The sequence below is a fragment of the Podarcis muralis genome, chromosome 1 (genome assembly GCF_964188315.1).
Source record: "Podarcis muralis chromosome 1, rPodMur119.hap1.1, whole genome shotgun sequence".
In the NCBI taxonomy this organism is placed as follows: Eukaryota; Metazoa; Chordata; class Lepidosauria; order Squamata; family Lacertidae; genus Podarcis; species Podarcis muralis.
The window spans coordinates 21,802,915-22,048,935 of NC_135655.1; the positions used below are offsets into that span (position 1 = coordinate 21,802,915).

At 44.4% G+C, this 246,021-nt stretch overlaps 2 protein-coding genes across 3 annotated transcripts; one reads left to right on the plus strand and one right to left on the minus strand.

The window, feature by feature from the left end:
- Positions 1-3,955: 3,955 nt before the first annotated feature.
- Positions 3,956-57,494, plus strand: PRIMA1 (proline rich membrane anchor 1). Of its 2 annotated transcripts, XM_028717066.2 has the most exons (6): positions 3,956-4,875; positions 5,733-5,876; positions 23,746-23,893; positions 41,751-41,880; positions 48,593-48,842; positions 52,138-57,494. In XM_028717066.2, the coding sequence occupies exons 2-5, from the start codon at positions 5,784-5,786 to the stop codon at positions 48,777-48,779; spliced, it is 558 nt and encodes a 185-aa protein (XP_028572899.2). In that variant the 5' UTR covers positions 3,956-4,875; positions 5,733-5,783; the 3' UTR covers positions 48,780-48,842; positions 52,138-57,494. The 2 variants fall into 2 exon arrangements, with proteins under 2 accessions (XP_028572899.2, XP_028572908.2); XM_028717075.2 differs by lacking the exon at positions 48,593-48,842 and having other exon boundaries at positions 3,963-4,875.
- Positions 57,495-85,525: 28,031 nt separating this feature from the next.
- Positions 85,526-215,505, minus strand: UNC79 (unc-79 subunit of NALCN channel complex). Its single transcript, XM_028717104.2, has 52 exons — positions 215,113-215,505; positions 205,888-206,008; positions 198,809-199,113; positions 194,513-194,683; positions 190,903-190,995; positions 188,061-188,116; positions 185,670-185,799; positions 183,915-183,979; positions 181,669-181,757; positions 179,403-179,443; positions 176,313-176,341; positions 173,688-173,917; positions 169,919-170,090; positions 169,028-169,258; positions 168,326-168,516; positions 166,536-166,659; positions 164,127-164,267; positions 162,735-162,971; positions 161,578-161,805; positions 160,439-160,580; positions 159,150-159,229; positions 158,434-158,582; positions 157,277-157,434; positions 155,846-156,027; positions 154,196-154,397; positions 152,759-152,938; positions 151,410-151,475; positions 149,761-150,047; positions 145,032-145,214; positions 143,524-143,686; positions 140,525-140,677; positions 137,179-138,408; positions 135,214-135,321; positions 130,368-130,484; positions 126,434-126,517; positions 124,500-124,602; positions 121,922-122,062; positions 119,428-119,466; positions 118,833-118,945; positions 118,645-118,730; positions 116,758-116,931; positions 116,026-116,094; positions 113,678-113,788; positions 111,440-111,544; positions 104,481-104,558; positions 102,354-102,443; positions 101,204-101,379; positions 100,085-100,271; positions 97,487-97,684; positions 94,824-94,901; positions 91,730-91,771; positions 85,526-87,830 (listed from the first exon to the last, which is right to left on the minus strand). Exons 1-52 carry the CDS (start codon positions 215,132-215,134, stop codon positions 87,630-87,632), a joined length of 8,151 nt encoding a protein of 2,716 aa, XP_028572937.2. The 5' UTR covers positions 215,135-215,505; the 3' UTR covers positions 85,526-87,629.
- Between the last annotated feature and the right edge of the window lie 30,516 nt (positions 215,506-246,021).

The following is a 246,021-nucleotide window of genomic DNA, read 5'->3' on the forward strand; positions in this document are numbered from 1 at the left end:
GGCTTACCGTACTCACTTACACTGGAGTAAGTACTATTAAATCCGAGGCTCTCAAGACATCTCCCAGTATTTAGCTTCAACTATGTAACAGTATCAGGGTGTCCTTGGACGATTCATTGGCTCAGATAGATAGGCAGATGTTAGCCAACTGAAAGGAATTATTCTTTACATCTTCTCTGTTTTGTGTCCGTGAAACCAGGATGAAATGGAAAGCCAAGTCCATTTTTCAAAGCCTTTACCTGTCATATTTCTCTGGCATTGGATTTATGAAGCAGTTGGTTCCCTAACTCAGCAGCGTCTGTGCCAGACAAATTAAATTTGATAATCCCAAATTCCACTTTTCAATATGGTGCATTAGGCCCCAAGTCTTTGATCTCATTCCTAAACACCTTAAGCTCCTGGGTGCGCAGCACCAAGGTATTTACACTTTCATAGCAACAGTAACCCCAACTATACATACATATATATATATATATATATATATATATATATATATATATATATATATATATATTTCTCCATCCTCAATCCAAAACTGGATCTGATTGAGACTATATGGCTGAAGTTTGAATCCTATGCCCATCAGGTGGAACAAGTCCCACTGAACTCATTTGGACTTATTTTCGAGGAGGCATAAACAGGATCTGCCAAAACATGACATGTTTAATGTGAGCAGAGAGAGTGACATGAAAACTGCAACTGCAAGCTGTTTGCTAGCAATCTGTAACGTGAGATAAATTTAACTTGCAGCCACAGCCTCCATTCACACAAGGAAGGCTTCCCTGCAATTTGCTCATTAACAGGCCAGCTAAAAACTCAGCTTGTTTTCCTTTTTCTACATTTGCTCGGCTTCTGTGTTCATAATGAGGCAAGGCTGTGGCAGCACTTTAGTAACAAAAGGCTGCGATTTGCTTCCCTGCAAAGATCAGTTAAATGCTCCTAGTGTTTTCATGATTAAACAAATGAATGTCACAAAGTGTCTTTTTCAGAACTCAGATAAAGGGGTATATTGGGAGGCAGGAAGGAGGGTGAGGAAAGGAGAAGGCTGCAGGAAGGGTGAACACCAATAAACGCCATCTTCTTTGGCAAGCATGTCCAAAGTATCAATCTAGCATCAATCTAGTGCTCATGCTGCACCAGTGTGGAGTAGTGGTTAGAGTGTCAGACTAGAACCTGGGAGACAAGGGTTCAAATCCCCACTGTCTCTCAGCCTAACCAACCACACAGGGTTGTTGTGGAGATTAAATGAGGACGGAGAAAACCATGTATGCCACATTGAGCTCCTTGGAAGAAAAAGATGGGCTATAAATGCAATGAATATATAAGCATAATGTAACGCATATGGGGCTCTTATTTTTATATTGGGTTTAATCCAAGCTAAGAACGTCAAACGTGGGTCCCATTGAAATCAATGGGGCATGTTGCTCATGTCTTGTTTTAGTTCCCAGTGGAATCAGTGGAATGTCAAGCTCCGCTAACATAGGCCCCATCTGCACTAAACATTTAAAGCAGTGTTATATCACTTTAAAGAGACATGGCCTCCCCCAATGAATCCTGGGAGCTGCGGTTTGTTAAGGAGGCTATAGTGACCCCATTCCCCTCACATAGCTACAATTCCCACAGATCCCTGGGGAGAGAGATTGACTGTTAAACCACTCAGAACTGTTGTCCTGTCCTACCAAAACCTGTCTCTGGCCCTGCACACACCTGGTTCTGAGGCTTGCTGAACCCTCCCAAAAATGTATTTTAACATGTGGATGAGGAGACATCAGGCTTGAGGGATCTACTTTTTTTTGTTTACTAGTACCCTGAGAACCACAAACGGGAACCTAGTGCCAAAGGCACGAGGAAGCAGTTTCATTAGCACAAAGACTTTTGGGTCACACAACAGAATTGCCCCTCCGTCTCCCCTCCCTGAGTGCTTCCCGCCATTTTTGTCCTGGGTTTACCCCCTCCCAACCCTCTGGAACAGATCTGGGGAGGGCACAGGGGTGCATGGAGAGGGAAGAGGCACAGATGGAGAACCTTGAGACAATGGAACTACTTTTTTGGATACCCCCTACAGACTAAGAATTAAAGATTTCTGAGATCAGGGAACACCAATATTTGGAACACCAACGCAGTTCACAGCCCTTCCACCCAAAAAGCTACTCCTAGTTACCGTAAGCTTTCTTCACTCCAGTAAAATAATTTAAGGTGCTGTTGGGGCATTTTGTTGTTGCTCGTGTTAAGTGAAGCGAGAAATCCTTGCCAGGAAGTCACTAAGAGACCTATCAGTAGATCCAGATCAACCCATCACTTTTTTTAAAAACACACACACACTCTTCTCAAAGTCATGCCAATCACAGCAGGTAGAGTGGAAATGGATTAGACAATTCCACGGAGGATAAATCTTACAACTATAATAGTTAAATGGAACTTCCATGGACAAGGACAGTGTACCTCTGCGTATTAGAAGCTCTTGAGTATCCAGAGGTTACTGGCTAGTCACTGTTGGAAACAGAATTCTGGATTAGATGGATTTTGGACTAGTGGCAGATAAAATGATGGATGGGAATAAGAGCTGGCTTATTCTTACTCCCCATCCATCATTTTAACCTGGGTAAGGGCTGTAGCAAAGTGGTAGAACACTTGTTTGGGGAACAGAACATCCCAGGTTTGATTCCCTGACATATATGTACAGTGGTACCTTGGGTTACAGGCGCTTCAGGTTACAGACTCCGCTAACCCAGAAACAGTACCTCAGGTTAAGAACTTTGCTTCAGGATAAGAACAGAAATTGTGCTCCGGTGGCGCGGCGGCAGCGGGAGGCCCCATTAGCTAAAGTGGTGCTTCAGGTTAAGAACAGCTTCAGGTTAAGAACGGACCTCCGGAACGAATTAAGTTCTTAACCTGAGGTACCACTGTATCTAAAAGCATCCTCTGAAGAGCTCTTCTGGATCCCCTCAGAGGTCTACCTATTGCTGCATCCTCCCCACAACGGCCAACCAGATTCCACAGTCAACTGAACAGCCAAAGTTGTGGTCTCGGGTGCAATCCTTGGCACCATCACCAGGTGGCGCTGAAAAAGACCTTTGTGTACAATCCTGGAGAAGAGCTACCAGGCATCCTCTACAACACGGAGCTATTTAGATCAATGGTCTGACTCCATATAAGGCAGCTTCCCCTGTTCCCATGCCCATGGGAAACCCCAAACAGGACAGGAGCACCACAGGAACCCACTCCCACATTCAGTCAGGCCATCAGTCCATCTAGCTCAATATTGCCTCCACTGACTGGCAGCACCTCTCCCAGATTTCAGACAGGGACCTCTTGCCAGACCTACCTGGAGATGCCAGGGGAATGAACTTGGGCCCCCTGGCACGCAAAGCAGATGAGCGAGCCACGGCCCTGGTCCCTCCAGCCCGGATTGATTGCTGCTGCCGGTCAGAACCGACAACACTAGGCTCGCCCAATCGATGGCGTGTCCGGCGTTGGTGGTACAAAGGCAGCTGTGCTGCTTGCGAAGCGCAGCTAGCTGGCCGCTTGCAGAGCGCGGTCCCGAGCAGCCCCTTAGGCCCCGCCACTCCAGCCAGCGCGAACTGGCAGCGTCGGACCGGGACTGGGAAGAGGCTTTCGCTTCCCATCCGAGCTGCTTCGCGGGGCAGGGGGAGGCGGAGAGAGAGGAGGAGGAGAAAAAGAAAAAGAACCGGGGGGAAACAACAACAACAACACAACCTGGAGGAAAGTGCCAAGAGCCCTCGCTAGGTGGGCATGAAAAATCACTGCAGAAGCGGCGGCACCAGGCAGGATTCAATTCGAAGGCGAGCCGGGGAGCCTCTAGCCGGCTTCGCTGCGCCCAGGCTCTTCCCACACTCCGGCGCCCCCTCCCTCCTTTCGCATGCCGCTGCTGCTGCTGCTGCTGCTATCCCGCCGTGCCCTCCCCTCCCCTCCCCTCCCCATCCCGGGAGTCCTTATCCCCCCCCCTCCCCGTTCATTCTCCTCCCCTCCTCCCTCCTCCCGCCGCCGCCGCCGCTTCCAGGCTCTGCAGGGTTGATGGACAGCTGAGGATCCGCTACTCCGGCGGCGCGCTGGGCAAAAAAAACAAACCAACCCCGAGAGACAGAGAGCCAAAGAATCTGGACTACTTGCAGCGGCAAAGGAGGGAAGCTTCGCGCGCCTCGGGAGCACTTCGACCCGCTTTTGGGGCGGCGCGGGGGAGAGATTCGCAGCTTCAAGCGGGAGGGGCGGGGGGAAGGGAGGAGTTGACTCCCCCGCCCTCAATTAGCAACCCTCCCTGGGACTTTTTTTTTTGGCGTGGTGGTCCTTCTGGTCCTCTTTGAGGAAAGAGGAGCCGGGACTTGGAAGGCAACGACCACCCCCCCACCCCCAATTTGGGAGCAAAGGGCCCGCTCTGCAGAAGGAAGCAGTCGATCCGTTTTGTGCTCCTTTACCACAACAAGCCTCGCTCCGCTTCTCTCCTCCTTGTGATCCTGCTTCAATCGTCCCCTCCTTCCCCGATCACCCCCTCTCCGCCCCGCCCCGCCCTCCGTGCCTCTGCGCCCCCCCCCCCCCGCCGCCGCTGCTCTTTCGATCCCGGGATACGTGGGAGGCTCCGCTTCGCGTTGCCACGCGTTGGGTCGCAGGGGATCCCTCATCCCTCCTCCGGAAAGGAGTTTCCCCGCACCGGTTCCTCCGGCGAGCGGGCTCCCTGGGCGCTAGGAGGGAACTTCAGGCGCCTCGGCCGCGTTGGAGCAAGCCGCTTTCCTCGCAAACTTTTTTTTCCTGGGCAAAAGCACCCCGAGCCCTGCCCGCGTCAGCGCAACTCCAGCATGTAAAAGGGAGCGCCAGCGACGGCCTCTTTCTCTGCAGACGTGGCCCCTTCCGTCCCCAAGGGTAAGAGAAAGGCGAGATCCTTGTTGTTTCTGGGTCTTTGGTGAAAGCGACCCAAATTGGAGCGGGCGCTGCTTGCTGCAGCGGCGGCAGTAAACTGGGTTCCGTCTGCTCCGAATAGCGCGCGGCCGCCGTCGCGCAGAGGCTGCAGCATCAGCTGCCTCGCACTACCCTGCTTTCAGGCAGAGGGAGGGGGCGTCCCTCGCCCCCTATACCGGATCCTATTAATGTTTGGTGGGTGTGCTTGAATCATGGCGGTGGGGGATTGCTAATAGGAAGTTTCGTTTTGCAGCAAGGCTGGTGGTGGTGTTAGACTTCCCCACAGAAATAAGAGCCCACTCCCAACTGTTTTAGGTTTAGCCCACATCCCAGCTCAGAAGCTGCGTGCAAAAGCTGCCCCCTCCCCGCTTTCTCATCACAACCACCCTGTGAAGTGGAATAAGGGGTGCTCTGATTGATTTCTGCTTGTGGGTGCTTTTCCTGTCCTCCTTTTTTATTTCTCTCCGGGGCTTTACTGGGGGGGGGGGGGGAGAGAGAGACATAGCTGTCAACCTTCCCCTTTTCTGCGGGAAATTCCCTTATTCCAGCGCCGCTTCCCGCTGCTTCCTGCCGCTATCCCGGATTGTTAGATATCCCGTAGTAGACTGTCCCTGGGACAGGTGAGGCTGCTGATCCCTTGTTTTCAAATCTGAAAGTTGACAGCTATGGAGAGAGAGGCTCTCCTAACCAAATCCAATCTGAGTTTTGCCATTGCTGGGGAGAGAACGGGAGTCAGCTGTTTGCACTGGGAATGGGATGTGATGAGGCACCACAGCTGCCCAAACTCTCTCTCTCTTCTTCTTCTTCTTCTTCTCTGCAAGGTAACACAGGTTGCTGCGAGGAGGAGACATCCCCGCTTCCCCGCAGGAGTGATGCTCATCAGAGAAGTTTTGCTGCTCCTTCAGTGCTGCTGGTCTTCCCTGCTGCTGCACTGGACCCTCCACCCCATCTGGGGCTTCATTCAGGTAATGTCAGGAACTCCCTCCTTTCTTGCCCAGGTAGCCCACACCTGTGCTCTTCAAAGAGCACAAACTTCTGCAGCAAAGTACTTCTGAACTGTCCTTATTGCACGACGTTTGTGGGCAGCGGAGGGGTGAAGTACAAAAAGGAAGTGCTTTATTGCTAGGGTTACTGCTGTAGCAAAGTACTGTGCTTCTCTTTGAGATGTGAATACCTGGCCCAGGTGTTCCAAAGTAAAGCTGGTATGATTGTAGTTTGATTTGAGCTTTTTGCCGTACACAGGACTAAGGCAGGGAGGCAGCAGCAGCAAAGAGCTGTCGTGTGTCAGAAGCAGCTACTACACGATTTTAGCAATAACAGAACGATTTGTGTTGTGAACACACCCTGAGCAATTCTTAAGCTTTGCAAAGAATTGATACAGGGTATGCTTTTTTTGCATTTCGTTGACCCTTGAACCTGCTGTTCACTCCTCTCTGTACCCACGTACAGGATACAAACATGCAGACATATGCACAGGATTCTGTACCTGATCAGGATAGCAAGTCATGCATTTGATGAAGTGGGCTACTTCCATGGAAGCTTATCCCATAATAAACCCATTAGATCTTTAAGGTGCCGTAAGCTCTGTTGCTGTTTTTTTCCCCCTGCTACAGGCTAATATAGCTACCTCTTTGGAAGTCCTATGTGTGACAGTGGTGAAAAAGAGAGGGAGAGCGCATTTCTGTGCATGATCAATGTTTCTGTTCAGGGTGTTTGGTGTTTCTCTGAGCACAGGAAATAAAGGACCCAAGGTGCTTGCTGATTGGTGGATGTGGTTTGAGGTTATGAATGACCACAATCTTTGGTTCCCGGTTTTCATGCATACTAGTTCTGATGTACGGGAAGTGAGCGCTGCTCCTCATGTAGCCAAATGGCACCACCCATGTGCCACCTGTTATCAGCTGGCTTGACAGAAGGTCAACATTTGCAGCAGTTTTAAAAAATAAAAACTTCAGGAAAAGAATTAAGAGCGGTATCCTGCCCCCCCCCCCCCAAAGCCCAGTGAAGACATGAAATCCCAACTGACTGTTGGGGAAAGGGGGAAGAAATAGAAAACTGAGGGGAAGCATGGCATGGATGGGAGGGGCTGGAATTTGGACTAGGGGAGGATTCCATACTGCAGCATTTTGTTGCTGGCTCCTCTTGTTCATTCCATTTATTTTCCAATGTGTCTTAAATCTATATGTGGAAGTATCTCTCTCTGGTTGCTGCGTACCTCATTTGTCCGGTAAAGTAGATGGTTGGGTCCCAATTTCTACGGCGTAAATAAGCAAGCCAGCCTCTGAGGCTCAAGCAGCAGACCTGTTCTTTCCTTGCAGGTCTGCTCCATTCACTTGCAAAATGGAATAGGGGGAGAGAGATTGATGGTCAGACTGAAAGGGCCAAAGGGATTATCTGGAGGGTAGGGTGCTGAATCTTCTCCTCCCCACCCCTAATTTTCCCCTGGCTTGGTCCCACAATCTTACTAAGATTATCAGGCTCTGATGTTGGAAGTGAAGCTGCCCAGAAGATGGGATTGGGGAATAGTCTGCTAGAGGAAACATAGGCTGGAGGACGGTTTTGGTCTCTTACCCCTTCCTCCTTTAAATTGCACCCCCACCTGCCACTTTACACTTGGGTGAAAAGACCTTAGTTTCAATATACCTGCCTGCTGTGGTCACAGACAATTTGGGCCTGAGATCCTATGTGTTTTCATGTTGCTTTTTCTACTGCAGTCCAGCATAGCAACTCTTCAGGCTCCTAAACTTAACAGCCCTGTGCACACCTGCCTGGCCCAGCTGAATTGAATGGGACTTCATTTGAAGTAAACATTCATAGGGTCACACAATACAAGGCTGTTGCTAGACTTCAGCTACTTGCAGAGCAGAGCAATGTTATGTTCAAACAAGGTAACACAAATCAGATCTTGGGTAGCTGTCCAGAAATGTTTCCTAATACTTGTGTTGTGAAGAAAGACTGCCAGGAAAGTGATGGAGTTGCAGTGGCAATGTTTTCTCGAGAGTGGTTTAATTCTGGAAAATCTTAAGTGTTACAAACTATCAGATTAGGTGATCCATGAACTGCTTTGTGCAGTTCAGACGGGTCTAAGAAGATTATTTTGATCAAACAGAGGGTGCAGTTTAGAGATTCAAACCACTGCATCAAAAGTCAGAATCTGACTCTGCACTCTCACTGCTCACTGTGCTTCACTGAAAATGAATTTGGTGTTTAACTTGGATAAAGGAGCTTGTGTGATTTAGGGGTGGGGTGTCAGCTGAAGGCTGTCTGCGCCTTGTAAAAGTTTTTGTCCTTCCAATACTTTGAATGTGGTGAAGGGAGAAGAGCCGTAGCTCAGACGTAGAGTTTTGCTTGCAGAATGTTCCAGGTTCCATCTCCAGATTGAATCTATTTCCCTGAGCTGCTGCTGGTCCGTGTAGACAATACTGAGCTAGATGGCCCAGTGGTCTGACCCAGTACAGTGGTACCTCGGGTTAAGAACTTAATTTGTTCTGGGGGTCCGTTCTTAACCTGAAACTGTTCTTAACCTGAAGCACCACTTTAGCTAATGGGGCCTCCCGCTGCTGCCCCGCCGCCGCTGCACAATTTCTGTTCTCATCCTGAAGCAAAGTTCTTAACCTGAGGTACTATTTCTGGGTTAGCGGAGTCTGAAACCTGAAGCACCTGTAACCTGAAGCGTATGTAACCCAAGGTACCACTGTATAAGGCAGCTTGTTATGATAGTCTCATATCTGCAACCAAAACAACAACAAATAGTTGAATTGCACACTTTTGGTGAATGCTGAAGATGCACGTCTCTATCATGGCCTGTACGCTTGAGATGTATATTTAAGGATCCTCCTTATCTCTGTAGTTTTAAGTTGTTTAAAACTGTTTTCAACATTGTGTTTCAACTGAGACCTTGAGGTGAAGGATGGGTAATTAATAGTAATAGTAATGGTGCTCTTCCCAAACATTGTATTTATTTTTTTACTCAAGTATACATCTGTTCCTAGCACAGTGCCAACATTTTAGGCCTCAGAGACATAAAAAAAGCAGGCCTGCCATGTTTGGGAGAAAGCATAATTAGACACATGAATTCCTACATCAACAGTGGTATAGGATGTGTACTTATGAGTGTTTCGTGTTTATGAGCATTTGGTGCCTGTATGTGTGTTTTTCATAATCCCTTCATGCACTTCACATTTCCACATAGAAAAGTATTTATTATTCACCTCCCCCACCCCACTCCCCCAAAATTTACAACCTTTGCCATTGTCTTCCATGTCGGGTCTCCTAAATAGAATTTGAGCCACAGCAACCATAGCTGCCCTACTGAGAACAGTCCATTTTTTGTTGGTGTGCTAAAGGGCTTCATCCTTCCCCAATGCTTTTAAGCGATCAACGCCATTGAATTTGGTGCCCGTAGAATCCAGCTTGCTAATTCAGAGCAGGATCTGAGTCTTCCTGAATATGCTGGAGGGTTTTCAAAGTCTAATGACTGTAGGTGGCAATGTGTGCAAAACTAGGCCTCTCCAAATAGCCTAATTTCATTAGCAGTTTGGCAAGGTGTCTGTGATGTGGCTGTGAACTCGGAATCCACCGAGTGCAGGCTGAATCAGCTTTCCTGGTCCTCTGGTCCTCTGGTTTGCCATCTAGGTTGACCTTTGTGGATATGTCTGGTGACCAGCAATCAAGATGCATAGACCCAGAGGACAGGGTTCAATTTATACAGATGAGTTATTTCAACCTTGCAGTGATATATGCAACTGTGATATATGCAACCTAAGTAAGCAGGATTGTGAACCTTGAAGCCAAGGGACATAGGAAGCTGTCTTATACTGAATTGGATGATTGGTGCACCTAGCTAGTATTGTCTACACTGAGTGGCAGAGGCTGCAGGGTTTCGGAAGGCTTTCCCAGCCCAGGAGATGTCAGGCATTGAATCTGAGACTTTCTACATGCACAGCAGATTCTCTAGCATCAAATTATGTGGTCCCCCCCCCCACTCCCTTTGACATGCTACCTTTTGTGAGTTAACTCCTTGCTTGTAACATAGATCTTGAGGGAGTAACTGATAACCTCAGTACTGTAAGTACAAAGAAAATGCTGTCCTTTCCCTCTGTTCTAAACTTGGCAGATTCCGCATTTTGCTGTGGATGTTGCTTGACTTAACTTTTTGCCCCTCGTCTTAAGATCTGTCAGCCGTCCAATTGCACAACAAGGATCTTGTGCTGCCGCCGCTGCCGCCTGCCACGCTCTGAAATCCGGGTGGCTAAACAAGCTTGTGTAATTGAAACTGTGCATGCTTTGAAGGCAAATGTAATTATATGAAAGGATCTGCTTTTTTTTTGAAACCGACACCCTCCAATCAATCAGTCAGTCGCCATGACTTACAAAAGCACCCCTTATGCAAGCTTCATAGGTGATGTATATACAAATCACTAATACATTAAATTAGGTTTGTAAGTATACAAGGGTCCTTATTATGCCTGGGCTTCCCTTTCTAGTTTTACCAGGGGGAAATGATTTTGCCTTATCCATAGATTATGCTAGCATTTTTATCAGCATGAATCTGTTTCATTCCACATTAGACACATACAGGGGGGGCGGGGGGGGGGAAACCAAACCAGAAGCAATTTGATTAAATGTAGCAACTTTCTTTAGAATTTCAGCAATAGTACCGTTTCCGTGGGGTGATAAGAACACGAGAAGAGCCTGCAGGATCAGGCCGGTACCTCATCTACTCCAGCATCCTGTTCTCTTAGTTTCCAATCAGATGCCTGTGGGAAACCAGCAAGCAGGATTCGAACGCAAGAGCCCTCTCCCCTCCTGCAGTTTCCAGCAATTGCTTTTCAGAAGCATTTATGCCTCCATCTGTGGAGACAGAGCAGAGCCATTACGGCTAGTGGCCTTAGCCCTCTCCTCCATGAATTTTATCTCAACTCTCTTGCAAGCCATCCAAATTGGTGACCCTCACTGCCTCTTGTGGGAGTGAGTTCCATAGTTTAACTCTGTGTTGCTTGAAGTAGTGCTTCCTTTTATCTGCCCTGACTCTTCCAACATTCCTGTGGCGAAAGACCCTTAGGTATAATCGGTGCCTCACGAAATTGCCAGGTTCAGCGTGGCACAGTAGAGGGGGTGTGGGGTCTTGTGCTTTTAACAGTTTCACAGAAGAAATAGTTTCAGCATGTTCTGCTTCTCCTCTTCCAGCTTTGTAGCAAAACAGAAAGATCAGCTCAAACCTCAAACCTTTCTAAGTAGCTATTGGAAACACAGGAACCTTCCTCCAGATCTAGAAACCTCAGACCTGTCTCCCATAGATACAGTCTCCCATGTCATCAGTGTCAACCAAAATAATCAGTTTTGGCAAACAGCAGAGAAAGCCTTAAATTACTATATTCTTCCACAGAAGTCACAAATCTTAGAGAGAAAGAGAAAGAGAAAGAGAAAGAGAGAGAGAGAGAGAGAGAGAGAGAGAGAAACCACCAGCATTCCCAGGGAGGCAGTAAGTGACTTTTCAAAATGACATCATGCTCGTACTGGGATGCACCAATGTCATGATGCATACTTTCTATGTAAAAATGCTCAGTAGGTAGTGAATGTGAAAAAAATCATAGAATCATAGAGTTGGAAGAGACCACAAGGGCCATCGAGTCCAACCCCCTGCCAAGCAGGAAACACCATCAGAGCACTCCTGACATATGGTTGTCAAGCCTCTGCTTAAAGACCTCCAAAGACGGAGACTCCACCACACTCCTTGGCAGCAAATTCCACTCTTGAACAGCTCTTACTGTCAGGAAGTTCTTCCTAATGTTTAGGTGGAATCTTCTTTCTTGTAGTTTGGATCCATTGCTCCGTGTCCGCTTCTCTGGAGCAGCAGAAAACAACCTTTCTCCCTCCTCTATGTGACATCCTTTTATATATTTGAACATGGCTATCATATCACCCCTTAACCTCCTCTTCTCCAGGCTAAACATGCCCAGCTCCCTTAGCCGTTCCTCATAAGGCATCGTTTCCAGGCCTTTGACCAAAAGATCTGTTTACTTGGTCTTTTTGGAACAGGAAGTAAAAAAGCTGAGCCTTGTGGGCTACTAAAATAAAGGTTGACTACCATGTTTAGGCAAAATGGGTGTCTTTTGCTCACTGCCAATCCTGGTGGCCATAGGGAATTTCTGCAAAAAAGGATGATGATTGGACACTTCATGATTAGACACATACAGAAACAAGAAAAAGTGAGTGGAGATTTGTTGGTATCATTTCTTCTTCTTTTATTTGCATTATCCCACTCACTGTCTAGAGACACAGGCATCAGAAAGCTGCAGGTAATTACAGGTGCAGGACCTTAAAGATGTAGCAGAGGCATTAACAAACACCACTCCTTTTTCAACTACTGCTTTGGCAATCTAAGACAAGGGTAGCCACTTGACAAACTTCGTGGAACAGTGGATGCAAGACAAGTTGACTAGGGCCATTAACTATATACAGAGGTACCTCAGGTTACAGACGCTTCAGGTTACAGACTCCGCTAACCCAGAAATAGTACCTCGGGTTAAGGACTTTGCTTCAGGACGAGAACAGAAATTGCGCAGCGGCAGCAGGAGGCCCCATTAGCTAAAGTGGTACCTCAGGTTAAGAACGGAACTCCGAAATGAATATATATATATATATATATATATATTTGCTTTCGTAGATTTTCACGGGTACAGGAATGCAGGTTTTGGTGTCCTCGGGTGTCTTCCCGTGTAAAAGTTGGGGTGTCTAGGCGACGTTTCGACGAGGTCTCACTCGTCATCTTCAGGCTGGTGCTTTCGGCTTCTTGTTACTGGAACAGAGCAGGATCTCAGTGTTTGAGTTCCTATAAATACTGTTGAGGAGGTGTGGTGTATAGCCTCCAATGTTCTGGGCAGAGAGGAAGTTCCCAGGCTAGTGTGCCTTTTCTTCTTTTGTTCCTTGATTGCTTGAGGGATATCTTGAGTGATTTCTTGAGTGATATCCTGAGTACCACTTAGGTGGGTCATTAGGTGTGGATTAGTTGCTAAAGCCTTTGTGTCTTGACCTCTTGAACTTTGTGAAGAGTTTTTCTGAGAAGATGGCTGTACTGCATTTAGTTGTGCTCTGGCTTGGCTTCGTGTATAGGGGCGAGCTGTGGTTTTGTGGCCTGTGCCAGCCAGATCTGTGTAGGGATTGCAGGGGGGTGCAGCATCCGGAGGTGCCACCATGGTTTGGCTACTGGATGGTGTCTGTAATTTATCTGTGGAGAGGGTCTGGGTTTGGGTCTGGTGTGGTTGATTGGTGATGGCGTTCTGTGTGCCTCTGGATCTGGTGTCAGTTTTTGTGGGGAGGGCTAATTTCCAGATGTCTGGCAAGCGGGATGTGTCGTCACGCTTGTTCATGTTGTGAGGGTGTTTCTCTATCTCGATGGCTTCCATGATTATTCTCTTGTGGTGATGTTCCATGTTAGAGAGCAATTTGGAATCTGCAAAATTAATTTCGTGTCCTGTTTCTTTCATGTGTTGGAAAAGAGAGGAAGTTTTTTCTTCTTTTTTGACGGCATTCTTGTGTTCTGCGATACGTGCATTTATTCGTCTGTTTGTTTGTCCAATGTACGTGGCTGGGCAGACTTTGCAGGGTATTTCATAGACCCCTTGGTTTTCCAACTGGATTTTATCCTTGGGGTTTCTGAGGATATTGGCTATTTTTTGGTTGGCGCAAAAGGCTGTTTTGATATTGTGTTTATGGAGGATTTTGCTAATTTTATCTGTAGTGCCCTTGATATAAGGAAGGAGGGCCATGCCATTGTTTTCTTCTGTGTCTTGGTTTTTGGGGGGTGTTTCTTTTTGGATTAGCTTCGTAACCCTTAAGGTACTTACCGTAATTGTGGTTGTACTGAAACAGGGTGTCATATTATGTTGCTTGGCAGAAAGATAGCAATTTTGGGGAGAAAGAGAAAAGCACAGGAACTTCTTTAAAAAACTGAGTTAAACGCAGTCCTACAGTGTTTGAGACTTCACAGTGCTTTTGACTGAGCTAATCTTAAACTCCAGAACCTCATCAATTTCAGCTGCCTGGACTGGCTTCACTTCTTAAAAAAATGAGCCCGAGTTCCATTACGATTATGGAACACTATTAAAACTGGAACACTATTAAAAATGGAATATTAAAGTTAGTCTATTGGCTCCAGAGGCTTAGCAACAGAGGTGCTGTTGGTGGGAAGGAGTTCAGAGAAGTGACAAAGGAATACAGAAAACTGCCTTCTAGTGAGCCAGCTTGTTTGTCTAGTCCTGCTGCAAATTTGGAGCTCTCAAGAGGAAACTATCCCTCCAGAAAGTAGCAAGACCTTGTATTCAGCACCAGATTGAAACAGTGATGAATTCAAATTCCACTGCAAATGAACTTTCAGGAGTGCTCTGCCCCCTCTAACTTCCTAACTCCTCTGTGACAACAGTTGATACAATTTTCTGGTTATTTTCATAGACATGCTTCAAGCTTCATTGTAAATAATAGGATGTTTTTGGAGAGTTTCTACCATCTCAGAAAGCATGTTAACAGAGAAGTTTAAATAGCAACAGAGTTGTATCCAAGTAAGCCATGTTCCGTGTAGTCCCATTGAACTCAGTCAACTTGAGTCCAATTATTTCAGTGCATCTATGAAAGTATGATTTGCTTAGATAAAACTCATAGACTGTCAAAATCCACACTGTTGACAGCTGGAGACATTAAAACGGATAGCTAATGTGGTGAGTCCTGAGTGCGCACTGGAAGGACAGATCGTGAAGCTGAGGCTCCAATACTTTGGCCACCTCATGAGAAGAGAAGACTCCCTGGAAAACATGATGTTGGGAAAGATGGAGGGCACAAGCAGAAGGGGACGTCAGAGGATGAGATGGTTGGATAGTGTATTCGAAGCTACCAGCATGAGTTTGACCAAACTGCGGGAGGCAGTGGAAGACAGAAGTTCCTGGCGTGCTCTGGTCCATGGGGTCACGAAGAGTCGGACATGACTAAATGACTAAACAACAACAAATGTGGTGATATCAAGATGTTGTGGACTGCAACTCCCATTGTCCGATGGGCAAGGACTGATGGGAGTTGTAGTTCACAACATCTTGATATCACCACATTGGGTACCCCTGCATCAAAACATTATGGAATGCAAAGTAGATTCAGGCCAAAGGGTTTCTGTCTCAGACAGACCAGTAAGGACAACAATTTAGCCATTTCTTCTGTCAGGAATGTCACTGAGACGCCTGACAGTAATATCTTAGCAGCAAAGTCCAGGCAAAACAGCTTATGAATGACTATGGAAAAGAAGTCTCTCTCTCTCACACACTCTCTTTTAGAAGTAAGCTTGAATGAAAGCCAGTCAGATATTGGTTTGGTTGATCATTAAAAGGCAACATGAAGTGTTAAAATTTGTGACAGGTCTATATTTATAGCAGAATCTTTCATTGCAGGGCATAGCTTCGCTGCCTTCTCATCTGCCAACCTAGAGGCAGCTTGTATAGGCATTAGGGAAAGAAAAGAGCAATTACACATCATATGAGTCATCACGCTTTGTGAGAGGAGCAGTCTTCCACACAATTTCTAGTAATATCATGTTCTGTTTTGTTTAAAAGGGGCCCACGTGGAGTCTTTTTCATGGCTGGAAAAAAATAAATTGACAGGAGGCTTCTTCACATTTTGAGGTGATATGTACAGAATTTTGAAGAACCTTGGAAATGATGAAGGTCCAATGTAGGCTTTCATTTGTTGTTGTTTAGTCATTTAGTCGTGTCCGACTCTCCGTGACCCCATGGACCAGAGCACGCCAGGCCCTCCTGTCTGCCTTCCACAGTTTGTTCAAACTCATGTTAGTAGCTTTGCGAACACTGTCCAACCATCTCATCCTCTGTCGTCCCCTTCTCCTTGTGCCCTCAATCTTTCCCAACATCAGGGTCTTTCCCAGAGAGTCTTGTCTTCTCATGAGGTGGCCAAAGTATCAGAGCCTCAGCTTCAGGATCTGTCCTTCCAGTGAGCACAGGCTTTCATTTAGTCTTTGTTAATGGCAGGTATAGCCAATATGATGCCACCCAGATGTTGTGGACTACAACTGTCATCAACCCCAGTCATCATGGCCAATGGTCAGGGGTGATAGGAACATCTGCAGGACACTGTGTTGACTGCCCCGAATGAGGATGTAAACAAGGGGTTTGGGAATCTGCCCTCAGTTCCAGCCTCTCCCTCAAGATTGGTTTGCTGCCATTTCCCCAAGTACTACACATTATCTCTCTTCTCATTCCTCCCATTTCTAAGAAGATTATGCTGTGAGAGAGACATTTTTGCACCTTCTTCTGCTACCATTTCTGCAGCAGCTGTTTACACAGAGGAAGGGAATACAGTGGTGCCTCTGGTTACGTACTTAATTCGTTCCGGAGTCTATTCTTAACCTGAAACTGTTCTTAACCTGAAGCACCACTTTAGCTAATGGGGCCTCCTGCTGCCGCCATGCAATTTCTGTTCTCATCCTGAAGCAAAGTTCTTAACCCGAGGTACTATTTCTGGGTTAGCGGAGTCTGTAACCTGAAGCGTATGTAACCTGAAGCGTATGTAACCCGAGGTACCACTGTATATCGGGCATGGAGAACCTGTGGCCCTTCAGTTGATTTTGGACTCCCATCAGCCCCAGACACAGTGTTAGAAACTGGGATAGAAAAGCTAGGAGCCAAATGGTTTCTGGGATCTGGGTTTTGGGGGGCAAAACAGAATGTCTAGTTATTAGACATGTCTTATTATTTTGATAAGCATGAACTCATACGCAATTCACATAAGTGACACATTGTTAATATAACATTTTTATCAGAAATTGTTAATACATGTTTAATTTGGTGTTTACAATAAAAATGTTGGTGCTATGTTTCAGTTTTCAAATCACTCTACTCTTTATTGTTAAACTCCTTAGTATATTGTCTATCCTTAACATATACTTTGAGGCTGCAGAGCACATACATTTCAGTAATCCGTGAGTGTCAGCCAGGCGCAAAAAAATGGCACCCAGACTTTTTGAGGTGCTCGCAAATGGAGAATCTATAGGCACAAAATGTGCCTGGTGCCCTGCTAATTTCAAACCCTGCCCAAAGAGCATGACCAATGGCCAGGGATGATGGGATTTGAAGTTCAGCATCATCTTGGAGGGCCACAGGTTCCCCATCCCTATTATAATGTATTATTTTATATACTACTTACTTGCAAAAATGCCTTCCAAGAGGTTTGCAGGTATAAAACAGAGCATAAAGAATATAGCCACATGTAATTAAAATGCAATAAAGCAATTTCATCAGGACTTTAAACAGCCACAATTAATATGTGCAATAAACAAGGCCATTACAACAACATAGCAATTCACACAGTTTAAACAGCAGTTATAGAAGAAGCTCAAGTCAGGGGGATCAGTAGCAGCGAACATTGTTTCCAGGCAGAAGGTCCAAGGTTAATTCCTGGTGACTTCCATCTAGAATGATCTGAAAGACACTTGTCTGCCTGAAAAATTGGGAGTGCCGCCACCAGTCAGAGTAGATACTACTTGGGTCAAATGACAACTGCTATAACTTATCAAGTCTCCAGTGCAAATCTTGCCTCTGCTATGACTGCATTAGATATTATGGCCTCAGTTGCCTTACACTTCTTTTATATGGGGGTATCTTACATGTAAGGGACATGGGTGGCACAGTGGGTTAAACCACAGAGCCTAGGACTTGCCGATCAGAAGGTCGGCGGTATAAATAGGTACCACTCTGGCGGGAAGGTAAACGGCGTTTCCATGTGCTGCTCTGGTTCGCCAGAAGCGGTTTAGTCAGGCTGGCCACATGACCCAGTAGCTGTATGCCAGCTCCCTCGGTCAATAAAGCGAGATGAGCGCTGCAACCCCAGAGTCGGCCACGACTGGACCTAATGGTCAGGGTCCCTTTACCTTTTTTATCTTACATGTATCTGAGGAATCTTACATGATTTTTGAAAGCAATAATCAATGTACTATAAAATAAATAAAACAGTATTGTAGATGATAAAAAAAAAAAATCTTACCTGCACTGATGATAGTCATTGTTTGGACAGGGTTTTTTTAATCCATTTCTGCAGTCTCACAGTCAGTCAATCAGTAGCTGAACTGGGTTCTACACAGTCACAAAAACAAATCACAGTAATCGAAAAGGCCTCAAAAACAAAAACGCAAAATAAATAGCAAAAACAAAAGCGCCAAACTTAATCAGTTCCAGAAGTCCATTTGACTTCCAAAATCTTTGAAAATGAAGGCACAGCTTCTGATTGGTGCAGGTGCCCGGAAGTAGTTATCCAAACTACAAGAAAGAAGATTCCACCTAAACATTAGGAAGAACTTCCTGACAGTAAGAGCTGTTCGACAGTGGAATTTGCTGCCAAGGAGTGTGGTGGAGTCTCCTTCTTTGGAGGTCTTTAAGCAGAGGCTTGACAACCATATGTCAGGAGTGCTCTGATGGTGTTTCCTGCTTGGCAGGGGGTTGGACTCGATGGCCCTTGTGGTCTCTTCCAACTCTATGATTCTATGATTCTAAGCAATAGCCGATAGTTGGATGTTCGGCTTCCAAAAAACGCTTGAAAACCGGAACACTTACTTCTGGGTTTTCAGAGTTTGAGAACCAAGGCATTTGAGAACCAAGGCATTTGAGAACCACTGTACCACTGTAGTCTAGTCTAGGGATAGACAGCCTTTGAGATCTTTATGTTCCTAATTACTGCTGAGGGGGAGTTTTTATTGGCTAAACATGGTAAAGGTAAAGGTACCCCTGACCATTAGGTCCAGTCGCAGACGACTCGGGTTGCGGTGCTCATCTCGCTCTATAGGCCGAGGGAGCTGGCATTTGTCTGCAGACAGCTTCCGGGTCATGTGTCCAGCATGACTAAGCTGCTTCTGGTGAACCAGAGCAGCGCACGGAAATGCTGTTTACCTTCCCACTGGAGCGATACCTATTTATCTACTTGCACTTTGACATGCTTTCAAACTGCTAGGTGGGCAGGAGCTGGGACCGAGCAACGGGAGCTCACCCCGTCCATCATTAATATAACAGTTTATAAGAGCGGGAGCCAGAATGCAACCTTGCTTCACCCTACACAAATCCAGATTCCCCAAGACAGTTGGATGGAACTTTGTATGCCTCCTTCCGGCAACTCCTGCAGCCAATCTGGTGCCAAAGTATTGTTCTGCTTTCATTTGGACCACATCAGTGAGGCCGAGAGGGGAGTCCTGTCATCTGGGCAGCCTAGGACCTCCATACTAGGCCCCGGGGAGGTCACTTGTTATGAGAGCATGAGATAGGTCTTGTGCAGATGTAAGTCTGCTAATCTCATGATGGTAAAGGGGTCAGAAACAGACTGACCACTCACAAGCTCCCTGCAGTGTGAATTTCCACTTCTTTGTCTTCTTCCCTTTAACAACGTCTCATCTGCACAGATGCTAAAGAGGGTTGATGCTAACCAGTCCTCCCAACTTAAGAAATATATGAAGCGGGGATTTGAAGGAGGTTTTCCAAACCCTCGTCAAAAGCGACTCAGGCCTACGCAACTTGTGATTTACCAACCACTAGTCATGCGTTCTTAGCCGCCATAGAAGGGGAAGGGCTATAGATCAGGAGGAGAGCATTTGCTTTAAATGCAGAAGGTGCTGGATTCAGTCTCTGACATCTTCAAGTAGGGTGGGGAATGTCTGCTCTCTGAAAGCTTGGAGAGCCACTGCCAGTCAATGTGAATGTTTATTATTACGGCTAAACAGCCAACATAACCGGCCAATGTAAATAATACCGAGCTAAATGGACCAGTGTTGTGACTCTGTATATGTTTGCGTCCTATACTCCATGTAGCCCTTATAAATCTCTTGTTTTTGTTGCCTTTCTGAGACTATACATCCCAAGGGGCTGTCAAATACCTGGCAGACCACAGTATGTGGTGAGTGGGTCACAAATTGTGCAGGCATGGTTTGGTGTTAACCATGGTTAGTGCCTGCAGTAGATGTAACCCTAAACTATGGTTAAAAACCAACAAAGAACAAAAGAACAGCTCCAGTTCTTTTAATTGTGGTTGAGCGATCAACAGTATTTACTATGTTGGCAGCAAAGAATCCTCAGAACTTTTTCCAGGCTTTTTAACACAATAGGGATTTGTTATTCTTTAACCATAAGAGGAATGTTGGCATACTCTCTGTGATTAAATTTGGTCTTTCCTATGTATGGTAATAGACTCTGACAAGCTATTTAAAGTACCGAAAGTTTGTTTACATGTGTTGTTTGGAAATTCTTTGCAGTTCAGCTAAGCATAGCATCTTTCTATATATGTGTGTGTATTTCTTACCCTCAGGACTTTGAGGTACAAAATGCTATCTCCAAGGCATCAGAGAAAGAAAGCTTTAAATTTCTGCATCTGGGCATGTGATGAACTACATTGTACTCATTCTTTCTTTCCTTCTGTCTTTTTTAAAAACTTTAACTAGAGGAGTGTACATTCTATGTATGTAATTTTGATGCTGTTAGCAAGGAGGTTGAAGAAATTTTGGTTCCTTTTTCAAAGGATTAACATTATATAATAACCACATGAATGTTCAACTAAAATGACTTGAGAGGTCACTCCTAATTCCATGCTTCACATATTCCTGCGATGGGTCTGAGTTGTGTGTGTTTTAAAATATAATTTCCTGTTGAGAACTGCACTTAACTTGCATTAAATAACATACTAAAGTGCTGCCTTGGAAAGGCATATACATAAATTATCTGAGTTCTTGGGTACAATCCCTAATGTGATAGGTATGCCCAAGGCCCATTGAATTCAAGGAGGCTTGAGCTGCAATCCTCAGAAGTGCATCCCATCAAATTCAATGGGGCTTACGCCCTAGTAAACAAATACAGGTTTGCAACCTGGAATCTTATCCACAATTACCTAAGAGAAAGTCTCACTGAGCACAATGGGATGTACTTCTGGGTATTTGAAGAATAGCATTGCACTGCAAAGCACTACTGCACACCATTAAGCCTGATGGATTTCAGTGGCATTTAGATACATCTACTGTAAGTTCCTTTGAATCAGGCCTGCTTTTTCAGGTAACACAGCAGAAAATGCAAACCTATTACTGATGCAACTGTGGTGTCCTTGCCCACCCCCCACCCCCCAGTCACAGAATATATCAATTCTAAAACCACCCATCAGTTCCATATACAGTGGTACCTTGGGTTACATACACTTCAGGTTACATACGCTTCAGGTTGCAGATTCCGCTAACCCAGAAATATTACCTCAGGTTAAGAACTTTGCTTCAGGATGAGAACAGAAATTGTGCTCCGGCGGCACAGCGGCAGTAGGAGGCCCCATTAGCTAAAGTGGTGCTTCAGGTTAAGAACAGTTTCAGGTTAAGAACGGACCTCCAGAACGAATTAAGTACTTAACCCGAGGTACCACTGTATTTGTATTGTGTAGAGTGCTTTTTTTCAAGAAAAATAGGTGCCAGAACTCGCCAGGCGACTTGAGGCAACCCTGAACAGATGCTGGCTTGACAATAGCCATGGTGGGAGGGATTTTTTTTCCAGCTGGAACTTGCCAGATCTGAGTTCTGGCACCTCTCAGGTGGGCACCATTGCCATGATAAGAGAACAGGGGGCATTCATGGTGAGGTCCAGCACCTTTTTCTAGAAAAATAGAAATGCGCGGAGGTGTGGCAAGCTGGTTTGGGGGTCGCCCCTGGTTCTGGTGCAGGTCAAACAAATGTGCCCTGGCCTCCTTCGTTCTCTTAGATTCAGGCAGATGGCTAGGACAGCTCAGAAGGGCCCTCATGCAAATGTGCATGCATATAACAGTAGAGGCTGAATGGGATATGGTTTGAAGAAAAAGGAAATACAAATTGGCCCCGCCCTATAGCTTAACCAATCGTGGCTAGGAATAGCTAGGAGCTAGGTGGAGTCATGGATTTAAAAAAAAGTGTTCCATTTAGACTTGAATTGTTTGTTTTCATCTTCTGAGAAGTACATAAAGACAAGAAGCAGGTGAGGGGCCCGCCGGCCCGCAATGGCACCCACCTGAGAGGTGTTGGCACACTCAGGCTGAAAAAAGCACTGATTGTATGTATTTTTGCAACTAGATGAATGTTGAATTGATCTGGTTTGGAAGAGGGGCATCACAGCAAATATCTCTAAAGACCTCTTCTAACAAGGCTGAAACAGATCTCTTGGGCAAAGGTTCATTTTTTAAAAAAATAATATTTTTATTATTTTTCAATTGCAATTCAATAATAGCCTCATTATAACAATACCAATTTATAATACAATTATTAATACCAATCTTTCAAATACCGAATTATATAATTTAGATAAAGTGCCCCCCCCGTGTGCTAGATTTAATGGATTAACTATTTGCTTTATTTCTGCATTCCAAAATCTTATTAATTTCCATTACATTCTTGTCATCATAATCATGCCTTATACAACAACTGCAATATTCATAACTTCTTTTCATGTTAACACATTAAATGATTTATAAAGCTACAGGTGAGGAACTCAAACTATATATTTGTTCTTCCTGTGTGTGGCAGTTATTCTGTCTGTGGTGTTTCTTCCTGTCCTTGTAAGATGTTACATCTTTATTTCCCCCGGTTGTTGCTGTTATCCGTCATGCCTTGGGCGGAGCTGATATCCCGTTGTTGTTCCAGAAATTTCTCCATCGCTCCATCCTGTGCTTCGTTGTTTTGCAGCTTTAACAACAGCTGCAAAAGTCACTCTGTCCCAATAAATAACCTGTTTTCACTATTTTTCCTCTCAGCCTGGGAAGAAGAGCGGTCTGTTCATTTATTAACCATAGGAAAATATCATGGGACAGTTTATGACTTTCATAGAATTGGAAGGGACTCATCTAGTCCAACCTGCAATTCAGGAACCCTGCCCACAGCAGTCTCTGAGTAGGCTCGAACCCCCAACCTTCTGTTTAACATAAGATTACCAGACATCCCCGTTTCCTGGGGACAGTCCCCAGATTTACAAATCAGTCCCCATACAAAATCCATTGAAGTTGAAAAGTGTCCCCGGATTCACTGGAAAAAATCTGGTAACGTTAGTTTAACATCTAGATGCACTGACCCATTGTGCCTTCTTTCAGGCTAGTGGATTCCCACCTCAAAGACCCCTGAGTGTTACAGCTTCACCACAGTTGTATTGAATGCAATTGCCACAAACAAATTGGGATTCAGCAGAGACAGTCACCATCAGCCAGTTCCATCAGGCTTCACCCTCCTTCATCTGTTGCCTGACAGCAGCTATTCCATCAAGCTGTGCTGCAACTTTTGGCTATTCCTTTCTTCGAAATCTTTCAGTTACACTTGGCTATGCTATTATGCTAACACCAAAAGTAAAAACCTGAATTTGCTCCCCACACATCCCTTTTGTGCCATGTGCCTGAGGGCAAGGAATTCTTATTCCTTATCTTTGCAAGTTGCTGTGGGGGGGCTTCTTCTTTTTGCTGGAGAGCGGAGTAAAAATTCTCCAACAAGCTACATGGTCGGTCTTTTAAAAGAGGCCGCGTGGAATATGTGTACTCTATATCCACGGGGTCTCTTTTAAAGGACTCACCCTGTAATAAATAACTAAGAGCTGCTCTGGAATGCTTTAAAGATAAGGACAAGGTGGTTGTACTGACCCCAGAAGGAGCAGGAAGCCAGGGGAGGAATTTGAAGAATCGTATCACATGCATTGCCCATGAACATCCTCTGCAAATATGAGGGATGAATTGCTAGCCTTGGATCCTTGCAGTATGAATGCTTTAACCCAGGAGACATGCAACCAGTCAGGATTTTTTTGCTATTTTCCCCCTTTTCAGATCACTCAGGGTGAACCCCAGAAATCATGCGCCAAGCCGGTAACAGAGAAAGTTACAGACAGTTGCCAACAGATCTGCCAATGTAGACCACCTCCGCTACCGCCACCGCCACCGCCTCCTCCGCCCCCCAGGTTGCTCGGGGTCCCATGTAAGTAGAATGTGGTTATTTCTATTTGTGTCAAAAAAAGGCACACCTGGGCAAAGTGCATGTGGGAAAGTGAGTGGGCCAGAGCTAATGTGGGGCTGCTTGCGCACTATATTTTTAAAGCGTTGTGGTACCACTTTCACAGTCATGCTTTCCCTCAAAGAGTCTTGGGACCTGTAGTTGGTTAAGACTGCCTGGAGTTGTTTGGAGACTCTGCTGCCTCATAGAGCTACGATTCCTCAAGTTCCCTCAGAAGAGGGAATTCTCTGAACTCTGGGGATTGTAGCTCTAGGAGGGAATAGAGGTCTCCAAACAGGCTCTCAGCAAACTACAGTTCCCAGGATTCTTGGGGGGGGGGCATTTAAAGTGGTCTGATACTGATTTAAATGCATTGGGTGGATATGGCCTCACTTTCATTTTTCCATTTAGAGAATTGGAACACGAAAAGAGGGAGATGTGTTTTGGCTCGTTGAACAGGAATTTCTTCAGCGGAGCCAGACAAATTCCCTCTGTTCCCAACCAGGTGGCTGTTTTCTCAAAGCAGCTCGTTAACGTTGGAGCCACTGAGTCGTTCATTTCCTATGTTGCCTTTTGATTCGCATTAGCATATACTAAATATTTTATGATCCCGCCTTTTGGTGGGTTTATATTTCCCCCCAGATGCATCCTAACAAGCTCACCTCCGCACGCAGCTTTGGAAGTGTAAATAGATGTGTGGGTGTGTGAGATTGCAAACTTTTGTTTGCTTATCTTTACAACCTGCCCTTCCCTGGATGGTCCCAGGGCAGGTTACAAAACAGTGCCACAGCCCTAACCAAGCAATCCACCCCACCCTTACACCTTTAGATTCCTGCATTGCAGGGGGTTGGACTAGTTGACCCTCAGGGTCCCTTCTACAGTTCTTTGATTCTGTGTTGTCTGTGTGTGTTGGATTTGGAAGAGGTGTCCTTCCACTCAGCTCTCCTGGTCACAAGGGTCACTCCACCAGTGCCACACTCCCCCTTCCACATGCAAATAGGCAACCAGGAGTGTCATTGGTGGGATATGCAGCCGGTTGAAAACCCCAAAGCAGGGGCTGAGGTAGCCCAAGATCCACCAAAACCTGAGCTAGTCTGATGGCTGTTGCACAGTGGAATTGGGCCAGATGCGGGCCATTTCTCCTGTCGCTTGCTTCCTCCATGACTTCAATGAAAACATCAATGTGTTTCAGAAGCCCAGTGGGCTTGAGCTAGGCGTTAATCATGTAGCATTGCTAGACCCCAGTTGTGGGATGTATCTCCTGCAGAAGTCCTGGGAAGCTCGTGTCAGGGTGGTTCCAAGGGTTTGAGTATACAGGCAACTCCCCATTTCCACAGGGGTTGCGTCAGGGCCAATGCATGTGTCAGCAGGCGCACACAAGCCCATTCACCGCCATTCCACTCCCCAAAACGGTGTGTGTGTGCATCCCCAATGCACACAAATGGAGAGTTTCTATAGGTGTTTTTGCCTTTACACAGAACTCCTTGGAACCGAACCGCGGCATAAGATGCAATCGTACTACATTACATGAACGACTTCAATTATTTCCGTTTTTCTCAGTAATCCCTCTGCCATTTGTTCCCATAAGCTTCTAATTATCTCTGTTCCACTAGGGCTTACCTTTCTCTCCCCCGTACGTTTTGTATATACTTAATATATACAAAATATAATTATACTTGGCGCTGTGGGTTAAACCACAGAGCCTAGGACTTGCTGATCAGAAGGTCAGCGGTTCGAATCCCTGCGATGGGGTGAGCTCCTGTTGCTTGGTCCCTGCTCCTGCCAACCTAGCAGTTCGAAAGCACATCAAAGTGCAAGTAGATAAATAGGTACCGCTCCGGCGGAAAGGTAAACTACGTTTCCGTGCGCTGCTCTGGTTCTCCAGAAGCGGCTTAGTCATGCTGGCCACATGACCCGGAAGCTGTACACTGGCTCCCTCAGCCAGTAAAGCGAGATGAGCGCCGCAACCCCAGTCTTCCATGACTGGGTCTAATGGTCAGGGGTCCCTTTAATCCTTGCTAAAATTAATGCCATGGGGCTGCAGTTTCCATCATTCCCAACTGACCATTGACCATACATCAACACCTGGAGGTTGGGGAAGAGGGCTGTGCACTGTGGCTCTGATGCTCACGTGGAGTTGCAGGGCAGCTGTGTGTGTGCATCCCCAGTGTGCAAATGGAGCTGTTGCTATTGTGAACGCAGAAGCACATGCTCTCTGTTGCTTGAAATTGTACTAATAATTATTGTTGTTGATAATAATAGTTGCGAGATTCTTTGCTCTCAGCTCATTGTGTCATCACACTCTGCACCGAGAGGGGCACCTACCAGGTTAGAAGTGGTGCCTAGTAAGTGAAGGCCTTCAGAGGAAAACCTCCTTTTTTTTTACAGAAAATTGCCCAGTTGTCTGCAATTTGGCAATTCATTCACTTGGAAAGAGAGCTTGTACCATTCATTCCTATCAACGCTCAAATAAATACCTCTTTATACATCATTATGGGAAAGCAATAGTTATGAAAGTCTCTCTCTCTCTCTCTCTCTCTCTCTCTCTCTCTGTGTGTGTGTGTGTGTGTGTGGATAGATAGCACCCATCTATGATTGTGCCATTTTTCAACTCCCCAAATGAAAACCCTGTCAATGTCCTCATTTGCAAAATTAAAAAAGTTAATACCAGTCCTTGCATTCTTTAGAGAAATATATTAGCAGGATTAGGGCTGGAGAGAATGAAAGAAGCAGATTTGTCTTTCTGCTTCTCTCTGTCTTTGTCTTGGAAATGTTTCTTTGCAAGGGGATATTTGTCTGTATCTGTGCCACACCGCAGGGTGTAAAGCAAGGAGCAAAATAACAGTATTTTGTACCATTTGGCAAAGATACTGTATATTGATAGCTTTAAAAATAAAAAGTCAGTAGATTGAGTTTCAGGAAGAAAAAAAGTGTCAGCGTTTAGGAGGACAGTGTACTGACTGAATCACTTTCTTCCATCCCCGCCCCCAAAATTGAGAATCAAAGGGTATCTGAGCAGCCAGATCTCTCTGGCTTTATTTTGGGACTCTGTCCAGCGACTACATTGGGCAGAGAGACCTGTACATGGAAGCAGAAGGTGCTTGGACCCACTTTGGGGAAATTCTCTGTAGCAGTTTATGATTTTAGGTGTTTGACCAAAAGCAGGTTGTTGTTTTTCAGCCTTCAGCTGAAAAACTTTTATTTCTTCGTTATACATATTTTCAGGTTGTTTCCCCTGTGCTTCCACTTAGGTTTTTTGTTTTGTCTTGTTGACAAGTTGTTGTTTGATTGCTTTTGGATTTTGGAGGAGACATGAAGTTGGTATTTATTGCATTTTGTGGATTAGCTTTTATTGTATGTATGCTTTATTGTTTTAGGCTGCTATACGCTTTAAAAACAAATAAGTACATTTGCCCCTGGAGCTTTCTCTGATATTAAAGTGACCAGGATAGCCCCTGCTCATGCAGAGTCTTTATGTGTACATTGTCACACAATTAAAGACACCTTGGTTGCCTGATTATACGGCTTCTGTTTTAGCCCATTAATTGATGCATTCATTAGGCCTTCAAACATTTGCATGAGCATAAAGCAATATTTCAAAAGCCTATTCTTTCCGTTCTTTGATGATGCTTGCACATGCTGCACCAGGCTCTTTCAGAATAACACAGGAAGCTGCATTACACCAGATCGAAGTTTTTGTTCATCTAGCCCTGTAATGTCTACTCTGACCAGCGAAACTGTGCTACCTGAGGCAGGTATTGTGAATGTTGCCCCCCCCCCTTCCTTCTCAGTGCTGCACTCTGGGGAATTGGGTCCTTCATCAAGCATTGTGGGCAAGGTCACTCCAGGCAGCATCTGTGCCACTAGTAATTTCAATAAAAATCACAGTCATAATATATTAATAGTAACAACTAATGTTATTTTTCTAGAAAAAGAGGTGCTGGAACTCAACATGAACACCATCAGTGTAGCCGGGGGGGGGGAGCAGGGGGCAGCTACCACCCTAAATCAATCAAAATAAATAGAAATCAGTACAAATCTGAGGTTTGCCCCCCAACAAAAGTCTGCCCTCCCCAACAAAAATCCTGGCTACACCCATGATGAACGCCCTCTTTCTCTTAGAATGGCAGTGGCACCCACCTGAGAAGTTCCGTAACCCCTGAGAGGTGCTGGAACTGAGTTCCTATGAGTTTCCCCTGAAAAAAGCAATTATTATTATTTGTTGTAGTAGTAGTACCCTGCCCATCTGGCTGGGTTGCTCCAGCCACTCTGGGCGGCTACCAATAAAAGCATAATAAAACATCAAACATTAACAACTTTCTTATACAGGGTTGCCTTCAGGTGTCTTCTAAAAGCTGTATAGTTATTTATCTCCTTGGCATCCGATGGGAGGGCGTTCCACAGGGCGGGCGCCACTACCGAGAAGGCCCTCTGCCTGGTTCCCTGTAACCTCACTGTAACCACCAGAAGGCCCTCGGAGGTGGACCTCAGTGTCCGGGCTGAACGATGGGGGTGGAGACGCTCCTTCAGGTACATAGGGCTGAGGCCATTTAGGGCTTTAACAGTGATGTATACACAGTAACAGTGGTGTATATTATAAACCTAGTTAAAGTTACTTTAACTAGCCATGAACTGCTGGCTGGCTTTTGAGCAGAAGGAGCTGGTTGGCTCTGCAGGCAACTGATGTGCTGGTGCATGATCACATTGCATGAGCCACATAGTTCAAGCTCTGCCTCTAGAAGTGACTCTCCAGGTTCTCATGTAGAGATGTGATCCTCTTTTTTCCTTTTGTTTTTTTAATAAAAAAACCCCACTAGAAATGCCAGAGATTGTACTTGGGACCTTCTGCATGGAAAACATGAGCTCTCATACTGAGCTAAGGTCTCCCTCAAATCTTTTTTATTATTATTATTATTATTATTATCTCTGGAACTCAAGGTCTTCAATCTCAGCCACGATAATGGCCCCAATTTGTTACTGATTTGTACTTGTACCCATGCCAACATAAAAGAGAAGGGGGAAAAAACCTTTCCGAGTAACTACTTGGCAAATATTCCAGCACAAAGTGTACAGTTCAGTTTTGTGGAACTTGGAATGTTTGTGCAGTTGTCATGAACGGAAACTTAATCGGCACGGTCATCTCAAAGCCTTTTGGGTTGAGGCCTAAAAGATCAGGGACTGGGTTGCTAGATAATAACCTTATCAACTTTGGGGCTACTTTTACATGTGAAGCTTTGGGCATTTTTACTTGACCTGTTGGTGACCTTTATGCTCATTTAAATTTTGTTGTCTGTTAATTCTTCATATAGCTGTTGATTATTATTATTTTAGGGCTGTGTTGTAGTGATACTAAACTTTTCATTATGCTTTTATATTTAGATGGGACAGTATCCAACTAACTTATTCCATCAGTGCAAGGATTTCTGCTTGTGCATTGGAATTTGACTCCTCCTCTCCCCATGCACCCCCTAAATCTCTGCTTACCCCCCCCCCCGCAAGCCTCTGTAGCAGAATTGGGGAAGACACATGGTGGGGAGTTCCATTGCACAAGTGGAAATCCTTGCGCTGACAGGATGAGTGAGTTGAATAATGCCTCTGTGTTTCATGTGAAGCACTTAGAGCACAGATGTATTTGTGGGAAATGTGGTATGCAAATAAATTGACTTACGGTGATGATATGTAGCAACAAGAGGGCTGTTGGGCTGCAGCTCTGAAAGATGAGTGTGTGTGTGTGTGTGTGTGTGTGTGTGTGTGTGTGTTGCTCTTTGTCTAATCCACAGTCCTCAGCTATGGGAGCAGTTGTGCTCTTTCTTGTTGTTGTCGTTTAGTCATGTCCGACTCTTCGTGACCCCATGGAACAGAGCACGCCAGGCACTTCTGTCTTCCACTGCCTCCCGCAGTTGGGTCAAACTCATGCTGGTAGCTTCGAGAACACTATCCAACCATCTTGTCCTCTGTCGTCCCCTTCTCCTTGTGCCCTCCATCTTTCCCAACATCAGGGTCTTTTCCAGGGAGTCTTCTCTTCTCATGAGGTAGCCAAAGTATTGGAGCCTCAGCTTCAGGATCTGTCCTTCCAGTGAGCACTCAGGGCTGATTTCCTTAAAAATGGATAGGTTTGATCTTCTTGCAGTCCATTGCTCTTTCTTACCAAAGGTAAATTCTTCAGGGGAAGAGATCTCAACTGCCCAGAAACAGCTCGTTGGATGGGGCAGAGCCACTATGCAAGTATCCCAATGGGTGGGTCTTTGTTGCTTACCATGAGTGACAGGGAGGATGCAAGTATTTCCACTGTGCTGAGCTCCCTCCCTCCTCTCCCTCCCATAAGCAGCAGTGACCCACCTGCTGGGAAACCAGCATAGCAACTCCACTCCACTTAGGACTCAGCTATACAGCTGCAAATATAACGTTTTAAGTGCATTTTAAATGCATTATAGAAATGTGACACTAGATGGTGCTGCTGAGCTAATGGCAAGTTCCAAATATATTTTGAAACGTTTTTAAAAAGCACTTTCATAGCATTTAAAAAAATATGTGTGTAGATTCAGCCCCAGTGAGCTGCTTCCACAGCTGCCACTGCAGCTGCCCCCAAATTCATTTTGAAGGTCACTTTGTCTTCCTCACCTTCTGCTTCCTTAGGGTTTCAAAGTGTGGACCTCCAGATGTATATGCAGAGAACTTGTGTTGGGTGCATGGGGGTCAGGGAAGGGACTAGAGAGTACAATGCCTCTCTGCATGTTCTGTATACATGGTCAGGGGAACAAGTGAATTGGATTTTTAATGTTTCTTCATTAGAATTTAGCATAAGAGCTCTTCAGGATGAGACCAAAGGTCTTTCTCGTTGAGCATCTTGGCTGATCAGATACCCATGGGAGACCTGGAAGCTGGATATTAGTGCAATAGCCTCTCTTGCTGTTCCCCAATGACTGGTATTCAGAGACAATCATTATTAGTAGCCATTGATAGTCGTATCCTTGGTGAATTTATCTAATCACATTTTTATTTACTCTCTCTCTCTGTGTCCATATCCTTCCATCTCCAATGAAATGAGCTCAAGGAAGCATCTATGGTCCTTCCTTCATTTGATCCTCACATGTGAGGTATGCTGGGCTCAGAGGGAGTGACTGGCCCATGGCTCAAGGTCAGCGAGTGACTGAGTGGGAGATTTGAACCCCTATCTCCTTGTTCCTAGTCCACAACTCTTATCAACACTACACCATGCTCCTATCATCCTTTAAGCCAGTGGCCATCTCCACATCTTGCAGTCCCAAATTCCATAGTTTTAACTATGGGCTGTGTATTCCTTTCTCATTTGATCTCTGTTTAAATAGCTAGTTGAAATCCCTCTGGTTTTGCTGTGAGTCACTCTCTCTTTTAGCAATATTGTTCCATTTGGGTAAAAACGTTTCAATAAAAAGAAAACCCCAAATGTTAGCCCATTTGTCCATGCCCTTTGCTCTACAGACTGAAGACTCAGATGCTTCAGAGAAAGTTATTGATGAGTCAGATGCTGCTGATTTTGATCCAAAGTAATCTCTAGGCTCCCCTGGCAGTGGCGGGAACAGAGCTGTGCTTCGTTCTGACAATTCAATAAATGTATCTTAATTGGCACAAGCCCCAACCTGTTAGAAACAAGATCCAAGCCATTGTCCTGATTGCCTGCACAAGCTCATTGCAGAGAGTCATTATGGTTTCAAGCTGCTGTTCCTTTTTTTAAGGATGTTGAAAGGCATTATATTGTCTTAAAATTCACCATGCAGAAAAGAGGTGGAATTAGAATACTTTAGATATCAGAAAGCAAGAGTCCCAATCCCCATACAGCCATGAAACTCACTGGGTAACTTTGGGCCAGTCACTGTGTCCATAGCTGTCAACGTTTCACTCCCCCCCCCCTTATTCCGAATAGGATTCCTCGCAAGAAAAGGGTTGTTGTGACAATTAAACAAGGAGTGGGAGAAGCATATACCTTACCTTGAACTCATTGGAGGAAAGACATGGTGTAAGTGTAGTAACAATGACAACAGAAACAAAAAAGATAAATCCACAGGCAAAACATCTGAGGAGTAAAATTTCTGCAAGACAGCAATTAAAAATGAATAATAATAATTCCAAAATGCAGCACCAGAAAAAGACGGTTACATCTTGTAATGACTAACAGAAGATAGTTTGCAAGTAAGCATTTACGTAGGTCCACTGGCAACTTTGAGATCTTCTGTATACGTTTTTGTAATATTACATTTTGTGCTTGATCTCTTTTTTTATAATCTGAGGAAAGACTTTGAGAAACATTGCTGCATGTATCCTGATTTGCATACAAGATAAAATTTTACCACAATATATACAAACCAAACGGTAGCTAATTTTAAGTTGGTAAGTCCAATTTTCTGCGCTGGCTATTGGTCATAACTCACTGGACTGAGAATTCAGTGCCAAAAGTTCTGCTGTTTTCCAGTGAGTTAACTTAAGCTGCACCTATCCTGCCTTTTCACTTTGTAAGGTCTGCTTACATTGCAAGTTTATAATAAAAGACACATAACTTAAGAACCAAGATTCTGAAAGCAGTCAGCCCTAAAATGCAAACTACAATAAAGAGAACTAGCTGCAGCATCAAAATAGAACCAGAGTTTCTATTAATGCTTGTTTGAAAGCATGAGAAAATAAAATCTCTCTTTTTTTTTATGTATTCAGAAGATGAGGGAGTAGACGGGCACCTGGTGAATGTTTCTGGGAAGGATATTATTCCATTCTTGCAAGGGAGTGAAGAAATACAGATGCTCCCACTGATTTAAACCATTGGCACATGTAGTCTGGTATGATCTAACTTTGGCAGTGCCTCTGCAAGGATTCAAGGCTAAATTACATTTGACATTAAAATGCATTTTTGCACTCAAGATTTACTTTATTAAAAAATGCAAAAAGCAACCCTCCAGGGTGCGGGTCGTTGCTGAAAATTATTGGGAACTCAGCAGGCTGGATGTGTTTGTGTTAACCCTTTCTTCCCCTGCTGCAGTCCCAATGAAAATTGTTGCTTTGAGAATTGCTTCTGTTTCTGTTGGGAGGAAATCCCTCACTGCTGACAACGGCTGTTTTAAGGAACACTCACATTTAATGCAAAGACACATTTAAATACCAGGTCTTCCTGGTTAGGCCCTTTCCCTGAGATCCTTTAGCTGGAGTTGCTGAGAATTGCATCTTGGACCTTATACACCGAGTCCATGCCTGGGCTGATCTTACTTTAAGGCTAGCACCCTTTAGGTTTGCTGCTGGATCCCTTTAATTCACTTGCCATCTGTAAATTTATGCATGCCACTATTTTCACACAGACTGTGCTTCGAGGTGCCATCCTCCAAATAAAGCTGACCTTGCAGAGTTCTCCCTGAACTTTCCAGTGTTCAGAGAACAGAACGGTCATGACTGTAAATAAAAGAGCTATTAGAACTTCTGGTTCAGGGCCTGACACAGCTGAGGAAAGAAATCATTTCTTGCATTCTTGTTTCTGTAGCCCCAGGGGCCTTGCTGTAGTACATTCCATTTTGACCTTGGATGAAACCACTTTTTAAGAAAGTGGAAAGCAAGAGTTTATTTGAGGGAAATTGGCACTGTGCCTGCTTCCCTATTAGTCTTTGGAAAATACGGAGCATTCTGCGTATTGCATATGGCACAGGACACTAAAAACATTTGGTAAGGCTATACATTCACACTATACATTTAAAGCAGCGCTGTACCGTGTTAAACAGTCACATTTTCTACCAGAGAATCCAGGAAAATGTAGCTAAGAGTGCTGAGAGTTGTTAGGAGGCTCCTTTCCCACAAACAGAGCTACAATTCTCAGGGTTGCCTGGGGAGAGGAATTGATGGCTAAACCACTCCCTGGGATTTGTAGCTTTGTAACTTAAGCCATCCTTCCCCAAGCTGGTACCCACCAGAAGTTGTGGCTGAGGAGTCATCAACAGATGCCTACAGAGGCCTTCCCTGAGTCCTCTCCCCTTGCCAAATTTTGCTTGAAAGAAGTACTGTGTTGTAACCGAGAGAACAGGTAGATCCCTGTCCACAACACATCCTCCTTTTCACAGATATGCCCATGGCCCCTCACTTAAATTGGCAATTCCTGCAGTCAGCCCAAGTGAGCATGGCGCCAGTTTGGGAAAGGCTGACGTAGGCATTTGCCATATTCTGGACCAGAGCAGATAACTGCTTCCCAAAGGCTGCAAATAAAAAGATGACAGCTTCTATCATCCAGCTTGTAAACTGGGCCAAATTAGCTTGCCTCAGCATGTTCAGTAATATGAAGCCTGTTCATTGTCTTCAGCTTGTCAACCTCAATATCGTTCTGCAAATTTCTAAATAATTAGTGTAGAGACAACCCCCGTTTAGAATGTGAGGAGAGTACTTTATAGTCGAACATGACTGAAAGTACTTTTGAAGAAAGCTGTTTCGTTTACTGTACTGTGGGATCGTTTTATTTTGTGGAATATTCAAATGGAATATTTGTTTTGTTCAAAATATTTGTACCCCACCTTTCACCTGCAGTTTTTGAGGTGGCTTTCAGTGCACAGCTTGTGATTGATTATGCAGGGTGGGGTTTACCTCCCCCACCCAGTGTTTCATTCAGGTTGGCACCATGAAGATACAAGGTACATTCAGGTGTGTGGGTTGTTATTCTAGTTTTCCTGGTTATAATGCTGGAACATTAGTCCAGGTTTTGAATGTTCCTTTTACACTGCGTTACCTGTTGCACTACGGAACTGTGGCTTTCTGATCCGTATACCGGTGGGCATGTTCTGCTAAATTTCATTCAGACCAGTGGGGTTCAACACAATAGCGGCATAGCTGTCAAAGTTTCCCTTTTTTAAAGGGAAATTCCCTTATTCCGAATAGGATTCCTTGCAAGAAAAGGGAAAAGTTGACAGCTATGAATAGCGGACATAATTGAACAACATGTTGCCACCCTTTATGTGAATGCGCATGTCTGATCCCTCGTGAAAATGGCGGGAAACGCTGCAATACCATCCCAAAGTTCGTCACATGGTGTGATCCATGAAAATGGCGGGAAAATAACAGTGCCTATCTCTCAAGATTTTCCGGGTCGACAGGATCGCAAACAGATTTTGTTGTTGTTGTTGAAGGGAAGCAATTAACAGGGAAATGAACTCTAAACTTCCAGTTGATGCCACTAGATTTCCAGAAGCCTCACATAAAAGATTGAATAAAACGCAAAAGTTAACAGGCAGCAAAACATTGTGAAAATGGAACAAAGCGCTGTCAGAATGCATCCACAGTGGTGGAGGGAAAATATGGCTTCTTTGCTCCAATCACCACCACATTATAGGCCAAATAATGAACTCATATATTTTTTAAAGGTAAAGGTACCCCTGCCCATACGGGCCAGTCTTGACAGACTCTGGGGTTGTGCGCCCATCTCACTCAAGAGGCCGGGGGCCAGCGCTGTCCAGAGACACTTCCGGGTCACGTGGCCAGCGTGACAAAGCTGCATCTGGCGAGCCAGCGCAGCACACGGAACGCCGTTTACCTTCCCGCTGGTAAGCGGTCCCTATTTATCTACTTGCACCCGGGAGTGCTTTCGAACTGCTAGGTTGGCAGGCGCTGGGACTGAACGACGGGAGTGCACCCCGCCACGGGGATTCGAACCGCCGACCTTTCGATCGGCAAGTCCTAGGCACTGAGGCTTTAACCCACAGCGCCACCCGCGTCCCTATTTTTTAGGGCGGATTAATTTTTAAAACTACCACCCCTTGAGATTTAATTGTCTCCTAGACTGCCTTATTCTTTAAAAAAACAAAAGCAGGTTGGGGCTCTGTGGAGTAGGAGAGGGTGCTTAGAGGCTATTGCATCCAGTACCTCAGTCGTGTCCTTATTTCAGAGAGAACAGAGTTTCTGATGAGAGTGGCAGCCATACCAGTTGGAAACATACTGAGGGCAACCCAAAATTTGTGCATACGCTTCTGAGGGGTGGAACGTCCTACTTGGTCAATTTCCTCCGAACTGAGCCTTTTCCTCTAGAAATTAGAATAATGAAGAACATTCTCTGGCACCACTGGAATTTAGAGAGGGTTCACAAGTGACTGGCACAAGGCCAGGACCAGCAGCCTAATTTTAATCTGCCGTAGAAGATGTGTGACTTGTGACTCACAAGTCACTTGTGATTGACTTATCCATAGTGGCTTTGATAACAGAGCTTCCTGCCCCCTGCTACCCAGGCAGTTTCTCTCCTGTGAATGGCATGGCTCTTTTTTTCCAAGGCAGTCAGTCTGGCACCTTTTGCAAGCAAAACATTTATCCTTTTAAAATGGTGAGCGCAACTCCCATGTATCATTCATTATATTTATTTTTAGATCCTGCCGTGGGGGCTTCTGCTGACAAAAACAAAACAGCAAAAAACAGAACCAAGGGAAATAAAAACCGCTACACTCTTGTTTTTTAAATGACTGCAGATTTGTAGCAGCCCTGTAGAACTGTATCTCTCTACACATCTGGGAGCCGAGGTGCCAGAATTAACAACATGGTTATGTGACAGAACGTACAGTGTAATGCCTTCCTGGTTTGTTCCTTTCGGTACAATAGAGTGAATGGTACCCATGGTTTCTATAGGATAATACTCTGTATTGATTCGTACTTAACATGATTTGTAGCTTTCCAGCTTTATGCTGGTGTAGCCTTCGGTTTTTTTCATCCATATATCTGTGCACAGTAATAATACTAATATGTGACTATCTACAGCACACACCTAGGCATATTTATTCAGAAGCAGAGATGGGCAAATATATCAGTTTTGGTTTCACATTTCTCCAGTCTTACAGTCTGTTCTCCACATTTTCACATCAGTTTGTGATCACTATTATTTGAAAAAAGGTTCTAGTGAAGAGCATTTTAGTGTGGATTTTCCCCACTGTCCACACCTTTAGCTGCATAGTTCAGTTGGTTAGAGTGTGGTTCTATTAATGCCAAGGTTGCAGGTTCAATCCCCATAAGGACTCCCCATGGATTTCCTCCCATAGGGCAGCTGCTGGCAGATGGCCTGGCGGGGCTGGGGGGCAACTAACTGAAGTGAAAACAGTGGCCTTCTTATCTTCCCTCCATCTCTCTTGCTGCTCAGTTATAATTGGGGTATTACCACTGAAAGTATGAACAACGTACTTCAGTGCCTTTGTTCAATAATGAGTATCTGAAAAGTTCTTAGATTAAGTTCAGTACAGTGGTACCTTGGGTTACAAACGCTTCAGGTTACAGACTCCGCTAACCCGGAAGTAATACCTTGGGTTAAGAACTTTGCTTCAGGATGAGAATAGAAATTGTGCGGTGGCAGCAGGAGGCCCCATTAGTTAAAGTGGTACCTCAGGTTAAGAACAGTTTCAGGTTAAGAACGGACCTCCAGAACAAATAAAGTTCTTAACTAGAGGTACCACTGTATTCCACCTCTCCTATATATTTGGCTTAAAAAGTGGCTTCTGCCTGCCTACCGCCACTCACCTGGGAATCACATAATTATAACAATAAAATTAAGGAACAGAATCTGACTTTTCCCAGAAGAGGGTTTCCAATGTTTTATCTACTCTGACTGAGCAATGGGTCCCTGGGGTTTTAGGGCAAAGGTTCTCCCCAGTCCTGCCTGGTGACACCACAGGAAGATCCCTGGACTTTTTGTGTGCATACTGTGTGCTTTTACTCCTATGTTAGTAGGGTGTGTCATTCTGGGGTGGGGGGACTTAATTTTTGCAAATTTCTTCAGTGAGGGGTTTGAAAAATATGTTTGTGTGTGAGGAATTCAAATCTGCCTTTATTTTTGTGATTGGAGAACATTTAGCTTGGTAAACCTATGTTTGAACTCCTAGGCTCTGTGATTTAACCCACAGCGTCACCCACGTCCCGTGTGTGTGTGTGTGTGTGTGTGTGTGTGTGTGTGTACACAGTATATGCTTTTGTAATAATAGAGTTCTTGTTCTGCACACTCCACTAGGAATTTCATGAAAATGAATGAGAAGGAATATCATTTACCACATTCATTCCTCTCCATTACAGCTTTCATACTTCATCTGGATTTTATTTAGGACTGAAAAAGCAGGTTTTAGATGTAGCGAGAAGTAAACTTAATTGAGGGAGTTTGAGCCTTGGGTGCTTCTGCACTGTTTCAGAAAGATTGGCATCATCCTGAAAGAGGCTTCTCTAACTAGAGAGCATAAAACAGTACTTATCAGTTACAAATACGGAAATTTCTTCTTGGCTCACTTTTTCTCTTTTAGGCAGTATACCAAACATACAACATTCGCTACACTGTCACTCCTACAAAACGAGTTGGCTGTTCCCCACCCTGGTTGCCTACCATTCAGCAGAGAATTGAACCATTCTGTCCAATTTCAGCTTTTGCAAGTCATATCTTTAGTCCAGTGGCCTGTGAAGGATTTCAGATTCTGACGCGTCTGTCTAATAACCACATGCTGTTATCAGAATCTCCTCTTGCTCCAAGATTTGATGCAATTTTCCATGTTGCTCGTGGTTGATCAAGCGTTGCCAGATGCATTTCTGGGGGTCAGGAACTGTGAAGCGAAGCTGATATGGTGACATTCTGGATATGCCAAAGAATCACTGAAGTGCATTCATGAATATTTATAAGACGTATAAATTTTGAAAGCCCAGATCTGAAATATATATATATATATATATTTTCTTCAAACACTGAGTGAGTGTTGGAGCACTTCAACTTTTTTCTTAGACTGTGAACATTTAGGTGGGGCCTTGTATTTTTAACTTACTTTGAAAACTGCTGATAAATAACATTGTAAACCACGTTCAGAAGCCTGCTTTGGAATTCAGCGCATATAAATAAAATCATAGTAGTATTGGAAGAAATAAAAATACTAATAAAATCTCGAAGAAAAGAATTCCTTTTCTGTCTCAAGTGGCCAAGTAACTTGGGTACAGTGGTACCTCGGGTTACAAACGCTTCAGGTTACAGACTCTGCTAACTCAGAAATAGTACCTCGGGTTAAGAACTTTACCTCAGGATGAGAACAGAAATCGTGCGGCGGGAGCGGGAGGCCCCATTAGCTAAAGTGGTGCTTCAGGTTAAGAACAGTTTCAGGTTAAGAATGGACCTCCAGAACGAATTAAGTTCTTAACCAGAGGTACCACTGTACTAATAGGTATGTTGGAGAATTTCAGGAGAAACTGGAGTGGAAATTTCCAGTGTTGTTCATTGTCCCAAATCCAGAGTAAAAAATCAATCCAGCAAATGCTATTGGTATTCACTGCTGTCAGTCCACAAATTATATGTAATTGATGACACGCACCCCCACCAATATGCATTTGATTTCCTTTGCCTTGAAGCAAATGGCATGAAATAATATAGTTTACTTAGAAATCCATAACAGCAGACAGCAAAACCTGTAGAATAGGGTTACATGCATTGCTGGTCCTTTACATCAGTGTTTCCCAACCTTGGGCCTCCAGCTGTTTTTGGACTACAACTCCCATCATCCCTAGCTAGCAAGACCAGTGGTCAGGAATGATGGGAATTGTAGTTCAAAAACAGCTGGAGGCCCAAGGTTGGGAAACACTGCTTTACATAATAGACCCATTGAAGGCAATGAGCATGTTTAGCTTAGGTTTGTTAATTTCAGTTCTGAGTAGGACTTAGTTGCGTACAACCCCACTCTTCCTCTTCTTCTAAATCCTCCAGGGCAAATTCAGGGCAGGCATTAGGGTGGGAATGGGGAGATGCCATTGCACAAACATAAATTCTTGTTCAATGGATACCAGCCATACATTTTGCCAGAAGGAGAAGGGAAACAGTACTGCATGTGACAATCACAGGTCAGAATTGGAAATGGATGTGTTCTTCCCACTATACACACCATGGGTTGTATTCAGCTAACTTTTACTCAGAGTCGAAACATTGAAATTCATGGACCTAAGTTAGCCATGCCCATTCATTTCAGTAGGTCTGATCAGATTAAAAGTTAGTTGAATGAAACCCTATGCACCTTGACTTGGGTAGGGAGTTTAATTACTGCTCTTCCTTAGCCAACAAAAAGTCTTGAGCCTCTAGTGTTTCCAACTAGCGCATGTGCGGATAAGTTATTTGAGAGCACAAAGCCATATGTCAGTTCCTTGGCATATTAGCACCCGAGGAAGGCATGGGGGTTAACCCACAAACATACAAGGAGCTCTGAAGCTTCTGGGCCTTTGGACTGATCCAGGAAGGGATCTTGTGTGTCCTGGTGTTCAGTGCTTCCAACATCCTCCCAAACAAATTTTAATTGGCCACCACCCTCTTTACACCATGGTCTTCTCTTGAGCCCAATATGCTCTAAGATCTACAATGACTATGGAGCCAAACGGGGGGGGGGGGGAGTTTGCTCTTTGTCCTTTGATGCTGATGCCATCATTATCAGCCACATTATGAACCTGCATTGTTCTCTGGAGCTGTTTTTTGTTCAGGGCTGTTTTTTACTGATATTTTGGCAGTTTAATTATTTCTGTAAACCGTGTTGAGGTTTTATTGCAAATTTTGTGAAATAAACAAATGATGTGGCTTTGTTGTGGGGTGCTTGCAGTTTTGCGCAAGGTCACAAATCTGCTAGGGTGGGTTGGTAGACAGAGCCCTGGATCACGGAAAATGGGGGATCAAATCTTGGTTTCCCTTTGAAGATCACTGGCTGACTTTGGACTAGCCAGACGTCTCACAGAGTTGTGAGAATGTTGTGAGGTTATTTGGGAAGTACATTGCCCTAAGTTCCTTGGAGAAGGGGTGGGATATAAATGCGGTGAATAATGCAAGCCTGAGATGCTCTGGTAAAACATGAAGTCTCCATTGCCTTAAGCTTTAAACCCACACTGAAAAGGAATTATATGAGTTTTCACCCAGAGTGGTACTACTATGAAACATTGGGGGCTGCTTTGATTCTTTCACAGTATGCAAATCTTTGGCAAGAGCTCAGTGAATAGCTTTTATTTTCTGAGAAATGAATAGCCATCTTTGTCTGGTCACAATTGTGGGAGGTTGAAAGGCCTTACGCTATTCCCAGCTGGGCTGCTGTGGTCAATGTTTTATGTCTTCTTGGAATATGGAGGAATCAAACTACTCCAGAATAGCCAGTGTGGTAAAGTATTACGACTGTACCATTTGTGCTTGATAAAACTTCCTTAATAGGGTTTATAATTGGATGTGTCATTATGGCAATCTCAGCCAACCTAATGCTGCATCTGATGGGCAGTCACCAAGAAATGATGGCGGCCAACCTTGTTGAACCATTTTCATTTCTGACCTCTGTCTCAGAGTCTAAGAGTTAGGGGTTGAGGTGTAACTCAGTGGTAGAGAATCAGTTTTGCATCTGAAAGGTCCCAGCATCTTTGGGTAGAGCTGGGAAAGATACTTTACATACAGAAGACTCGCTTCATTTATGGAAGGTCCAATCCTTAGCATCTCCAGATAGGGTAGAAGAAGACTTTTTGCAAGAGGAAGGCCTGGAGTTCAGTCCCTAGCATCTCCAAGTAGGACTGGCAAAGATTCACACCTAAATCCTTGGAGGTCAGCTGCCTATCCATGTAGACATCACTGAACTGCGCGGACCAACAGTTGTTACAAGGAAGCTTCAGTGAGCTAATGTAGCAGAAAGCTCTGTTGTCTGCTGCTGTATTGTGGTATTCAGAAGGAAACCACAACACACTCTAGGTAATAGAGTAGGGAAAATGTGCTTTAGGTTGTAAACTAAATTCCTTGGTCATGTCCCCAGGAGTAAACTCTGGGCCAGTGGAGCTTCCTAGAGTGTTAAGGTCTTTTTGATAGGACTCAACTGAATGTGTGTCTTTTCCACATTATCTTTTCCAGCTCCTACCGTTCCAAGTTGCCCTACTCGTGAGACGTGGTGGCCAGGCCCAGTTATAATTATTGCAGCATGCTGTACCACACTAGTGTTCCTCTTTCTAGTTTTCATCATTTGCTACAAAGCCATAAAAAGGTAAGACTGTAAGTGTGTTGCAAGCTCAGATGCTTTGTGGATGTGCTACCTTATAACTTACAAAAGAAGAGCAATGATAAGGAAACTCAAGGAGTTACTAGCCTGGGAATGTTCAGACGGCAAGTCAACAAGTACTGAACATGGGAGACTGAGCAGTTGCCTGTTCTGGGTGGAGTTGCACTCACTCTGAAATAAATGGTTGATAGTTTGGGGAAGCTTCTGAATCCATCGTCGTCATTGGAGGTCCAGGTAGCCTCAGTGGCGGGGTGTGTGTTTTACCAGCTATGGCTGGTACACCAATTACAGCTGTTTTTGGACAGTGGTAGTCTGGCCCTAATGATTCATGCTTTGGTAACCTTAAGATGATTGCTCTCTTTGAAGCTATCCCTGGACTTGGTCCAGAAGCCCCTGCTGTTGCAAAATCACTGCAGCTCTACTGTTGATGGGGACCGACTATTGTCAACAAGCAATTCCAGTGCTCAAAAGCTTGCACTGGCTTCCCATATGCTACCAGGTCATGTTCAAGGTTCTTACAAGGCCTGTAACAATCTGGGTCCATAATAGCTCAAGGACTGAGGACTTCAGGGGAGCCACAGTTAGCAGATCCTGCTGCTCAGATGCATGTCTTGTATCCACTAGGAGTTGTGAATTCTGTGCTGGGGGTCCAATCTTGTGGAACTCGCTTTAGGTTGGGATCAGACAGGCCCCTCTCCCTGTTGAACTCCTGGCTCCTATTAAAGACTTTATTCCAACAAGTGTTTTAATTGAATTCTGATCTTATAATTTTAATTGGTGTTTATTTTCATTGAATTGAGTTTCTCATTCATCATTAGAGATGACTGTAATTAAGCAGCATATGAATTGTTAAAATAAATGAATGAAGCAGGCAATCCCATACACATCTGACATATGTTTAAAGTTAAGAAATTCCAGGCAAATTTGTATGCAAAAATTGTGTATGATAGGACAAATTCACTCTGAAATGCTGATGAATTTTCATGTGGACTGTTTTGGGTTTTTTTTTTTAAAAAAAAAACAACAGCACAAACTCATGCAAATTTAAGATTGGAAAAATGAGAAACTGAGCGAGGTCGAAATTGACATAATCACCCATACTTTCACCCTCATTCATAAGAAATGTGAGACAGCCTTTAATAGAGGGGGTGAAAACCCTGTGAAAAGCTATTCCCATAAACAGTCCAATAATACGACATGTAACATAAGCATTTGCAACACATAAGGTGGAAATCCCCCCCTCTTAAATGAAATCACAAGGAAATGCCATTTTGAAATCTCATTTAGTTCTTTGAAAACTCGCCATATGTCACAAAATCCCGTCGTCTGCCTGCAGGACATTTGTAAATTATCCATCACTTGGATTGTCCTCGTTTTTTCATTCATGTAGTGCAATGGCATGTCTTATTGCCTAATAGCAACACTTAAAGTTATAGTGCCCCCTGCCTAATGCATGGTTAGCTGGTGGCATGAAAGGGGTATCTGAGCTGGGCTTCCTGTTCCTGCAAGGTGGCATAGCAGCTGAATATTGGTAAGTATGCCAGGAACATATCTTGCCGGGGCTATATATACAGATCCCTGAATTCACAGCTGCTGAATGTAGAGGATTTTGCACTCACACAGCATCATAAGTATGCAGGGGGCAGCAGAAGCCATAGGCAATTCTGGAACCCCATGGTGGTGGGTGCCATGTTGCAGTACAGTACCTTACAGAAGGCACAGAACCTGAAGTTTCTCCATCTCTCTCTCCCTTTGGTCCTTTCACCTGCTCCCTCCCTGCCCCCATATTTCATCATCTGATTTAGTGTTGCTTGGGTTAGCTGTAGTGAAATTGAGGCACAGGATCTCCTCTATCCAACAGCATGGCTGCAAAGAGAAGTTTGGATGTTTCTACTTGCATTTTAGATGAGCCACAGTTTAGTGTTACATCTTACCCCTAAACTCTGGCTGGCTTTGTAAATTATGGTCTGAAGTTGGCCTGTTTGCACTAATTACAATTGAGTCTACCATTTGTCTGGTTTCAGATGTTCCTACAAACTTGTCTGTAATAGAACCAAAAAAACTTCTGAACTCCTTCTTGTGGCCGTGCCAGAGGATGAGGCAGGCACATGCAAGCCCAGGACTTATTAAGACTAATTTTTACAACATGCATTCAACATAGATGGAATTTTCATGTGATTGAACTTATCCACACATTTTCCCCCCTAATCCCTCCTTCACTCCTTGACCTTCATGAGAAACAAACTATTTTTTTACTAGTTCTGCTAAAAATGTGAAAAGCCAAGTAAGGCATGGATCCACTGGATCTTAAGCCAGGCCATTTCCTAGAGAGGAACTTGATCAAGGACCCTCTTCTGTGCCAGCCTGGGGACAAAACAATGATATTCCTATCTTCTGCCTTGGGGTGCAGAACAGCAGATCATTCACTGCATCTGCAGTCTCCTTAGGATTCCTCTGTAAATTCATTGTATTCTAAAACAGCGCTATCTAAGCCATATCCCTTGCAAACATAAATCAGTGCTGGTTCAGGCAGTACAGTGAGACCAATTGGAACAGCAGGTGATCTCATTGTCTCCTAATCTGTTTTCTGAATCCTTTTTTTTTTTTTTTTTACAGTGTAAGGACTTAGATCAGAGCAAGATGAAAAGATTTAGGGGGCAAGCTGGCAGTCTGAAGAGGGCTAAGCACCATAGTTAAAATAACATATGGGATGAAAAGATGGGGGCAGGCATTATGTAATATTCTCTCTCTTAATTTTAGTGTCTCTGTGGAATTTTATTGTGATAAGATGCTTATATAAAAAGCAAAAAGAACACAAGCCTTTCTCTCGTTATGTAAAGGCATGAGACAGTAACTACCTCCAGAGACGTAACGGGAATTGCAAGAACTGTACTTCCCAGGCCCTTGTGCTATTAGCAAAATTTAAAGTCTTTATAGACTGCTTTTCACCAGAAAAGATTTCAGAGCGGGTTACAAAGAAGGAGCAAACAACAGCATGTAAAACAATAAAAATTAAATCCAGTATGGAAGACATAAAAAATAATTCAGTATACCCTGCCAGATGGGCAGGGTATAAATAATGAAAGTATTTAAGTTATTGTTAATAATGCAATATATCACACATCAGACTCCGGGATGTAGAATTCCATTCACTCAAAAAGCCTTATGCACACTCATTATGAACATCTGCTAACACATCTGTACCTCAGTGAATTTAACACCTGACCCATTCACCCACACTCACATATTCTCAACCATTACAGTTCCAGTAATACAAAGGTCACCTACAGCACCGAAAGCCTATCGCTGTTAGGCAAAAACAACATCTAATCTAGGACTATGCAACATTCATGCAGCAGTACAAATGAGACTGCATGTCCAGGATAGGTGTAAAAGAAGAAGATAGGAATGTGGAAGGGAAGCAGTTAAAATGCATATGATTAATACAGGTGAAAAGTTTAATCCTGCAAGGGAGCAACAGACTAGATGGGAGATGTCCCAAATGATCCCCCCCCCCCAAATTTAGTATGTGAAAGGGTCTATTAAGAAAAATCAGTGCCAGAACCAAACTTCCAAGGATAGCTTTTTTGGCAGCCTGAGCAAGTGACTTCTTCACCCTCCTGGATTTGTAGCACCATGAGTAACTCCTCTCTGACATCAGAGGAGTTGGGAGTTGCTAATAAATGATGCTGTTGCTGAGTCAGCAGAAGAAGTCAGACTCGTGGTCCCTCGTCACCTGCAAGATGCTCAGATGTGTGACTCTCAACCCAGAGGAGGAAAGTACTATCAGTTCCTTGGGGTGTCCACGCCCTTGAATGAATAGCAGGTTTTATCACTAGGTGCTAGCTTTAACGCAACATAATGCCCTTTAAGCAAGCCATAACATAGAGTTCATATTATAAAGTGGCTTACAAGTGGAGAGCAATGGTTCAAATAGTCAGACTAGCAGCCCAACTAGCCAGATAGGGACATGGGAAACCGCCTTCTGTGAGGTCACATTATTTGTCCTTCCAGCTCTGTATTGTCTACTGTTGATTGTCTCCAGGGTCCTAGCACCTGCTTTCTGATCCTTTTTTAAGAAGAAAAATCCAGGAAAGGTTGGGGATTGAATCTGGCACCTCCTTCTGTGTGCATAACGTGTGCTCTTACCACTAAGCTACCACCCCTTCTGGGTGGCAGGGTCAGCTGAGGCAGGTTTTGGATCCCATTAAAAGTCTTCATCTTCTTGGTTTTATATATGTTAGGGGTAACAGGGGTGGTTCATGTACATAAAACCCAGCCACTGTGCACATTCACCCTACCTCCTTGAGAATGTGTGCATAGTCCATCCATGAAGGGGGAAATGTGTGTATTTCCTGTTCAATATACATCATCTCCTATGAGCCTTGGGGAATGTGCATATGTCAACTGAATTTTGTACATTTTATATACATTGTATCCAACAGGTCAGATTGCACACATTTGAACTAGAGATGTAAAACAAGAGCACCGGAGAATGTGCATCAGTGAGTCTTCGGGGCCCACAGTAAACTACTCTGAAATCAGAGAAGATGCAGTGAAACTCTTTAAATTAATTTAAGTTACATCAGAACGGGTCTCTCTTCCTCCTTCAGAAGACTTGGGTTGCAAACTTGGGTACTTTATTCTCATCTTTGCAAGTCAGAAGAGGTTTTAAAGAGTTTTCAGATGGTTGTTTTTAAATGTGTATACCTGCCTCTTGGAAATCTCATCTGTCACTTAAACAGTGAAGGGTTTGCCTGAGGTCAGGGCACAGAAAGGCCGGCTGATAGGAAAGGCGCTTTTAAAGACTATTTGGAAGATCAGTGGAGAGACAAGATAGGAAATACAGGGGGGCCCATCAATCAAAGGCATAACTAATTCAGAGACAGGATTCTGAAAGGGCATAGGACTAGCATGGATAGACATGACAGATGATTCCACCTTGAGGGCTGGCAATCCCATTAGGCAGCCTGAGGCAGCCGCCTCAGGAGACAGATGCTGTGAGGCAGGCAGGGAGCAGCAGCAAGGTGGCGAAGGACAGAGTTATGTGTGTCACGCAGCCTGCCTGCCCCACAGCTCCTAAACCAGCCAGCTGCCCTAAGATGTGGTGAAGACAGTGTTGATGTAACTTTTGGCTTCCAGCCAGGTTGCATTACACGCCATCTTGTTCTTCAGTTCAGGCGGCAAAATATCTTTGGGTTGCCGTGCTCCCAGTCACCTCCCCACTTATTCTGCTTATGTTCCAAAGAATGAGGAACTTAGCTGTGTCCTTCCTACCATCCAAAACAGAGGCTCTTACATGTAAGAAAGAAAGAAAGAGATCATCTTCTTTTTCTGGGCAAGCAACAGGATAGTTTAGCAGTCCATAAAGCATGATTCAAAAGTACAGTGGTACCTCATTCTCGAACGGCTTAGTTGTTGAACAAATCAGCTCCCGAATGCCGCAAACCTGGAAGTAAGTGTTCTGGTTTGCAAACGTTTTTCGGAAGCTGAACATCTGACATGGCTTCTGCTTGAGCGCAGGAAGCCACGCCTTGGTCTAACGGACTCCCGGGACGGATTAAGTTTGAGAACCAAGGTAATAATAATAATAATAATAATAATAATAATAATAATAATTTATTATTTATACCCCACCCATCTGGCTGGGCTTCCCCAGCCACTCTGGGCGTCTTTCAACAAAATATTAAAATACAGTAATGCATCAAACATTAAAAGCTTCCCTAAACAGGGCTGCCTTCAGATGTCTTCTAAAAGTCTGGTAGTTGTTGTTCTCTTTGACATCTGGTGGGAGGGCGTTCCACAGGGCGGGTGCCACTACCGAGAATGCCCTCTGCCTGGTTCCCTGTAACTTGGCTTCTCACAGTGAGGGAACCGTCAGAAGGCCCTTGGCGCTGGACCTCAGTGTCCGGGTAGAACGATGGGGGTGGAGACGCTCCTTCAGATATACAGATACCACTGTACAGGAACAAGGCAAGAGATTCAGAATTGAACAGAAGCAGTGGAGATGTCCAAACAGTTGGCACGGCCTCTTGCCCAGCTTCTAAATATGTGGTATGGTGAGTTTACTCCTGAGAGTCCAGACAGGAAGTCCATGAGTGCAGGCATGCACTTTGTCTGGGTGGACGTGTCCGATCCCATCTGCAGAGGTGGCGCCTTGTTGTCAGCAACAAGACTGCTCCCCTGCCCCATAGCAACTTCTGTCTTCTGCTCAGCTGTCCCCACTGGCTGTTTGCAATCTTCCACCTCCCTCCACAATGAGGCTCTGCTCTCTGTGGGGAGAGTCAGCAGATCAGCTTCCCGGCCTGCAACAGCTGGAATCACAAGGCTACTGACAGAGTCGAGGGGCCCATGACACCCCAAGAGTGACTTTCAATGAGCGAAGAGTCACAGTCAATATGGAAAGTGAGCCTAGTTGCTTTATTGAATGGGACAGAACCAATTAAGGCACTTACTTTGTTCAATTTATCTTCAGTTTCAGTGTTATAGAAACCAGCACCAGATGAATAGGTGTCAAGGGAAATGGACACGATTCACTAAAAGTTGCTTTCACCGTAGCCGCAATGACCTTTTGATGATTGTGCTCCATATCTGTCTGTCTCCATAAATTATCTTTATGTTGGTAGCACTGGCTCTTAAATAAGAGCTGGGTATATTTAATTAAAATAACTTCTAAGTGATATTCTCTTGGTTTTAGGCATTATGAAAATGCGTACATGCAAGCCATGGAGAGGTTGGCAGATGCTGAAGCCCCGTTTTATAACTTTGCTGGGAACCATGCAGAACGGTTTTCATTTATCCAGAGCTGGAATGCTCTGTTCCTTTTAAACCAATTTTTTCAAAGAGGTCAATGTGTGATATGTAGCTCTGCTACATATATGTAGCCACCTTTTAAACAGGTGGATGAAATACCTTTTAAAGAGCTGCCTGTATTTTCTGGCCATAGAGTGAGTATTACAGATTTCAAAAGTACTTAACACTCAAGAGATACTAATTTGAATAACTGCTGCTTAAAAGATGTACTGGAGGAGGCAGAAAAGCCAAGTGGAACTGGAGTGGTTGAGAGAAGGATCTTGGTAGGCCAAAAGGACAAGACAGAGAATCAAAACAAAATGAAGTAAAAGATATAGAAAAAATATATTTGACTTTGTATGCATTCTGTAAAATCAGAAAAATGAAAACTTTCAAATGAAAAACTGCTTTCCTCAGCAGACAGATCACCTATAATTTTAGGCTATATTTTGCAATTCCATAAAGTACAATTTTTAAAAACGCAATCATTTTTTTAAAAATCATGCATATTCTGCAAATGTTCAGATTTTGAATATTTTAAAATATAGACAATGCAGAAGAATGAAGAAGGAAAACATTTGATCTGTACTCCTGAAAGTCTCACTAGTTAGAAATGAGACTTAAAAGCTATAAGATGACAGCAATTTTTTCCTGCGTGGAACAGTCTTCCACACAAAGAACAGGACTTTCTCTCGCTCTCCTCTGTGCAGCCCCTCATATGCCAACGAGATCGGAAGCAGATTTGGGGAGACCTGCATGGGAGGGTAGAGGCATAACCAAAAGCCCACTTGCGTAATAATGGATTCCACCCATAAGGCATCAGCATCAACACTTCTTATAAGCTGAGCATGTTTTGTCATTTGCCTCCTCCAGTACTATTCTGAAACCACCACTAACTTCTGTTAAACTTGAGTACTTATCTGCTTCCAAGTGAAAATGGCGACGAGCAAGGCTGCTTTGTCCTTGAGCTCTGCGATCTGTTTTAGTTTTAAACTGTTTTTATCTTGAAATGTAGCTGGTTGGCTTTCAGCAGTTAATGTTAATTGCTATAAAACAGGCAAGGAGCATATCTCTTTTATCTCTTTTACTTCTATGTGGACTTAAAAGCCGTATATTTTAATTGGACGACAGGAACTGGGAGAGCAGTTGTTTTGGTTCAGCATTTTAAACTGATAAGAAACACTTAGAAGACCATCTTGAGCAAAGGATACTCTGCAGATTTAACAGTTTTAATATGGCTATTACACAGACACAGACCCGTAGTGAGTGCTTCAGTTAAAACGTCCACAACTCCATTGCCAAATTTAGTCCAGAAATCTATGCTGGACTGTTGTGACTCAGCAAGTGAGGCAGAGGCAACCGCAAAGTGATTGCGGCAAAATGAAATTAATATATCTTGCAGGGACAGCCCTGGACCTTTACAAATGTGCAAGTAATGGGGTTGAAGAAGCCTTATCCCAAGTAGGAGGTTTTGCTACATATTCCTTTAGGGTCATTCCACATCAAATCAACGCAAAAAACAAGGGTTTCGCCACCCACCGTCTCGGATTTTGATGAAACTTGGTGTACACCCTTCCCTTATGGTTGAAGGAAACCCCCTTAATTTTTTCCCCTCTATCTCAAACGGTTTAAATTTTATAGCACTTCAAAGTTTCGTGAAATCCGTGTTTCTGTCCCTCTTGAGATCCTCAGTCTTGTGTGCATTTTTTTTTTCTCTCCATAACCAATGACCACATCTCTTTGAAATTTTACACAGAGATCAATAACATGATGAGGATTTCAGGAAAAAATACACCAGCACTTAAAAGATTTTATAAATGCCTAAAAATGTATAAATGTAGCTTTTTACATGGAAAAACTAGGTTTAGGAAACTTAAATTTTCAGCGTTATGGCACAATGCAATCAAAAGCTTTTGATGGTGAAAATTATTGCAAAGGCGTGCTCTTAGTGATGCAAGCAAATAGTTTCTAAGTCTTCAGCTTTACCTTCAGTTCATAAATGCAACAGCTCTCTGTCCTCTTCGCTTAAACTGTTAACATTCTCAATCTCTTTTCTGTGACTGAAAGTTAGCTGATGGCATTCACTAGAAGTTAACTCTCCCACACTACATATTGAATCTTCCATCTTATTCCAGTTGAAAAACACAGCAAGAACTAGCACCCAAAAAATCAAAGATTGGATAAATTATAAGAGCGCACCACACTGCTTTGCTCACAGATACCAGAAGTAGATTGACTGCCAGGTGGAAGAAGGCCTTGCATGATGGAGTCTCTCCCCTCACACTTTTTCCTCCAGGCACAGCTTCCTTATGAGGAAGCCCAGGGCTGGGGGGTGGGGCAAGGCAGGTGGAAGAAGGCCATGGCTCTCCCCTCACCTCATAATAGCATACACATCTAGCATATACGAAAGACTTCTCTGAACTGCAATCTGAGAAAACATTTTAAAATGTCTCATATTTTTAATATTTCTGAAATGAATATTTTTTTAATTAATTTAAGCCTAATTTTATGTACTCATAATTGAATATAATGCATGATTTTACATTCTTTTAATCCTTTTCTTGCTAGGTCTTATTTCCTTACATGTCAGCATTTAAAGTTTCTGACCGATTTTTTTCTTTTTTAGATTTATTAATACTATTGCCTATTGTAAGGGACGCGGGTGGCGCTGTGGGTAAAACCTCAGTGCCTAGGACTTGCTGATCGTATGGTCGGCGGTTCGAATCCCCCCGGCAGGGTGAGCTCCCGTCGTTCGGTCCCTGCTCCTGCTCACCTAGCAGTTCGAAAGCACTCTTAAGTGCAAGTAGACAAATAGGGACCGCTTTATAGCGGGAAGGTAAACGGCGTTTCCGTGTGCTGTGCTGGTGCTGGCTCGCCAGAGCAGCTTCGTCACGCTGGCCACATGACCCGGAAGTGTCTTCGGACGGTGCCGGCTCACGGCCTCTAGAGCAAGATGAGCACGCAACCCTAGAGTCAGACACGACTGGCCTGTACGGGCAGGGGTACCTTTACCTTTTACCTTTACCTTTTTATTGCCTATTGTAAGTTTGTCCTGATCTTTGGCCAGAACAATAAACTAATGAACTTGAGTACTTATCTGCCAGGAAATGCCAACCAGGTTTTGTGAAGATGGAAAATTCTTCTGAGTACATTGGTATATATAATCATGTTTTCATCCATCATTAACCTTCCTAAATCATCATATGCCTTTGGATTATTGACATTACTTATCCCCTGTGCAGGGGTACCTTTACCTTTACCTTTTATCCCCTGTGCAGACCAACATTCCCGAACCAGGGTTTGAAGGGGTGTTTGCAACACCATAAGCTATGGTTAGCACTGATTGCTAATTAATCTCTTTATCCTCTTTCTCTCCCTTCTCCCTCTCTCTCTCTCTCTCTCTCTCTCTATATATATATATCTCCTTACTCTTACTGGACCTCAACAAAGGAAACCGCTGAGGAAAGAAGAGAATGGAACAAGTCGAGCTGAATATGCAATGACCTCCTCCCAAAACAACAAGACAGTTGATGCTAACAATGCGGTGGTATAATTTTTGAGGCTCCTCTTGAGTAGTAAACATTCAAAAGCACATGCGGCGTCTGCAAGTTGGGTGGAACGAGAGCATCGAGAGAAGCCCTGTGGCCCAGGACTTCATTTCAGAAATTGTGCACGTATCAGTTATTCTGAGAAGAAAAGCAGACGAGACTCCTCTTTGTCTAGTTGATTGTCACAAAGGGAGGGATGAACTTGCCAGTCAGGGCTACTCTGAGAAAAGACCTCACAAAAAGGCACACACTCACTGCATGCCGCGTTAGAACAAAGCAACATCATTCCGCTCCTTTCCTTTCCTTCTTATTTTTGATTGACAGTTCGTTTTTTAAAAAAATGCTTCAGTAGGATCCTTTGATGGGAAAGGTGATCCATCTGTGGCAGCAGCCAATGGTAATTGGGTCTGAAATCTCAAGCTTTACTTGCATGGCTTTGCACTTTTCTTTATCTTTTACCAGCCACATCCATCCCCATTCTGAATTGTTATTGCATTATTAAGTGGCAGAGTTTCCATTGACCCCCAAGGCAGCCTCCCGACAAATTGCATGATGTCATGAAATACACAACCACATCTACAGCCTGGTGACTATGCAATTTCCACAGCTGGAGACTTTTCAGACCGAAAGTAGTCACAGTAGGATCCGTAGCACTTAGCGCTGCTGATAAAAGAGAAAATTATTATAGGTAATAACATTCAAAGGTGCTTTGAATACTGTTTAACCCACAATCAGTCTTATTTCCCCATTTTGTTACCATGTAGCATTTTCTCCCTGGGTTTTGAGAAGTTCCAAATTTTTGTGTTGCTCAGTTAACAGTTTTGCACAATTTTGCACATGTATTTACACCACACAGATCTGTAGGAAGGATCTCTCTAGAATGGCTTTAAAAGAATCAGGTTTATGCGTGGAGGGAGACTGGCTGCAGTGAAAATTGAAGTCCTCCTTGCAAGCTCAGATCTCTGGTTTCCTGGGGGACTTCTTCTGAATAAAGGACTCTCTGCTTTAGGGAGAAAGCTGTGAAAGCTCAGTCCTCTCTCTTGACAAGGGACTGCCAACTGTGCCAAAATTATATGTGATAGCTCGTGTGTTGTACCACTTTGTGATCAGGACTGCAAATGACTTAGAAGCTGAACCCTCCAAACCCATTTTTGCGCGATACCTTATTAGGCTCAGTCACTTTAATTTCTTTAAAGAAACAGTTGCTGTTCAGACACTGGTATGTGCCCACACCTGGATTAAGATGGTTAAAAAAAACAACCCACGAAAAGATTTTCTGTCTTTCCTCTTGTACGCCTTCATTTGCCTCTGTTCCGAGAGCCGCTTCAACGAAAACCAAAATGTGCTTCTTGTCTTGCTGTCAGGCTTCAGTGATATTCCGTCTTTGTGTCTTCAAGCAATCCAAACCAAGCCGTCATAGCCCTGTTTGTATAGAATCACTGCATTTCGTCAGTACAGCCTATTAGTGCTGAGAAGCTGGTGTTCTGGCCCATTTCATCCAAGGATGGGCCCAGTCTACGAAACCTCTAGTGAGACTCCAAAGAGCTGAACCTTCATCCAGAACCCTGTATCTGTACCAACAAAGGAGGTATGGGTAAATTCCTATTAGCAGATGGTGGGGTACAGGGGTGCCAACTTGAATAAAATATTGGGGGACCAGGTAGGCCCCACCTCACATAATCACAAGATGCAGCTCACACGCCATTTAAATGGCAGTGGCCATCACATTTGGGGGACTGTCCCCTCAAATATTTCAGTGGGGGGGGGCAAAAGGACCTCAGCGCCTAGGAGTTGGCTCCTTTGGTGCTCTCAATGATCACTACCACCATATTCATCTCTGGTCAGGTCACTGGCTCATGGTGTCAAAGTTAATTGTCAACTAGGTGATACTCACAGCCAACCAGAAATGGATCTGCTCTGAGTATGACTAACATGAAGCTCTGTGATATTTGGAGACGTGAGGGTTTGGTTAACCATTATTTTCTTTTCAGAGGAAAAACACGGTTTTAGTAACAGAAGAGATGGTGCTAGGTGTGTCCACACAGCATCTCTCTATGTAGACTGTCTCTCACGTAATGTTCTGCATCTCAACACCTTTCTTAAAAGATAAAAGGTGATGGCGAGAGAGAGGGGGGGGACACAGGGAAACTCAAGGTTAACCCCCATTGTTATTTCTTATTATCATTATTAATAATTAGATTTCTTACCTGACCTTCACCATAAGACGCTAGGGCAGATTATAGCCATTTCTTAAGATTAAATATTTAAAAATCAGTTTACAAGAAATTACAATAACAGGAAAAATGTGGGCCCTGGAAATATATCCCTCAGGTGTCAAGGAAAGGAAATGAGTCTTCAGCATTTGACAAAAACTGTGCAATGAAGGTGCACCTCTGTGGGGAAGAAATTCCACAACCTCAGTGGTGCCACAGAGAATGCCTCCTCCCCCCCCCCCCAAATTCTGAGAGTTGTAGAACTACCAAGAGCCCCCACCCCACTGATTTCAGCACCCAAGAGGTCGGTAAGGAAGGAGGCCGTCTTTCAGATGTTTGAGACCTAAGTCATTTTGGCCTAAACATTTGAATCTTTGAGCCCAGAATGGTACCACATGGAGTTCCTCTATACAAAAGTACCTTCTGACTGGGCCCTTAGACCTATCCTCCATGAAATATTTGAGATTTGGGTTTTTACGAAAGTGTTATGTGTAAATATATCTGGGAAAACAAAACAAAAAGCTGCTATTTACCCTTACGAAAGAATTCAGTGGAAATTCGTTCACTTCCCTGACTGACCTTTCTTCCCTGTCTGAGAATATAGCTAGAAAGGTGGTTGTGTGGTTTTTTTGGGTTTTGTTTTTTTTTACCCTTTATATCCTTTTAAATGTCAAGACTTGCTGAAGGTAGAATGAAAAAAGAAAGAGTCATTCATTCCATACTCCTTCCAGTTAGTTTGGTGCACAGCTTCTGTGTTCTTGGAGCATAGAGTTGCTCAAAAACAGTTGCCATTTTTTGACCTAGGGTTGTTTTGATTGACATATTTTCAATGGAATCCACTGTCACTTAATATTTATAATTGCACTTTCCCCCTTAATGCTGCAACAATTGTTATCTGGGTCGGTTTGCTTTTTCTACACTGCCAAGCTATTTTCAGTGTAGTTGACACCCTCCCCCCGATCCTTTCTATTTTATTGTGTCATAGGTATGACATAGTGCAGGAATAAAAGAGAGATAGATGATAGATAGATAGATTTTGAAATACGTTTATTTTAATTCAATGTGATATGCTTCATATCAGGCATCCCCAAACTCGGCCCTCCAGCTGTTTTGGGACTACAACTCCCACCATCCCTAGCTAACAGGACCAGTAGTCCGGGATGATGGGAGTTGTAGTCCCAAGTTTGGGGATGCCTGCTTTATATGTGCTGTACACACAACCAGTCATTTAGAAAAGATGTGCTGGGGCAAGAACATCTGCCTTGAGGTCCCAAGTTCAGTCCACAGCATCTCCCCCATCTGAAGGTCCAGTGTAAACCAGGGTTTCCCAAACTTGGGTCTCTAGCTTATCTTTGCACCCCGGCGCCACATATGCTTAAGATAACCCTGGGTCCAACCCCCTGCAATGCAGAAATCTTTTGCTCAACGTGGGGCACTTTAAGAGTCTGTCCTAATCTCCAACTGAGCTAAAAATCAGAACATAAAGATATGAATGAGGTAGAGCCCTAATACTGTACCACTGAAGAGGGCAGATGGAGAGACTTGTGTCTATATGACACACCCAAAAAACTTGTAACTGGGAGCAGGGAGGAGCTAGCGTGCCAGATAGCTTTTTGCGTCCCCTACATTTTGTATGTGGAGAAATTTTATTTTATTTTTTACAATGGGGATTAAAACTATGTACGTGCTTAGTGGATGGTACCATATGATTCTTTTGAGCATATGGCTCGGTCCTCAATCTTCAGAGCTGAAGGGCAAGTTAAGCAATGCTTTCAGGAGCTGACTCCTAGAGCTTTGAAATATAACCAGGGTTTTGTTCAAAACTCTACCAGTTGCTTGCAAAAAAACAAAAAAAACAAACCTTTCCATTAAATACCAGTGAAATGTACAAGTCTTGACAGATAAAAGCTTCTTTACAATGGGGACCCATTACACTGAAAAGATAGCAATTTACAGGGATTTAAAGTTTATTTTTTATTCTCTAAAATTAGATGCTGAAATGCTCTACATACCTAGGGGGCATGTAGTGAGCAAGCTTTTCAGCTGGGTGTATCCTAGCATTGCCCTGCCTAAGACTAGCAGATTGTGTGCCATAATTTGACCCAAAGAGCTAAGATATCCATATTTTGCAACTTTGTTCCATAATAAAAAAGATTTATGGCATAGATACTGTATACAGAGAGGGCATGATCCAGCATCATTCAAGCACTTCTGAATCCCATTTATTTCCGTGGGTGAGTAGAAGAAAGCACGTTTTCTTAATTTAAAAAAAATGAATAAAATAATCCCCTTGAAATGGAGCTTAAAAGTGCTTAAATGTGTCTGGATGCTAGCCATATATTATATAGCTATGAACCTGAATTTCCATTGTCTCGCACTTTGCAGTTTGGTTTATACCATGCAGGACTGAGTATATACCTGTCCCTGTACCCATTTTGTACTCGCTCTGCACAGGTATATAAAACAACTCATAGTCTAAGACAATGGAGAACCGTGACTGTTATAAATATATTTTTATATATTCTTCACAACCCCTCCCCTGCATCTCTACAAACAAATATATGATTTTTAAACTGCAAAGATAGTGTGTTAAAAACCAATGCATGAATGTAAATACTCTTAAGATCTGCCTTCTTGACTGTGTACCAGGTGTACAGATTAAAACAGCTACTACTGTTCATAGGAAATCTGTACCAGTGGTTAAATGACTACGGAGTATGGCCATGATTCAAAGAGTCCCTTCACAGGGAGGCCTCTTGGACGCACCAAGGTGGCTGCTTTAGGAAGGGGAGGCTCAGAAGCTTTGCATGGAGCTCCTTGGATCATGGCCAAAATCAATTTCAAAATTAATGTTGTCAAGTTTCTAAGACAAGCCATTAATGTATATTTAGCATTTAAGGATATTGCTCAATACATATGTTCTGTACCAAAAAAACAAAAAACAAAAAAAAACCAAACCTGTGTCGCATATACAGATTGTGCAGTACCCTATTTAAAAAGGCACCATAACTAATTTTTATTTTAAATAAAAATGTACTTATAAAAAGTTTCCCGTCTTGTTCTTTTTATGTGTATAGCTAAGAACACTTTGCTTACTGTGTGCTGCAAAGGTGACATGTCAAAATCCTTTTAATTGTTCCTAGCGCCAAGATCAACAGCCTGATCCGTTTTACTTGGAAGGAAATTAAAAGTCAGTTGAATGAGGCCATCTCCCATATAAGTATGCACAGCCTGAGTAACTTGTGCCTGGATCTGGGAATATATTGAGCTCCATTCAACAAGTTTCACCATTCATACCCTACTCTGCCGCCAAGACCTTATAACACCGGTCCTGAAAGACCTACTTTGGCTCCCAGTATGTTTCTGAGCACAATTCAAAGTTTTGGTGCTGACTTTTAAATCCCTAAACGGCCTCGGCCCAGTATACCTGAAGGAGTGTCTCCACCCCCATCGTTCAGCCCAGACACTGAGGTCCAGTTCCAAGGGCCGTCTGGCGGTTCCCTCACTGCAAGAAACCAAGTTAAAGGGAACCAGGCAGAGGGCCTTCTCGGTAGTGGCACCCACCCTGTGGAATGCCCTCCCACCTGATGTCAAGGAGATAAAGAATTACCCAACTTTTAGAAAGCATCTGAAGGCAGCCCTGTTTAGGGAAGTTTTTCATGTTTGATGTTTTATCTTGTTTTTAATATTCTGTTGGGAGCTGCCAGGGACACGGGTGGCGCTGTGGGTTAAACCACAGAGCCTAGGACTTGCCGATCAGAAGGTCGGCAGTTCAAATCCCCGCAACGGGGTGAGCTCCCATTGCTCAGTCCCTGCTCCTTCCAACCCAGCAGTTCAAAAGCACGTCAAAATGCAAGTAGATAAATAGGTACCGCTCCGGCGGGAAGGTAAACGGCGTTTCCGTGTGCTGCTCTGGTTCGCCAGAAGCTGCTTAGTCATACTGGCCACATGACACGGAAGCTGTACGCTGGCTCCCTCGGCCAGTAAAGCGAGATGAGCACCGCAACCCCAGAGTCGGCCATGACTGGACCTAATGGTCAGGGGTCCCTTTACCTTTACCTTAGGAGCTGCCAACCAGTTGCTTGGAATTGAGAGCTCTGGTCTCTCATGCTTGAGTCCTGCTTGTGGATTTCCTACAGGCATCTGAGTGGCCACTGTGAGAACAGAATGCTGGACTAGGTGGACCACTGGCCTGTGCTAGCAGGGCTCTTCTTATGGTAAAATATGAAATAGGCAATAATCATAATTGAAAACATGGTTCTTGTGAAACTTTGAAGGCATCCACCAGGGGTCAGCAAATTTGCCGCGCCTCGGGCTGGTGTCTCCAGCACCAATCGTGCAGTGGGCCGGAGGGCGGGGGAGCGCGTGCCCATATGCTATTTCCAGTGCTCCTCCGACATGGAAGTGGGCAGCCACGCAGCGCAGCACCAGTAAGAGCGGGCAGTGGCAGCGGGAGGCGGGGGTTGCCGCGAGGCTGAATAAACAAGTCCCTCAGGCCTTTTCTGGCCCGTGGGCCTTAGTTTGGGGACCCCTGGCATCCACAATCCAGCCTTTGGACTTGCTGAATCATATATTTCCCCTGTTATAGTCGCTTTGCTCTTCTCCCTTCCAGCATCTGAAGTGATGTTTCTGAACCATACTCAAGTCTATTTTGAATAGCCAAAATTAGACCGCATCCTATCGTCATTTAAGATCTCTTTTCACACAATCAAAGGAGAGCGAGGGGGAAAGGCAGCAACCCAGCAGACACATCCGAGTGAGTGAGCCTGTGAGTCGGAGACAGCCTTTCCCATTTTTGATTTGCAATTTGAAGGTAATTCAATTAGACATTTCAAGCAATTTAAACATTTGTGCATTGTCCAGTGCCAAAGCATTATCATTTCTGCAGCAAACAAGACTTGACAGCCTTAGCAAGCTGAGTAAAATCCCAATGCTTCAAACCTGGGGAATGGGGAGAGAGAGCGATTACTAACAGAACAATCCTACATGTCTACTCAAAAGAAAAGTCCAGTGCATTCAGTGGGGCTTTACCTCATGGAAGAGAGCATCAGATTGCAGCCTTAGGTCACATCCACATTATCCATTTAAAGCACATGGCTTCCCCTATAGAATCCTGGGAACTATAGTTCACCACTCAGAGCTACAATCCCTAGCACCCTAAACCAACAGCAGTTCCTAAGTTTCCTTGCAGAAGCCATGACTTTAAAAGTGTGTGGTGTGGTTGTGTTAGGCTGAGTATAGGATTACAAACTAACACAACTTCACCATACATTTAAAGCACTCTTATTCCACTTCAAACAGTCATGGGCTTCCCCCAAATATTTCTGGGAACTGTCATGACACTGAGAGTTCTTGGGGGACCCCTACTCCCATTGCAGAGTTACAATTTACCAAATTCTCTTTGAAGAAGAATTGATTGCTAATCTACTCTGTGCGTTGCGTGGAGCTCCCATAACAACTCTCAGCACACTCAACAAAGTACGGTTGCCATAATTCTTTCGTGAAAGCCATGACTGTTTAAAGTAGTATCATATTTTTTCAGTGTATGGTGTGAAGCGGCCCAAGAGTAAGTCCCACCAGATTTATAGGGGTTATTGCTGAATGGACATGGTTAGCAATGTGCTGTTGATGACTCCTTTCTGTTGATGAATAGGCCCAGGCTGGCTAACCTCCAACTATCCAGATATTGTTGGACTCTATCTCTCATCAGTCCCAGCCAGCACAGCCAACGGTCAGGAATGATGGGAGTTTTAGTCCAACAACATCTGGAGTACCACCAATTAGCCAACCCTCCAATAGACCACAGCTGTTCCTCTCTGACCTTTAATTCCAGATAGTCAATTCACATCACTTTTGAAGTCATTCATTTAACTCACAGGCTAGCAAGTCCAGTTTTAAAATCAGAATAATAGACTATAATAGGATAAAAAAAAAATCTCTCTTTTCACTTCACAAGGAGAACTCAACTTCTCTTTGAAGCCTATGGTTTAATTGGTCGGGTGGCGGGATTTAAACTGAATAAGCAAAAAACCAAGGTTTTGGCAAAAAAACCTGTCATTATCGGAAACAGAGGGGTTTCAGAGGGAGACAGAATTAAGTGTGGTTAAAAGAGTGAAATACCTAGGGGTTCACTTGTCTGCTAAAAATTTGAATTTATTTAAAGACAACTATGAAAAATGCTGGACGGAAATTAAAAAAGATTTAGAAATTTGGTCAAGATTGAAACTTTCCTTGTTGGGTAGAATTGCAGCTATAAAAATGAATGTATTGCCGAAAATGTTATTTTTGTTCCAAACCCTACAGATTGTGGACAGAGTGGAATGCTTTGGAAAGTGACAGAAGGATATTTCTAAGTTTGTCTGGCAGGGCAAAAAGCCCCGAATAAAGTTTAAAATACTAACTGACTCAAAAGAAAGAGGGGGGTTTGCCCTGCCAGATTTAAGGTTGTATTGTGAAGCTGCAGCTTTCTGCTGGATGAAAGATTGGTTACTTCTTGAGAACACTGATGTCCTAGATCTGGAAGGGTTTGATAACGCTTTTAGTTGGCATGCATATCTGTGGTACGACAAGGTAAAGGCTCATAAAATGTTTAAAAATCATATTGTTAGAAAAGCAATATTTATGGTCTGGACAAAATACAAGGACTTGCTAGAAGGTAAGACCCCGAGGTGGCTATCACCAGCAGAGGCCAAGGCCTGGAAAAAACCTAATATGGAGGTCGGTTGGCCGAAATATGGGGAAATTCTAGAAAAAGTTGGAGAAAATTGGAGGTTGCAGAGCTATGAAAAATTAAAAAATAAGGTGCAAAATTGGTTCCATTATGCCCAAATACAAGAGGTTTTTAAGTTGGATAAAAAAGTAGGCTTCCAGGTGGAAAAATCGAAATTAGAAACGGAATTGTTAGAACCAAAGACTAAAGTACTTTCGAGAATGTATAACTTGCTGCTTAAATGGAACACTCAGGACGAGACAGTCAAATCAGCAATGATAAAATGGGCTCAGGACATTGGGTACAACATTATGTTTGAAGACTGGGAAAGGTTATGGACCACTGGTATGAAATTCACGGCATGTAATGCCTTGAAGGAGAATATTATGAAAATGATATACAGGTGGTACATGACCCCAGTCAAACTTGCTAAGATATATCATCTGTCTGATAATAAATGTTGGAAATGTAAGGAGGCTGAAGTGACATTCTTTCACCTTTGGTGGACCTGCCCAAAAGTGAAGGTCTTCTGGGAAATGATTCATAATGAGCTAAAAAAGGTGTTTAAATACACCTTTCCTAAGAAACCAGAGGCCTTTCTTCTGGGCATTGACGGCCAGAAGGTGTTAAAGAACGACAGAACCTTTTATATGTATGCAACAACAGCAGCAAGAATACTAATTGCAAAATATTGGAAGACACAAGATTTGCCCACACTGGAAGAGTGGCAGACGCAATTGATGGACTACATGGAATTGGCCGAAATGACTGGCAGAATCCGAGACTTGGGAGAAGAAACAATTGAAGAGGATTGGAAAAAATTTAAAGACTATCTACAAAAATATTTTAAGTTATATGAATGTTAAGAGTTTGCATGACTCAGAAAATTTAGCTTCAGCAACAAGATTCCCGTGATATGGAAATTAAGTTTATAATTATGAAAGGACTAATGTTTAAAGTAACATCATTTTTATTTTAAGGTAATGTAATTAGATAATAAGTCTTAAACATAAAGTATACTTATTGGAAAGTACAAAGGAATGCATGAAACAAGGTAATAATTTGCTGATATCTTTATTGTAAAGAATGCAGGGTGAGGGAGATGTGGGGAAGTCCAGTTGGTTATGAAAAATATCTTGGAAAAATGGTTTCTTTTTTCTTCTGTTATTTTCTTTTTCCTTTTTTTTCTTCTCTTTATAACTTGTATCTGGAAAAACCAATAAAAATATTTATTTTTTTTAAAAAATGAAGCCTATGGTTTAATCAGCCTTTAGCCTTAATTCCTACCTGAAACAAAACATAAGTACCGTATTTTTCCATGTATAATACCCCCATATATAAGATGATCCCTATTTTGGGGATCCCTCAACAGTTGCTGAGCTTCTTTTGTAAGTTCACTGAGCTGTTGAGCAGCTTTTCGATGATCCCCCGCTCTAGTGCCGTAATACACCACATACTGGCACTCACCAAATACTCTTCCTAAACTGGGAAGAGCGGGTAAGCAGCCTCCCCTCCGACATTTCCCTGCTTCCGCCTCAGCACCAGCCCTTGCTTACTTAGCATATTAACCCGTGTATAAGACGACCCTCAAATTATCACAAAAAAACAGAAAAAAATGTCATCTTATACATGGGAAAATATGGTGTATATATAACTGTCTCTGCACATATTCATGCCTTGTCACTCTATCCTTCCTTTCCTTCTCTATCTTTCGTTGTTGCACTGTTAAAATGCAGATATTGTAATCTCCTGCTCTGGTGGCATGGCATAAATAAATACACAAGTTGAATCCAAAACTAAAATAAATGGACCCAGAACTGCTTGTTACAGTCTGCCCATGCAAACTGTCTGTGGGTGCTGAGTCAAACAGGGCTTTCAGCACAAGTGTGAGCACCTTGAATTGGACCCCGAAACAAACTGACAACCAAGGTAGCTGTTTTATAACAACACAGGAGCCTGCTGGATCAGACCAATGGCCCATCTTCTCCAGCATCCTGTTCTCACAGTGGCTTGCCAGTTTCTAAAGTAGCTTAGGATATGCCAGGCGGCAGAATGTTTGAAAATGCAACACTGCATATAAAAGGTAAAGGTACCCCTGACCGTTAGGCGCAGGCGACTCTGGGGGGTTGTGCTCTCATCTCGCTCTATAGGCCGAGGGAGCAGGAGTTTGTCCACAGACAGCTTCATGTGGCCAGGTCATGTGGCCAGCATGACTAAGCTGCTTCTGGCGAACCAGAGCAACGCATGGAAATACTGTTTAACTTCTTGCTATTTATCTACTTGCACTTGACGTGCTTTTGAACTGCTAGGTTGGCAGGAGCTGGGACCGAACAACGGGATCTCACCCCGTCATGGGGATTTGAACTGCTGACCTTCCAATCGGCAAGCCATAGGCTCTGTGGTTTAGACCACAGCGCCATCCGCGTCCCTAACACTGCATATAGAAAACCATAAATCTCATGTATAAAATAAATTATAACTACCAGATCAGAGGTAGGCTAGCCTGCAAACGTACATGCATGTGCTATTTGCTGAGTGCAAGGGTTTATTATATTATTTTATTTCATTGGAACAATTTAAGCATCCTACCAACCTATCAACCTTTGTACCTGCAGCTCAAAGCATTGCAGTGCTTTGCCCCTTGGTTCTGCTGAATATATCACAAGCCTGTTCAATAGCCTGAGTGCACTCTGAAGGCATTTGTCTCATATATGATAGAGTATATCATTTGTTCATGCTGTCTGGCTCCTTGCCATAGAGGAGAATAATCTTGGATGCCTAAAAAAGCCAACTCATCTGTTTTGATGGCTGCAGTCTAGCAGCATGTTCTGGAAACAAATGGCCTTTTATCTAATAAAGAAACCAAGCTGGGCCTTTTATCTAATAAAGAAATCAAGCTGGTGGAAACAACATGGGGTTCTGTGAAATTCCAAAAATTTGAAGGCATTTAGCAAGGGCATTTTCTCTGGAACAAATCACAATCTCTCCCTCCCTCTCCCCCTCTCTCTCTTAACCACTACAGCATCTTTCCAAAATATTACTCTGCACTTTCAGACCCTTCAAATGTCCCTATTTTCCAGGGACATCCCTGATTTAGAGAAGCTGTCTCAGTTTCTTATTTGATCCCGGAATGTCCCACTTTGGAGAAATGTTGGAGGGTATGGAGTTATACCACCCCCGAGCCGTCTGAAGGCAAACCTGTATAGAGAATTTTTTTAAATGTTTAATGTTTTATTATGTTATTTTATATGTTGGAAGCTACCCAGAGTGGCTGGGGCAACCCAGTAAGATGCAAAAAAAAATCATGTTGGAATGGGACTTCTCTATTTTCATCAGAGAAATGTTGGAGGGTATGCACTTTCCCCCAAAAAAGTTGCAGCGTGACATGATTTGCATCATTGCTTCAAGTCCAAAACTTTCTGACTCCCCAAACTATTCTCAAACACAAGGCACTGTTAGCAGATTTATTACGACCGCAGTCCTAAGCATTACTACATGGAAGTAAACCCTGTTGGTCTGGATGGAGGCAGAAGTGTCAGAGGTGGCTGCTTGTCACCTTCATTTTGGATGAACACAGCTTGATTTCCTGGAGAATGTTGACAGGCTGTTTGAGGTCAGGAAGGCCACTACATGAAGCTTAGATCACTGTCCTTCCTGGCTTGTTAAACCCAGACAGCTAGAGTGAAACCTTTGCTGGGGGGGCTCTGTGACTAAACAAAACTAAGTGATATTCACAGTACTGTATAACTTGTGGGATATTTACAATGCAGTTTGCTAGACAGGCACATGGTAGGAGCTGAAGCTCAGAGCTTTCCTGTAAGTTTGCTGGAGAGAATTCTCACCAACAGCAGCAGAGCAAGCCAATCAGGTGCCTGGGGCAGTGTGCGCACCCTGTGCCATGGGGTGGGGCCAACCGAGGCAGGATGCTCCGCGGGGCCTCCGAGGAGTCTGCCTGCCTCCTCCCACTCATCCGCCCTACAGCTGAGGGGCAGGCAGCAGGCAGACCGTTTGGGGCAGTGCAGAGCCTACAGGCACCCAAGCCACCGCGTCACTCCCAGGAGAGACACATGGCTCGGGTGTGCTGCAGGCCCCATGGTAAGTGCCGCCCAGTAGTGACACCTGGAGTGGCCCGCCCCCACCACACACCCCTTCCTCCACCCTTGGCTCCCACTGTGCCCTGACAGGGGAAAGGCATCTCCTCACCTGGCCAACCACATTCTCTTGGCTTGTTGACCTCATTCTGACCGCATCATCCTGGCCACTGTGAGACGAGGATGCTGAACTAGATGGCCTTATGGGACAGTTTAGGGGGGTGGGATTTCAGTAGGAAAATAATGCCTGCAGAAAGGTTTGGAGCTCTTCCCCCACAGTGGCAGAGGTTAGTACAATTTTTAAAAGAAACAGGCGATCCAATTACAAAGTCCCTGTAATCTCTTTTTCAATTTTTTATTATGATTATAAATTCATTAAGGTGCACGGAGGAACCCAAGGAGAAGGAAAAAGAAGAAAGGCCATCACCTCACATTGACAATACGTTTAAACATAAATGCACCCATTGTAGCTTATAGAAAGACAGCCGTTTATGTCACCCAAATGTCCAAACAAATTGGTGCTTGTAGAAAGGATGCTCAAATGTAGCAAGGTCTTCAGACCATTGCATAATAGATGGTGCTTATTTATCCTTCCATGCTCTATCAGTCTCTTAGTGACCATTAGGCACATAAGATCCAGTCTCATTGTCCCCATACAACAGAAATATAATTCAAAAGTATGCGAATTGCTCTGTAATCTCAGCTAGAGTGGCCCATAAGCATTTGCATGAAATCAATGGTGTTTGAAAGTCCTTAACTCAGGCTGAATCTTGCCTGGTTTTGCATGTTTCGCATTAGCCTCACAAGAAGATCAAACCTCTCCATTCTTAAGGAAATCAGCCGTGAGTGCTCACTGGAAGGACAGATCCTGAAGCTGAGGCTCCAATACTTTGGCTACCTCATGAGAAGAGAAGACTCGTTAGAAAATATCCTGATGTTGGGAAAGATTGAAGGCACAAGGAGAAGGAGACGACTGAGGACGAGATGGTTGGACAGTGTTCTCGAAGCTACCAGCATGAGTTTGACCAAATTGCAGGAGGCAGTGGAAGACAGGAGGGCCTGGCGTGCTCTGGTCCATGGGGTCACGAAGAGTCGGACATGACTAAATGTCTAGACAACAACAACAACATTGGGCCAAATGCATGAACTTCAGTTGTGCTAAATTGTTTATAAAAAATAATTATTTATAACGGAATTTCCAGACAGATTAACCCAAGTTCACTTCCAGCAGTGTTTCCCGTCTCACATGCATCTCATTCACTTGACTCTCTGCTAATTAAATGTGATTTTCTCAGTAGAAACCATTTTCCCCACTCAATTGGACATTTTGACTCGGCGGGCATGAAAAATGGGCCCTCCCATTCTCAATGCTAGCTTTCCATCTCTGTCCCACACACTAGCATGCGCCGTGTGTCATAATGAAAGGCAGAGCTTTATCAGTTCCCCAGAGGGAAGATACACCACATTGTTTTGAAGCTTATAGTCCACAGACTATCCACAGAGCTAGATTGATGGCCTTATGTATCCTACCCTGTGTATTCTTGATAACCAGGTTTAAGGAAATCAATCTCACAAATATGATACAAGTAATGGCCACCAGAGGCTGAAGGAAACACACAATTAAATTAGGCTCAAAAGGATGAATCTTGTGGTGGTTATGGGTTGCAGTAGCAGCTCTTACACAGTTTGTGTACCTACTGTGGGCCTGAAAGCAGTTCACACTGGTTCAACAGCAGTGTAGTGGTCTGGGGTCAGGGGGCGGGGGGCGGGAGTGTCAAGGATTCATTACTGTTTCTGCAACAGGGTCACCGTCTCCAGGCTCCCACAGCTGCCCAATCAGCTCTATAGCCGCTGCATGCTCCAAAGCTAAGCATTTAGGAACGATGAAAGCACAAGGTGCTTCAGTTTAAAGAGAATGGTGCATGAGCTCTCTTACATGCTATTGAACTTCAGGGAAAACACAAATTTCAGTCCAAAAGGTGGTATTGGCACACTCCGAATCCTTTTGTCTCTGCATGCGCACAGAAAATAGCAGATATAGTTAAAAGCAACACACGGAGATTGCAATGCCTTCCTAATTATTTTTGTTGTATAAGGCTATTGTATAATCTTAGAAGTAATGCAGTTTAGGAGGCATGGATGTGGCTCTCCTGAAGGGACTCTGCACTTCTGAATTTGCCATTGCACTACTGAGGTTCACACATCCATATTCCTCACTTGATCACTGCACCTGCCTGTGTGTCATAGAAGTTCGAAGAGCGATGTGAATACGGCAGGCAATGCAAGGAAACCCACCAGTGTAGAATGGAGCCCATTTCAACAACGTTTTGCTGAACGTCCCCTCAAGTATGAAGCTATCCCATCTCTTAATTTCACAACAGATTCGACACGAGCAAAATTACTTCTTCACACAGCACATAATTAAACTATGGAATTTGTTCTGATAGCAACCAGTGGTGGCCATCAACTTGGAAGACTTTAAAAAGGGATTCAACCAAGGCGTAGTGGACAAGGCTGTTAATGGCTATTAGATAGCTATTTTCTACTTCCGCTGTCAAGGCAATACTCCTCTGAAAATTGGTTTCTGGAGAACAAAAGTAGGAAGAGCATGCTAAAATTCTGCTTATGGGCTTCCCACAGCCATCTTTTTAGCAACTATGAGAACAGGATCATAGAGTCATAGAATTATAGAATTGTAGAGTTGGAAGGTATCTCAAGGGTCATTTAGTCCAACCCCCTGCAATGCAGGAATCTCAGCTACAGCATCCATGTCAGATAGGAACCCAACCTCTGCTTAAAAAACTCCAAGGAAGGAGAGTCCATCACCTCTTGTGGGAGTCTGTTCCACTGCCAAACAGCTCTTGCTGTCAGAAAGTTTTTTCCGAACGTTTAGTCGGATTCTCCTTTCTTGTAACTTGAAGCCACTGGTTCGAGTCCTACCCTCCAGAGTGGGAGAAAACAAGCTTGTTCCCTCTTCCATGTCACGGCCCTTGAGATATTTGAAGGTGGCTATTGTATCTTTGTCAGTATTTTCATCCCTCCCATTGCAAGGATCACCTGATCCTATTATTTACTTTCATATTGTGAGAAAGGAAGGGGAGGAAGCCACTCTTTGAGACTTCCGTCATTGGTACTGTTGTACTTTTTCTTTGATCTGTCTCGCAAAGAGACAGGATGTCTGTATGAGAGCTGCTCCTCTCGTACATGTTTGTTATGTTCTTTTATTTGACTAATTGGTAGAAATAAATTAGGTATGCTGCAAAACCTCCATAGCTTTGCTTCTGTTTACTCCGCTGAGTTTGGGTGCTCACATGAGCAGATGTGAGTCCACAGCACCAGGACCTGCTCCTCAGGAATGCTGCATTGGTGTTCCTATGTTCCTGTGACTGGAGGGTTGGTGAACGTGCTCCGGTTGCACAGCCCATGCAGGCGCTGAAGAGGCGGGCTAATGGGCGTACCAAAAATCTTGTCTCAGTTTTCTCTTTTCCAGGCTAAACATACCTAGTTCCTTCAGCCATTCCTTGTCAAGCTTGGTTTCCAGACCCCTGATCATCTTGGTTGCCTTCCTCTTAACACAAATATTTTTAGTCCTCAGTTCTCTTCATCCCTAGCCCATGAGATATTCAAAGATGGCTACCTCAGTCACTCAGGATACTGGAGAAGATGCCTGGACCAGATGACCCTCATGGTCCCTTCTAACTCTTCAATTGTATAAATATATGGCTAGATGGACCTTTGGCCTCATCCAGAAGCCCTCTCCTTATGTTCTCTGTTCTTAACAGAGCCAGTGTGGTGTAGTGGTTAAGAGCGGTAGTCTCGTAATCTGGGGAACCGGGTTCGCGTCTCCGCTCCTCCACATGCAGCTGCTGGGTGACCCTGGGCCAGTCACACTTCTTTGAAGTCTCTCAGCCCCACTCACCTCACAGAGTGTTTGTTGTGGGGGAGGAGGGGAAAGGAGATTGTTAGCCGCTTTGAGACTCCTTAAAGGGCGTGAAAGGCGGGATATCAAATCCAAACTCTTCTTCTTCTTCTCATCCAAACACACCACCTGATACCTTCCACCCTGGCTCACCACACTCTCTTATCAAGGCAATACCTCTGGCCCAGAAGAATCAAGAACTAAACATCTGGACTTTGATATGAAGAGCAGTAGACACACACACACACACACACACACACACACACACACACACCGACTCTCCCCAGAAATGAGAAAACAAGTATAAGGTTCTGAAACATTGAATGCAATTATATTATTTCCTCCACCACCACCTCATCTCTTTACAAGCTAATGCTGCCCCTACCTTGCGCCTCACAGCAGGTTTTTAAAATTAACACAGCAGGATGATTTCACGGGAGAGAGAGAAAGAAAGTGCATCACAAAACAAAACAGCGAATCCGAGCAAGATCACTCGAGGACAGTACGTCTAGTGCTGCCTGCCTCATGTAAATTCCATTATTTACAAGGCCCGGCGAGTGATTGATTCTAAGGGAAAGCAAGATCCCGTGGATAAAGCGTTGTTATTACATAAGTGCTGATAAACTGACGCCTTCAACCCGTCTGGGGAAGGGCGCTTCTGTTGTTTGTGTAATAAAAAGATTTGGAGGGCAAAGAGTCAGGGTAAGACTCTTAAGCCGAAGACAAAAAGGGCTGCCATTGAAGGACTGTAAGAATGTGGAAATCCCCAAACAGGCAGTAAAGAATCCTTTACTGAAAGGAAAATTCCCTGGGGAGATCCGAACCAGGCGCATTCTGCATGTGACGGCCATCACCCAGTCACTGACTCAGCAAAACACAGCTGCTTGCCTCCTTTGAGGGTGGCGGGGAGAGAGAGAGCAGAACACAAGTTATTCAGCTTATTCCCTGTCATCTTCACTGGCTTAAGCTAGGTCCACACAGCAAGCAAAGGAAGTGCTAGAATGCTGAAACGAACTTCTTCACCATTTCAGACGCTCTGTGTTTGGTGCAGTCCATCCTGCCACCTAGAATTCAACCTCGTCAGTGGTATTCCCTATGCACTCCCTGAAATGGTGCCATCCATTCTATCATTTCAGCATTTTCATTCTAGCAGAAACAAGTTTAAGGTAAAGGTAAAGGTACCCCTGCCCGTACGGGCCAGTCTTGCCAGACTCTAGGGTTGTGCGCCCATCTCACTCTATAGGCCGGGGGCCAGCGCTGTCTGCAGACACTGCGAGCCAGCGCAGCACACGGAAACGCCGTTTACCTTCCCGCCAGTAAGCGATCCCTATTTATCTACTTGCACCCGGGGGTGCTTTCGAACTGCTAGGTTGTCAGGCGCTGGGACCGAGCAACGGGAGCGCACCCCGCCGCGGGGATTCAAACCGCCGACCTTTCGATCGGCAAGTCCTAGGCGCTGAGGCTTTAACCCACAGCGCCACCCGCGTCCCAGGAAACAAGTTTAGGGGATCCAATAACGTGGTTCTGCTTTTAACGCTTACAATGTTCATCAGTGCCAAATCCTTGAAAATTATTTATTGACAGGTGCCACATAATGCCTGTTCCACATAAGGAAGTTTATAATGTTTGATGTTTCACTGTGGTTGATGTTTTAATTTGTTGGGAGCTGCCCAGAGTGGCTGGGGCAACTGAGATGATTAGGAATTTGAGGAGATTTTAATCTGTTTAATCTGTTTCAGTATTTTAACTGTTGTAGGCCTTAAAGCATGGTAGTGAATATTTCTTGATTTTGCTGTTCTATCTTTTGTGAACCTCTCTGAGGTTTGTTTGTTTTTATTACAATCCAGGGGTGTGTAAATTTTATGAAATAAATACATGTTTAGATTGCGATTATACCTCTCCTTGCCCAAGCCTAGGTGTTTGCTGGAGGCTTCCCATTCCAAATTGGTGGCTCTGACAATCTTCACCCAAGCAGTCTTTCCATCCTACTGCAGCCCACTTTTAGCAGACATATCATTGGGTTTGACCCCCCCCCCCCAAGAAGCAGCAAGGAGGAAGAGGAAGGAGAGGGAAGAAGCAGGGGTGACAGTATACTGAGGGAAGGGAAAAGGCACCATTGAGACAACCGATTTGTGAGAATGAGCCCTTGGCAGCTGTCCAACAATAGCCTGGCTACAGACATTCTTGCTTGCCTGGGCCACCCCATTTTTAGGTGTGAGGTGTGTGTGTGTGTGTGTGTGTGTGTGTGTACCATCCACATACCCACTGGAAATTTCTGTAAGTGTTACCAAACCCAAGGCTGGATCTAGAACATGGGTAGACAAACGAAGGCCCGGGGGCCAGATCCAGCCCAATCACCTTCTAAATCCGGCCCATGGATGGTCCGTGAATCATTGTGTTTTTACATGAGTAGAATGCGTCCTTTTATTTAAAAAGCATCTCTGGGTTATTTGAGGGGCATAGGAATTCGTTCTTTTTTCTTCTTCAAAATATAGTCGTCGTCCCCCAAGGTCTGAGGGAAAGTGGACCGGCCCCGTGCTGAAAAAGTTTGAGGACCCCTGATCTAGACACATTTATTAAAAGAAATCAGGAAAATGCATTGTACAGTGGTACCTTGGGTTACATACACTTCAGGTTACATACGCTTCAGGTTACAGACTCCACTAACCCAGAAATAGTACCTCGGGTTAAGATGCTTCAGGATGAGAACAGAATTTGCGCAGTGGTGGTGCAGCAGCAGCGGAGGGCCCCATTAGCTAAAGTGGTGCTTCAGGTTAAGAACAGTTTCAGGTTAAGAACGGACCTCCAGAACGAATTAAGTACATAACCAGAGGTACCACTATAAAGCTCATAATGCAAAATCGCATTGCCAAAAGATCAAACTCTACAGCGCCATCTGGTGTCACAGTGTTATAACACATTTATAACACTTCTTTGTTTTTTGTATTTTTACTAATGTAGCTGAGTCCCAAGTTTCTATCCTTTCATATCACTGAATGGTTAGTGACTGAAACGTCAGCTTATGTTCCGAAGCTTTTGCATGCTTTCCATTAAAACCTTCCTAAATTAATTAATGACTTCCTAAAATTATCCCTTATCCTCTTCAAGTACCTTACCAAGCCAGATAGCATCCTGCATTGTGTTTGCCTCTCGGATTTGGGCAACAAAGTTAAAGATGCTCCAGGGAACTAAAAAATACATATCCGTCCTGGGAGATTTAATTGCTCCATTGACAACCATATTTTAACCTTGAGGGGGGAGGAAGTACTTTCCATTTTACCCACTGCTGCTCCTTCCGATCAGAATCTCTTCCCTCAACATGAGGGCTTTTAACAAAGACCCATTCTTTTCTGCCACAGGACATTCTGCCGATGTCTCTCCCAATGAATCTAATCAACCTGCTGCAGGGAGCTAAATTGTTACAAATGTGAGGCTGATTGAAATTAGCGCATCTTAACTCTTGATCCCAGTGTGAGAAAATGTGGCTTTGCATACTTAAATACCAGGCAATCTCAATAAGTCAAAGGGAAGGGGGGGCGAATAGCCTGAAGATGAGAGAGGAGTTATGCTGATCGTGTTGGAGGGATTAATAAAATACTTAGTAAATCAAAGCAGTGGGGGAAACTTTGTGTGCGAGCAAGCGGGGAGCGATTCTATTTTTAGCAGCCGTGCTCCTTAGATATGAAATAGTTATAGAGATTGTGTTCATATCTCCTTGCAGAGGATGTTCAGAAGCGAGATTCAAAAGGAGATTTCAAACTGTTGAAGATGTTTGGGAGTCTATATGAACTTCGTAACCACACCTATTGGTATAGCAGAGCAATGATGCCATCTTCTAGAACTATATTGGCCATCATCATCATCATCATCATCATTATTATTATTATTAATTGAATTTATATACCATCCTATACCCGCAGCTCACAGAACAAAATAAAAATATAAAACCACAAAATACATAATCAGAATAAAAACAACAACCCGATAACCCCCCCCCCCCAAAAAAACCCACATTTTAAAAGGGCATAGACTGTCAATCAAATCAGCCAAAGGCCTGGTTAAAAAGGAATGTCTTTGCCTGGTGCCTAAAGGCGTATAATGAAGGCGCCAGGCAAACTTCCCCGGGGAGAGCATTCCACAGATGGGGAGCCACTGCAGAGAAGGCCCATTCTCATGTTGTTGTTGTTTATTAAATTTATTAACTGTTGCAGGTTTGGGGATGGGAGTTCTGAGGGCAAGTCTGATCTGGTTCCTCATCCTTTTTTTAAGTAGGCTAGACAGTAATTGGTCCAAGGTCAGCAGTGATGATATGGGGTGAAGGTGGATGGTAGGAGAGGGGGGAGCTGCCAAAAATTGGATGCGGATCTTCCAATAAGTTGACTTAAGGAAGTTCATGGTGATAGAGTTCTTCTTCCCTCCTTCACCTTTGTGCAGCCCATCCCACATTATTTAGGAAGACTCCCGTATCATCTACAGAGGCTTTTCAGGTTCCCCAGTACTACATACAAACACACACATTTCTCTCTTTTCTTAAATTGATGTCCCACAACTTCCTCCAGAGGAGCCCAGGGCAGATGTTGGATTGAAGTTAAGCGGTTTTTAGTAGTAATGTTATAAAGTAATATATAAAATGGTTTGTTAACAGGTGATAATATAAAGCTATAATATATTAAGATAAAAGATTAAGATAAAATCAAAGAGGGAAAGGATTTGCTGAACTAATTAATTGAACTGGAATACAAAAAAGGGAGGTGCGAGGAGGTCAGGGAAACAAGCAAATGAAAGATAAGATTTGGAAAAAATGATTTGTTTTTAACTGTTTTTACTTTGTATTTTCTTTTTTTGTTTTTCCCCCTTATTTTTGTAAAATGTTGAAACCTTAATAAATATCTTTTAAAAAAACAAAAAACAAAACAAAAACAGAGGAGCCCAGGGCAGAATACGCATCAACGGTAGAAAAACAAGATAATTAAAATGTCTAAAAACAACCTTCTGGAAACAGTTGAAAGCAACCTTCTAAAAACAGTTATAAACTCCTAAAAAAATATTTCTGAATACCATTTGCTGGAAACTGCAAGAGGGGAGAATGTTCTTGTGTTCTGCTTCTGGGTTTCCCCACAGACATTTGGTTGGCAACTGTGAGAACAGGATGCTGGGCAAAATTGGCCAATCAGTCGGATATTCTTATGTTCATATACAGGGTTCCTAGGGACAGAACTTTCAGCCAACAAATGGAAGGGATAGGACCAGAGAGGGAGGGATTTAGGCCAGATCCTAAGCTCAGTCATGTAACCAGGCAACCTGTCATGGAATTTTATTTTAAAGGCTTGTTTTCCCTCTGCCAGATTTAGGGAGAGCAGCAGCAGCAGCCCCACTGCTGAAAAGGGTTTGGATCTGCTGCAACTTTAAGCCAGCTCAATTTACACCCGCTAGCAAGCAAGCAAGCAAGCAAGCAAGCAAGCAAGCAATAGACTATACAAAAGCCTTGGAAAAGGGTCATCTTGCATTCTCAGAGGACGCATTTGCAGCAATACTTTAACCGTCAATGTGTGTCCCAAAATCCAGGGTCCTTCTTCCAAGCATGTTGGAATCAGAGCAGTAACACTTCTGACGTCCCAATAATAATCTAACTGACCTATAGCCAGAAAAGCTTTTAAAAAGAAAATAGTTGTAAGAAGGCTTGCAAGCCTTCTCTCAGGCTACTTCTATGTATGCTGGAAGGTTATTCCATTCCCAGCACAAAGTATATGAGCTTGATGTACTGTTCATATTTATATAAACTTGCAAATCAAGTTTAAATCATGAATCCTAATCGATGAAAGAGACAACAAGAAAACATTCTTGGGTTAGGGGAAAATACCTCCAGGAAGGTGAACAGAGTTTCCGTCAGTAATTTGCCAGGCAGTGGTCATGCTTCAAAAACTTAAGTCTTCCTAATTTCATTTAGAATGGGGAGACGAGAAAAACAATATAGGGTTTTGCTTCTGTTTTGACAGGCGCATCCATCTCAAACCTGCCGTTAAAGGCAGAAACTACTATACCCTCCTTCCAAAATATTTAATGGTGCAAAACAGAAAAGCATTGCAAAGAGGGAACTGACTCAGCAGTTCTGTCCTATATTTTGTCTTCCGAGAAGCAGATGACTTGAAGCTTCCCTGCTGCCTAACGAAGTGTTGATTGTATTAAAAACCTAATGTTGTGTGTGTTGTTGTTGGGGTTTTTTTGGTACTTCAGGCTTGATTACGCTCTGATTCTTACCTATAACAAGCAGTCCCGCAGTAGCCGAAATTGCCATTGTTCCTTAAAAAAGCCAAGGGAGTCCACTTCATGGTGGGCAGGAAAGGGGAGGCGGTAATGTTGCCTCTGTGCAATCAGAGCTGAAGTTATTTGCTGCTGCCTCTGAATGTCAGAGGAGGAAAGAGAAAAGACTAGAGAAAGAGAAGTACAAAGGGGGTTTGAAGCTCTACAGGTCGCTTAGAAGGGCAGGGACTCTGAGCAGCTACAACATAAGTACAGATAGCTTAATATATTTAGAGTTATTTATCTGCTACAGACGCGGGTGGCGCTGTGGGTTAAAGCACAGAGCCTATGACTTGCCGATCAGAAGGTCGGTGGTTCGAATCCCCGCGACGGGGTGAGCTCCCGTTGCTCAGTCCCAGCTGCTGCCAACCTAGCAGTTCGAAAGCACATCAAAGTGCAAGTAGATAAATAGGTACCGCTCTGGCGGGAAGGTAAACGGCGTTTCCGTGCGCTGTTCTGGTTCGCCAGAAGTGGCTTAGTCATACTGGCCACATGAGCCGGAAGCTGTACGCCGGCTCCCTCAGCCAATAAAGCGAGATGAGCGCCGCAACCCCAGAGTCGGCCATGACTGGACCTAATGGTCAGGGGTCCCTTTATCTTTACCTTAGGAGCTGTGTCTCCACTTGCCAACCACACGCACCACCCCACTCCTTATCAAATGCCATACCTAGACTTTGTGAAACCCCATAGACCGGGGTGGGGAAACTTTTTTGGCTCCAACCAAGCAGGCCAACTTTGACAGATGGGTGGGACAACGCACCTGTCAACCACAAGGTGACATTATGACAGTGCATGAACTACAAGTAGGTGGTCCTGGGAACCAAGCCTGATGAGGAATGGTTGGGGGAGCTGGGTATGTTTAGCCTGAGGAAGAGGAGACTGAGAGGAGATATGATAGCCATCTTCAAATATCTCAAGGGCTGTCACATGGAAGATGGAGCAAACTGGTTTTCTCCTGCTCTGGGAGAGTAGGACTTCAATCAATGGCTTCAAGTTACAAGAAAGGAGATTCCGGCTAAACATCAGGAAGAGCTTTCCCACAGTAAGAGCTGTTGGGCAGTGGAACAGACTTCATTGGGAGGTGGTGGAAGGATCCTTGGAGGTGTTTAAGCCGAGGTTGGATGCCCATCGGTCATGGATGCTTAAGTTGAGATTCCTGCATTGCAGGGGTTGGACCAGATGATGCTTAGGGTCCTGTCAAAATCATTTGTGGGGTTAACATGCAGGGTTCCTGTTTGCTTCCCACAGTAGTGGTGGCAATAGAGGCAGCCCCCTGCTTTCAACCTGCATGCAAGGGGCATGCAGGAAAGGACTTTGCAATACAGTGGTACCTCGGGTTACAGACGCTTCAGGTTACAGACGCTTCAGGATACAGACTCCGCTAACCCGGAAATAGTACCTTGGGTTAAGAACTTTGTTTCAGGATGAGAACAGAAATCGTGTGGCGGTGGCACGGCGGCAGCGGGAGGCCCCATTAGCTAAAGTGGTACCTCAAGTTAAGAACAGTTTCAGGTTAAGAACAGATCTCCAGAACGAATTAAATTCTTAACCCAAGGTACCACTGTACTCACAAGCACTACTTGTTTAAACTTTCAATGTTGAGATGAAAAGGAGAAGGAGGTACACTCACAATGGGCTCCTTGGCACCTCCAAGGTTGGAGAAGAAGAATGGGGAGGCTTTGAAAGCTTTTTGTGATTCCCTCCACAGCCTGACATCTGGGGTGCAAAGAAGAAAGGTGGAGGATGACAAAAGGCTTTCAAAGTCTCTCTGCACAGCTAAGTTCCCTCACGCATGTCAGAGGTGGAAAGGAGCTCTGCAGAATGGTTTCGAAAAGCAGTCAGGGAGGAAGAATTGGAAAGTGTTCATCCCTCTTCGAGGAAGGGGCACTCCTAAGACCTTCACTTTCCCACTGCAGCCAAATGGGGTGAAAAGTTAGCCCAACAGGAGGAGCACAGGATCGAGGGCAGAAAAAGATATTCTGCTGAAAATCATGGTCTTAATTAACCACAGTAGCAGAAGCAGCAGGATCCCAAGCTTGTCAGGGAGGACCAAAGTGGTAAGCAGCACTAAGTATTGGGGCTGTCAAGCCCAGGCCCTGGATACTTGGGATTGGGGCCCCAGGGCTGACAGATAGAGAAGCTAGTTCAGCTGCAGGGCTGCTGCATTCTGCTCTGGCTGTCCCTCTGTAGCTGGCCTGGGCTGCCTATTCACCACCTATTGTTGTGCTGCAGGTTGCAGCTCCACCTATCTGTGGACAAGCAAACTGCAGCGTAACGACACCCTTATATTTTTATTGTTGTTTAGTCGTTTAGTCGTGTCCGACTCTTCGTGACCCCATGGACCAGAGCACGCCAGGCACTCCTGTCTTCCACTGCCTCCCGCAGTTTGGTCAGGCTCATGTTTGTAGCTTCGAGAACACTATCCAACCATCTCATCCTCTGTCGTCCCCTTCTCCTAGTGCCCTCCATCTTTCCCAACATCAGGGTCTTTTCCAGGGAGTCTTCTCTTCTCATGAGGTGGCCAAAGTATTGGAGCCTCAGCTTCACGATCTGTCCTTCCAGTGAGCACTCAGGTCTGATTTCCTTAAGAATGGATGCGTTTGATCTTCTTGCAGTCCATGGGACTCTCAAGAGTCTCCTCCAGCACCATAATTCAAAAGCATCAATTCTTCGGCGATCAGCCTTCTTTATGGTCCAGCTCTCACTTCCATACATCATCTCACTTCCATACATCATATTTTTATTATATGCGCGATATATTTTGGGAAGTTAAGGACAAGAAGGGCCTGCTGGATTAGGTCAGTGACCCATCTATTTCAGCATCCTGTTCCCACAGTGGCCAACCAGATGCCTATGAGAAGAAAGACCTGAGTGCAAGAACTTCTCCTCACCTGCAGCTTCCAGCAACTGGAATTCAGAAGCATACTGTCTCCAACTGTTGCGTGAGAGTATAGCCATTGTGGCTAGTAGCCATTGATAGCCTTATCATTCATGAATTTGTCCAATTCTCTTTTAAAGCCACCCAATATGACATTTTCATTGATGCCCACCCCCTGTCTATGTTTGGAATGTTCTTTCCTAGGAAAATCCTTACCCACAGTTGTTGCCTTTTTGGCAACAGGTTCATACGCTTCTGCTCTCCTTGGTTTTTTTAAAGAGCTGTTTTGAAAGTCTCTGTAGTATGGCTAGTGGTTTTAATATATGCCTCTGACGGCTCACTTTCGTCACAGTTGTATTTTACCGTGCTGGTTTGGCATTTGGGATTTTTACAGCCGGCTGTCTCTCAAGTTTATTGTGCTTTTATTGTGGCATAGTTTTCTTGTTTAGGGGTTTGTTTTCTTTTTATTTGCACAACACCGAGATAATTTGTATTGTCAGGCGTCTCATAAATCTCATGAAATAACAAATAAATAATAAATAACTGGGACAGAGGGATCCTGGTTACAAGTCTGCTCTCCCACATGCCAGTATCTCTGCGCTTGATCAGATCCAAATAAAAGCCAACAGAATGAGCAGAGTCATTGCCAGTTGGGGCTATTTGGATGAGCTGGATGAAGAACAGGGAAATGCAACCTTAGCTAAGTATATCTCCGTTAATGCAATTAATTTGCAGATGGGTATTATTAGGCAAACCCAATTTTGTTTCAGTGAACAAGGTATTAAGATCCCACTCATAAAGCCAATAAGCATCATCCCCGAGAAGATTGGGAGAAAATGAATTAGCATATGTACGCTTCCAGGATACATAATGGTAACATCCTGATCCAGAAAATGCTTCATTTTATAAGTGAAAGTTGGAAAGGCTTGCACACCGTCCAGCAAATATACTGCTCGCTCTCTCCGTTTTAATCTCATTAAGCCGAACGAAGGGACATTATCTTAACGTCTCTGAGTGTCATTAGAAAATTCACTTGGCCCAGCAAGGAGATTGCCTCCTCTCTGGGGTTGGCAAGAAAGGCTTTAGAAAGGTATCTCAAGTGCTTGGATTAAGTGATTTGCAGCCCAAGGCCTGCTGTGCCAGCACAGCAGAGCTTAGAGCAGCCCACTCCAAAAACACAACAGCACAAATGGGGCCACCACTGTTTTGCTGGACAGAGCTCAGGTGGAGTTTTTCCTGTTGCTCCAGCTCCCCATTGGGGAAAGCTACACATCTTTGATTTCTGTCTCATGAAGCTGCTGAAGGCACAGTAACATAAATATATGCAGGGAAGTTGTGCTTATGCAAACATTTATATAAAGGTAAAGGTAAAGGACCCCTGACAGTTAAGTCCAGTCACAAAAGACTCTGGGGTTGCAGCACTCATCTCACTTTACTGGCCGAGGGAGCCAACGTTTGTCCGCAGACAGTTTTTCTGGGTAATGTAGCCAGCATGACTAAGCCACTTCTGGCGAAACCAAAGCAGTGCACGGAAATGGCGTTTACCTTCCCGCCGGAGCGGTACCTATTTATCTACTTGTACTTTGACGTACTTTCAAACTGCTAGTTGGCAGGAGCTGGGACAGAGCAAGGGGAGCTCACCCCGTCATGGGGATTCGAACCGCCAACCTTCTGATCAGCAAGTCCTAGGCACTGTGGTTTAACCCACAGCGCCACCCATGTCCGCATTAAAACATTTATATACCCTCCAACATTTCTCCGGTGAAAATAGGGATGTCCCATTCCATAACGATAATTCAACTATACCCTACACATCTTACTGTTGGGTGATAACACCAAGGCCAGTCCCTCCTCCCCAACGCAGCGTCGCCTGGGATTCATCGCTCCAGTCTCCCGTCACGCTGATGTGACCCATATCCAAGGACATGAGCACAAGACTTTGTTGTTGTTTAGTCGTTTAGTCGTGTCCGACTCTTTGTGACCCCATGGACCAGAGCACGCCAGGCACCTCTGTCCTCCACTACCTCCCGCAGTTTGGTCAAACTCATGCTGCTAACCTCGAAAACACTATCCAACCATCTCGTCCTCTGTCGCCCCCTTCTCCTTGTGCCCTCCATCTTTCCCAGCATCAGTGTCTTCTCCAGGGAGTCTTCTCTTCTCATGAGGTGGCCAAAGTATTGGAGCCTCAGCTTCACGATCTGTCCTTCCAGTGAGCACTCAGGGCTGATTTCCTTAAGAATGGATGCGTTTGATCTTCTTGCAGTCCATGGGACTCTCAAGAGTCTTCTCCACCACCATAATTCAAAAGCATCAATTCTTCGGCGATCAGCCTTCTTTATGGTCCAGCTCTCACTTCCATACATCACTACTGGGAAAACCATGGCAGAGTCCAAACAGAAGCCCAGCCTTGAGGAGTAACATCTAAGCCTAATTTATTGCAAATTAAATCAAACGTAACAGAACAAAGAAAACATGGTTTCTCCCTCTGTCTTTCTTCCTCAGAAAGAGAACTGCAAAAGCAATAGCTATACAGAGCGGAAACAGTGTATCTATCCACTCACAAGACTCCAATAATCATTGCTGGAATGTAAACAGACATGTGACATGTAACAATCCCACACATCTGCAGCACAGGAGGAATGGAATTCTCAACACTTACTGGGTTGCCCCAGCCACTCTGGGCAGCTTCCAAAATATGTAAACATACAATAAAATATTAAACATTTTTTTAAAAAAACCTTCCCTATGCAGGATTGCCTTCAGACGGCTCAGGGGTGGGATAACCCCATTTGTTGTTGTTTAGTCGTTTAGTCGTGTCTCACTCCTCGTGTCCCCACAGACCAGAGCAAGCCAGGCACTCCTGTCTTTCACTGCCTTCTGCAGTTTGGTCAAACTCATGTTGGTAGCTTTGAGAACACTGTCCAACCATCTCATCCTCTGTCGTCCCCTTCTCCTTGTGCCCTCCATCTTTCCCAACATCAGGGTCTTTTCCAGGGAGTCTTCTCTTCTCATGAGGTGGCCAGAGGATTGGAGCCTCAGCTTCACGATCTGTCCTTCCAGTGAGCACTCAGGGCTGATTTCCTTAAGAATGGATAGGTTTGATCTTTTTGCAGTCCATGGGACTCTCAAGAGTCTCCTCCAGCACCAGAATTCAAAAGGGATAACCCCATACCTGCCAACATTTCTCCAATGAAAATAGGGGCATCCTAAGGAAAAGTGGGACATTCCAAGATCAAATCAGAAACTGGTATGGCTTCTAATCAGGGACAAAATAGAGACACTTGGAGGGCCTGTATTTAGGGTGCAAATGTTTAGGGCATACTTCCCCAACCTAGTGCTTTTCATATGTTTTGAGCTACCACTCCTGCCCAGGACAGAGTTAGAGTTCTTTCTTTACATGGTGCAATATTTTGCAAGGCCTGGGGGGAATGCACAACTTTGGAATGATGTGATAGACAATGATAGCAAGTAGTCAAGCCTGTGAACCCTGATTGGCTGAGATTCCCAGTACTTGCTGAGCATTGAACCAGGGGGGAGAGAGAGAGAGAGAGAGAGAGAGAGAGAGAGAGAGAGAGAGAGAGAGAGAGAGAGCCTCTCAAGAAGCAGACGGTCTCTGTGTGTTGTTGTACAGCCACAAAGAGGTAGCATTAATAGGGCTTTCATACACCCCAGGAATCACTTCTCTCAAGTTCCAAAAATTAACCTGCAGAACATTCAGCTAAGCCACCCTTTGGCATCTGTTACTTGGAGAGAGAACATTTTATGTTCTCCTGGGCATTTTAAAGTTCTTGCTTAGATAGTTGTTTATATTTTTTATTGTTTTAGCTGCTGTGTGAGTTGTAAGTCACCTTGGGTTCCTTTCAGGTGGAAAGGCAATTCATTTTTATAAGAGAAAATGAACAAACAAATAAATAGGGACTCGAGCACCAAGATCCCTAGGCGTACCCTTACACCGGCAATGTTGGGAAACACAGCAGTCTGAAATTGTATTTAACCAGCTCCCCATCAAAGCTGGCAAACCAACCATGACCGCCAGTTTGATAGACGTAATGGAAGGCTAGGTCAACTCTTTCCATGTATAATGCAGTAGCTGGGCAAACAAAACGCTTATGGCTTTTTAATATTTTACTAACTTTCAAAGAGGTAAAACAGTGCTTCTTGATTTTAAAAAAAGATCATAGGTGATCTTGTGGTTTTGGCAGGTTTGTGCCAAAGAGATTCTGCATGTAGTATTGGCGGCTTTGATCTACGTCCAGCAAATCTCTTGCACATGTCATTAGACAGGATTAGCTGGCTGGCTGCATGTAGTGACTTTATGTTATTTCCCACAGTCAGATGACTCAAAGGGTTGCCTCCACTCTGATATCGCTAAGGTTTCCATCAGCAGAATGGGGAAGGAAATAATATTTGGCGATTCTTACTCTCCCCTGCAGTTCTCGCACCCCAAAGCTGCTCCTGGGGGTTAGTGGGGGGTAGAACAGATTTAGGGGGACATGGGAGGCTGCAGGAGGGAGGGGAATTTGCTGCAAACAGCTAGCCCCATTCTGCCTACTGTCAGTCGAGTGACAATTCACAGTCTACACAGATGAATATTAATCTCATTAAGACATATCAAATGAGAGCCCTTCTGTACGTTTGGATGAACAAAGTTTCTGCGACAGGGAAACTTTCCAAGGCAGATCACTTCCAATTTTTGCTAAATGGTTGGTTGGTTTTGGCTTCGACTTAAATGCTTTAGCTGAGATTCCTGCATTGCAGGGGGTTAGACTAGATGACCCTTGGGTCCCTTCCAACTCCAAGAGTCTATTATTTTTAATGAGGTTTCCCTAAGGCCAACTTTTATTGCCACAGGCACTACCTGAGCTAGAAAGGACTTCAGGACTTGCAGTCCAGAATTTCCTCCAATATCCCTGCAATCAACTCTTTTTTCAAAGACAAATGTTCCAGGTCTTTGTATGCAGCACATGCTCATAACCCTCCAGTCACTGTAAAGAAAGCCTTGATAGGTTTAGGATAAAGAAGGCACTCAGATCTGGCAACTGCTCTGGTTGCTGGTTGGTGGCTTCATGCTGATTTACAAAATACTGTACTTAGCAATGTAGGAACTTGACACATTGTGTATTGTTGGGTACCGATAAAGATGTCTCTAGTATTTAGCCAATTAAATAACACCCTTCAGATTATGTCCCCAACCAAGACATGCACACAACGATTTCTTATTCTTCTTTCATGATTTCATGCTGATCCAACAGTAATCACAGTAATACCCCTGTAAAAAGGTAAAGGTAAAGGTACCCCTGCCCGTACGGGCCAGTCTTGACAGACTCTAGGGTTGTGCGCCCATCTCACTTAAGAGGCCGGGGGCCAGCGCTGTCCGGAGACACTTCCGGGTCACATGGCCAGCGGGACAAAGCTGCATCTGGCGAGCCAGCGCAGCACACGGAAACACCGTTTACCTTCCCGCCAGTAAGCGGTCCCTATTTATCTACTTGCACCCGGGGGGTGCTTTCGAACTGCTAGGTTGGCAGGCGCTGGGACCGAGCAGCGGGAGCGCACCCCGCCGCGGGGATTCGAACCGCCGACCTTTCGATCGGCAAGCCCTAGGCGCTGAGGCTTTAACCCACAGCGCCACCCGCGTTCCCCTGCAATACCCCTGTAATACCCCAGTAATACCCCAACAGTAATACCCCTGTGGTAAGGGGCTTAAATGTATATCAAAAGGTTGAAAGTACACATTGAGCCCTGTTGAATTCCCTCCCGGGTGCCTTGTAGAAGAGCATTCTTGGATTAGGGCCAATGTGTATAAATTTGGAGAAGATGGAGGCATTTTAGTGGACAGTGTCTGAGGATGGCTCTTCCAAGTGTGAGTACAGCAAATAATTGTCATATAACTGGCAAATGGTCTCAAAACATGGAGAGCCCTCTGCTGCTCTTTGGGCACCCAAGCCATGTAATAGGAAATGTTAAGGAATGGGATATCTGGGTGTGAGCGCTGTACCCCTATCAGCACTTCCTCTCCAGATGATTGTCTGTCTGTCTGCCTGCCTGCCTGCCTGCCTGTCTGTCTGTCTGTCTGTCTGCCTGCCTGTCACATTATCTTGCCCTAGACAACCCAAAGTGGCTTACAACCAAACAACCAATTACTCAGGATCCTTCCCCCCATAATATTTTATTAAAGCTTTTTCATAATACAGTAAAAGAAACCAATCTGGATAGAAACAAAGAAAGAAAGGAGAAAATGCAGAGTTCTCTCTTGAAGGTAGATCTTCACCTTTGTCTCACACAGAAGTGGGCCGACTCTCCCGGCTCTCACCTGGGAGCTTCCCTTTCTTCTCCCAGCCTCCCACCCTGGGAGATCTTCCCTTCCCAGGGTCCACCAGCCAGGCATCGCCAGTGTGGTGTAGTGGTTAAGAGCGGTAGTCTTGTAATCTGGTGAACCGGGTTCGCATCCCCGCTCCTCCACATGCAGCTGCTGGGTGACCTTGGACTAGTCACTCTTCTCTGAGTCTCTCAGCCTCACTCACCTCACAGAGTGTTTATTGTGGGGAAGGAAGGGGAAGGAGATTGTGAGCTGCTTTGAGACTCCTTAGGGTAGTGTTAAAGAGGGATATCAAATCCAAAACTCCTCTTCATGTGCATAGAATGGCCCCCCCCCCCGGCATTGACCCAGAGTAGAGGACACAGAAAAATTACTTGAGATCCTGAGCTTGGGCAACTTATATAAGCCCGGAGAGGAAGGAATGCAAAGGCTTCTAATGCTCTGATGAGTTGCTTGTATCCCTGGGGTGGTATGATGGAAAGGTAGAAACAGGTCCTATGGGAACCACTCCCCCTGCAGGCTCTGGGTGCCCACGCTAGGAAAGAGCACCCACACACCTAATTACTCCACCCTGAAACCCTGGGAAACTCTTGCTAGTCAGTGCCAGCAACAGTGAGCTAGATGGACCGATGAACTGACTTAGTATAAGACAGAGTCCTATGCTTCAAATGTTTCTAAATGTGTAGTTTCATGTTTTTCTGGCTGAGCAACTGGCACATGCCCCAACTGCATTTAATCTGCTGTGTAATCTCCTGCAAGCGAGCAAGGGCACAAAACCCACACAACCTTCACAATGGAGAGTAGTTTCTGCCACTGCTGTGCAGCAGGTACGTACAGAGATAAATGACGACAAATCCAGTGTAACACGCTAGTGAGTTTATTTGAAGGAAAATAATAACAAATATTATTAAGAGTAGTATTAAAGAGTTGTTCACTTTATAGCATTTTAATATAAAGCTTAAAATTGTGTTCTTTTGTTCAGCAGATTACAGCAATAAATACAGTATATCTCGGCTATGTATACACAGAAAAGGTTAAATTTTAATTACAAGGTCTTCTTCTGTTGTTAGGCTCTGATTCAAAGCCCAGTGCAAAGCAACAATGGGCTTTTCTATACATCTCAGCAGATCAGTCTGTCTCAAGGCTATTAAAATTCGCTTTTTAAAAATATTTAACATCGCTTTCTATGCAGTGACTCTATAATTTCTATGTACTATATGCAAATCTACAATCCCAAACCTTTTTCCCAGGGGAAGCCAGGAAGTTTGCGTTCTCCCTAGTGACCGTGGGAATGGGACTAGTTTTAAATCTTACAGTATACAAGTATTTAAGAAGGAATAAGATACAGGATTACTATACAGGTAGTATACAGAGGGATGCTTAGTAGCTTGAGGACTGCAGGGAAGTACCAATGGTGAAACGATGTTAAAGCACTTAAATTTACTTAAAATGAAAAGGACAACTGTTTAGCCACCTAATTTCTAAGTGCACTTTTGTAAGAATGCTCTCTACAAGCAGGACTGGTTTCAGGTTTCTCCGATCCCCCAAAGCAAAATGCCAGAACTGACTCTAGAACCCTTAATGTTTTCAACTGCCTTCTCACCTACCCTCCCTTGGCAAGCAGTTTTCTCTCTCCTGGGATGCCAAAGGAGCAACCTGAAGCTTCTAGAGAAGGGTGGCTAAGGGGTCATTTGCAGCCTTCCCCACCCTCACCAGAGGAGAGGGAGGTCTGTGGCCACGGGAGGAAGTCTGCTTCCAGAGGCCTCCTCATTGCAAACATCCACCTCCATTGCTCCTTTGGTGCTGGAAAAGCCCAGGAAGGCTGTGTTGCAGGGGCAGGTTGGGGGAGGCCTTGGATCTGCATGGTTCCAAGTCCTCCCATTTCCCCAATGAAGGGGGAGACCTACATGGAGCCTAGAGCAGATGTCCCACAGAAGGAGGAGGAATAAAGCTCCTCCACCCATCCACCCCTTGCCTTGCTTGGTGCAATCCCGGCAACTCGATTTTCTCAACAACCCCTTCTCCACCTTCTCTGTATAGTGGCAGCTCTCGACACACTTACCTGGGACTAAGTCCCATGGAATTCAACAGGCCTAACGCCTGAGCAGACATGCATAGGGTTACTCTATAAGGGGCACTTCTGGACCTGCAGATCATGGGCCAAGGCCCTGCCTCTCTGGCAACCAGTCATGCTTTGAAGTGGCCGCTGCCATTTGGAAAAGAGAAAAGAAAGAACGCCTGCAAAAATCCTCATTATATAGGGTCACTGTCTTAAAGTGACAAGGTTTATTGCATTACTGAGTTTTGAGTTCCAAGACGACGACAGCAGCAAGAAAGCACTGAGGAGGTTTCTAAAAAAACCCTGCTTGTTTTAAAGTAGCAGCACAGAGCACTCCTTGGTATCGGTGAGCACAAACAACGGTGGGATTGAAAGATATTAAAAGTAACAAGCAGGGGGAAGAGTAATTTCTTAGGGTCGGGTGGAAGTAGGGAAGGAGGAAAGGTTTTGAAGCACACACAGTTTAACATCTTGCTACGCGCAGGCCTCAGAAGAACATAAGAAGAGCCTGTTGCATCAGGCTGATGGCTCATCTGTTCCAACATCCTGTTCTCACAGCAGCGAACCGGATGTTTATGGGATGTCAGGAAGCAGGACCCAAGTGCCACAGCACTCTCACCTGCTGTGGTTTCCTGTAACTGGCATTCAGAAGCACACTGCCTCCCTCATTTGGTGTACCCTCAATGTGAAGAGGACACAGGGCTGTTACCCACACGAGCAAATACATATTTGTGGTTAGGAGTGGATGCAGCCAGACCGCTAACTTCCGCTATTTGTATACACCTACCAGACGAAGGGGAAAAAAGTGTAGCTACAGTACTGTTTTTAAGGATGGCCTTTAGTCTTATAGCTTTTAGCCCTATTATTGCTAGTCTAAGCAGAAGGTTCTGGAAGGTTCTGCCCGGTTCATAACGGATAAAACTGAGAGGCTGCTTCAGACGACTGGATCTCCACTTGGGCCATCTTAAACTGGGTGCACTGCAGCCACTTGCGGAGGACGGTGAAGTTGGTGTTCATCTGGCCCGATCCCTGCAGCATCCTAAGGCTATGATGGTTCACGTTGCTCTGGATCGCTTGCAGGCGGAGCTGCAGCCCAGCAGATAAATGCTGTTAAAATATACAAAAGGTGGGGTTGTTTTTTTTTTAATTTGTTTGATTAAATGAACATATCAGAGAGCTCTGTAAATTAATAGTTAAAGTCTTTTATGTATCAACCTTTTATGCTCTTCCACACCCGCCCAATGCTCCTATCCCTTCTTTTAGCTTCTTTTAAATTCTTATAGACTTTCATATTCACCTTCTGTTTTAATACCTTTTAGCTTTCCAAAACGCTTTTCAGATTTTAAATGCCTATATCCCACCCTTTTATGCTGGTCTATGACCGTAATAAAGATTTGAATTGAATTGAATTGTTTGTTTTGATATATCATATATATTTGATATATCATATACCGTATTTTGCGCCCCATAGGACGCACTGCCCCATAAGACGCACCTAGTTTTTTTGGGGGGGGGAAATAAAGAAAAAAAATTATTCCCCCCCCCAGGCGTGGGGCTGGCGCGGGGGAAGCCTGAGCTTCCCCCGACCCAAGCCCCCAGAACAGGCTGCTGCCTGCAAGCCTTGCGAGCCCCGCGGGACCTCCCGCTGGGCGCGGGAGGCTTGCAGACACCTTCCCGAAGCACGGGGTGTCCTCCGGAGGGCGCCCCGTGCTTCGGGATGCAGGCTGCCGCCCCAAGCCTCGCGCGTCTAGCAGGACCTCCCGCCAGGCGCGGGAGGCTTGCAGACACCTTCCCGAAGCACGGGGTGTCCTCCGGAGGGCGCCCCGTGCTTCGGGATGCAGGCTGCCGCCCCAAGCCTCGCGCGCCTAGCAGGACCTCCCGCCAGGCGCAGGAGGCTTGCAGACACCTTCCCGAAGCACGGGGCGTCCTCCGGAGGGCGCCCAGTGCTTCGGGATGCAGGCTGCCGCACCAAGCCTCGCGCGCCTAGCGGGACCTCCCGCCAGGCGCGGGAGGCTTGCAGACACCTTCCCGAAGCACGGGGCATCCTCCGGAGGGCGCCCCGTGCTTCGGGATGCAGGCTGCCGCCCCAAGCCTCGCGCGCCTAGCGGGACCTCCCGCCAGGCGCAGGAGGCTTGCAGACACCTTCCCGAAGCACGGGGCGTCCTCTGGAGGGCGCCCCGTGCTCCGGGCTGCAGGCTGCTGCCCGCAAGCCTTGCGAGCCCGCGGGAACTCCCCCGGGCTCGCAACGCTTGCGGATAGCTTCCTAAAGCCTGGAGAGCAAGAGGGGTCGGTGCGCACCGATGCCCCTCGCTCTCCAGGCTTCAGCGAAAGCCTGCATTCGCCGCATAGGACGCACACACATTTCCCCTTCATTTTTGGAGGGGGAAAAGTGTGTCCTATAGGGCGAAAAATACGGTATATTTTGATATATCATATATATTGAATTGAATTGTTTGTTTTGATATATCAGTCATTTTCTTTATTTTAAAAGGATTCCAACCATGGGCTATAAAAATCAACTTTCAAACAATTGTTTAAGACAATGTCATTCTGAAATAAAACAATCAATATTCACACCCAGCATAAGACAGGGGGGGAAACCCCACATTTTCCTCTACTCTCCTTATTAACGTGAGCTGCTTTGAAACCTGCCAAACTGCAAAGAGGTGCAGGGGCCTTTGTGTTAAGCACTTTAGAAGTTTAATTTGGAGTGGGAAGAACTGAAACAAATTACCATCCAGGGTAAAATCATTCCCCTCTCCTTCCCTTCCTGGCATCTTCCTTAAACTTAGAGATGCAAGTTGCACCCTAGCAAAGCTACTCCACCCCCCCCCCAGCACTGGAATTGGACAGCACTGGCGAAATCGTTCCCTCTGGTTGCATGCTAGACCTGTCAGTCACAGTCTGCTCATGTTTTCCCTGTCTTCCCCATATCCCCATACCCTGGCATTGTTGGTAAATGCAGGAGACAGGACTTTCATGCAAACACTAATGTCTGTAGCATTTTTTGTGTCTGGATTGCAGAGGTGCCACAAAGTCCTTTCTTCGCCTCATGCCTCCTCATAGAGATCCCGCTTCACCTCTGATGAGCCCCGTATAATTCTGAAGCATCCTGCTACACCCCTACATTCCTCTGAATCCAATGCGCTCCATTTATTACAGGCCTGCAAAAATAACAACTTTTCTAGCTGCCACAACCCAAGACAACGAGGCTGTGATAAGTGTGGCTCTTCTAAAGGAGGGGGGTCCTCTCCATTTCAGATTATTCATCCAGGTCTACATGAGTTTTCAGTAGCCACATGTCAACAACAGAACCAGTGCTTTCACTTCTCTCTCCCCCAGAGCTTCCTGCTCTGCTGCGCAAACCGCATGGCTCCTCTAGGGGCTGCCTTTGTATTGCCTTGTGCACCTAATTGAGGCTTCACAGAGAATCGCCTGAGTCAGCTTGATTATCTGTGCTGCTCTCTAAAGTTCCCTTGCTTGGCCTTCTGGTTTCCTTCCCTTGCATGGCCCTGAGAGGCTGAGCCATGTGGAAGTTCAGTGATTCCTTCTCGGATTCCAAAGGAGCTGCTTCTGTTTTATCTCCTGGAAGTAGCATCCTGGAAAGGGTTTTGTTTGGGGGAGCTTCTGCAAGCTGTTTTAGCCCCAGACTCCCTTGTCCTGGGTTGCATGGGGCAAAGGTAAAAAGTAAAGGTAAGTCCAGCCAAAGGTGACTATGGGGTGTGGCGCTCATCTCACTTTCAGGCTGAGGGAGCCGGCGTTTGTCCACAGACAGCATTCCAGGTCATGTGGCCAGCATGACTAAACCGCTTCTGGTGCAATGGAACACAGTGATGGGAACCAGAGTGCATGGAAACACCATTTACTTTTCCACTGCAGTAGTACCTATTTATCTACTTGCACTGGCATGTTTTCGAACTGCTAGGTTGGCAGGAGCTGGGACTGAGCAACAGGAGCTCACCTCATCGCGTGGATTTGAACCGCCGACCTTCTGATCGTAAAGCCCAAGAGGCTCAGTGGTTTAGACCACAGCGCCACTCGTGTCCCTAATGGGCAAAGGTACAACGACGTGGCTGAGGACGAACTTATTAGAATCTCAGTTCATGTAGAAACATCTGAAACCCCAGAGGGAGGCATCTCTGCTTCTCCAGCACCTCCCACTAGGGCCAGGGCTGTGAGAGACACCAGCAGTCTTGTCCTGCATGGGACTCACATCTAGCTGCTTCAATAGTCAGCCCTAGGCTAGAAGATGAAGCTGTAGTGACTACTGCACCTTTGCCTAATTTATTGCCTAAGTAATTTTGTTGTCCCCGAGAGGGGGCAATGACAATAAAGATGTTGTTGTTGTTGTTGTTGTTGTTGTTGTTGTTGTATTTTAATGTATCGTAAACTACCTTGAGAACTTTGGTTAGTAGGTGAGGTGTAAATATTCCTGAATAAAGAAATAAAAACTAATAATTTAGGGACCACACCTCCCCTCATGGACCTACCCCCTTCTTTGTGCTCCCCCTCTGAGGGAGATGCTGAGGGTGGCATTATGACAGTGGGCCTTTTTAGTGGTGGCTCCCCAAATAGTGGAATGCTCTTCCTAGGGAGGAGTGCTTGACGTGATCATTGCCAGCTTTTAGCCAAGAGGCAAATACATTCATGCCCACATAGGTATTTGGCATTCAGTATGGGTCATAGAGTATGACGATACCCAAGCCTGTCTTGGTGTCCATCTTTTAATAGAGTGGGATAGGATTTGTCCTTTCAGTGTAATTGCACGACACTTTTAGTCTATGAATTACCCTTCTATCTTTTTGACGTATTTTGCATTTTGTATCATGTATGCATTTGTAATTGCAAGTTGCTTTGATATGTTTTTGTAGTAAGCAATGCATAACGGCAATAAACAAATAATCCAGAATTCTTATGATTAATTTGGGCACAAAATTCAATGTTTTCTTACATAAAAATACATGGGGAAAAGGTTGAAGTTGGGCAGCTGGAAGTGGGGAGCCTACCTTTAGATTGGACTGAATCATTGGCAGCCACATTGGGATCAGCTGATGGAAGACAGAAATTGCATTATTTTCCTCGGCGTAGTGAGAATTAATTCATTACAGTCACCATGTTGTTATAGTTACACACAGTCAGAAGAGGATGTGACTAATTTTCTTAGTCTGAAGAACGAACCATAAACCTTGCTGATAACATTCATTCACAGGTAGTACAACGAACATTTGCAGGGAACATTGGCTAAGCCGTGCTCTGTGTCATGTCTTTTATTTAAAAAAGTAAAATCTTTTAATAAACTGATGTTTAAATATTCCAGAAAAAACAAGAGCATTTTTCTTTTTTAAAAAAGAGATATTTATAAATGACTTTAAACTTTATTTAAAAACACATTTTTGCTGAGATTTTTGTAATCAATTTTCCCCTCATTTTTGCTTTGTAAAGATACTGCAGCTAGTTCCAGTGAAATTGCCATGGTGTGGAATCTGCTTCAGATTGCTCCCCATGGTGCCTGCGACTGCCTATGTACTGCAGGGTGCCATCGGGGTTATGCAATTGTCTTCAGAGCTCCAGAACTTGACAGGCAGGGGAGGGAATTGCAGAGGTGTTCAAAGAGCTACCCAGTCCATGTGGCGTGCCACTGGCTGTGCAACCAACTCCACTGAGCAGTGGCAGCTGTCACATGCTCAATTTAAATCGACCTGTACATGGTGGCTCTCCCCCCTTTTTTTAGGAAGGTGGAGAAGGGTTGCAGTAGCCCTGTGCCAGAACACTGTGCCAGAACATCTGCTCTACATGCAAAATGGTGGTGTAGAGGTTAGAATATTGGACCAGGACCTGGGAGACCAGGGGTAGGTAAAGCAGGAAAACCGATCATGAATATATCCATTTGAGGATGCTGGGTGCTAAACGTGAGGGGTTGCATGGAGAGAGGGTCCCTGGGGCTGGCTGGGAATGTGCTGGGGAGGGTGGCAGGTGGCCAGGGAACTGGAAAGCGGGGAGGGAGGAGGAGGGTGTGGGGTGAGAACGATGCACATGGAGTTGCCAGCAGCTGGGGGAAATGACTTCTGCTAAGGGATAGGAAGGCTTTGGTCTTCGGGAATGTGAGAGGACCGGGGAATCTGCAGCAGCCTCTCCAGGTGAGGAGGCTGAGAGGAGCGTCTGCACCTTTAGCAAGAGGTGTGTGCGTGGAAAGGGGAATTTCAGCAGGTGTGGTGGAAGTCGGCAAATTTTTCCTCTTTTTTGCTCTTCAAAATATGGCAACCCTAACCTAATACCGCTCTCAACTTTCATGCAGCCCTTGGTCCTATACACACACACACACACACACACACCTTCTGTGGTTGATCACTTCAGATCTCTGGCAAGAGTGATCTGTCCCTCCCCACCTGCCCACTGGGTGGGGAAGAAGAGGGAGAGAGCAAGAGTGTGAGGGGGGTGGAAAGGGGATAGTCACCTCTTTGGGCTTTGGGAACATTATTGGCTTCATTCCACCCACAGTCAGCATGTGTCCTGCAAAAGTTTGCCCTCAGTGGTCGTGCCCACCATTGGCCTACACACAGGAGGCGTCACCTGTAACCTGCAATACCTTGAGGATGGTGTTCAACCAAACCTCCACATTTTTCTCAGCACATAGACATGCCTGCATCACATCTGCTAACTGTGCCTGCTTCTGGCATTTGCTAAGCTCAGATTTCTGTGGAAGAAACGAAGAGGGCTGCAACGGTTGATTTGTTTGGGGTTGTTGTTTTTATTTTATTTTTAAGTGTGTGCCAGGTTCGCTTCAGGTCCGAAGGCCCTTTTGACATGTTATCCGCGCTCTCCCATATTATTTAAGGAGTTGGACATATTGTTCTAAAGCGCTCCTCCAAATGGCATCAAGATTTGCAATTTTCCAATTAAGCTCCCTAGAGCTCCGTGTACAACCTAATCAGTATTGACAGCATGAGATAAACCACCCTCCAGAGGATGCGCTTTCATTGACCAAACCAGATGGCGTAATACTTGGCTGTGTTCTGTTAGTGGGTCGTTGTCCCTAATTACCAACAGCATTGGTTAGGGAATCCCAGTGAAGAGCAGAACACAACTACATTACAGCGTGGAGGCGAGATCTTGAAATGTTAGGAAGATGGCTTTGCCCTTGCAGTGACTGTCAATTACACACAGAAGCAGAGATGGACAAGCCTGGATCCCTAACAAGCAGGCAGCAAGCCAAACAGCTAGGATGCTGTATGCCCCATGGGGCGAAAGAGGTGTGTTTAACCCTATAGAAAACTGGGGTGCAGAAGCTGTCTCCATTAGCCCCAGCTAGCAACTGGGGATGAAGGCAGTTGAAGGAGCAACCAATACAATCAAGATTCTGGAAATCAAGCCTTATGAGGAATGGTTGAAAGAGCTGAGTATGTTTCGCCTGAAAAAGAGGAGAGTGAGAGGAGATATGATAGCCATCTTCCAATATCTCAAGGGCTGTCACCTGGAAGATGGAACAAGCTTGTTTTCTCCTGCTCTGGAGGGTAGGATTCGAACCAATGGCTTCAAATTACAAGGAGATTCCAACTAAACATCAGGAAAAACTTTCTGATGGTAAAAGCTGTTAGGACAGTGGAATGGGGTCTCCCTCGGCAAAAGCATTTTATCTTAAATAAACAAAATAAAAAATAATTTTTCTGCATGTGTTCTGATGGCTCTTCCCACCTAATGCTCCAAGAGAAAGCCCACCAGTTGGCAACAGATGTTACCTTTTGAAGAACAAAGGCAGCTTTTTGGTAAAAAGGCTGGAAGAAAGCAGAGAAGAACGATCGCTTATATTTTCCCCTTGTCTCTTTGACCCAAGTTTCCTAAGAACCACATCGTTTTGGGGAAAGGATACAGTTGAGTTACATGAAAGCTGTACCGAAAGCTGTTTTACCAGCTGAACCCAGTCACCAGAGTTATTTCCTCTCTGTTATGAATGAAGGAATCTCTGTCCTGCATGCTACTTGGAGCACAGGAAAAATTCCAGTTCTCTTGACTGCAATTTCTCCTTTTGGATGCACAGGATTTTGGATTCTAACCATCTTAAAAAAAGAAGGAAAAAGTATTCTCAATGGAGAATTGACCTACCTTGACGAAAATAGTGGAATTGCATTCCTGCAAAGCCTCCATCAAGCTGATCACATGGAGACATACCATCTCTACCATCTGTGGAGGGGGGAAAGATGTTGAAATAAAGTAAATACTCAGTGCCGTATTGTCGTGAAAGCAAAACACACCAAAAAAACTGAGACTGATGGGATTAACCTAGATTCATTAGTATGGTACTTAAAAGAAAGCAATACAGAATCGTAGAATTGTAGAGCTGGAAAGGACCACAAAGGTCATTCAGTCCAGCCCCCTGCAATGGAGGGATACAGGTGAAACTCGGAAAATTAGAATATCGTGGAAAAGTTCATTTATTTCAGTAATTCAACTTAAAAGGTGAAACTAATATATGAGATAGACTCATGACATGCAAAGCGAGATATGTCAAGCCTTTATTTGTTATAATTGTGATGATCATGGCATACACCTGATGAAAACCCCAAATTAACAATCTCAGAAAATTAGAATATTAAATGAAATCAGCAAAACAAGGACTGCAAATAGAGCAATATTGGACCTCTGAGAAGCAGAGGCATGCATATGTACTCAGAACTTGGTTTGGGCCCCTTTTGCATCAATTACTGCCTCAATGTGGTGTGGCATGGATGCTATCAGCCTGTGGCACTGCTGAGGTGTTATGGAAGACCAGGAAGCTTCAATAGCAGCCTTCAGCTCTTCTGCATTGCTCGGTCTCATGTCTCTCATCTTTCTCTTGGCAATGCCCCAGAGATTCTCTATGGGGTTCAGGTCAGGCAAGTTTGCTGGCCAATCAAGCACAGTAATCCCATGGGCATTCAACCAGGTTTTTGTACTTTTGGCAGTGTGGGCAGGTGTCAAAGTCCTGCTGGAAAATGAAGTCAGCATCCCCATAAAGCTCGTCTGCGGAAGGAAGCATGAAGTGCTCCAAAATCTCCTGGTAGACGGCTGTGTTGACCCTGCACTTAATGAAGCACAGTGGACCAACAGCAGCTGATGACATGGCTCCCCAAATCTCTTTTCTGATGAGAGCAGCTTTTGCATCTCATTTGGAAACCCAGAGTCTGGAGGAAGAATGGGGAGGCACACAATGACAGGTGCTTGAAGTCCAGTGTGAAGTTTCCACAGTCTGTTGATTTGGAGAGCCATGTCATATATTAGTTTCACCTTTTAAGTTGAATTACTGAAATAAATGAACTTTTCCATGATAGTCTAATTTTCCAAGTTTCACCTGTATTTTGCCCAATGTGGGGCTCAAACTCACGACCGTGAGATCAAGAGTCTCATGCTCTACCTACTGAGCTATCACCTTGAACCATCAACACATCAGACTGAATATCCAGTAAAGTGGAAACCCAACATTACCTTTCACATAGCCATGACAATCTGTAAGAGATTTTTTTCAGTTTTAGCTTCCACCAGTACAACCCAATGATGCTCTGTATATTTCAATTAACCTTGAAAAAGCTTTTCAAGCATCCCATTCAGGACAACCGCCATGCATAGCAGAGCCAGATTTCTTTTAAAAGAACTGGATTCTCTCTGAAGTTAACTTGCTATCTAGGTCCTATTTATTCCCTGCCCATCCAAAGTGATTTATCATTCTGAATCAGCAGCGAGCTATGAATATGTAATCTTCAAAGCATAAAACATGGCACACAGGGCAGGGGGATGTCTCCCAGCCTTGGGTTGTAAATATCATTTTAACTTTTATGTGATGTAAATATAAAGGTAAACCAAGGCAAATGTAACTCGATAACGAAAAGGCCATGGAATTTTCAATATTGCTGATAAAGTTAAACCCTTTTGGTAGCCTCCTTCATCGTTATTTGGATATTTTCATTAAACTTCAGAACAACCCAATTAAATTCCATCTGGTCCAACCCCCTGCAATGCAAGAATCTCAACTAAAGTATCCATGACAGGTGGCCATCCAACCTCTGCTTAAAAACCTCCAAGAAAGGAGAGTCCACCACCTCCCGAGGGAGTCCATGTTGGGTGGGGTTGCCATATGTCCTCTTTTTCCAGGACATGTCCTCTTTTTCCATAGGTAGAGTCACTATAGCGATCCACAGTTAAAAGTAGAAGTCGGCAAATTTGTCTACTTTTTTGCTCTTCAAAATATGGCAACCCTAATAATGTTGGGCTCCTTTGGTATATATATTTAATAAATAAATGTATCCCAGCAGGGTAATAATAATAATAATAATAATAATAATAATAATAATAATCTTTCAGCAGGAATCTAAAGCAATATTTATGCATATATTTCATTTATTTATGTAATGTTGCGAGGGCGCCTGCCTAACAGGCAGGGAGTCTCAAAGCATGCGTGCTGCCACATTGCAAGATTCTCTCCTGGAAATGCAATTTATTCTACTACTGAGCTATATAGCCCTATAGTCTTCTGGCTGCCAGTTGTGTGCATGTGTGTGTGCCCTAGGATTTTCATTTTCAAATGGTCTATCTCAGGCATAGGCAAACTCCGGCTCTCCAGATGTTTGGGACTACAATTCCCATCATCCCTGACCGCAGGTCCTGTTAGCTAGGGATGATGGGAATTGTAGTCCCAAACATCTGGAGGGCTGGAGTTTGCCTATGCCTGGTCTATCTATTGCGTGGGGGCTTTGTGGGATCTCGCCTAGCTCTGCTCACTGCCTCTGACTCACCACCTTGTTATGTGCCATCAGCTGGAGGATGCTGGGGGTGACTCGGCTCCAGAACTCCAGGGCGGTCAGGATAGCGGTGAAGCTGAATTCGTTCTGGTTCTGCACAGTGGGCGCAACCGCCGCTTGTTCGCAATACACCGTCCACAGCTGAGCAAATATAAAGGCGTGGAAGAGGGAGCACATGTGCAGGACGGACGTCTGCAGAAAAGAGAAACGGGGGGTGGGGAGCGTTAGCTTTTTCCTTCCAGCAGTGCATTATGGGATGTGCACACCCTCCCCCGGAGTACCAGAGCATGACAATTCCCTCGTCCGATAATAACACGCCCGCCCGTCAAAGCAATCCTAATCAAATATGGCTCTGTCAAGAATTCCCTCAGATTTTCCTTCCCTGTCAGTGAGCGATATGACAACTCATTCATATTGAAATAGTGGGCTTATAATTCACAGGCTAGAGTTAGGCAAAAGGATAGACAAGCTGAAGGCCATTAAAAGTTTAAAAACACACACACAGAACCACAGAGCTGGTTAGAACAGGGAGAGAAAGGAAATGGAAGAATATTGGAGTGTTTAGAACAGCCTCTCCACCCTGGTGCCCTTCAGATTTAGTTGGATGACAATTCCCATCATTCCTGACCAATGGCTATGCTTGCTGAGGCTGATGGGAGCTGGGAACACAGACATGTCATCTGTCAGGCTCAGTCCTGTCCACACTAGCAAGAGCTCTGCAGGGTTTTAGAATACACTGGTACCTCTGGTTACGTACTTAATTCGTTCCGGAAGTCCGTTCTTAACCTGAAACTGTTCTTAACCTGAAGCACCACTTTAGCTAATGGGGCCTCCCGCTGCTGCTGCCATGCGATTTCTGTTCTTATCCTGAAGCAAAGTTCTTAACCCGAGGTACTATTTCTGGTTTAGCGGATTCTGTAACATGAAGTGTATGTAACCTGAAGCGTATGTAACCCGAGGTACCACTGTAGAAACATTCCCAGCTCTCGTTGGAGATGGCAGGGATTTCCCAACTCCCAATTTTTAAAATTGAGTTTCAAGGATTTTTAACAATTTAACTACAAATTTAAAAGAATGTTTACAAGTTGAGTTCCCACCCTTTCTCCCAGGTGTTTCCTGCTGTGTTATATAGGTAAAGGTAAAGGTACCCCTGCCCATACGGGCCAGTCTTGACAGACTCTAGGGTTGTGCGCCCATCTCACTCTATAGGCCGGGGGCCAGCGCTGTCCGCAGACACTTCCGGGTCACGTGGCCAGTGTGACAAGCTGCATCTGGCAAGCCAGCGCAGCACACGGAACGCCGTTTACCTTCCCGCTGGTAAGCGGTCCCTATTTATCTACTTGCACCCAGGGGTGCTTTTGAACTGCTAGGTTGGCAGGCGCTGGGACCGAACAACGGGAGCGCACCCCGCTGCGGGGATTCGAACCGCCAACCTTTCGATCGGCAAGTCCTAGGCGCTGAGGCTTTAACCCACAGCGCCACCCGCGTCCCGCTGTGTTATATAACATACTTTATCTACAGTGGTACCTCGGGTTACATACGCTTCAGGTTACATACGCTTCAGGTTACAGACTCCGCTAACCCAGAAATAGTGCTTCAGGTTAAGAATTTTGCTTCAGGATGAGAACAGAAATTTTGCTCCAGCGGCGCACCAGCAGCGGGAGGCCCCATTAACTAAAGTGGTGCTTCAGGTTAAGAACAGTTTCAGGTTAAGAACGGACCTCCGGAACGAATTAAGTACTTCACCTGAGGTACCACTGTATTACATTTCCCCTTCATTTACAGTAATTATTCATTTATTTCCCCCTTATTTCAATTCATTATCCATTTCTCATCCACTGCTGTTTCGGATCCTGATCCCGCTTCTGTTGACTTTAATGTTTTCCAGAGAAAAAGGCTCCAATCTTCCATAAAACGTTCAATATTTTAATCTCTTATACTGCCTCCTTTGTCATGTCCATGTGAGATGACCGGGAATGAACCTGGGAACTTCTGCATGCAGATGACATCTTGATTCAGTTCACGTTTAAAGATGAGCCTACCCAATTCACACTTTCTGAAACAGTATGCAAAGTGAAACACAGCCACCCTTTGAAATTCACGCTCCTTCGAATTTTGTAACGCAATTCTCCAGCCAAGCCATGTGCACACATATGCATATATTAGGACAAAGGTTGCAATGAAACACTAAAAATAATGTCCCAAAGTACATTCTGCTAAGGACCTCTGTTTTGCAAAAAATAAAATAAAAATTGTATATTAGGGCTAAATATACACAAACCTGCTGGGAGAAATTTTTACTAAGACGCTGATGAATTTTCACGAGGGCTAAAAGTGGAGAACTGAACTTAAGGCTGGAGGGAAACGGAAATTGACAGATTCAACCAACTTTATTGACCACCAGCCTCTGATCAAAAGACTGTGCGACAGCTGCAGAGTCTTCTTGGCATCCACTGCCAAGGGGCAGTAGCTCTGACAAGGATCTTAATTACCCAGGCAAGTTGGCAGCAGAGTAGGCAGCTATTCAGGTTAATTAGGCTGAAATCGATATAGTCAAATGTTGTTTAGGCACAACCAGCAGAATACTTGTACCTTGGACTGCTCTGGAAACCCAATCAGGATCACAATGAGGTGGTCAGCGACATGAGAGCCAGCATCCAGTGGAATGGGCATACATGTCGAAGGGGAATTTGGACAGATGACATTATGCGTCAGCGACCCCAGCAGGAGCCACGAGAGCAAACGAATATGAGATACGCATTCAATGAATTCTTTGGGCCTGTTGGAAAAGAAACTGCATTTCAGTGTCTTGTTATCCCAAAGGCTTTATTCCCCATGCCTTGAAATATTATGCTAACAAATGCATGAACATTACTGTATTATGGATGCAAAACACGGGCAAAGTACATATTAACATGCCTTTTCAGGTGATCCATTTGTTTCAAACAGTGAATTGGGTGGGGAACCTCAGGCTGAGGGCCAAACACGGCCCTCAGGCCTCTGTACCTGGCCCTTTGAACTGTGGTGCAGATTCAGATGTCTTTTCTCAATGTGTCATTTTTGTTGAAGGGAAATAACACAAACTGCAATGTTTTGTTTCTAGGAAAATTCAGTTTCTTTCCTGCTCCCCAGCTAGTGTGTACATAGTGATGATGTTGCTGACATCCATCTGTCTCAAGAGACAATGGAGTGCAGCTCTGGGGTGAACTGAAGTGACCTCTTTGGGGTGCAAGGCTAAGCAGTCCTGAATTGCCCAGATGACAAGCCTTGCTGATGTGGTCCAAAGGAAAGCAGAGCAATACGTCTTAGGGACGCCACTCTGGTTTTGTGCAGAGCCGTTTCTTCTCCCGAAAAGAACCCGCAATGCAGATGAGGTTTAGGATCAGCTTTTTCCTTCTCCCAGATGGCCTACCTTCCCAGGTTGAGAAGTCTCATCTGCCCCTCACTTCCCTCTACAGCATGTGCAGAAACCACCTTCTTGACAGTTGGACCCATTGCTGGGTCCAGGGAAGCCTGTCTTTGCATGCAGGGGAAGTCCCTAACTCATTGAGGGGTTGAGACCCATGGGCTACCCTCACCTCCTGGAGACCACATTTGCATTACAAGTGATGGACGCAACTCCCCACTTTCACCCCTCTTCATGGCACACCCATCTGGTGATGCGTTTTAAAGCTCTTAACATTACTCTGTTTGCAGCCGATACTTCCTTACCCCTGTTGCATTGCAGATGGAGGATGGTATAGCCAAGGGAGGTAACGAACTACAGCCTTGTTGTCCCTGTGATTGCCACGCGAGATCTCCATCGCAGCAATCTGGGCTAAACCGACCTTCAGATGCCCACCAAAAGTGTCCTCATGCAATGGCTGGGAACACGTCTTCATGTGACTCTGTGGTGGAAGGACATTCAGCATATTGAGGGTATTAAAAGTAAGACATGTAGGTGATTAAAGGCATTTTGAAGGCCAAGGAAGCTGTTCCATTTATATGAAAACACTGTGTTCACCAGAGCAGCTTTCACCAACTCCAGATGTTTTGAACTACAAATGATGGGAGTTAAAGGCTGCACTAAAGAGTGAATGTCCAGGTTATATAATACTTCTATCCGTTTATCAAATACCTTTATTATACCTGCAAAAGGTGAAGACTCATTTGTTTGCCCAAGTGTTTGGTTGAGCTGGTTGATTGAGAGTGAGCTTTGGTTATGATTGGAGTTTTTTAAAAACTGCTACTCTTATTGTTTATTGATAGTTATGAGTGTTTGGAGTTGAATTTATTCATTTACTTAAAGAGATCACTTTTCACCAAGGGCCCCAAAGCAACTTCCAAAAGTGCAACAAACACACACCAACACCCAATAAATTAAAACCAAATACAATTTGGAAATCAGATCATACAATTTACACAGGGCAGAACAGGGCAACCTGACAGCCCAGAACAGGCTAAACAACCCCTCCAAAAGTTTGCTCTGTCGGGACTAGATAATCCAAGTCCAACAATGAAGTTGCCATCCGTACCTCTAGGGGGAAAGAGTTTCAAAGGGTGCAGTCACCAACAAGGCCCTGCTTCCTGCCTCAGCACAGCAATTCTCCGCAATTCCACTGGCCTAGCACACGTTATTTGCATGAGTCCCGACACCCCTGTGGACCCTGGTCACTATTTTCTGCTTTTTGCTGCTCGTACAGTCACCCTTTCTATAATCGTTATTGTAGGAAGCTACTTTTCCAACTCTCCCATAAAGCATGGCAAGGGCTTTCAGAAAGGATCTAAAAGTTCTCCCGACTATATGGATGGCCAGAATGCAGAACTCCCCAAACAAGGCAATAACATCATTTGAACTGATGTGTCTGAATGCTATACTCACCTTTAATTTAGTTAACGTATGCATATCGGCAATAAAATCCAAAACTTCACCAATGTACTGTCTCATGCATTCCATGGCTGCTGTTCCACACTAAAACATGGAAGAACAATGGTCAACTATCAGGGCTCTTCAGAGCACAATAATGGAAGTCCATTTTCCTTCCCTCACCCAGCCCAAAACCAACTGAATCCTGAACCCTATATATGTCTACTCAGAAGTAAGTCCCACTGGGTTCAGTTGGACTCAGAAGTAAATCCCACCTGGTTCAGTTGGACCCAGTAAGTGTGTACAGCATTGCAGCCTTATAGTTGATTAATCTCAAGACAAATGTTGTTCCTAATGGAGCAGATGAGTTACACGAGTGTAGCCTCACTGACTGCAAAAGGACTAATAGTACTGTAACTGGTTGTGATTTTTTTAGGCTTACTATCCTAACACTGGCTGCTGCCAATCGTGGTAAGGTTGTAGTTGAATCTTTTTCTGGCCTGGAGTGGAGGGGCAGAGAATTCAGAATGAAACTGGTCAGTCCTGCAACAAAATATTCAACCTTAACTCCCTTTCCGACCCAAAGTAATCAGCTGATATGGATAACAGATTGCCCCTCTTTGATGAGTGATGATTTGGACCCACAAATTCAGAGAGTCTCAGTTGAGGTTCACTTGCTGGAATTCGGAGGGCGAGAGAAGAGACAATCTCCTCAAATTCTGCATTTTTGCAGCTGACCCAAGTGCTTCTCATTTCTCTATGCTAATATAAAATCTACGTAGGGCTGAACTACACCACCTTCTGTCTCCTCCACAGTTACGCCTGTCAGTAGGCTTGACAGGACAACAAACAGCAAAAATAAGGTCACAGAGAGCCCTGTCAAAGTCTCCTCCATCTTCCAGTGGGCTTGGAAGAAGGATTCCACATGTTGCTTCTTTCAAACTGAATGACAGAACGATAAAGGGTATTGTGCACCAGCCCCTAGAATACAAATGACTGAATCTGAAGGATTTTCTCTTTCTTTTTATTCAGTTTCTCCCCGTTGCACTAAATATGTTGAGTACAAACAGAATAATCTGCTCTTCCACGTTTCCACCCCTGCCCTCAAGCTACCAGAGTCTCCATTGTATCATCCTAACTCAAAAAACATTATAGTTCAACTGGGGGATGGTGTTGTGACTGTTAGTATCGTTTAAGCTTAGAAGGTTTGGAGCAGGGGTAGGCAATCTAAGGCCCGGGGGCTGGATGCAGCCCAACCGCCTTCTCAATCCGGCATGTGGACGGCCCGGGACTCAGTGTGTTTTTACATGAATAGAATGTGTCTTTTTATTTAAAATGCATCTCTGGGTTATTTGTGGGGCCTGCCTGGTGTTTTTACATGAGTAGAATGTGTGCTTTTATTTAAAATGCATCTCTGGGGTATTTGTGAGGCATAGGAATTTGTTCATTATTATTATTTTTCAAAATATAGTCCGGCCCACCACATGGTCTGAGGGACGGTGGACCGGCCCACAGATGAAAAAGGTTGCTGACCCGTGGTTTGGAGTTTCTTCTCTGGAAAGACAGAAAGCATGCACTATATTGAAACTAAGTCACTAAGTTTCAATGCGGATGGAATGCCATATGATTCTGCAGTGATTAGCACAATCCTTTGACTCCATTCTGTCCAGGGGTCATTTACCTATCTATTTACCTAATAAGAGTCCCATGATATAAATAGTAATAGCTTTATGGTAGTACAAGCTTCCTACTACATCAGATGAAGGCCAATGTTACATAAACAATGATGTTATTTTCTGCACAGTTTTTGCCTTTTTCCTTCCACTGAAATTAATTAATTAATTATGTTTGTTTCTGCCAAAGCAAAATGGATAATGTAGGTTTTAGTGGAAGCTGAACTGTGGCAGAAAAGAAACAGTGCTGATTGCCTTCAACATAGCACAGGGTGGAAATCGCTGCCTTTTTATATCTCAAGCCCCAGTTGGCATGCCCAGTAGTCAAGGATATGGAGATAAATATATATTCTCTTCTTCTGTCTTAAGTCCCTTCCAACTGGAAAATTTGGGCTACATACATACAAAGCTAAGGAATGGTAAAGAAATTTGGAGCTCATGAAGAGGCAACTTATGTTTTGTTACTTACTCCAGGGATGGAAGCGATCATTTGCTTGTGTAAGATCAATGATTCAGCTAGTTTTGTTCCAGCATCTGCACAAACAAACTAATAAGAAATAACATATTAACCAATTTTGTGGGCTGCTGGTGGTAAGGATGCAATAATCTCTAATTTATGAGTTTATTAAACAAAGTTTCTTCTTGCTGATATTTGTGGTAATTTTGCTGGTCATAAACGGGAGAGCTTATATTGGAAACAAGAACCGTTATCAAGAAGTCAATCCAATTCTTTTTCACTATATACATACATATATATATTTAAAGCACTGTATAAAAATTAAGACGTGTATTCTCATTTCTTCAGCAGCAAGTTTAAAGCGAAAGAGGATTTTCAATCAAAGCTCATTACACAGCCTGCAGTCCTGGTACCATTATGTCAATTATAGTTCCAATTGACTTAATGAAGGCTTTCATTCCAGAGCAAAACATTTCCCCTCCTTGTGAATTTTCTCTTCTTTTTCTTACTGAGTGTGAGCAACTATTCTATACATCAGATAGAATTTTTAGAAATAACATGTGATTAAAAAAAAAATACAGACCATGTATTAAAAACCGGGGTTGTCAACTTTTTGGGTCCCATGAGTACGTTTGCAAACTGGAGAAACTGTCAGCAACACCATTCATATACCATAACCAAGCACACGTTACAACCTATTATATTGCCTACAACAGAATATTCCTTCCAACCTGGGGAAGGCCTCTGTGGGTGAATGGGCACTCATGGGTGCCATGTCGGCAAACTTCTGCTCAACTAATGCGTTCCAGGACAGAAAGAGGTTCCAAGATGTGAATCTTTCTTACCCCGAACCTACAGAATGCAGTGGATGAGAGCACATTGCATTCAAGGTTCAACATGAGGTTACATGCATGAGCAGGCAAACTAAGGCCTGGGGGCTGGATCCGGCCCAATCGCCTTCTAAATCTGGCCCACGGGTGGTCCAGGAATCAGTGTGTTTTTACACGAGCAGAATGTGTCCTTTTATTTAAAATGCATCTCTGGGTTATTTGTGGGGCATAGGAATTTGTTCATTTCCCCCCCCCCCAAAAAAAAATATAATTCAGCCCCCTGCTGAAAAAGTTTGCTGACCCCTGGTTATGTGGCACAAGCAACCAGAACAGAAAATGGAAGAGACTTGGATGCATCGCTGCCACTGGAAAGTTTGATGCAGTAAATCATGGTATTTCAGAGTGATGTATGATCATTGTATTTCAGAGTGATGTATGATGCTGGGGAGTATCACTGTTTTGTGAGTCGGGAGGGAAATTAAAATATTGCAATCAAACAAATGGTCAGCACTTTGTTCCACCTGGTAGGAACCACGACGTATTACAGGGACATACTAGAACAGCGTTTCCCAACCTTGGGCCTCCAGCTGTTTTTGGCCTACAACTCCCATCATCCTTAGCTAGCAAGACCAGTGGTCAGGGATGATGGGATTTGTAGTCTGAAAACAGCTGGAAGCCCAAGGTTGGGAAACACTGGACTAGAACAGCCTTCCCCAACATGGCGCCTTTCCGATGTTTTGGACCACGACTCCCATCATGGCCATGATGGGTTAGGGTTGATGGGAGTTGTAGTCCAAACCATCTGGAGGACACCAAGCTGGGGGAGGACTGGAATAAAAACAAGGCAGTAAGTGGAGAAACTGGGGACAAAGAGTTACGGTCCTTAAGTATTTTCAGCATCTTTACTATACAGGGGTCCCTTCCAACTCTACAGTTCTATGATTCTGTGATTCCTTTTGTTGGCCCTTAATCTCCCAACGTTCGTAGCAAGTCTCATTTGGGTGGACAGATCTGCACAATTGCTCGTTCTCATGACGTGATAATTGGCTTAGTGTTATGTGCAAACCAGGCAAATGTGAGTCAGGGAGGAGTCTTTGGCTATACAAACTACAGTGGTACCTTGGGTTAAGTACTTAATTTGTTCTGGAGGTCCGTTCTTAACCTGAAACTGTTCTTAACCTGAAGCACCACTTTAGCTAATGGGGCCTCCCGCTGCTGCGCCGCCGGAACACAATTTCTGTTCTCATCTTGAAGCAAAGTTCTTAACCCGAGGTACTATTTCTGGGTTAGCGGAGTCTGTAACCTGAAGCGTATGTAACCTGAAGCGTATGTAAACCGAGGTACCACTGTAGCAGATGTGCACAAATGCTCCCTTTTTTTTGCAACCGGCTAATCTGGCACATGCAAATAATTAAGCTGAATGTGTTTTGAGATCATTTAAATGTGAATAGGTGGCTACAGCCATGCATCTGCAAAGAGCAATGGCCTCCTGTTCATCTTTACTGTTTCCGAGGCTCTCGTTTTGGACGTTATCTGCATCCCTCCAGGAAGTGGGGTGTGTTTCAACCTGACATCGCAAGCGGAAGACTGGGCAAACTAGACAAAGGCTCCACCACTTATTTCCAAAGCACCTCACTATCGCCCATATCAACTCCTTGCAAGATGCCAAGACGTCACCGGCAACAGATTTAATGCCAGTATTGTAAAAGAAAAGCCACAAAACAACAGAACAGAAACAGGATAAATGTCTGCTGTGCCTCTCCCTAGAAATCTGCTGTCTGTGATAAAGTGTCAGCAAAGGCTTCAGGGGTAGTTGGTTGGGCAGAGATCCAGGAAGACAAGTAGTCTAGGTTTAGGGATGGAGAGAATGACCTCAGCAACAGGCTGAGGCCTATGTAAGGGCCTAGATTTAGAAAGTGAGAAAGATGCCTTAAATTGAATCAGACCATTGGTCCATGTAGCTCAGCTTTGTCCACACTGATTAATCTTTAACATCAGCAGTCTTTAACATTAGCAGTAACATCTAGACCAAAGGAGCATTTCAGCCCTGTTCTTAAGTTTGTTTAAAATCTAAAACAGCTTATCTTGTATTCCTTTCTTTGAATTTGTGATATGTAGGGTTTTTTAACCTTTTTGTAAAGGCAATAATAGATTTTTCACAGCCGAGTCCTCAACTCCTTATTACTACTGCTTGGCTTTCTTTAAATAGGGCGATGTCTAAAACTTGAAAACTTAAGGCTTTCAAATCTTTTTGTAAACTCAGGGGAGCGTTTCAGCCCTGTTCTTGAGTTTGTTTAAAATCATTTAAGGTTTATGATTTCTCTATTTCCTTCTGAGGAAACTGAATAGTTCAGTGAAACGAGGTTTGTAGCTGGCATCCTATTAAGACTTCTCGTTTCAGGGATTTTCACGGTATTTTATTTGTTTTGTGTTTTGTTTTGTTTTGTCCACACTGATTGGCAGCTGCTCTCTGGGGTTTTAGGCAGGGTCCTCACCCAGCCCTACCTGGAGATGAGAGGGATTGAGCCTGGGCCCTTCTGCACGGCCCACCACTGAGCTATGGCCACATGACATTCTGCCCTATGCTTGCGCCTTGTTGCTGTCAGGAGAAATCAGCATGGAGACAATATTAAGGCCTTGGTGGAAAGAAAAACCCCGTAGCATTCAAGATGCATGAGATCTCTCCCTCCCACCCTGAAGGAATTACAAACTGATGTCCCTGACCAGAGTCAGGGCTGGTGATGGGGGCATGATTCAGTGGCAGTTTGCATGCAGAATGTGCCTGGTTCAGTCCCTGTCATCTCCAAGTAAAAGGATCTCAGGTAGCCGAAACCTTGGACCAGCCTTCCACACCCCCAATGGGCTCCAGATGTTCTGGACAATGAGTCCCATTATCCTTGACCATTGGTCATGCTGGCTGGAGCTGATGAGAGCTCTGGTCTGGAGGGCAGCAGTTTGGGGACAGATGTGTTGTGCCTAGCTATGGGCAAAGAGAAGAGCCCTGTTCCATCTGCTGTGGTCACTGTTAGTATTTGCACTGTATTTGTTAGAAAATGCATTTTACAAAGAATAAATTTTACTGCGGAAAAGAAAACACATGTAATGTAACAGCTGCAAAGCAGGTGGTTCCCATTAAGGTGACAGAAACGCTGAACTATGGTGTTGTTAACTTAACTTCCTTTAAAAGTGAGTGTGTTTGTGCCTTCGACAGTGGGAGTTAAGGTTCAGCTGGCTGTACCATCGTTTTTTCGCTGACTGAGTTTTGCTGACTGAGAATATGGGAGTGTGAAGACTTCAAGCAGATGCTGTCCAGAGGGGTTTGTGAGGACAGACAAGCTATGGACCAATGGCTTATGCACTGCTACAAAGGAGTTTTGAAAGCAAAAGGACTAAACCCTCTCTTGGGCTCAAGGGAGAGAAAGGTATTGCATTGGACTTAATACATATGAATAATACAAATTGCTCTCTTGCTGCCATCCTGACAAGTCAAGATTCATCTTCAGTTCTTGTGTGTAGAGTCCACTCCATCACTGAGGTCTGAAGGTGAAACCACAGCATTGCTCTGAATAACTAAAAAAAAATAGCTAACAGTTGTTACCCCCACAATCCCACACAGCTGCTGATTCCAGGTACAGTTCTGCTCCAGGGAATCCCCCAATACCCATGTTAAGAGCATGAGGACAGGTTTCAAACCCCAGCACCCTATGGGCTTTACTCCTAGACACACCCTAAGCCTTTGGCAGCTTCACTCTCGCTTCCAAGGGAGGCCAGCTAGTGGGACCACACCTTTCCTGCCCCACAACTGCTCTTCTCGCAGGGAAGCTCATATGAACACCTCATGCAGATTATACCACCTACCCAAACTTTTCCATCCTCCAGCGTAAAGAAAGCTTTCCTCTTGTTTTGTGTCACTACCAATTCTGACAGCGATGAGTAACGTGGAAATAATTGGGGTATCAAATGTAAATGTCAGGAATATATCTTTTGTTATTCAGCCCACCTTGCTTCTTATTTAACGTTCTTAGCCCCCGTACTGCTATCTTTGTCAAATCAAGAAGCAGCTTGAGTCCCTACATGTCTCACGCAGCTATACACAGGAGTATTAAGTGATTGCTCAAGTGGTATTTCAGTGTCCCACCTTGTTCTACCACCTTCCCATTGTGGTAGGTCACTTCCTGTTCTTTATATAGCAGGGGTGTGGAACTGGATCCATCTGGCAACCCAGTAGGGTCCGAGGATGGAGGCAGACCCACAAACTCATGAGCAGAAGATGGAGGCTTCATTGTCTCCCAGGGACCCTCCTTTTAGGGACATCTTTAGCAGGGTGGTTGAGGAAGCCTTCCTCAGATCTCCTCTTCTTAGGGGGCGTGGAAGACCCATGATTACATAAGTAAGCCTTCCACAATCTTGCACTCTCCAGACTGTTTGGACCGCAACTCCCGCCAACCCCTGTGAAGTTGACCAATGGCCAGGGAGGATGGTATTTGTAGGTCAACACATCTGGAGGGCACCAGGTTGGGAGAGGTTGGGCCAAAAATGCACACCCAAGTTCCATAGACCCATTCAGCTCCCACCAAAGTGGGCATGGGGTTCAGAGGTTTTTGCAGGGATGGTGCTGAATTCTAGCATTTTTTGTGTATGTGTGGGATGCGAGGGGCAGGAGAGACTTACCCTTGACACAAGGCAGCCGAGGGAAAACGAAAACCCTCCTTTCCTGCCTCACAGAAAAAGCTTCAAGAATGTAAGGAGAGGTCTGCTAGATCAGGCCAATGGCCGCTCTAGTCCAGCATCCTGTCCTCACAAGAGCCAACCATATGGCCGTGGGAAACCCACAAGCAGAACCTGAGCACAACAGCACTCTCCCCTCCTGTGGTTGCCAGCAGCTGGTATTCAAGAAGCATGATGGCCTCAGACTGTTTCCCAACGCTTCAAACAACGACGGAGCTGCCATGAGTAACTCATCCCAACCTTCAGTCCTAAAAAATGCCCCGCTGGCGATCACAGTATGCCATGACAAACAGAGTGCAATTCCCAGACCCTTTGTGCATATGTGTGTATGTGTTTCTTGTAGGGTGGGGAGATTTGTCTGTGGGGGGGCAAGTACTCTGTCATTCTGTGTAACGTTGCCTGTTTCTCACAGAGTCCAAGAAGCAGAAAGGACTGCCCTCTCCTCTTTTTAAATACATAAATAAAGGTACTTGCAAACATCAACTTTTTCCTCCCTGAACCCATTACCTGGTGTGTCACCCCCCCACAACAACCAACCGCGCGCACACACACACACACACACACACACACACACACACAGAGCTTCTCCTCTTAACACTGATATTATAATAGTTGTTTTTAGGGAAATTCTAAGCCCTCTGTAATTTAGAACGTCAATGTTACTTTCCAACTCTCCTGGCAACTGCTAATTTTCTCTGACTAATGTGCCCGTTGCTTACGAGAAGCTGCGGCTCGTAGAAACATATGCCCGAGCGCAGCGCCAGGCACTTCAGAGGGGGGAAAGAAAAGAGGCTGTCAATCATGTGGAACTGTGCGTGACCTGGGGAGCAAGTCTGCAGAGCTGTGCATTGCGCCGTGGGCCACCCAGGTCACTTCCATTTCAGCTCCTTGTCATTTCAATGCGATTAAGTGCCAGCAACTGCCAGCCCAGTCATTCTGCAGTGGAGGATGGCTACTGTCAGGCTGCTGTAGTTTAAAAAACAAGTTGTATGTCTCTCTAGTGAGCAACATCTGCTGTGTGCTTTCCTTCCAATCTGGTAGCGCAGGAGTCCTTCAGGCCCAATACAGAGGAAGGGTGTTTTAATTGGGAGGGAGCTCTCTCAGTGGCCTAGCTCACACTTAACACTAAACCATGGTTTGGTTAACAGGAGTTAACCATGTGTTGCCCCATGGCAATGATCAAGGAAACCATAGCTTGTTTTTGTAAAGTTTTGGTTTTCCCCCAGCTGCTCTTGCTTCATGACTTTGAGTTCTGTATTCTTTTCAATGTCTGCTTAAAACATTTTTGTTTAGGCAAACATTTCCAGATATGCAGACATTCAACCCTTTTTAGCTACTGGCTGTCCAGTGCTTGGAAACCCCACGCAATACATTCACTGTAAAACCATTTTTTAAAAAGTGTTTGTTCCGTACCTGGACCAAAAGCAGAAGGTTTGTATCTGGCAAGGGAGATTTTAACTTCAGAGCTTGCAGCAACTCTAAGATGACACTGCGGGATAAGTAGAACTTATCCCTTTCCTAAAAGAAAAGTGAACAAATCGGGGTTAAATTAATGCTTCCAACATTCTTCAACACCAAATCCTTGACTGCTATTTGTTTAGATGATTTATATGCCTCCCTTTGCGCAAGTACAGAGCGGTTTAGAAGAAAGCCAAATACATTAAAAGAATAACATAAAATCCATAAAATAACACCATCCTCAAAATCGCACAGCAACCTATAACTAACCACTAAATCACTTTTATATACAAATCACATACAGAGGCTTAGATCCTGAACTGCCCTTCCATGAAGGAAGATTCTGTTCCAGGAGAGGCTCATGCTCACAGAATCAAAGAATTGGAGAGTTGGAAGGGAACCCGAGAGTCATCTAGTCCATCCCTCTGCAATACAGGAATCTCAATTAAAGCATTCATGACAGCTTAGGCCATCCAACCTCTGCTTGAACCTCTGGATCTCTTCAGAAGTGTACATGTCCTTTACATATAATGCTACTCCTCTCTTCCTGTTTGGTCTATGCCCTTTGAAAAGGTTACACCCTTCAATTTCTACGTTCCAGACATAAATCTCATCCCACCAGGTTTCAGTAAAGCCTGTTGGGTCGTATCTGGCATTCTGTATCAACAGCTCAAACTCATCTTTCTTGTTTCTCATTCTCTGTGCATTAGTATAGACACAACTGAAACCACGTGCCATTTCCTCCAGCTACTTCCTTCTTGTAGTTTTCTGCCCTGTGCATCCATGAAGCTATTATCCCCAGTAGCAGGTGTTCTCCTGCCATCTGTAAAATTGCTTCCAGAAAGGAAATCCCTCCCTCTTGTCCGTACTCTGCAGTCCCCACTGAAACAGATTTTCAGAAGGAACAGAGGAATGTAGGGGCAACTTCTAAAACTCCCCTAGCACCACCCCTTTCAGTCAGCAGCCTCATCCTGCAAAGGGAGTTCCAGGTTGCATCCACACCATATATTTAAAGATCATGACATTCCTCATAGAATCCCAGGAACTGCAGCTTACCCTCACAGAGCTACAGTTCTCAGCACTGTTAACAAACTACAGCTCCCATGATTCTTTGGGGGAAGTAATGTGCTTTAGATGTAGTATGCATACACAAGCCCTTTCGTGGGAATTTAGGGTCCAGTCCATAGAATTTGAGCAAGAAAACAGAGTTGAAAGAAGAAGAAAACCAGTGAGGTGTGTGCTTGCTCATAGAGCACACACATCGACGTTCCCACAGGGGCTCAGTGCCCTACAATGGCCTGCGTGTGTTTATGCATCTGTCTAAGCTCCACAGCTCCTCTCCCCTGTGATGCAAAGGATTTCTCTTCCAGGAGGGAAGGGCATGTTGCATCTGAGAGGATTATGTCAATGACATCTGCTGTTCCATTGAGCATTTTGTCCTGGCGCATAGAAAAATGGAAAGATGGGGGGAGAGCAACTTTCTAACCCCCATTCCCAAGCTAATTTGCTCCCCTGTGAGATAAACTCCAGATGTCCCTACAGTTTATTCATCTGGATTTTTGTCAGATGGGGAGGAAACCTCTCTTATTTTTGAGAGACAGGATGGCCTAATGCATGTTCAGTAGAATTACTGATAATGCAAACACCACAGCAGCGAGGTAGAAAGTAGTGGACATAATGAAAAATATACCTCTCAAACTATGGCAGACATGGAAGATGCAAACATCTCCCCCCGCTCACACACACATTCATGTGGATGGAGGACAGATAGGGATGTGTAAGCTTGTGTAGAAAGAAGACTGCATCAATTGCTCTGCCTACTTTTGGCTCTAACATGTGACTTCTGAAGGGCTGCCCAGAAGAGAATGAGGGCCTTGGGCTGAAAAAGTTTCCCACACCGATGTATTAGTGTGAAAGTACCCCTAGTAGAGTCCAGAATTTCTATTAATGAGCTATCCCCAGATCCATTAAGGAAAAGGTAAAGTATAATATTTGCACAACCTCTCAAGCAGGTTTTGGCCAGAGTTTCAGCTCCTTTCTGTAACGTTCAACTTTACCTCTAATTTTAAATAGCAGACGGAACAGAGGTTGCTTCAATGTCAATTTCGCTTGAGAACAAAAATAAGGGGTAGGTGGGTTCTCCGTTTGCCCCTGTCTCTGGTGCAATTAAAAGGAAACAAGCCAGTTAATTACCTTTGTGAAAGCTCTGTGACACAAACCGCACAGCTCTACCAAATACGCTAGGGTGAAGACGGCGTTCTGAATGACGAAACTCAGCAATTTGGAAAATGGCTCTAGCAGGCTCTGCAATGAAAGGAAGATGGAGGGCATGTCAGGAAATATATGCTTCTTTCAGCAAAATGAAGGGTGTGTGGGTTGTGAAATCATTCATTATAACAAAGCCTACCCCCCCTTTTTTTAACTTGAAGGATATGAAGTTGCAGCTGCCCAAACTGATTCGTTCCAATGACTGTAGTCACACTTTGGGATTCCCAGCCAGCACCTTGAGAGAACTCCTGGAAAGAGTTCTGCTTGCAAGATTCGCACTGGCTGCCAATCTGCAACCGGGCCAAGTTCAAAGTGTTGGCGTTAACATACAAGTCCCTACGCTGCTCAAGACCAGGTTGCTTGAGAGACCCTTATACACCCAGCAGATTGCAGGAGAGTTTCTGGGGGAGAGTTTCTCCTGCAACTCCAAACATCTCAGAAGCCCACTCCACAATAATACTGAGTAGGGCTTTCTGTGGAATAGCTTTCCTGTCAAGATATGAATTTCTATGGAGCAGCTATCCTGCCAACATATGACAGGCACTATATGTACTTTCCAGAAACAACTGAAGACATTTTTGTTCATACAGACTTTCCCTGCTGAATAAATGGCCTTTTGAAGGGACACGGGTGGCACTGTGGTCTAAACCACTGAGCCTCTTGCGTTTGCCGATCAGAAGGTCAGTGGTTCGAATCTGCACGATGGGGTGAGCTCCTGTTGCTCTGTCCCAGCTCCTGCCAACCTAGCAGTTTGAAAGCACGGCAGTGCAAGCAGACAAATAGGTACCGTTGCGGCGGGAAGGTAAACGGCATTTCCATGCGCTCTGGTTTCTGTCATGGTGTTCCGCTGCACCAGAAGCGGTTTAGTCATGCTGACCACATGACCCGGAAAGCTGTCTGTGGACAAATACCAGCTCCCTCGGCCTGAAAGCGAGATGAGAGCCACAACCCCATAGTCACCTTTGACTGGACTTAACTGCCCAGGGGTCCTTTACCTTTACCTTAAACAGCCCTTTACTATGAGTGCCCATTTGCCAGGGTTTTTTGCCTTGTTTTACATCATAGAACTGGGAGGATCACGAGAGTCATCTAGTCCAAACCCCTGCAATGAAGGAATATTTTGCCCAACATGGGGCTTGAACCCACAACCCTATATTACTAGTTATTTTTGCCCTTTTAACTGCTTTTAATTACATTATGTGTAAATCCCATTGAGACAGTGGTTTACTAGGCAATTAATAAATCAACAACAACAACAACAACATGTTCCAGGAAAGATCAGAATCCTCTTTCCCTGGGGTATTCTCCAGTTGAGCAAGGAAACTGTTTAGCTCCCATAGGCTCCCTGTGAACCATATTCTGTTAACCACGCTGAGATCTTATGATGAAGGGCGGGATATATATCTAATAAATAAAATAAATAAATAACCATGTGGGTGAGCACAAATGCACATGGATAAAAGCATCTCACTCTCTTTGAGATCAAAGCTATTGAAACAGTCATAGGAATCAGGCTATTTGTTTATCTAACCAAGTATTTTCTACTCTGGCAGGCAGTGGCTTCCCAGGGTCTCCTGCAGAGAGTTTTTCTTATTACCTGCTACCTGGCTCTTTAAACTGGAAAATCCCAGGGAATGGCTGTGAGGCCTTCTGCATGCTCTGCTCTGCTTAGAGTTGCCTGGTTGACCTCACTTCTGGAAAACCAGTCCACACAAACATGATGATCTTTTGCTGTCCAACACACCGGGCAACAGCTTTCAGGTGCAGCTAAAAGTCACAAGCCGAACGCTGCAGACAAAAAGTTGGCCATCGCATTGCCTCAAACGCAACATTTTTCAATGACGTTGGCTCACACCGTCAGCCATGTGCCATTAAGTCATGCGCTTGCCTCCCTTAATTAAACCAGACATGAAAGTCCCAAGAAATGCAGCCTCTGCTATTCAATATTTTTCATTAACCAAATCCTGTACTTGCTCTCATCTCTGTTCGGTTTGTCCCAAACTGCAAAGCTCTAGGTAAATCCACTGGTGCCGCTTTAAAAAAGAAGAGAAAGAAATCCAACTCCTTAAGAAGACATAAACTCCCACCCACATAGTGAATGTAATCCCTCCCACACATTAATGCAACCTAGATTCGGAGAACTCCTATCCTGCTTGACACGGCACAATTGCACTTGGCTATAATACTCTTCCCGCAAAGAGATAAGGAAGAAACCTGAAATGATGAGGAAGACGGGAGGTTTTATATAAATATATAAAACCTTGAGCACTTACTCTGGCAGCACTGCTGGTGGGTATCTTCAGCAAGCAGATCATTATTCTTAGACTAGAATCTAAAGAACACTGGGGAGAAAACGGGAGAGGACACAGAAGAAAGAGTTAGTGCCTTTCCTTGGAATGTAATTTAGCCCTGCCAGGTATAAAGGATGCTAAAGAAAATACAGCCGTACAGAAGTGCAGAAGCACACAATGTGAGTATGTCTGAGAGGCAGTTAAGAGTGGGCTTTTGGGCTGGAGGTACCACTTTGTAGCACTTCCACTCCTGCATAGATAGCCAGCTCTAGCAGGTGGTGCATGGCAGTGCCTGCTACTTACTAGATCAGGGTTTCCCAAACTTGGGTTTCCAGTTGTTTTGGGACTCCAGTTCCCATCATCCCTCACCACTGTTCCTGCTAGCTAGGGATGATGGGAGTGGTGGTCAAAAAACAGCTGGAAACCCAAGTTTGGGAAACACTGTACTAGATGATGGGTAAGTTGAGCAGAACGTCTGGCTAACACAGATTTGCCAGCGTGCAAGTCCTCCTTGACCAAACCCTGTGTGAATTGAGAGAGAGAGAGAAATCTCCACTCAGATTGGATAGGCGCTTGCCAAGTCAGACCACTGGCCCATCTAGCTTCACATTATCTACAATGACTGGCAACAGCAGTCTGAGGTTTTAGGTGGGCGGTTTTCTCAGCAGCACCTGGGGATGCCAAGGACTGAATCTGGGATTGCAAGCACTGTACCTTAAGTGGCAAAACGCAGGGCAGTTTCGTAAAGAACGTCTGGAACTGGTTGCTGATCGTGGTCCAGAGGTTGCTGGGGGAATCCATCGGCAAAGCTTCCATGAACGTAGCAATGTTCTCCAAGCAGCGTAGCATCCCGCCCCCTGCTGGTAAATTCTTCTTGGTGTTTAGGCCCTAAGAAAATAAGTACATGGACAATTCAAACCCTGCTCGCAAAAAAAACTAAGACGGTGTGGAGCATTTTTGAAAAGTGCAGACAATAGGGACTGATTTCCTATTCCCTCCAACAAATAAATTACAAACTACCTTGTATCTCAACCTTTCCTAACCTCCAGCACTTCAACTTGCATCCATTCCAACCAGTACACCTGTGCCAGCTATAGCTGGTGAGAGTTGGCATTCAAAACATCTGGAGGGCATCGGGTTGAGAAAGGCTGGTGTATGTTCTACATCACAGGAATGGGGAGAAGCAAATATGTAGGTGGTGCCTAACCTACCTCACAGGGTTGTTGTAAAGGTGAAAGAGTGAACTACATACACCACCTTGAGCTCCTTGGAGGGAGAGGTGGAGTATAAATGTAATGATAAGAAATGAAACTGATCTGGAGATACGTGTGTGTGTGTGTGTGTGTGTGTGTGTGTGTGTGTAGTAAGCATGAGTTAGAAGAACAGCTATAATGAAAGGTCTTTCTAATCCAGCATCCCAGTTTCAACAGCAACCAGCAAGATCCCTCTGGAAATGTCACAACCAGGGAATAAAGACATCCCTCCCCTGATTTTTGACCCCCAGCAACAGGTATTCAGTGCCACGTTGCATTTGGACACAGATATTATTTTTTACCTACAGTAGCAATGGGACAACACGTAATCATGTCTGCCTGTTTGATCAAGGGAAATCCATTTGTGCAAGGAGACTTTGGGTTTCTCTCCTCCCATTTCCAGCCTCTGTGTACCCCCGTCCCACAAATCTGCTGCTGAGGGTCCCCAACCAAAGTGTTGGGCATGCAGTAGAGAGGAAAGGAAGCTGTTGGGCAGAGGAACAGTGTCCCTTGGGAGGTTGTGGACTCTCCTTCTGTGGAGGTTTTTAAGCAGAGGTTGGATGGCCATCTGTCATGGATGCTTTAGCTGAGATTCCTGCATTGCAGGAGACTGGACTAGATGACTCTTGCATAGCTGTCAACTTTTCCCTTTTCTTGAGAGGAATCCTATTCGGAATAAGGGGGTTTCCCTTTAAAAAAGGGAAACATTGACAGCTATGGACTGTTGAGGTCCCTTCCTACAATTCTCTGATTCTATGAAAAGCTCCGTTGTGTAAATAAATTGTTTTACTTATTACCTGTTCTTCACCCTAAGGCCCCAAGGTGGGTTGCAACAACTTAAAACACAACTTTAAAACAGTTTAAAACAAATTACAATCACAAGAACAGGGTGAGAACAATAAAAATACACCTCAGGTGTCTAAGGCCAGCTGGTAGCCAAAAGCTACTAGTCTTGATGGCTATGTTCTGCTTGAACTGTCAGAAGAATCATATCTCTGAACACTAGTTACAGGTGGGCAGAGAGCTGTTGCGCTCATGTCTAGCCTCCTGGCTTCCCACAGGTATCTGATCAGCCACTGGGAGAATAGGATGCTGGACTAGATGGGCCATTGGCCTGATCCAGCAGGACTCTTCTTTAGTTCTCAGTGCTGTGAGAGAAGACACACATTGAAAAATAAATGTGGTGTTTGCCCTGCACAAAATGGAAGTCTCTGAGCAGTTTCAACTCTGCCCCAGTAAAAGCAAAACTCGAGAGTAGAAAAGTTTAGGGTGTGAGATGAGAAGATGTAAAATACATCCAGTGGAAAGAAAACAGTGATTGTGAAAGATACACAGATAGTAGACTAACCTCCAGGAGCTGGCTCAAAGCAGCTATGGAACTCAGTTCACTGAAATCCATGAGAGATGTAGCCAAGGTCCGTAGAAAACTTCCATCTGCAAATGACAACATTTGGGGTTGTTGTTGTTTTCCAAAGAAGTTTCAGCATGGAGGTTGTGGAGAGGAAGGGAAACAAATCTCAGACATTTGCACATTACCTTTGATGTTGCTCTGGAACAGCTGGGGAAGTATGCCATTGGGAGCCAGTTGATGGAAAATACAGCGGAGAAATTGCTTGGCCACGCCTGCAGCATTCCCTGGGATCATCATGCTGAGGAACAAAATGAAGGAATAAAGAGGGAGGGAGATGCCATGATTCTTCAAGCATATCTCACCATGGAAAAACCAAACATCATCCACTTTGATATGTTCAGTAGGAATTTCATTTCAAATACATTGTGGCGAGAAAAGAGTAAGAGTTAACTGGGGGGGGCTGAATGAACACTCATTCGCTGCATGTGATTCGAATGTCTTCGCTCAAATTAGTGCTTTTCCCCCAGCTTGCATATCTTCCTGTTACATAAAAATGTAAGGCTGTCATCACACAGCAGTTCAAGCTGCTGCCAACGGATGGTGCTGCAAACTACAGCATGACGACAAGCAAGGGAGAGGAAACCAAATATGTTTGCTGTGGGTTTTTTGTTCTGTTTTTTTCCTTCCTTAATTCAAAATTACCTCCACCAAACAGGGGATATTTATACACTTGTTTGTGGTCTGTATAGAGGGGAAAAACTTGTTTTGATTGTACTGTACCTTTCTGCTTGATTAGAAAAATTGGTGCTTGAAGCCAACCTGGTGGAGAAGGAGGCAAACAAAAACAATTTATTTTTATTAAAGTAAAATAGTCGAAATGACTGGTGCAATCAAATCAAATCCCAGATAAAATGACTTCACAATCATGAAGACTATCTTTGGTCAATATCTGGCTGGCAAAATATGACATACTTTTGCTAAAGCATTATCATAGAATCGTAGAGTTGGGAGGGACCACAAGGATCATCTAGTCCAACCCCCTGCAATGCAGGAATCTTCCACTCTATGTGGGGCTCAAACCCATGACCCTGAGATTAAGAGTCTCATGCTCTCCCAACTGAGCTATGCAGAACAGCTTGGCCACTGTTGCAAAACTGTCGGAACTTCTATTCACTTTCCCTTCTCATGACAAAGAGGAAGTGATGAAAGCATGTCCACTTAGCATACAAATGGGCCCAGGTCTAATCCCTTCCAACTTCACAGGCAAGTGAAAGTATAAATTATGGAGAAAGCGAAAGGTGAGGATATGACATGGGGGCAGGACATTTTCAGCTGGGAGCCCACTGTCCTCTGCAAGAAGCAGTTCTCTCACTGTGAGGCTGAGCATCAAATGTTTACAGCAGTTCCTGGGCTCAATCCCTCAGCAGCAATCTCTAACCAATTTTCAGGTTCCTCCATGCCACTTATCATGAAGGTCAGAAGTGTGGCCCCCCAGGGACAGGGAACTATTGGCCATGCTGCTTGGGGATTTTGGAGTCCAACATCTAGAGGACATGAACCTCTCCATCCTGGATATTAGCAACAATCTTTAACTACCTTTCAAATTCCTCCATGCCACTTCTTATCACACACGGTGTCCAGATGTTGTTGGACTCCATCTCCCACCAGCCCCAGTCGGTGTGGATGACAGTCAGGGGTTATGGGAGTTGTTGTCCAACAACACTTGAGTTCCCCATCCCTAATATAAGCGTTCCCATACATTCAGGATTACCAAGTGACGGCGACGATAGTCAGCTCCCTCATGGTTGCAAACCATTTCTGCACAGAAGGGAGGGAAGCAAGAGGCATAGCTCAGTGACAGAGCATCTGCTTTGCATGCAGAAGTTCCCAGATTCAATCTCTGACATTTCTAGATAGGGCTGGGGGAGAGTCCTGCCTGAAACCCTGGAGAGCTTCTATTTAAAAAGCTAATGCTATTCTAGGCTGCATCAACAGATGTATAGCGTCTAGATCAAGGGAAGTAAAATAGTAAAATAGAGCAGTAAAATAGCACTGCTCTATTCTGCCTTGGTCAGACCAGAATGCTGTGTCTAATTCTGGGCACCACAGTTTAAGAAGGATGTTGACAAGCTAGAAAGTGTGCAGAGGAGGGTGACCAAGATGATCAAGGATCTAGAAACCAAGCCTTATGAGGAATGGTTGAAGGAGCTGGGTATGTTTAGCCGGGAGAAGAGGAAATGGAGAGGAGAGATTATTGTTGTTGTTTAGTCATTTAGTCGTGTCCAACTCTTCATGACCCCATGGACCAGAGCACGCCAGGCACTCCTGTCTTCCACTGCCTCCCGCAGTTTGGTCAAACTCATGCTGGTAGCTTCGAGAACACTGTCCAACCATCTCGTCCTCTGTCGTCCCCTTCTTCTTGTGTCCTCCATCTTTCCCAACATCAGGCAGTTTTCCAGGGAGTCTTCTCTTCTCATGAGGTGGCCAAAGTATTGGAGCCTCAGCTTCAGGATATGTCCTTCCAGTGAGCACTCAGGGCTGATTTCCTTAAGAATGGAGAGGTTTATCTTCTTGCAGTCCATGGAACTCTCAAGAGTCTCCTCCAGCACCATAATTCAAAAGCATCAATTCTTCGATGATCAGCCTTCTTTATGGTCCAGCTCTCACTTCCATACATCACTACTGGGAAAACCATAGCTTTAACTATATGGACCTTTGTCAGCAAGGTGATGTCTCTGCTTTTTAAGATGCTGTCTAGGTTTGTCATTGCTTTTCTCCCAAGAAGCAGGCATCTTTTAATTTCGTGGCTGCTGTCACCATCTGCAGTGATCACGGAGCCCAAGAAAGTAGCCACCTTTAAACATTTCGAGGGCTGTCACATGGAAGATGGAGCAAGCTTGTTTTCTCCTGCTCTGGAGCATAGGACTCCAAACCAATGGCTTCAAGTTACAAGAAAGAAGATTCTGACTAAACATTAGGAAGAACTTTCTAAGAGCTGCTCGACAGTGGAATGGTCTCCCTCGGGAGGTTGTGGACTCTGCTTCCTTGGAGGTTCTTAAGCAGAGGCTGGATGGCCATCTGTCATGGATTCCTTTAGCTGAGATTCCTACATTGCAGGGGATTGGACTAGATGACCCTTGGGATCCCTTCCATCTCTACCTTTCTATGATTCTATGTCAATGAAGGTGATACTAAGCAAGGTGGACCATTAGTCTGAGTCAGTATAAAGCAGCAGGGCAAGGCAAGGCAAGGCAAGGCAAGGCAAGTCTCTTACCTTCCTACAGACTGCATGATATCCAGCAACAAAGGAGCAGCCAGATCTGGGCTGAGGTGAATAAACGTGGAGAGAACCACAATGGCCAGACCTAATGTTTCTTCATCATACTCTTCCAAGATGGCTCCACAATCATGACACCTATAAGAAAATTATGAAGAGGAAGTCTGGGGATTAAAAGAGGACATTACATCCCTACAGTGATTAAAGCCATGACTGATGGATCTGTGGGTTGGCTTGCAGGAAAGGAAGGAAGACATTTATTCAGCATTAGCTGCTGTGGGCACTGACTGGCAGGCTGCTCCTGCAATGCCAAGAGACATCTTTGAAAACTTTGCCAAGGCTGTGTGTGTGTGTGTGTGTGTGTGTGTGTAATGTGTGATCTTAAGGGACATGTCAGATGCAGGAGAGATGAGGCAGAATATCGCAGGGCACAGAAAGAGACAAACAACATTGGGAAACCAGTACATCTCGGCCCAATGGGCATGCTTGGGTAATTTGATCAACCACTCACTAATGTCTCCAACAGATTGTGATATTTGAACTTAATGGGATTGTACAGGCAATTTTCCTCTTCCCTCTCAGCGGCAGCATGAGAAAATGCCAGCAAGGTCATGAAAGTCAATCTCATTTAGCCCAGTTTACTACCTGCTGCCAAAGCTTTCTGGAAGCAGGCAGACTGACCGGCTGATACAAAATTAACCTCGCGAGAGATTTGGTCATTTGCAAAAATAAAATGAAAATCTTAATTCTACTTCCTTTTATTCCGTTTGTAATGCTACAGTCAGGGTTTTTCCAGCCACTGGTACCTGATTAATGCATTCAGAGGAGTAATGAAGAATGGTCAGAGCACAAGGTGAGATACCATTCCCAACACATTTTTGTCTGAGTACTTTGCCTCTGGGCACCTCCAGGGGTGGCCACATGTCCTGTTTTACACAAGACAGTCTTCTATTTGAAGGCGTACTTTGTTTCGAGGGTTCTTCAATCCCAGCCCAGTTTAAAGATAAAGAAGGAGGAAGAACAGCTGTATTGAAGATGCCCATCAAGGTTCAGCGCTGGGATAGCACACTGAACAGGTCCGTCTTTTTCACTATTGCGAGATGTACTACAGTTCTATTTACACTACAGTAATTATGTCTAAATGTGCATGCATTTAAGCATTGTGAATTTTATGCCAACCTGTTCCCCAGTCCTCTCTTTTGGCTGTGTGCAATTCATCATCCTAGCATCTGCCCAGTTGCCACTGCTTCCATGACAGGGCCTTTTCAGTGGCAGCTCCCCATTGTGGAATGCGCATCTGTCCCCCTCATTATTGACTTATTATTATTAATAAATTAATAAATTTGTATGCCGCTGTTCATCCGTAGATCTCAGGGGGGTTCACAACATAAAAAATACAGCATAAAAAACAAACAGAAAAGCATACTTACAGTATGAATTTCAAAACATTCCTGTTTACCCAGGCATTTTATATTGTCAACTACCCTGTGATCCTCAGATGAAGGGTGGAATAATAATAATAATAATAATAATAATAATAATAATAATAATAAGACTGAATGGCACTGTTCCTGGCAATTCTGAGATCTCTGGCTGAAACAATGATTTTCATGGTTTTAAGAATATTTTTAACTTAATTTAATTGTGATTTTGATTGATGTGTTTGGCACCCAGGGCTCCTTTTTGGGCGAGGGGGGGGAGGAAAGATACACATTGAATAAATATTCAAATAACTCAATAAATAAACCTGTTATTTCCCCATAATGTCCCTTTAAAAATAGGACTCCTGTCAAAAATTGCATTGCAGTCTTTTCTTGTTATTTCCCCCTCCCTTTGCCCCATCCCACCCAAATCATCAAAATGAGAAACATCATACTCCTATCGGGGAAAAGGAAGGTTTTTCTTGCCTTGAGGGAGCTTTTTTTCAAAATAATAATAATCCCCAGTTCTCATCTAGTCTAAATCTTGTTACAAGTGCCTTCTATTTTGGCCTTCCAACTTTCTTTACTTGAAAAGTTTAAGAAAGTCTTCTAAAGATACTTCCAGTTTTGTTTGGGTTACAAAGTTTGCTGCTGCTGCTGCTGCTGCTGCTGCTGTTTATAAATCAACTCTATGTCTATGGTTGGTCTTAAATGACAAACCACTAAATATGTAAGTGGCTACCTGTTAACCTCTGGGCTAAGTTCTAAGCTGGTTTCAGTGTATAAAGCCCGATACGGGGTGGGACTGGGATACCTGAAAAATCATCTCTCCCCTTATATAGCCAGTCAGACCACTGCACTCTGCAGCTGAAGGTCTTCTGTAGATATCAGGAGGTCTGTTTCACCCAATGTAGGAATCAGGCACAAAACTACTCTTAGGAATTTCCTCCCCTTGAGTATTAGATGGGCGTCATCTCTGTTGCCTCTTCAGCACTTACTGAAGACTTTCTTCTTTTAACAAGCTTTTTTAATAGAGACCTTTCCCAGTCTGAACCTGCACTGGAATAGCTTTGTAGATGTTTTGACTGTTTCATCATTTGTGTGTTTGCCATCATTTGTGTGTGTAATTAGAATGAAGAAATGAAGATGCTTACTTGTCAGTCATCATGGTCGGTTGGTCATCAATAAAGTCTTCGGGTGCTGGTACAAACATACTGACTATACTGGGTGCTGACAGCAAGCTAGATTTTGTGGCACCTAGAGAGAGAAGGGGGAGAGAAAGAAAGAGAAAGAGAAAGAGAAAGAGAAAGAGAAAGAGAAAGAGAAAGAGGAAGAGGAAGGAAGGAAGGAAGGAAGGAAGGAAGGAAGGAAGGAAGGATCCTTGAATATTAATGGAATTAAAAAACAAAAGTAACTGTTTTGTACGTGAAAGTAGATTTCTCTTTTGACCAATGGATTCTATTGACAATACCTTCTGCTGATGTAAATTTTATCAAAAGTGATGAGATGTTTCTAAAGTAATCAAAGATCTGCTAGAGAATACTTCTCCAGAGAAATCTGAAGGATCGTCCCCAATAAAGAGCCGCGCTAGAAGCACAAATAGCAGTGAGTTTGGAGAACCCCTTCGATCATACTTGGTTTCTTGTTCTTCTATGATATTCTCTATCAAAGTCAAAGACACCAAAAGAAGAAACCAAGAGGATGTCCCAGTTTTGCATTCACAATCCTGTTCCGGTCCCTTCTTTAGAGGAAAGAGGCGCACTGCAGAACAGAGTTGGCCAGCCAGCGATTCTTTCAATCAATGGGTTGGTTCTTTATGTGATGTTAGATGAAATACTTCTCACCTTTAAGAAAGGTTAGGGACTGAAAATGTCCGTTCATCAAGACCTGGCAAACAGTTTCACTTAGACAGAGGAGGCGAAATGAAATCTTAGCTTTGGATGGCTAGCATCTGTCAGAGGCAAAACAGGCCGATATGAGAGTAAACTCATCATCTATATATGCTGGGTGATTAGGGGCTTAGAAAGAGTACAATTGAAAGAGGGTCACTACAGCACCTTTTTCAAATAGAAACATGGGGAAGCCATGTAAACCTGGAGGGGGGGGAGTCAGAGGTTAAGGAGAGTGGGTCACAGAGCTAAGACTATCTAGAAAACACAGACAGGTAGCGAACTACTGGGCAATTAATAATGGTGTTTTTTTTGGGGGGGGGGTTAACATGTCCAAAGAAGCCTGGCAATCCATGGTAGTTATACAGATGTGATTTCTGCAGCTGCCATTACATAAACTCTTTCCTATGGTAAATAAGTTACTGCAACATCATTTGGAATCAGAGTTAGATCCTGCCGTGCTAAAATGGACTAGGAAGCCAACCACAAACTTCCTCCATCAAGTCCAAGAATGGATATCTTCAATGGTCCTTTGGAGCTTAACTTGATGGACTCTTAGTCTTCAGAACTCTTCAACAATGATAACACAGAATGAAAGCTGTACTGATTACATGTGCCTGCCCTAACTCTTTCTTTGTGACTTAAGCGATTGAATGGCTTCCCTAGCACAAAATTCTGAGGCAGCTGGAGGCTGGTGTGTGCAGTTAGAAGCCAGCAGATAATATGAAGCTGCAGGTCTGCATATCAGCAGGGGGCGAGGGGAGGTCACCTACTTTAACCAGAACATCGTAATAAGAATGCACAATTTCCCTATCCCCTATCGTACTGTGCTGTAACATGAAATAAGGATAGCTCAGAATTCATTACAGGGGCTAGATTAGCGAGACGCCTGAGAGACAAAGCAATTTCAGAGTCAGCTTGCTGCTCTTTTGCAAAGAAACAGTTGCCAAACTTTGCTAGAGATCATAAACAAGAAAAAACCGATTGCGCTGAAAGAAGAACATTGTGAGAGCTCCAAGTTGCCCACTTCAAACCTGGGCTGGGGAGATATCTAGTCTTGTAATCCAAGGCTCTGTGCAAAATGGTCGATGAGGTCAGCTCAGAGACTGCCAGAACCACCATCATATTCAGCTCTAACTAAGCACCTTGGTTGTGAAGCTGCGGAGGTGAAACCAAGGCTGAATGGACACTGAACTAACCTCTTATTCTTAGTGGTGGTCCCTCCAGGTCAGGGTTTAGGCAAACTGAGACATTGCACGGCCTCTTCCCATGCTGTATCTGTTCTGTGGATAAACAGAGAACTTCAGTCCCCTCTAGTCTCCGTTGAGAGTCTGCCACCAGCACCACAAAGACACCACGCACGAGCACAACAGCTAGCGACAAACAGCTAATGCAAGGCAACTAGAAAAAAAAGACAACTCCTATTGGAAAGAGAAGAAGGCAGACCAGGTCAGACCATTTGTCCATTTAGCTCAGTGTTGTGAACTGGCAGTCTTCCCCGGCCCTGCCTTGAGATTGAACCTGAGATTGCATTCGCTGTATCTCAGACAGAAGTCTTTCATATATTTGAAGTGGTGGTACCAGGAATTGAGCCTGGTACCTTCTGCATGTGAAGTATGTCTCACCCACTGAGCGATATCCCCTCCCTAGATGCTGAGCCCACTTCCTAACTTAAATATATATTTTAAAGAAGGCAGAGAATGTGCTGAAATAGCAACAGCTGGGGTCAAGCACAAAGACCTACTGGTTTTTTTGAGGGGCGGTCTAATGTTCCTCAGATCTTTAGATTTGGGCACCACATCATTCCTACCAAACTCTAGAAGAGCTGAAGTGGTTAGAGGATTTAGAATATATATTAAATTGGGAACTATATACAGAAAGAAATGGAATGTGTTAAGAGCTGTAGTAGAAGGCAATGTCAAGCACACAGCAAAACAAGATCAAAGATGCTCACCACAATGGCACAGGATGCTTTAGGTTTACATGGCGAATTTGCATTGCAGAAAAAGAATCCAAGGATGAAATGAAGTGTGAGAAAGGCGAACTCAAAAGTCACCTCCACAAAATGGAAGCTTTCCCCCCTAATTAAAGACATTTGCGGGGCGGAAAGAAAATGGAAAAGAATGGCAAACTGTGGCAAACTGCACCAATTCTGAAACAAGTTTAGAAATTATCTATGTTAAAATCAGAGGTTAAGCAGAGCAGAAGACATGTGGTAGCCAAGAAGTAAAGAAAACTAGCGTTCTTCTTTTCTAGGTGGAATGAGCATGGGGGAGGGGATTTCCCACGTTTTCCAGAAGGTCCATCTGGGTTTGGAAAACTGCAATCTCACCACTGCCAATCTTGTAAGGCTGTGTTAGGGCTCCTGAAGCCTGTAAGGCACAGCTTGGCCCATGCTGCTGTCCCCATTCACTCCTCAAGTACAGCTCCCATATTGCCAGAACTGCTAACTCTTCAGGGAGGGCAGGAAGAATGGGGGAAAGATGGGCAGTGCAGTTAAGGTTAGTGACATCATTGGCACACTACGGGGCCTAACAGCAGAAATGGGACTGTATAATATAGCAAACAAGACAGCAGAAAAATTAATCTGGTAAATCTGGGACTGTTCATGAACAGGAATCTTTAGTCCAATCCCAGGGTGAGTTATCCGAAACAATGCTGATCTCAGTACCACAGGCGTCCAAGAAGGAACAGAACACTAAACTGATTCTGAATTAAACGGCCGTTTCTGATCCATGTGCATCAACTAATCTGGTGACAGAGACATTTCCCTTGCTTTCCATCTTGGGAATTCTCCTGGCATTTCCCGCTTCATTGCAGAAGTTCCCCAAATGCATAATTTTGGAAGATAACTGCAGTGAAGCATCTGGTCCCTGTAATTTGCCAGGATCTATCATTCTGTAAAATCATCAGCCGAGTGGGACATCCTGGAGGATTCTACAGAATTATAGAGGGGTGGGAAAGAGAGCCAAAGGCTTAATAAATGTTTAGTGTGGTTAGCAAAGATATGTTAATAGACACACACACACTGAAAACCAAATGTCTTCATTTTGTTTTTAAACAACGATAAGAGAAGTAGGAGGACAGAAGTCTTGATTATAAAAACGGCCACAATTTGTATGAACTAGCGGTCCAGCCTGACCCGATCCGGGGTGAGGAACTTGCTGCTCTTCAGATGCTGTTGGACTCCAACTCCCATCAGCCCCAGCTAGCATGGTCAGTGACTGAGGATGATGGGTGTTGTAGTCCAGCAAATGGCTGGAGGGCCACAGGTTCCACCATCCCTCCTGCAGGGTATCATGTTCTACTTTGAGCACCCGCTGGTTGTAAGTGGCATAGCTGCCTCCTGTGTGGGAATAAATTGAGCTACTATGAAACCAATGATGAAGCTCAACCAGAGGGAGAAGAGGCGAGTCTTTCTTTCCCCAAGGAAATAACGTTTGCTAGTGCACACAAGTAAAATCCTTGAGGAATACTTCTCTGAGTCCTTGCCTTTCCGTTTCCAAGGACCAAACTAGACATGGGGGGGGAGAGCTGCATGAAAACGATCCCACACACTTCTAAAGGCAAGCTACCAACCCAGCAAAATGGGAAAGGGACAAAGTGGTATTGTTTTCCTGGTCAAGGAAATAGTAGCTTTGGGGGATGATTTTCCCCGGAAAGTTATGCAGCAGGGAAAGGGTTAACTCGCCTCCCCCAGCATTGTGGGCTGATCCAAATCTCTGTGTCTTTCACATCCACACAGAAGACGCACCCACACTATATACTTAGCACACACTTATCCTGCTTTAGCAGTCACAGAGACTCCGGAGAACTGCAGCTTGTTAAGGATTTTAGGTCTTTAACATCAGCATTCTTAACAAACAACGGTTCCCAGGATTCTCTGCGAGTGTTCAAGTGGTATAAGAGTGACCACACACACACACACACACACACACAGTCCTATTTGTTCTAATTAGAAGGATCTCATACACCATGCCTAGTTGCACCAGTGGTCATCAAGAGAGAGGTCTGAAATCAGGACTGGCCCAAGGAATTTGGCTGTTGGAAGTAGGTAAGGTAAAGGACCCCTGGATGGTTTAAGTCCAGTCAAAGGTGACTATGGGGTGTGGTGCTCATCTTGCTTCAGGCTGAGGGAGCCGGTGTTTGTCCACAGACAGCTTTCCAGGTCATGACTAAACCAGTTCTGGCACAACAGAACACCATGACAGAAACCAGAGTGCACGGAAATGCCGCTTACCTTCCCGCCGCAGAGGTATCTATTTATCTACTTGCACTGGTGTGTTTTTGAACTGCTAGGTTGGCAGGAGCTGGGACAGAGCAATCATTGTGCACATCGTCTTACGGATTCAAACTGCCGACCTATGGCAAGCCCAAGAGGCTCAGTGGCTTAAAGAATAGGATCACATCTCCTCCCCACTCCACGTATAGAAACTGACTGAACTGTCAGATTAATCTTAATTCAACACTGGTGTCAAGATAGCATTCTTGACCACACCTGCGGTAGCAGGCCAGGTTAGGGGGCCAATGACAGGCCATTTGAAAACAGAGAGGAATAGCTAGGAAGTTGAGGTGGAAGACTTGCAGGCTACTGTGCCCCAGCATCTGTGGTTGCCTCATTCTGCCTAATGGTAGGGCTGCCCCTGCCTAATATAGAAGCAGAGATATATGAAAGCAAAAGCAGGCTCTTCAGTATCCATTGATCCAGCCATGCACATCCTCAGTTTAGATCAAACTGGTGTTCAATCTATGATGTTTGAAGATTTCACAGAAGAAAAACAGTGGCTTCCCTATCAACAAGATCGTAGTCTTTCCGTTGACTTGGTTTTAAGCCAGGCTTCTTTCCAAAGAATCATAGAATTGTAGAGTTGCAAGAGGATCACCTAGTCCAATGCCCTGCAATGCAGGAATATTCAGCTGTCCCATACGGGGATCGAACCTGCAGCCTTGGAGTTATCAGCACCGTGCTCTAGCCAACTGAGCTATGCAGTGGAAGATTCTACAACACCAGCAATTCAGCACAGCAAGCAGACACAGCCATTGATTAGCCTATGGGACCAGAACGATGGAAGAGAAAGGAAAGGGAAAAGAGAGGCACAGAGGGACACAGGGATGGAGAGTGGAAATACTTACCAGTGTCCCATGTGCTGATATTATGAGGGGCACTAGACTGGTGTTCCAGCTGCCTCTTCATTAGCTGGTTCATAGTGAGAGCTCCCAGAGAACCCCTCTTCATTTGTCGGAACTGGGCTGCAAGTCAGAAATGGAAGAGCTTCAGGATGGAGATTTTCACTGGGCACATATTATAAAGTGAACTGATCTAACCCACACCTCCCCTACTAACACATAGTTCAGAATGTAATCATCCTTCTACTTTTTGCACACCTCTGTTTTCTGCAATACAGTCCTTGGCTAAAAAATAACATAAAAGAATACCTATTTTAGGATAAAATGCATTCCGAAATGAGTTCACTGAGATGAAATACATGTTTCAATATGATTTTGGAACTGGTTATGCAGTAAGATTGAGATGCAGAATAAGGAACCACGGAGAAGAAGGGAGGGAAGTCAAAGAAAATGTTGATGTTTGTTTAGATTTAATTTTTGTTGTAGAAACATTGTAAAATGAAAAATTGGATTTTATTTTATTTTTAAAGAAAACAAGTCTACTCCATCTTTTGCAAGATAGTCCTTCGGGAATATTTGAAGAAACTGATCGCCGGATCCAGTGAGATTTGTGTGTGTGTGTGTGTGTGTGTGTGTTCTCACCATTCAGTGTTCCATGTGGAAAGGTAGGAGTATGGCTTATAGACAAATTCAGCAAAAAGAAGGCTATAAGTGACCATCAATGGCTACCAGCCATGATGCCTATGTTTTCCCTCCAATACTGGAATCAGTACGTCTCTGAATAACAGTTTCTGAGGATCTTGGGTAGAAGAGTGCTACCGCACTCATGCTCTCCTTCTGAGCTCCCCATAGGAATCAGGTTGGCTGCTGTGGTGTGAAAACAGGAAGCTAGATAGGTTTTTGGTCTGATCCAGTAGAACATAAAACATTTTTTTAAAAAAACCAGAAGAACGTAAGAAACTGTGAACATGTTCGGAAATCTGGCCCATGGCTGCCTCAACTCACTCTGGGGACTCAGCTACATTAGTGAAAATAAAACGTTATAAATGCGTTATAACGCTGTGACACCATATGGCGCTGTAGAGCTGAAATAGGAACTCTATGAAATTTCCCATTGTGAGCTTTAAAATGTGTTTTTTTCCCCAGAGCATTTTTTATAGTTGTGTAGCTTCAGCCTTGATGTATCCCAGGTCAAACCAAATCAGCCTGATTGGGTTTGGAATTAGGATTTACCAGGAGCCGATGCAAAGTCCTAATGAAAATAAAATTTGAAGAGATTGTATGGTTTTGTTTGGAAGGATTTGGTTTTTGGATCCAAAGCAAGCATTAGTACCAGTCCATGTCATCTGCTGGTGAATGTCAGACTGAACCCATTTCAAAAGTATTTCAGTGCAGAGTGTTGCCCTCGGACGTCCTTGTGTACATTTTGCTTCTTTCAATACCCCAGACAACATCCTGTCTGACCTGCTGGAATTGATGCAAATTCTGGTTCCATTTGATTTAATAGGATTTGATATAATAGGATTCTGTGCTTTTAAAAGGGAAGTGTGCTGCAGAAAGAAGTCTTTCACATCCAGTTGGGAACAACATAACTTCCATCATCTCCAGTGCAATGGTTTAAAATGAAAGCCTTATCAGTTTATCAAACACTGAATTTCCCAATGAAAGAACAGCAATTAAAATTTCAGAGCAGACATTATTGCTTGGGGCACAGATGAGAGTTGAAAACATAGGAAATTGGCTGTTTTGAAATGGATCCTTTGCTTTTATAATGGAAATTAAAGCTTCTCTCAGGCATATTATTCATTATCAGAACACTGATTTCGGTTTCTGGAAGTTACTTATCTGATGTCTCAAGGACAGCTTTGACTATTAATACTGGAGTGTTGTTTTTATAATGGGGGTTGGGAATGAAAGGATTCTCTAATATTTGAGGTGCAGGTGGGCCAATACAGCACAATATCCATGTTTCTGACTATATGAGTTTTCGCACATAATACTTTATGCATGCCCATGCTATCAATGGCTTTATAAAATTAATCTGGCATTCTCTGGTGGAACCATTTTAAAGTGGCCATACATGGCCCAGAAAACTTGGAACAGTTATTTATTTATTTCATAGAATTTATTCACTGCTTAGCTGTAAAGAAGCTCAAAGCGGTTTACAAAAGATAAAGCAGTAAAATCAAGAAAAATTTACAAGCCTACTGTCAGGGAACTGACATCAGAGACACGGGAGAAGGAGAGGGTCTCAGATTCTGCAGGTGAAGGTCCTAGCACAAGGGGGAGACTCAGCTTGGTGGAAGGGGAAGGAAATACGTGTGACACCAAGAGTTCAGGAGAGCAATGGGAAGAGGAGGTGGAAGGGCTCCGGGATTCTTCCCTGGAAGTCAGTGAAGAGAGCCCAGGCACTCCGCTACCCACGCCCACCCTGCGCAGGAGACTCCCGCGCAATGAGAGGCGGAGACGATTAGGTGTCAAACAGCTTTTATGCTGGCAGAGGTTTAAGAAACGCCCACAGACAGATTCTGCCAGTGACTGAGGCAGTCAAGTGGAGATGGGCTGTGCAGTCCAAAGGGTTTAACCAGGCAACCAAGCACCCAAACGGGGTCGGCTTACGCACGAGTAACTCCAAACCACTACACCTACTTTAAAACATAAAAAAGTAAACCAATAAACCAGATCAAAATTGCCTCAGTTATGACAAGAGAGGGAAACTGGATCCCACCAGATCCTTATCTCTCCCACCCCACCCCTGAGGGCTGCGTTTGACAGGTGTGCCAAGCTGTCAATCACCTGATGTCACAATGATGTTAGGTGACCAATCTTCCCCTGCACAGCTAAACGTCAGCGCTTGCGAAGAAACATGCATGGGGCATTTGCAATGCCCGACAATAAGCTGAGTATTCGGATCATTCCATATCAAGTGATCCAACTTTTTTACTTTTTGTCATCCAATTTTCTTAATATTTTGTACACTTGTTGAATGATCAAAACTAAGTTTAAATCTAAAATTTTAATTTTTTTATCCCATCCTGTTTGTGAGTTATGAGGGTTTGAAATTTTTTAAAATGAAAATTTTGGCCTTGCTGGACTACACTAAAACCTTAAAAGCTCAGCCCATAATTGAGATGCGTCAAAACTAAAAACACCAATCTCTTCAGAACTTCATGGGCTTTAATATGATATGTCAGATGATGGACTTACTTTAAATGCCTTATTGGCTTCTATTTAGGATAAATGGGTCTTCTTGGAGTAAAATATAACAGAATAAACAAGACTTCAAACTGTAATATCAGCTACTTCAAGCATGTCTTTAGAAAGTTGTATCTGAAAAGCTAGTCAGGCTCTTCTTTTAAAAAGGTGTTTGAAGTGATAGCTTGCTATTGCATGATAGAATAAATATTTTGAAAGAATTCTTGTTAGTACTTCATTTCATGAACATTACAACAAAATGAATAACAAACAAAATCATGGAGAAAAAACCTTGCACATGAAATCGGTCTGAAAACATTTATTTTTCCATTATTTATACTTTACACCAAACACTGAGCTTTTAATGTTTTTGTGTAAGGCCAAAATTGTCATTTTTTTTGAAATTTCAAACCCCCATAACTCACAAACGGGATGAGATAAAAAGTTAAAATTTTAGAATTAAACTTAATTTTGGTCATTCAACAAGTGTACAAAATATTAAGAAAATTGGATGACAAAAAAGTAAAAAAAGTTGGATCACTTGATATGGAATGACCCATCCATGCTTGCCAGATAGCTTGTATAGGAGTTTGGCAATCCCTGATGATCTGCTGATTGCCACACACCATGCCATAAACAGCATACACAATCTATTAGGTGGAATTGCTTGCAAAAAAAATAATAATATGTGTATGTTGATGAATTTTCATGAGGACTTCATAAAAGAAAAAAGCTAACCAATGTGGAAATATGGGAAACTTTGAAGGTACATTCTATCATCTTTGGTGGACCTGTCCAAAGATTAAGGCCTACTGGGAAATGATCTATAATGAAATTAAGAAAGTCCTTAAATGGACATTTGCTAAGAAACCGGAGGCTTTTCTCTTGGGCATGGTCGGCCAATTGGTACCAAAGAAGGATAAGAATTTTTTTATGTATGCAACCACAGCAGCAAGAATCTTACTGGCAAAGTATTGGAAGATGCAAGAACTACCCTCTCTGGAAGAATGGCAGACGAAGGTGACGGAATACATGGGACTGGCAGAGATGACCGGCAGAATCCGTGACCAGAGGAAAGAGACAGTGGAGGAGGACTGGAGAAAATTTAAAATATATCTTAAGAACTATTGTAAAATTGAGGACTGTTAAGATGTTAGGGGTAAGAAATCGAGAATTACAGCTGTAAATGGTAAACCTTATGTAAATCTAAAAGAGATTTGAGCTAAAATCGACTGAAGGGTTGCTGAAAAAATGTTAAAACAAGGATGTGGTGAAAGGAAGGTATGGGGAAGTCAATTTTTTGTTGTATGTTTTTGATGTATGTGTTTTGTTTTGTATTGTTTTTATATGTGTAAAAAACCAATAAAAAATATTTATAAAAAAAAAAAAAGAAATATGGGAAACTTATGACTGGAAAAACAGGAAGCTGAAAGAAACTGATTTATCCATTCCCTCCTAGTATGCCTTGCTCTTACAGACTGCCAACGCCACTCCCATTCTCACGGAGTCAATTAATCGGCCTGCGCACAAGGCACATAAAGGACCAGTCAAATGTAAATTAGTGGAGGAAGGTGATGCGCCAGATGGCAAAACCATCCTAAGAAGCCCTCAAGTGCCGTAACAGAGTTCCTCTCCTCAAAGCCAGGGGAAAACTTACTTGACATGGAAGAATGGCTACTCATCTCTGGTACACCTGCTTCAAGTGTCGGCGCAGATGATGATTCCCTTGGCATTTCGAGGGTTGAAAGGACTTTAGCTGAAGCATCTGCAAAGAGAAACAGCGCTTGAAGCTCAGATTCTCTTTTTGGCCTTCAAAAAAACCCAAAAAACCCAGGGAACGCTTGTTCATCAACCACCCTTTCTCAGTCTAATTCCCACCCCCCACTTCACCCCAATACACCACTTGGCTCTACAAGCGATGGTTTGGAATAAATGAGACACTTTGACAGAAGAAAGGCTCCCGCTTATTACAAATGACTTCGAAATGAGATTTGTGCATAAGGAAAACATCCTGAAGTGTTCGGCTTTTACTTTATGCGAGCACTTGGCATTCACTTCTAGGAGGACGATAAATGCACCTGACTCATGGAAGCTTCTGCACAAGGACCTACCTCCCACCCCTTCATTGGCAGAGATCCTAAAAGGGGCGTAATAGAAAGGTGCAAATTGCGCCTCTTTGGGGAACTCAGAAATATACAAAACCCTGTTTCAAGATGCCTCTCCCAATATTACAGTATGCCCATGAGCTGAAATACGGTGGGGAGGCCATTGCAGTTGTAGCACCTTTAACAGAGATCCAATTGGTCAGAAACCAGAACAGGGTCTTCTCTAAAGTGGCACCCCAGCTCCAGAATTCTCACTCTCATTTCTGCTCGCCAGACAGAACTATCGCCTCTCCTTGCACATGCCGTCCTGGAAATTCTCCCAACTCCACAGAGTTGTTTTGGAGTGCATGAAGGGACATGAGGGGGGGGGCAAGAAAGGGGAAAGCCCATTATGGGTGAGCAGAGGTTCCCAAACTTATTTGGCCTACCGCCTGGTGGTAAGTGTCATTGCACAACAGATGGAACATGTACAAATATTTTTTCTTCATTTTTTCCTTCTCTTCTCTCATTCCTTTATGCTTCCACCACCCCCTTATTTTTATTCAACGCCGCCACCCCAATTGCACCCAAGGCTACTACCACCCCCCACCATGGATTGTCCCAGCATCCCCCGGGGGCGGTATCGCCCACCTTGGGGAATGCTGTGCTACGTTAGTTTCTGTTTGTGCCACTGTGCTGCTGCTTAGAGTCACAAGACTCTGTTTACATTCCAGAGACAGTCCAGGCTGTTGGAAGTCTCACGGGAGACGGATGTGACGTTACTGGTTTCCTGTTCCTTTGTTTGTTTCAGTTGCTCTCTGCCTTTCACAGAGAGAGGATGTATTTTCTGTCTGTGTAGCTTAGCGATAAAACTCTTTGCAATGTAGCCATAAATCTCATCACTTCTGCATGCTGCTTTGATTCTCTGCTGGGTGGGAATGTGCCTGGGGCCTCATCAAAGGCTCAGGTCGGTAATCACTTTGGAGGCAATTCCAAAGGACTCGGCCGGAGGAAGATGAGCCTTATCATCTCAGTCAAACGCAGATTCCAACATGCTAGAGGGACCCTCCTGCTAGTGTAACTGAGGGTGTGACTCTGCAGAGGAACAGGCAATGCTACTCAGAGTGGTGCTGGCTTGATTCTCAATGGTGACAGAACCTAGGGAAACTAGGACAGGGTCTGAAAAATTTATTTCTGTGTGTGCATGTGCACATGTGCGTGTGTGTCATGTGCCTCCACCTTCCCTGCCAGTTTTCACCTTTTCCTTCTCAAATTAAGGGGGAATCCTTAGGAAAGAGGTGAGAGAAATGGACAAAGCCCATTGTGAGCTATACTCAGATTTGAGGGGGTCTGAGCCTGGCTCAAATTGAGATGAGGCCTTTCATAGTAGGGGAGCTCTTACTTCAAATTCCCCCAATTGCGAATTCACCCCATTACTGCTGGGAAGAGCAGTGTAAGAAATTCTCTCTTTCCTCTAGCACAGTAGCAGGAAGAGAACATTTATTTTTCAGGTGGGTTGACCCACAGCTTCTGCTTACCTGACTCTTTCTGCTCCCCCAGCTTGTCTAAGATGTTGAAGGAAATGTCAAGGTACTCTCTCTGAATGGCGCTCACTGCAATCTTCCTCTGCTTCCTCTGCCTTGGAACAATCTGGATCTTAAATTCCGACTCTTCGGCTTCCTCCTCCTGCTTCTGTTCTGTGCTTTGCTCCGTATCAGATTCTGCACCGGCGTCCGGCTTATCGCTTTCCGTTTGGACCTCAGAGTCCTCAGGAGCCTTGATGAAGACGCTTTTCCCACTTGAACTGGGAAAGGGCCCGATCGGCTTAATCTCCTCTATGCATAAATCAAAGTTATCATCGATGGACATCTCTGGAAGAGCAAAGGACTTCTGCAGCATATCTCGTTTCTGCTTCAGCGTGAGGGGGCTGCCGGGGGGTGCCTCGTGGACTTCTTCTGGCTTAGGCAGCTGATCAACATCTTTCTGACCTTCCAGAGGAATGGAGGTGGCTTCCTCTTCTGCGAATGAAACGATATGGCTTGATGCAGAAGGGAGCACATCTTTGGAGCAATCTTCAATGCTGAACTGCACAAGAGGGGTCGTGCTGAGGCTGAGCACAGAGAGGCTGGTGGGACTTGATGGAGATGAGGGAGCCATCTTGCCGGAGATGCTGTCATTCCGCTGGCTTGGGAGGTCAGCATCTTCCTCATCACTTTCCACTATCCTGAGAGGAGGGAGCGGTTCAAAGACCAATGAGTCGCTGTCTGAATTGGAGACCACCGACTGCTTTTCAGGTCCTGAGGTTGAATCAGAGGAGAGGTCTATAAGGTCCAAGTCCTCCTTTGGAGGAGAACATTTGGCTGGGGAATCCACTTTCACTTCATATGGCTCCATGCAGTTTAACCTGACTTCTGGTATGATAGGCCTCCGCCTTGCTAGGGTTCTTTCTGGGATGGCAGGCGGGTTCTCCTTCTCCCCTCCGTCTCCATCTTCCGTCTTGGTAGAGGAATTTTGCCGCGGCTGCCCGTACTCGTTCTGCCTTAGTGCTGTGGAAGTGGCGGGAGGCTTCTCTAAGTCGCAGTGGTCTATGCACGACTTCCGGCGGTGTTCATCCAATGTAAACAAGAGGGAGTCGGCATTTCCTATGTCAAGCGATTTTTGTTTTAGTGAGCGCAGTTTCTTCTTCTGAATGCTTTCTTCTCTCACACAGCGCAGAATGTTGTCTTGCAATACTCCTGTTTCTCTATATTCAGCAAGTTCTATTTCACCTGGTTGAAACAGGGGGAAAGAGCTAGTACCATGCAAGTGACTGGCATTTCCACCATTCCCCCCTTGCATTCCATCATTAGGCACTATCGCATTTTAGATGCAAATCCTAGCGTTGATTTCAAAATTAATTTAGAGGCATGCAGAATTAGTTCCACACAAGACACAACAAAAACTTTCTGGCAGTAAGAGCTGTTTGACAGTGGAACAGTCTCCCTTGGGAGGTTTTGGACTCTCCTTCCTTGGAGGTTTTTAAGCAGAGCTTGGATGGTCATCTCTCATGGATGCTGTAGCTGAGATTCCTGCATTGCAAGGGGTTGGACTAGATGACCCATGGGGTCCCTCCCAACTCTACAATTCTATGACTCTGTGATAACACAGTGCTGGCTCAAGACTGGCCCAACATGAGGTTTTCTATAATCTAAAACATGGGAAGATATTTTTAAAATCAGTTAACAGTACATTGAGAAAAACTCGGTACTGAAAGAAAGAAAATCAATAGTGAGCTTTTGACTGAATCTGGCTCCAGTCCAGCTGTTAGAACAAGAGGGAACTTCTAAGGTGCAATATATTTATGATTGATTCAGCCAACAGGTTTCAATTACAGTCTTCACCAGAAGCACTGTAAAACCACATGTTCTGTTGCAAAATGACCAGGCAGGCTAAGTAGCTTCTCGAGCGCTTTGTTTGATGAAGCACTGAAACTGAAATGCATAGGGCTGAATAAATTAGAATTGCCCTTCAGATGTTGTTGGATTCCAACTCTCATCAGCCCCAGCCAGCATGGCCAATGATCAGGGATGATGGGAGATGTGGTCCACCTACATCTGGAGAGTCAGTGGTGCCTTGCCTTCCTTTCTCCTCAATCCAGTAGTTGCACACCCCTAACAGCTAATGCTGTCAGGTGTAAATGCAAGGTCAATAGCACCCCAATGAGCATTGTATGGAGCATCCAGACGGGGAAAAACTGACGAGGACAAGACAGGACAGGACAGCACTCTCAAACACTACACTGCAACTACAGCATCTGTAACAGATGAACACCCAGCTCCGAGGGCCTTCTGGCAGTTCCCTCACTGTGAGAAGTGAGGTTACAGGGAACCAGGAAGAGGGCCTTCTCGGTAGTGGCATCCACCTGTGGAACACCCTCCCACCAGATGTCAAGTAGATAAGTAATTATGCAACCTTTAGAAGACATCTGAAGGCAGCCCTATATAGGGACGTTCTTAATGTTTAATGTTTTTGTATATGCTAGAAGCCACCCAGAGTGGCTGGGCAACCCAGTCCGATGAGCAAGGTACAATTATAAGCCACAGCAGCAGCTTAAATACCACCAGCAAAGGACAGCCCAACACCTTGTTAGGCAATGTGTTCCACTAGCCATGATGGCTATGTTCTACCTCCACTGTTGCAGGCAGTATGTCTCTGAATTGCTGGAAGCACAAGGGGAGAGAATGCTGATGCACTGAGGTCCTGCTTTCAAGCTCCCCATAAGCACTGGTTTCACTGGTTGGCCACTGTGAAAACGGGGTGCTGGACTAGATGGGACTTTGACCTGCTCCAGCAGCCAGGTTCTTCTAATGCTCCCTTCTCCTAGTTTAAAAAAATACCCACCACTTCCAGCCATCCCTCAACTGTGTTTCCAGAGCCAATACTATCCTGGTTTCTCACCTCTAGCCAAAGACTGGATCTTTGTTGCCCAGAAGGGCTGGACAAGATCTAATGAGTTGCAAAGGTTTAACAGTGGAGGTGCAGTTTAACAATAGAGCCAATTCCCTAGACTAGCTCATCATAATTGGCGATCTTCAAGCAGAGATTAGAGAGCTACCTGTTGGGGATCTCCTATCTCAATCTCTGGCTTTCCTGCATCAAACTACAAAACTACTCTATGATTCGATGGCACACATTTCCCCATGCTTCCTTGGAGTCCTCGTGATCTATTTTCAGAGCTCCACAATCCTTCTTTGTGCTCATCATGTTGCATACGATGTGGTGTCTAGTACACATGTCTGTTTGGTTAACACCATTTTTATAAGGTATAAAAAAGAAAAATGTACAGCATAAAAGATGTTCGGTTACATTTAAAATTAGTGGCTCTCTTTTTTTTTTATGACATACTTCTCTGAGCATTCATCTCGACTGGCTGGTATTTCACCATTTTGCTGCCCCCAATTCTTTTCAGCCTCGCAAAGAAAGTTTGAGACTCTTTATTGCCGTTTCCAGTGGGTGTATCATGAATGTCAGACTCATCAAAGACGCTGTCTTCCTCCGCTGGAGAGAGAAATGCAAGCATTGATTCTGCGGCAAAAGGCAACATATCGCACGTGAAACAGTTTGGCAATCAAAACTTCATGCACTGATCTTCTATTTCAGTTTAATTGTTTTAAAAATAAAGGTCAAATAATGGCAGACAGCGTAAGTTCTATCACAACAGTATTTCACTGAGCACACAGCAAGTATGCCAACACTACGGTGAGTTGAGAATATGTGATGGGAGGGCCATCTGCTTCCTAGAGCAGTTTGGGAAGGAGAGATCCCTAGTGGTCATTAAGAAAGCTGTTGGAGTTAACATGTTCAGAAGTGCCGACTCTCTGTTGTATAACATCCTGAAACTACAAGTTTTGGTTTTCTTTATAGGAACTGGCCTATCCTTTGGTGGAAGTTTGAGAAAAACTCTGAAATTCCATTTCAAGGTCATAGTCCTGGAACTAAGAGGACTACCACTTCCCTTTGATATAAAGGCCTTCTTGGATACCAATACCTGAAACTAACAAATATTTCAGTTTTTGTACCACTGTCCAAGCAAGCTGGGTATCCACTTGCATTCTGGACAGTGTCACAGTTTCTAGCCATGGTACAGTGCAGAATGACCCAAGCAGCTGCCAGGCAAAGTAGACAGCACTGGACTAAATGGCTGGATGTTCTAATACAGTAAAAAGGAGCTTCATCTAACCCTTGTTCCAGCAAACTCAGGAGGTGGGAAAGATGCAACCAAGCCCTCTGAAGCTAGAACAGAAGAACTGGTGTGTGTTTCACTCAGTTAAGATGCCACTATCTGTTGCAGCCAGCTCCCCCCCCCCCAAACTACTAAAGGTCTACAGCAGAAAAGAATAACTTATGGCCCTCCAGATGTTGGTGATCTTACTCCCATCTTCCCTGACCATTGTCCATGCTGACTGGGGATGATGAGAACTAACAACATCTGGAAAGCAACAATGCCTCACTCCAAAATCATGTCGTTGTTGTTGTTTTAAAAAAAACTTGTTGACCAAGATTCTATTAAATTCAGATAGCATAACACCTGGCCTAGAAAGGGTCTGTGGCGTGTCCTGAATGTGTGAATTCAGTTGGTGACAGATGTTCTTTTATTTTTCCTTCCTTAAAGGCAAGAATTGTGAGGCAAGCATGCAGACCATGTAAGAAAAGGTACTGCTGCAGGCCAGCATCTATTTTTACTCTTTTTCCACTTTGTCCTCCTAGGAGAGCCTCTGAGGCAAGTCTCCTGTAGATTTTATTAAAAGTGACACCAGATCTGCTTGCAGTATCAAGCTTAATTCCGGTTCTTTTCCCCCCTTTTTTTAAAAAAAAAGAAGTTTAGACTTTCCAAATCTCTTCAGGAAATAATGCAAATTAATTGCTGCATTAAATGTCACATTCCAGCTTGTAAAATAAAGAGTGGCATTTGGCCAAGTTTTACTCGGAGTAAATCCACTAAAATTAATGAACATGCCTAAAGGCTGCAGTCACATGGCAGTTTATTCCATTTTCACGATATATCCCAAACTGTTAATTTCCACATTATATTTGAACTTTCACACAATGTAAAAGCCACTTCAAGAACTATAGCAGAATATGGTAGAGCTATAGTGGAATGCAGCACAAGTTAGCACTCAGTTCCATATTGCTTGCAAACAGATTTTTTTTTTTTCTGGAAGCAAACAACACAGAAATGAGCACTCAGTTTGCACTGTGTTTCACTATAGTTCCAGAAGTGCCTTTTACATTGTGTGAAAGCTCAGTGTGGAACTTAACAGTTAGAGAAAAGTAATCAAAATAGAATAAATTGCCTCAGGAATGCAGCCTAAGTTAGGTTTCTTGATTTCAATGGGTCTACTCATAGGAAAACTTAGTTGGAACCCACCTAAGTCGTAAACCGTAGCTTAATTCAGTTTCATACTTTGAAATGTTACATATGTCGTTTATCTTGCTTGAAATTCTAATCCTTCTTAAGCACTCCTCCTGTAAATTAGATTGGAAACCCCACAAATATTCTTTATATATGCAGGAGTTCCTTATGGACTTTATAACGAACATTTCATTTCCCTTTATGCATATCCATAAGCGCTTCTGAAAGAGGGTAAAGAATCATAGAAATATCATTGTTCTCTATCTCATGTTGTTCAGAAATGTTATGCATTAGGGCTTTCTCTTTAAATGCTGTTTTTATACTTTTGGTTAAAAGTTGCTAGCAAGAAAGAGAAATGGAGCTTAGGCAACCCGTGTCTTTTATTATTTTTTTTAAAAATGATCTAATTCCTTTCCTATGTGGACTTGAAAGCCTTGTGTACAAGAAATTAGAAAAACATAGTTACAGAAGGCTCTCTTCCCATGATTGTGAGCCCTTTACTTTAAGAGTAAGATTTTCACACAAGGGAGCTCTCCATAGACATTATAATGGACACAGGTAGTCACTCCTCTACCCTGTTCAGCTGAATGTGAGAAAGCTTTCTTTTGCTTTTATTGTGTGACACCTGAAGGACAGCAGGGAATTTGTATTAAATAAGAGCAGTGCTATTTTTCTAGGGAAAGGTGCCGGAACGCACCAGGAACACCTCTCTTGTTCTCTTACAAATGGCAATGGTGCCTACCTGAGAGGTACTGGAACTGAGTTCCAGCTGGAAAAAAGTGTGTTTCCTTACAATTGAAACCATGAGCCACATGGTTAAAATTTGGTAGGGCATTTGAGGGCCAGGAAATCCACCTTCAGCTGACCCAACTCAGTCCATGGACAGCTGGCCTCTCAATCTAGGCTAAGCATGCCAGAAAACAGTCTTCCTTAATCCATGCCACCCACAGCTTCCTCAGCGTCACATTCACATTTTAATATTATATAATACCTTTTTCCTTCTCACTGTAGCGGCTTATGTTGCTGTTGTCGCTGTACATAGGGCCTGCTGAGGCGTGAGGTTTGCAGCTGTGGTACTGTGCATTTAGAGTGTTGACGGTTATATGAATGAGATGCAACATGATTTTGCTGATGTCACAATCTCTGTAAGGATACTGTCCAACAACAAGAAAAATGGAAAAGGTTGTTTTTTTTGTATTGAAAACACCACTGACCTAAACAATACATTATGCAAGTGCAAAGGAGAAGGTTTTGAAACAGAAGAAAACCAGGGACGAAAATGATAGATAAAGTCAACGGGAACCTATAAACATTAAAGGAGGTGTGTGATATAGTTAACAGAAGGGCCAGCGCAATATATTACACAAAATCATGTGTGGAATACTCTCATATTGTAGCCAAAAACCAGCCACTGAACAGACTAGAAATACAAATTTCCCTGTGAAGCTGAATGTAAGAATGCATTTCATGTTGAGATCTGGAGAAAATATCTCACTTCATAGCTTTATCAAAACCAACTTAGAGAGGGGAAATCTTTCATGGCTAGCAGCTGAAAATGATCCTCTTCCCAAAACATGAGTTATTTTGTAAAAATATATAAATACAAGCAATTAAATTAGCTTTATTTGGCAATATAAAATTGCCCTTATTAAATGATGTGACTCACCCAAAGTCTAGTTCGCTTTAGTTATTTTATCAAGTATACGGCTCACCTCCAGTCTGGTTTACAGGTCCCCTTGACTGCCAGTGGTTTTTGTAACACCACCAAGCTAGTCATGTATTGCTATTATTTTGTGCACCATTTTCATCCACAGGCTTCTACACTCTCACTCCACAGCCTGCAGAGCAGCAATATTTCCATGAGTAAAGCCTTATGGTTCTTGTGACGTTTAATTGATAAGATCCAACATAGCAGAAGCAAGTGTCCATTCATGCAATGGGGCTTTTCCTTCCTCTCCTCCCCCTGCAGCTTCCAAGGGGTGTTGGCAATTTGGGGGGCATGTGGGGGGCTGGAGAGCAGGGGGAAAGAAACACTGTTGCACAAGCAGATTTCAGTTGTACAAGTGGATGGAAATCAGTGAATGTTGCTCAATTTTCATCAATGCAGTTGAATATTAAGGGAATATAGTATTAGACACTGGTGAACTACAGGGATAGGAAACAAATAAGAATGCTATAAATGTAGTGGGGGGGGGTTTTCTATGCATATAACCCTGTCTGTCATCTCACAAAAGCACCTGCAATGATGTTTCTTTACTTCTTATTTTAAATATTTCTACATTGCCTCAAAACATTTAGGAGGCTGTTCGCTAGTGATGCTTCTTTCGTCATTTGAGAGCCCCACGGAAAACAGTTCCGAGTTAAATAAACCACACAGGACAGGGCTGGAGGTATCAGCCATGCTCTCGATTGCACCTTTGTCTTTTACCACTATACTTACCCAGGATCCATGCCGGTTGCTGTAGGAAAGACTCAGGCAAGCAACACAGAAGCATTTACCTTATACAGGATGACAAGCAGCGCCTTCAGCCACATCTGCCGAATGTGGGGCTTCAGGGACCAGAGGGAGCAGCGGGGCGGCTGCTGGAAGTAATGCCTGAGCTGAGGGCATGAGCAGTACTTCAGCACCTGAGCCACTAAAGGGAGGAGGTGTTTCCCCAGGTTAATATTATAGTCCATCACCTAGAAATGAACACACAATTTAGAATTTAGAGCATTTACTAAAATTACATTTTTTAGAAAATAATAGCAACAAAGGCATCAGGAAGAAGAAGAAAAACACTGGCAATGATTCAAGAAAATGACTGCAAGCTTTAAATTGGTAGATCAGCAGGCCTCAGAACCAGGGTCCAAAGGCAACCCTATCCAGGCCTCTCTTCCTCACTCTTTGGCCTCTTCCACGCCAGTGGCAGAGCGTGTATTTATGGTGCCCGGGGCACACATGCTAGCAGAGAGTGGGGCACGGAAGGCGAATGAAGCCCACCATGTGCCAGCACAGCCTGCACAGCCAACGCAACACCAGCTCCAAGCTGCTTTGAGAGGCTGGAACAAGCCCAGCCTCGCAAAATTGGCATAGGGCACTGGCTGATCAGATACCAGCCTTGCGAAGTGGCTTGGGGAGGGTGGCGTGAGAAGGATGCCTTGCACCCTTTGATCTCAGCCCCTCGAGAACAAACCTGGGATCCAAGGCGCCATTCTCACACCACCCTCCCCAAGCTGCTTTGCGAGGCTGGGAACTGATCAGATCCCAGCTTTACAAAGTGCTGCAGGACTGGCACCTAGGACAATCGCCCCGGCAACCCCCTAACCCATGCTATGCCCCTGCCCCAGGCCACACCCCTCACCAGCCTTGCTTCACACCCTCCTTGAGTGTTTTTACTTAGCTAGAATGGGTCCTTGAGCTCTGCTCATGACTCTTGCTTGTGAGTGTGTGTAGAAAGCAGCCTCCTGCATAAAGGAAGATTTGCAGTCACCACTCTGCCCACTTTTGCCTCTGGCTCCATCTGCCACAGGCTGAAAAAAGGTTCCCTGCCCACCCCATAGTAGAGCAGCCAACAAAAGCTTTAGGCTAGGTATGGGAATCCTGTGGCCCACCAGATGCCGTTAGACTCCAGCTCCCATGAGCTCCAGGTAACATAGTCAATGGCAATGGATGATGGGAATTATAGTCCAACAATATTTGATTCACCCCATTCTTGCCCAGCTTTCGGCAACCCTGTGCACACTAACCAGAAAGACAGGCCCATGGAAAGCAATTCTGATTAGGAATGGATGTTAGAATTCCTGCTCCATGACTGCAGTCATAGGATTGTTGCCTATCACATGATGGTATATGTTTTGACTCCACAGAGTGGGAAGTGACGGAAACAGGATGTTTGTGTTACTGTGTTCCGTGAAGTGGTACTATTGTTCTTTGTTCTTTTTCTCTTTGCTGTCTGATGCTAGAGAGAGAGCCATGTTGCAGTGCTCCGTGTATGTTTATATGCAAATAAAGTAGATTAGCCAAAATGCTGAGTTGCTGGGTCTGTCATGCGAACTGTGCAAACTCTGTGGATCCCTAAGTGTGCCAGTGTCGGTTGGCATCGGTTGCTGTGATGTTTGGGCTGAAGAAAGCTTTTGAAGCTCCCGAACGATCGACCAGGAGGGAGGGAACATACCAGTCAGGCATGTGTCTCTGCCAGGGTCCTACTCGAGTGTAGGCTGAGCTCCTGACAATGGGTTGTGTGTTTATTGATCAGGAAGAGCCAGTTTTAATTGGCGGGGCTGAGTGTTAATGGAAATTCAAAGCTGCGTTCTCATGATCACCTGGAAAATGTCCAGAGAGACAAGCTGCCGTTTTCCTTAGCCTCTTGCATGGTGTCAGAATGGGGAGTCATCTTCCGTGACACTGTCACTTTGATACTTGTCACTTCATAGTTTGCTGCAGGCAATTTCCCCCCTCAAAGCTCGTTGCTTAGCTCGCCCGGACAAAATATGAATCAGCGCTCGCTATGATTGGCAAGTGTCCTTTCATGGACTGAATCTATGTGCCTGCAAATGTGTAGTGATGGGTCCCCAAACGCACACATGGTGCATGTGCCTGGCAGGAGAGCTATTCCAAGTGCAGCCGTTAACCGTAAAAGACCATCAATACACACGTGGCACATTTGCAGAATTAAAGTACAGGGAAAGTTCCTGCTCCATATACACTCTGGAGCCACATGGGAGAGAAAAGAAGCAAGTGGAAGGAAGAATGAAACAAGAGCTCTAAGGAGGAACATGGTGAAAGGGGAACACACACAAAAAAAATATTTTCTCCTTTCTCTCACAACACCAGAACTCATGCACATGCAATGAAGCCGAATGCTGGAAGAATCAGGACAGATAAAAGAAATGATTTCTTCATGCAATGCATTGTTAAACTATGGAACTCGCTCCCACAGGAGGCAGTGATGGCCACCAGCTTGGATGGCTTTAAAAGAGGTTTAGGCAAGTTTGTGGAGAAGAGGGCCATCAATGACTGTTGAGAATTTCATTCCACCTTAACAAACAGGCATGAGATTGTTGCATGTCATATGTCTGTTTACATTCCAGCACAGCTTGCTGGGAACTTCCGTTTGTGTATAGCTTTTGCTTTTGCTGTTCTCTCCGAGACGACACGAGAGAGAGACGACATGTTCCTTTGTTCTGATTTATGTTTAATAAATCTGTAGCTGTAGCATGACTTACGCCTCACGCCTACTTCTGTGTGTGCAGTACACTCTGCTAATTGCGTGCCCTGGCTTTTGAAGTTTGGGTCGCTGATTTACGTCAAAGCACAGGCCGATGGAAGGAGACGTCCGAGCTGGGCTTGCCAGCTGGCCTCCCGGCCCCTCTGCATGTCAACAATGACTACCAGCCAAGCTAGCTATGTTCTCCCTCTGCTTCCAGAGGTGCTACCCCTTTGAATATCAGTTTCTGGGTATCACAGGTAAGCAGAGTGTTGTTGCATCCATGCTTGAGGATTTCCCACAGGCACCAGGGTGCCCATGGTGAGAACAGGATGCTGAACTAGGTGGTGGTCTATTGGCCTGGTCCAGCAGGCTCTTCTTATGATGGCTTTCGGCTACCTCTGGGATTAGCAGCAGCTTGCCTCTGAATACTCGGTTTTGGGGGACAGCAGTGGAAGAGGGATGTTGCCTTCACGTGCTGCTTGTGGGTTTACCATAGGCACCTGACTGGCCACTATGTGGGACATGGGGTGCTGACATCAGGACTCTTCTTAGGCCCTCTTACTAACAGCAATCACCATCTCAACCACAAGGCATTTATAGAAAACCAACGCAGGGAGCAGCATGGGTGTGTTATCTATATTGGGACACTTTTGCCCATATTATGCTCTAGCCCAGAGGTCGGCAACCTTATCGAAGGATGGGCCAGAGTGTGTGCGCACACACACTCTTCCGGGTCAGAGGAGTGCCCATGTGCGTGTGCACACGCTATTACCAGTGCTCTTCTGATCCAGAAGTGCACTGGAAATAGCATATGCACATGCGCATGGGTGCTTCTCCATCCTGCACGCATGCGCACACACTATTTCCGGCGCACATCGGGGTCGGAGGAGCACCCGTGTGCAAAGGTGCCATCAACCTGGAAGTCGGTCCCCACGCCACACCGGTTAGAGCGGGGGCGGCAGCAGGGGTTGCCATGGGCCAGTTAGACAAGTCTCGTGGGCTGCTACTGGCCCATGGGCCTTAGGTCACCAACCCCTGCTCTAGCCTACTTGCTTGGTGATGTTCCTTTGCTTAATAGTTAACATTCCATCCCTGCTAGGACTTAATACTGTCCAGCCTTAACAAGAGATATCCAGGCAGGTCACAGCTACAGTCTCTTTCACAAAAACCTGTCCAACACCACCCTCTGGTGGACCAGCATCTAAATGATATTCAGGTTTATAAGGCATCTCCACCCCCTTTGAAAGCAGCAGCAATATCCAAATGAATGAAAAGAACATCTTTCAGAAACCGGTTTTCTCTGAAGAAGGAATTGAAAAGTTGAACTGACTATTCAAAAGGCTGATAAAAGGCCAGATTCATTCTGGTAGTGGAAACCAGTGCAAGAACACTCACAAGTGCAATGGGGCTTTCCCCCCCCCCATCTCCCTGCTCCCCCAGATCTGCTCCAGAACTATATGCAAGAGGAGAAGGGAGCTTGTTCCATCTGGCAGGCAGAAACTCCTGCGCTGATGGAACCATCTCCTGAGCACTACATTGAACTCCACCCTGTCTCCAACCACATTCTTGTCTCTCTTGCAAATTCTGCTTTGTGAAATGAACACCGTCATCCTTTATAAGACCTACGGTGCTTCCAGACAGGGGGTTTGCTTGCAAACTGGTTGTTGCGTTATCGCAAATAGGTTACTGGCAACAGGGCATAGGAAAATCAGTGCCAAAATTTCCATGGTTTTCTGTGGAACAGTCTTCCAGGCTTAACATATTTTCCAGGCAAGGTTCAGAGCATTGCCTTGGTAGCTTGGGAGCTGAGATATGAAGTAGGGTTCATGTGGTTATAACATCCCTCCAAAACACCAGTACCATCTTTTTTCAACAGCCTTTATTACTTGCCTGATCAGAGGAGGAAGGGGCTGACTGATTCTGCGTTGCCCAGGGGCCACAGAAACCTGGAGCTGGCCTTGAAGTCATGAACAGGTAATCCAGTGGCTTGCACCAAAATAATAATAAAAAATGCAGGGAATTGGACACTGACTTACTTGAGCGATCCCCGCAATAAAAGCATTGAAGCATGTTGAAATGCGCATTTTTTGAGGAGCGATCATGAAGCATCCTTCCTGCTGATCATAGCCCATTAAGACATACAGGTGGCGCTTGACCGTGTTGAAGGCTTTAGCGCTGCTGATGTCCGACTCTGCACTGCTCTCGTCTTTGGCCATGAACTTCATCAACACTGTGATGAGCTGGTGGACAGTCTGATGGTCAATGCCAGCGTCCTCTGGGAGGAGGTCCTTTATGGTGTTGTCATTCTCTGGAGAAGGCTGCCCTAATAGCACAGAAAAAGAACACATTGCAGTGCATAGATGGCTGGTGGGACAAGGGAGATGTAAACTAAACGCCCCCCCCCCTGAAGGAGTCTTGGCATGTTCCTGAGATGTTTATAGGCATGGAGGCTTGGGAGTAAAGCAGTGGTGCTTGAAATAAGTTACCATAACCAATGGGGAGTGATAGACAGACAGACAGACAGACAGACAGAAATAAATAAATGAATGAATGAATGAATGAATGAATGAATGAATGAATGAATGATTTATACCCCCCTCATCTGGCTGGGTTTCCCCAGCCACTGTGGGCGGATTACACCACATAAAAATTGTAAAACATTCGACATTAAAAATTTCCAAATACAGGGTTGCCTTCATATGTTCTCTAAAAGTCAGATATAGTCACACCTTGGTTCTCGAACGGAATGTTGGACTTCCAGAACTGTTTGAAAACCAAGATGTGGCTTCTGATTGGCTGCAGGAGCAGCCAACTGGAAGCCACAGAAACCACGCCGGATGTTCGGCTTCTCAAAAACGTTTGAAAACCAGAACACTCACTTCCAGTTTTCGACTGTTCGAGAGCCAAAACGTACAAGTTCTGGGGCATTCGAGAACCAAGGTAATGTAGTTATTTACTTCCTTGACATCTGATGGGGAGGCGTCCCACAGGGCGGGTGCCACTACCGAGAAGGCCTTCTGCCTGGTTCCCTGTAACCTCACTTCTTACAGTGAGGGAACCACCAGAAGGACCTCGGAGCTGGACATCAGTGTGCGGGCTGAACAATGGGGGTCAAGACGCTTCTTCAGGTATACTGGGCAAACTGAGGCTCATGCTTCCTTCCTGCTTTTTCTCCAAGTTTGTTAGTCCACTTATGAGCTAGCGTGTGCTCGTGCCTCCATACTGCAAAGCCTATACTCAGAATGGCTTTGTCTGCCAGGAGTAACAAACCTTAAGTCTCTTTCTTCTTCCAACCACCTGCCTTACTGTACTATTTAATTACTGCACTCCTCTGCACTATATTTACCCAACTGCAACAAGGAGAACAAAGTAGGCACTGGGGTGGGTGGAATTTGATTTCTTATTTCTAACCCCACATTTTTTTAAAGGACACAATCCTTTCCATATATTTACCAGTGAACAATACTTGCAGAGGGTTGGACTAGAAGATCCATGGGGTCCTTTCCAACTCTACAATCCTATTGGTCTATTCTTCTAAATCACTGTCTAGATGCTAAACATGATCATTGTGAGGACTGGACTGAACCACACCTCCTTCTCACCCTCAAAATGTCTGAATATTTGCATAAATGTTCCTCTCCTGTCTTGGAACCAATCATGTACTGTACACAAACACAGCATGTACCTTGAGTTTGTTCTGGTGTCCCACCAAGTGCTGGAGCAGATTGCTCATGCCTCATCAGCCTATTAGCTAAATAAAAATAAAAATATAGGCCTGTTAATATTAGACGAAAGACAGTCTCTCGGCAGCCACACCCCTAACTCAGTGACAGGGCACATGTTGTAACTATTACTGAAAAAACCTAAAGAGTTCCAGCTCAGTCAGTAGAGCATGAGACTCTCGTGGGTTCGAATCCCATGTTGGGCAAAAGATTCCTGCATTGCAGAGAGCTGGACTAGATTGCCTCGTGGTCCCTTCCAACTCTTCAGTTCTGTGATTATATGATGTATGTGCTTAATAAAGGTAAAGGGTAAAGGGACCCCTGACCATTAGGTCCAGTTGTGACCGACTCTGGGGTTGCGGCGCTCATCTCGCTTTATTGGCCAAGGGAGCCAGCGTTTGTCCGCAGACAGCTTCCGGGTCATGTGGCCAGCATGACTAAGCTGCTTCTGGCGAACCAGAGCAGCACACGGAAATGCCATTTACCCTCCCACCAGAGCGGTACCTATTTATCTACTTGCACTTTGATGTGCTTTCGAACTGCTAGGTTGGCAGGAGCAGGGACCTAGCAATGGGAACTAACCCCTTAGTGGGGATTCGAACCGCCGACCTTCTGATCAGCAAGTCCTAGGCTCTGTGGTTTAACCCACAGCGCCACCCGTGTCAGAAACATCTAGGACATCATGAGTTGCCAAAATGTGGTCCAAGCTTCCTTCTGGTGGTCCACAAAGTGTCTGTGGATTTGTGGTTGAAGACAAGAGATGACGCATCCATCATATTAAATATTCATATTGATCTTTAACTGTTTTTTTACTACTTCTTTAATTTTTACATTGCATTACAATTTGATATTTATCAAGTTCAAACTGCAATACAGTAAAACATACTATATAAGAAATGAAACGGAACAAGAAAAACACAAGAAAAAAATCATAGCACCTTACAATAGATACAAATAGGCAGGAACATCAGTAAGTGGTCTGCTAAATACGTCAGCAACTTGCAAGTGGTCTGTGTGGGAAGGGGAGTTTGGGAACCTATGTAGCAGATTATAATTCATATGATGTCCCATATATTATTAACAGTACTTTGAGGAACATGCTGTGGAGTGTTCTAATAACAAGAGTTGAAAGAATTAATTAGTCAGTATTCCTTTTTGTCAAAATTTCTGTCTTATACCTACTGGAGTAATGTTCACATCCATCTGAAAGAGAAACCTATTCAGACATGCATGAAAACCAGTCTCCACCTAGAAGCAATGTGGTAACAGATTTGAATTAAGAAAGGAGACTGAAGGAGAGACAATACTCAACGGATTTTGCTTGTAAGGGTTTCTGGGAGAGAAAGTGCCCTCTTGGATTCCACTGGGCCCTTCACGCTATCTCTCAAAGAGCGCACGCTCTTCTGTCGATTCCGGGCAAACCGAGCTCTCTTGATTTTCCACATTGCTGTATCGCTTAAGTTGGCAACATTCGTCCGGACAGCCGTAATCGCTTTTTGAATAGAATGAAACAAGTCAAGTTTAATTTCTTGGCACATTCCAGACCAAATTGTTCCAAGGGAACCCCACACCTTCAAAGCACCATGTGCATCTAGTTGAAAAAGAAGGATTTCGGATTGTCAGCCCCACTCCTTTGGCAGATGAGCACAGACGGATAGTAAATGTGGAGTTCAGATGTGCCTCACCCAACATCTACACAAACAACTTTATCTGATACAGGAAACCAGTTCAGATATTATTATCCCATCCCACAAAAAATCAGTCATTTTCAGCAAAGCTATCATGGTTTCTAACCAGAATTTTCTATTACTACTACTACTACTACTACTACTACTAATATTTTGTACCCCATCCATCTGACTGGGTTGCCCCAGCCACCACTCGAGTGGCTTCCAACAAAATATACAAAAACACAACAGAACATCACACATTAAAACATCATACCAGAGGCAGTCTGCAGAAAATCTAAACAATTATGTTTCCAGTTGTGATGTAAATGTAATAGTCAAGTGACCATTTCAGGTATCTCATAGAAGACCCTTTGATGCCCACAGGCCAATGCAGCTTTTCAATTTTTTTATTAACCAGCCATTTTGACGATTCTCTCTATTTTTTAAAGTGGAGTTTTATGTTTCAATGTTGTACTCCACCTCAATCTTTTATGATAGGCCGTATAAAAATACTTTTATAACTAACTTTATAAATATATAAAAGGGTTATATGCGCAAGATCCTGGTTTCATACATTAATTTAGAGGGAGTTCTTAAACCAGAGTTTGCTAGTCCTGATTTCATGACAGATAAACCATGGTTTATGAACCAGGCCACTCCCTCTGTTTGTCTGGTTTTTAAGAACTTTTGGGGCAGGGAATTTCACTCCCATAAGGTAGTTCCCATAAAGGCAGAGCTGTACTTCTGGAATTATCAACAAATTTAACAGGTGTTCTTGGGAGCGGTTCCCTCAGCAATGAAGCAGAACATATAGCAGCCTTTCTTGTTACAAACATGGGGCCTTCTACCCCCATTTTGACGATTCTCTCTATTTTTTAAAGTGGAGTTTTATGTTTCAATGTTGTACTCCACCTCAATCTTTTATGATACGGCCGTATCTTTTATGATACGGCCTTCTACCCCCATGTTTGTAACAAGAAGGCCTTATAAAGGGGAGGAACATTTAACTGTAACAATATTATCCCCTCCACATAAACACCCGCCCACACCAAAAAGTCACGTCGGGAAGTGACACTTACTCGTTGGGAATGGGAATTCCTTGTTGCAATCCAGGTGGAGCTGTGCCTCGAGAGAGAGGGTTTCAAACCTATTCACAAAGAATTCCCAGCTCAACGCCGGAATGTCTTGCTTGAGGAAATGAAGCAGCAAAAGCTTGCTGAGGATGGTGGGCCTGTCCTTGACGACAGTATCAAACTGGAAATCAAGGCAAAGGCAAAGGCCCTAGAGAGGAGAAATGAAAAAGCAAAGGTAAAACACACAAACATTAATTGTGGTGTCACTAGGGCTCACACACACCTTCCACAGCCACTACAATTAGGTTTCAAAAAAGCCTTAGATCATAGGACTGTAGAGTTGGAAGGGACCATGAGGATCATCTAATCCAGCCTTTCTCGACCTGTGGGTCCCCAGATGTTGTTGAACTACAACTCCCATCACCCCTAGCTAGCAAGGCCAGAGCTCAGGGATGATGGGAGTTGTAGTCCAACAACGTCTGGAGACCCACAGGTTGAGAACCGCCAACATGGGGTTCAAACCCACAACCCTGAGATTAAGAGTCTCCTGCTCTACCAACTGAGCTATCCCAGCTCCTTCTAAATTGAAGGTTACTTTTGAACCTAATTTCAAGGGGAGAGGGAGGCAGAGGCACACAACCTTGTGAGCCTCTGCAGGTGCAGGTGCAGGCATTGTGTGGGCAACCCATGGCCTAGATCTACTCCTGGTCTCTGCCGTGGGACCTAACAGCCCCAACACATCATAGGAAATCAGCTGGGGCAGCTTCTCCCCCACCACTTCCTACAAACCATTTATCCAACCTTACAATCTTTCTGCATCATTCCTAGCCGCCCCTTTTACTCCCATACAATTGTCCTCTCACTGGCCCTTCCTCCCCTTCCTGCCTCCCTTTCCTCAACTTTCTCTGCTGCTTATAATGCTTCCACACACCCTTTTAGTATATGGGGGCTTAATTCCAGGCAGGTGGCATGGGCAGGGAGCCAAGCTGCTTTGACACAGCTCATCGCAGGTGACAAAAATGTTATTCCTCCCCATAGGACGGAATAATATATCGCAATTTCATCAAGAACGTTGAGAGATTGCGCAAAACGGGTTGAACCGCATCTTTTACATGTTTGCCCCTAGCAAGAAAGCAAACTCAGAAAATCGAAGGAGGAGGAGGAGGAGGAGGAGGAGGAGGAGGAGGAGGAGGAGGAGGAGGATTATTTATTTATACCCCGCCCATCTGGCTGGGCTTCCCCAGCCACTCTGGGCGGCTTCCAACAAAATATTAAAATACAGTAATGCATCAAACATTAAAAGCTTCCCCAAACAGGGCTGCCTTCAGATGTCTTCTAAAAGTCTGGTAGTTGTTGTTCTCTTTGACATCAGGTGGGAGGGTGTTCCACAGGGCGGGTGCCACTACCGAGAAGGCCCTCTGCCTGGTTCCCTGTAACTTGGCTTCTCGCAGTGAGGGAACCACCAGAAGGCCCTTGGCGCTGGACTTCGGTGTCTAGGTAGAACGATGGGGGTGGAGATGCTCCTTCAGATATACTGGACCGAGGCCGTTTAGGGCTTTAAAGGTCAGCACCAACAATTGTGCTCGGAAAACGTGGACTCTTCCGTTTGGTATATTGCTGGGTTTGACCATGTTTCCTTTGCCACTGTTAACCTACCTGCAGAGCTGGCCTCTTGATGGTATCTAGCAACAGGCCTGCTCTGGTAGCCACAGCTGGGTTGACATCCTCAACAGCAGTCAGGAAGCAGCAAAAGGCATGTGCTAAGGAATACTTCAGCAAGTGGTTTTTGGTCACGGAGTGAATATCCAGGAACCGACACAACACAGCTACTTTCTCCACTGCAGCAGACAGCAAAGTCCCAAGATAAAGAAAAGAACACATTAATCAGACATTAAGAACATAAATATCTTGTTGGCTCAGGTCAGCGGCCCATCTAGTCCACTATCCTGTTCTCACAGTGGCCAATCAGATGCCCGTGGGAAGTTTTGTGAGAGAACACCCATGAAAGAAGACCCACATTTTCCGTTCACTTCCAGGTCCCTTTTCAGCTTTGGGTAGAAAGGTTCGACAGAAACATTTTGGATGTTGTAACTAACATAATAGTCATTGTGCCAGTCAGTTCCGGGTCAAAGTGGGTCTTTGGCTAGCTAAATGTTCCATTGTTTCATCGTAGCAGAAAGTGCGAGAGGTTCAGCAAGCAATAGGGCACTGGAAAGGTGTAATCCTGGGTTTCTGGCACCAATTTACAACCAGAAAAATAGGTGGCTTTAGAGTAAGGAGACGCGGGTGGCGCTGTGGGTAAAACCTCAGCGCCTAGGACTTGCCGACCGCATGGTCGGCGGTTCGAATCCCCGCGGCGGGGTGAGCTCCCATCATTCGGTCCCAGCTCCTGCCCACCTAGCAGTTCAAAAGCACCCTTAAGTGCAAGTAGATAAATAGGTACCGCTTTATAGCGGGAAGGTAAACGGCGTTTCCGTGTGCTGTTCTGGTGCCAGTTCGCTAGAGCAGCTTCGTCACACTGGCCACGTGACCTGGAAGTGTCTGCGGACAGCGCTGGCTCCCGGCCTCTAGAGTGAGATGAGCGCACAACCCTAGAGTCTGTCAAGACTGGCCCGTACGGGCAGGGGTACCTTTACCTTTTTAGAGTAAGGAGAGACACCATAGCCAGCTGCTTTTTGCATTTTCTAATGCAATAAATATCTGGAAATATGTAGGTTTGTTTCATTTCCTTTGCTTAAAGCTCACATTTCCCCCCATTCAGTTCATGACAAAAGACTTGGCAATAAATGGCTGGCATTTGTTATTCACATGGGGAGGGGGTTAACCAATTTTGGCCCAGGTGCCACATTGACCACTGCACAACTCAATTATTTTTAGTTGTATTGCTTTCTTGCTCTGTTGTTTGCTGGCCAGGGCTCCTATGCAAGGAAGCGCAAAAACAGAAATGGTATAAACAGAAACAACAACAGCTCCCATCATCCCTGGCTGTTGGCCATGCTAACCGGGGCTTATGGGAGTTGTAGTCCAAAGGTTCTGGAGAGCCACAGATTCCACACTTACATCTTTTTTTTAATGTTAAAAGCTTACCTGCTTCAAACCTTATCTTCCAGTCTTTGCTGTTGAAGTTGCTATTGATGATGGTCCAGAAAATATCAGCTCCATGTGGGAGAGACAGAGCATGAAGAAGGAGGGGCACCGCCAGCGAAGAAAGCTGAGAGAATTCCGATTTGACAACTCTCCATAAGCTGGGGAAGAGATTGCAATCTGTTTATCTTCCCAACTTCACAAAATGGTTGCATTACTTTGCTGAGAGCACAATGGAAACAGCTGCTCCAGGAACTTCTTACTCCTCCCTGGAGAGCCAGAGAACCCAGTTCCAGCACTGTTTTCCCTCAAGGAGATGCAGGGAGAAATTATCTTCCCACCACACCCAGATGTACCACTATCTTGCCACTCAAATGGCAGGTTTAAAATAGGAGTGATAAGCAAATGATGTGTGCTGACACTGTCTCCTATATACAGGGTAGCTCAGTCAGACCTCCTATGGTCTTCAACAACTCAACTGGTATTCAGAATTATACGGCCAGGACTATCTACAAGGCCACAATTTCTACCTTTGATCACCTGCATGTGAATTTAATGAACTCAGTGGTTTCCCTCCACAAACTACTAGTTTGAATCTAACAATGGACTTGAAACAGGGATGGGGTGAAGGCCTTCCTGATGTTCTAGGATTACAACTCCTACCACCCCTGAGCATTAGCCATGCTGGCAGGGGATGATGGGAGTTGGAGTCCACCAACAGTGGAACCTCAGGAGGTTGTGGACTCTCCTTCCTTGGAGGTTTTTAAGCAGAGGTTGGATGGTCATCTGTCATTGATGCTTTAGCTTAGATTCCTGCATTGCAGTGGGTTGGACTAGATGACTCTTGGGTCCCTTCCAACCCTACGATTCTATGATCCTGTGAACATCAAGAGGTCTACAGGTTCCCCAATGCAGATTTAAAAGAAACACTTAGTAGTTTGTTACCTGTCACCCATAACTGATTGGCTTTAGCCCAGTCTTCCCTGACATTGGTCCTCCATATGTTTTGAACTACAGTACCCATCATGCCTGACCACTGGCCATGTTGGCGGGGGCTGATGGGAGTTGCAGTCCAAAACACCTGGTTGCTGCTTTAGCCTACAAGCTTGCACTAGCTTCATGTAAAGTATCAACACTTCTCTTGGGCGAAAATAGTATACCTGGCAATCAGCATATGATCCTGAATGTAGGCTAGGAACTGTGGGTAGTCCTTCCTTGCAATATATAAACACTCTCCGTGAAGGCAGAGAATCTTCAAGCAGTTGAGCATGTTAAATAGAATATCTGGCTCTTCAAACCGTGCCATTTCCTTTGCCAAATTTAGAAACAAGCAGACAAAATACCATGCAATTAATCAGAAACACCAAGCAGAAGTAATAAGACCAGAGCACTTGGTACTATAATTCTGAGCTAAAGCAGAACTGCATCAATTGAACCATGAACTAATATTAACATAAATAGCAATAGAGACTCAGGGCAATTTAAGCTGCATGTATGTTAATACTTTCTGGGAGATTGTCTGTGCTTGTGACTACTGAAAACCAGTAAACATTATTAAAAGAAAAGCACACACACTTTCAGGGAGAAATACAATATCAGCATACAAGTGGAACAAACTTCTACTTACATAATGTGGTTTCATTTTTGTCATTCCCGCCCCTCCTTCTGCACCCGAAATCTTCTCCAGTGGGTTGGGGGACCTCTTTATCTTACTTCCCCCCTCCACTTAAAGAGTTTATCAAAATGATCAAACAAATTGTGCCCCACAGTTTACCAGTCGCAAAATCATTATTCAATGGGAGTGTCCTATCAAGAGACCACTTTGTGACATAATCAAATCCACAAATACTTTTTTTTTTTTTAAGTTAAACTTTACCTGCAATATTGTATAGATAAGTTTCAGTGTCACTGGAAGCTGCTGGTAACAGAATTTCCTCTCAGTGTCATTTTTGATGGCTGCTATAAAAAAGGCATATGCAAAGGTTCACAGACAATTTTGTAGAAAGAAAGAAACCCACAGTTCCCATATATCAGCAGCAGTTATGATCTCTTGTAAAATAAACCGGCAAAAATTAAAAGCAAGGTGGAACATCCAAATTTCTAAGGCCTGTTTAGAAAACAGTCAGTGAGGGAGACGGGCATAGTTCCAGCAGGAAAGCATTTTGTAAGGCTAGAACCAGCACAAAATAGGCCCTGTCACTCATGTTCATCAACCTGACAGATCATATCCATCCATCAAGACTTTTGTGCCTGATCTTAGGGTCTACAATAAACACACAAGATGTAACCGGCTGTGTTCTTAGATAAATAAGGTATACTATTCAATGTGCTTTAACTACTGATGAAGCCCAGGACGGCAAAACAAGGCCAATAGCCTTGTCTAGACTCTGTGAAAGGATTTTGTGGAACTGTAACAACCTTTCATGTGGCTTGTTTGGACTTTATGAACAGACAGGTGGAATAGACACCATAACACGGATGGACCTCATGCATGAACTGACTAGAGAATATTCTGATCCACTGGGTCTTCTGCTTTGTTCGTTTGTTGAACTTTATGAGTTACTTCTGTTGAAATTTGATACAATGAATAGTATACCTTATTTATCTAAGAACACAGTCTCGTGTGTTTATTGAGGATGCTTTACGTGACCATAGGTTGGCTCGTTGTTGTTGTGATCTTAGGGTCTAGGCAGGTTCGTACAGGGGGTCTTTCAAATAACCTGGTGCAAAGCCATTTAGGGCTCTAAATGTAATCACCGGCACATTAAACTGAACCCAGAAACACACTGGCAACCAGTGTAGCAGATATAAAAGTGGTGTTATATGTTCAGATTGCCTAGGCCCCACAAGCAACTGTGCTGTTTGTATTTGTGGAGGCCAAATGTTTTTTCTTTGACACAGGAGTGAGGGGCAACTTGTGATGCAGGCCCCTCAAACAGTTATGATACCCAGCACCCGTGATCAAACAAAATTCCCAGGATTCTTGTGCGGGTGGTGGGGGAGCCGTGCCTGTTGAAGTGTGGTATAAGAGTGCTTTAAATGTATGGCATGGGTGTATTGAAAGAGTTTGAATTCATGCCATCAAACAAGTGCTAGATTTGGTGGCCATCGTAAAATCCAGGTGGTTGTAAAGTTTTGAAACACGGTTGCTCATCTCCAGCTTACCTGTGTTTTCCGTTGTCTCTGTGTGATTTCCTGGGTTTTCTCCATGCTTCGATGCTGATTTGTTCTCTCCCTCCCCTTCAATTCCTATAATGAACTCAGGTCTAGAATCTAGAAGACTGTCCTCCAGATTATCTGTAGGTTCCTTCAAAAGCCAAATATGGAATGACGTTGATTTTCAGATGCCTACATTCACATGTTTTTAGATCAAGCATTCCTTAGAAGGTCATCTTAAGACATCTTAAGATGGATCAACAGACAGCAGATTTAACTTTACTTTTGTGTTGTATTTACTAAATACAGTCGTACCTTGGTTCTCGAACAGAATGCGTTCTGGGAGTCCGTTTGACTCCCGGAACTGTTCGAAAACCAAGACACAGCTTCCGATTGGCTGCAGGAGTGTCCTTCAGCCAATCATAAGTTGTGGAAGCCATGTCGGACGTTCAGCTTCCGAAAATCATTTGAAAACCGGAACACTCACTTTCCTTTTTTGAGCGTTCAGGAGCTGAAACGTACAAGTTCCAAAGTGTTCTGCAACCAAGGTACAAGTGTACTAAACCAGGCAAGCAAGCCAGGATTCAGTATCAGGGCTAAGGTCTATCCATGTGTGCTGCCCTATCAAAAAGTCAGCAATCGTTGCAGGGAGGAGCAGGAAGTGGGAGGAACTGAACTGATTCCCTGCCACGCTCTCCTTTCCCAGAGTCTGATTGGTGCAACAGCTAATTTCTAATGGCGCTATGAATAGTCAGTCCTGGTGTCTGCATCAGGGGAAGAACCCCACACTCATAATTGTGCGCATGGCTCCTTAGCCAGCCAGAGCAGGGTGGTTATGCGGGGAACCTTTCATAGCCCAAGGGCCACATTCGCTGGTTGGCAACCTTCCAGGAGCCACGTTCCAGGGGTGGACAGGGCAGAGGCAAAAGCAAGGAGAGCATTGGCTGCAACTCTTAACTTCGTACAATAGGCTCCGTTCTAGCCAGGCAAAAGTAAGCGGTTTCTACACACTTAAACACATGCATCTTTCCATCCAGGCAATATGCAAAGCACCCCTGAGTCTACAACAGGTACAAGCAAGAGGTGTTGCTTGAACACTACATCAAGGACAGTGTGCGCTGAGTGTTGCACATTTGTTTATCGCTTACCACTAGCCGGATTTCTTCTTTGGGGGCTAGTCTCTCCAGCAACTCACAAGCCAGCTGATAGCACAAGATACTGGACTGACACAGGTTGCATTCAATGGCCTTCTCGTCTTTTTGACAGGTATGAGAGCCACCCCAGGGGGCTTGGAACACATTGTTGATTATAGAAATTATGTCTTTGGATATGCTGTTCTCTAAACCCAGGGTAATGCCGTCATCTTGCAATTCCATCTGAAAAGCAAGTTTTAAGGAGCATAATTAACAAAGCAACTGAAATACACGCTATTGACATAAAACAAAATCTATAAGTAAGCACCTCCTAGGCTACTTATTTTCTTAAAAAAAAGAAAGACAGATGTTGAATCCGTTCAAAACAGCTGCGTAAGAAGCAGACGTCAACAGGTGAAAATCACCACTCCTCCATGCCAGGAAAAACTGCAACTGTTGAAATTCTTCTTGCCAAGCTGCTGTTGAAAGTAAACAATCTCTATCAGGGGAATAAAGCAGAGGTGGCTTGATCTGGGGCCTCCAGATGTTGCCCCCAACATCCCTAACTGTTGGCCATACTGGCAGGGGCTAAGGGGAGTTTGAGTTCAGAGGTGGCTGGTGTCCCACAGGTTCTCTAACCAGTCTACAAAATGTGAGGCTGGAGGAGATCGCCCGAATAATGGCAAATAATATGAGTAGAGAAAAGGAAGCTTAGGTCCTGGGGTTGGTAGCATGTGATGTGATTTGCTTTGTCCCAAAGCCGCACCAACTTCAAGTGGGAAGAAATGCATCCACAACCTTGTGAAGTCCAATTTTACCAGGTTCTCACTTTCTTTGGGCTACATTGTTTGCTACTAACATAAACATGGATTAGGTAACAAGGAATGATGCAACTTCCTGGGCCACCCATTACACTAATAGGTGTTCCTCTCTTTGCAAACCGGATCTCGGAAAACAAGCTGAGACTATTCTATGCATCCAAAATCTCAATGTGCAAATGCAGAACCAAGCATCACAAGTGACTCGCACTCTTGGATATTGCATGGTTCCCATGTACAACATTTATAAACAACAACAGCGTTATTAGATAACCCTCCAGAAACTCATGCATCACTCTGGAGCTTTATTTCCGTCCTCGTTTAAAATGCCAGAATTCTCTTTTGCATTGTCACCTGCTTTAAGATGAGATCGAACATCAGGATGAAACAATTCAGATTCATTTCTTCATCGTCGCAGTCGAAGTCAATAGCCCTCCCTCCTCCTCCTCCTCCTCCTGGGTGCCCAAAGTTCTTGAAAGGACTACGGAAGGGGCTTCGCATGGGGCTGCGAAAAGGACTCTGAAATGGGCTTGGGAACGGGCTCAGTGTATTATGCTGAACTCTGTGCCCCGGATCAGAGGCAATGCTCACCTAGAGAAGTATGAAGAACCCAACATGCACAAAATCAATGCTAAGCTCTTGTGGACTGACTAGCATGAAGCAAACACATCAACATTTTGCAACAGAAACAAGGAGACAGTTCCTTTAAAGTAGGGTCGTCAAATGATTTGGGAGAAATGCCCTGCCTTGCTTCTGTGCATTTAACAGCAGGCTTCTATGGAGCAAAACCTTTTTAAAAACAAAAAGCAGCATGGAGATCATCATTATTACCTGCTATTGATCAAACTGCACATTAGTTAAACATCACTTTAAAATAAAGAAAGAAAAAGGTGACAACAATATCTCAAAGGTATCTTCCCAGAAATCACACCTAAGCACATCTACAAAGTGGTTTAAAAATGTCTTACTGGGATTGATGAAGTATTTCTTAAAACGAAACTGTTCACAGGCATAATACAGAGAAATATAGGTTGTCTGACTTAAATCATATTAGAATGATGTGACCTAGGATCAAGTAAGATGTGGGACACCATTCACACAATTAGAAAGTACATGAATGTTTTTAAGCAAACAGCAAGCTCAAAGAACCTGATCTCAATGGGGAACCTGGTAGAGGGAAAATTTAACCTTTTACTACCCTAGGGATTGGGCCCTAGGCACATGCTTTTTGTATTGGGAAGGAAGCTCCCATTCACACAAACAAATTTCCTTCCCTATGCAAATAGCAGGGATTGGGGAATAGGGCACTCCAGAATGGAACCCCAGCAAGTGGCAAAAGGTTGAAACCACTCAATGCACCTACCATTTACATTTATTTATTTTTAATTAAAAATAAAACCAATCGCACAAAAGTCTTTAAAAGCTTATTACATTTATATACTGCCTTTTGTCTGAAGATCACAAGGTGGTTTACAACATAAAACTGCAAAGGATGAAATCACATCCAACTTTGGCTCTGATCATAAACACATCTGTACATGCAATTAAGCCTCACCAGGTTCACCATGGTTTACTTCTCAGTAAGTGTGTTCAGTTTCAAACGCTACATACTCTTGTGTCACTGAATTCAGTGGAGTTTAGAAAACAACACGCTACGTTTTCACTGGATTTCACCAGCTACCTTTGCCAAAAGAGGTGAGACATGCTTTTCCCTCTTATCATAAAGGTAAACTGATAATGAATTACCCTTCGAGCTGCAAGGTTCCCAGTTAGTTCCGTTACTCTTGATTTCCTCTGATTTGCCAGCTCTTTTACAGAATTAACCCCATCAGAAAACATACTGATCAGTAACTGAAGAGGGACCACAATGTCTAATTCAGACAACACCTAAAAGAGATAGAGAGAGAGTTCTCAGACCAAAAATGCAGTGAATGCTAATATTAGCACTAGGCCAAAATGAACAGTGAACTTAAGCAGGCATTTAATGTAGGGGAGTGCCATTTTCCCAAAAAAGAGGTGCCAGAACTCACCATGAACCCCTCCCTTGTTCTCTTATAATGGCATTGGTGCCCTCCTGAGAGATGCCAGAACTGAGTTACAATGAGTTCTGGCTGAAAAAATCCCTGGTTAGGAACCTCTGTAAGTTTTGACCCACCATCAGAAGCTGTTGGGAGTTAAAAATGGAGCATTTGGGTTCATCTGAACCTGCCTAGTGTGATAATATCATGCATACATGGCTTTCAACACCAGGGGCTGGAGTGCACTGGGTCCAGACGAAGCTGTATTGTGCACACAGCCTAAGGCTGCTGCCTCAGGTGCCTGAAGCTGTATTATCCCCATATTGTGGAAGAGGAGGTAACAAGACTGAAGGGTAGTGACTTAGAATCATAGAGTTGGAAGGGACCCTGAGAGTCATCTAGTCCATCTCCCTGCAATGCAAGAATCTCAACATGCTTGTCAGGTTTCAGTGAATTCCGATCCTCCCCTCCTCCCCTCATGGCAGACAGCCAAGGAAGTCGACAAGGAAGCTCTTACCGAGTCTTTATTTAATATTCACAGTGAGAGGCCTCTGTACGCTGCCTCTTGGGTTAATGGCATTGCTCCAACTGAGTTCCTCCCCCACTTCCCCTTAAGATGGCCACCAGGGGCTAATTGTCTCTGAGTCCTTTGCTCTTCCACTTTCAATGCATGCCATGTTCTGGGAGAAGGGGTCAGAAATGCTCTCCAGTGATAACGTGTCAGCTGGCAGCTCTATCTCCTTCTCTTCTCCCAACACCTCCCAACTCTTCTGTTCACCTGTCTATGAGATGTGACCTTCCTCACACCACTGCTGTAATTTGATACTGCTTTCCTCTTCTTTGGAAGCTTCAGGAGGAGGGGGGACGGTCTCCACCATTCCTCCTCAGTCTCGCCCCCCCCCCCAGACCAGTCCCTGACAATGCTGCTTATAGCTCTTGAGATATGAAATGGAATTTTCTTGCTGGCTCGCAGGCACATGCTTCGCTTACAGCAAAATCTTACCACCCAGAGGCGGCATGTCCTGTTTGTCAGGAGCTCAGCCTACACTCGAGTAGGACCCTGGCAGAGACACATGCCCAACTGGCATGTTCTCTCCCTCCTGGTCGATTGTTCGGGAGCTTCAAAAGCTTTCTTCCACCTGAACATCACAGCGACCGATGCCAACCGACACCGGCACACTTAGGGATCCGCAGAGTTTGCGCATCAAGCGTAACAGACCTCAGCAACGCAGCATTTTGGCTAATCTACTTTATTTACATATAAACATACATGAAGCACTGCAACATGGCTTCCTCTCTCTCTAGCATCAGACAGCAAAGAGAAAAAGAACAAAGGACAACAGTCCCACTTCACGGAACACAGTAACACAAACATCCTGTCTCCATCACTTCCCACTCTGTGGAGTAGAGTCAAAACATATACCGTCATGTGAAAGACAACAATCCCATGACTGCAATCATGGAGCAGGAATTCTAACACTGTTTCAATGACAGGGGAGAAGCGGGATGTGCCGCCCCACTGGCTCACCCCGTCGAAGCCTCACTTACCCAGGTCACATGGTGGCACCTGCAAGATATAACCAGAAGCCGCTGCCACTTCTCTGCTAGCAGCAAGGCAGGGCACCTGCGGGGGGGGGGGACTGTCTCTGGGGGTTCTTCCACCCAAGGAAGCTGCCTCAGCATGCCTCGTGAGCAGGCAGGCCCTGCTACCCCCCCAAAACAGCAATGGGTTTACAAAGCAGACCAAATCTCTGCTTGGGAAGGCAGGCCGAAAATCCAATAAATACTGATACGTAAAAGTCATGCTGCTGCTAACAGAGTGTTAATAAAATAATAATGATAATTATTTTATTATTTATACCCCACCCATCTGGCTGGGTTTCCCCAGCCGCTCTGGACGGCTTCCAGCAAAACAATAAAAACATAATAAAACGTCAAACTTTTAAAACCTCCCAATACCTTCAGATGCCTTCTACAGCTCTTTATCTCCTTGAGATTTAATGGTAGGGCGTTCCACAAGGAGGGCACCACTAACTATGGTAACTATGTTTAACTATGAGGGTTGGTGAATTATTATAATCCTGTTGGTACAGAGACAACGTTGACCTGATCATAGGAATGAAGGGGGAGCACTTACATGAAGCCAGAGTAAAGCCTGCTCTTGTACAGAAGAAGGATATCCCGTAAACCGACAGCTTATGAAGCCAAACATCTCCTCCATGGAAAAAGGGAGCGGGCACAGCTCAATATCAAACATTTTGCTACAAAGCACAAAAGACAAAAAGGGCTTATCAGTAAGTTCTTCTCGCAAGCTCTTTTCACAAAAGACCAAAAGTTGTACATAACATGAGAAGAACGAAACCTCTGTATTTGTTTAAACAAAATAAAAAAATTCCTTCCAGTAGCACGTCAGAGACCAACTACGTTTTTAATTGGTATGAGCTTTCGTGTGCATGCACACTTCTTCAGATATGTATTTGTTTGTTTGTCAAACCTATAAATGGCCGTCAGGCAAAGGTGCCTCTCAATATAGTTTACTGCTATATGAAATAAAATACCTGCAGGTTCCGCTTTACAAACACAATGCGTTCTCTGGAATTCGTTCCTTAGGTAAGTGTTCGCATAACGAGTCAACAATTTCCACTGGTTCCTATGGGGAAATTTCTAATACATTCGCAACCACAGAATTTTGACACACACACACCCTGCCAAAGCAGGGGGAACCCAGACAAAAATGATCTCTGATTTGTCCAGTCTCTCCCCCCTCCCTCAGCCTACCAGCAAGAGGCAATCAAGAAGGGAAAGCATGCTTTCTGTCCAGGTATCTGAATCTGTAGTGAAGTTTGGGTACTAATACCTTATGTTCAGATAAGTGAATTTTCGCAGAGTGAATTTTCATAAAGCAGGACCTGTGTGTCTAATGTTCCCTTCAACCAATAGTAAAAACCAGCATTAAATATTATTTTATAATATTTCTTGCCTGTGCTCCACAGTAAAATCCAGGGCAGATTGCAAAAACAGCATGATGCAAATTGAAAACCAAATAGAACTACTCATCCATATACAACAATCCTTAGATTAATCAGGTTAATCTGAAGCATGAACCACCAACCCTGTCTCCATTCAATTTTAAAACCATGGACCATCTGTAGACATTTATGACTACAGAAAAACCATCAAAAGTGGTGAACAGGGCAAAGGACCCTCTGATCCCCTATAATTTGAGCACTGGCCCCAAATCAATTCTCCTGCTTATTGAAAAGAAACCACCTGTGCTTCACTCAATGGTTGAGAAGTAATGAGCACCCCAAATTTCACAACTGATGGATTTGAAGCTTAAAGCATTCCCTCTTCCACATTACAAGCCACTTCAGGGTGCCTCCAGATATGTGAAGCAATATATATAAATACAATGGACTAAAGGGTAACTATGGGACACAGGTGGCGCTGTGGGTTAAACCACAGAGCCTAGGGCTGGCTGATCAGAAGGTCGGTGGTTCGAATCCCTGCAACAGGGTGAGCTCCCATTGCTTGGTCCCTGCTCCTGCCCACCTAGCAGTTCAAAAGCACATCAAGTGCAAGTAGATAAATAGGTACTGCTCCGGTGGGAAGGCAAACGGCGTTTCCGTGTGCTGCTCTGGTTCGCCAGAAGAGACTTAGTCATGCTGGCCACATGACCCGGAAGCTGTCTGTGGACAAATGCTGGCTCCCTCAGCCTACAGAGCCAGATGAGCACCGCAACCCCAGAGTCATCCGCGACTGGACCTAACGGTCAAGGGTACCTTTACCTTTACCTTTAAAGAGTAACTAACTTTGGCGCTCTATTTTTGAAAGCCCAGATGCCATTTTTCCCCCTCTGCAATTTGATTGACACATGCACAGAAGCCTCCACCAAAAGTTGGAAAGCTTCCACATCCTCCTACTTACCTTAATACTTCCCTGAATTCCTTCAGCTGATTGTCTGGCACCTCAGTCCTGATGGCTTCCAGCCATTCTGGCATAATGCAATCCCACACAGGTTGGTTGATTACATTGTACGGAATTAAGCACAGGATCCGGTTCAGACCTTCCTTCAACTGCGTCACCGTGCTGCAGGACTTGTCCCAGTATCCACCCACCTAAGGGAATTTATAGGGGGGAAAGACTTCATTAAGGACTCTTTCCCCCCCTTCAAAACAGCCCAACACATACATGGCACCATGCAGTCATGAAACACTACTGAATAATCAACAACAGTACATTTTCTTCTCTCCTATAGGAAGAACAATGAAAGTGAAGCTAAACTCTGCAATTTGAGGTGGCCCAAAGAGCTTGTGATGGCTTGTGCCCACTGGGACTTGGAGGACGGAAGGTAGAGAGGCCATGAGTAAGTGGAGCTCGTTCTTGATTTGCCCCCTCCCCCTCCCCCTCCCTGTTGAGTTCCAGAAAGGCAACACCGAGATTAAGGAGGTGCTGAATAACAGCTCATAGTGCCACCCTCCAGAAAAAAAGGAGGTAGGGCAGGGGATTGGCTGGAAGCAGAGCGAGGTTGACAGGGCAACGCTCCATTCTCCCCAGTGGGTCAACCTCCACTCAGAATACAGTTCATAACAAGCTACTGACAGAAGAAAACATGGACAGACTCCTCACCCGTGCAAATTCCATCGGTTTAGGAAGGAGGCACATCACCATGACATCAAACCGGACATCGCACACTGTCTTCAGCCATTTGGTGACAAACTGGGGCTTGAGTTTCTCCACCAGGCTGCCAACTTCGTCATCCATCATGTAGGCCGTGGAATGGAACCACTGGAAGACCATGCTCACAAGCCGAGCCAAGCTCTCTGTGGGGGTGTTCTCGCTCGGGGTGCAAAGGCTTACCTGGAAAACATGTTTTGTTTAGAAGTCAGAGTAAGTTCCAGCTTTCTCTTGCAATCACTCTCATTGCAGTGGGAGGAAAGAGATGCGTTAGGATGTGTGCAACTGGAAAGTCTTTGAAAAAGACCACGAGGAGGGACAAGGCTGATATCAAGCTTTTGCAACACTACTTGGAAAAGCAGTATGTGAATGTTAAACAAAGAAGCAAGACCCACTTAAACCCTCCTGGCCCTGCTAAGGTCTCAGATCAAGTAAGTTCTGCAGGTTTTGTAGCCTTCTCGGTAGTGGCACCCACACTATGGAATGCCCTCCCACCAGATGTCAAAGAGAAAAACAACTACCAGACTTTTAGAAGACATCTGAAGGCAGTCCTGTTTAGGGAAGCTTATAATGTTTGACGGTCTATTGTATTTTAATCTTTTGTTAGAAGGAAACCCAGCCAGATGGGTGGGGTATAAATAATAATAGTTACTACTACTATTATTATTACTATTTCCATAACCTACAAAACCTGTTTGAGAAGTGACTCTGGAAAATTACACAAACTCTGTTTCATATCTGCTTTTCTAGACTATGTAGCTCTGCAATAAATTGTTATATTATAGTAATCTCTTTAGAATCCAAAGAAGAAAAAGAAGAATGGGAAAAGCAAAAGAAACTCACCAAAAACCAAATTCCAAACTGGCTCAGAAGGCGCTGGTCGTTCTTGTCATCATCTTTGTTATCAAAGTCTGTATTGTCCAAAGAATGATGTGAAGAGGATAAGCCCAGCTGTCTCCTGCGATTCAGCTCATACTCCCGTTGCTCTGCGTGGAGTTCAGCCTCCTTCAGCAAGCTAAACAACAACATCAGGTGTCTCTAAACAGATGCCAAAAATACAGCTGTGCACAAGGCCCCACATTTATTATTTTATTTTTTTCCCTGTTGCCTTTGATTTTATGGCAAACCCCTCCTCACAAGGCACCTTCTATAAAAAAATAAAATTCCAGTGTATACAGTATCATGTTTCAAGAAAAGCAGCAATTTAAAGGAGCAGTGTCTAAGATAATTCATGGGCCACCAGCACACCCTTACTGAAAAATTTACTAAAAACAAATTAAGACACTTACGAATTATCGCCAATATAAATCTTCAAAGACAGGGATGGGGAGCCAGTGGCCATCCAGATGTTGTTGGACTACAACTTCCATCAGCCCCAACCAGCACAGCCAATGGTCAGGGGTGATGGGAGTTGTAGTCCAACACCATCTGGAAGGCCACAAGTCTCCCACCCCTGCTGCAAGAGAAAGTGCAGCTTGAAAAGTGGGTTTATTCTGAGTCTGCTTAAAAACATGCACTGATGGGGTCATATGCATAACATCTGGGAGGAAATTATATAACCATGGGGCTTTGTCTCTGATTACCTTATAGGCAGGTTGACAAGCAGGGCCTCTGAAGCTGATCTCAGGATCCGGGCAACCTCATTATTAGTAAAAGCAGTCCATTAAGTAACCTGTTCTCATGCTATATTACAAACTGTAAGAGCTCATCTGGTGTATTATTGTCCATGAATTGTTTTATGGAGACATCTACTTTACAAAGTGGGAAGCGGGTGGCGCTGTGGGTTAAACCACAGAGCCTAGGGCTTGCTGATCAGAAGGTTGGCACTTCGAATCCCCATGACAGAGTGAGCTCCCGTTGCTCAGTCCCTGCTCCTGCCAACCTAGCAGTTCGAAAGCGTGTCAAAGTGCAAGTAGATAAATAGGTACCACTCCGGCGGGAAGGTAAATGGCGTTTCCGTGCGCTGCTCTGGTTCGCCAGAAGCGGCTTAGTCATGCTGGCCACATGACCCGGAAGCTGTACCCCGGCTCCCTTGGCCAATAAAGCGAGATGAGCGCCGCAACCCCAGAGTTGGCCATGACTGGACCTAATGGTCAGAGGTCCCTTTACCTTTACTTTACAAAGTCCCAGAGGCAGAAGGTTAAGCAGTGAACAAGTAGCTCCAGACCCTTGGTGCTGCTAATATAGATTATGCTCATCTCTATGTGTTCATTATTCTCCACATAGCATAATTATTTGGACAGCCACTTTTAGGTCCTGAGTGGCCCGACTTCAGATTACTGCTCAGCTGTGAAGCTCATGGTGTGATCGAAAGCCAACCCCTCTGGGTTGCATCCAACTAAGTCAGAACTCAGAGCAGGCCCATTGGAATCAACAAGCGTTTGTTGGCAGGACCAGCTTAGGCCTATTGCTTCTACTAAGTCAGAGAACTCTCTGTCTGATCTGAACCTACCTCAAAGGGTTGTTGTGAGGCAAAAATAGGTTGCCCTGAGCTCGCTAAAGGAAAGGATTGAATTATTAAGTTAAACTAAATTATTCAATGTGTAATAAACTGAGAAACTCCTCTTATACGTTACTTTAAATAAAATTTAAAAATAGCAATGCAACAAATGGAAACACATCAAATGAAAGAAAACCAGTTTGTTAGACAGGAAGCTCCTAGTGCTGGTCAGTAATTGATCTGCTGTAAACTACAAGTTGAATCGCACTTGATGTCTCGCATTTCAGGGGGGCAATTTTCCTGGTCTGCACATCTTCTCTCGCTATGTTTCATCCCTGCAGAGGGAGCGACATAATCACGTGGGCAGGGCTGTTCTCCCCTTTCTCCTCCCCCTCATGTTCACTTTCATTCCAAAAGCCACCGCTCTAATTTTATTGCTTCCTGCAAGTTGTTTCTTCAAAGGGGTGAGGGAGAGCAGCAGTTGAAACTGACAAACTGCAACAGTCAAAGGCTTTATTAATTCCTTCTCCTCACCTCCCCTTCTCCAGGCATCTGAAACAGCTGCTTAAATCCATTGTTTCCTGAAGCAGTTACCTCCTATCTACTTTCGGTACCATACTTCCTCCCCCCTCCCCTTTTTACACTTTTTAATTAGCGAGAATGCACCTAGATTTCCTTCTCTTTTCTTAAGTGTTATTTTGCACCCGCTGAAGTGAAAAAGCAGGAATTAAAAATAAAATGAAACAAATTAGCGCCTGCAGCCCAAGGGAAGAAGTTTGTGGGCTTCATCCAGTCTCCTCCCTCCTGCTGAGCTTTGAAAGGATAATTGGGTTAAGCAGAGAATAGCATTGCACAATCAAAATATGGATACTGGGGATAAATTATATAGTGGCGTTTAGGCTGCTGAAAAGCTTTGCTGTATCAGGAGATGCTGCCCATTTGTTCTGAAGGCATAGCAGCCAACATGACGCTCTCAGGATGTTGTCAGACTACAACTCCCATCTCCCCTGCTCATTAGCCATGCTGCTTTGGGCTGATGGGAGCTGAAGTCCAGCAACATTTTGGGACAGCTTAAGGTAAAGGACCCCTGGGTGGTTAAGTCCAGCCAAAGGCAACTATGGGGTGCAGCGCTCATCTCGCTTCAGGCTGAAGGAGCCAGCGTTTCTCCACAGACAGCTTTCCGGGTCATGTGGCCAGCATGACTAAACCACTTCTGGCACATCGGAACACCCTGATGGAAACCAGAGCACACAGAAATGCTGTTTGCCCTCCTGTCTAATAATAATAATAATAATAATAATAATAATAATAATAATAATAATAATAATAATTTATTATTTATACCCCACCCATCTGGCTGAGTTTCCCCAGCCACTCTGGGCGGCTTCCAATCAAGTGTTAAAAACAATACAGCATTAAATATTAAAAACTTCCCTAAACAGGGCGCCACTACCGAGAAGGCCCTCTGCCTGGTTCCCTGTAGCCTCACTTCTCGCAATGAGGGAACCGCCAGAAGGCCCTCGGCGCTGGATCTCAGTGTCCGGGCTGAACGATAGGGGTGGAGACGCTCCTTCAGGTATACAGGACTGAGGCCCATTAGGGCTTTAAAGGTCAGCACCAACACTTTGAATTGTGCTCGGAAATGTACTGGGAGCCAATGCAGATCTCTCAGAACCGGTGTTATGTGGTCCTGGCGGCCACTCCCAGTCACCAGTCTAGCTGCCACATTCTGGATTAATTGCAGTTTCCGGGTCACCTTCAAAGGTAGCCCCACGTAGAGCGCATTGCAGTAGTCCAAGCGGGAGATAACTAGAGCATGCACCACTCTGGCAAGACAGTCCGCAGGCAGGTAGGGTCTCAAGCCTGTGTACCAGGTGGAGCTGGTAGACAGCTGCTCTGGACACAGAATTAACCACTGGTGTGCTTTTGAACTGCTAGGTTGACAGAAGCTGGGACAGAGAAATGGGAGTTAACCCCGTTGCAGGGATTTGAACCGCCGACCTTCTGTTCAGCAAGCCCAAGAGACTCAGTGGTTTGGACCATAGTGCCACCCACTACCATGTTGAGCTCTAAGAGTTTAGAATGATTTCCATGCATGGATGGAAGAGGGAATGGGACAGACAAGAGCAGGATTTGGGTTCCGCGTGTGTTCATCTGCCTGCTGTGGGTTACCTGATAACAGCTTCCACAGTACAAACAAGCTCCTCAGCCCCACACTCCCGAGTGTTGATAGGAGGCGGCGATGTCTGGTAGAGATGCGTCTCAGCTGTTGCCCCAACTTCACTGCTGTGGTGGTTGGAGTGGCATCGTTTGCAGTAGCGCACCGGCCTGTTCCCATGGCGACCGCAGCAGCCGGCAGAGAAACACGTGACAACAGCCCTCCTAACATGCGAGCTACAGTTCTGGAAAGAAGCAATGTAAGTGCCATTAAGCCCATCACGGTGACTGAGAGGAAGAATCAAAGAGCTAACTATTCAAAGAACTAACAGCTTATCCAGCAGGAGGGAGAGAAACGCATAGGTGTGTAGATTGAATTTTAGGTAAAGGTAAAGGACCCCTGGCCGTTAAGTCCAGTCGCAGACGACTCTGGGGTTGCATGCTCATCTCGCTCTATAGGCCAAGGGAGCCGGCGTTTGTCCACAGACAGCGTCTGGGTCATGTGGCCAGCATGACTAAGGCGCTTCTGGCGAACCAGAGCAACACACGGAAACACAGTTTAACTTCCTGGCGGAGTGGTACCTATTTATCTACTTGCACTTTGACGTGCTTTCGAACTGTTAAGTTGGCAGGGGAATTTTACTTGGATGTGATTTGGTGAAATTGGCTGGCTTGACTTCTGTGAAATGGGCATTCTGCAGGAGCAGAACATGGGTTTCAAATGATTGGCTTTTTCGTTTGGGGGAGGGGGATGTATTCCCCAGATCTGCCCTTCACTAAAGCTCTAGGGCAGTGTTTCTCAACCTGTGGATCCCCAGATGTTGTTGGACTACAACTCCCATCATTCCGAGCCAGCATAACCAGTGGTCAGGGATGATGGGAGTTGTAGTCCAACAACATCTGGGGACCCACAGGTTGAGAACAGCTGCTCTAGGGCATGATATTTGTATTTTAGCCTTACCTATTTGCCTTTGGTGAAATGGATGTCCTGTTGCAGGAGGGAATGCTGTGATTGCTCTCACAAACCCTGCAGCAGCCATTTTGTGACTGGCTATGCCCTCTCATGTGGCACCCGTTTTGTGGCAACACACAGCACTTTTGCAAAATTCCAAGTGTGCCCTCCGAAATACTAAATCATACCCCTAGTCAATGTGTGAATTTTAAAAGATGGTCGGTGAATACTTACTGTAAATAAGGTCACTTAAATTCATCTTATCAAAATCAGCAGGGCTTATTTCAGAGAAAATAAGCTTAGGATGGCGCATGGTATTAATGCAAGTGAATTCCAATTTTTTAGGAGGGTATATATATATCAGTTTTAACGTCATGGAATCTTACACTGCTTCAATTGTCAAATGCCCATGTTTTATGAAATTATTACATTGGCATTTTCTCCTTTTTATAGCACATGGTTAAATGAGGACCCTTCAGCATTCTGCTCCCAGGCCTCTCAGTCAAACATTTAAAACATATTCAACACACATTTAAGGCATCTGAGTTCCCCCAAATAATTCTGGGAGCTGCAAGTTGTTAAAGGCACTGGAAATGGTAGCTTTGTGAGGGGGAAAACTACAATTCCTAGGATTATCTGAGCAAAGTAATGTGCTTTATGTGTGTGCTGAATGTGCTTTAAATGTATAGTGTGGAACTACTGTGATGACTTAAAAAAGCCCAGAGTGCAGGAGGTAACTGGCTCTACTCCCTGGGCCACCATTTTGCAACTGGCTGCTCCCACAATTTCATACATGGCTCAGCTTGGTTGGTGTTGAGGTACTATTTTTTTAAAAAAATATAAAGCAGACCCCACAAGTCTGCCATACACAATGAAACAAGGAACTTTGAACAAGGTATCTCATTTCCTCTTGCCTTCTTCAATCTCCTGCTCTAGGGTGGATTCTAGACACATATAAAAAAACACACTGTGAAAATGCTTTTTAAAAACCGTTTTGAAAAATATATTGAATTTGCCATAAGCTCACCATCGCCATCTACTGCCAATTTTGTATAATGCCCTTAAAACACACTTAAAATGTTGTATTTGCAGCTGTATAGCTGTGTCCTAGGTCTAATTGTGCCACAATTCCTTTATGTCATGGCGTGAGGTAGGGAAAGCTAAGCAGTGCCTTGATCTTGTGTTGTTTTTTTAAAATAAGAAGGCCATATTTTGATAGAATAGTAGTGACAACTCCAAGGTGCAAAGCCTGGCTGAAGCAATTCCAGTCTGAGCAAACGAGAACAAATTGTTCATTTGAGACACTAAAAGGAATCACTAGATGAAAGTAAATTTGTAAGCATGCTTCATTTTGTTCTGCTGAAGCCTTTAAATTATCCTTGTAATCTCCATTCATTCCTACGGGCCTGGTGCCACAGCAATTATTTGTGGATTGCACTCACACCGAACTGCGCAAGGTGAAATGAATGGCAACAAGGCAGCGCTTGAAAATAGCCACTGAATATCAACGCCCAGTAATCAGAAGCACAATGCCAACACGTTCCAGCAACATTCCACAGACTCCATCTCTTAACCAAAAACGACGACAATGGGAGAATATTTGCACTGCGTGTGACGACGAGATGAAATCACAGACAAAAATAAAAAGCTGAGAGTGATGCCCCATCACATAGATGGAAGAGTCTTACCTTCTTTTGACATATAGCAGAAATTTCGGCTGTAATGGGAAGGTAAACGGAATATCAAAACAGTTATGATCACTCCTTTAACAGGCTGATCTGGGGCCTTACAAGATATTCTAGAGAAAATGGAATTATGAGGTGGTGATAGTGTGACCATCAAAAATCTTGTTTGCCTGTTCAGCACATTTATGTCTCCTAATAGCAGTTTCTGGGGATCGTGAACAGGAGAGTTGTGTTGCACTAATGCCTCCATTTACATAGATGTCTCCATTCTGAGAACAGAATGCTGGACTAGATGGGCCCCTGGTTTGATCCAGCAAAGCTTCTCTTATTATATGTGTGCTGGAAACAGACCGCTAGCCATACAGAACGCTTCTAGAATGAGGCACCTCTTGTAGTTCTGTTTGCAAAGCGAAGCAGGTTTAGGCTTTGCAAGTATCTAGAATCTAGTTCCGATGAGTTCTGGCTGAAAAAAGAGAGGTGTGGCTTGGGCGCGCTGCAGGCCAGGCCCCATGGTCACCCCCCTCAGGGATGACACCCAGGGCGGCCTGCACCCACCGCTCCCCCCTTTTCTACACCACTGCTCCAGCCTGTATTTGTTGCAATCAGAGCTGCTTCCTTTCTGCTGCTGTTCAGCTTCCCGCACAGAATACACGACTCATCTCACTGTGCACTATTTAATGTAAGTTATGTAACTTACACCACATTCATTTCAATGGAAAGCAAATGTTTAAACAATGCCACTACCGATCTTCAGGAGGGGGGGTTGCGGGCTCACGACCCCGCCCACACTCCCGCGGGGCTGGCGCCAGCCTCGCGGGAACCAGGGATTCCCTTAATTTGCATCCCCCGCAGCGCCAGCCAATCGGCTGGCGGCGGGGGCGGGCCAACTAGAGGCCACTTAAGGTCGGGGCAGCCCTGGGCTCGCCCCTTTTCTCCTTCTCAGCCGACGCGGTTTCCCACCCACCCGCCCTTTAGGTTTGCCCTTGTTTTTGCTATGGGTTTCGGCTGGTCGCCGCAAGGGGCCTGGTAGGAGTTTTTCCATTTGGCTAATTGGCTGGTTTTTGGAGCCACTTGGTTTTTTCGCCTACCTCGTAGCAAAACGTCACAACTCCCTTGGTTTTGGCGGTAGGCATTGGCCGGGGTATTGTCATGCAAATGAGATCTGGGGGGAGGAACGCCATCACCTCCCCCAATGCTTGAAGGGTAGTTCGTTAAAGGACTCCGGGGGGCGTCGCCTCGTCCGAAACCTACCGAGGCTAGGGCCTAAAGCGCGCCCCCGAGCGGTAACCCCTCGGGGAGCGCCTAGGGATATGCATCTCGGGTGGCTCCCCCTGTTGGTGCTTAACCCTCTCCGGTTAGACCGGATAGTCTGTTAGGGCCAATGCCTAAAGCCAATACCTCTCTTACCTGTAATCAATAAAGTTGTGGCCATTTTCGCCCATTAACCTAAATTCTTGTGTCCAGTGTCTTTATTTATTCCACCTGTGGAGGGGGAGGGAATAGCCACGCAATGTCAAAAACGTAACTAATTATGTGCCTAACATCAATCTACAAATGGCTAACACTGAATCTGCTCCCCTGAGGAATAGCCCCACTGATCCTCTGCGACCAGTTCCAGTCAGGCTGGCAGACACCAGTCCTGAACACCCTGCAGAAACTGGGTTTTGCCCCTCAAGCCCTTCTAAGCCTGGGGTTGGGCCAGGCAAAAGCTACGGTCAGGCAAAGAATCATAGACACCGATAGACAATGGGACTGCTCAAGGTGCCCTGACTATAAAATTGGAGAAATCAAGAGAGATATAGCCGTACCGGCAGCATATCTCTTCTTTCTCATATCTAAAAATGCAAGAAGGGCCTTTACACTCGCCAGAAGCTCGGCCCTACCCTCACCGGTCCTGGAAGGAACCTTTAAAAAAGTCCCATACGCTCAGAGACTTTGCGCCGGTCCATTGGGGGAGGTAGGAAGCCCAGAGCACTTGTTCTTTAGATGTCCCTTTTATGAAGAGGCACATAGTAAATCCATTGATCCCCTACTGGGTGAGGCTCTCTGACCTCCCGGAAAAGCAAAACTTCGACCTTTTTCTGTTAGGCAAAGATCAGAAGACGGCTCGGATGGTCGCCAGATTCTGTGTACAGACCTGTAGGCACAGACCACCTCCCAACTCAAACTAGTTCGTTAAGAAAATCCCCAAACTCGGTTCTATGGGTGACTCTGGATCGACTCCCTGCGGTAGTTTATTGTTGTACTTTAAAAAAAATATATATTGCTGTACATTGTTTTAATTGTTTGTTTTCCTTCTGTGACTGTACCCCCAAGTGTGTTTTATAAGCTGGTCTCCAACCATAATAAATTATCTATCTATCTATCTAATTATGTATAGATGGTGGACTTAAAAGCAACAATGTGAATGAGTCATATTTGTTTGACTGATTTCCATTTTGGAAACTGAACTGCTGTTATTTCCGCTTCCTTTCCCACTTTTTTCTGTGTTATGTACTGAAGTTCTCACCCTGGGCCAGCAGGGGGATACTGTAGATAGTTATGCAAATAAGGTATCGAAAGTGACGTTCACTGATTGGATAGTTTTAGAAAGTTGTTACAATTATGTGTACTGGAGCTCTATATAAGCAGGCTGACTGAACCCTTCAGTCCTGTTCTGTTCTGGCCTGTGAATAAACAAGAGCTGTTTGAAGAATCGCTGTGTCGTCTGATATGTTCGCCCACAACTTAACAGTCTGGATTCTCTCGCATCTTTAATTTCAACTCTGATCATTCCTGAACTTATGTCAGCTCAAACCATTTGCCCATCTAGTCCAGTATCGCCTGTTCTGACTGGCAGCAGCTCTCCGGGGTCTCAAACAGAGGGTCTTCCCCATCACCTGCTGCCTGGTTTTTTAAACTGGAGGTGCCAGGGATTTGAACTCAGGGCCTCCTGCATGCATGCCACGTTCTCTACCCCCAAGCTATGATACAGGGGCTTGGTTTGAATGACCTTTGAGCACCCTTAGAATCCCACAATTCTATGATTCTATAAAAACACCCATATCACGGTATTGCCATTAGTACTTGCTATCCAACTTTAAATGGTCTTACCTTGTGGTAAAAGAACATCAATCAACCATTCACTGTGATCCCTTAAAAGGAAAGGAAAGAATCAGAGTAGTTTATGATGTGTTTTCCCTACCACCACCACCAAAATAAAATAAAATAAAACATGAAAAAGCCATTTTTAAACTGCGCAGGCTGGGCTCCTCCTGATTATGGATCTCTGTAATTTTTACTTCTGAACTGGACTGCTTTGTCACATTGCATTTATCGCACATTACCGCTGTACTGATGTCAGGTCTGCTATGTTCTACCCATTTTTTGCAGCTTATATTGAAAATTCCCAATTAGATGAAGAAATACAGAGCACCTTTGACTATCCTCAGATGGCTACGGGTATGATCCCAACATAAAAAGAGAACAAACAGCTGCACCATCTAATTCGCTTGTTCCTGCTTAAAAGCCAGACCTCCTAGCAAATTTAATTATTTTCACTTCAGGTTTAAATCAAAGATGACTTCAACACCAAGGTGACTTCTATAAAATTAAATTACCTCCCCCCCCCCCTTCTGCAAATGGCCTCGCTGTGATGCCAAGGCTGCTATAAAGCAGCAGGCAAAAATAAGAAGTGCACCTTCTGGTCTAATTTTTAGTAAATGTGCATTTCTTTGCCCTAAATTTTTATTATTATTGGACTCTGAAACTAAGGGAAAACGCTATCAAAGCGGTGAAGCCATGGTGTATTTTAAAATGTGCTTCTCTAAACCGCAACCCGCCAAACTGAACGGCAACCACTGTTACGATTTTATTACACTATAAATATGCTCCCTTCTAAATGTCTCGCGGAAGGCAATAACAACGCCTTGTTGAGATGGAAAGTCGTGTTATCCCTTCCCTGTAATAACTGGTGCATGGAGAAGAAATACATGATTTTGTGCCAAAGTTTATAACCTAATCCTGTACAGCCAAGGTTGGGTGGTAGATAGATTACTGCAATACGCTCTTTGTGGGGCTGCCCTTGAGGTTGGTCCAGAAGGTGCAGTTAGTGTGAAATGCAGTACTTTGAATGCTCACTGGGGCCAGCATGTTACGCCGCTGCTCACAGAATTGCACTGGCTGCCAGCTGGCTACCAGGTTTTAAGGTGCTAGTTCTGGTGTGTAATGTCTTATACAGCTAGGATACCTGAAATATTTTCTCACCCCTTATCTCACTGCACTCTAAAGATAAGGGCCTCCCACAGGTACAGAGGAATCTCAGTTTTTGAGCGTCTCGGAAGCCCAACATTTCAGAACCCGAACGCCGAAAACCCAGAAGTGATTGCTTCCGTTTTTGAACGCGCCTCAGAAGTCGAACGGCTTCCGAGGCATGTTTCTCAATTTTCACCATTGAAATTGCTGACAGCCCTCTGCACCTCGGTTGTCGAATGTTTCAGAAGCTGAACGGTCTTCCGGAATGGATTATGTTCGACAACCGAGGTTCCACTGTACCATCTTATCAGGAGGTCTCCACTGTACAATATCGGAATTGGGCACCTACACTTTGGAATTTTGCCACACACAGACCCCGTTATATATTTAATAAATAAATGAAATGCCAGGTTTAGAGGTGAGGAAGCCATACCAGACCCCTTCAGAGCCAAACTAGATGTGTTGCCCTACACACAACTTTTTAGGGCTTGATTTAGATTGGGACTATGGTATGCAGGTAAGTTTAAAAAAAAAACTCTGTCCCTGCTGCAATCCCATTTTCAGACCTCACGCCTCTGGGGATGTGTTTCAAAAGGCAGAGGGAATATTGTCCCCCACCAAGCTACAAAATCAGAAGTGACCTGAGCAATTTCTTGTGGATATAGGTTTCCATCAGAACAATTTGCTTTTCCCAGTTTGCCGTTGCTCATCCTGAACCAAAAATCCTTCCTTGCAACATCCGGCGAATCCCTTTTCTCCCTCTCCAAAGTAAACCGGGCTGTTTTGCAATCAGGAGACAGCAACTTCTGGCAGCAAGAGTGGAACTGCCTCCAAACAAATCATTTCCTCTGATGCCACGTGGACTTGGGTGTCTAAGAAATCAGACCGGATTGGTTTACCATGCTCAATCATCAAATAGCATTTGCACTTACTTGCAAACGTGCCTTGGTTTATTCTGATTTCTAGAAGTTTCAGTACTTAACCATTCAGCTTAAGAGAAAGCTGTGTGGCTTTTGCTTTTGACTTAATTCAGGTTCCAAAGTTTTTGCATAGCTTTTTAGGATAGAGGTTTCTCAAGTTCACCATGATTCTTTTGGTTTGGTCAGCCTCTCTTAAGTCTACCCACCCTGCAATCCTCTGGCTGCATTCTTCACAAAGGTAGAGAGGGGGTGGTTTATCACCCAAAGCCACAGACAAGGAAGGATCTATGCACATCTGAAACACACAGGAAGGACAGGATCAGTTTCTCTCCAGAAATGTGCTCTAGTCAGTGAACACAAATCCCCTGCATGTGACCAAAAAAAACACCACCTCATTGCTTCCACTGACAAAAGGGAATCTGTGTTCCTGAGCCTCAAGCCTATCTCAGGCATTCTTACCAGCTTTCTTTGTGCTTAGGTATGGGAAAGGCTCATCAATTAAGATGGCACAGGTGAGCTGAATGTTTTGTTTGGGATATTGGCATTGCAGAGAAAGAAGACAGAATACTGTCATTGCTAATGGGCTAGCTTTGGTTCAGAATAACGCATTCATGTTTGCAGAGCTCTCTGTGGAGAAAAACCAGTTGCAAACTAAGCAGAGCTTCTGCACAAACAAGATTTGGGGTGGACAAGAATAGAAAAGGCTGTTAAACTACAATATTAAGAGAGAACTGGTACCGCTTGTTTCTGAACTGAAATGTGGATGCAACTTACTGGATGAAAGGGATGCGAGTAGGCTCTTTTAGAGCACGAGAGTCATTCAGGGTCATTGTTAACCCCTGATATGTAACTGCTCAGGAATCACAGGATATGCCGTGATATCAGCATAGAAAATGGGTGGTACTACTCATGGGTGGGGGAGCTCAACACAGGGACGTCAGTTTGGGTGGTATCCCCAAGTCTTCTGTAAGGTTCAGTATGTTCTGCTCTAATTACCATGAGATCATACATTCAGCTCTGCTCAAATGCTATCATATCCACTCAGAGCTATTAAAGGTAAAGGTAAAGGTCCAGCCGTGGACAACTCTGGGGTTGCACGCTCATCTCGCTTTACAGGCTGAGGGAGCCGACGTTTGTCCGCAGACAGCTTCCGGGTCATGTGGCCAGCCTGACTAAGCCGCTTCTGGCGAACCAGAGCAGCGCACAGAAATGCCGTTTACCTTCCCGCCAGAGCGGTACCTATTTATCTACTTGCATTTTGACGTGCTTTCGAACTGCCAGGTGGGCAGGAGCTGGGACCGAACAACGGGAGCTCACCCCGTCGCAGGGATTCAAACCGCTGACCTTCTGATCAGCAAGCCCTAGGCTCTGTGGTTTAGACCACAGTGCCACCCGTGCCCCCATATCTGACAATTAGGACCAAACAAATTTATACTCCTAACGTGCAGTGAGTGACCATGTACTAGGCACAGGGGGGAATGTTTATTGGAACCACAGCACATGGACAGAGGAGGGTTAACTCTTTCCTTTCCAGATGTGATGATCCTGACAAAAATCCCCCTCCCAGTGCAGCAAATAACATGGTCGGGGGTGGAAACCCCCCTGCAGCATGGAGGGCACTTTTTGTTGGCATCACAAATGCCAAAGGGAGGATTAAACTTCTCCTCCCCATGCACTGCGGTTCTGATGAAAATCCCCCCCCCCATGATGGTTTGTATTAATTTTCTTATTTAAAAATTCCATTACATGCACACTGACAATGTCCTCAGCATAATATGTAGTTTAACCCTTCATCCTGAGCTATTTGAGGAATGAAGATGCTACCCAGGAACACCAAACCCAAACTGGGGAGAATAGTGGTTTTTACCAGTATTCTGCTGTCAAAAGTACAGTACAGAACGCAATGTACTGTTTAGGTTTACAGTTGCCCAGCACTCCAGTCCTGTAGCTGAAGGATGGTAACAGTGGCTCAAAGACAGATAGCATCTGCTCCAACAGGTAGGACTATCCTATATAGGAGGAGGGGCCAATTTAGGGCCACCTTTTCTTGGTCACACTTTGCTCCTGGCATGGTAAGGCCTCTGGTCCTCTATAAAGTGTATACATTCCAAGTAGTCCAATGTACAAGGAGCATGGGAAGCAATGTGTCTCTTCAAGGAGAGGCAAACTTATCTCTGGGTGCAGAATTATAGCAGGATTAAGAAGAAATCCCCGTTCCAGGGGCAAACTAGAGAAAAGTTTCTAACCAATTCAAAGGTAGGGATACAGGGGTTGCTGTAATGTTTGGCTATGCCTGGCAATGCCATGGTTTGAATAGAAGGTATTTTGGAGATGTGGCCGTCCCTTCATTTGTTCACTCTTAATGACAGATAACCCCACTATTCCAGCAACTGCTGGGACATCATTAGCCCCTCAGTGGGCACAGTCTAAGGGGTGCATAAGTGTCCATTACCTTCACTGCTGGCTTGTTAATGGCATTATGGCATTCAATGTGCTGACAGTGTATGGGATTCCATGCTGAAAAACAAAACCATCACTGATGAACACACATAAGTTTATTGATGAGCTAAATATGGGTCAGATACAATGCTGAGAGACCATTTCTACCAGCTGTACTCATTTCAGGTGATGAGATTTTGTTTCAGGTTCAGGTTGAGATACTGAACACCAGTTTAGAATTATTTTTACTCTCCAGTTCTGATGTCAGCTCTGGCAACTACCGAGTTGAGGGGCACTGAGAGTGCATGCCTGCATTCTGGATCCAGGTTCAGTGATCAGCACGTCCATTTAAATGCTAACAGGCTGCCTGCAGAGAAGAATTCTGCCTGGGAACCTAGAGAGGCATTAAATACACTGAACTCCATGAGAATCTCCCTCTATTCTAATGCTGGGAAGTCTTGTTTATTATTCTGCATATACAGTAAAACATATTTCTCCAGCTAGTTTGCACAGTCATATTCATCACTTGTGTGCTTGCTTGCTTGCTTGCTTGCTTGCTTGCTTGCTTGCTTGCATGGAGGGAGGAATGGGCCATTGCAGAGTTAAGACAGAACTGGCTGTGTTCACACGTCACAATAATGAGCACTAACAAATTTCAATGAACTTTGTGCTCACCTGCTTCTTCCTCCTCTCTCTTCCTCTTGCATAGCCACTAGAAGGACCCTGGAAGCTTTTGCTTCCACTTCTGCTTAACCATGGTTTGTTGCATTCCTGGAGCAACAAACTGGTTTATAGTTAGTTTAAAGCAAGTTAGCTCCAAGCCATGGTTTCTGAGGCTGGCTTGTTTAAACTATCCATAGTTCCAGCTCAGGAGCATTGTGGCTGAACAAAAGCAGAAGAAGCTTCTGAACGGCTCCTCCCATCAAAATGTGATGGGGAGGATCACACAAGCCAGAAGCTCACCTGCAGCTCATTCTAGATCGTACGTGACTTGTGAACGGGCCATAGTATCAAAATGAGAATCCACAATAAGTCTGTCTGCTATAGCACAAGCCTTTCCAGCTTCATAATTTGAGTGGCTGGCATGTATACTAGCACACTGAAAGCTGGTTCAGTTATCAGACTTTCCCCTCCCAATCTCCATGCTTCAGGTGAGCTGTTCCCCCTTTTAAAGAAATGTTTAAAAGAATAGCACACGTGAACTGCCCCTACATGAGAACAAAGAGAGAATGCAGAAGCGGAGCAGAAAAGCCAAGAAAGACATTTCCCTTACCCTCCTGGAATCCAAACAAGTTACAGAAAAGATATCAAGAGGGGAATTCACAAGCGGCAGATTGACAGGTGTCATGCCTGACCAACTGCGCAACTCAGCAATTTCATTATAGAATCATAGAATTCAAAGGTGCCCAATGGATCACCTCATCCAGCCCTCTGCCCTGAAAGAGAACCTCCTAAGTCTAAAGCATATCTGAGAGCTATCTGAAAATTCACGGAGGGAGTACCTTGGGAGCGCATTCCAACACTGAACTTTTTTTCTAGTCAGGAAACTGTCGCCTACTTTACTTTTTAAATTACCAGGAACACGTTAACCCAGAAACACCTTGCTGCATGTAAGCATTTACTACACAGTTCTGCGAACACACTGTTCGTTAGAAGTGAATGTGTCGATTTGGGGATGGGAACCATCCATCTCTTTAGCATCCATGACAATATTGAGTTAGGCTTCAGCATCCAGCTCTAAGATACAGGTGCGCTGCGCATCACTTACCTGTATACTGCAGTCCTCGGTATTCGCTTATTGCCCCGGGTGGTTTTAAGTTGGGCCAGTAGTGGAAAAGCATTTGTACGGCCGGTGGTTTTACTTGAGAAGGACCATACGCTATTACGTAGAGCAAGTCCTAAAAGAGAAACAGGGCTGTAGATTGAATTTCAGAAGGCGTCACAGGGGCAGAATGCAGAAAACCGTGTGCATTTTGTTGCACCTTGGCTGCAATCCTATACCCACTCACTTGAACTCAGTGGCTCTTACTACTGAGTAGACCATGCCTAGGATTGTGAGGTTTGGCAGCAGTCTTGGGCACTACACGCTTACCAGGGAGCAAGCCCAATTGAACTCAACTGGGGCTCACTTCCAAGTAGATGCAACCAGGATTGCAATGACTGCCTCAAAACACCTGCCCCTGTTCTGTTTAGTATTGTATTGTATTTTATTAGCTGCCCTGTGTTCTCCTTGGGATATTTATATGGAGTGAATGCTCAGCGGTGATGCCAAAACTTAAGAATCCCCCTCCTGTTGACATCCACAGAATTTCCTACTCTACTTGCTCTGAGGCAGGTTCAAAAGATTCATTTTGACCATCTTTAAACGCGTAATTATATGCTGCACAGTTCTAACTGCAGCAGCTATTAGCTATTTTATCCTTTTTAGTTTATTTTTGTAGTTTGTCTTGGTGGTGGCTGCACTGTGAACAAGAATAGGCAAAGCTTTCAGTTTCTCATTTTTCTAATCTTAAATTAAGTTCACATTGGTTTGTGAGCTCTCTTTTTTTAGCCATCGTGAAAATTCATGCACATTTTTGTGTTCGCTTTCCCTACTATATGCATTTTTGCAAGCCATTTCCAGATATGTAATGGATTTTTGCACATTTATGTGCACCCTTTTTGCTGATATATGTATTTTGCACACATTTGGGGTGGAGGACTGCATCGCAAAATTCAGAGAAGTCAAAACTTTCAAAAGGATAGTTACAATTTGGTCTGCTTTTTATTTCCCCCTGTGTTAATTAGGTAGGTCCACATTAAAACGAGAGCTGAACAAATGTCTTGCCCATCACTAATTGCAAACCACTTATTAACCACAAGGCTGCTGAAGATTGAACAAACTAGAAAAAAGACAATCAGGTGCAGTAGAGCAATCCAAGTTAAAGGAAACATCCAGGCAGGGTGGTTCAAGGCATTTTGCTACCTGAGGCAGAAGAGCACATACTCCCCTCTGCACAGACAATAGAGGTGCATCCTATATTGTATTTATTCCATTTAATTATTACTCAATTTTCAGAGCCAAGCCCCCAAGAAGCAATTCAGGCTTCATATGCACCATACACTTAAAGCACATTACTCCCCATACCAATTAATCCTGGGAACTGTAGTTTACTCCCTCACAAGGCTACAATTTCCAGCACCCTTAAAAACTACAGTTCCCATGATTCTTTGGTCACGTGCTTTAAATGTATGCAGCTAGAAAGAGAAATAAAACAATAGAACTTCAGAAAGCGTATGAACAGACACAGACGCATAAGGTAATGGTCACCAGAATCATTCTCTTTAAGGAAAGGCAAGTTATCCATGACTGGCTAAGTTATTTAGGCACTGCAAACAGAAAATTCTGCAAGTTCCTCTCCCCTTCTCTGGCAGTAGAAATGCAAAATTAAATAGCAATCAATTTACTGCCCCTCTCATGAGACCAAAAATCATCTTCCTGTGTAAGCTTCCTCACTCTGCCTAATGCTAGGGCCAGTCCTGAATCCAGGCCTCCAGTAGCCACAAAAATTGGGCCCAGCAATGACCAACTATGTTGCTGCAAAGGCCAGAAAGCCAAGCTTCCTACCCCATACTCTGGGTTCTAGAGCAGGGTTTCCCAAACTTGGATCTTCAGCTGGTTGGGGACTACAGTTCCCATCATCCCTGACCACTGGTCCTGCTAGCTAGGGATGGTGGGAGTTGTAGTCCAAAAGCAGCTGGAGAACCAAGTTCCTGGAGAACCAAGGAAACCTTGTTCTAGACAATGTTGCTGGCTCCTAAATTTTGCAAACCACAATACAAAGCAACATTCTAGCCCTTTATGAATTTGTGTTGTTTTGAACTGATTTGGTTTAAAGAAACAAAAAGACTGCATCGATGCTATTTCCACACACCCCTCCCCCGTGCTATTTCCCCTGGTGGCCTAAGTCACTTCTAAAAACATACCATGAAGAAGGATTCCACCTAGGATGCAGGGGGAAAGGCCTGCACAAATTCCTATTGCAATACGGTCCTTCAGGAAATGGGTCAGACATGTACATTTTCCCAACTGATTTGGTCATTTACTAGGATTTCAATGTTAAAATAGGGCATTGTTCATTCTATTCTTTTTGTGAAGCATATTTGGTCCGGCACTTACTTTCCAAACTTCTTGTTTGTACTTCATAAGGCATTCCAGTAACTGACAATGATACACTGGAAGAGAAAAGGCAAACTCCTTGAAATACGAAATGAAGGAACAAAATTGCTTTGTAGCGTGCTGATTGGCTTAATTCATAGCTGCCAGTTCAAAGCCTGCATAGCAAATGGGTAGCAATAGCAGTTTCTAAGACTGGTTAGGGTGATCATGGAATTGTCCAATTCCCTGCAGTGCAGGAATCACAGCTGAAGAATCCTTGACAAACGGCCATCCAACGTCTGTTTAAAAACCTCCATTGAAAGAGAGCCCCCACCACATTCCAATGAGTATCCCTTACATGGATTCAGGAAGTCAATTCAAATGTTCATCAAGCTCACATGATACAGTCCTCATGAGCCTGTATCAGAACCCACATGGGAGAACGCATGTGTGAATGTGCTCCCCGTGTCTCAGCATGCCTGTATGCAGAAAACTTACTAGGTTAGATCCAGACTTGGTCATGCTTAGCGCTGACCCAATGAAATAGGCTTTAGCTATTTCCTTGACTGCTTTGTGTGTACCCTGCTTTGAAAACAACTGAGGAAATGTGATTTTAAAGAAAGTTTGCAGTACAGATATTCTATAACTCGTAAGCTTCGTAAAAGATGTATATGAGACCTTACATTCTTTATTATAATTCTTTCCATTTTTTATACATCACAATCATATAAGATATATTGTTTGTCTGTTTATTTTGATGCCACTATTGACCTCCCAGAAGGAGCCTGGGGTGGCAAACTCTGAAGTGGTAAAACAATGAAACAATGAAAATAAAGCAAAAAAGTATTTTAAAATATCTAAAAGCATCTATGCTGTGTACAGAATGCCAAATTTAAAGTTGATACACATAACATAGCCAAAATTATAACAAATAGGTAACAAAAAGCAGTATGTTCACCTACGTTCACAGAAACACAATATGGGTAACCTTCAAGAGATTTGTTGAAACAACTGGGTTTTCAGATGGTGCAGCCAGCCTAACCACAATGGTCAAAGAAAAGTCCCATAATCTCAAGAGCGCCACACTGAATGCTCCATTCCTGATTGATGAAGACACGATGTAACCACAAACCCATCACTCGTGCCTCAGTTGCAGATTATAAAAATCAGATGGAGGTACAAAAGATGAGGCAGTCCTTTAAATGCACTGGTCCCAAGTGGTTTCGGGCTTTAAACACTGGTAATAACATTTTGAACTTGGCTCGGTAACAAATTGGCAGCCACAGCTTGGACACCCACACCTGACTCAGACATTGTGGAGAATCAGAGCAGGGTGTCATCAGCATACTGATGGCACTCCCCCCCCAAAAAAAAACCACCTCTAATATCTGCTCCCAATTCCTTCATATAGATGTTAAATAAATTAGGGTTGCCATAAATCCGGGATGACGTACGTAGTGTCCAGGGGAAATTTGGAAAATTGGCCAAATGTCTGGAATTTTGAAGTTTTCTCAACAACTTTGTGTGTCCGGATTTTGGGGGCAAAGAGAATTCTGGCGGTGTTCCTCTTTGGATGCAAACATGTAGGTAGGACTGGAACCATTGTAAAACAGTGCCCTAAATTCAGCTAAGTCTGAATCCAACCCATCTTAAAAGGAAAATAATAACCTTAAAAACAGAGTATTAGGAAGCTTGGCCAACTCATTTCCTAAATATTTTGAAACTGCTTTTGAAGGATCTGGTGCCAGTCATCTTTTTAACAACAGCAGTGCCATAATAGGTGTGCCACAAGGAAAAAGTCAACAGGTAAAGCCCATGCATGAGTGCACAGTGTATCTATGCCACAAGAGAGATAGGTTCACCTGCTGTGCTGTTGTTGTTTTTTAAAGGTGGCAGATATATCTCACACAGAATAACTGAATATGTTTATCAGATCCAGCATGACTGCTCCTATCCTTCTAATTGCAATCAACTTATGAGACTGTAGGAGGCATAATTTGCCCTTCTATAAGGAGGCTTCATTAGGAAACTTACCAAAGTGCAGGATATGAAGCAATCAACACATTCGCCTCTAAATTTAATGTGAAACTTCAGTGTTCCTTAATTATCACTAAGGCAGTTGTGGGGTTTTGTTTAGTTAAAAAAAAATCTGATGCTGTTTAATTTTCTGGTGTTAAAATAGAACTTATAGAACTGGTTCAAAGTCTCCAACACTGGGATCCAAATGTACTTTTGAAACACTGTGAAATTAATTATCACCAAAATAGCTGCTTCCGGCACTAGACTCAGACATTCTCATGGGGCTGTTTTCAGTTCTTTTGCAAAATAAGAACACAGCAAGAGGGATTAAGAACTGGTTGAGAAGCAATTCATGTAGTGTTTGCTTTCCAATAGTAAAGGGGACCCCTGACCATTAGGTCCAGTCGTGACTGACTCTGGGGTTGCGGCGCTCATCTCGCTTTATTGGCCAAGGGAGCTGGCGTACAGCTTCCGGGTCATGTGGCCAGCATGACTAAGCCTCTTCTGGCGAACCAGAGCAGCGCACGGAAACGCCGTTTACCTTCCCGCTGGAGTGGTACCTATTTATCTACTTGCACTTTGACGTGCTTTCGAACTGCTAGGTTGGCAGGAGCAGGGACCGAGCAACGGGAGCTCACCCCATTGCAGGGATTCAAACCGCCAACCTTCTGACTGGCAAGTCCTAGGCTCTGTTGTTTAACCCACAGTGCCACCTGCGTCCCAGTAGCTTTCCAGTAGCTCTGCTCAAAAAACGTTTTTCACCGTTTCCATGTTTTAAACGTTATGTGATTTATGTCCAGGAAGAATGATAGGTAAACAAACGGTCAGAAAAACCAGTACATACCAGGGTTGGATGTATACTGCATTGCGATCATTAGCATTGAAGATGCAGAAAGATTAACATGAGCAGGTACTCCTTCTCTTCTTGAGGAGCCCACTTCAAAGAAAACAAACAAGGTATTAGTAGCGAGCAATCCAAATTTGCCTATTATTCTAAGCAATTCATCCAAATATCAAATTTCTAACTATTCAGTTAAACTGACACTACAAGCATGATATCTTCTGGAAGGTTATCCCAATACATCTTACTGCAGTATTCTAGAGCTCTTGTTTTCTGCATACAGTGGTACCTCGGGTTACAGATGCTTCAGGTTACAGGTGCTTCAGGTTACAGACTCCGCTAACCCAGAAATAGTACCTCAGGTTAAGAACTTTGCTTCAGGATGAGAAGAGAAATTGTGCGGCGGCAGCGGGAGGCCCCATTAGCTAAAGTGGTGCTTCAGGTTAAGAACAGTTTCGGGTTAAGAACAGACCTCCAGAACTAATTAAGTTCTTAACCTGAGGTACCACTGTAGTTTGTATAGCCAAATACTCCTCCCTGACTCACATTTGCCTGGTTTGCACATAACACTAAGCCAATTATCACGTCATGAGAACGAGCAATCGTGCAGATCCGTCCACCTAAATGAGACTTGCTATGAACGTTGGGAGATTCAGGGCCAACAAAAGGAATCACAGAATCATAGAATTGTAGAGTTGGAAGGGACCCCAAGGGTCATATCATCCAATTCCCTGCAATGCAAGAATCTCAGCTAAAGCATCCATGACAGATGGCCATCCAACCTCTGCTTAAAAACCTCCAAGGACGGAGTGTCCACAAGCTCCTGAGGGAGACCATTTCACTGTAGAACAGCTGTTACTGTCAGAAAGTTCTTCTGTATCTTTAGTCGGAATCTCCTTCCTTGTAACTTGAAGCCATTGGTTCAGGTCCTACCCTCCAGAGCAGGAGAAAACAAGCTTGCTTCACCTTCCATATGACAGCCCTTGAGATATTTGAAGATGACTATCATATAGGATTGTAGCTGTCATGATCTATATCACTTCCTGCATCATCACTACAGTTGCTGAACACTTGGCAACAACGTTCATTGAAATTCATTTGGAATTACAAAAAAAGCAAGATTAATTAAAAGCAAAAAAGAAAAGAAAAAAGGACGATGAGAAGGAAAGAGGCTTCAGGTTCCAAACTTAACTTTGTTGTATATTACAAATTGTATTAACTGGTTAGCAGATCAGACAATAGAATAATGTTCAGATATTTCAAAACTGGAGCAAAATATTATGGACATCCCACTATATAATATACTTTGGAGTAATAGAAAGCTTTGCTAAAGATCTGGGATCGATATAAAAGATTGCTACATCTAAGCCCATTCCTACCTGAATCATTAACAGACAGGATAAAAGGAAGCAAGAGGATGGATTTTCAAATGTGGAATAACAATAACTTATTTAGGTTTAAAGATATTGTGACTCAGGAATCAATGATTTCAGAAAGCAGCTGCAGTGCAGAAATTTCCAGCTGGTTTGAATATTTTCAGATAAGATCTTCAGTGCAGGGATGTCTTCTTGGAGAGCAAGCGCAGTCAAAAGAGCTTCTGGAATGTGAAACACTAATTGTAAAAAACCAATAGCGTTTGGATATTAATTGAGCATCCACCAGTCTTTCGCTTCTGGGGATCATCTCCAAAAAATGCAAACTAAACTGGAACTTGCCTTTTCCAAGTGCTGTGAGCTGGAGAGGCTTTGGCGATATGGCCATAGAAAGCAGTTCTGCATATCAAAGGAGGCGGGGACTCAGCAAATGAGCTAATCTAATCATGAGCAGCTCATGATTTTATATACGCTAAAACGGCATTGTATCTCAGATAGCATTCTTCTCCTGAAGAAATCAGACTCCACACATACTCTAAAACTGACCCAGGAAATGGTTGTGATGTATTCTGCTTGCAAAAATTAAGACTGTGACTCTGTACGTTGCTTTCCTGGAAGTTCTGATTGTTTGTTTTTGCTTCTGAGTAGACCTGAATATGATCGCACTGTGAAATTCTGAAATAGGCATGCTCCAATGGTATATTATTGAAAATACAAAACACATAAAGGCATCAAAAGCAGAACTAAGAGGAAAGAAATAAAACAGATATTGTATTCAAAGATAAATATCAGTCAAGATGCATTATTATTATTATTATTATTATTATTATTATTATTATTAAAATTACAGTCCTGGAAATAGGGTGGGTCCTGAAAACACAAGTCCCAGATTCAAAAGCCAGAGTAAATAGGTATGTTTTAACCCACCAAGCATAATACAAAGGTAGATGCATAGTGGGCAGAGAAGAAAAATGAAATACCTCTTCCCATCATCTTACATGCATGAGTTAATGTTGACTATTGTTTTTTTGAGAACTATTCCATAAGCAAGAGGAAAATATAGACATGGAGCCAAGAGAGGGCAGAAAATGTAGTATTCCACTATTCTTAGCGTACTGATTCAGTGACAGATTAAAAAGCATTTATAAACTACTTAATATTCTATTCTCAAGTATACAATATTTTAAAAGTTATTGAAACAAAAATACATCCAAAAACCTCAGAATACTGATGACGTAAACAGAAAGTAAATTCTGATGCCTTTCCAGAGTTACATTTTCTACACATTAACAGCAAATCAGCACTGCTCTGCGTCTTAAAAATACCGGGTTGTATGTGAAATTTCAATGGGTTTACACTGAGTATGACTAACTTCAGACACAAACCATTGTATTTTATGAACTGCCATGTATCCTGGGTATGACAACCAGGGGTAGGGCCTTCTCTGTGGTAGCCCCCTCAGAACTCTGACAAGTTCCAAGATGATATTTTGGCACTTGTTATGAAAAACATACCTGTGCCCTACACCCTTTCTGGATCAATTAATGGTGCCCTTGGGGTTACCATTCATATTTTATTTATATTACTCTGATTTTACTCTGTCTGCTTTTATCGTTTTAACTTGCACATTGTCATCTAATAGCTAGTGTACAGATACTTTTACAGATAAATAAATAAAGGAGACCTTGGCATGAGAGGTGTTTTGCGCCGATGAAGCTCCTGAATCAGTGGCATATCTATAGGAAGGCCCAGAACATTCAAGTCAGTAAGGAGCTCTTGACAGGCTTTGGTACAATAGTATTTTCAATTTCCCAGAGCCATCCTTCCACAAGGTTTTGGCGCAGAATGCCGCTTTACTTGCAAAATTGCAAATTCCACCACTCACCTAACAAAGCCTGTCAGTGAAAGCCCTGCATAAGGGCTTCTGTTCCCTCAAACACACCATAAACCATCTGAAATTGGCTCAGGGGGAATCAGGAGAACCCCCAGAAGAGGATGCAAGAGGAAGGGAAGGGGGATTGTTCCATCTGCCAGGCTGATACAAAACATTTGTAATAGCACAACACTGAATTTCACTGGGAGCATCGTAACTATAAAATCTATACTCAATATTTTTATGTAGGACAAGGAGATGCCTTGGGGTTGTTTCTACAGGCCGGTTAATCCTATACAGCACACTCACGTTGCTATGGGAAACACCAGTGTTTTTCCACCACCCTTTTCTTTCGGAATTTACTTACATATAGCCATGGGCAAGAACGAGGTGCTGAGATACTCGACGATGTCTTTGTGCAGAAAGGGCGGGAACGTGGCTAATGTGGAGATCATGGTATACGGTAAAGTGCTCAAGATGTCGTCGTTGAGAAACGGGAGCAAGCACGTGGTTGTGTAAAAAATGGACTGTCCGAGATCTGCCAAGAGGAAGAGAAAAGAGACAACAGTGAATGCACAGCTACCATCAAAGCGGGAGAAGGCACCCTACGTATTATATCTACCTTCCCACACCACCTGGTCCCCCTCCAAAAGATCTGCAGGTGGGGTATCAGGTGGGGGTAAGCTGCTTTATAACTTTCTGTGATAGATCCAATCAAGGTCACTGATGACCAAAGGAGTCCTTCTGGGGCACAGGGAGGCAAGAGAGGGAGGGAGGCTTACAACAGAAATTGGAGGAAACTGTCCTTTCAAAATAATGCTTGACCCAAAGACTGCTCTGCCCGGGGCTGAGCCACCCTGAGTGCCCATAAGCCCATTTTAGGTAGTGCCATTTGTCCAGGCATTGGGTAGTCCCTAGCAGCTGCTGATGCGATCTGGTAAAGTGAGGAGGGGCTATAAGGAGCAGGAGGTGGATGGAGGTCTGCCTCTGCTGCTAGACCATCATCTTGAGGCCACCAGAAGCCAAACTGCACTGAAAATGCAGTATGGATGAGGGAGAAAGGAGAACAAAGGAAGGATGGAAGTGAGTGAGAGGAGGAAGGCATGGCCTGGTCCAACACATTTAGAAAAAGCAAAGAACCAGCTTCCTAGCCTCTTCAGCAACAAGCCAAGTACGAAGCCCAGTTCATTAGGCACCAGTGGTGACTGTTTGTCTGGATTTTAGGAAAACAGGAAGCTCCCTGTGAGTCAGGCCATTGGTTTGTCTAGTTCAATAGTGTTGACCCTAACTGGTAGTAACTGTGGGGTTTCAGATAGGGGTCTGCCCAGCCTTACCTGGAGGTGCCTGGGATTGAACTTGGGGTCTTTTGCATGCAAGGCAGATGATCTGCCACTGAGCTATAGCACTCCAGGGTGCGTAAAATTTCCAAAGTTAAAAGCACTTCCAAGTTACATTGATTTAAATGGGACACTTAGTGCAATTGAAACCAAACTAGGACTTGAAATGATCTCCTGCTGGCTGGATCGCTCCCAAACTTTAAGGCAAAATCAAATTACTGCTCCTTCTGCCAGAATTTCTGAATGAGAGGATTCCAAAGGGACTGTGAATGCAATTGAACATAACAGTTTTGCTGATTTACTCCAATTATTTTGGTATTATCAGTGTCCTAAATAGAGAAGCACAGACCTGCAACCTCAGTATACATAATCAAGGAATACAAAATCTACAGCAGAAACACTTTTGACCAATGCTATCCATCACAGAGTGATTTGTCCCAAAGCAAAAGGCTATTAAAAGATACGTCACTATATTTAACACACTGTATGTATTACTATAATTACAACATTCTCTTGGCTACAATACCATTCCCCACCCCACATGGTTGCTTGTCAAAGGTAGTATCTCTAAACATGGTGGTTCAATTCCTTTCCAGACTTCATGCAATAACAGTCAAAAGTGGAGTCCCCCAGGGTCCATTGTTGTTCAACCTCAATGTAAACATCTTGGGATGCTTATCAAATTTGCAGATTACACCAACATGGGAGGAATAGCAAAGGTGGCTGAGGACAGAATCTGGATTCAAGATTACCTTAGAAGATTGGAGAACTGGGCCGAAACCAACAAAATGAATTTCAGTAGGGACAAATGTAAGGTTCTCCGCTTAGGCAGGAAGAACCAGATGCACAAATATAGGATGGGGAAACTCTGGCTTAACAGTAGTACATGTGAAAACGATATAGGGCTCTTAGTAGACCACAAGCTTAATATGAGTCAACAGTGTGATGCAGCAGCAAAAAGACATCAATAGAAATTTAGTGTCCAGATCAAGAAAAGTAATAGTACTGCTCTATTATGCCTTGGTCAGACCACACCTGGAATACAGTGTCCAATTCTGGGCACCACAATTAAAAAAGGATATTGACAAGCTGGAATGTGTGCAGAGGAGAGTGGCCAAAATGATCAAGGGTCTGGAAACCAAGCCTTATGAGGCATGGTTGAGGGAACTGGGTATGTTTAGCCTGATAAAGAAGAGACTGAGAGGAGACAGCCATCTTCCAATATCTAAAGAGCTGTCACATGGGAAATGAAACCCAAACCAATGGCTTCAAGTTATGAGAAATGAGCTTCTGACTAAACTTTTCTGACAGATACCTATTTCCTCAAGTAAATGCCTTTCTTAAGTCTCCCATCTCTACAGCAGATGGCTTCTCCCAAGGACAGTGCTGAAACTAGTCAAGCAAAAGGGAACACGTACGCACCATTAAAGCACTTTTACATCCCCTTAAACAGCCATGGCTTCTCCCAAAGAATCCTGGGTAAATTTTGCCAAGGCTGCTGAGAGCTACTTTCCCCTCACAGAGCTACAATTCCCTGAAAATAGAGCTTGATTGTTAAACCACTGTGAGGACTGTAGCTCCGTGAAGAGAACAGGAGCCTCCTGGCCACTCAGCACCCTTAAGAAACTACAGTTCCCAGGATTCTTTGGGGAAAGCTACAACTGGTTAAAGTGGTATAACGGTGCTTTAAAAGTATGCTGTGGGTGCAGCCTGTCTCTGAACACATGGAGCTGCGCCAAACTGAGCCATGGGTTCACATAAGCCAGTACTGTCCACCCTGCCAGGTGGTTTTTCTCCAGTGCCTCAGGCACTGAACAGCAGCTGCTCCCTGGAGATCCTGAGGGTTCAACCTGGGACCTTGAGCTTGCAAAGCATGTTCTCTGCCACTAAGGGTGAGGGAGTGCAGCTAAGGCATTTTAGGGGGAGCTGAGTGCTTACGCTCAGAACACAAGTTTCCAGTACCCAGACTGGTCCCTCCAAACTTTGGGCCTTCTCCTGTCCCACACCTATCCTAGATCAGAAGACGTTAAAGCTGTGGGAGGCTTGATACAGTGGATATATACAGGAAATAAGGGCCAACTGCACCTTCTGGTTGAAAGTGAAGCAGGGCAGAATTTGCAATGAAAGAGGGGCAAGAACGTCTATTAAAAAGGGGCTGCTTTGCGTGTTGATTCCCTGATAGCTGCAACATCAAGCAATGGCTTAGATGGCTGAGGAAGCCTTTGTAAATCCAACACCACAAGGAAAACACTTGTTCCAGTGCAGACACAATGCTGCACAGCTGGGCCAATTTGTTCGTTCACAGCAGTGAGCCATCAAACAGAGAGAAGCCACTGGGGCGTTGTGTATATTTGTGTGAGAGAGAACGAACGAAATCAGCTAGCCTAAAATGGCTGGCAGAATGGCAGAATGGATGAGGAAAGCTTGGGGAAGGGCCATAGCTCATTGGAAAAAACATCTGCTTTGTATGCAGAAAGTCCCAGGTTTGGTCTCTGGTGCCTCTGGTTAGGACTCCTGTCTGAAATCCAGTGAAAGCAATACTGAGCTAGATGGATCAATGATTTGAACTCGGGATAAGGCAGTGTCCTAGGTGAGATTTTGGGTGAGTGGGAGTAGGTTAAGGCAAGACTGACCCCCATAACACGTCTGGATCCCACAACACTTGTGGACTGCCCTGAGATCTTGAAGGGTGGTATAGTCGTACCTCAGAAGTCGAATGGAATCCTTTCCAGAAGTCTGTTCAACTTCCAAAACATTCAGAAACCAAGGCACAGCTTCCAATTGGCTGCAGAAAGCTCCTGCAGCCAATCGGAAGCCGCAGAAGCCATGTCGGACGTTCGGGTTCCAAAGAACATTCGCAAACCAGAACACTCACTTCCGGGTTTGTGGCATTCGGGAGCCAAAACGTTCGAATCGCAAGGCATTCGTCAACCAAGGTACGACTGTATATGAATTTAATAAATAATATTAATAAATAAACATAGCAAGACTCCATTCCTAAAGCACTTGCAGAGAAGAGTAGAGTGCCTCTAGAATCTAAGACAACATTTTCAGATACATATCTCTACGCCAATACATTATAACTGTCCTTGGATCCATCAAATTTGCAAAATAAAAAACATCTAGATATCTGCCGATTTAAGGTTTTCTTATTGACATAAGCCCGGTGTAGATAATGGTGTATCTACAGTACAGAAACAAGATACAAAATTTGGATCCATGCCAATTCAAGCCTATTTTTGAAAGCTGTTTTTTCTCATTCATACAAGCCTAGTGTTGATGCCATGCCCCCAAGCTGTCTGTAAGGATTCAAAAGTTCCACTTACCATGCTGGCCATGTTGTAGCAAAGGAACTAGATCCAGCAGAGTCACCAATGTCACGTATAGTCCTTGATAGTCCAATGAAGGGTAGTCTGATAACTGAGCATCACGACTTTGCTGGCCGCGTTCAGTGGGAGCATCTCGCAGGACGCTGTAAAGGAGGGAGCGAGTAACAGTAGGGTTGATGGAACTGACCTGTGGTCTTAGAGATGGGGTGAGTGGGAATGGCACAGGAAAAAGACACATGGTCATGGGCACTGTCAAATTGGAGGCATCTTGGTTCTCCTTCTTCCCTGTGCGGGACAAAATGCTGTTGGGGGGACAAAGAAAAAAAAGAGACAACAAAGACACAAAGAACAGCACATTACATTGAAATGACACTATAAAACAAATAATAAAACTCCAGATACATCCCACATGAGATGCAATCTCTACCAATAACTAGTGCATCTTGCAAAATCTAGCAACAGTTCACTTCCATGCTTGGGGAAAAAATACAATTCAGAAATTGCTACTTGTGGGGAAATTTTCCATTGCATCTCATGTGTTATCTGGTTCATAAGGAGCAAAAATATAAAAATGCATGTTTCAGTGGCACACCCATGTTTCACAGTTCTGCAAAATTAGATGCAATTTGCTATGGAAAGAGAAAAACAGTGCAACGGCAGCAGCATCAGATTGTCTGAAATATATGTGTGTATTATTATTATTATTATTATTATTATTATTATTATTTTATATAAGAAAAGGATAATATTGGGAAAACATTTTGAACATCTTTATTGGAAACCAAGGAGGAAATACTTGCAAAAAATAGGTGTGGCACTTCTAGAAACATGTTTTAGCAAAGAATAAACATGTGTGTTTGTTAAGAGAGCCTTAAAAATCACATGTTTATTGCATCAAAATAATGTCTGTATGTATTACATGATACTGTTTCATGACATTCCGTCAGTATCATCTGAGATAATGAGATTTCAACAGGCACATGGATTTAGAAATAATATAATATTTCTAAAATGTTAGCTAAACTACGTTTGGAAAAGCTTTAAAATAATATATTGTCGATGGGCTGCAGCATGTTTGTGAGCTTATGAGAATGGTAGTTTGTGTGTGCTTTTAATTTAGGGGAAGGAAACATCTTATTTTCTGAATACAAACACTCTCTTGTTAACATGGTTACTTTTGAAATCTAAGGGCTAAGCAAGCATCACCCGTTGTATAGCTGCATATCAGACAGGGTCTTATCATACATTGCTAAGGCTACTTACGTTATTTATTGAACAAACTCACTACAGACTAAAGGAGAAATAATTTAGAATAATTAAAAGTCTTAGTGGGAATCAAAACGAAGGCTAAAAATGAGATTGCTACGCCTTCTCAATATCATTGCAATCATATTATTTCACTTTTCTGAAATGGCTATTTAAAAAAGGCTGCTATTGCAACAAGATTAAAGGGCACTAATCCAGGCAAAGTTAAGCACCTTTACAACTCACTGAAATCAACAGAAGAGGCACAACACAACCCTTTGCAAATTTACTCAGAAGCAAGTGTAGTCAATGGGGCTTACTCCCAGGTAAGTGGCACATAGGACTGCAGCCTTAAAAATGTGCCTGGCTCTCTCCCGGTGAAATCAGAGGAGCTTAAAGGTGCTTAATTTTGTCTCGTGCATGCTCTTCACTTCTTTTTACTAATTTATCACACCACGACTATATATTAGCTAACTTACAAAAAATATATTTTGTTTACAATGCATCAGACCAGATACCCATTTCCCCCCTGTGTGTTTGGCATGGAAGAGGCACTGTTTGAAATGCCTACTCAGAGGCTGGCAACTTGTGGCCCTCAGATATTGCTGGACGCCCAGCTCCCATCATCCCGGACCACTAGCCATGCTAGCTGGGGCTGATGTGAGTTGCTGTCCAACAACATCTAGAGAGTCACCCTGGTATAGCCTTGACATTACTCTTCCTACAGATTTCTACGGTTGATCATCTACAAAAGACAGAAGTTAGCATCCCATTGACTGTTCATCATTTATAGGATGGATGTTGAGCCAGACTTAAGATATTTCTGAAATCACCGGCCTCATTATATACTGCTGACCTCATGAATTGTCTTGCACATGAATAAGCAAATGCGCAACTAGCAGGAAGGTGCCCCGAAGTAATCCAGTGAGAGTACAGGCACTGGGGAAGTGATTTAAACATGTGCAGGACAAGAGCTTATTGTGGTGACACAGGAACTGTCAACCTGTTTGGAGATTGTACAAGCGTTCTGGGTTGGTCAAGTATGCCAGCTGCCATCTTCCAACAAGTAATCTGTACCATCTGCTCAACTCTACAAGTCTCAGTGATACAAACAGAGGCCACACAGCAGCAGGTTGTAACCATTATATTCAGCTTTTAAAAATGGCTTGTTTATTGTGCCTTATATACTTTCCTCATTCCTTTTGGTATCCCAACGTCCAGTTACCGTGAGGGTATTAACGCAAACCAATAAAATCGCCTAAAGACCACTATCATAACCATGTCCACACTAATAAATAGAAGCAAAGGAAGCTGGCTTATATCATTGGGCCATTGTCATTACTGTCTACACTGACTGATGGTGGTTTTTTTAGGCGGGGTTAATTTATTCTCCTATGCTGTGCTGTTCCATTGCCTTAGCTACTCAATTTCATTCTGTTCCAGTGCAGTCCAATTGTTCATTTTTCTTTATTTGGCTGCAAAGCATAAATCTCGATCAGCTCTGGCTCTCTGAAGGTATAAGGCATTCAAGGTTGTCCTCCTTCAAAATGGAGCTGAAGCATCAAGAGACTACACATCCCAGCATGCAATTCTCCATTGCTATCGAATGTGCTTTCTGGCCAGAGCAAGGGAACTTTTAAATGTTTAAAGACCAAGGATTTACATGGCAATGTGCTTTCTTAGCAGGTCAAATTATTATGTATCTTTTTGGTGTGCATGCAGAGGATTGAGGCAAATTGTAGAGTCTGCAGGGCAGGGGAAGGTATCTAATAGCCACTTGTGGCTGGTGTGGTGGGGCAGAGCTGTCCTGCTAAGACCAGCAACACTACAGCTTACCTGGACAGTGTTGGGGTGGCAGCAAGGTCAAGGTTGTGTGGACACAGTTGGATGTACCAGCAGAAGCACTGAATTGGTTCTTCAGGTGCATCTGTGCAGGGTCTTTAATAGCTGCATAGCAGGCGGAAATCCCTAGTTCCTAGCATAGCATCCCCATGTTAGGAATTGTTGCCTTCTACTCACCATGGAGCTGTCCAAACCAATGGGCAGCCCATAAACCATGGCGCACCTTGGGGACTTTTCCTAACCCCAATAGCGTGACATTGCATGCTGGGACTTGTAGTGTGTTAGGTGACACACCTCCATACAAACTAGTTATGCTACAGGGGTGCCATCTATAGTTGTGGGTGCTGAGCACCCATGCCACAGGGCCCCTGATGCCTCGCAAAGCACCGGAAGTCACGTCCGAGTGCTCGGAGATGCTTTCTGAGGTCTTTCTGAGGTCTCGGAACCTGACTTCCGGTGCCACCGGAAGTCAGGTTCCAAGGACGGGGAGTGAGCATGATGTCATGTCACAGCGTGATGTCATAACATCACGCGCACTGGGTACCCATAACCTGGGGCCCAAGTTGGCTCCCCTGTTATGCAAGTACACTGTCAATGATGATCTAACTCCCATAAAGAGGAACTTAAAAGCGAGTACAGCCTCGAGGGAAGACAGTGTAGAGTCCAGCTTTCAATCTGTACCCACCACCATCTCCCAGAGGTGATTTGCCTTGAAATGGCTCAAGAGCGCTTGCAACCTTCACTAAAACTGCCAAATATAAAAGAGGACAGGGCTTCTTTTACAGTTGTGCAAAACCTCAGATATTCAGTAGGAATGCTCACTCACTCTTGTCTACATGACAATTTGCACTTGCCTTTCTATCCCAGGGATGGGGAAACTGTGGTGTTGTTGGACCCCAATTGCCACCAGCCCCAGCCTGCATGGTCAGGGATGATGGAAGCTGTTCAACAACATCAGGAGGGGCAAGGACTCCCCAGCCCTGCTTCATCCTATCCTGCCCCAGCTTTGTACCCAGTCACCCTAAAGATCACTCAACATGAGGACCTCTGCATCAGCACCTTACACCCTGTTTTTTTAATCACATCCCCAGAGCCCCTACAAGTCTATTTCTGAAGTTGAAGTAATCTTCAGCAATAGCCTCTGACGCAGGACATGGGAATGCATTTTTAAAAAAATCTGGAACAGCTTTTGCACCTGCAGAAACTCTGAGAAGGGATCCTGTCCTGTATCTTGAGCAGCTGCTATTTTATAGATAAAGAAACACGGTTCTCTCTTGATAAGAAAATAATAATTATCTTTTCCTTCTGGGGCATTTGTTATATTTGCAGTCAAGTTAGGGGGGAAACAAGCTGGAAATGAGCAATGCATGAAAATTAAATTCATGCTTAATGCAGAGAAATGCTTTGGCCTGAAGGTCAACTTAAGGAGGAGCTCAATGAATCAATGTGTTATGCGCTGTGCATGGTGATTTATTTTTAATGTGATGTTTTATTTGTAAAAAAAAAATGCATTTTCTTTACATTTTCCCACCCACCCATCTAAAACCAGCACTGCCCAATTTCCCTCCCCAAATTTGGTGCACCCTAAAGATGTCTGCAAGTCCAAGGGTCATGTTCATCCCCCATGTGACTAAAAGAAAGCCAACTAAATCCAAATGCAAAGGAAGTCAACCTCATCATGAAACCAATGTCTGTTGTTCCCCCAAAGATGTTAGCATGTTGCAAATTTCCGTTAAATCCATCTTTGTGACCTAGCTGGGAAGACTCCTTCTGAACAGCCTCATCCTTCAATGTGCCAGTTTATATATGTAATAATTGTTATTAGCTAGAAAGAGAACCTAGGTTTTTCTTTTTTCTTTCTTTTAGTAATCGAAATAACTCTTACTTGGAAATAAGTTACATGGTACTTGGTGGGACTCACTTCTGAGTAAAGAACAGAAGTGTTCTGCACACTTCCAATGATTCCATGCTAGAGATGTGCAGGAACTAGCAGCTGAATCAGGTGAGAATATGACTATCAAGAATAAGACCAGAAAACCATTCAGGAATATCTATCGACAAGCCATGTTCCTCCAGTTGCTTCTAGATTATGCAGTTTCCAGCTCACAAAGAGCATTTAGTTTTCTGGACTGAGAGCTCTCTTAGTGTGGCCTGCCCTGTGATGGTGTCAGGGTGGGTCTAGGTCACAGATGGGAAAGAGGTGGCTCTTCCAGATATCGCTGAGGTCCAATTCCCATCATCCCTGACTCCTGGCCATACTGGCTGGCACTGGTGGGCGCTGGAGTCCAAAGCATCTGGACGGCCACAAGTTCCCCATCCCTGGACTAAGGCAAGCCTGCAATCCTAAACACGCTTACCCAGGAGTCAGCCCCATTGCATTCAGTAGGACTTACTTCTGAGCAGGCATGCTTACAATTGCACCCTAAGAGTTCAAATTGTCAAGAATTCAAAAAAGGGGGAAAGTTCATTATATATATATATCCAGGTTTTAGGTGCAAATGCAACCCATGGGGCATTTCTCCCATGCAAGACTTATTGCTATTGAATCTGATAGGTAACTCCATTTAAATGAATGTCCATCTTAAGGATTCTGGCACAATATTCATTCATAATCAATAATCAATGCATTGGTGTAGAACCTATGACAACCCAGAAGTTGTTGGACGACAACGCCCATCACCCTTGGCCATCTGGCTGGGAACAGGATGGCGGACTAGATGGGCCACTGGCCTGATCCAATAGGATCTTCTTGCTTTCTTCTTGGTTGTGCTGGCTGGGGCTGATGGAAGTTGCAATGCAACAATGTCTAGAGAGTCACAGTTTCCTTGCCCCCGACTTAACAGGTTGCTTTCACATTCTAGGCCTGGAGAATTGCCTTTTCACTTCTAATGTCTCCTAGCTTCTGGAAGGTTCAGAACTAGGATTTGGGTTGCTGATTTGTTTTGGACAAAGTAGGACACATTTCCACCCAAAACTGAGTGCAGGTTTCAAGTCACCAGCTCAACCTCTAAATGTTTTAAGCCCGTTTCTAGCTCATGGGGGAGGTAGTGGGACTTGAAGGCAATAGATCAAAGTGCACTCCAACAAATACCCTCTGGGGCATTAAGCTATTGGCCTGGGAGCCATTACAGCCCTGCTCCTTCCCACATGGCCAGAAGCATCCTTTGAGAAAGGGGTTGCTTTTGTGTATTGATCAGCATTTGTTCTTTAGCAAAACTGTTAAGGGAAACTAATTAGCCAAACGATCTAAGGAGGCCAGGAAAAGACATGCAATGGGTTTTAATTATAGGTTCCAACTGCACATTAGGGGAAATTGCAAGCATTTTATATTATCACCATTGGAAATTTTACGAAAATTTGGCAGACGAATCAGAGGTAACTACTTTGGGGTTAGGATATCCTGCCTTAGGGTGATGAGTTAGGAGATATTACTGACCAAGTCGCCTTCCACTCCTGTTATGCTGTGGTATGGAACAGGTTATATAGCCACTGGTTGTTAAGCAGTTTGGTTGGGCAAACTGAGGACTGGTTTTCATAAATGCAGCAGAATGGGTGGAGAAAGTTAAGGCAGGTAGAATGGACTGGATCACTGCTGACTGATTGCAGGCAATCACAGTTCTGAATGCTCTGGTATATTATTAGCAACCTCCTGCAAATAGAAAATCAGCATAACAGATAAAGGGGGGTTGATCACCTTTCCCCCTGATTTGCTAGTGTTCCAATTGCAGGGAATCTTCTTGGTGGGGAAACAGATGAAATATGTAGCCAATAGTGGTACAGTCCATCACCTCATTCTCCCCATGTTCTGCTGCACATATACATAGCTTCCTCCTAGACAACCACTGTTGAAGTTACTTATTGCTTCCAGATTTTATACTTCATTGAGCTCTGACACATCTAGCAGAACACCCTTCTATTTTTCATAAAGCTATTCATACACTTCATTTAACCAGTATATATTTTCTATGAAAGCATAATTTAAAGCTTACCTTAGCAATGTCTGAGAAAAGTATTTCAGAGTGTTTGCAATGTCAGTTCCAGAGGGGACGGGGTAAATGTTGTGAAGAACACGGTTATGGTATTCTTGCAAGTACCGGATCTTGGAAGCAACTGGTTTTTGTTGTGTTTGAAGAAAATGGAAAGGGGAAGAAAAAGAACATGTATCTTAGTTCTGTTCTTGTGGATAGAAAAATCATATAGTTTTTCTGCATTCAGGCCACAATCCAGCACAGTTACAGCTAAGCTAACTAACTGTGATCTATGATCATGGATCTCCCAGTTTTTAAAAAAGTTAACAGCAGTTGTTGGGAGGGAAGGAGCATTCAATCGGATTGGGGCCATAGTGCTGGTGGAAGGAAGACTACTAACTGTACCCTCAGATACTCCGAAACCCATTTAATTTAACGGACTTCCGCATGACTAACTCTGTGTTGAACTGTGGTCATCATCTAATATATTAAGGCTGAAGGCAGTTGCCAGTTCGATTTTATTCCAAATGTCCACCAAACTTAAACAATTTCATTGGTGTCTGTTCCACCCCCCATATAATATTTGTACAAAGTCAAGCAAAATGACAGGAAATCAATGCAATGATTATGTCTTCATAAAATTAATCATACAACACCTTTCAACCCTCAAAAGTGTCTCCAATATGGGCTTACACCCCAAAAATATGCTTAGAAGTACATGGCCAACAGTGGAAAATTGGTTTGGCTTGCCATATTTTGCCCAAACGTGCACCCCTTCTCTCCTCAGCATGCCATGATTACATCAGGAAGTCTACAGCTAACCATAGTTTCCCATTCTGCCCCAAAATGGGGAAACTGTGGTTCCCAGGCTTGGAGAAAGCCAAGATCTTACACCATCTTCAGAGTTTCCTCTCTCTCGAAGGCTTGCCCAAATCACTGGAAGTACAGGAGACAGAACTAAGGAGATTAGAATAAGCAGTGGTGTATTATCTATTTCACCTGCACTGCTACCTGGGAAACTGGCCATCGGCTAGGCGGCTGTAATCATGAAACCAAAACAGGCAAGTAACACAAGGTATGGGTACACCTGATTTGCTGTACACTATGTGCTTTACACTGTAAAAAGGGGTTTGCCAAGAAATGTGCTTGTGCTTTACATTGCAAGAAGGAACTGGCTTGAGATGGCATAGGGAGGCCTCAAGAAGCAGTGTAAAGACAACTGTATCATCTCAGTACTCAGTGGGCTGATCAACCAAGGGGACAAGAAACCAGAGGTGTTTTTGGAGGCCCCAGAAGATATGGCTCTTGCTTCTGACACTGCCATATTGAGGCATCACCTAGGAATAAGGTACAGCCCGATCTATTGACTGAATTGCTAAATATAACTGATAGAATGGCTGGCTGCAGGCAACCAAAGAGTAAGGTTTACTACCACGGTTTTGCCCAGTCATTTGTATTAATGAAAATGTGGTATGTGTGTTTTCTTGTGGAGAAGGTGGCAAGGCTTTGTCACGCTTACTACTTGGTAAGTTGGTCGTACGTATTAGCAATCACAGTAGTTAATTCACTGCTTTTATTACTTTTGTTGCTTTTTGTTATCATTTAATCATCATTGCTGTTATTACTGCATTTCATTTATAAATTGCTTCTTATAAATAATAATAACTATTATTATTATTATTATTAAAATTTGTATACTTCCCTATACCCATAGTTCTCAGGGCGGTGTACAACTTAGTTCCATGGCTGGCTGTATAAGCAACCCCTCACAGGAATCTGCCAATGGTAGGTTCTCATTTTGAAAATACTGTCGAATTACTTGGAGCAATTTCACAATACAGTAAAAACATATACAAAACAATGGCATGTATAAAAAGTACATATATATTATACACACACCCAATTTCAAATCCAACAACCAACTGGGATAAAAATCTACCCTTGTTTTTACTGAAGTTGTAAGATACCTTGAGAGTGTTGTATATTCAGTGGGAAGGTAGAAATGTTTTAAATGAATAAACTTTCACCCTACAGTTAAGCAATTGATAGGTTTATTATGCAGCCAATGGCAATGAAGGCAATAAATTAAGCAGGAACCTATTAATCATCGTAAGAAAGGGAAAATGTAAAGGAATGCTACCATAAAAACTTAGAAATGAAACAAATGTATGGAAAAAAATTCTCTTTCCCCAGATTTTCCCATTCATCATGTGATTGCATGTAGCAAAGAAAACAGTGACTCATAGAGTTCATCTGCCTCTGTTTTCTTCTGTAAGAGTCACTGAGATGTTTACTGCTGAGAAATCTCAGCATGCCTAAGCAGATATTTGAGTAACCATTGTAATGAACTACTTGCGCTTGAACTACTACTCTCACTATCCCTGGCCATGCTGGCTGTGGCTTATGGGACTTGGAGTCCAACCATCTCTGAAGGGCCACAGGTTCCCCAACCCTGCAGTAGATGGATCAGACTTCTTCTCCATTGCTCCACAAGGCTGCACTAAAATCCATGGGTCGAAATTACAGGGAAGAAGACGTCAGCTACCGTAACTGTTAAGAGACCTTTCCTAACACCAGGAGCTACTCAACAGTGAAATAGGCTGCCTCAAGTGAGCTCTCTCCTTTATTAGAGGTATTTGAGCAGAGGCTGGATAACCATCAGCCAGGGAGGATGTAGTTATGCCCTGTATCACAGTTCCTGCACTGAGAAGGGGGGTTCAACTAGACGACCACCAAGATCCCTCCTGGCTCTATAATTCTGGTTCTTTTGGTACAAAAGATTAGAGCTGCTTAGCTTCAGAAACGTGGTAGTTTGTGTGCCTTCAGGCCATAGCTGGAGACTTGGTATTTTTTTAAAAAAATTATAAAAATATTTATCGCACACCAGCTCATATAAAATATCAAGGTGGAGAGCAATCTCATATATATATCATATATTGCCCTGTATCCATTGATCTCAGGGTGATTCACAACACAGAATTACAATATAAAAAAACGCAAAATACATAATAAAAACAAAGACAACCCAATAATCCTCACCCCCTTCCACAACACATAAAAGGGCATTAAGATGTCAATCTGCCAAAGGTCTGGTTAAAGAGGAACGTTTTTGCCTGCTGCCTAAAGGTATATAATGAAGGCACCAGTTGGTCCTTGGGGAGAGCAACCCACAAACAGGAAGCCCATTCTCGTGTTGCCGCCCTCTGGACCTCTTGTGAAGGGAACACAAGAAGGGCCTCAGAGGATGATCTCAGGGTCCAGGTAGGCTCATATGGAGAGAGGTGGTGCTTGAGGTATCGTGGCCCTGAGCCATTTAAGGCTTTATAGGTCAAAAACAGTACTTTTAATTGAACCTGGAATCTACTTGGCAGTCAGTGCAGTTGAGCCAGGATTGGTGTTTTATGCTCAGACCGTCTTGCCCCCATGAATAACCTGGTCACCAAATTCTGCACTAGCAGAACCGTTCTCAGAGGCAGCCCTACAGATTGCAGTAATCTAGCCTAGAGGTCACCAGAGCATGGACAACAGAAGTTAGGCTGTCCCTCTAAAGATTAGGGGTGCAGCTGGAAGGCACTCTGCTCCACTGAGGGCGCCTGAACCTCAGGTAACAACAAAGGATTCAGAAATATCCCAAGCTGTGTAGTTGCTTCTCCCATCAAGAGCAGGTAACCTCACAGCCTTCTGGCCTGGAAATGCCTCAGTCTAACTGAATTGAGCTTCAGTTTGTAGGCTCTCATCCAGTCCATTATTGAAGTAAGACAATTGTCTAGTATATCCACTGCCTCCCCTGCAAATGTAAAGGAGAAGTAGAGCTGTGTGTCTTCAGCATATTGCTGACAACATACTCCAAACCTCCAGATAACCCCACTCAGCTGTTTCATGTAGATGTTAGAGTGTAGGGGATAGAATCGATCCCTGTGGAACCCCACAATGAAGGCTCTATGGGGCTGAGAAACACTCCCCAAGAAACACCCTCTGCAGATGACCATCCAAGCAGGATCGGAACCACCACAAAGCACTGCCACCCATCCCTAACTCCAGAAGAATACCATGGCTGATGGTATCGAAAGTCACTGAGAGGTCAAGGAGAATTAACAGGGGCACATTTCCCCTGTCTGTCTCCCAACAGAAGTAATCATTTGGGGCAATCAAATCAGTTTCTGTGCCAAAACTCAATCTAAACCCTGATTAAAATAGCTCTAGAAAATCATTTTCCTCCCAAGAGTGCCTAGATCTGGTCCACGACTACATAAAACACCATGAAAACAATACAAAATTATCAGTAAAATGACTAATCAACAAAGTTTAAACAGCTGCATGGGCCTGACAGCATAAAAATGTGTTCAATGGACATACTGACATTCAGTGACACAGATTTTATTATTGCTTCTCAGTCTTTTGGCTAAGATCAAGTGTAGCCACTATGCTTTCACCTTTATTGGGGTCAAGCTGCAAATGTATTCAGGTAGAAGATTGTATTGACAGAGAAATTGGATTAATATGCAACTGTGGTCAGAATGAAACAGTCACAAATCAAATTTCAGGCCCCAGAGTAGCATTTTTTGATTTACAGGGGTTTTCCTATCCTGGGAAACTTGGAAGGAAGGGTGAGATACAAATTCAATAAACAGATAAATAACATACAGGTATTTTGCAGTGACAACCAGATGTTTATGAGTGATTTAGAGCTATATTGGTAAATGACAGATCTGAAGAGAATGAAGTCATATTTTTAAAAGCCAACACTTTCCATAGCCCAATCATCTAGAATATATCTGGACTATAAATTTGTATTAGTTTAACTATCACAATTTCCCCCCCCCCCCAACCCTGCTGTATAATCCTACTGTTTGGAGACAGTAATATCTGATCAAGACCTCTCACACCTCACTCACAGAACTACAGTTCCCAGGCTTTTATGCTGAATACAAGTGACTCCTAAACCCGTTTGACACAGCATTCCCACATGTGTCTGCTCAGAAGTAAGCCCCATTGAGTTCTGTGGCGCTTGACTCACAGGTAAAATGGTTGTGGAAAAACAGTCTCAGTCTGTAGCGTAGAAACGTTTTACATTGGTTTTATTGCCTCTCCTGGATCTATAATTTTGTTTCCCCTCAGTTTTATTGTATTACAAAAGCATGTGCGGTGCGATTATTTTATTACATTGTACTTTTTTCTTCAACACCGCAATCCATCAGGATGAATGGCAGTTGAGAATTTAAAAATATAAAATACATCCTTAGAATATAATAAAGCTGTTGGGATTGCTTCTTCCAGCAGAAGAAGAAACTAATTTTTTAATTCAGAACCCTTTGATGAGTGTATTTTCACCTTCCCCTTTTAATGGATGCTACCAGGATAAAATTCCCTTCTTCTTTTGCTAATGTAGATGTGATAGCAGCACACACTTCTCTTTAAACGTGAGCCTGCCATCATCCAGCATAAAGCGGTCATGGCCACAGGGAGGCCCATTGCGACTTCTGGAAGACCCAACAGGGCCCATCGCAGCCACAGGAAGGCCTGACGAGGCCCGCAGCAGATGCAGGAAAGGCCAACAAGGTACCCAGCAGTTGCGGGAAGGCCCGACAAGGCCCACCACAACCACAGAAAGGCCTGATGGGCCTTCTACAGGCTGCAATGGGCCTTTCCCTGTTGAGCCCCATCAGGCCTTCCAGAGGCCACAGGTGATGTCATATGTGCACCACGCGCGTGACGTCACAGGCCCATGCCAAGCACCCACAAAGTGGGTCAGGGCATGGCACCCGTGTCTCCCAGCCAAGTTCACTTCCAGGATCAGGTGCAGGGGGAGAGGGATCATCTCAGGAGAGAGACTGCAAAGAAGCAAACCATGAGCAAAAGGAGAGTTCAGGACCCAACTTTGCCTTGCATACCTTGTTGCGAATGAATACAGGAAGACCTGTATTTAAAAGGATGGGTGCTCCCACCTACCCCCCTGCCTCACATGGCCCCAACCGTTGCATGAAAAGTGTGCAGTGAAGCAAAAGATCCATTTCAGTTTTCCCTGGCAGATGCCAAAATGCAGGTCTTGGAGTCTCCCTACGCAGTATTTTCACTGGGCTGGTCAACCTTCAAAGCCAAGGCACACGAACATCTCCCAGAAAGGATATAAGGGACTTAAAAGTGTATGTTTATTTGGCTTGCATGTCAAATTAATATAATTGTGTGTTTCTGTCAAATACTGTATTACAGACTTTTTCTAATTATGGGGAAAAAATTGTGCTGAAAAACAAGGAAACAGAAGGTAGACTTCAAGTATGGTGGTTGGCCCAGATTTTGTTCCTGGTGTTCAGACATCAATGCAGTGCATCACACAAATGGCACCTTCAACCTGTTGCTATGCCCCCAGGGACACTGCCAAGTCAAACGCAGAACACAGCTACAGCCACAATATAGAGAGCAAATCACCTAAAATATCTCATGACTTGGTTTTCAGAAGCGTTAACACCTAGATCATCAGGAAGCATCACCAGGTGCTGGGGAAACAGCTTATTTTCATTTAAATTATTTTCCTCAAAAGGAGCTTAGGTATCTGTATTCAAGATTATTTCATAACACATTACTGGGTTTCTCTCAGCTCACTTTTCTGAGCTAAATGAAGCAGTATTTCTTTGGTCTGTCGATGGAAGGGTCTGCACACAGTTAACAGGCTCATGAACACTCAGTTCTGACCTAATCCTCTTCCTCGGCTACCTCCTACACATTATGTTAGTTCAGATCCTTTTTATGTCAATAGACTCAGTAGAAAGAGTCCTCTGTGGGATCTTCTCTGCTGTCTCTGTACCAAACCCACCTGCAGTAGATATAATATGCATTAATAGCTCTGCATTTTTAAAAAGGAAATAGCAGGTGCATGGGGGTTGTTCTGGATCATGACCACAGGGAGCAGGGTTCAAGGGTCCCCTGCTGTAGTACTCATCAGGATCAGGGGACATTTGCCCTATATTTGCATTGGAAGGAAGTCTCTCAATCGCACCAGTGGACACTTTCTTTCCAGTGCAAATAGCAGGCATGGAGGAGGGCTATCTGGACTGGCACCACGGTTGGGTAGAAAAATGGGTAAAAAAAAACCTCTACACCAGCATACTTTTTCTGGATTGGATGCTCTATGCCTGCTACTTGACTTTCAAATGCTCACTCAACTGTTATTCCTCCATGTCTACTTTGGCCCTGAAAACAACGGGAATAGGACTCCGACTGAACAATTCTATGTCTATGCAGAACTAACTCTCATTGAGTTCTATTGTGGTAAGTGAGCATAACAATGAGTCTTTAGTCCATCATTTGCTTGATTACCCCTGGCCTGGAGCTGGGGGGAGTTTCTGGAAACTGATATTGGGTAAGAGAAGGAAGTGAATGCCTTTGTTTCCTTTAAAAATATGTGGAGAAAATAAATTGCATCAGCATCGTTTCCCTGATCTGTGGAAGGCAAGCAGAAAGAACAACCCATTATTCTAGTTAGTTAGTTAGTTAGTTAGTTGCTCTGATCCACAAACTGATTCAGTTATCCAAGCTCTAGTGCATACTGTCCAGAGAGATTTATATATCTCCTTCCTTGATGGTATTCAGGAAAAGACTAGATAGATACTTCAGATATGGGCTGTTCTGTCTTTGGCTTATGGACAGTGGTATAGCGTGGGTTGTCAGCACCCGGGACAAGGCAAGTAATTTGCGCCCCCTAACCCGTGGATTTTAGTAGGGGCAGAGAGCTGCGAGTGCGAGCGCCCCCCCCCCCCGATGTTGCACCCGGTGCGGACGGCCCCTCCTGCACACACCCCCACGCTACACCACTGCTTATGGACTGGAATGATCTGTCCATATCTATGGCTCTGCAGTTCTATGATCAGTGACATCATTTCATCCTGCATTGTTCAACCACAGATAATCAGCACATATCTTCCTTCATTAAACACACTAAGGAGGAAGTATTTGCCTGCTACCTACCAAGGGCATTTAACTGAAGCAAGATTGAACATTAAGGAGGTTATTCTAAAGGATCAGTGGTGGACTCAGTGCAAGACTTTGGGAGCAGAAGTCCAGCGTCCCGCTCAGCAGAATGAGCAGGAAATTCCCCAAAGCAGCAGAGCTTGCTTGGCACATTTTTTAAAGTAAGTGAAGAACTACACATTGCCATCTAATGGGGGGAAGGGCCTAAAAATTAAGTCCAGAATCTAAAATTTCCTAAGTGCAACACTATAAATGAAGAAACAATTCTGTACACTTCCAAGAGAAGTTCTGGAATCTTCTTCCTTGAGAGGTAGCCAAAGGAAGATAGGCAAGAAGCGGTCATGGATACTTTGCCTGCAAGACATGGAGCACCTGCAGTATCCAAGGGTCCCCTGCGAGTATACGGTGCCATGATTCTATTATACCTTTTCATTCAGTGTTGGTCAATGAAGCTACACAGTCAGCTGATCCTGCCTCACAGTGACCTGATAGGGTGTCTTGGAAGCAACGGCCTTGTATATATATGGATCTGACCAATCCCTCTTTTCCTTCGCTAATTACATCTCTGTTTATCTGAGTGTGTAAATATTATTTCACTGGCAACTTGAAGAAGCCATAAAGGGAGACAATCTCCACCCAGTCCAAAATATCAACAAAAGCAAGAGTGGGTGTGGGAGAAAGGCAAGAGATAGGCCCCTGAGATTTTGTTTTTATTTTCAAGTCATCCAGTACAGTGCAATCAGGAAATGAAAATAATCTGGTAGGAAGATTTCCAAAACCTAGCAACGGAATCAAATCAAGTGCGTTAAGCTAGGTCTTCTTTTAAAAAAAGGTGGGGGGAGGAGAATCGTATCAAAGGCCTACATTTCCTCTATATGTGTGGAGACCGAAAACCATCTCCCCTCTTTTGGTAAATATAGGGATTCAAACACTCCATGATGATTTTAAAGGGATTGTGCTTTGTAGATGAACATCCTTAAGGGTGGCCAACATGATGGGCGCAGAAGGCCCAGGGGAGACCAGAAGGTCCCCCGAATCAAGCTCTTTAAACCGCAGTGCTCTTCGATCTTCCTAGATCAGGGCTTCCCCTCTGCCTGCAAGGGCGGAGAAATCGCCTGCCGCATTCAGCACCACGGACAGCGCCGTCCCTTCCCGTCTCTTCCCCTCACCGCACAACCACCTGACGCCCCCAGTTTGCCCCCTTCCGTCCCTGCCGATGCTCTCCTTTGTCCCCCCCCTCCCCACCCCAGTCTCTTTGCCTCCGCGGGGTGGGCTACTTACACTGCTCCGCTTTGGTGGACATGGTGGGGCCCGGGTGGAAGTGGTTGCTCCCAATATTGGCGGCGCGGGGTCCTCTCCGTCGGCTAGCGGGGAGCGGCGCTCTCCTGCCGCGGCGGTGAAGTCACCCTGTCTCCCGAGCTGCATCCCTCCCCCTCGGCTGCCTCTACCATCGCTACGGAGCCGCAGAGCTGCAGGGAAGGGAAGGGAAGCAGGCCAAGGAGGGAGGGGAGAAGCCACGAGGGGGCGGCGGCTTCGAGGAGCCCCCGCGCGCTCCAAGCGCGGACCCCCGTTCCGCGCCCTAGGCTAGGCGGTGTCCGGGGGCGAGCGCGCGTAAACGGCGACGCGCGGAGAAGGGCCCATTTTACAGCCGAGGCAAAAATTAATAATCTAGAGGGCCTCCCTCCCCCCCCCCCCCCGCGTTTGCGTGAAATGAGCTCGACCGGAGAGGAACGTGGAGGCGGGGGAGGGGGGAGTGTTCCATTCATGAAGACGGGCGGCTGAGCGCGGCCAGCCTTTTAAAGGGACTGCCGTTCGCAGCCCCCGCGGCAGGGAGGGGCTCTCGCTTTTTCTGAATGGGAAGCGCGCCGCCTTCTTTTGCAGGACCTGCTCCGGGGCTGGATTTAGGGTTGCCATATTTTGGAGAGCAGAAAAGAGAGAGGACGCTGTGACGGCCATTCAAAGCAATAAATGTAATTTGTTTTAAAAAAAAAAAAAAACCATGAAGAAGAGGGTGTGGCCTGGAATAAGAGGACACATGGCAACCCTAGCGCCCGCCAAAATAAGCACGTGCTTATCAGGGGAAGTGGGTGGTTCCCATAATAAGCTGCTGGTTGGCCATCCAGCCAGCTGCTCTTATGTCCTTGCACTGGAAGTGACATTGCATTTATGCATGTTTTTATTGTAATTTTTTTCCATGTGTTTTATTTGTTGCATTCCTACCTTTTTATTCATTGCATTTTTCTCCGAGGAGTAAAAGGTGGTGTACATGGTTCTCCCTCCCCTTCCTCATTTTATTCCCCAAAACAACCCTGTGAGGTAGGTTAGGATGAGACACAGTGACCAGCCCAAGGTCACCCAGTGAGCTTCCTGGCAGAGTAGGGATTTGAACCCTGGGTGCAGCCTCCAGTTTAGATTCATCTGCCTGCCCGCCCCCTCTGCCCCCAGACATTTTCTGGGCTCTGCACCTGTCCAGTGAATGATTCAGAGCAGGCCCCTTTCCTCCATGAGGCCTTTGGTTCCCAGATCAAAATGAAAAGGTAAAAAGGTCAAGGACCCAGACAATTGTTGTTGTCGTCGTTTAGTTGTGTCCGACTCTTTGTGACCCCATGGACCAGAGCACGCCAGGCACTCCTGTCTTCCACTGCCTCCCACAGTTTGGTCAAACTCATGCTGGTAGCTTTGAGAACACTATCCAACCATCTCGTCCTCTGTCGTCCCCTTCTCCTTGTGCCCTCCATCTTTCCCAACATCAGGGTCTTTTCCAGGGAGTCTTCTCTTCTCATGAGGAGGCCAAAGTATTGGAGCCTCAGCTTCAGGGTCTGTCCTTCCAGTGAGCACTCAGGGCTGATTTCCTTAGGAATGGAGAGGTTTGATCTTCTTGCAGTCCATGGGACTCTCAAGAGTCTCCTCCAGCACCATAATTCAAAAGCATCAATTCTTCAGCAATCAGCCTTCTTTATGGTCCAGCTCCCACTTCCATACATCACTACTGGGAAAACCATAGCTTTTACTATACGGGCCTTTGTTGGCAAGGTGATGTCTCTGTTAAGTCCAGTCAAAGGTAACTATGGGGTTGCGGTGCTCATCTCGCTTTCAGGCCAAGGAAGCTGGCTTTGGAACAGCTTTCTGGGGCATGTGGCCAGCATGACTCAACCACCTCTGGCACAACAGAACACCGTGGGGAAGCCAGGGCACACAGAAGTGCTGTTTACCTTCCCGCCGCAGCGGTACCTATTTATCTACTTGCACTGGCGTGCTTTCGAACTGCTAGGTTGGCAGGAATTGGCAGGCCAAAGAGGCTCAGTGGTTTAAACCACAGCTCCACCCATGTCCCTTCCCAGTTCAACCCTCATTTAAGGTTGATTTGTTTCTGCCCCGCACCACTTGTTCCTGATGTAGATCTTCACTCACCCCTCTTGTTCTCTTTGTCAATTCCCATCCCTCCATTGTTCCCAGTGTTGATCTTCACTCCCTGCTTTGTCCCTGGCTGCAGGAGGCATTTTGTGGTTTGCCCCAGGTGCCAAAACGTATGGAGCTTCAGCAGGTGAAAATAACAAGGTGGTGTTATAACAGTGGTCATTTTCATGCTCTTACAATACAACAAAGCAGCAGGGTGAATTTTTTTAAAAAAAATTCAAGGGGAAAGCTTGAGGTTTTTGGGGGGTTTTTTAATACACACAGAAGAATTAGAAGTCTGAGACAAGTCACATTTCTTTGGAAATTTTTTGAAGATGTCAGTGACATAAAACAGGTTGCTCCAGCCTCCTAGGTTGTCCAAACATCTAAATGTAGCAGATTCAAGAACACCAAGTCCTGGGAATTAAATTACTCAAGTGTCTTCAATGCTAAGGTCATTGTTTTCCCGTAACTTCCACAGAGTCACTTTGTTTAGTTAATTCTCCAGTGAAATGCTACAGAACCTTGGCGATCCAGCTGCAGATTGTTGTCTCTTTCCTTTGCTCCAAGTAAATCAAGTAGGAAACAAAACTCTAATTATGTGGAATATTCTGCATCATCTTCCTGGTTGTACTGCCAACCAGATGGGGGGAGAACACTCATGTCTTTCCCTCCAACTGGCTGCATTGACAACATAATCCTGTGAATGTTGGCACAGAAATGCCCCACTGAGTTCAATGGGGCTTACTCCCAGGTAAGTGGGCACAGGACTTCAGCCTCACAGAGCAATTCTGCAAACCTCTGCTCAGAAGTCAGTCTCCTTGTGTTCAATGGGGCCAAATCCCAGATTAATGGGTATAGGTTTACAGTCTTAATTGCCTTTCCTTCCCCTCTCAGCTAGCAGAAAGTAATTAATACCTATAAGCCATCAAAGCCATTATTAAGCAAACATCTTTATCTAGCAAACAATACAAGAGCTTTGCATATTCAAAGTCCATGTTTGCAGCAACTTAAAATGCAAGTTACTGAGGTTTGTAAGCTTCCAAATGCAGCAAATATTTAAATAAATTCTTTATTCTGAATAAACATTATGGTATGTACTTTGCAGCTTATATTTTGTTGCCGTGCAATGTCCCAATGTGGTTTTTATTGTTCATAAATGCTTGGGAGCGCTCATTAAAAATGGTGGTGGGGGGGGATAAATTGTGATTCATGTTTGCTTTAAATAATGAGGAAAACTTTCTGGATGTTAACTTGGCAAGGTCTATCTAGCAGATCTGCAAAAACAGTCTGCTTCTGGCAAAAAAAAAATGCTACTGAGTTAATGCCGCTCCCTTTTCTCAGGAGACAGAAGACTTGGATTTTTCCACATACTCAGTTGGATATAGATGGGGGTTGAAGAAGCTTAAGAATAAGCTGTACCATGACAACTTTTGATTTTGCTATTTGAAAGAGAGAGGTTCTCAAGCCTAAATCCTTTAATGCCCTGATTTGGTTGGATTTCTGATGCAGGCATTCCCAGAGAACATGCAGAAGGGAGCTTCCTATATCCCCTGTATGATGTCTGAATGCACAACTAACATGAAAATCAATACATCTGCAAAGAAAACACAGTGGAGATCAAATGAAGCCTTAATTACGTATGTGAGAGCCAGTGCTGTCTCATTTATTTGATCGTTTATTCCATTCATCAGGCATCCAATAGCAATAGTTTTCTGGGACTAAATGGATTGTGAAAATGGATTAAAAATCACAATTCCAATAAAACAAGAATCAATAAAAGCACTTTAAAAAAAACTTTTAAAAAAATCATTCCGAAACGGAGATCTAGAGCAGATGTGGGGAAGCTGCTGGGAAAGATCTCTGCCTTAGGGCTTAGAACATAGAAAGCTATCTTATACCGAGTCAGACCATTGATCCATCTAGCTCATTATTGTTGGCAGTTTGCCAGAATTTCCAATGGTCCTCAGTCCATTCAACTTCCCAAACATTCGGAAACCAAAGCGCTGCTTCTGATTGGCTGCAGGAAACTCCTGTTCAAAAAGCAAGGTACGACTGTACTTTGCTCAGAATGAAATTATATTCAGAATGGAAGTATGCAAGAACTGATATCAATTCCTTCATTAGCATGAGTGGAGATATGTGACAGGGCAAAATGAGGATGGCTTGAATAAATATTTGATTCTGTATCTCTTGCTTGCAGCCAGAATAGCTATTGCAAGAAAATGGAAATATCTAGAGGGATTAAATAAGGATTTATGGTTTGGTGAAATCTGGTCCATAGCTATAAAAATGAACTAAAACATTAAGGTATACTTGAGAACAAACCAAAAAAGATTCATTTTCAACTATGTAGCAAAAAATAATAATAATTGTATATTCATGACGATAACAGCATTCAAATGCCTCCTGTAAAATATGCTATTTGAAATTCTTAGCAACTACAGTGGTACCTCAGGTTACATACGCTTCAGATTACACACTCCGCTAACCCAGAAATAGTACCTCGGGTTAAGAACTTTGCTTCAGGATGAGAACAGAAATCGCGCAGCAGCAGTGCAGTGGCAGCAGGAGGCCCCATTAGCTAAAGTGGTGCTTCAGGTTAAGAACAGTTTCAGGTTAAGTACAGACCTCCGGAACGAATTAAGTACTTAACCCGAGGTACCACTGTATTCGGTTTGAAGGCACTGGTGGGCCAATGCACCTCTCCCAATGGTGGCCTGTGTGGGGTTGTAGCGCCCGATCCACGACAGTGGCAACTTTACAGCCCAGAAGAGGAGTTTGGATTTGATATCCCACTTTATCACTACCCGAAGGAGTCTCAAAGCGGCTAACATTCTCCTTTTCCCTCCTCCTCCACAACAAACAACTCTGTGAGGTGAGTGGGGCTGAGACTTCAAAGAAGTGTGCCTAGCCCAAGGTCACCCAGCAGCTGCATGTGGAGGAGCGGAGATGTGAACCCGGTTCACCAGATTACAAGTCTACCACTCTTAACCACTACACCACACTGGCTCCCAGGGCCAGCCCCACCGGGTTCCTATCAGGCTGTAGGCGGGCCTTAGTCAAACCTAGTCTTACCTGTAAACAATAAAGTTGTGGGCTAATTCAGCCCAATACCAATCTCCTGTGTTCATTTTCCTCAGACTTCCCGCACCGGCCGCAGACATCATGCACTTGTGGCAGCAATTGAAACATGCAGAAATGGACACTCTGTGTAGCCTAAGAACCACAACACTTTCAGGGAAGAATGTTGAGATTTCATAGAATCATAGAATTGTAGAGTTGGAAGGGACCACGAGTGTCATCTAGTCCAGCCCCCCAACCCTGTGGGAATCTTTCGCCCAATGTGGGGCTCGAACCCGTGGCCCATAGATTAAGAGTCTCATGCTCTATCAGCTGAGCTACAAGGCTGAAGGAGAGTCGTCCCCCCCAAAAAATAGCAAAAAGGTTTTTATTTGTAAACTTTATTAATAATATTAAATTCTACAAATGTCATCAATGGAAAACACAAATTCATGACCCATCAATTGATTTTACAAATACAGTATCCATAATAACTAAACTGTCACTCATTCAAAGAGCTCTTCCGTAACTATATAATTCAGTTGTCTTTTAGACTGTCTTAAAGATAGCTGCTGGTTCTCCATCAATTTTATCCAATTCATGACTCCTAAAGAGGATTTTTTAAAAAAATAAATAAATATCTAAACAAATCATTATAGCAACTCCTTTGGAGAATTCGCCGAGGAAGGGCGGCAGCTCTGAGAGATGCCTGTGAAGATGTGTGTTCTTTGCTGTATATTGTGTTATTGAAAACTGTGTATAGTAATATAGAAAGGTGGTATACAAATTAAAAATGAAATGGGGGGGTGAAATTAAGCTTCTGCTCTCACAAAGGAGAGTTCCCCACCTTCTGAGGCAGTCCGTTCCACAGTCAAACAGTAGAGTCCGGGAGAGCTTCTTCCTAATGTTGAATCTAAACCCCTTTTCTTGTGATGTTGGTTTGGATCCTGCCCTCTGGGGCAGCAGAAATCTAATTCTCGCCTTCATCTATGTGACAGCCATTCAAATATTTAAAGATTGCTTATTACATTGCCTCTTCCCCTTTACATTGAAGCTCCTAGATGGCCCACAGTGCTTTTGTTTCACATATAAAAACAGATTTGTAATTCCCAACCAACTAAGCATGTGTGTTCATTAGCTGTGTTCTAATTATCAGTGTGGGAGATCACATAATTCTATCTATTCCTATGGTAACAAATTAAGATGTGTGTTCCAGCAGCATCTAATGAGATTTGTGCAGACTACTAATTTGGGGGAAGTTGTGTTTCTTTGCTGATCATGGACGAAAGCAAGATCCCCCTGCAGGCTAGCTGAGTGTTCTCTGCCAATTAGCTCTTTAAAGTATATATTCAGTACAGCAGATTCTATCAATTATATTCTAACACTATTAAATATAAATCAGATGCAAAGTAGAAGGAGAATATAAAGAAGCCCAGTTTCAAAACAACTTTTATAAGGCCTGTTTAACCGTCTGTGATGCAGGTGACAGCTAGTTAGGATTTCCATTATGCCTGTGGGCATTTAACATAATTGTCAGTGACGGGCTGGATACTGAGGGGTAGTGGCTGGATTCTGATGAGCGGGTACCAGGGGAAGGGAGGTTGGGGACTGGCTTGGAAGAAGGTATAGGTGATCTGGGAGACCCTGTAGCAGCCAGGAGTTGAGAGTCAGAGGCAAGAGAAGCTGCAGGATTCTAGAGTGAACAACAGTTGCAGGAGGAGGGAGGGACAGGCCAGGCTGGTGGAGAGTCCAGGGCTTTCATAGTGGGGTAGGAGAGCTGAGGGAGGGGGTGGAATTCACATCAGGCATTGGTTTCTGCCCCTTTAGTTTCAGATAGTACATGGGTAGTAAAGATAAAGGGACCCCTGACCATTAGGTCCAGTCGACTCTGGGGCTGATCTCGCTTTATTGGCCGAGGGAGCCGCCGTACAACTTCTGTGGCCAGCATGACTAAGCCACTTCTGGCGAACCAGAGCAGCTCACGGAAACGCCATTTACCTTCCTGCCGGAGCAGTACCTGCACAGTACTTGCACTTTGACATGCTTTCGAACTGCTAGGTTGGCAGGAGCAGGGACTGAGCAACGGGAGCTCACCCCATCGCGGGGATTCGAACTGCCAACCTTCTGATCGGCAAGTCCTAGGCTCAGTGGTTTAACCCACAGCGCCACCCGCATCCCACATGGGTAGTAGTAGAGTCTAAAAAGCCAGGGACACAAATTTCCTTCCTTTTATATATATATAAATTTATTTGGTTTTCCAGATTAAAATTTGACAGTCACATACTCAACATACAACATAGAAACAAGATTCCAACGAATCTCCTGGACTTCCCTCCTCCCCTTTTTAAAATCATTTTCTCCTGCATCTTTTATAATAATCCAAATCTTTCACCTCTCCATGGTGTCCAAAATTCACCATTAAACTACAAGTGTTATTCCAATCCTACTAACGATTTTAACTGGTTTTTAAGATAAATTATAAATTTCCCCCATTCCTTATTAAAATTTTGGTCTTCCTGATTTCTGATTCTTCCGGTCATTTTAGCCATTTCAGCATAATCCATCAACTTGATCTCCCATTCTTCTCTGGCAGGGACTTTTGTCTTCTTTCCATCTCTGGGCCAATACCATCCATGCAGCCATGGGCACCTACATAAATAGTCTTTTTGCTCCCTTGGGATTTCAGCTCCTAAGGGACACACATTTTCATGGCCCTCTAGCAGCTATGGTGACTCATTTACCAGAAGTAATGTGTTTAGCGATAACTCTGTGTATACTGTGCATACTGACCAAACTAAGCCCCCTGGTGTATATTTTGCTCTAGATGTGCAATATATTGGCATTGCTTTCAGCTCTCCTACCGCACTGCCATGCCTCCTCTTTCTGCGGCTGCCTCTGTTGCTCCACTGTCTCCCAGGACCAGGAAAGGATTGGAGTGGAGTGGGGGGGGGGGAGCAGAAGCAGGTGACACACAGGTGGAGTCTTTACCTACTTGTGTGCAGCTCAGGTAGGGGAGATACATAAGCCAAGGTTGGGGCGGGGTGTCAGGGACTGGGCAGAGGACGAATGGTGGAGACTCGCTCCCCAGCCTGACCATTCCAGGGAGGAGGAAGAGGAAGACAGTATAGATTTACCACAGGGGTTGGAGGGATGTCACAGCTCAGAGGCAGATGAGGGGGGAAGTTGGGAACTGGTTGGAGAGGATGAGGAGGAAGGCAACAGCTGACGGACACAGCCCCACCCCCTCCGAGAAGCCAGCGAACCTTGAAAGTAGGAGAGCAAAGAGCTCAAAGACCTAGGACACATAGCAGCACCCATAGAAGTAATGAAGGAGGAAGTAGGAGAGACCAGGGTGTGGAGATTCACTCTGGACAATGCCCTTTTCCAGGAGGCTGGGTTCTATAGCCTCTTTCTGTAAATACTGAATAAAAAGCGGATGGTAAGAACATTCCTTGTTTTTGTATGTTCCTGGGCAACCGCCCTTGGGAGTTGCTGGCAGCAGCCTGACACGGGGCCTCTCTGTTGCGGCAACTGCATCACCGGGTACACACCTAGGAGTAGCTGAAAAGTAGGACTGATGGACATGCCTTTTCCTAACTTGTAAGTGTACTTTTGACTTAATTCCTCACTCTGGACATTCCGTGCCTGACAGCGCCATGACAGGAATGTTGCTGTGGGCATTTCAGGTTGCTGTCAACGAGCCAGGTCAACCACAGGGCAGGCACACACATGGGAGGCACAGGTTGCAATTAGGTCTTTATCAACAGAAAATACCAACACAGCAGAGTCCTCTGGTTCATATTAATCCGGCTGAGACCTTGCTGAAACTGACCAATAGCTCTGCCCTCCCCTTCTAACCTTTTAATCTGGATCCCTCCCAAGCAGATGAGCACTGTGTCAGCAGGACTGGGGCAGTCTGCACTCAGATTATGACTCTCAGACTTTAACTCTGTCCTGAAGGGCCTCCTTCTTCTGACGCCCCCCTGATTGCTCAAACCCCTTGCTTGTAGCACCTCCCAGCTTGTCCCTTCTCCACACTGCTCCCCAGTGTCCCACCACCAGGATCTGGGATCAAAGTCTTCTTCTTCTGAGCCCTCCGGGGAGGGGCTCTTGTGCAGGGGCCTCCCACCACTCTTCCTCATCCAGCCAGTCCCTGAAATGGCACCTAGTGGGCAGTGCCCGCATGGACAGCACTAAGCAATACGGGGCAACTGCTGGAGACCCCAGATGATCACGCTGCACAAAGTCTTTCCCCAGATCCAGTACAACAGCAGCCTCCTATCTCCCCTTCTGATGACTGTGAGACCAGTGGAAAAGGGTGAACTAAGAGCTACTGCTAAGCTACAGAAGAGCAAGTTTCTTGCCTCTGGGTTCAGGCATCTTCCTTGAGGCCCTCTGGGACAAACAGCTGAATTGCCTATCTCTCCCTGGGGCAAGGAACTACAAAAATTGGGAGCCGGGCCAGCGAATCACAAGTAATTAAGGACAACAGCTCCTCTTCTCCTATCGTGTAATAGACATGCTTTATAATACCAGAGGAAAACTGGCAAAAAAATATGCACCAGGGCCTTTTATTCCAATCCACACTTCAAGCAACTGCTCAAGACCTCAGAACAATATATAAACATTGATGTACTTTCCCAAATATGTTATTTATCTCTTTTTTAAAAAACAACACACCACAGTTTCATCTCCTGCCATTCCCACTCCTCTGGCCCATGTCCTTTGTTTACTTGTCTATCAGCAGACAGCCTTATTGCTTATCAGCAACACTTTAATGAAAGATAAATACCAGGCAAACTCTCATCAAGTTATTTCCTGTATGATATATATAGGAAAAGACATGGGGTGTGTGTGTGAAATGCAACTAAATCCCAAATCTTCTAAGCAATTAGGAACGCTCATTAACTCAAAGTGCACGAATGATCCCCTTGACCTCGATGGATTACTACTCGTGTGTCCTCAATTCAAGCGTGATCATGCTGGTAAAATCAGAGTTTTGTGTTTGCGCCTTGTCAAAATCTCTTTGGTGTTATCTAATGAACACAGGGACGCGGGTGGCGCTGTGGGTAAAAGCCTCAGTGCCTAGGGCTTGCCGATCGAAAGGTCGGCGGTTCGAATCCCCGCGGCGGGGTGCGCTCCCGCTGCTCGGTCCCAGCGCCTGCCAACCTAGCAGTTCGAAAGCACCCCTGGGTGCAAGTAGATAAATAGGGACCGCTTACTAGCGGGAAGGTAAACGGCGTTTCCGTGTGCTGCGCTGGCTCACCAGATGCAGCTTGTCACGCTGGCCACGTGACCCGGAAGTGTCTGCGGACAGCGCTGGCCCCCGGCCTCTTAAGTGAGATGGGCGCACAACCCTAGAGTCTGTCAAGACTGGCCTGTACGGGCAGGGGTACCTTTACCTTTTTTAATGAACACTGGGTTGTTTTGCAGCCTGCACTAAGGAGCACACGCTTGAAACTATGGGAATCTTCCCATGGACCTAATAAGTCTGTAATCAGGCCGGCTGTAGTGAGAGAGCTATCCTACACCTAGGAGCTGAGCAGCTCAATATGAGATCAGTTGAGATACCCCCAGAGACTTTAACTCTAATCCTTGCGGAAGGCTGGCATTGAGTAATGATGACTTAAATGATTATGCAGGAGAATCCAACATGAGTGCAGCATCAACAAATACAGACTTCACCAATTCTCACAACTTTTTTAAACTCCTTCATTCTTTTTGGGAGATTCAGGACAAATAAAAGAAAGTACTTCTTCATGTAAGGTAAAGGTAAAGGGAACCCTGACCGTTAGGTCCAGTTGCGAACGACTCTGGGGTTACGGCGCTCATCTCGCTTTACTGGCCGAGGGAGCCGGTGCAGTTTCCGGGTATGTGGCCAGCATGACTAAGCCGCTTCTGGCGAACCAGAGCAGCGCACGGAAATGCCATTTACCTTCCCGCTGGAGCGGTACCTATTTATCTACTTGCACTTTGATGTGCTTTCAAACTGCTAGGTTTGCGGGAGCAGGGACTGAGCAACGGGAACTCACCCTGTCGCGGGGATTCGAACCGCCGACCTTCTGATCGGCAAGCCCTAGGCTCTGTGGTTTAACCCACAGAGCCACCTGTGTCCCTACTTCTTCATGTGGCACGTGGTTAAACTCTGGGACTCACCCCCACAAAGGTAGTGCTGGCCACCAAATAAGGTGGCATTAAAAAATGATTAGACAAATTCAAGGCTATCAATGGCTACTAGCCACGATGGCTAGACTGCATCTCCAACTGCAATGCTTCTGAATACCAGTTGCTGGAAACCACAGGAGGAGGGAGGGTCCTTGTACACAGGCCCTGTGTTATGAAAGGCTTGGGCAAGGAGGAATGATGGGAGGAACCAGTTAGGGAACCACCAAGGGATTAAGGTCCGGAGCCCATGGATTTGTGGTGGGACAACAATGAATGGTCAGACAGCGATAAGAGAGAAGACTGGGAAGAGGGGTGTTGGAAGCTGAAGAGTTAACAGGATTTAGTGAGCTGGGAGAATCTGTGACAGAATCAGAGACAGAAACTGAAGCACAAGGGTGGAAGGAGAAAGGCCAAGAGGCAGAGATTAATTAGGCTGGTGAAGAGTCCTGAGTGCCCCCCCTCCTGTTGCGACAAACTCCCCTCCCTCCCTGTCTCCCAGAACCAGAAGAGGCATGGAAAGGGCGGAGGAGACATTGGTGACATGCAGACACAGTCTCTGATTGCTTGGGGGGGGGGGACCCTGGAGAGTAGGGGATATAGGCAGCTGTGGGAAGGCAGGAAACTTCAGTCTCAGCAACTGCTTCATGGGGACAAGAACTACCGGAGAGGTACTGCTGTGCTCATTAGGCCTGGCACTCCTGTTATTGTTGTTGCTAATAAAGAGTTAACTCCAGTTTGCACATTGTGATTTACTGCTGGCTCCTGCTCGTAGGCTTCCTACAGGCATCTGGGGGGCCACTGCAGGAACAGCAGGCTCTTCTTTTGTCTCCTTGATGCATGGCTGTTATTAACCCATTCAGTTAGGCTAGAATTCCCATTTCTAAGGAGAAACACTGAAGCTACCCAATAGTTCCATAGCTGCAATGGAAACCTGCACCAATCCACCTGGGCAAGGACGGGCCAGGGCTCAGTCTAAAAGTGATACAGAAATGCTACTCATGATTCAAGATGAATGGTGATTTTTGCTGCAGATTGATATATGAGAAAATGCAGTTACATTTTTTTAAAATTCCAAAATAAATGCTAAACACAATTTTAAACAGTTATTGTCCGTAAGCATTTGCGTTTTCACAAAGCAACAGTAAGGTAAGAACAACAGGCGCAGAACCTGGAATTGGTGCTTCTATTTTTAGCTGGTAGGACTTCAAGGTGACTTTATTTTCCAGGTCCGTTGATAGCAGATCTGAATCTGATGCATCTCGGACGCAGAAGAATGTCTTCTACCTCATTCTATAGCTTGAAATATGGCTCAGGAACCATCCAGTTGGTCCGAGAATAGCCAATGAAAACACTGTTAAACCGATGACGGTTTCCTAAATCAAGGGAAAGAAGGGTCATGCAAGGCAAAACAGAGACGCAAGCGAGGCTGCCTGAGAGGGGGGGGGGACTTTTTGGCGTACTGATACAGCCAACGCTATTGAACTTTTAAAGCTGTAATCTCAGTAATGTGATAGATGCAAAGAACCAACCACAGTGAAAGTTGATTATCCTACAAATCCAGTCACCAGCTGAAGTAGTTCATGTCAACTGAAAAGCAAAGTGTGATTTGTCATTTTAGGTCACTATGAGTTAAAAATGGGGGTGGGGGATTACTTTCAAAGCTGCGCTACAGCTTAGTGGCTTCGCTTTCCTTTTTAGCTTTTTGCACATTTTGAGGGTGCGCTGCCACAGCTAAGCAGAAACACAACCTTTTTGCACAAGATCTTTCACTGCTCCAGAGCTCCATATGCACTCCGATGGATACATGGAAACCAAAGCAGGTTTCCTTGCCATTGTCAAAACAAAAGGAAATGCATTGCTTTTTTTAAAAAAAGTGTGTTGATTTCCAAAACAGTTGCACATGCTAAATTAAATTTACATACTCAGTTTGAGAAATAATTACTATTGTTTAAGCAGAGATACAATGCATCTACTCAAGGAAGACTGTGACCACATGTGTGTCTGCTCAGCCTGCTGTTCGGGTGCTAGCTCAGTGTTTTGTTGGACTACAACTCCCATCATCCCTGACCGCTGGCCCTGCTAGCTAAGGATGATGGGAGTTGTAGTCCAACAACCGCTAGGAAACCAAGTTTGAAAAACACTGTGCTCACTGTTGATGGGAAGCTTCAGGACCCAATAACTCATCTTAGGTTGTTCTGGGTGGGATTCAACTCATGAGTCCTATAGTGGAAGCCCCTGCAAGGACGTATGCTACTGCAATGGGGCTTCCCCCCTTCTCTCCCTGCACCCACTTCCCCAAAGTGCTGTGTGTCAGGAGATCCCCCAGAACAGTGCACAGGGGGGAAATCATGACAGGCTGAAAATCAGAAGTTGCATCAAAATGTGGAGAACTGAATTTAAGATTGAAAAAATCAGAAACGGAGAGAAATTAAATAGACAGACCCTTCCATCCCTAGTTTGGAGCCCCTCAGTTAACTTAAGGGAGCTCATGGAAGGAATTCTTTCCCCCGGCAGCTCTTAGTCCTATTCCAGAGTGGTCAGGCAGCTCCCCAGTGTCTTTGGAGAGAGGCTTTCTGGGCATCCGAAAGGGGAGCTAGGAACAAGAAATGCTCCTTCATTAAGTTGTCTCAGGGATCCACACTCATATGGTTGTTCTGATCAAGAGTAGGTTTTCAAGAGAGACAGCTTGCCTTGCCCGATAAATAGATCGGGATAGCTCTCAGGTGACCTGTGTATTCAGCATTCATTCTGATTTGCTTGCACAAAATCAGCAAGCAGGTCAGACAGCATTGACTATTTATCGACTATTCAATATGATTTGTTTTCAGGGCGGTTAGACAATGTTGCCTCGAGCAAGAGTTACGCCACACTTCCCAGAGCATTTTCCTGACACTTTTCTTCTTGCAAAAAATCCAGTTCTAAGGGGGAAGCAAGCCTGTGGTGCAAGAGCTCCAAATAAAATTTCAGAGCGCCACTTGAATTTGCCAATACGCAACCGAATTTGATCCGGAAACAGTGACAATCTCAAAACGCTTTAGATCAGCTCCCATCATCCTTGACCATTGGCCATACTGGTTGGTGCTGATGGGAGTGGGAGTCCAGAAGCATCTGAAGTGTATCCCATTGGCTAGCTCTGCCCTAGACAAGGAGGCGACAGACAAGAAGACAACTTACCAGGGGTCCTACTTTGCCCTTGGCTGGCTTGCTGTGGATAAGACGAAGGTTGCTGTTTGTGGACCTGATGAAGGATAGCAGCCCAGAAGAACGGAGCCAGGAGCCTTGGAGTGCAGCTAGAGCCATCGTCCAAGCGAGCAGGATGAAGAGTTCGATCCACAGACCTCTGCCTGGTTGGCAGCTCTGGCTCTGTTGAACAGAATGGTCTTCAGCAACAGGTAAGCAGGAAGCCCAGGAACTCAATAGCGAAGATCTTGTACATTCAAGAGAGAACGTGCTTTCTAGCACATCTGCATAGTCTGTTGGTCAAGGAGGCTTCTGCTCTAAGGCTCAGTCTGCTGTTTCCAAAGACAGACCTCTGGATCAGTCGCCTCCCACAAGCTTATTTAGCAGTGTCAGCTGTTGTGCCCAAGGGATGAGAGGATCAGCCAGCTGCTGCTGCTGCTGCTGAAGGAGACAGTGGTACAAGTGAGATGGCTGGATAAAGTCTAGAGTTAGGAGCAGTCAGCCAAATATGCTGGGACAAGGCAGGTTCAAGGGTAAGGGAGATAGCCAAAGTCAGGCAGACACAAGGCTGAGGTTTGCTGTTGGAGCTGAGGTCCCCTAGCAGCACCCATTGCTGCCCTTAAAAATGCTGTGTACATTTTCCACTGTTATCTCCCCCCCCCCAATTCATTTTCACTTTTAATATTTGTCATCATACGCAAATCATAATAATTTTACAAATAGGATTCTCAGAATCCCCGAACTTCCCTCCACTCCTCCACGGTTTCCCAAATATTCTTTTCAAACTGCATCTTATCATGTTCTCCATGTTTTCTTAAATCTCAATTTTTATCGTCATTCCCACTTCATTGCAAGGGTTTTTAAAATCCTGCCAATGTTTTCAATTGTTTACAGTGTTCTTTCAAGTAACTTTTTTAAAAATCCCCATTCTTTACTAAATTTATTGCCCTCTTGATCTCTGATTTTCCCAGTCATTTTCGCCAATTCAGCATAGTCCACCATCTATATCAGCCATGCTTCTTTTGTAGGTAAGTTGTCCTCCTTCCATCTTTGGGCAAGTAGCATCTGCACAGTTGTTGTAGCACGCTTCCCACTGTTATCACCCCTCCCGCCCCCCTGCCCCTAAATCAAATAACCAATAATTAAAGCTACAATGTCAGCAAAAGGAGTAGAGAAGTGGAGCGGAATAAAAATGCACCTTTCTCAAAATAGTGAAACATAGAACATAGAAACATAGAATACCGTACAAGCAATACAAGGAAGACTAGAATTCATTATGAGTTCCAGATAACAGAATGGATTGATACCATTCTCTTTTGTAACAAGAAAAATCGCCTTTACTATAATTGGCTCTATAGTGTGGAATACGCTGCCAAGAAAGATGCTTTAGTTGTGATTCCTGCATTGCAGGGGTTGGACTAGGAGACACTGGTACAATTCAGCAGGCCATCCTGTTCTAACTTTCAAACACCTTCTTTTAAAAATTCTATTCTTCCAGGCCTACGCAAGCAATTAAAAAGACATCTTTTTTTTTCACATACTTGTTTTAAACTTTTCATATCGTACTGCATGGTTTTGTGTGTTTTTGTTGTGAAGCTCTTTGATATTTTAAAATGAAATATCAGTTTATTTGTATAAATATTTGTATAAATAGATAAACAGAGCAAACTTTAATTAATTTTTCGATCTTGGAAGCATCTTTGATCACTCTTACCCTATGTGTGAGTTTCTCCATATTCGCCATACGCGATACATACCTTCGGGTACCAACATGCAAGGTCTTCCCAATGTGAATGTGAGGCTTACAGCCACCAGTAAATGACCCAGTAAATGTTTATTGCTGCCATCATAGGCGCCAATAAATGCCAAGGTCCCTTCAGGGCCCCCCCTCCCCAAGTTGATGGGCACTGCCATTCAAATTGCGTGAAATTGTGTGCCCCCACCCCATTCCACCCCACTCTGCCCCTGCCCCGCCCTTTTAGTGACGTCTTTTATGATGTTTCCAGGTCACTTCCGGGTTCGGCGTTGTGCACATGTCCACGATTGCACACATATCAGTCGCGCCTGAAACAGGTGTTGCCTGTATTGTTATTTTCTTTTAATCTCCAGCAAACCTGCCATCCTAAGAGGCTTGGTTTCCCTGGTTCATAAAAACATTTGCTGTTAATGACTTGCGGGCCTTCCAGCTCGTAGAGCCCTGATACGCCGTCGGTTCATTTGCACTGTTTGCACAGAAGGAAAAGGGCAAGTTGTTATAAACCCTGGCTGGATTATCCAGCTCCCCCAGGAGCTTTGTTCACCATTTCCTCCCACTGTTTTGGTGAGAATGCTGGGAAGCGGTGACCTCTCAACACAGCGGAGGCTTGAGAAGCAGATTCCCAGGGCTCTGCATTCTTGCATTTGATGATCGTTGACGTGCGGCTTCAGACGTTTTGATGCCTTGGCGGATGGTGCCATTAAGAGGAAGCTGACTTTTATTTGCTCAAATAATTGGCACACATTTAAAACGAATGCTTTAGTATTCTGTTTCTCTGTTACGTTTTCTACATTTAATTTCATACACAGTGCAGTGGCACCAGTTTGGATGGCTTTGAATCAGGCTATCAGTGGCTACTCGTCACAATGGTTATCCTCTGCCTCCACTGTCAAAGGCCATATGCCTCTGAACACCAGTTTCTGGGGGTCAAAAGTGGGGAAAGTGCTATCACACCCTCCAAGTGTCCCTATTTCCCAGGCACAGGAACTACAGAAGCCACCCCGGTTTCTGATTTGATCTCGCAAAGTCCCGGTTTTCCTTTTTCCTCCCCTCCACGTCTCAGAGAACTATTAAAAGTGGTGTGTGTGTAGGTGCAAAAAACGGAGTTCTGTTTATACTGAAAATTAAATTCCTGCACCAAATGAAGGAAATGGTGAAACCCGTCTTGTAGTTTTGAAGGAAAATGTCACCAATCAACTTTAATTTATTTAACTGCAAAGCTTCAGCAGCCAACCATTCTTTAGGAAATGCGTGGAGTGCTTATTTCTGTACTGAAATGGAACATTACACTGTCTACCGAGAAGTAAGTCCCACTGTATTCAATGAAGCTTACTTCAAGGTACCTGAGCAAAGACGGTGTAGCCTTCCGCTGCAATCCTAAGCATTTTTACTCAGAACTAAGTCCCACTGAGTTCAATAGGATCCCTGCCTCCTCTGATGTGAATGACATCAGGCAAATGCAGCTTGAAAAGCATTGCAAGGGGGGATGACCTTGCTGACTTTAATGTGAACATACCCAGAGATCAAGGACACGTTCCATCCAGGCGAAAACATCAAGATATGAAGAAAGGCCAGTGAGGGGTATGGCCTGGGGTGGGGGAGTCCTGAGGGCCAGAAAGAGAGGCCTAGGACTCAGCTACATTAGTAAAGAAACAGCAATTTGAATGCACTATAAACATGCAACACCAGATGGAGCCAGAGAGCAGGAAATTTTTTAAACATGATTTTCCATAGGAATTTTTTCTGTTGTTATAACAATCTAATTTCTGACTTACTTATAGCATTCCCCACCCCCTTGTGTGTAGAGCCACCCCTAGTTGTTCACCACCCCTGCCCTAAACAGCATACTGGCTGAGATATCTAAAGGACCACCTCTGGCCAACTGAGGTCATCCCCTGAGGTCCTCCTCTGCGTACTCCTTCCTTCTGAGGTCAGGTTGATACAACAGGAAGGCCCTTTTCAGGTCGTCCATCCAAGTTCTGGAACACTGTCCCTCAAGAGATATGCCCACCTGGTGTCATATCTCTTCTTTTTAGGCACCAGGCACAGCCTCTCCTGCTCTCACATGTTTTTAAACGGTATTTAAGGGCCTATTTATTCCCATGCATGCGTGGCTGTTTCTGTCTTTGTGGGTTGTTTGGACTTGTTTGTATGTATTGATTGCATTTACGCTGCAAGAGGTGGATCATAAAAATGATGAACAAAGGCGTACCTGATTGAGCAAGGCGTGAAGGGCAAACAGCGCTGGCTCTGCATACTGATCTCCTCTTCCCTGAGCCAAGAGCCTGAGGCACAGGCAAAAGCCCTCTTCAACCCTATCTTCTACAGTGAGAACAAGTATCTGAAGAAATCTCTAGTTAAATGCCACAGTTCCTCAGTCTCATCCCGTAGGTCAGGAATGAGGAACAAGTGCCCCTTCAGAGGTTGTTAGGCTGCATCCCCAAGACACATTTAAAGTAGTATTATGCCACTTTAATAGCCATGGCTTCTACCCTCATCACATAATTCTGGGAAATGAAGTTTGTTTAGGGGGCTGGCGAATGAAACTCTGTGATGGGTAAGCTGGAGTTCCCAGGATTCTTTGAGGGAAGCCGCAACTGTTGAAGTACAGGTGGCGACCATTTTGTGTATGTCTGATTGACATGGGACTGCTGTTGTGTGGGGTCCTTTTGGACCCGGAAGAGGGCAGAATGGGGGTGTAATGCGGCGGGCGTATGCGTGCTTCACCAATGTGAACGGAACCCCCGTGAAAATGGTTGTCGCCTGTAATAGAATACTGCTTTAAATGTATGGTCTAAATGTAGCCTAACTCCAACACCCATCAGCTGCCGCCAGCACAGCCTAACTGGAGAATTGTAACTGCATGTCAGTTGCTCTTTGCACTGGGAAATAGAATGGAGAGCATTGTGTGCTATGTGTGCTGTGAGTCTGCTTTTCATATTAATCAAGGCTCTTCTCTCCTCACATCCACCTACCCCTTCTCAACTCACTTCATCCTCGGATTAACGCTTTGGACCATGTAATCAAATTGCAAGACCGAAGTAAGTAGCTTGCAGATAGTTCCTTAATGTTCATGTTGTGATTTGCACCTACACTAGAATTAACAAATAAATGTCAAGGCAGTTATAATCAGGGTGATAATTACAAGAGGAGCTAAATTTTTCAAAGTATTTGACTTAAATAAGATGGAATTTTAACTACTACATTCTTAACTATAAGTTAAAAATGAAATAAATTGTGTCTGTGGCTGGGGAATGGCAACAGGTGAGATGAAAGTGGTCTAAAAGATTATTTGCTTCCAATAAACACACAGAGATAGCTCCAGGCTTGAGTGCATGGGCCTCCTTCTACATGTGGGGTGGGACGCGCATGGATTGGTCTGTCATTGTACAAAATTTGGCCATGCACAGACTGAGCTGCCCAGTGCAGATGGGCTTAGGGTAATGAATGAATGAATGAATGAATGAATGAATGAATGAATGAATTGGGCCTAGGGTAAGCATTTACACCAATGAGGCCCTGCTGAAGTATTGGTTCCTTGAAAACAAATGCCCAAGAATACTGAATGACAATGCCAGGCATTGATACACTTTCATGTACTTTGTCCTAATCTTGCCTATGATCAACATGGTCTGGCCTCAAGGGTCTGCAAAGGCTGTTCACCGGGGGCAAGAGCCAAATAAATATACATGCACTAAGCCTCTTGGGCTTGCCGATCATAAGGTCGGCAGTTCGAATCCACATGACAGGGTGAGCTCCCAGTTTGAAAGCATACCAGCGCGAGTAGATAAATAGGTATTGCTGCAGCTGGAAGGTAAACGGCGTTTCCATGTGCTCTGGCACTCATTAGAATGTCCCGTTGCGCCAGAAGCAGTTGAGTCATGCTGGCCACATGACCCAGAAATCTGTCTGCAGACAAATACTGGTTCCCTCAGCCTGAAAAACGAGATGAGCACCACACCCCATATTCGAATTTGACTGGACTTAACCGTCCAGGGGTCTTTTACCTTTACCTTACATTCCATGAGCAGCAAACCCTTTCGCAAATCTCTTTCAACTCTCTGGAAGAAAAACATATATACAGATGTGCATTTACATGCACACACATACACACACACAGTCTGTAAGGTTGCTACCACTGGCCACATTTTTAAAAAGTTGTCTCTGCCCACTACCAGATTGAATTACAGAAACCAGCAGGTGAAGCTTTTCACAGCTTGAAGATTCAACGTTCAGTTGTGCTACTGTCAAGCAGCTCTTAAGGCACAGGTGCTGTGTCTGGCTGAAAAGTTGACAACCTGTCAACCTCCATCCTAATTCATGCCAACACCAAAAGGCATATCCAGCTGTTGGAAACAGCACCACTTGGTGATTCCCTGCCTGTACTGCATAGGATTTGTGCCCCACTTTTAAGGCCATGCCATGATGCTAACCCTCATTTTAACACAGATAAAGGAGGGAACATTCAAAACCACCAACTTTTAAGACAAAGCTTGGGGATAATTCAGGTGGAAATTCCCAGGTGTCAAAAAGGGTTATTTATGTATGCCACTACTGCGGCATTCACTGATATTTTAAGGTTGTTTAAATTAATATTCAAAAATGTAAAACAGAAAATTTAATAAAAATTATAGGGGGGAAAACTTTTAAGACAAAGCAGATGAGCAAACAAGCACAAAAAGATACCATTCCATTAAGCTGTGCTGTGTTTCAGCCTTTTTATATTATTGTTGGTTTTTACTTGTGCTAACGTTTGTATATTTTTCAGTGCTAGGTTTCCTTGGATTGCAAGGGAGAAGTGTGTGCATTTTTATTTATCAGCAAGCAAAAATTTTACAGGACGCTTGCGTGTGTACACACAAAAGATGGTAGAAATGGACAAGCACCTAGAATACCAGTTCTCTTGGGTGGCCAGATGAAGAAGAGGACAGAGCTCCTATACCTGCCCAGAGAAACAGACAGGACCAGCGCTACTGTTAGGTAAAGTAAGGAAAAGTCAACTCTGTTGGAGAGCTCAACTATATATGCTATGCAACCTGCCCCATCACCATCCCATCCCCAGTCTTGAAGTTAGATTCAGCCATCGGTCCATGAAGCGGACAGGACGTGCCAGCTTGTCCTTTGCTTGAGGGGACAAGATGTTTCAGGCCATTCCTGACAGCAAATAAGTGCCCATCTTCAAACAAGCCACACACAGATTTATTTTGAGACACTTTACCATACAGAGGCATAAAAATGAATTTGAGTTGGGGCTGAAAAATGCTCCTAAAGCTGTCTTTGGCCATGTATACATTAACAGCTGGAAACATGGCAAGGTCATTTCCCCCTTCTGTACACATCAAAGAGAGGGTGGGGAGGTCACGACCTAATTTTTTTTTGTCCTCTGAACTCCGATTAAGTGAAGCTGTCATCTGCACATGTGCAATGGCTGCCTCAGATGTACACACCTCAGCTTAACTGCGGCTTACATTTTGAATGGAAGCTGGTTTGAGGACACCAGGCAGCAGTATTTCTCGAGAGATCTGTGGGACTACTTATTTATTTAACTTATTTACTTACGCGGCCTTCATCCTAAGGTCCCACATGGATTGTGGCTATCGTCATGTGTACCTGGCTCCAGACACCAATGGTGGTAGCGCATTGGAGCTGGAGTGAATTGTAATGTGTACATTAGGGAGGGAGTTCCACTACTTTTGCACCACACTTTCACCCTGAAAGAGTGCTTTTTGGTGCTGCTTTTTCGATCACACGACTCACCATCCTGGAACATCCTGGATCTGCAAAGTTTGGGCAGTATGTTCTTGCTTTGGGACTTTTGGGAGGTAAGAGTTCAACAACACACCACTACCCTTGGGCTCTGTTTCTTCTTTGACTTTTCATTTTATGGTGGTTTATGGGTCCCTGCTCTGATTTAAAATTCTGCGCAGGGAGAAGCAAGAAGTGAATGTAACGGGTGAAGAATAAACACAAGCTGACTATCAGGGATTAAGCCAAAGGCTTCGCGGAAAGCATGCGTTTTGAATAATTACATGAAGCAAGAGAGTGTATTTTGTTGAATTTCTGGTATTTCTAGGTAGGGCTTGGAGGAACTGACAGCTAGCTAGATATATCCTTTGCCGTAGGGTTTGGCCTGCTTGTCTCTATATTGGACAAACAGGCCAAACCCTACGCCAAAGGATAAATGGACACAAATCTGACATCAGGAATCACAAGACAGAGAAGCCAGTAGGAGAACACTTCAATCTCCCAAGACATTCAATACAGGATCTCAAAGCAGCTGTCTTATTACAAAAGAATTTCAGAAATAGACTTGAAAGAGAAGTTGTTGAATTACAACTTATTACTAAACTGAAAACTATGGAGAGATCTGGTCTGAATAGAGATATTGGATTCTTGTCTCATTACATGTGCTAAAGCTATTTTTGGTCATCTGCACACTATCCCTTGCTTTTTCCTGTAGGACTAATTGCGGTCATTAACAGTTGACAACAGGTTTACCATAGCCATTGAGTCAATCACCTATCTCCCACTACGCTTCTGAGAAAAACCCTGCCCCAGCCTCCTACTATATATAAGGGTCTGGTGACTTCTGTTTCAGTGTATCTGAAGAAGTGTGCATGCACACGAAAGCTTATACAGTGGTACCTCTGAATATGAACGGGATCTGTTCCGGATCCCCGTTCACATCCTGAAGCGAAAGAAACACGCGTATTGTGTTCCGTTACTTCCGGGTCGCTGGCGGAGCACAACCCTAAAGCGCTCAGCCTGAAGCATATTTAACCCGAGGTATGACTGTACCCCTGGGATGTGGGTGGCGCTGTGGGTTAAACCACAGAGCCTAGGACTTGCCGATCAGAAGGTTGGCGGTTCGAGCTCCCGTTGCTTGGCCCCTGCTCCTGCCAACCTAGCAGTTCGAAAGCACGTCAAAGTGCAAGTAGATAAATAGGTACCGCTCCAGCGGGAAGGTAAACGGCGTTTCCGTGAGCTGCTCTGGTTTGCCAGAAGCAGCTTAGTCATGCTGGCCACATGACCCGGAAGCTCCCTTGGCCAATAAAGCGAGATGAGCGCTGCAACCCCAGAGTCGGCCACGATTGGACCTAATGGTCAGGGGTCCCTTTACCTTTACCTTATGACTGTACCCAGAACAAACCTAGTTGGTCTCTAAGGTGCTACTGGACAATTCTTTATTTTTTTAAATTTATTTTGACTGCGTCAGACCAACACTGCTACCTACCTGAATCTTGAATGCTGGAAGATTCAGGGCAGATTAAAGAAAGTTTCTCTTCATTCAGTGCATAGGAGAACTATGACACTTGCTCCTACAGGAGGGAGTTATAGTCACCAACATGGAGGATTTAGAAGAGGGTTAGACAGTTACATGGAAGAGAGAGCTATCAATGGCCATTAGCCATGATGACTACGCTCTGCCTCCACAGTTGGAAGGAGCAATGCTTACAATACCATTTGCTGGAAACCACAGGGGGGAAAGAGTGCTCTTGCGCTCAGTTCCATCAGACTCTTATAATGTTCTTAAGGCTGTTCCCTGCACTCCTGTGAATGCAGTAAGACGACAGCAGGATTTTCCGTTGGCTTAGAATTAAGTCCATCTGACTTGATCAAGAGTACCAAAACCAAACAGACAAAATGGCACAGAATCCTCTTGAAAGAGGAACGCACTCATCCATATCAAAGTTGGGATTACAAAAGATGAAGCTTATTAAATAACAGGAAACCCTTATGTTACTCATTTAGAAATCTGCTACACTGCTTTAATTTTCCATCCATCTTTTCAGCTGCCTCTTTAAAATGCTGCTTCCATCTCTGTTTTGGGTTATTGTTTTTAATTAGAAGCTTGGGCATCACACCCACTTCTTAATGTCCTGACTGCAGATGGCGCTGAATTATCACGCACTCAGAATACAATCTGGAGATCACAGCTAACAATTAACATGAGATGGGTGGAAGAGGAGGGAGAACAGAGGAGGCTCAGAAGTAAAGTGTTTTGAACAGTACGCAGATTAAATACGCTGCTCGGGCTTTAGGTACAAATAATTACATTCCAGCAAATGACATAATTTATAAAGGTTAAATTCCATTTACTTTGGCAAATTTGAGTTTAGAGAGCAGCTTATTCCAGGTTGAATGGACAGGCTGCTAACTCTTGCCAATTACTGATGTTCAAGCTGATCTATCTGCCTAAAAACACTTATTTAGGACAGACATGCGGCTAGATCGCGTCCACATTAACTCCGAAATAGGTCCCAGATAAGAATACATAGTTATGGGCTTATTTTGAAATATGGGTCCTCTTCCTATGGAAATCTGGGCATTGTAGTTCTGTGAGGGTAGATTTAACAGAGAATGGTCAATGAGCTTGCTATATGATAATTCCCAGCATTCTCAGGAGGAGGTTGAGAAAATTGAATGAAACCCATCTGAGTGTAGAACCTAGGCTTGATTTGTATCAGGACTTGGCCCGATTCTTTGGACTATTCTTAGAATATGGAAATTAACAACTTTAGGGAATATGTCTCTGACTCCATGAAGTGTATGGAGACCACACGAGAAACACCAGCTAATCACTAGCATTTGTTTATTTCTGACATCACAAAAACCTTCAGCTGGTTTGGGAGCCTCGGGGGAAAGGGGACTTGTACCATGTTCTGTGCTAAACAAACTCATCTGACTTTTGGCCACAAGGTGGCAACAAGCACAAAACATTACAAATGTTATGCTCCTCCCTTTTTTTAGATTACCGTTTAAGTCTCAGACCAACATGATGCATAAAGATTGTGCCATCAGTCATTCAGTGGACTAACACGGCTTCCAGTCCATATGGAGAGATAATTGCGAGACAAAGTAAGCTCTTTTTGGCTGCTGCAATGAATAAGGGTGGATGTCTTCAGACATTTCTTGGCTTCTGCAAACCCTGCTCCCTTTTCTTGATCCCACTGGACTTCTTTCTGTAAAATCTGGCTAACGGAGCTAATATTGGTGCCAGATAGGATCAAGATGAATCGTAATAACCCAGCAAGCCTAAAATGAACTTCCAAGTTCAAGCACAGCTCTTAGTGTCTTGTATCATCTTTACTGGATCTTAAATCTGCTCCGTCAGTTTTATGTCAATTTTATGCAACAAGGGTTGCTAGCTGCTTTGAGAATGGGCTTGGTTATCCAGGACTGGCTTTGATGTAGTTATTTGTGTTTTCAACAGGACTTGTTATATATTTTACTGTTGTGCTTTTCGTTGTTGTAAGCTACCTTGAGTTTCTTTGAAAATTAAGAGGGGTGTGCATTTCAAAAATAATGTGGAAAATAAATTAAACTAACAACAGCAAATATTGTGACACATAGCATACCAGTGGGACTTAAAATATGTGGTTTGACATTTGGGTCACCCTTTTTACCCTTTTTGGAGGCACTCTCTAGATAGCTCTGCATGTCTTCTGAAGGACTGCTTCTCCCCTGAGCAAATCACCATAGCTGAAGTCTCCTCAGTTGAGGTTTAGCAATCTTAGCCAGTCCCAGCCTTCAAAACAGGGAGGAGCTTTTCCTTGGACCATGAGTAAAGGAGGAGGTAAAGCATAACTTCTGCTCATCATATTACACGCCTACACCATACAGTAGAACTTACCTTCCCAAATATCTACATATTACTGTTTTTAGAGGAGCACCAAACAGTTAATGTGGCCCCACTGGTGATTAACAGAGAAGCCCCAATAACTCATAGGGCCCCTTCAGACTTGATGTGCGGCTGTGTTCTGCAACACACCACTGATGCAATAATAGTTTGTTAGTACAGTGGTACCTCAGGTTACATACGCTTCAGGTTACAGACTCCACTAGCCCAGAAATAGTGCTTAAGGTTAAGAACTTTGCTTCAGGATGAGAACAGAAATTGTGCTCCAGCAGCACGGCAGCAGCAGGAGGCCCCATTAGCTAAAGTGGTGCTTCAGGTTAAGAATAGTTTCAGGTTAAGAACGGACCTCCGGAATGAATTAAGTACTTAACCCGAGGTACCACTGTAGTGGATTTACTTTATACTGGACTGTTCACACATAATTCCGCTTCCCCAATGTTATTACATCATTGCTGTTTGGAAGGGTGCTCTTGCACTACAGCACAACAAAAGGAGAACAAAAAGAATAATTCCAATCCTGGAACATTTGTGGTATCGAAAGTTACAGGATTTCAGCAGGATGTTATGGGACACGCACTGCTTGAAAATGAGGCCTCTCAAAACTTCAGCAGGTACAAACAGTACTGCAGGCAGGAACTGTGAATAACTGCCCTGATACTATCATGAGCACAAACCATCATGAATGCACGATAAAATTAACATATTGAGTGGCGCCTATAGTTGTGTATGATCCATTAATGGTAACCTTCACTGGCTTCTCCTCCCCCTGCCCCCCTTTCTTTTGTGAATGTTCCCCACTCACATTTGTGTGTCTAAGGTTCCCCACACCTGAATCTGAAGTTTGTGATGATGCATTGAAAAGTCCATTAGAAACATTTAAACACACACATCGCAACTTGGCCTTCTGATCTACTGACTGCAAGCCTGATCTTATGCTGTGCTACACAGCAGTCCAAAAATAGACATGTCGGGCAGGTTGAGGGAGACAAGGCGTTTGCCGTGAGGCACATTCCAATTGCTGCAGGAAGAGTTATTGACCAATCTCCAGTTCCATGATTTCTTTTGTATGGCTGGTGCCAATTAGGAGACGGCAGTCAAATTAGCAGTAGCTTTGCCTTGCCTGCAGTCAAGCAGGGATAAGGAACGATTCTTGATTTTATTTAAGGACTTCAGGTTTGGGGCCCAGGCGCCTTCAAGTCAAACTATGACAAATCTAAGCTACATTGGATTTCACTGAGGTGCGGTTGAAGTGGATGATGCACAATTCATATTCCGTACAAAGGGAATGGCAACCACACCTAGCCAGAAGGTGCTGATTCACTCCCCATATTTCGGTGAGCAGCCAACAACCTTCCCTCCTCTGCCTCCTCTCCTGTTCTAAAAACAGATCGGCATTCTACGTTTTACCAGCTGTATTTTCCACCCTCCTCCTTCATCCTATAGTTTAGGCAGGGCTTTTTTCAGCCGGAACTCACCGGAACTCAGCTCCGGCAGCTCTCGGGTGGGTGCCATTGCCATTAGAAGAGAACAAGGTGAGAACAAGGAAACCCAGGCAACAGGACTGAATGAGACCCTCCAAGCAATTCTACCTGGCCCACAGGCCACGCCCCTCACTGGTCCAGCCATACACCCTCCTGAAGTAAGAACATCCAAAGTGTCCTTCTGGATCAGGCCAAAGACTCATTTAGTCCAGTATTGATACTGTGATTGTTTTTAATTGTTTCTAATATGTTTTTCAAATTGTTATACATTGGTACCTCAGTTGTTGAACGCTTCGGAAGTCGAATGCTTCCATTTTCGAACACGCCTCAGAAGTCGAAGGCACGTTTTCCCATTTTTTCACTGGATTCTGCCGACTGGCAATTGCGCCTTGCTTGTCGAAAGTTTCGGAAGTCGAACGGTCTTCCGGAACGGATTACGTTTGACAACCAAGGTTCCACCGTACTTAATGTTTGTTTGAAATGTTGTGAGCCACTTTGGGCAGTTTGCTGGGGAAATGGCACACAAATAAACTGATGATGGCGATTCTGTTCTCACAGGGGCCAACCAGGGGCCAGTCCACAAGCAAGGCATGAGCATAACAGCACTTTCCTGGTTTGTGTTTCCCATAATTGGTGTCCACCTTTGGAAACAGTACTGTGTGGTATAAGTGGATGATGCCCAGAGTGGCGGGGAAACCCAGCCAGATGGGCGGGGTATAAATAATATGATGATGCTGATGTACAGAGATGGAAGGATTTGTCAGTGTTGGTTCTCTCAGTTTCTCATATTTCTAATATTAAATTCAGTTCTCTACATTTCTGCAGCAATTTGCAAAAAATAAATACATAATAATCTCATGAAAATTCTTCAGAATTTCCCCTAATAAACACAGTTTGATGCAGTTTTGACTAACATGCACATTTTTGGAAGCATTTTCACCCAATATAATGCATTTTTGTATGTTGTTTTCACACTGGATAGAAGCTGTGGGGTGAATGTGTGTGAGATTGACAGTGCACCAAATGTTTGAAGTGCACAAAAACACCCAGGAATCCTGGGGACCTTTAACAAACTAGAGTTCCCAGGATTCTTGTAGGAGAGGTGCTTTAAATATATTGTGTGTACGCAGTCTGTCAGTGTAGGGAACAAAATGAACTGAATTTAAACTGTTCTGTTGTAATAATCAAGTATTATTTGCAAGAGGCCTAGAGGAAAAACTTCCCAGCGCTTCAGTCAGTGCGCCCAGATATCACCACTCAAGTCTCCTAGCTAATAATGCACAGTTAGCACAGCAAAGCTCAGTAAATCCAGGTCTGTCTCACTACCTGCATTCAAGCCTAATTACTAGGGCTGTCAAGACATTGCTTTCTTGCTTTGATATACTGTCACAGTGATCTAAAAAACTGAACTGCCAACTCATCCAGGAAGAAGAAAAAAGTGATGCTGAATTACACTAAAATTCTTTGATCCTTCACACCTAGTCACAGCATAGGTGGCAGAGAAAAACCAAATTAGGCAGTCTTGAGCACAGTGAGTAAAATGACAGGTCTGTGAATGATTATGGCACCAAGACTACAGACTCCAAGTGCTGTTTATTTTTCAGAATGGATACCTAACACTCTGTGATTCTCCATTCAGTGGTTGCCTTGTGGTTATTGGCTGAATGAAGACCACAGACAGCATGCTTTTGAGAGAATGAGCTATCTTTAGCTATATCTCTGCAGTGCACAGCACAAAGGAACCTTTACTCCAAACTGCAGGCATTGCTTAGTTATAAAATTTTCCAACCGTATCCTACAGATGCACTTCAAGATGTTGGCATATAAAACAAAATGATGCCGAATATAAGGTCTTTCCAGGTAATAAATTTCTATTGGTACCAGTGCTGGTTTTGAAGTCTTGAGTTCTGAATGATAAAATGAATGTCAGCAGTTATACAGCTTGATTCTGTGTACATTTACTCAGATTTATCACAACCCTCAACTGAAATTAAGGCTGCAATCCTATGCATGCTAATCTAAGAGTAAGTCTCATTTTACAGTGCAATCCTATACATGTCTACTCGGAAATAAATCCTATTAAATTCAATAGGACTTACTTGCAAGAAAGTAATATTGGGACTACATTCTTAGGCTGCAGCCCTGCACCCACTTACCACGGGGAAATCTCCATTGAACACAGTGGGATCTGCTTCTGAGTAGGCAAGCATAACATTGCACTGTAAAATAAGGCTTATTCCTGGACAACTGAACACAGGATTGCAGCCTTAATTTAAGTTTTATATTTCTTAGCGCTGTTAAGCAATCCTTCTGGACCAAAGACTTAAGCAAAATGTTTTGCTTGATTGGCCTCTGGATTTAGGATGCAACCACATAGCTGCCTAACATATGCAAAGACACGTCTTGAAAAATGGATGTAAAGAACAGCCGGACATGGAATCTATTCATACACCCTGGAAGGTAAAAAGAAAAAGGAAAAAAAAGTAAAGGTACAAGGACCCCTGGACAGTTAAGTCCAGTCAAAAGCGACGATGGGGTGTGGCACTCATCTTGCTTCAGGCCAAGGGAGCTGGCATTTGTCCACAGATAGCTTTCCAGGTCATGTGGCCAGAATGACTAAACCGCTTCTGGAGGCAGGGAGTTCATCTGTAGGTGTTCCCAGAACCCTATGATGGGCAGGGCCAACCAGTTCTAGTTTTGCCCCCATCATCTTCCCTATGGAGTTCTACAAAGGCAAGACTGAGATTGAGGAGGAAGCTGAAAGCCATTGTCATCCCCTGCAATGGATGTTAAGTAAGAAGGCAGGCAGGTGGGGTTGGTTGGAGGCAGATTGCAAGGCAGTGCCCCATTCATCCTAATGGGCCAGCCTATAGTCCCTGTTTTAGAACATGACACCATCAGTGAACCTGGAAGTCCTGCTCTGAAGTTTGGACTAGCAGTTAACCTGGGAGCTGGCAGCTTGTGGGTGGCTCATAGGTGTCACATGCCTGATTTTTTTAAAAAAGAAAACCTCAATTAGGAAGCACTTTTAAATTAAGTATCTGCTTCTACCTGACAATTTACTTCCACCAATACCTGGCATCCTTGGTCAATGCCAAGGCCTCAATACCCTAGCAGAGTCTACTGCTGAGTCCAGGGACCTTCTTTAAATGGTTTCTTTCTTTCTTCACGGGTAGTGACTGGAGCCTACCCATTTTAACTTCTCAAAATGCCCTGAAGCAGATTACTTTGGTCACACTCACACCATATATTTAAAGCAAATTGCTTCTCCCAAGAGTTTATCCTTACAGAGCTACAATTCCCGCACCTGCTCTTAACTATCATTCCCAGAGGTATTTGGGAGAGGGGATGCCATGTGCTTTAAATGTGTGGTGTGTGACCTCTGTCAGCAGCATTGTGGGAAATATAGCTGGAGACACTTGTCTGTTCTTTGGTGTTTGATAAGTTTCCCAACAGACAGCATCTTAAAAAGCAGAGACATCACCTTGCCAACAAAAGTCCGTATAGTT

Coding starts and splice junctions, on each gene's coding strand:
- UNC79 (XM_028717104.2), bottom strand. CDS start 215,134: ATGTCCACCAAAGCGGAGCAGT. Junction 150,048..151,409: donor GACACCAGAACAAACTCAAG/GTACATGCTGTG, acceptor CTGTGCTATTAG/GGCAGCCTTCTCCAGAGAAT. Junction 91,772..94,823: donor ATTCCACTATTTTCGTCAAG/GTAGGTCAATTC, acceptor GTCTTCCATCAG/CTGATCCCAATGTGGCTGCC.
- PRIMA1 (XM_028717066.2), top strand. CDS start 5,784: ATGCTCATCAGAGAAGTTTTGCTGCTCCTTCAGTGCTGCTGGTCTTCC. Junction 5,877..23,745: donor CCATCTGGGGCTTCATTCAG/GTAATGTCAGGA, acceptor CCCCCTTTTCAG/ATCACTCAGGGTGAACCCCA. Junction 23,894..41,750: donor CAGGTTGCTCGGGGTCCCAT/GTAAGTAGAATG, acceptor TATCTTTTCCAG/CTCCTACCGTTCCAAGTTGC.